General features: G+C 39.6%; 3 protein-coding genes and 3 long non-coding RNA genes across 10 annotated transcripts in view; 2 read left to right on the top strand and 4 right to left on the bottom strand.

Moving 5' to 3' along the window:
- Window positions 1–5,108, top strand: part of LOC127478030 (uncharacterized) — a 7,101-nt gene extending 1,993 nt beyond the window's left edge. The window contains exons 2-4 of the long non-coding RNA XR_007907109.1: window positions 1,738–1,819; window positions 4,718–4,864; window positions 5,003–5,108. This is a non-coding gene — a long non-coding RNA (uncharacterized LOC127478030). The remainder of the gene's footprint in view (window positions 1–1,737; window positions 1,820–4,717; window positions 4,865–5,002) is intronic.
- Window positions 5,109–5,674: 566 nt separating this feature from the next.
- Window positions 5,675–24,213, bottom strand: LMO4 (LIM domain only 4). Its single transcript, XM_051802999.1, has 5 exons — window positions 23,453–24,213; window positions 20,942–21,180; window positions 13,969–14,065; window positions 13,461–13,616; window positions 5,675–9,367 (listed from the first exon to the last, which is right to left on the bottom strand). The coding sequence occupies exons 2-5, from the start codon at window positions 21,175–21,177 to the stop codon at window positions 9,359–9,361; spliced, it is 498 nt and encodes a 165-aa protein (XP_051658959.1). The 5' UTR covers window positions 21,178–21,180; window positions 23,453–24,213; the 3' UTR covers window positions 5,675–9,358.
- Window positions 24,214–26,279: 2,066 nt separating this feature from the next.
- On the bottom strand, window positions 26,280–94,598 carry LOC127480295 (uncharacterized). Of its 5 annotated transcripts, XR_007907828.1 has the most exons (12): window positions 93,629–94,598; window positions 83,957–84,082; window positions 69,040–69,252; window positions 62,621–62,744; window positions 61,876–61,973; window positions 58,636–58,702; window positions 55,724–55,816; window positions 54,031–54,176; window positions 51,529–51,659; window positions 48,047–48,142; window positions 36,919–37,040; window positions 26,280–31,651 (listed from the first exon to the last, which is right to left on the bottom strand). It is a non-coding gene; the product is annotated as an uncharacterized LOC127480295 (long non-coding RNA). The 5 variants fall into 5 exon arrangements; XR_007907829.1 differs by lacking the exons at window positions 58,636–58,702; window positions 61,876–61,973; window positions 62,621–62,744 and adding an exon at window positions 56,055–56,174; XR_007907827.1 differs by lacking the exons at window positions 55,724–55,816; window positions 58,636–58,702; window positions 61,876–61,973; window positions 62,621–62,744 and adding exons at window positions 53,210–53,565; window positions 56,055–56,174.
- Window positions 94,599–104,906: 10,308 nt separating this feature from the next.
- Window positions 104,907–120,571, bottom strand: LOC127480301 (uncharacterized). The gene is made up of 3 exons (XR_007907830.1): window positions 111,879–120,571; window positions 107,233–107,334; window positions 104,907–106,556 (listed from the first exon to the last, which is right to left on the bottom strand). It is a non-coding gene; the product is annotated as an uncharacterized LOC127480301 (long non-coding RNA).
- A 5,556-nt stretch (window positions 120,572–126,127) lies between these two features.
- On the bottom strand, window positions 126,128–199,491 carry HS2ST1 (heparan sulfate 2-O-sulfotransferase 1). Its single transcript, XM_051808260.1, has 7 exons — window positions 199,162–199,491; window positions 142,035–142,273; window positions 135,677–135,762; window positions 131,975–132,113; window positions 129,606–129,703; window positions 128,387–128,544; window positions 126,128–126,933 (listed from the first exon to the last, which is right to left on the bottom strand). The coding sequence occupies exons 1-7, from the start codon at window positions 199,283–199,285 to the stop codon at window positions 126,707–126,709; spliced, it is 1,071 nt and encodes a 356-aa protein (XP_051664220.1). The 5' UTR covers window positions 199,286–199,491; the 3' UTR covers window positions 126,128–126,706.
- Window positions 199,492–200,127: 636 nt separating this feature from the next.
- On the top strand, window positions 200,128–222,498 carry SELENOF (selenoprotein F). The gene is made up of 5 exons (XM_051804216.1): window positions 200,128–200,278; window positions 202,131–202,298; window positions 211,943–212,006; window positions 219,711–219,760; window positions 221,441–222,498. Exons 1-5 carry the CDS (start codon window positions 200,201–200,203, stop codon window positions 221,570–221,572), a joined length of 492 nt encoding a protein of 163 aa, XP_051660176.1. The 5' UTR covers window positions 200,128–200,200; the 3' UTR covers window positions 221,573–222,498.
- Window positions 222,499–223,851: the final 1,353 nt, after the last annotated feature.

Raw genomic sequence — 223,851 nt, 5'->3', positions numbered from 1 at the left:
AATCACAGCACACCAGTTTGGACAACCATGTGTTCTCACTGAGCCCTGTTGTACTGTGCAGTAATTAAAAAGTCATGAGTCCTATTTAAATATAGGGCATTCTGTCCTAAACCTCCAAATGCCTGTGGGTGTAAGTAAGCTCACTCTCCGAGGATGTTCCCTGGTTTGTGTACACACACCAGCTTCATCAAAAGGATGGAGGAAATGCCAAATCCAGATATATGAATTGCCCTTTTTTTTTTTTTAAATACATCACTGATCAGTCCAGGGATGGCAAAATTAATAGTAATGAGCTAATTACTATACCAGCTGCCTACAAAGAGGGGTCCTGTAGGCAGACTCCTTCTGCCCATTTGCCTGCTGGTTAAACCACCACTCTAGAAATTATAAAACAAAACTTTTTTCCCTTTATAAACATCTATCAGCGTCACCTTTATATGGCCCACAGCACCAACACTGCCTGACTTTTAAGTTCTCAAAATCCAGCCAGAATCTCCCCTAGCACATTATAACACATTTTACTGGCTTGAGCAGGGTAAAACACAGCCGCCTTCTCAAACGGATGGCTGCTGAGCTCCAGCAGCCTCTGCACGAGGCCGGGCACACCATCTGTGTGCCCCCCAACGTCCGAAGCCCGTTCACAACTGCCAGCCCTTTGAAAAGCCAGCCTGTTTCTCTGATTGATTCACTTTTTAATGAACTGGGAAAGCCTGTGAACTTAAACCCTGACACCTCCACCTCCCTCCCGTCCTAGCCATCCCTGCAGCAATGTACTGATTATATTTCAAGTTATTATGGGATTAATACAGCTGCCCCCGGTGCCTCTTTCCCCTGAACTTCATCAATAAAAGTTGTGTACTACTCTTACTCCAGTTAGTTCAGTTTATTCCTGAATCTCTCCCTATAACCTGTGATGTGTCGGTAAGGCTGTATCATATCAGCCCTTCAAAGCTGCCAGCGCTGCCAGCGTTTAAAACCTACTTGTGTCACGGCCTTGCATAAGCTTTGTGTATTTAAGAGGACATCTTGAGCTTTGCTATGCACTGTATCAGCTCTGTAAGTGGGTAGCACATACTTAGCACTATTAAAAATAATGAAATAAGATAATCCACCAAAAAATTAAATAGATTGTGCCACTGTCATCTTTCTTTGAATTCACAGTAGAGCTATAAAAAAATACTCTACACAGACAAGTTCAGTAGAAGAAAAAAAAAAGGATGGGGGGAGCAAAAGATCTGGGCCAGCATAATCCAGTTTTTCACCAACAGCATGTCTTTATACAGTACAAGCTTTAGCTCTACTTTTTTTGTTGGTGTTATAGGTTGGGTTTTTTCCCCCCAAGAATCCTATTTTCTAAAAACATCATTAAAAATTTAATTAACTGGCTTATTCTTTGGAAAGTCTGCAATTGTTTACAAAAGAATTGCCACACAAGCTGCCACCTTCGACTGTGTTGAAGCAGGAAGTTATGCTCTTGTTTACAACTGTGCATCAATTCCACAATATATTTAGTTTTGGTACAAGTTACATATAAAAGTCTTACTGAGCTTAATGTTGCAGCAAATAACACATATAGTAAGCAAGTAGGATTTATCACTGGCTGTAATGTCATAGCACATATCCTAAATATATACGGTGAATGATATATACACATACACATGCAAACAAAATGGTAATATATTTAGTTTAAGAAGTGATGAATTGTGCTTGCTTTCATTATTGTCATTTTGTGTGCAGGAGAATGGAGATCAAGCACATCCATACAAAGGGTGGCTGGTTGGGATCGCATCCTTTAAGCAGCATAGTCACCCATGAGCAGGTTAGAGAAGAAACGGCACTTTGCTACCCATGGCATGAGACAGGTAGTCCCTCAGGAGTGAGGGACCCAGTGTGGATGGTGGGACACAAACAAATTCCATGGACTCCCAAGATGCTCCCAAAAAGCACAAAACATCTATCCAGCTAAAACACTTCCCCAAGATGTTTTATTCAAGCTTTTTTCTTAAAGAAGGAAGTGGCAATTTTCTCTTTTAAATTCAGTTTTCTCCCCCCCCCTTGGTCTCTCCCGTAAACACAGAGGCCAGAAGGCTATGCTTAAATAATTCATCTACAAATTTGCAATATCTTTTTGAACTATAGCAATTAAACGGAAAATAGAAAAATCAGCTCAGCATCCTGTTTGGATGTAATTAAAGGTATAATCTGTTCCATTTGAATACTTCAGTGCTTACCCTTCTTAAAACAACAAATAAGAATAGTAGCTCATTTGCAATATGGTTTTTTTCAAGTCAGCTAAAAAGACTAACTGATGAAGCAAGAATAATAATTTTTAAATGTGGCATAAGCACAAAAATACCAACTACAGCTTTTGAACGATTGCTGCAGATCTCGTCTGATGAGAGTTCAGTAACAAGGGGTATAAGCTTTATGGCAAAACACTGAAGTCTTCCACTATTTGGTATCAGCATCTCGATATGGCTGATATAATTACCTATCAAATACATCAGTGGAATGCATATCAGAGGATATCCAAAAATATGTAAGTGGGATGCATATCAGCTCAGTATTTTAGGCACTGTTTGATCTTAAGGTTTTTTTCTCAGAATAAAAGACAAATACCGCATTTGTTGCCCTTTTGTTTTCTATAAGCAGCTGAAGATTTTACAGCACAATAAAGTTAGCCTATTAATGGCTGGCTTATGAGTTTTAGCTGGATTTTTACCCTCCTGCTGGACATTTCTTCACTGCTCAAAGAAATTGAAGTCAGGTGTAAAGTTAATATCTGCCTTGTTCATTTATTCATATTGTAAGCAATCAAGATTTCCCCAAATCACAGGGCAATCTCTTGCCTTTCGAGAATTAATATAGGCCCCGTTCTCTCAATTTAGTTTAACAAAACAACTGGCATAAGTTCAATGGAAGCGATGATTATTCTGAGAGGTTATGGCGAACCACAGAAGTTGTTAGCAAGAAGTTTGCTTGTAAGATCCCCTAAGAGGAAAAGTATATGGATATTTCAAAATGTAATTAACAGCATATCCTAACAATGTGAGAAAGAAACATCCTCTGGTTTAGCTGCAGAGGAACCTGGCTGCAAAGGGAGAGCTTTGGCTTGCCCAGCAGGCACTACTCCCTTAAGAGCAAAGGACAGGATGAGCACCAGAGGGGACCACTCACTGCTGTTGAGAAAGGCACCGGGGCAGGCTCTGTCCATGGGGGCTCCTTTCATGCAGCCAATCTCCCTGTGCTCAGCAGCACAGCTCCCTCATCACGGGCATTTCACTGGGTCCAGGACCCAACCAGAAAGAATAACTTTTTTTCAAAATATCAATTTTCTCTCCACTATACTCTCTCAAAAAAAATTCTTTTGGGGCAGGAATGTCTCAGGCCCCCTTTTGGTCTTAATGCTATGGTTTGTGTGACTGTTTCAACAAAATTGTTGAGGTTTTTTTGGTTTTGTTTGGTTTTTTTAAAGTTAAATATGTAGCAGTGAATAAGAACAATTCTAAAAAGCAAAATGCTCTATTTTTTAAACATTTTGATCATTAAAAAAAAATTCTATTTTCAAGCTCAGCATTTGTAAGCTGAGGTGAATAATGTAGCAGAGAACCAATTTAAATGGATAAAATGATCACAAAAATGTATGAGCAATATTACACATGGGAACAAAATGACACAATGGTCTACAAGGCCTCTATTACAACAGTGAGTATGAGAGAAGTTTAAATTTGTTGAAAGTTAGCACCTATTAAAATTTCCAGCCTTCCTGGGGGCACATGCTCTGCTGTTTGAAAGCCCAGGCTCTTTTCAGGACCAGTTCTTCAGGGGCATGAACCCCGCATAGTTTTTCTCAAGCATTGCCCTCCTGTGGGGGCCTTCAATGGACAACATAGAGGTGCGTGGGGCAAAAAAAGCCAGAAGGGAGCCACCAAGCAGGACTAAGGCTTACACACCCAGCTACCACCTTACAGCCTATTGCCTCCCCTGAGCTGTGGAGCCTCCTGCATGCCCAAAACATTTCTGTGAACTTAATGCTAGAACTGCTGTTAAAAGAAACATAACAACAGAACTTGACTTGCCAAAAATACCCACAGAGGATGAGGGGAAAAAAATCCCCCAACACAGTAGCATCTGTCTCCAGTAAGCAGGACTTTTTTCAGGTCTTGGGCTTAGACATTGAGACCACTCTGTCTTGGGTGAATGAATTACTGACCGTCAGCTGGGCCATTTTCACTGAGGTTGAAGCACAGGCATTTTACCTGCCATTTGCCAGGAGCCCAAAGCCTGCACAGCTGGCATGTATCATTGGTGCAGTATGGTATGGTGCTCAGCCGGTGGCACACGGGCGTTTGTTACCCATGTGCCACCTGACACAGCAGTTTGCCCTGCAGCAATCACCTACCCCATGGGTCACACTCCAGGACTAGGACCCAAGCCATTTCACTCCCATAAGGAACATCTCTTAGAGACAAGAACCTGTGTCTAAATGAAGCAATGCTTATCTCATGCATACCACAGGTGTGATGTCATCCCCTCTGGCAGAGGAACCAGGATGTCTACAGCCTCCACTGTACAAAAATGCAGGAACTAAAGTTAACATCTCAGACTTCGTTAAAATGTGGTGATAATTAAGAAATATAATTACCACTACAAAGTTAATTCCTCTTTGAGTTCTTACAAACAAGTTTTTAATTTGCACCAAAAATTTACATTTCAGATTTCAAGTCAACCATGAATGGTACAAGCTTGGCCAGGGACTTCAGGAAGTGGCTGGTAGGCTCTGCAAGGCTTGGGGGCAGGAGCACTGTGGCTTCCCAGGAATGTCACAGGCAAACCAGTCACCAGCAAACCCTAGTGCACACAGGTAAGCCGATGGGATTGCTTTAAAGTGTCTCATCTGTTGTACAAGTGTGAAAATAATCGCCGTGTCAGATAAACTTTTGCTTTTTATTAAAAAACAAAACCCACCAAACTTATAAGGTAATTGATTGCTTTCTTCTAGTCTTTTATTAGTTGTGATTAAGGAGCTATAGTAGTCCTGTTTACACAGCTCTAACAAGTCAGGACCTGCAGTACGTTATTGGCTTGCGGCCCACAACTTGCCGTCCATTCTCAACAGAATCAATCTGAAGTTGAAAACATCCCCTGTAGGAAGCGTACACATCCCTGCTCATACAGGAACAGAAACAGTAATAACTTCAGGTCCTGTAGGTTGCAAGTTCAACTTACAGAGATCAGCCCTGACTTGTCATTGCTCTCAGCATGTTCGTGATGAGATCAGAGCACTTCACAAAGGACTCACACTTCTAGCTTGACAAGGGACAGAGGTGAGCGTGTTACACTTCCCTGTTACTCGCCACTCACTGCAGCAATGAATCGAGAGCTCCTCGCTGTTTAACATGCAGTCAAAGCACTGCCAATCTAAAATGGCTGATCAGTAATACTTTAATTGCAGTTTCATAGAAACAAATTGCTATTTAATTGCAATAAGCTTGTCTGTGGCTTAGCTGGACTGACAATAGGCATCCACCTGGTAGTAACAGTAACAAGCAGCAACGAGGGTTATCTGGTAATGCACACACAGGAGGCTCTGGCAGAGCCATCAGACCCGGAACACATAATTTCCCACTGAATGAATATAATGCTTAAAAAAAAATTATATACATAAAATGTTCTAATCTCAATTTTATCTGTTATTTTAATAGAGCTGTTCAGAATGTAGATCCTTGCAAAAAGCCTCACCCTTGACATACAACTACCAGCCAAATAATTTGATAAAAAATTTAAATTTAAATGATCTTTTGAAATCACAGAATCAGGTTGGAAAAGACCTCTGCGATCATCAAATCCAGCCTATGACCTAACACCACCACCATGTCAACTAGACCATGGCACTGAGTGCCACATCCAGTCTTTCCTTAAAATATATTAAGGGACAGTGACTCCACCCCCTTGATAGCCAAGGCATACTATGCCAGTATCTGAGTTGGTTGTTTGGCTTTTTTTTTTAGTATTTACCCTAATATTAGATGATGCAAATTTTATCAGGGTTAACTAACAGGAAAAAAGGGAGACAAACTCAGTGTGGTTAATATTCTAAAGATGTGACTTAATTTCATAGGCTTCATTTTGGTAAGACATTCTCATTTTATATTTCATAAGATACTGCATAACCTGTTAAAATATTTAAAGATAAATCATGTAGGACTGAAAAGACAGTATCTTGTTGCAAACAGAATTTGGTTTGGAAAGGCTTAATGTCCCACTGCCTGCCAGGATGCGTAAATCTCATAACTAGACAGCTGGATAGGTAAAAACATTAAACCCATTTAGAGAGCAATCTTTTTACAAAATTGTTTCATTAATAAGAGTGACAATTTATATGATTGAGACGTTTAGATGCAGTATAGACAGAGCATTTTATCCAGGTTCAGGAGGATGATTTCAGATTAGTAGTATTTCCTTTGATTCTTTTTTTAACGTTCATTTTTGAAAGCAAGAGAAGCTCTTACTGAATGATTATTTGTATGACTTTTCAGCAGCACTAAATGCAGAGGGTGTATTTCAGCCTCAGTGCAGCAAATACACGTGATAAAAGGTGAACAAGTACATGTTTTTCTTTACAGATCTCCTAAAAAAAAAGTGATTTTTCACATAAGGACAAATCTAAGTGTTTCCAGTAGCCTTCTCTCCACACCTACTATCCCCATTAGAGCCTGTTTTATTGTCTGAAATGCCTCTGGTTTCAAGAAAGTGTTTTACCTAAAGCAAGAATACTACTTAAATATGTTCTATTGTATATTCATAGCTCCATTAGTCCTCCTCCAATTTAGCACATCAAAGCAAAGGCTTCATCACTTGCATGTGGATTATGCTAACATGAGTGACATTTGTAATCTTATAGGTCTGCAACTTAAGAAATGCTTTTAAAGTAAGCTATTAAATAGGTAGCTGTGCTTTACAAATGAGTCATATAATAGTTTATTTAAAGCTGTTAACGAACTTCAACCTCTACATCACTAAATGCAATACTACATTACTTACTAGAAGTTATTAGCTATCTTCTTAGCACTTCTAGGTTATATTGGACAACCAAAAATCTGTACATGTTAGATTTAAACACTGTACCTTGAGTGCTTATAGTGAAAGAATAGAAAAAGATGTCTACAGTCAACTTGAATTCTATATTCATATGACTTCAACTGTCTTTTCAAAGATATTGAAGCAGCACAATTTGCAGGACTAGCTGAAGACCTTAATGCCAGATCAAAAAGCTTAGAAACTTATTTAAAATACACATTAGGTGCATTTAATTAAAAAAGTCAGTCAATCATTTATGTTGCGCTTTTTATGTTACGCAAGTACTCTTTTGTCTGTACTGTCTGATATTGTACATTACTGCATTTTCTTTTCTCTGAAACAGTGCTTCTTCCTCAAGCACTGAAGTGTTAAAAGAAGAAATTCAGCAGCCCACCAACATACTAGAGGTCATGAAGTAGAATTTGAAACAAAAATATCTGCTGTCAGTTGTTTAGACAGACAAATCTATATATCAGCTTTTTTGTGTATTGGCATCACAACAAAAGTAAGTCAAGCTCACTCTGTAACCAAGCATGCTGAGCAGTGAACATCTTCTCAAAAGCAGAATTAAAAAAGATAACATAATGATGTGTTCCAACTGTATTAGTTTCCTATAAAAGTAGAGTAGTTGTCAATATTGATTTGCTATTAATTGCAGGAGAGGCACGCTTGGTGCTTGCAGTTTCCTGACTGAAGGCATACAAGGTACAGCCATAGATCCATGTTAAGATTCTTGCTAAAAACACGAAGTGTCAGATTTTTTTTCCTCAAAATTATTCTGCACAGCTCTACCACCAAGCAGCTGATGGGAAAAAACACAAAAAATGAAGTTGGTCCCTTTCTAAGCTTAGAGGTGGCTTTGTTGCTTTGTGGGGAGGTGGTTTTTATTTGTTTGCTTTCAGAGAACAGATCATATTTGAGATCAGCCAGTTCTCAGAAATAGCCCAGGAAACATGTTTTTCTTTCCTTAAGACTATCAGTGTTGCAAAGTTAAGTCTCTTACCACAGCAAACACAACTTTATGTTGTTCAGATCAGAATAGCTATTGTACTCCTTTTTATGAATACTCAATTCTAGTGCTCAGCATGAGGTACAAACCTTTCTCTGGTTTTTATTTTTTGACCTCTTATGGTATATACATACCCTCTCGTGCTTGCATGCTCAGAGACAAATGCACACCCTTAACACAAGTGATTCTGAAGGAAGGAACTGAATAGAAAGATACCACAGTACCCATGTGTGTACTGAATTCACTGCAATGTGAATTACAATATACTTGCTGTACCAGAATTAAGAATCTCCATGACAAATAAATTTGAAATAGTGCTCTGTATCCTTGCCAAAGGTAACACGGTCAAGTAGTTTAAGGTATTCTTTACTGGCATAAGAAAAAAAAATCCAAACCAAAAAGCTACTTTTAAAGGTAATTGACAATTAAGGTAACAACTATGTAAGACAGAGTTGTGGAATAATGTTTTGAATGTAATTTAAAAACAAAAAAAAAGGCAAAGCTTCTAAAACCCATACTCAATTCAGTTTTGTTTGTTTTACTTTTTATTATTTAAATACACCATACTAGAGCAAATGTCTCTGAAAATATCACAAATAAAAGATTTTTCTTCATTCAGCAAATTAGAAGTAGGTGAAAATTTCTACACAGTAGCTGCTATGAGCCTGACTTTTTTTTTTCTTTTTTTCTTTTTTTTTTGCCATGGGAAGTAGCAACATTAGGACAAAAACACTTACATGCATACATACATTGTATTTTACAGAGATACAATAAAAGTGTTTGTGATAGAATATCACAAAAGCCACATCTTTATCTCATGTTCAGTTTGATTGAAACACATTTCCTTACAACACTTAAATATACAAAGAGCAAATAGAATGTTGTTAAGGTAAAACACAGGGTACAAACTGGCCAGTGCCCTGCTAATTGTTAATGAGAGTAGAAAGCAGATTTCAATGCTTCTTTTAATTAGCTTCATTAGTCATCTTCCCCACCCACCCCCCCCAAAGATGTCCTCCGGTGGATCTTTTTTCATTTTCTCTACAGTCTCCCATTAGCCCAGGTTCATGGAGTCCTTAATGTTCATATTCAGTCATTTTAATACACCAATAAATGTGGGAAGGGCAATCAAGAATAAAGAAGGTGCAATGGTATGGAGCTGGCATTGATGCTAGCTACAAAGGTGACTTGTCTACTTGGAGACATGGGATCCATCTGTGATGAACAAAATTTGAGATGAAGGCACGCATTCTGCATTACTCTGACCTTTTAGCAGACCTGTAAGAAATAAAAATGGGTATCTTAGCTAAATTTGAGATAGGAAACTACAACATGACTGCTTTTGTCTTTTCCTTATTCACTAATCTCTTTTTTATTAGACTACTTTCCAACTGTGACTTGATTAAGGCTTTCTACGCTATCCATTCACACTGCTAATGTTTCAACTTCAAATAGCAAAAAGCAAACATTTTCCACAGTTTCACTACTAAAAAAAAAGCAGACGGGAAAAAAAGAGTCTACAACAAGAAAGTGTACTTTCTGGTAACAAATTGTACAGTGAATAAGGTGGTTTTTCTGGGCCCCCTTTAAAAGGGAAGAACCATTATGCAATGCCTTTGAAGAAGCAAGTAATATGATCTTATAATTGGAAGAAATAGTGTGTAAAGCAAATACAAAGTACAGCCAATATCCTCCCAAGGCAACTTCGGCTAATATGCTGCATTGCACAAGAGCTAAATATAGATATTTCAAGATTTCCCCCCCATTTAAATTCCTCATCTGGTGCGTTAGTTAATGTTACATAAACATTTTAATATATGAAGTCAAACATGTGCTTTCACACTGGTGTTAATGAATTGTGATAATTAAAAGTGTCTAACTCAATAAAAATCTAAACTTTCATGGGTAAAATAGAAATGATCATCCATAGTCTTCAAATACAATCTGTTTGCAATTACCAAAATGAAATAATATATATTAGATTTTTATGGCTTTTAAATGACATTTTGCGCTTCCCAGGAAGTTCTTTTTCCAGCCCTTCTCTAAGTTACTAAAAGCCTGAGGTCTATTAGTAACTGCAACCCCCCACTTTCAAGCTAATTAAAGTAGTAGAGGCTTGGAGGTTTAATTCCCCAGAGCTGAAGCTCAGTGTGAGAAAGGTAATTTGTCTGTCCAGAACAAAGATTAGGGAGCAGCCAGCAAGCATATTTAATAAATGAGCATCAAATATCTTCTACTATGGACACAGACAACACCAATTATGTAACTACAAGGGAATTGTTGAGTGATATGTAAACTAGGAGATTTTTAAGATCTTCTCAAAGAGACGTAATATAACTCATACTTTATTTAAAAGTACAGAAGCTGAAGGCAAGCATTTGTTATGAACACTGCCAACTGGTGGAAAATTTACACTTTTAGTAGGTGGTAATACTGTTGCAAACACAAAATACTAAAGGAATACTGTGAGTACCAAAAAAAGCATAGAGAATTCTTGACAATACAGCCCCTTCAAATGAAACAGCACACAGGACATCACAAACCGAGTTTTCACCCTGCAGGCAAGCAGTACCAAGTTTAGAGAAAACAGGGTTTTTTCCAAACTACACGGCAAGTAATGGGAAGTTATAATATAACGTGTGAATTGCCTCAGGGAGGCAAAAGGTGGGAATGGCCAACATCAGGGCGTTTGCCTCCTTAAAAAGAAGAGCAAGTTTTTAAACCAAGTTAGGCCACGGAACCCTTTCTGCCTGCACCAGTCACCTGTAAATTGTATTAAGACAACAGTAACTTCATAACTGTCACCTTCACGTGCACAATGAAAATAGGTTTTAATGCTGGGAGATTTCTTTGGTTAAATAAAAAACCCGTGGATATTCTGCTATGTCTATAATCTCTGGTGGTAAAATAACCCGGAGACTGAATTGATCTTTAATGCTTAATAAAAAGTATCTGTTACGGCCAATTCTGTTACAGTGGAAGAACATTTTTAATCAGTGGCCCTAAAACATGCAGCTTTCTGGAAAACATCTCTGATGTTATAACCTTTAGACTGTTAAAAAAGCAAAACACAAAGCACAACTCTCTTGGCACCTGCCCCGTAGCTTCCAAAGTTCTAGAAACCTGACAAATCCATGAATTGTCTCCTTAGCTATATTTCAGTTTTCTGGGGCTTGGGTGCTCTGCAATTCCCTATGAAAACCAGAAGGAGAACTTCGACCAATTTCTAGAGAAATTGTATTATAAAGAAAAAAACCCTCAAACAATAATCTCTCCCCTCAGTCTTCTCCCTAATACCTGCTCATCTGCCTCAGCAGTGACTGCAGCAACGCCGTTAACAGGCAGCGACAGGAACTAATAAAAACCCGTTCTCACTATTTCCTCTGCATTTAGCTTCTACCAGGTGCCTACAGTCAGGAGCTCTGCAAGCCCAGTCCAGTTTCACTTCTCTTTTCCATGTTCTATGTTGCTCATCATGTCTACTGCTTTTATTGCAACTAAATCATTTTTATGTTTTGCTAAGGCATAGTAAGAAACTGATAAAACTAAATGACAATTTAGACACCTATTTGAAGTTACATTAAACTTTACATTCGCAGAAGACAAGCGGATAAACCACTCTCAGAATGGCGAACCTTTTACTGCAGTGTATAAAGATGAATGGTTTTACCTATATTTTGAAATGGGATACCTATAAATATTCATTTAACAGAATCACTGCTAGCTAGTCTATATTACAGATTTGTTTCATTAAAATTCACAACAGTATAAATCTATGAATCTTTAACTGTATTTGTACTTCCTTGAGATGAGGCTGAACATTCTCCTCCAGTCTTAATTATCTTTGTTCTGCCTAACTATATAGCATTTTTGTCCTCAACTCTCTCATCACCTCGATTGACAAATTAAGTAAACAAAAAAGGTCCACGTTTTATTTTGATGTAATTACATTCACTGTATAAGATTTGAAAGAATACTTAAAATTAATCAGTAAATTTATGCACAGAAAAAAAAAGCAAACACGGATATTGAAATGTAGCAACATAACAAAAAAAATCATGTAACTTGAAGTTTCTGTTTTCTCAGACATATTTTTCCACTGACTAAAAGCATATAAAATATACTGTATACTAAAGAATACATCAGCCTTGCATTTGTCTCAGATTTTTTTTAATCTTCCAAATTCCTACTTGCAGATAAATGTTATTTTTTGTGATCCTTACAGACATTAATGAAGTTCCTATTGTAAATCTATAAAGAATTACCAACTGAAGTGTGCACTTTTTGTTTCATTGCAATAACTCAGTGCTGTGTGATTGCCTGGGTTAATGATGAAAAAGTCAAATATACTATCAGAGCTGATGGAAAAATCTATCACCAATCTGAAATTAAAATTCATCTGTGGTCAATAAGATTTAATATCCATGCAAGTGGCGCTGTAAAGAGTAAATGAATCAATGTCATCAATACATAATCAGTATGAAATATGATGTGAATAAAATTATGTGCAAGAGTCATACATCCACTCTTTTCTGGACCAGGGTGGAATGAACAGTCTCTTAACTCAAGGTTGACAGTAATTGTTACAAATTAGGCACAGCAGTTATCAAAATGCACTCACTTGCATAGCTTTAGGACTTATTAAGGAGATTAAAATAGATCTAAAACTATCTAGTTTCAGAGTTACAAGACAACTGTTGATCAGAAATTTTTTTCTTCTTCTTCGCTATATGATTTGTACAGTCATTATTTACTCATTTAGCCAGAAACCAAGAGCTATCAACCACAGAGATATACAATCTCTAGTTGAGCTATTAGTGTTATGGAGCGATAAGAAAATAGCATTTTGATTTTTAAATCTGAGTTATGACATACAAACCAGACAAGAAAATACTTCTGAAAGAGTATCCCAGCATGCTTCCTCAACTAAAATCTTAGTAATTAGGTAAAATACATTGGTTTAGTCCAGGAACCTTCTCTTTACAAGATATTTATTTCCATATTAAAGGATCTAATTTTCCTCCCTCAGAAACCTACTCTCTTGTAGCCCTTAATTTCAAGATTATAAAATAAAATACTTCTCTTTCTTAGGAGTTTGTATTAATGTATGCTCTCCATTTCGCTTTGTACATAAGGAGTTCAACAGTTGTACAGATGCACGTGCACAAACCAAAATAAATTGACTCACCCTATATGCCATATTTAAAAGGTTAGTTATTTTCTCCCCACACCCTGTGCCTAAATAACTTCAGGCAAGTTCAGCTACTTAAAGGTCTCCTTGCAGGGGTGGGGAATGTCCACTATTAGAATGAAAAGAAATTGATCTTCATTTAGCTCTAAGAAAGCTTATTAGTAATTGTGGAGTATTCACCTTCTGGTCTGGCAGTAGTGGATTACTCTGAAGTGAATTCAAATGGCCATTGATGAGAGCTGTAGGTCTATCATGTTCACAAAATAAACTGCCATTGATGTAGTGAAACCGATCTCCGGGGACCAGGCGATTCCGGCAGGTAGAGCATGTAAAACACTGAAAAAGGAAAGAGACAGCAAGTGAAACTACAGCACAAATTAAGTATGCTGCAGGTTTGAAAATTACACTTCAGAGACTGCAAGTACAGCTGAGATATGGAGCTGCTTGGTTTCTAGTTCTCCAAATATGGCATTAGTCTTACCTGTTGGGACTATGCAGTACATAACTCACGTATAGTTTTACCGATTATGAGGGAACAAAGCTACACGCTAAGGAAAGCTTTATAATAGATACTCATATTTCTAGTTATTGTTTTGCATTTCATTCATAAGCAGATGCAGATTTTACAGTAAAGAACCACAGCAGTACTAATCAGCTACTAAAAAAAATATACAGCAAAACCCCTCACCTTAAGATGATAGACGTTGCCCTGTGCCCTCATGACCAGCTCACTAGCAGGAATGGACTGTCCACAGGCACTGCAAGCACCACTGTTTCCAAATAACCTGAAACAGAGGTGATGATAGTGAATAATTTAATACACAGAAGACTCTCAGCATTTTTGCACATCACTGCCATGGTTTATTACACAACTATTTTAGACTTCTGACCCCCATCTTCCAACTTGCTTACGTGTCATAATATGAAAAAGTATATTTTTGTGTAACTACTGGTAGCTTCACCCTACCTTGGATGTGGTTACAGAGGATTTAATCAGAAATATTGACTTACACCTCTAGAAACACAAACAATTCTGTACTACACACATTTTATCAGATTACTGGGTTCATCATAAAAAAAAAGATACAATTCATGACTGGAGTTTAAATGCATTGTGTCCTTGAAATTATATGAAGAACTCTTTTGTACTTTAATCATATCTTGAGATATGAGTCATCAAAAGGGTTAAGAGGATTTGATTGTATATCTAAGAAGACATCATGCTCAGTGTATTGAAACTCCAGTAAACCTCCATCAGTGCAGAGTTTCCATTAGAAACTCTCTGCTATCCAGGTTGATATATAATGTGTATGGGTTAACCTTTTCAATCATGGTGTCAACACTTTAGATTTGCCTCTGCTCATCTCTTTCATCCTAACCTTCTCTCTCTCTTGATAATGAAATGCTTGCTCCAACTTCCCTCTATCTGCTCCTGAGTCCACAATTTAGATTACTTCATCTCTGCTAGCAACAAACTGAATGAAATTTCGATTTGAGCAGAAAGTAATTTACCGGGATCTGGACCCATTTGTCATCATATCTCTCTGGGTGTTTGCTGTATCACTGCAGTTTTCCTATGCAATCAAATGAGACCACAACATCTGCCATTGGGGGGGGCACACGCAGTGGGGGGAAGGGGGAATAGGCAGAAGAGTGGTGAAGAAAAATATATACATAATTCTTCAAATCTATTTAAAGGCACAACGCATCGATTCAAAATATAATACAATAATGATTATTGAGTTCTACTTTCACAGGCTGTGTTAGCTAGAATTAGAAAAACCTTTATTTGCTTTTGCGCAAGTCTCTAATAGACACAAATATTTATAAAGACTACCACAATTCATTTCACAGTAAAAAAGGAAACTGAACTAGCTGGCAGGGTCACAGACCCACTTTTCTGCACGATGGAAAACACAGTAATAGGATTTACAAATTAGTGTATTGGTGTCATAATAAATATTAATATTTGCATCTCCTTCCTGTCCAAATAAAGTCATAAAATTCTGTTTGTGTCAACCTAGGACACACATTACAACAGAATACCCGTAATCTGAATGATTGCAGTGTGCCTCTGTATAAAAATAATTGCTTTGAATTTTCAGAATCTGAGCTTACAGAGGAGGCTTGTCATGTTCAAACTACTAATTTGCTGTCGCCACTTTATTGAAAATAGCCTGTAAGTTGTTATTAAATGTATCGACTGAACGACAGAGAGAGTAGTAAAACTGCCCCTTAAGATGGCTTTTAATAGGAAGCTGAGAAACAAATTTTGCAGCAGAATCGATTTGAAGAGTTCAATCAAAACTCCATTTCAAAACTAATTAGTCTGAGATCCACGACACATTGACACGTTCTTGCAGAATCACAGTGGTTACAAAGGGAAAGCTGAACTAATATATTGTCAGGACCTCCCGCCAAAGGGACTAAACTGTCTGGAAGCTAAAGGTCCATTATTAGGGCATCTTCCAAAACGGGACCAGTTCCGAGTAGTTACATGATGTATCAAGGTTACTTCCAAAGCTTTGCAATATGCATTTTTCTTCCTTCATTGTTACTCGTAACCAAGTTGGCACTAGAAAAGGGGCACTGGAAGGGCTTCGAGAGGAGGCAGCAAGGCACTCTTGCATTTCTAGAGCAAAGACACAAAAATCTAGGGTAAGGGGGTGGCACCAAGGGCACTGCCAGCTAGAGACAGGAAGAAAAGCAAAGATGGACAGACAATGTAAGTTGTCCAGGAGAATCTGAGCCTGGTGAGCAGTCTCTCACAACCCCCCTGTACAACTGCAGCACCCAACTGCAAGCACAGCTTTCGGAATGCTGATCTCATTGCACTACTTGTCTTCATTAAGCATTCATTGTTATACTATTCTCTCTGAACTAAAAGTGGTTGAATGTCTGTGAATTCTAATAAACAGAGTCAAACTAATCCAGAGGCTTTCCACACATCCTAGGTTTTCCCCAGGCATGTTTCCAGAACAATTCTGGTTTGGGAAGCCACTTCAGCTGAATATTCTGCTAAAAGTCCTAAAAATTACTTACAAACTCAGAACACCTTTTCACTTCTTTGTATTATTTACCAGGAAAATTAAGCTTATTTTTCCTTCTCTACTGTTATGAATGGTTTTATTCTGTAATACCATTAACAGGAAAAAGGTTTTATCTTTAAAAAAATTGTTATTCCTCCTTACCAGTAAAGGAAGTCTTCCACAGTAACTATTCTTTACTGAAAAAGTTGTTTCACATGGTTTCTGGGAGGCTGGAGAGCTAATTATCTAACCAGGGGGACTGTCCAGGACAGTATTTGATTTAAAAGGCTTGAGGCTTTAGGTGCTCAATTAAGTAGCTATTGGTCTCAGACTGGACTTTAATGGGCTCTTTTCTCTTTAACTGCAGCAATGGGTAGAGATACCCCAGGTCAGGCTAATTAAAGCCAGGGGACTCTTTAATTGTGATGACAGAATTGGTTTCAGTTTCCTCTTTGGGTCCTCAGTCCAAGAAGGTCATTAATATTTCAACATTTGGGCAATGCAATCAATCACAAACATCAAGAGGTTCCCTGTACGGACAAGGCAGCTCTTCTACACTTGGCAGCATTTTACTGAGCCACCTTAAATTAACTACTGTGTGCTTCCAACACAGCATTCCCCACACCCCCAAACACAGAAATGCTCCTCATTTTTTTAGTTGGTGGGGATTTTTTGGGTGGGTTTTTTTCAGAACTTTCTGTGCAAGAGTGGGAATGAAGGCAGTGAGAAGCCTTTTCAGCCCAGTTTCCCATCTTGCTGCTCAAAATTCAGCATCAGCAGAAACGCATCTCTGGCAACTTGTACTAGCAAAATAAGGTTCCAGTGCTTTCCAAAATCGTGGAGACAGATTTAAGCACACTGATTCTTGCACGACATGGTGCACATTTGTGCCCATAAACATATATCCAAGCCCCAGCAAAGAGAAATGCACATCCAGACCTACTGATCCAGAAGCAATCGGTGTTTCTGTACATTCCCTACATTTAATCTAAATTCTGCACCAGCTATATTAAATGTAACAAAGAAAGGCAACACAGAAATTACGCCTGAAGCCAAGTCCATTAAAGGTACTTCAGAATAACTAGAGACCAAGCACCTTAAAAGCACCAGAAGCTATTGATACTTAAAAGGGGGGCTGTGCATAATGGCAAGTGCTGCATTAGAGAAGGGGAAGAAAAAAAAAGGAGGAAAAAAAAAACCAGCCAAATTACGCTTGGTTAATTCAGAGTAACAGATCTGCCCCCAAGTGAATTGGAGGCCTTGAATTAATTCTGTTATGACAAATCAAGATAAACGTTCCCCCTAAATTGCATGCGATTTAATTAATTTTTGAGATCCTGTTTTTTTTTTTTTTTCCTAGCTAATAGTTCACATGCTCCTGTGCTGTCATTGTGCTTGAGTGGGCAGACTTCAAAGTGATATTAAATAACCAACTATTAGATTTACCTAGCACGTCCTATTGGAAAAGTGCCATTTAATTACCTAGCCTGTTCAATTAAAGGGACAGCATTCCCTGAATATAGCAGCTTGCCGCTGATTACCAGGGAAATGAACTGGCTGCCTGTCGGCCCCCTCCCCTGCCCTGCGCGGCCCTCGGTGCGGCTCGGCCCGGCCCGGCCGCCCCCGCCCCGGGGCTGCGCCCCCGCCGCGCTGCGCGGAGCGGGCACCGGGAGGGGCGCCGGGCGCTGCCCCTTTAAGAGGCGCCCGGGCAGCCTCCCCCTCTCCCCCTTCCCCACCACTCCCTGCTCTCTCTTAGAGGCCAATTTTGTTAATTAAATGTTTTGTTTGCGACGCGGCTCTCATTCATTTCGGACACGTCATTCCGAGCAGATCTAAGCCAGGGACCAGATCTCATTAGATAAAACCTATCAGAACTAAGAGAAAATGGAGGAGACACTAATTAAAGCTTTTAATTGTGCGGATTCGCTGCCACGCTGCTGCTTTATCTGGCATCTTAAGGTTGGGAGGGCTGTGCTCCGCTCCCCTCCCTGAGCGCGCTGCTTGCCGTGAGGAGGGAGGGGAACGGACCGGGGTTTTCGCCTCCCTCTCTTTTCCCAGGAACCTTGGCCTTCAATGAAAGCTGCTGCTGTAGCTGTACGGCCAATTTGTGTTCGGGTTTTGGGAGCTGGCGGGGGAGGGGGGGGGAGGGTGTGTGTAAGGGGAAGGAGGAGCAGAGAGGGAGGGAAAGGGGAGTGTTGTGTTGTTTAAACAACAACAAAAAACCCCACATACAGCTTCAGACGGTTAAAAAGCTCATTAATAAATGGCCCCATGGTCTTGGCCCGAAGGAGTCAAGTCCCTTTCACCTGGCGCCTGCTGGGCCGATCAATCCTCTTTCTCATTTTGTCAATTGTGTCTAGCATGCCCCACATCTCCAGTTGAGAACTGTGCCCGTGGCTCTTGCCTGGGGAAAAGAATGTGCCACTGCAAAAGCCCTACGGAAAACTAAGAGGGTAAAGGATGGCAGAAGGAAACAGAGAGACTCGCTGTCAGATGGGTGGCAGTGCCTTCACACCTGAACACGGCCATTTCAAACAAGAAAAGGTTGAGGGCCTCGCTCATGCCAGCATGACCCAGGAAGAAGCCTGCAAAGTCCATTTCCAGCGGGAAAGCGCCAAGTTAACTCAGCCTTGGCAGGACCAGACCATCCTACCCCACCTTGAGTGTACAGTGTCCAGTTCAAGTTTCAGCAAGCATCTGTCAGAGTTATTTTTGCAAGTCAAATTACACAGATCTAAAGAGAAGTCAGGCGATGGGACAAGGAGATCAATTCAAACCCCTCATCTGATAAAGCATCCTATTCATAATCGCCTACATTAAAATGAACGAGTATTAATTTTTGGCAACACAAGACCAGAGGACTGCGATAAGCTTGCCTGAACTTGCCTCTGGGATACACTGGACGCATCTTCTCTTTTTAATTAGTAGCAATCAGACATGAGGGTTTGTTTGATGGTGCTGGTCGAGTGATGAATCTGTACTATTCAGTGCATCTTAACAGTAGTGTCAATTTTTCCACTTCAAACAAGACTCCTTCCCTAACACTGTTCTGCTCTATTTAATTACAATTCTGCCAGGCTTAGGCTTGTTGCTTAGGATGATGACCAAAAAGCACCATTAACCCCCCATCATGTGCTGATTCTTTAGCATTTCTCTCTAAAAATACCCCCAAAACTAATGAAGCTTAGGCTTCGATTCCTCAGATACCAAGGGACGTTTTATCTACCTAACTTCCCAAAGCCACGGCCATGTACCAGGTCAGAGGCTGCACTATTAGAGTAACCAAGTCTTAACTCTGTCCTCTTAGACTAAGGAGATCTCTGTGCATATGGACATTCAGTACAGTCCACATCTTCTCAAACAGCTGAACAAGTTTTACAACATAAGCAAACTTGCAACATTTGATGGCTGGTTTTGGTAGGGTTTTTTTTCAGAAAGGAAAAAAAAGTGTAAGTTTTTGGCCATCAGGGAGAAGGGAAATCCTGGGTTAACTCTTGACATTTACTGTAAATGAGAAGCCAGAAGCATTTAAACAGAACACAATTTCTTTTAACTAAGCATTTCTGTGATGCTGGGAAGGTATGGGGCTTTTCTGTTGTTTTTTTTAATTACTGAATGTTGAAACAGAACACCTCCTTGAAGCATTCATGTGCATCAGTCTATCAAACCATTTACTCAAATTAAATGTGTAATCCTTCAAAATGCCTCCTTTTAAATTAATGAGTTTAAGTAGCTTGAGTTCACCTGAAAAGATCGTACGGGCACCTGACCTCATGAATTCTTTCTATTAATTATATTGGAAACTTGTTGGAAGGGATACTCTGCATAATCTTACTGTACCCCAACAGATGTGAGATTAGCAAGGCTTAGTTCCCCCTACCCAAATCTGTGGCATTTAAAGCAAACAGCTTCAAAAGAGGAAGAGATAAGAAATAAAGGGCACAAGCATATACCTCCTCTCCTATCTCCTGCATTTTCTATACTGAAAGTTAAGAGAAATGCCGGTTCAAAGCTTCCCTGTAACAATGCGAAGACAAACATCATACCACCGGTTTTTGCTATAAGTAGAATCGTGGCCCTCCAACTGATGGTTAATCAGCTCTTTCACAAGGAGAACAGAGAATGAGTCATTCTGTTTCCACTCAAAGGAGTTTAAAGGTGCTTATGTAAATATCATAATTAATCAGATACTAAAGGCAGGCATTTCATTATTTAGCACCTCTGCCACAGCCTTATTTAAGCTCTACGAATTTAACATTTACCGTTCAGATATGCACACTTCTCCTTCAACACTACAACAAAGCAGATTAATTTAGCCTCTCTGATTGCTGTTTATTTTTAGTTAGGACTTGTTTTGTGCTGACAAACCACTTTAAAGTTACAGTCGTCGTTCCGCCTCGCCCCCCCCAACTCTTCCCTCCACTTGGCAGTCGCAACTACGCCCTGGGCTAGGCGCTAACATCCGCACCCGCACGTCTCCTCGTTCCTAATGAAGGAGCGATCCTGAGCCAGCCCACCCCTCTGCCCGGCGGACACCCACGGCGAGAAATAAAGGGGGGAAAATGGAAAGATGGAGAAAAAGGCAGGGAGAAAGGGGGAAAGTGGTCCTCGACAGCCCGGCAGTCACCTCACCTGATGTAGTCGTTTCTGCAGAGGATCATCCCGCTCTTGGTGTAGCAGGAGGTGCCGATGTCCCCCAGCTGGGCCTGGCAGCAGGAGCACTTGAGGCAGCGGCTGTGCCAGTAGCTGTCCATGGCGTAGAGCAGGAAGCGGTCGGCGATCTTCCCCCCGCAGCCGGCGCACCTCTTCCAGGAGAGGGAGCCCGCCGTGACCGGGGGCGGCTGCGCGCTGCCGCCGGGGTTCACCATGGCCTGCGCGGAGAGAGGGGCGGGGGCGGGTCAGCGCCGGCACGGCACGGCACGGCACGGCACGGCACGGCACGGCACGGCACGGCACGGCACGGGACCGGCCGGAGCGGCGGGGCCGGAGCCGCTGCCGGGCCCTGCGGGGGCAGCGCCGGGCCGGGGCGCGGGGCAGGGATGCGGGGCAGGGATGCGGGGCAGGGGCGCGGCCCCGCAGCTGGCGGGGATCGGGGGGCAGAGCGAGCGCGCCCCGCCGCCCCCCCGCTCCGGGCTTGTGCAGCTGCAGCTCACAAGTCAGGAACAGTCCCAGGGTTTGTTTTGCTTATGAAAAAAAAAAAAAAAAAGTGTGTGAAGAGTGGGGGGAGAAAGAAAAAAGTTGTGAAACTGGTTTTTCAGTCTAGCAGAGCCTCCGCAGGCTCAGGGCGGTAACGAGGGGCTCGGGACCGGCCCTGTAGACCTCGAGATTTTATTTTTTTGTAGTTTTATTTTGGAGACCTAAAAACACCCAGAGAAAACACTGCTGACTGAGGAGACTGGCCAGAATAATAGATCACTGAACTTTAGGACGCCTGTTAACTTCCTACACAAACATACTCAACTTTTGTCTCGCTAATCTGCCCTTGATCAGCAGTTTAAATGCTAAAGCTTTGTTACTCAAAAAAAAAAAAAAATTACCGACCCTAGGAAAGCAGCAGAGTAATGAAGTGCACCACTCCGGCTGCGGTTACTCTGGCCGCCCCCGAAACTGCTACTAAGGGCATTTTTCACTTTCTAATAAATGCTTTATGCAAGCAGGACAACCGAGAGATAATATAGGAATCAATTCATAAAGCTTACTCTAAACCGATTAATTTGTTGCCTTCAATCCAGAGTCCAATAAACTCCCGGTGTTCCTCTAGTCACTTATACTATAAAAAGATCAAGTTATTTACTGCCAATTAAGCAGCATGTTTTGTCTTTGTCCTTTGTAAGCCGTATGTGCTCATGCCGAGGCATCTGGCTATCTGCTAAGGACCTTCAGACTGATACGTCCAGAGCAGAGAGGATGAACTTTTTCTGCCACTGGCCCAACTCGGCTGCAGGAGGAGAACTGAGGCCGATTTAAACACACATTTCCTCAGAAAGAGTACCTGGAGGTATGTCCAGTGACCGCACAATAAACCAGGAGAACTGCACCAATTAAGCTGTAACAAAAACCCCGAGACTTTGGAAAGAAAACCACTCTAAAAGCCATTAGCATTGCATTTATCCGAACGCATCGTATACCTTTATGTAAATTGATTTCTGATGCATTTGTTCAAGGAATTGCCTTTTGTTACAGTTTCCAGCTACAGCCTAAATGAATCTGCATTTCCTGCTCCAAGTCTTTAAACCGTTTCCCTACGCTTTAAATCACTTCGGATATCTTAAAAGAAAGAAAAAGGCTCCATGCCACCACCTTAGCCCGTCTTTGTCGAAGGCAAATATGTATAAATATAAAATGGGAAACGTTACACTGAGAAAACCATCCAGTAACCCCATTAGGCTAAAGCTCTTAAGGACAAGCAATACCTTAATGCTGATTAAATCTAAAAAGATGAATCAAGAGGACTGACCAGAAAGTGACTCCCTTGATAACTAAGGACGGGCCCTCATCAAGTTTCATTTAGAGTTGAGGGGGGGGAAAGCTTTTAACTTAAATAGGCTTACTCTAGTAATTACACAGCCAAGCAATTTAGGTCCTGGGATAGGAGTCAGTGAAATAGAAAGCAGAGCTGGAACCTAGAGGCAAAATAACCCCCCCCTTTTAACAGCGTCTCTGGTGCTTTTTTAATGGAGACCAAGGGAGGGACAAGCGGAGAGCTGGCAATTTGTAGTACAAAAATGGATGCTTAATTCATGTCTTGGTTTTAATTAGGTGATTCACCGAATTTCTCCTGGATTGAAACAAAAGACCGTGTGGGGGGCAGGAAGGGAACTGGAGAGGAGAGAAATAGAGAGCTCACTTTGATCTTTTCTGCCACTGTTTCAGAACAGTGTTTACTACGGGGGAAGCGGGTGTCCCAGCGCCCAACCCCCCCCACCTCCCCGTCCCTTCCATTCACAGACGAGGCAGGCAGAGCCCTTTCCCGGCGGTAGCTGGGAAGGGGGGTAAGGAAAGGCGCTACAGCGGCGGCCGTCGCCAGGCTTTGTACGCGGGGCCGCGACAATGCCCGGGGCGCCCCGCTCCGCGCCCCTCCGCCCGGCGGGCACCGCGCACACGAACGCAGGGAAACACGGGGGAGCGACAGGCACTTCTTACCTGCTTCCCCTCTATATTGCAAAAGGCCGGGGAGCGCCGCTCGGGGTGCCTGAAGAGGTCTCCTTGCAAAGAAATAAGCACAGCGCTCGCCCTCTCGCCGGCTGTCGGGAGCGCTGGAGGGAGCCCCCCGCCCGGCAAGGGGCAGCCCAGGCTGGAAAAATATAGATATTGCTATGAGAGGCGTCTGCCCGGGTCCTTCCTCCCGCTCCCGCTTCCCGGGAGGGGAGCTGCAGAGCTCGGTCCCCGCCGCTGAGCCGCACACGCAGGGCGCCGCCGCCGCTCGCTGCTGCAATCGCCGGGCAAGTTTGGCAATGTGGCTTCACTTTGTGCCTCTTCCCCCCCGCCCCCCCACCTCCGCCCCCTCTCTGGGCTGCGGCGGCTCCCGAGCCTCCCGCGGCGCGGAGCCGGCCGGCCGCGGCCCGCCGGGGCGCCTCAGCGGAGCGGGCGGGAGCCGGCGAGTTTGAGCGGGGCTGGGCGCGGAGCTGCTGCCGGGATCCGGCGGCGGCGGCGGCGCTGGCGGAGGGCGAGGGGCGGCCCCTCTGCCCGTCTGAGCGTGAGGGTGCGGGTGCGAGTGTGCCCGTGTGAGTGCGTGTGTGCCCGCACGGTGCGCGTGAGCCCGCTGCCCTCACACATGTGTTACTGACAGAGCAGAATCCCAACTACACTCCGGCTCGGCGCCCCCGTCAGCCCGCCGCAGCCAATCCGCCCCCGGCTTGTTCAGGCGGAATAATAAAACCTGCCAATCCCCGGGAAGACAAAGGAATGAGTGAAAGGGGAGGAAAAAAAAAAAAAAAAAAAAGAGGAGAGGAAGGGAGGGGGCGAGGAGGAGGAGGAGGGGAATGGAGAGGAAGGAGGGAGTCAGGTGGGCAGCTCTGGCCGCGCCGCCCGGGCGCTGAGCGAAGGCGCGTGGCCGCGAGGGCGCCGTCCGCCCCGCCCCGCCCCGCTCCCTCCCCGGCCACCAGTTGAGAAACTTGGCGGCGAGGGGCCGTCCCGGCTGCCCCCGAGGGCAGGCCCGCTCCGCCCGGGCCGTGGCGGCCCTCGGAGCCCTTCCCGGGCGCTGGGCGCTTCCCCCGCCGGGCCGGGGGGAGGCGCCGAGGGGAGGCGCGGCCGTGGCAGCGGCTTCTCGCCGCCTTCGTGGCGCCCCCCCCTGCCCGCGGCCGGCCCCGGTGCCCGCACCCCTCCTGGGGTCCCGCGCCGGGGCGGGGAGAGGCCGCAGGGGCTGTGCCCGGCTCGTCCCGCGGGCGGAGGGGCCGTGTCGAGCCGCCGGCTGTCACACGTTTCCCCGCTGGAGCCGAGGGAGCCGCGCTGCGGGACCCAGGCGGGCACGGCCCGCTGGGGCCACCCCTGTGGAGGTTTCGGAGGTTAAGCAGCCGCAATTGGCAGCACGGCTCATCAGCAGGGAAGTCAACAGCCCGGGGAGAAGCCCGGGGCTGACGTCAAATCGGAACAAGTAATGTTCAGTGGGGACGCTTAAAACTGTGAAGAAAACATCACGCATTAAACGCACGTCTGTGAGGCCTAAGCGCAGCACACAGGATAAGCACAGCACCGAACGGCTGGAGCAGACCCCCGGAATAACAAAGTGTCCCCGAGTGCGGGTGCTGTGCCCCCGCGGCCGGCGCTGCCCGCACAGGGAACACACGCCCCTGTCACCCCGCGCACGCGGCCGCGCTCCGCCCGGGGCGGCGGACCCCGATCGGTTGCACATTCCCGGGATCTGTGAAAGGACAGAAAAACTTCATAACAGGAGTTTCTCGATTCCAGAGCGCTGACGTCAGCAGCAGCCAATGCAGCGCTGGCCGAACGGCAGCAGCGCCCGGGCCGCGCTCGACGTGCGGCACAACCCGCGCTGCCCCGCGGGGCCGGAGGGCTGGGCTGGGCTGGGTCGGGCTGGGCTGGGCTGGGCTGGGCTGGGCTGGGCTGGGCTGGGCGGCACCGCCCCCGGGCACGTTCGCTACCGTGTCAGGCAAATCCGTGGTGATAGGAGCGGGACTGAGCTACGAGCCCCGTCCGTCCACCCGATGTCCGAGGCAACAAAGTGTTTTAAACCTGCTCCTGTCGGCGGCTGATGCAGACGCGGCGCCCCGCACAGGTACGCGGAACTCCTCCCGGGAGCACTTCCTAACGAGGAAGTGTCCCGGCACAGGAATGCAGCTCGCCCGCTGACAGCCCGGGTGCGCCCGGCCCGGGAGTCGCAGCCCAGGTGTGCCTTAACCACATCGCCACCTGTGGGCCTCCCGCATCCCTGCAGCCCCGGCCTGCCCGGGCACCGAGCCGTGAGCCCAGAAACCATCTGAAACGGAAAGGAAAACTGTCTACCTCGGAAAAATGTATTTGGGAAAACGTAGGATAGTGTAGATACGTTTTGCTTCTTAATATATAGGAAATAAAATACTGAAATCTGAATGACACCACAGGAATTATTTAAACGCTGGAGAAAAGTCTATTTCTGTCTTTCTCTGTAGATTGGGGTATGTTCAGAGTCTGCATAAAGCGGACTGGGAGCTCATGGAAAGCTTCCAGAGGAAAAGCAGGGAGAGGACCGGTGTTGTGGTTAAAAATAATGTATTTTTTTAGCATAGGCCTATGAAATATATCATCTGGATGTAATCTCCATGTACATATTACATTTAAACATACTCAGCAGTTTTAGATTTTTTATGTAGGATCTGGTACAATTTAAAATATATAAAGTAACAAGGCATACTACAGATAATCAACAATCACTGATATTTTAGCTCTCTGACAGCTAAGAGCACAAGAATAGAGCAAATGCCAAGCTAAAATAAAATCTAAGTTGTCTAATTATCTAAGCCTGTAATGGCTGGAAGCTACCAAATTCAGACTCTGGGAGAGCCATTAGGACCTCTGCTTATTGGAAAAGATACTCTACCAAGAAACTCTGCCATAGGCACTAAAATGTTTACTAGTCTTAAAACTGATAGTGATACAAAAGATGGGAATTACCTTCTCAAGCAGCAGAGTTTTAAATGGCTTAATGATGTCTTCCAAATAGCATTACAGTGTTCATATCTTTTTATGAAATCTGATCATCACTAATTTTTGTGATTAATTTTAACAGAGCAAACCTTAACTGAGAGCATTTTGCAGAGCAATATTTTTCTAATTTTTCTTTTGTGCAGCATCTGCTGTTGCTGTGCTGTCATCTTCGTTATGTTTTTCATTGTCTATGTGCCATAATGTAATTAGTTAGTTCAACATCATCTGTGCTATTAGATGAGATGTTTCTATGGTAAGTTAACATAGTTCTGTGTAATTGGTAGATTTCAGCAGTAGGCATGAATGTATCCATCAACTTTAGGTCGATTTGAGTCCACAAGATTTAAATTCACTTGGCATACGTTACCCTAGAAGACTTAATTTTGGCTGAATGGATAAAAAACACAATGCAGAAGAAAATCTGGCTGCTTATATCGCGGTACTGTTGGAGTCAGGGAAAGGAAAGCATAAAATTGCTGGCTTAGTAGTTGCAATCTGAATGTCTGGAAAATGTTACAGCCTGTGATCCAAATCATTCTTAAACCTAGACGTGCCCCTAAGATAGCAGGTAGTCCAGAATTCATCAGGGTTATCTCTCTGTTCATGAAAGGAGTTTTGGTTCTCTCCCTAAATACTGCATTCCTTTGGGACCTCTGGGTTCTCTCCCTGCATACTTCATACCTATGGGACTCTTTTCCTTTTCTCATTAGAGAGAAATGTTGAGGCTGCTGCTTTGAAATCTTCCATGTGGTGCTTTGCTAATCCACGTGTCTTGCAAGCTACCCCTTTTGAACAAACAAACTTTTAAACCAAACTCTCTGACCCCAGCCTCTCCAGAAGCAGTGATGAAAAATCAACAGCCATTTCTTACTTTAAAGTAATGCATACTTTTACTCAACATGGAATCTTCTGGTTTAGGCCTCAAACAATTTAAAAATGTGACTGGATTAAGTATTTAAGTTGGATATCTAATGATACAGCAGAATCACATCCTCTCAGAAGCTGGGAAGAATCCTGGATGGCTTAGAGCATTCTTTTCTAAGCAGTAGACAGTACTGTTTGCCCAAAAGAGTAAGATAAGTCACTTTTAGAAATCTGTGTATAGATTTGACTTACTTATAAATACATGAGTAACTTTATGTACAATAACACAGAACCATGGGAGGTAAGCACAGTTTGCTTAGGTAAGGGCTTGCAAGACCCTTTTATCATCACTGTACCCATAACTAAGGACAGGAGCCAAATAATATAAATGTCAGTAATTATATATATTTATATTCACAATAAAGTTCACTTTTGGAAAAGCTAAGCCTATATTTGTAATGACCTCATATGGCTAAAATTACATTCACTAATTTGTCCTGTTCACATTCCTGTTGGGAGAATAAATATATGACCACAAGACATCAGTAGGTAGCAGAAAGTCCTGCAAGTGAGTTCTGCAACTAAATCAAAGATATCACAGTTTGTAATTCTATGTCATCTTTGTTTCAAATTGAGAATCTCTAGAGGCCTCTAGGAATATGCATATGTGATAATAAGTTCACTACATAAAAAAATCTTAAAATTGGAAATACTATATCAATTTTGAAAGAGGGTTTTACATTCCACAATCTAATAAAACAAGACATTTTAAAAGCAAACAAGTTAAAATTAATTTGATACTCTTAAACATGTACTGACAATTGATTTTTGTGATGACATATCTGTATAGTGATATTTTGTCACAAATATGAATATTTTTATGATTCATATGTATTCATCTTTAACAAGGAAAAAACCCTTTGACTTACAAATATAAACTCATATAGAACTTACCCTTTAAGGTAAAAAATGTTTATTCACAGATACTTTTATAGAACTGTCATTAATATGTTGCCTCTATTCACTAATCACTTTAACAAATGGTCAGATTAGAGAGTGGGACAGCACAGTTTGGTTGTTTGAAGGCCCAAATTGTAGATAAAAGTAGCTGTGGAGCTAGTTTAAATTTACCATACAAAAAAGATCAACTGGAAAGGAATTGAAAAAATAAAAATCTGCCTCAGTCAACTGACCGAAATGTGCTTACTTAATGCAGAGGTACATATTTATAGCACCATCACTTATGCAATATGTTACAATGAAAAATGAAAACTTAGCTCAAGCCTGTATTATTTAATTAATTAGCCAAATAACCTTAAATATGCAGAAGAAATTAGTATTATGCCTGAGTGAATAAACAGCACGTTTAATATTTTTGATGATGTTGTCCACACAAAATACATTTATAATTGCATTGAAATTATTTTCAAAGATGTGTGTCCAGTAGCAATCCTGTATCTGTATGAGTGTATCCAGGAAATGAGTTATTTACCTGTAACTCATCGCTGTGGAGGAGTACATCTGATATCCCTGTGAAGCTCCCAGAACCTCTGAATGACGTAATTCACAGAAAAGTCCACGAGCAATGTTTTCCACCTATTTTATACCTATGCACAGAGAAGACCCTTGCGATACCTGGCTTGGGCTATAGTAAACCAATGGAGGAACATTGGAGCTGTTTTCTCTGTAGGCCTTGAGGGGATGTTCACAACCTAGAATTTCGTGGGGTTTTGCTCTATGATACATCATCAATGGGAAGGCACAGTTTTAGCTAATACGTCTAGATGTTTGTAGTGACTCTTTCTGATGGAAATTTGACATTGGCCATTGTTTCAAAAAGCTGAGAGAAAGCAAGGTATGGACTGAGAACTGAAACATGCACATAACAGAGATCCCCTTAAGTTGTCTTTTTAATTTAAGAGCTACCAGCACAGTTTAAGAAAATGGAGGGCTACAAAAATAAAGAGGAAGAGCAGCCTGGTGACTTGCATCTGGCAGAAATGCCTCTATCATATTTGATTTGAAATTTACATAGATGCCAGGAGTTATGACACAACTGTCACTTTAAGTTCACTTAACTGGACATGAAACAATAATGACAAACGATCAGAATGACAGTTCTCCTTCTATTCTGCAGTGAGGTTCTTCGTATCTCAATTCTGCAACATTCCTTCTGCTCTCTCCGCCAGACAAATGTTATGATGATTTCTCTGTTTGAATCAACGCAGCCTTGCTGAAAGCAAGAAGGAGAGTTTCTAAGCTTTCTATTCAGTTTTTTAGCAATACCATTTATCAAAGAGTTTCTTAGTAACAGTTTTTAACATTAACTCTTTAATAGTTATTGAGGATGTAATCCATTATTTGAAAACATTGTATTGCGTAAGAATATTACATTATTTTTCATACAAAAATATAGCTCTCTACTCTTCTTGTTTTTCAAAACTGGAGCGACTCCTGTACTCCATGACCATAACTCTTTTTATCATTCTACTATGATTCAGTAGCTTTTGCTGTCTTATAAACAGTCTTACAATTAAGAGCTAATGTTAATGGAATAGATTGTTGTCATAGTATAATGGTTTCCTGCTGCTAGATAAATGCTGTGGCAATGCTAGGACATTTATTGAAAGTAATAGTGAAGACAAAGCTAAGAGATTTATTTTTAAAGCAGGTGCCACAGATCCAGTGACACCATTCTGTTACAATTGTTTTATTTCTATTTCACTACAAGGCTGATGAAGATGGAAGCATTTTGCCTGATGTATGCAAGTGCAGCAAAGTGACAGTGGCTTATTTCACTGTAACTGAATAAGCTGCATTGCACTTGGCTCAGGAAGAGATTTATTGTGTGGCTCATCCAATCAGAAAACAGTTTATCCATTAACTATGGCTTTAAAATATGTTGTATTTCCATGAACAAGATGGGGCTTGATGCTTTCTTTCACAGAAACAGATAGGCAGAGTTCACAGAAAAGGAGGAAAGTGGGGCCCTACAGTGCTTGCACCACCAGTCTCTTCCAGAAGCCCCACTTCCCTCTGTGCCACGGGGACAGCAGGCTGGGGAGAGTGAACCTGTCCATAGCCTGTTCCCCTCCTCCCGAATCAGTGGTTCCTTGTCTCCCTTCTGCATTGGAGGAGGGTGTTGCCTCAGCGTTAGCAGAGCAGAAATGCAGTGTTATTCTTACCAGCAGTGCTGTGCAGAGGGTGGAAAGTTTTTGTCTCATTCAGTGTTTCCTCTGTCTTTGCATTCACAGAATCTTGACGTTTTGAAAAGTATGGCTTCTTCCTTTTCTATGACTTTTAAAATTGCTCACCCCTAAATCCTCCAACAGAGAACTGTGAAAAGCAGAGCCTGTAGAACTTCATAGGCTCTCTTATCTGCTCTTGTAGAATTGTAGTAAAGTACCTTGATTACCTCAAATATCTAGCTCCTACAAAATTGGAATCAATTGTCAGGAAGTACGTGGGATCCATTCCATTCAACAAGCTTTCTTTGGACAGATATGCCCTATTTGCCTGACTTAGGCTTCAAAAGATCCTTTGTCTTTTCTTTCCAAGTGGCAGTGCTGTAGCTATGACAGCTTGAGGATATTCCACAAATAATAAAAAACATGATCCCTTCCCACAAACTCTGATCATTCCAAAGCATCCTTAAAGTTATGTTGAAAAACAGTGTAATGACTTTATATAACTATAAAGTCTCTGCTAGGATTTCCTTAAGAAACAAACTAATTTTATTATTAAGGCCCATGGACCTTGACATCATACCAGCAATTCACTGCTCCAAGGACTTATTCTCTGTAGCTGCTCACACCACAGCTCTGAATTAACTTCTAAGACCAGAGCTTGAAGGCAGTAAACAACTTTAACCTTTTCTTGACCTCAGACACACCTCTCAAACAGGAGTTCAGTAAATGCATAAATTTCACTTCAACCCATGTGCAGACATTCTGAGAACTAATTCATTCTTCATTTTCTGAGTTTTAAGAAAATTTTTATACTAATAAATGGGCAAGTGTTACAGCACTTGTCCCAAAGAGCCATCAGATAAGGTTAGTCCTCTGCTGAGTGTAGCTCCTCATGAAAGGCAAGCCCCAGAGAGAAAGAACATCATAGAGAAGAGCAGAAATGGGAGAGACTGTAATCCCAACAGAATGAATCCTGGCAGCCGTGAGGTCTGTTGGGTCATCTGAAGAGCACTCTCCAGCACATACATATTCTTCCAACTAAATCTCCACAGCAGCAGCTGTGTATCAGACCTCAGACCTCATCTTCTAATGGTTGTGCCTTCTGGTATCAATCTCCTATCTGAAGTTTAGGATTCACAGGAACAATCTAGGAGACGGAGAATTTTTGCATCTTTAAAACACTGGAGTCTCTTACCAAAGTATCTTTAAGGATATGACTGTAAGTATTGTAGTCCTGTGATTTTATCAAAATATTTGGTGTATCTGTTTAAAGTCCCAATTCTGGAAATGGTCTAAATACAAATCTGCTTTAAACCTTTTTAATAGAAATTTTGAGTCTTCCTGGTTAGGTAAAAACATTAATTCTTAAAGATCAACCACAGACAAATAAAGATAATTTGTTCCCATTTAGTATTTTATTTTAAAAATGATTCTTCATTTGATCTAATAAATAGTGAGGAATCGTGACTTTCAAATTTTTGGGATTGCCAGTACAGTAACCAAATGTCCTATCACCACATATTGAACCTGCCCAAGGAATACTCCTCAGTTCAAGGAATTATTAAACCTATTTTTTCAGTAGGTTTCTCCACATCACACAGGACTGCACATAATCAATATTTCACTTCCATACCACAGATTGCTCCCTCCAGAGGGCCAGAATTCCCCATGGCAGTTATCCTATCTTAAAGCAAATCCCCAGCCTCTTGCAGCTCTCTTGACTAAGGCAGCTGCGTATACCCCGCCTGGATCTGGCCCAGATGCCTTATTTCTATTGCATGAGATGATTAATTATGTGGTTTTTCTTCTGTTTGTCTGATAGACGCTGAGGTAAGAGAGTGATGGTTGCTTAGTGCACTATTATTAAAAAGCTGCTTTTGATAGCCCTGAACAGGCTTGAGTTGTGTGCTACAGCTAATCATAAAGCTGCTTGCTTGGAAATGTAATGCTTGTTAATACTATACTGTACTTTTATAAGTAAACGAATTTTTGATTGGCTAGAGTTTAACTATAATCAGTAATTAAGGGTCAGCCATCCAGTAAACTCATTAGTTTACACCAATTACATTTGGTATAGTAACTAATGATTTCAGGGATCAAGCCATTTATTTCTAAGCTTTCGAAGTATAATTATTGTGTAAATCAGATAGAGTGTAAATCTTTTCCATACGTTTTGGTTGGTAATTGAGAAATAAAATGGTTTCCAAATGTATTCTCTGTCCAGTTTTTGTTCTGCAGTAGATCTCTCTGGGGACTCTTTAAAGTATATGGAAAAGGTGATGTCAACAGAAGTGTACGCTGGGCAAAGTGAGACAGGATTAATTAATAGAGATGAAAGAGAAAAGCCAGCCCCTTGCAAATCGTGGTCCAGGCCTCAACTTGGACATCACACCTTAAATGACAGTTTACAATCCTAAGCGTGAGTCACACAGATTGACAAGTATTCAAAAAAGAAGAGAATTAAAAATCCTTTCTGTTTAATGTATAAAGGCCTTTCCAATATGCAGTCTTTAAGATGGTGTAATCTCTGGAGCCTTTTGCTTTGAAGTTTAATATGTAGCTCCTCACATCCACATAACATTTTCAACACATTAAACAAATTAGTCTCTGGTTACAGAAGTTTTTAGACATTTACAAGTTGCCGTTTAACTAAATTTAATATGTGCCAGTGAAGTTGCTCATACACTTGTTCATTTAGAAAAATGCACTTTTCGAATGATTAATAAATAAACCAGCCTTTCCTATGCCTTCAACTTTGGTGTTTATTTGAAAGCAATCTACTTTAAAAAGACATTAATATCCCTAGAATTATTATTAGAATAATTGCTTTTACTCTTCTTGGAACACACAGTTTTTCTCATTTCCCTTCAGCACAGACAGCTTTTGACTCAGATATAAACTTCCTATTATTATTCCCCACTCCCCACCCCAAAAATGAAGAATAGGAATTATACACTTTTCACTAAGGAATAATTAATTTGTCTCAAGTATTAGAACAGAGAATTGTAGGATGACTTTGAATGGTAGTCTCTAAGGAATAGCATTGTTTGTTCTCTTCGGTCTTTAATGAGCTTTAGTAAATGGCCAGGAAAAATTACCTTCTTTCTGTAATATGAGAGCAGGGAAGAATGAAGGAAGCTACAGAATCCCTAGGAGAAAGGTGAGCAGACACATACACACACAGCCCCCTGTACCACATTGCTTCCAATGGTTAGTGTTCTCCTTTGGAACTGAGCACTAGAGCTCAAGTTTTCCATTACAGTAAAACATATAACGTCCCTAACATTTTTGTAGGAGAAAAAATTCCTGGATGTCTCCCACACACTGACAGTGTCTGGCTTATGTTGGGGGACAACTGCCTATAGCTGAGCTCTGGAAGTCATTCTGGCTTCCTCTGCTTTGGCATTGACTTTGTCTTTTAAGATTTCTTAGTCTATTTTTGTTGCATTTCCACCTTGAAAAGCAATTTCCGTTATAGTGCCCCAGCCTGCTGCCCTGTCTTTTAAGACTTCTTTTCCCTCCACCACATATTTGCTTCCACTGCTTTCCAGAATGATAACTGAGGCAGCAGTGGCAGGTGCTTGTTTCAGCTATGACTACAAGCCCATTGCCATGGATAACAGAATACACTTCAGGAACACCTTTTCCATCCCTTCCCTCCCACCCAGTTTCCACACATGTCCTCACTACCTAGTCCCATATCAAGCCAGTGGTGCTGAGGCAGCTGCCATTGCTGCTCTGGGGTATTGAGCGAGCTGACCCACAGCAGTAAAGAGAGACCAGCACAGTTCTAAAAGGATCTTGTCAAGCAGGGTCTCTCTCCAGTCCATCCTGTTGAAGTTGTTCCAGTTTGTATGGAATCATGGCCAGTCTTTGCGAACGAAGATTTTGGGAAAGGTCATTACCCTTCGAGCCTGTGCAGTGGATTTTTTAGGTGAGACACAGTGTGCGCTGAACTGAGCCCACCCTTTAATCCTGAGGTTCATCTGCCGGGGCTGAGCGAGCTTGGACGGTGTCAGTGAGGTCCTCAGGACGTAGGTTTGTTTAGAGTGACCTTCTCTTAGATGGATGGCCTTACAGGGCTGACAAACTCCATCTGCCCGGGGGAGTTCCCTGATCGGGAATCGAACCCTGGCCGCGGTGGTGAGAGTGCCACATCCTAACCACTAGACCACCAGGGGGCCCCTCTTTGTATGGAATAATTAAATACTAACAGGATTGCCCTGTGTGCTTGCTCTCAAAGCATTGCTGAAAGCAAGAAGTCCGGGGTTTGTTACCCTCTTTCAGAGAACACTTCCATACTTTGTATTAAGTATTGACTGGGGCAGGCCCTGGCAGATAAGGTTTCCCTTTTCCAGGTGAGTGCCTCCACTACGAGGCTGACAAGTCAAGCTCAAGCTTTCCCACTTGAAGAAAGGACTCAGGCCACCTTCCTTACAGAAGAGTAGATAATGTCTTGGGTAAGGTGCTAATTCAGGGTGCAAGAGATTCAAGTTCAAATTGCCTCAGGCAGAGGCTGAATACAAGTCTCCTGTATCTTGGCTAAATTGCACCAGCCAGGAGATTGAACCGCAAAAGCTTGGGAGAGGAAGAGAGGCAGAGGAACAAGGAGGAGAGACGTGCAGAAGGTGACAGCACTGCCATTATTTCGTGAGAAAAACCTGGCACAGGTGACCAATTCCTAGAAAGCGGCAGAGCAAGCATGGTAAGTAGGTAAAGCAACACATGGTGTTACAACACCTTAGTCTGATTGTGGCTTTGGATCATGGGAGGCACTCTCATGGCAGACATCAGATTGCTGACTAGAGTTCAGGGTCACGAGGGATGTGAAGAGAGATGATGAAAGTGGGGAGAGCTGCCTGGACCCATCCCAGACATTTAGGGAAAAGATAAAAGTAAAAAGCTGCTGCCAAAGTAAAAATAATTTCTCTCTATCGCAGGCTCTCTTCAGTGCAATTGTTAGAGAGGAATAACTGGAGAAAAATGTTTGAAAGGATAGATAGGAGACAGTGAGAACAGGACTAGTAAGTGAGGCAGAAATGTTGGAAAGAAGACAAAGAGGAAGAAAATGTCAGAAAGCAACAGGAGGGTTGGACAAAGAAAAAGGAAAAACCATAACTTACCAAGATGCTTCACCTCTCATTGCCTCAATCTTCTGGCAATAAAATAATAACAGTAAGAGAATCACAGAGCATTTCAGTGACTTTGAAGCCCATAAATATTTAGGAGACAGTTAAGTGTCCTAGTGATCAGGATTGTGTTAAGAAGAAAGCAGGAAAATTTAAGAGAATGTTCTGACATGTCTAAAGCAGTGCTATCAGGGAGAAGAAAAGGAACAGGACTTATGTGCTTAATTTTGTATGTGTAACTGAGTATTAAAATCCACACCCAAGCACACTGGTGCTTAGCAGAAAAAATTGGGCCTGTTTCAAACCAGTAAGAACACATGGTTTAAGGCATGCAGCCGCTCTTTCTTCACTAACAACCCACTGTGACTCCTATAATTTATTCCTCCCAAGATTCATTTGAACATCTGCAGTATCATTATTTGAGTTTGTTATACTATTAGCTTTAAAATTTTATAAGCCATACAGTAGGATAGGCGACAAGTTGAAAAGTTAAGGAGGGTTAATTTAGAAGTTTTAAAGCGAAGCTATTTTTGAGTTATACAAGCAAAAAAAGCATCTGAATCCAAACCTCCATGGTTACATTTAAGTAACTCAGAAACTGCTGAAAGGATTTTCTTCGAACTTCACTCAAGACAAATCCCTCTGGGCTAAGACCAAGCATGAGAATTTAACTCAAAAGGTGATTGTTGTCTGAAGGGAGTTTTCTTTTTCCTTTTTTTTCCCCTCCCCTCCAATTGCTTGTTTTGTTTTCAATGTTCCAAAAAAAAAAAAATAGCACTGAAAAAAAAAAGGATGTGGAGTGTAACTGTTTCATATCCATTTTACCATTATAATAAGAAAAATGCTTCTCACAAACTACGTTTTTATTAAAACCAGACCCCCTGCTTTGCCTTTAGCCATTACTAGCAGTCTTGGTACCCACCTCTACCAGGCATTGGATAATGCTGTAACTGGTGGCTCATGCTTCAGGAGCTCTGTGCAGCTCTAATAGTACCCTAAATGGACAACTGAGGATTCCTCTTAAGAGGAAGTCTTAGGAGAGCAGACAATCAGCAGCTCTACAGTACTCTTCCCTTAGCTTCCCATCCCCAGTTCATGGGAGGTGAAGCATATTCTATACCTGTAGAGTGACCCAAACCATATTTTGATTTCTCACTGGTCCAGGATTTGGAAGGCAGGAAAGATAGCTGTAGTCATGCTTTTCTTGGCTCACTGACTGTTAACTTGGTGCATCTGGCACCATCATTCATTCTTGCCCTTCCCTTGCTGCGGCCAAGGGACTCACCTCCTAGTTGTGTAGCTGAAGGAACCTGAACAATGAAGATGGAAATTTCTATCTTCTTTCTCAACATCCTTGAAGTCAGTCCTCTTTCATATCAGCATCATAGGTCCTGGTAGCCTGATTGTCTGGATTAAGAAAAAAGAGTGTGGATTTTTTTTTTCCCATCCTCTTTATTTCAACTTTCTACCACACTTTGGTTTCTACAAATTGTCCCAGGGCAGACAAGAGCCTTTCCCTCCCACTTCTACCAGGCTTGTTTTTGATTTTCTGGCAGCACGTCCCATAGTTATTCACTCATTTGTTTGTTTGTTTTTCCATTTGCAACTTTTGCCCCCTCAAAAGAGCTGGCTTGCCCAGGGAAATTACAGTAACTTATTTAATTTCAAATGCATTCAAAAAGGCATTTTAATTGTTCCTTTTCATTTAGAGCAGCATCCAGATTTGGAATTTGTGAAAAACTGAAGGAGAAGGTTTGGAATATATTTGCTGAAATAATTCACCACATTTAACGTAGGGAACTCAGATATATGCGGAAACAGCTTCCCTTGCCTATCTTCCATATACATGACCTGGATTAAAAACTGCTTTGGGCAAGGGCCAACTCATTGTTTGTGGTCCTAACACAATGTGGCTTGCAAACTGTGGCAATACTGTAATACCTAGGGATTTGTTTCAGGAGATCCTGATTTTGAAACCAAAATACATTTCCTGATAACTGCTAACTGAACAGTGGGAAATATAGCTGAAATGGGCATAGAGAAGAGCATCAGGAATTCAAAGTCTGAAATTCAGTTCTCTTTTATTTTCATTTTGGGGAGATCTACTGTGGCAAAAGAGAGAGGCCTTAGAGTGGGTATCAGATGTGGTAGCCTACAGAAGGAGGCAAATTTCGGCAAACATCAGAAAAAAAAAAATCGAGAAAATTTTTAAAAATTCAAATCACAATATTTAAACAATCAGAAAGCTTTTTCATTCATAAATGTCCCATCTACTCTGTACCACCAAACTTCTGGGGTATCATTTTTCAGTCAGCACTTGGCAGTCAGCACTTTAAGCTGTCTGCTGCTATCTCATTCATACAGCTTTTTCATTGCAGGTCAATATTATCTGACTAGGTTCAGATTAAATCTTAATATACCGTTCATCTGAAAAAACCCAACTCCAAGCACATTGAAAAATTGCAAACATAAACAGTACAGTTTCCATGGATGAGGACATATTAAAATGTATTTTAAAGAGAAGAACAGCAGGAAAAAGAGGAATGTGAAGTTACGATCATAGAGGAGAATGCCCTTTTTCAGCTGGGATTTTATGTAAGAAGGAGAATGAATGAGGCAAAGAGAAAAAAAAGCTCTGTCTCCTCACTGCTGCTTCTCTAGCAAAGAAGATTTTCACATCAGCTACAGTAAAATCAGACAGAAGAACAGCAGATTTGAATATTGTATGGGAAGGTGGGAAATGAGGAAGAGTTCAGCGCAGTTCAAGGATGGCAAGGTATAGTGAAGGCAAATGGAGAGAGCTGAAACTGGAAGAGATGAGCTGATGGAACCTAATAGCAAGACACAAGTTTAATTAATAAAGACAGGCAGAGAAAGCTGAACAAAGAAGATTCATTTAAAATGTCAAAATATACCTTTAGTTGTGGCTGCTAAGGTAAAAATAAAGGTAACATATGTAGAAAACCCACGCAAGTTGAGGGGTGCAAGACTGAGTTCAAGGATGGGAGTGCTGAGAAGACCTGAGACTACAGAGAAGCTCCTCTAAGAGATGACAGCACTGTCTCTAGTGTTTATTGCTGCCTTCCAAATACCCAACATACTGCTCCATTAGCAAAAGAGATCACAAATCACCTCCTAATCTGTTTAAATTAAGCCAGCCAGATTCATTTCACCTGGTGATGAACATGGATATGAGCTAACCAGGCTGGCTTTACTTGTAGTGCATTAGGGAATGCTTGCTTGGCCTCTTCTGATGGCAGAGATATGGGGAGGGACCAGGGGCAAGCAGCAAGCTGTGGTGTGGTTTTCAGCTAGTAAATGGTGTCTAAAGGCAGCGGGGAGGATATTTATTTGGTCTAGGAGAACACATGAACATGTAAGACTGGAACCAATACAGATGTGTGGAAGGATGGAAATTTCTTAAGTTGAATAAAACTCAAGGAAAAAGTTATCGTCAGCAAATCAGCAAGAAAAGTTCATCTCTCTACATCCCACTGATGCGAGTAAGGAACACTTGCATCAAGTGAATTGGTACAGTTAGGAAGCACACCAAAAACTGAGCATACCCTTAATTTACCTCTACTATCCAGAGTGGTTCTGTTCTCCAAGATAGGTAGATCATAGGAAGTTTGTTTCACTTCAGCTATTGTTGTAACAACTCAAAGACAGAGACCAAGAATTTTGGTTGTGAAAGTGTAGAGATTTTAGAAACATTAAAATAATGTGAAACTGAAACATGGAAATATTCTCTGTAGTGCACCCTGGGTTGTTCCCTGTAATTATAGCTGAGAATCACAAATCAACATTTTGTTGAGAGGCCACCCCTTCTGTATTTTTAGAGACACTGAAGCTCTAAAGCCTTTGCCATTACTTTTATATCTATCTTCTGTGTTATCATTTATATTGAGGCTCTTAATATTTGACTCAGTAGGCCTTATGTTGTTTAGTTCTCCACCATTTATTTCCTTATTTTGGGTGCCTATCATTCACGTTTCTGTAAAGTTCAGCTGAAACCAGTAGTTCATGTTACTGGCACTTTGCATTGCAAAAACTGAGAAGTAGAATTTGCAATCCAAGTCATTCACAGAACATTCTTATACAGCACATAATTTGCCAACAGCTAAATTAATCTTGCTTCACAATGTGAGGCTGTGTACATGTGGTTTTTGATACAAAAGGGTCCAGTGAAATCAATGGTATAGGCATCATATTAACTCAGAACCAGCTTTTTCATGTCCATGAAGCTTAGTCATGTGCTTGCTAATTTAGAACTCAAAGGTAAGCAAGAATCTCAGCTCTCCTTTTTAAACAGTGTGAATTTTCAATCCAATTTACCTTGCGTAGATGAAAACATAAATCAGTAGCTGGTCTCCACTGCACATACTAATTTAATGAACTGGGGCTTTGACCACATATGTATTTACACTTTGGGAACCTGAAGACCTTCCCGTACATACTGCATTAGGTTTGGATGCATGCCAAAGAACCATCTATAATCTGAAGGGAGAGGGGAAAGGCAGCCTGGCAATTAGCCAGGTGCTAACCCCCAGTTAGCACCAGGGTCTAGAACAAGGGTATGAGACAGGTCAGGGGTCAAGCACCATCCATAACCTCCAACCAATGGTCAGTGGAAGCAATGCAAGTGCTGCTGCAGTAGCACCACGCCCCAGACAGAAGCCCCAAAGCATGACCCAGGACAATGTCTGGGGTCATCATAACTTAGCTGGAAAGGGTTGTGTCCAGTACAACATGGATGATCTGGAAAAAAGCTCCAAGAAGAGGGTGACACAAAAGTTTCCTCAGACCTATATTTTAGCTCATTGCCTGTTGTACTACAAAACAAAGCACACTTGGGGGGTTTGTCTAGTAGGTTTTCAAAAAAGGTGTGTAATGAAAAGTCTGTCAGAATGCAAAATGAAGTTTATAATAAACAGACAGAGAATAAATATTCATGCACAACCATCAAGCCTGCTTTGGCACCAGTCACATTGGGTGACTTCTGTTGACTTGACCAGACTGTGACCTGAAACACAGACTCCAAAACAGCAGTGTCTCCTCAGCTCCTGTCTGCTCTTTGCCTTGTCCCAACGACCATTGACTCAGAGGGATGAAGCCTCGCACTAATCATGCTCAGACTTCAATGTGAGTCCATTCATCAACAGCTCCCTTCTGCAGAACTAGTCTAAACCAATTCTCTTCACTCACTTGTCCAGGCAACAACACATCCACTCCCCAGTTGTTTCAGATGTGCAAAACATTGAAAACAGACTTCTCTGAGCAGATGTTCCTGAGCAGATAATCTCAAAAACGTGACTACAAACATCAGGTGTCTTTGGCTTCACAGAGAAGGCTGAGGTAAAGCTGGGAAAAAGCAGAATAAAGGCAATGGGTAGGGGTAGAGTATAGAAAAACAAAATGTTGCTGGAACATCAATTCATCATAGATTGCAAGACACATTCAGGTAGGGCTTCTACTGGTCACCTCTGGTTATGGTTAGACTCCTCCCTCTACTCTAATACCAGAATTAAAGCTGTCAGATTTTGCTTAGGTGCCAAAGGAGAAAGGAAATTATATTAACCTTCTCTGTGAATCTGAACAACAGAATTAGTAATGATCTTTACACTTGAAATTTATTTTAAAAGTGTATTTAGCTTAGTTTATCAGATCATGCTTATTAAAAAATAAAAAATTAGAAGTTCTGTGATGTGAGAACAATTTACACTGCGAATGAAAAAGTCAGCACATCCCCGGCCTATGGGATGGGAGGGCCATCTGCTATCAACATTTAGGAAACATACTTTGAGTGGAAAGTTCCAGCCTCAGGTTTTGTTAAGAGTAATTGAGTTTAGCTCTTAAGATCTTGTTCTATCCATAACTCTAGTTCAGAGCATCTCAAATCTAAGCTTTGCCAAGGACTCCAGTGCACTGCCATCAAAAGGGGGTAGTCCTGTATGCTGGGGTCTCTTGGTAGAGTCATGCTGAAAGCAAAATAACTTTGCACAGGCACAGGAATTCCTGCTGTCAGGTTCCAGATCATAGTATAAATAAAGCTTGTCCAGAAAACACACACACAGGTTTTCTGCCTTGATGAAAAGCCAGTAGAAACAATTTGATTATATTTCTTTCTCTCTTAGCTACACAAGTGTCATTATTGTTGCATATTTTCATTATGCAAAGTCACATTGGACCCAACAGTGTAAGTATCCCCTTCATTCTGCTGGTGTTTGGCTTCTTATTAGAAATGTTATCAGAAGGTAAACACAATGCACAGGAAGGTTTGCTGCAGAGTAACGAGGTTTTAATACCATACCACACCATGTCGACAACTCAGAAATGTTTTAACAGGGTAAAACTATTTTTGGTAATAGAAGCTGAAAGGAAAAGCATCCCCTCAAGCTGACAACGTACATTTTATACAGAAAGAGACAAGATATGAGACCATGAAAATTGCACAGACACAAATATTTGAGATGTAACTGAGAGGCAGAAAAAATATATTAAAATGATCATTGATTGAGCAACATGGAAAGAATTCTCACAGCAGGAAAAACCAGATTTTTGCAGGTCTCTGAGAAAGCACAACAGATATAGTTTTTGTGACAATACATAACACTTCCACCTGAAATTTTACAGCCACTTTCAGATATTGATGCCTGTCTCTTTTGATATACCTATTATTGCTTTTTTTTTTTACACATAGAGAAACCAGGTTTCCAGAATGACTAAGAGACTTTCTTAAGGTCAAACAGTAAGTCAGGGACAAAGACTAGTTCCCCCCAATCTTATCCTTAATCTACCCCATTAACAAATTGTACAGCCATGAAAAACAATCTCTTCCCTGTGAAAAGGCAGGTTTTGTGAGGAGGATAACAAGTTCCACCTGTCTCTCCAGCTGATATTAGCAATAGTGAAAATTTCATTTTGCAGAAAAACTGCCGATGCAGCACTTGTAAAAAAACTCCAAATTCATGTGCAGATCAGAAAGTGCCGGCGCGTTTTCAACAGCTGCAGCTACCACACACTTGGAGAGAGTCATTTGAACTCATCAGATCTGACTCTGGGACAGACAGCAAAGCCCAGATGGCTCGGCTGTACACAAAGCCCTCCTGCTCACGTGGGGTGCGGCATCGCGTGGGTGGGGCCCCACAGATTTGTGTGGGCCCAGGTTAAAATGGGAGAGAGCAGTGCCACAGCCCCACCGGCCCTCCCACAGTGCGGGCAAATGGAGGACGCTGACAGGACACATGCACGTGCAAGTGTTTAAATAGTTGTTGTTGGGGACTACAGGAAAGCCTACAATAGACATTTTGCCTTGGGATGTTTTCTCTACTCAGTTGCAAAAAAAAGCAATAAGAATACACGCTACCCTGAAGGCCTTTCCTCTGCTTAACCAGCCCCTTTATTATTACCCAGCTTCTCAAAACGTACCCTTTCTCCTGACAAGCCTGTACTGCTCCAAAGGGCAAAGCTCATGTCTCAGGCAGGGGTTCTCGATGCACACTTTTTCACCTGCCTGACTTCTCTTCACTACAGGTCAGACCCAGATGGATTTGAGGGTGTTTGTCCGCAGGCCATATAAAGCTGGCCCCTACAACTGGGCCAGGTAACAAACCCATACAGCAGCCCCACTGCCCAACCTGCATGCAAATGGTGCTGGGAGCACCCACTGCACAAGGGTTTTCAGGAGTGCTGGCCATCCACATCCCTGGCAGAAACCAGCTGGAGGAAGCTTGGAAAGCCCGGCCTTTTTATTCTCCAGGATTAAGACTTTGATTAGCTGCTGGCGTAAGACCAAAACTCCATCTGAAATGCTTTAGACAACCCATCTGCACTGGGTTTGGGAGTCTGAGGAGTGCATGCTGTGGCCCGCTCCTCACCCATGCCAGGCAAAAACAATGGGGAAATCAGGGGGTGAGGATCTGAGTGGGAAGGAGCACCCCGGCCCCAGGCTCTCTGTCGGGGCAATGGGAGCACTCACCTCCACACACACACATCTCATGCAGACCCTCCAGGCTGCCCCAGGCCTGCACGTCTGCAGCCCATGGGCCTGGCCCAGGGGTCCCTGCCGGCTGTGGAGGTCGCAGGCTGTGCCCTGGCATCCCTGTGCCTGGGGGAGCCGGGGCTCTGCTCCTCCCACACCCAGCCACGGCTGGGGGCCCTTCACTCCCCTCTCCCTCCCAGACCCTCGTAGTCCTTCATGAGCACCTCATGATAAATTCCATAATTATTCAGCCCTTACTACCAACACTGAAATACTCAGAGCAAGTTAGCCGAGATTCATTAGAATAAAACATCTAGTAGGCATATGTACTTTATTAGCCTCTTACACCAATAGTTTTAATTAGGTACATATTTCACAGCTCTGGAGCTGCTCAAGTGAAGGGCTGCTTTTATCTCTTTTATTTACAGTAACAAGCTATCAAACAAATACCCCCATAATTAAACTCAGATGCAAAAAAAAAAAAAAACAACAAACCACAAACAAAGAAAAATTTAATTTTTACCAATGGTGACCTGCTCAAGTTTGGGTTTGGTAAGCTTTAGATTTTTAATTGATGAAGGAAATATTCTGCAGCAGGGCAGGGCGCTGGGGCGGGTGTCCCTAGCCCGGCCCTGCCTCCCTGTCACCTTCAGGTGAGGAGGAGAGCACTGCTTCGGATAGAGACCGCCGGGATGAGAAAAGTGATTAAAATCCAGAACGCTGCTAAATTATTAATGAGGAATTTAAATGATGTTATAAAAGAGGGAAATACAGGCGAAAAATGTTACACATTCATGGAATTTTTACTCATGCATAATAATAAGCTGAAAACACTTTAGTTATAATGCTTCCGAAATTAAAGGGCGGGGGCTGGGGGGCTGGCAGGATGCGTTTCTCGGGCCCGCCCGCCCTCCCGCCACTCGGCGATCAAGGGCGCCACCTGGCGGGCGCTGCGGCGAACGGCGCCTGGCGCGGGGCCGCTGCCGGCGGGGCCGGGCGGGAGCCGCCATGGGCCGTGAGGGCCCGCGGGGCTCGGGGGGCTCTGCCCGGCTCCCGGGGCCTGGGGCCGCCGCCACGGGGGCAGCGGACGTGGCTGCGCCAGCCCCACCGACGGGCGTCACTCCCGTGGCCGCACCCTGCGTTATTTGCTTTCTCACCTGCAGCGCAGACAGGTTTTAACTTCGCAGGTGTTGGCAGAGCCCGCTTGCTTGGCGAGAGCAGCTTAGCTGCATGCGCTCAGCCGCCTAGTCTGCCTCTAGGGATAATGCTGCCTATGCTGTAAATAAAATATATACATATAATGTTGCAGGGGATAGCCATGTGAGAAGAGCCTCTTTCTGCCCCCTGCACACGTGGAGCCCACCCTGCTCCTGAGCAGTGGAGCGGCTGCCTGGGGGTCTGTGTGGTCCTGTCCAAAACCCCACCATGCTGCCTCTTTGGGTGTAACAGCAGCACTTGGGACCCGGAGAATAAACGGTTTCCCCAGGTCAAAGCTGCAAGTGGCATGTACCCTACAGAGCCACATTTTTGTCTAAATGTCTACACAGTCTTTTCTGTAAAGACTTCCCACACTGTCTCTCCAGACTCCATACAGAAGTTCTGTTTGTCTCCTCTGAAGAGTCACACAACACTTGAGGGTCTCATCTTTAAAGACCTATTACACAATCAGGCAGGCATTTGTATCATCTACCACAAGTTCCACTTACCATTTTCCTCTTCCATGGCAGGGGAAGAAACCTGCAAGCCCATAAAACTGGAATACAGCCTTAGCCACAAAATCTCTCAGACTTACGTATCCCTCTGGCTGAATTCCTTGGGGACATCCTGTACTTCCAGGTGCCTTTCAGTCCGACCAAGCTGGTTTTGGTAGCTCTGCAAAGCAGAGAGCCATCAGCTGATTATAGTGGCAGCAAATAAGGCAAGAACAATCCCAGGCCATTCTGGGCTGTAAAGTCTATACAAATGCTGGAAGTCCTGCTGAATGCTAACTGGCAGCTAGCACCAATTACTGAGTAATGGGCTCTCCACATGCCCCTTTACTTAATAAGTAGACAAGGTCTGCACTCACTTTTGGAGCTCAGTTGTCTCTGGTTGTAACACCAACTGAATGCTTTGCAGAGGGCCAGTCTCACAGTGACTAAAGCTCAGATCGTTATAGCAAAGTCTCAACGAAAAGAAACTGCCACGCTCTTCCCAATTGGACCGGATGAAATAAAGGTTCTTGGACACAGTTCCTACCTAGGAGCCTGCCAGAGCCTAATAATTGCAACATGCTGTGATTCTAAAACAAATGTGTCATGGAGAGATACCCACACTAATTCCAAAGGAGGTAAATTTGCCTGGGCGAAACTCTTAGCACAGTGTTATTTCTTCCACGGTTCCAACCGATTCTGGTCCCTTTCTCTGTGTCACTGCCCAGAGTACATTCACTATTGTGAACCATGGATGGCAGCCGTGGTCCCTCTGGGCAAAGCAGTGACATTCAGATCAGAAACAAAAATTTGTCCTTTCTTTTCTCCTTTGCTTCCTGTGAAATCTTCATTGACCATATTCTCATTATTCCTTTGCCTGGACAACACTACCTAAAATTTTTCTGAATTTTGGGCACTATGGTTCCTCCACATTTTGTATTGCAGGAGAACTGATTCTCTGTCTTTAGCTAGATGGAGATGCAAACTAGGTTTCACTGAATACTCAAGTGCCACATTTTCTCCCTAGATCTTCAAAGGAATATGCCGACAAGAAGATAACAGAGAAAATCCCTGTGAAATCATGGTGTAAAAAGAAGTTACTGCTAAATAATCCCAAAGCATCTGAGATAGTTTCCACAAAGTAAGCAGCATGGACTCCTAGAACACAGTTCCTATCCTTACTAGGAATGTCACACCATTACTTTCACAGCTAATGCCACGAAATTCTGCTGAAATGTTCAAAGGAACTTTGGTAGCTTTATTTTTCTCTTTCGGAAACGAAAGTTATCAATAAAGGCCTCATAAAAAGTAAGAAACTTTGACAACCTTGATTCTCTGCAGGCAGCAATTACATGCAAAATGTTGCCCCCAGTTTATATCCTTTAGCTGTTTTACATTTTTGACACTGGGAGGAGGGCATTTGTAGTCAAGTAGTTAGCATCAGATTATTGTTTAATGAAACCAGCTGCATGAGTGCAATGCCATGACTGAGACCTTTTTATGTGTAAGCGAGTTGGTGAATGCACAACCATGGTTTCTGCAGCAGCCACGATTTGCACCCCATGTGTTATGGACTATCTGACAGTATTATAGACAGGGAACCATCTCTCTGTGTGCCAGAGGAGAGAAACCAGTCACTGTACTGAAGGCCAACTGAAGTTTTAGGTGCCTCAAAAGACACATTAGATTCCAACTTTGTGGATTTATTACCACACATTAAACTGATGTGGCCATTTTTATCTGAAATTAGTTCCTAATTTTTTATATACTTGTGCAACAAAGAGAAGTAATGATGACTGCTTCATACACCTTCCCCATCACATATTTTAGTTCTATGCCATGACTTCCTGTTAAATGTAGTTACCAGGATGGAATTTTCTTCAGTTTTAGTTCTAAAGTGCATGTGGGAGGTGGAAAGAGAACCCACTGACTGCACTAGCTCATTGTGCGAACCAGGCAGTAAATACAGATGTGGAACTCCATATTCATGCCTCAGCATGGGTATCTCTTCAGTGTCGCACCTGCAGGTATTTATATGATCACACTGAAATAAATGCAACGTGTGTGGGTGTGTAGAGCTGCACCTGTACATATAATGAGACATTCAAAGAAATACACTAAGTTTTGTTGCCATCCCACTTGACAACGTTCTTGTCCAGTTTGTCCTGCATGTTCTGTAGCCTTATTCCTGCTTCTGAATCTTTCTCTGGTTTGGGCTGGACTGCCCTATGTACCCATCTGCCTCTCTTATCCCAGGGAAAAAACCCTCCTACTTTGCCACTTCCTCACTGCTTTCATTCAAAAGACCAAATCTTGAGAACCATTTGCCTGCCCAATTTCTGCTGAGCTTGAAGTAGCTGGAACTGAAACTGGGCACAGAAGGCAGTTTCCACACCCTTTGGGTCTGCTTATTTGCCTGCTTCATAAAGATCATGTGGGCTTTCCCTGTAAGGCAGCTATTGACTGGCAAGTCTTGCTCTGGCACAGAAGTATTACACATCCTGGGATTGGTTTTGAGAGCCCTCTTTCAGCCAGTGAAAAGACATAAACCTAAAACCTCATGGGTTTTGTGCAGTGTAGAGCCTAGTATTTAGTATATTAAAAATACTGTTACATCAAAGAGCACAAGGAACACAGACATTCTTCTCCCCAATTTTCAGAGGAGGAAACTGAGCCAAGATATCTGAGTAAATTGCCCAAGAAGCATCAATTAGGCTAAATCTTGGAACATCCCTTCTTACCTGGAATCTCAAGCTGTGAAGTAATTTAAAGCTCCTTAAGACTGAACAAGTGCCTGCCAGAATGGTTTGACATTTTATCATCAGTGGTAACTTAGACTACAAGAGAAAACATGAAGAAAATGAAATTACTATTGCTATGCAAAAGTTCTGAAACCACTGGACAGTGACTTAGAAACATTTGGACTTCATTCTACTCCAGCATAAAGAAATGAAGTCTGGGTATCTGTACAGATTTTAAGAAAATGGGAATAATAAGAAATATAAGTTACTCCTTAACACTTCACAAACAGACGCAGCATTCCTTAATGGCTAGTGCAGGAAAAAGTACTGCCTAGTCTCTAGACCAAGGGACTGTGAGTAAAAGGAACAAATTCCACTCTGATTTTTTTCTCATAACTGGCTAAATCAATCAATTAATCAATCAATCATTCCATGCCTTAGTTAACACATTTGTATCACAGATAACATCTCAAAATATTTCCTTTTACCAAAGGAGAGGTCCCCTCTTTGCCCAGTCACGGATTCTGTTTCCTCTTCCCACGAATCCCATGGATGCTTTGGCAAAAAAGAGATTTGTTTTATGACATTTGACCTTGAGGTTAGCTCAGTTGGTTAGAGCATGACTTCAAGGTTGTGGGTTTGATCCCTGTATGAACCATTCAAAGAGCAGGACTCAAAGATCCTTGTGGGTCCCTTCCAACTCAGAATATTCTGTGATCATCTGTGATTTACTGTGTTTGTTTTGCTGACATCACAGAGTCAATGAGAACAAGTATTTATACTTCTATTATGCCTTCATTGAACTGAACAAGGTGTTCAACAGGACATTTTAATTATAATCCCACTTCTAACAGCATGAGTAAAGGTGTTTAAAAAACACAATCAAGCATGAAATAGAACAGTAAACATGCCATTTCAATTACAAAATTATGTATAAGCACATCCTTGCACAGCAAAACATTTGAAGACTGCAAGAGATGCTGAAATCCTCACTGAAACCCTGAGAGGTTTTGTGCATAGCACTGAAGGAGCCAAAATGTTCTTTCCTCACACTCTTTTGTGCACTTATGCTGAATTTTTGACTCCAGAGAGAAACTTATGAAGTCCCAAACTGACAGTTTTTGCGCAGATTTCCATGGAGAAAAAGTAGCCTTGAGCCTTTTTTTTTTTTTTTGCATTGCAGTGTAACATCAGGTGCTTGTTCTGTTTGCAGAGCTCTTTTTCACTTCCCAGCCTGACAGTGCTGAAATTGAAAAGCAAATCATAGAATCATAGAATATGCTGAGTTGGAACGGATCCATGAGAATCATTGTGTCCAACTTCCTTCTACACAGGACACCCCAAGAATCACACCATGTGCCTGAGAGCGTTGTCCGAACGCTTCTTGAACTCAGACAGGCTTGGTTCAATGTCCTGGCAGATCCTTGTATTGTTATCCAGCCCACCTACCTGTACCAGTAAAGTACTCTCCAGCAGGAATGTAACAGCAAAAATACTGTTCTATGTTTATGGACACATACAGATCCACCAGAAACACCTGGACATCTGTGGCCCCTCTGGGCACAGCAGGATAGTGGGCTGCCCTGTAAAGTGCTATAATTCCCCCAGGCTGCCAGGAGGGAGAATTTCATGTCTCACTCAACACTACTATACTGTGGACTTGACCAAGTCCCTGGTTCAGGGAACTGATGCAATGCATTGTTTTACAGTGGACATTCGGGGAACTTCCAAAGCTGCACCCTAGAAAGAGCAGGGAAGCTGCCTTCCTGTTGTGAAGACACTCACTCCAGGATCTTTGAGTAAATGATGTCTCAGTTTGGCAAAGTCCACCCTCTCTCTCTCTCCAGTGAATCAACACACACTGCTTAGAAGAATACAACCAGGTTGTCACAGAAGCCTGACAGTTGTGACAGGCTGCTGGAACTCCGGTCTTTACAGCGTTGTAAGCAAAAGGGAACATTGGTGCTTCCAATGATTAGGGCTGGTGCCAGGACAGGGAGGCCTGTTCTGTCCATGTGGAGGCAAGCACGCAGGGAAAGGGCTGCTGAGGTGGGTAGCTGATGGTCAGGGGCAGATTTGCCAGCTTTCTGCAACTGGATGAGAATGTGGTCATCGCTAGGTGGGACTTTCCCCTGTTGTTCAGGCAAACTCCTCTCTCCAAACTAGCAGCAAAATGCCCTCCTGCTTCTCCAGCACTCTGGAAACACAGATGAAGCCACAATCGCTTTGCTGCCCTAAATAGTTGCCTGCTTGGCCAACGTGTAGAGCCAGCTCTGATGGCACCTATCAGAAAGACCCAGGCACAGTGCTGTCCAAACCTGTTCTGCACAACATACCACTGTGCACTCCAGGAGCAGCTGGCAATGCGGTGAATATTCATACTAAAGCATGGCCAAACTACCCCAGCCTATCCTCTGCAGTTTTTCCACACAGCCTCAGTGAGGAGAAAATTGGAACAACTTGCCTTTCTGCCATGCAGATTAGTCTTGAACCAATGCTGTATGCATTAAGCTCCTAAAGACATCTGGAAATCATAATGTGAAATCTGGTGCTATCTCATGATCTGGACTATTATCTTTTCCACAAACTGTACTGTTCTGTTTAATAGACTATGTTATTGTCCATGGTATTGAGTTGTCTTCTAGAAAATCTGACCTGGAAATTACTCTGTTATTGTGATTTGAAATTATTAACTTTCTCAAGAATGTTATGGTCATGATGAACCTTAGATGAACCTGTAAATACAGTGGATAATTAGGTAAGGTATATAAGAATCAATATTTAATAATCTGCCAAACATATACGTAAAAGCATTTAATTGACAGGAAACTACAGGGGCATCTGTAGGTATTTAATAGCACAGACAGCATTAAAAGTTTGACTGCCATCCCGTTTTTGAAATACAATTTGTTATTCTTTCACTAGCCTTTCAGAGCCGAAGGAAGAACTTGGCATACTTTTTCCGTTTCTGGAAGAACCTGTCTTTCTCAAAATGCCAGAGCGCCTCATTAGTGGAAGCCTCGGTGAGCTTGTAGATAGCTGGCAGAGGTGTTTTGTTGTGCTTGTTTCCACTTCATTTTTCCCTGCTATTATATGAGTAAGTAGAAGTAAAAGCATAGTTTTCATTGCCTTTAATGAGAGCAGAATCTGCTTTTACTTCATAGCTATTTTCTGTTCTTCTCCTGGCACTACACAGAAATGCATGTGAGGTGAGATGCAGTGGTGAGGTGACCTGGCGGTGAGGGTTCCAAAAGCCAACGCTAAATGCAGATAACATGGTTTTCTACAAGTTATGCACATTTATGGGCCCTGACAGAAATTTAAGAGAAACCCTATATGGAGAAGTCATTAACAGATTCAAATTTAGGAAATACAGGAAAATTTAAGGCTCACATTTAATGTCTCTCTACTTAAAGCAAATCAGCAAATGGGGCAAGGCTGTGAAGTTCATTAATACCATAAGAAATGAACATGAGACCTACCTGATTCCTGCAGCTTCTCCTTGAATGTACCAGTTTTGTTAGAGGAAAGTTCTGTTGCTTTTTTGGTCTTTCAGAACTGCTAGAGCCAGTTCAGGTCCTCCCCAGCTTCTGGATAAATTAGGTTCCAACCTCTACATTTGAACAGATGAATGGAAGGTTTTACACCACTTTCTCACCACCAGATATAATTCAGAGCATAATTATAAATTTGGGTCATAAGTTTGTCCTGAGTAGTTATGAAAGGTAACAATGCATGGTAAGTAAAACATCTCATCAGTGAAGAGAACATAATTTTCAGGGTCAGTTTTAGAAAGCCATATGTTTTTATCTATACACTCAACACAGAAACAAGCATAGAGCTTGGCATTTGAAAGGTCAGATTTCAAACTGAAGCCATTGTTCAAACATCTTCCTCTGCAATGTGAAGCAGAAACAGCTTAGGTGAAGCAATCTAAGTCTTCCCCGCTCCCTATCTGGCTCTCTTGTGCACAAGGAAGCTTGATTCTAGAGCAGTCTTAGGGCTGGTCTACCAGTAGGTGTTTGTTTCTCTTCCCCAGGCACCAGCATGCCCAGGGGATGAAACCTGTGCAGGATGACTTCCTGACCACAGCCGATGGGCATGGCCTCTGCAGCCACCAGCCAGGACACGGGGCGCTGCTTCAGGGCTGGGCACCTGGAGCACCACGCAGATGGGGAGGGGTGGAGAGTGGTGACACCAGCTCATCAGCAGGCCCAAGGCTTGTCAAGACCCTGTGGGCACAAAGGCAAAGGAGAGTGGAAAGGAGTTAGCTGAGAGATGATACAACTGCTTTGCAGGGCACAGCCACAATGGGAGCTGTAATCACAGAGGAAACAGTGTCTGTCTGAAACACTATTTCTGCTTTTTTTGGGTAAATATAGGAACTATGACTTCATGTCTCACACTTCCAGAGACGTACTCTCAGGCTTGTTTTCTTCCTTATCAGGGCTCTAAGAAATCCAAAACGTGTCTCTTTATTTCAGTTCTGGCTGGAGGTTAATCTCTAGAAACAAGTAATGTAACATTTCCATCTATCTTTTCTACTCTTTTGGCGGTTTTAATTATACTAATATGCTATGACAATTTAAACAAGACACATCTCAGCTTCTGGCCTGCTCTGTAATGGTTCAGCTGCTACATGTGCTCCAGCATATTTTGCTCAGACAGGCTGCTGCTGGAGGCAAGGGGAAGGCAGAATAGTGCCCTTCTGTCATGAGAGGTTTCATTGCACTGATCATTGTATGTTTGACAGATTCTTTGTCAATGTCAAGTGTCTTTTGTGGTTAAGCCCAGTAAAGCTAAAACAAAAGGTCTCCTAGATATTAGATATATAGTGACATTACTGAATTCACTATGAGGCAGTAATTTTTTGTCAGCCTATGAAAAGAAAAATGGAGCTAATGGGAAAACAAAAGGAAGATGCTGGCATGCCTTTTTAGCTATTTTTGTTTATGTCAGACATTGTGATTGACATCTGGCCCAGAACACCCCTTCTACCATTGAGCCTGGTGTCATGAAACAGAACAAAGAGAAATTGCCAGCCAAGAAAACACTACTGGCTCAGAAAGCACTGCTTTTTGTTTATTTTCTTTTAAGTGTTTCATTTTCAGTAATCAGTATTGTTACACAAAAGTAGTTCACTCACATGCACCCTCCACTTACTAATTGGACTTTTAAGTTTCCTTGTGTTTGCTTTCTTCCTGCTTGCTTGAATGGCACCAGAGTGCTGGTTTGGTTGGATGACAGTCTGTCATAACAGTGATGTTTGAGGTTAGTGAAAACTGACGTGAAAAATACAATCCACTGGCCTTTAACCGAAATAGCAGCTCTGGTTTTTGTGGAGTTGGCAGGCAGCATTTTTAAACCCCTTTCATGGTGAAGGCAGTTACAACATGTTTCCCTCTGTATCAAGCAGTTCCATCATGAAGTACATTATCTACATCTGTTGTCATATCAGGATATTGCCTCTGAAGAGCAGTTTGCTGTTTCTTATGTGGGCACTGCTCTTTTGAAGTGTCCTGAAAGTGTTAAGGGAATTTCGTGGTCAGTCTCCAGGACCAAACCAAATACAAAGCTTTAAAATTTACTGAAGAGTGATTTTAGGGAAATAACAGACTAGAATAGGTCCCACAGACACCCAACACTAAGAAGTCTTTGTCACCACTGTTCTGCAAGCACTGTAAAATTTCAGAGACTTGGTCAAAATTATGTATCAGTAGGATGAAATTATTCCTTAAAATTCTAACTTCATCCTGAAAGTACAATGCTTAACATAATAACAAAATAAGTCTTTTCAAAAGAAGAGAGTAAGAAAGACAGTCCATCAGCCACTTCCCTTCATACATTTATATGCTGAAATCATGTCAGAATGTTTGTCCTAACAAAAAAAGCCTTAATCACTTAAAAAAATTCTATGGAAGTTGGCCGTTGAATGCATCACATGTGCCAGAGTTAAACATGCTTGCACTGTTTTAACAGGGTACCTTTCAGTATAGAACACTGGGGTGAATTCTCCTGTAGAAGCGGACACTTAACTCCCCTCAGCATTAATAGCAGATGTGTTCACACACAGAGTGGAGAATTTCTTTCTCTTTCTTTGCATAGTGCTCTAAAAAGAACTTTGAAGAAACTGAGAAAAACAGAGAGCGCAGTATATTAATTTTAAGGAGATGAAAGCAGTACATGTCATTCCTAAATTTCATGGAAAATGCACAGTTAGTAACAAAGATGAGTAGAAAATTTCAAAATCATTCTGAGCAGCATTAAAATCAGTCTTCCCTGATTTTCTGTTTTCCTCTTCTTTTCAAAGCACATACATTAAACTCATTTTATGCTTATAATATATATAATGATTCTAGACAACATAAGAAGGACACTGGGATTCTTCCTATTTCAACTTATAAAGTGGCAAGCCAATTTATGCAGCTTAAACCATTGCTAAAGAAGATGTATCAAAAATTGCCTGTGATCATTACAAATAACAGCCTGAAATGTTCACAAGAAGCTGTTTGCTTATCATATTTTCATTAAAACATCTTTTCACCTGCTTTGCTTTTCCCATGCCTGTAACCTGCATTGTAATCAGTCTTATTAACTGAGAACATAAATATGATTTATTATGGTCTGATAATGGAAGCTGCATGGACCAAGAGAAGGGATATATTGTCCTTTGATAAAATGGCTCTTTTCTCTCAAATAGAGCTCTATCATGAGAGCACGCAGAATGTAGTGAGTGATTATTTCCTGAGGGTGAATGATGGCAGAACCCTACAGAAAATCTTCTTGTTGGCCATGACAGCCTCTGAGTGTCCCCAAATCTCACTGAGTTTGACAACCTGCAGACACTTTTGATGAACTGTATTCTTCTGTCAGAGACAGCCTGTCTGGGAGGAGAAAAGGGAACCTTTATCGTCTGATCTGCTATTATTGTCTTGATCTTTTATAAGCAATCTCTAATGCACATGAATATAATATCCTTTCAAAGAAGTGCCAAACATAATAGAAATGTAGTTAAAGGACCCTTTTCCCGGTTATGTAAATGTCCTAATACCATAATTAGAAAAGATGGTGTGTGAATGATAGCGGTAAGGAAAGGGTAATCAAAATATTTTAACATTAGCTTTCTGTTTTAAAGACCAAAATCTGTGATAAATAGCATTTATGGTAGATATGGGGAACCAGCTTGTGCTGAAGCTTTTACCTAAAAAGAGAATAGTTTTGAGTGTAAAACTGGTGTTATATTTTCATAAAACACGTAAATGGCAGCTGGTCTTAAGCCAGGAATGATTACTGGCAGATATGACTTAAAGAAAATGAGTATTCCACTCAAAATCCCTCCATGGCTGTTACAGAAAGAACAAAGCGTTATTATTAAGTAGTGTATTTGGACAAAGGGGTGTTCAAGACCAACTAAGTTCGCCAGCAAATCTCTCTTTTATCTACGTCCAGAAGAACAAGCATAACAAAATCTTTTTCAATTAACAGCTGTACACATTAGCAAAACACCCGTCTTTCTCAGCTCAAGCAATCTGGCTTATTTATCACAAAAAATGAAATGTTTGGGGGGGAAGGTTTCCAAGTTCCCCAGTAAAAGCAAGATACTTGATTTTTCATTAACCTTTTGACATTTGGAGCTGGGATGTCCCAATATTAACTACTAATGGTCTTTTGCATTACCAGTTGGTGTTGAGAGAAGTCCCAATTGTCAGAGTCAAAAGGTTAATCAGCAATTTCACACCAGTGATGTGGTCAGAGTTCGCATGTTACTGCCTAAACAGGAAGAAGAAGAAAATAAAGTCATTAGCAGAAAACTACATCCTAACATTACTAAATCCCTCTTCGTTTTTTGTTTGTTTGTTTTCTAGAAAATATTTCATGATCTCTTTACTAAATATCCTGACTTTTTAGAGGACTGTAAGCCTTTGTTGACAAGTATAGGTCGAAATATGTGACCAACTTGTTTGGTTTATTCTACTTTTCACAGGAAAAAAAGTAAAATTTTACTTACCCACCAAGTGTTCAGTCCAGGCCACTGTGAGGGAAAAAGTCTTCTCTGTTTGTTACCCATGGAGATTTTAAAAACCTATCCAAATGGGCCTAATTCGGTCTGAGAGTTGTGTCCTGTCTGCTGGAAGTGAAGATACCTGAATGCCCCTTCATTCAGAATGAATTTCATAGTGAAAACATACTTTATCAGAGATAAAGGATATCCAAGAGCAAAAACCTGAGTGTAGACTTTTCCCTCCCACCCCTCTTTTTGTCTTGATTGTAGAAAATAAGTCAACAGCACTATTCCCTTAACAAATATGGACAGCAATCTTATTTCATGTGAAAGTACCCTCATAAACAGCCATGCCAGTACCTCAGCTGGTACCATTTGACCAAGAATAGCCATAGCATACTTTAACTTGGGGCCCAAGAGATCTCCTATCCATAGCAAAACCAGATTTATTTTCTAAAACAAAGCATAAAATATTGCTGACAACATTACAGTTTGGCATTTGCTAACAATAACAATGTTCACACAAAATGACTTCTCATTTGCCCTGGTAATATCTGAAATGGTTAACCATTGTTTGTCTTTTGTTTAGCCCTGATCAAAAACCTTCTGATGTTACCATATTGATCAGGCCAGTTCTATGCTTTTGAGACATTCTATCTTTTCCCTATTTCCAAGACAAACAAGTAGTGAATCTTGCCCAAAACAACAACCTTCATCCTGGATATTTTCTGCATCAGATAGTTCCTCTCATCTCTTTCTCCAGTTTCAGCAAAATCTATGGCTAAAATCTTTCCTATCTTGATCGCCTCAGTTTAAATGGGAACAGGATTTTACCCTGAAATGTTCTGAAAAAAATACCAATCTTTCCAAGTGCCCTATTATTTAGTCCACCAATTAGCTGACTATAGAGCCTGAGTGTCCTTGTACATCATCCCAGTCCCCATCTGTATACTTGGCTGCATATGTTTATGCAATTAGAAATGTTGAAAATCTAATAAAATTAGGACAAACCTGAGTGAGCTGTAATTCTGTTTAATCTCTCAAACTGGATTGTTGAAAGCATGCTGAATTCCCCAAACCTCTCCCAGGTGCCAATGAGTGAGTCAATATCATACCAAAGATCTCACAGCATAGCAGACATAAATTGTACTTCCAGAATCCCATACACACCCTCAAGTAATGAATCTAATGTCTCCAAAGTACTGTCAGGGAAAAAAAAGTTTCCTCCAGTTACGAGCATCGTACTTGGTGGCCCAGAGTGTAAAAAAAGAACACAGGGCAGATTTGCACGGGGAAGGAGTGGTCACTTTAAAGGCCCGTGCCTTCCTATGCTGTATATGTATATATGCACTGGAGCAATCCAAGTCTCCTGCCTTCAAGGGAGGACCACTGACATTAGCACACTCAGCTTTGCTAGATCCTCTTGGCAAGCCCTGAGAAACTCAATATGAAAGGAGAGTGAAGTTTTTTTTCACCTCAATGTGATGCCTCTCCAGACTTTGCTTTTAAAAGCCTGGTTTGCACTTATTTTTGTAGTGCAAGGGTAACTGGTGGTTTGCGTAGAAATAATCACCAGTCTGAAATAGTCCCAGACCACTTCATACCTGTGTCCTCTCATCACACACCATTCATGAGAAGTTAGGCAAGGAAATGAAGAATGATTTTGGCTGAAATTAGGAGGAATTGTCCTTGAAATGGAGAACAGAATTATTTAGAGTTGAAGCACAGTGGATCAATTAATAACTCTGTTCTTGGAAGAAAGAGCCTGGGATCTTTTATCTCAAGTTGTGAGGGCTTTGGGGTTGTATCTAAGCCAAACCATGTATTTGTTGCAGGATGGGGCTCTTCAGTATGAGGAAGATAATGTAAGGGTTTTGGCATTGGGTCCATAGGTCAGAAGAAAATGTTGTCTGCAGATCAACCAGTTCCTTTTCTTTTTTTTTCCCCCTATGTATTCATTTTCCTCATAGACTTCATCTCCAAATACGTGCCTTGTTTACTCTTTGAGATCTTAGAGAATTTCAGCAAGGAGGTGACCAGGCCAGAAATAGGTTTCCCAAAAACACACATCTGAGGTTCTGCTCCCACTCATACACTTTGAGATGCTGAGTTCATAGAAAATAGAGCTGGAGGGGATCATCCAACACCTGACAGTATTCCCCTGATTTTTGATTTCTCTGTCATAGAATTACTTCAGTGATAGGTACTTTATCACCACTCAGTCAATTATCCCAACAGATAACTGTCCTTTCCTAAGTGACAAATACAGTCTAGCCATGAGAGAGACCGATTGCTTTCTTAGACATTATGTTTTGCTCAAATACAACTTAAATGTATTTATGCTTTTCATCTTGTTTCTTCTGTTTATTTCTGTTTCTGTTATGATTCGTTCACTATTTCCTTTTTTAACTTCACCTTTTTCCTACTACCTTACCTACCTACCTTCTACATTAAGTCACTCTCTTTCTTTTTTGTATTCTGAACTATGTGCTCATTGGTACCCTTGTATTTCTTTTCTTCTGTGTGTCTTTCCAAACACGTGAAAAATAAACTTTCATGTGCCATCAGCCTCACTACAGGGACTTACCTCTTATCATTTCCCAGGGGGGAGCTCAAATGCCACATTTTCATTCATTGCATCAGAACCACTTTTCCTAAACAATGAGAAATTAAACAGATGCATTCAAATTCAGGTCTAAAGGTGATGTTCTGGAGGTGTGACTGAAGAGCACAGCTAGCTATGGGAAGCACACGATATGCTCTGAACATGCATATGCAGGGGTAGGCATTATGTAGCCTCTAAAAAGGGAAAGCAGAACTCCTGGCAGTCATGGAAAACAGATGCCTTCTTCCTGCTGACTGTTATGGTGTTTCATGTACAAAGTGAGTTAGAACACAGGTCTGGACCTGGAGGTTCCAGAACACTAGATTAAGTGACTTTGTCTCAAATTTATGCCAGGGAGTACCATCCAAAAGAGTTAAGGTGGAGCATCACCACAGGCAGAAAATTGTTTTACTTTTGTTCCCTCAAGCCAGGCCCACTGCAATATTGTAATGTACATGTAGTACATAAGTACAGTACTGACCCTGGGGCACTGAAGGCTGCTTGGTCTAACAGGTGTTTGGGGATCTCAAGATAATCTCCAAAATTCAGTGCAGCTCAAGATGCAGTCTTTCTTAAAAAACAATTGTTTCAACTTATTCTTATAATTTTTGACAGAAAATTATCAGAGGTGACTACCCCTGCTATGACAGGAAGCAGTATGATAAATATAGAGGAGGACTAAGGAAAGCTTATTCCACACTTAACAGCAGAAAACAAGTTTGTTTTCCAGCACGTCTGTTTCATAGCACATTGTTGCTGCAATATAAATGTTTTGAGCTGCAATATTTTCCTATCTGTGTTGACCAGGGTCTGTGCCTGAAAGTGCTGAGTGCCCTGGTCTGCAGCAAGACTATTGTGGTCACCTGATACAGGAGCAGTTTGTGTTAGCACTGAGGATCCGCAGCAAAGAGATCAGACTGTGCCTCTCCATGGAAAGTCCGAACATAAAGCAGGGAAACTAAACTTGGTCTTGGGAGACAGAGGTTCTTTGTCCCCTGCATGATCTCAGACAACATATTTCCTCTCTCCAAGCCTCATTTTTTCCTCAAAATGGGGACTGACAGCTTCCTGTCTTCTCTCTCTGAGCTTGTCACTCTTTTGGATAGTGGCTGTTCCTGATTATGGGTAGGTCTGATGACTGTGAGTCTGACCTCCAGAAGGCCTCTGGACACTTCTATATTATATTTGATAATGAAACGTCCTGTCTTAAACAATCAAGACAAAAAAAGTAAGTCAGACCAGAGGAAACTGGCTCAGCACAAAATGGCAGCCTCAATGCAGTGAAGTCAGAGCCATTAGCTATTGACTACTATAGAAATACTGAAACTGCATCAGTGATTTCTTTTTTTAATTGCTATTTAGGGATTTAAATGAGATTTTTAAAAAAAAGAAAGACAGAATGTTTAGTCTACAATCACTCTTTGCTGCCAATACAGGCTATCATATAAATTACTTAGACACTTTTAAAAATACATTATTTACTCAATAACCCATAATGGGTCCAGAGCTCCTTTTACACACTATTATAGAAGTATATAATTGCTGAATTTTCAAATGGATATTTCTTCTAGGCAATAGTCTGTAATGGCTCCTTCAAAGCTCTTAGGCTTTTATCATATGAAGGCCTAAGTAGAAAATGTTTAGTTCACCGATCATTGACCTAATAGAAAGCAACAGCTTTTCTGGAACAACTATTGTCTGTTAGGGCACATGATGCATGAATGACATTTAAAAAAATTCTTGGAAGTATGTGCTAGTGAAGAATTACTGTTCATGTGCAAAGCAAATACTGTTGATGAGATCCTCAGAGTTCTTTTGTTTGGTTCTGCTTGGTTTAGTTTTTTAGCTTCTGTGCAAGCCCAAGAGCAAAAGAAAACAGTTGGTTTTGTGTATGAAATGCGAACTCAGTCTAGGACCCATTTGGATCAATGAGAGACATTTCAATTTTCTCAGAGGTCATTCAGCTCAATTAAAAGTTGTCTCAAATGAAAACACAATGTAAGAAGCTGAATTCTGAAATCAGCGAAGTAAGGGAATGCTGAAATGGGGCAAATCACATTTCTTATAATCATGCAGAATACTGAAAAACCTGCAGGCCCATCCTGAGCTTGATCTAGAACAGAAATAGGCAACTTGACACTTTTTCAGCACTATTGCTATGAATCTCACAATTACTAAACTGCTGTTCTCTACTTATATTTAGCTTTGAAGTCTGCTGTTTCCATTTCAGACGTAAAGAAAGGTTCAGGTTCCTAAAAGCTTGGTGTAAGAAAACACATTTTCTGTCCCTACACTCTTTGGGCAGTAAAGTCCTTGGCAGTACTGCCAAATAAATGTCAGCTAGGTCTAAGTGCAGGACTAGTGAGACTGAATGTGAGCTGGGAGCAGTCAGGCAGAGACCCTCAGAGAGGCTGAAGGACACCTCCAGCTCTGAGCCTGATGGACCAAGGGAGAGGTCCTTGCTGTGTGGCACAACCCCCTCACAGACTTGGGGCCAACAGGACATGCAGCTCAGCAAAGGAGGCTACTGAATAGCCAGGTCAGGAGCTGGGTGTGATCTTAACACCGTGTGCCATCAAACCAGAACAACTATCCCAGCACAGTGCTGTTTTGTATGTGATCTGACAGCAGAAGCTCTCCCATGCCTTTTATCATTGGATTTCTCCAGCCTCATAAGGCTGCCTGGGACTCCCAGTATTCTGGCATGATTAACACAAAAAAATACAGTTGCTGGCAATTCTAATAGTTCCTTCTGTTTGATGCATCTGATCGAAGAGAAACTGAAATCACAGACCAATATGCACCCAGGCTGCACCAGTTAGCCTCATCATGCAAATGAGACACACTTGCAGGTGAACTTATTAGAGATCAAATAGGTTTAGGCACTGCAGATAATGAAGGCAGAGCGCTTATGTTGCAACAGTCAGAGGTAGAATTTAATCATGTTGTTGATACCTACAGCAGCAGCGAACAAACACAGAAACAGCCACAAAAATAAAATTGTTAGAATGAAAGGAATGTATAAACCAGACAAATAATAAGAATAAAAAAAAGACCCAAACCAAGGAGCATAGCGGTTTCAAGAAGGAAAAATTTGCACGTTAGATCTGGAAAGACTTGGAGCCCTGCTTCTTTCAGCTGAGCGCTGGATAAGTGGGGGTTGCAAGGAGAAGCTGATGGGGTGTCACTGTCTGTTCCAGGAGAGAAATGGCTCCTACGTACCTGTGGAGATGGTCCTGCAAGGGGAGAGGGGAATGCCAAGCAGCACGATGCTTAAAATCAACGATGGGTAAAACATAGTCCATACTGGAAAGTGACATCTAATAGGAAAGAATTAAGAAAGAAACAGAAACAGCTTCCTGGGGTGGAATTTATAACAGAAGTTACACAACTGACAGGCTAGATTAGCAATTTGGTAGACATTAAGAGTAAATAAATTCTGCAGAGGCATTAGCCCCTTCTGTCTCAAAAAACCTTTCACATGTTCTCACCATCCTTTATGCAAACATCTGGCAAGACTTTGAGCAGGCCCACTAAAGTTTGCCTGTTTTAAGGAGCAAAGAAGAGAATCAGCAGGTGAAACCTGCAAAAGGGAAACATTTGGATTCTTTTTGGCAGACAGAAATGCATTAAAATACCGCTTGGTGTTTCTTCTAATACCAGTTGGTAGTAGAAGAGCTCCAAAGATGTCAACAGGAAGCCCTAGAGGTTAGAGGGAATGATGTAACCATGTGTGACATAATGCTTGTTGTAGAGATTTCCTGGAACTGATTAGTGCCATTCATGATAACAGCAGCCAGCAAGAGTGTGAGGACTGGGTGAAGGCCCAGGCAGCATTCAGGCGGTGGATATTTTTCTTTCTCTTTTAACACCATGTCTGGTCTCATTGTTTCAGATGCATAATAGAATAACTGTGTGGTATTCTCATGCAGCTTCATCTGGGAAGACTTGGAAGCAGCACACTCACCAGCAATGCGCAGCTACTCCCACACAAAGGGTCACAGAGAGAGAACTGCAGAGGTGGAAGGATAACGAATACTCCAGGCTCCTCCTTCCTCCAGAATATCTTCCCCTCCATTCCTCTCTTATTCCTAGAGGTATAAGGTGCATTTAGGTCATCCTCATCAGGATATTGTTTTATGCCTAGCCTATACACAAACACTAAGAATTGCCATCTATATTTAACGGGAGGCCTCTGATCTGTGTGAGTGGGTGGAAACTCATAGTGAGTGACATGGACACTGACAATGGCACACAAACTCCACAACACTCTTAAAACTTTTAATTGCATTTTAAAGTAATGTAACGAGGCAATGTTTAATGAGTACTTTGTTTAAGAAATTCTGACTTTATAAGCTAATTAAAGAGAAGGGAGGGTTACTGCACTAGGGCAAGAAACCCAGGCTGCTGAATGTCTTTACTACAGCAACATGTAGTTCAAATTCAGTTGGCAGCCTTGCAAATCTCCAGCCAGCCAGCATGAATGATTACTTTTTTTTTGACGGGCAAATAAATTATTATTATCATCATGATTATGTTAATAGAAAAAGTAAAGGATAGGCAAGTACTTTTTTTGTCAGGGCTGGTAAATTTTCATGACACTTTTTGCAAAGCTGTCATATGGCTGGGTTAGATGAAACTGGAAGACTTTATGTGCGTAACATTTAACTTTAAACATTCTTCATGGAAACTTACATGGCACATAATTTACATATTCAATACCAGTGACAATTTACTTCTCCCATCTGAGCAGGGCTTTCAACTATGCCACTTGAACTAAATTAATAAACAGTAATTAGAGAATGTTGTGCGAGCGAGCTGTTGATGTTGAGAAGATTCTAATCAACACCTTCTTTTAAGGGCCAATTAAAGCTGAATGTATGCAATATAAACATCTTCTTGTATTTAGACATGAACTGGCGAACAAGGTAAAAAATAAAAATCAGAACAATTACAGCAGGTTAGATATGATCCAATGGAAGGATGAATCTTCATTAATTGTGAAAGCAGCAGTAATTTCTAAAAACCACTGGCCACCATTCCATGGTGAAGCACTGACAACTTAAGCAAGTTAATTCTGACCAGGATAAACCTTAATGCTTTCATTGTCAGGCTTTTCTCTGAAAGCAGCTCTGTAGCTGCCTCCAATTTCCAGTGCAGTATTCACCTGTCTGTAAGACAACCTGGCATCCAAAGTGAGTCCAGAGCCGCAGTAGAAAGAAGGCTTCTCTGGGGGGAGGCAGTAAAGGCGAGTGTAGCCATCCCATTACTGCTGCCTCATAGCAGAGAGAGAGGCTCCCTGGCAGTTGATCTGGGGAAGGATTTGCACAGTGCAGTCCCCACCAGTACTGCTAGTGGGAATACAAACACAAGAATGAGCCTGAGTGAGAGGTAAAGCTGCCCCAAATTGTCTGCAATCTATTACTGAGGAACAGGAGCAGTTATGCCAGAAGAGCTAATGAACTTGTATGTGAGAAGCCCTTCACCCCACCAGAAAGATAAGGTGGTTTATTCCTGAAAGGTGAATTTAAGACAACCCTTGTTTCCAAAATTTGGAAAGACAGAGAAAGGCCATCTTTGATTTAAACAGAGAGGATCCTTAGTGTACCAAAGGGAGCCTGCCAGTAGAAAGCCAGACTTGTGTATCACCATTATGAACTGTCAGAAAGTTAAAAATAAGCATAACTTCATCCAACCCACAGCTCACTGCTTCCTAAAGCACATCTTAAAAAAAAAAAAATCATCTAAGCTGATGCAATGAAGCACATGCAAAATTTGTCTTCCAAGTTAGAAGATACAACAGGCTAATAAAGGTAAGGGAAACATCTGTTCCAATACTGCACCAGTATCATTTGGAGAAAATGACTGCATCACTTATGGCCGTTTGGTATCCAGAAATACTACCACAGTAATAGGATGTTGTCACCTCAGGCTCTACTGAAATCTACAGGAATTTTACTTGTTTAAGAATATAGGATTAGGCACATGATCAGTGTTTCTTCCCTTTGAAAATAAACATTTCCACTTACCATTTCTATACCGGTGTGAGATCATTATCTTGTGACAGTATTTTGTTCCACTGGCATTATCTCCTAATTAGCTATTTAAAAATATATGTAAGGGGGTGGAGGTGGCGAGTGGACTTGTAAACCTGACAGGTCTGATATGTTCTTACAAGCTCTGCTAATCCCAACCATTGAAAATATATTAGTAAAACCAAATTAGCACTTTAAAGAACAACACAGCAAAAGCCTTGTGTCTTGAACACCAGGAATTCAACGTGCAGCAGAAGGGTTCTTGCACCCAGAGCAAAGCCCTTGGGCAGGGGAGAGGAGCAGGAGCAGGGAGAAGTGGGGAGCAGCATGCCAAATGGGAAAATCAGCCCTGGGAAGAGAGCACCATTGAAAGGCTGACAACCTCTACAGTGTGGTCAGCCCTACATTACAGTAGTATCATCACCTAAGGTGTTTGGTGGAGGACTTGGGGGACTTCTGAAAAGCCAGGCACAGAGAAGTTTACCAGGGATGAAAAGATACAAGTAATACAGAGAGAAAACATCTAACAAACTGTGCTCAATATCCTCTGCACTGTCTCCATATCCTGAGAGATTATTGCATTTATAGGACAAAATCATAGAAGCTTTCTCCAAGATCCTTCATAATGTATGAGCAGGTCTGGAATCTCAGTTGTGGAATGGTAAGAACTAGGAAGATGGGTATTCTAGTATGCTGGCCTCATTTCTTCTCTCAAGAGGTAGGCTAAATTCCTAAAAAACACTCTTTGTAAAAAAAGAAACCAGGACACATATACACATGACGGGTCATTTTGGAGGTACTCAGACACATGCAGAAAGCACCCCCTTGGCAATAGTATTCTTCTAGCCAGCAGAGCTAAGAACTATGATTTGTTTTGAGTTGCTTTTAAACCTCAATTCAGTAAGTGTGTTGGTGATTTTCAGGGTGTTCCAAACAGTGGAAGGCAGCAAAGTAAATGTATAAAGAATACTGATAGTGTGAGACAGGCTCTCATCTACCATTTACTCCAATATCTGCAGTTTGATTCAATATGCAGCATGCAATATGACTTTTATTCTGATCAGATGGAATTTCTGGGCCTGAATCTGCTTGCAATAGCCATGATCCATCAACGACTTCACAGCAAGCAGGGAGGTACGAGGGAAAAACTGATGTAAGCAGGAAGGGAATAAATCCACATTAAAGTCCTCTGTAGATTTTTGGTTTCCACTGAAAGTTTTCTCTTGCCTAACATCACTTCATGGAATGATAGAATGATTTGGATTGGAAGGGACCTTAAACATCATCTAGTTCCAACCCGCCTGCAATAGGCAGGGGCATCTTTCACGAGACCAGGTTGCTCAAAGCCCCATCCAGCCTGGCTAATTTTGGTCCTTTTTTCACACCTCTTCAAGTCCACTTGGTGAATAAATTAAATTAAATTCCTCACTTGCTCTTGATAATTTTTAAATGCAAGCCAAGCCTCTTGGCTTATCATACCTGGATATCTACTTTTTAAAAAATGCTGTTGGATAATTTCTCTCTCTTTCATAGGCTGGTGCTTTGGCCCATATGCACCTTGTGCACTCCCTAAGGCTCATGCATAACTGCAATGGACGATTAGTCCAACTAAGTCTCCAGCAATTTCAATGGCTTATGCTAGAGTAGATGGGGTACAATATGTAATTTCAGCTTTTTTTGTAAGGGTTTTCAATCGTTCCATGAACTAAATCATTTTATCAGTTTCTCTCTCTATTTCTTTTTTTTTTTTTTAAATTTGTCCCATTAAACTACAGAACTGGAACATATTCATGAATAGTTTCTTTCTGCTTTAACTCAAGGAGTTCCTGACATAACAAAAACTGGTAATTAACTGGCTCGAAGACTTATACAATAGCCTCTTTAAATAAGTCCTAGTATGCGGCACTTGCAGCACTGGCTCCACGTTGCTGATACCACTGCAATGCACCCTCTGTTAAACAAGGTTTGCTGCTCTACCTCAGCAACAACTCTTGGCTCCTTTCTTCACTGCTCTCCTACTTGGAAACACCAAAGTCCTCCCATATTTGCTTGCATGGAAAAGGCTATTAAGGTCATCCACGATGGCTCCCTGTTCTCAACCCACTTGGCTCTGTAGCACTTCTTTAAACACTCCATTACCAAAGGGCCACTTGCTACCAGCACAAGGACCGAGTGGCGGGTCTCCAGAGGCTGGGCACAGCTTGGCCTCCCCTCCTACCTAGTGTCACAGCTGTTCTGTGCTGTTGGCACAGATTGGCAGTACCCACAACCTGTTCCTGCCCCACACCTACTCAGAGCAGGAAGGGTTCTTCCTGGTAGAAGAAACAGGCTTTGATTTTTCAGGTTTCACTCAGCAGTGTGTGATTTGGAGCTGCTGCTGCTTGTTGGCTCTAAGCATAGTCCGTTTTGCCTACTCATGCTTATCTCCCCTGGTTACAGTACATTCTGTTTCTGATGAAAATATTACACTGATGAGTGTTTGGCTCCACCATACTTTTATACTTCCTGCTAACTAGCTCGAGCCTTATTGTTGCAGTTCCTAATATTTTGCATCATTTGTAGAGCTTGCAATTTAGTTTGTAAATAGCACAAAAGAAAGTTTTAATATATATTTTCCCCCAGTGCTCCAGACAGATTGGTTGACTGTGGAACAATTACATACATATGTGCTAGCCTATATTTCTTGTAAAATCAAATCTTGTAAGGATGCCTCAGCCAGAACAAGCCATAAAGTTAGACAGGGAATGGAAAAAAACATCTCCAAATACGTACGGCTTAAGTTACAAAACTATAAAAAAAATAAAGCAAAATTGAAAAGGGCGAAGGAGACAAAATGTAAACACAAGTTTTTATACATTCTGTGTAATATAAAGTGAGTGTCATTTTGACATGCTGGTATCATGAGCTGCCAATGTAGTTCAGAAAAGAAAGATATCTCCAGAATTATGGCAATGTTGCTCTCTTACATTAAAGCTAGTTACAAGATCTATGTCTGCAGTTGCCCAGCCTAACCGCCTACTTGGAAACTAAGTAAGGAGAAATAATTTCCTAAATAATTGTATTTAAAGTGTCCAGAAAGATCATAAGTCTTCAGAACCACCTTTGGAAATGCAGCCCTTTTAGTGGGAGCTCACAACCACATCCCTCAATGCAATGAGTGCCTCACAGCAGCTGAAAGCCCCCCACACCTGCTGCACTCAGTCCTTCTGTAGGACGTCAATGAAGCAATTGTAGCACATCACTAAGTTGATTTTGTGCCTTTGAAAAATCTCCTCCTTAACACAAATACTCCATCACTGTCAGCTGAACACATTTAACTTTTGAATTAATGTTATTTTCCAGAGGTCAGACATGTGACAGCAACAAGAGTCTTTAGCCAAGCCATGTATTTCAGGTCTGCATCTGAATTTCCCCAGAGCCCAGTACCGTTTAAATGCAAGTAACTGGCTTTGGCTCATCGCTAATGCAAAACGTCTGTTCTCCAGACTCCTTCAGGGCTCTGTTCGTGGCTTCCTTTCCCACATAGGCGTGGGGAGACACATCTCCTCAGTGCCCTCTCCCACAGTACACACTGCTTAGCAGGTCAGCATCTAGGAATAACGGCAGCCATTTTCCTTCCTATTTTGTCCCCATCCCAAAGACTGCCAGGTGTTTCAGCAGAGCTTTAGATGGTAGCCACATAGTTTGTGAAGACTCATGTCTCCACCAAGGGCCACAGCTGCCAGGCTGCCCTGGCACCACTGGCGTGGTTGCTGGTCTGCCTTACACTCATGGGAGGTGGTGGAGTGGGGAAAAAGTTTTTGGAAGAGGCATAGCAGCTGCTCACTCACATGGGTGGACAGAGGAAGACAAAGTCACTCTCCACTCTGAGGATGGTCTATTTTATATTACATAGCAATTGTACAAAATACCAAACCAGCACTCTGTACGATGTTTTTTGGTGCTTATACAGATCTAGGGTGTCCAGAGGTATTTCAGGAAGCACTATTTCTGGAGGCACATGCAGCTCAAAGGTGCCTGGGCTCCGTCTTTGGTGGAAACAGTAAGGTCTGTCCCACCATCCCAATCCCTGCAACTCCAGCAGCCATTGGTTAGTTACAGTGTGCTTTGGGACAGGACTGGTCTGTACATGGTGCCACACTCCGGTCCCCGTGATAAGCAAAGTCACAGATTTCTGCAGTCCAGTTTCACAGCAAGGCTGCTCTCACCAAATTAACTATTAACAATACCAACTAATATTGCATAAACATTGACATTCATTTTCCCCATGCAATAATGTAATAAATCTCGCTCCACTGCTGTGAACTGCTGAGAGGGTTTGGGGGACATAGCCCCCCTTCTCCAGACCTACCTCCAGATGTACATGGCCAGCTCCTGTGACTTCTTTTTTATCTGTCTCTCAGCACAGGTCGGGTCCAGATCTTCCGACAGTTACATTTTATTTTCCAGCCTGCTTTGTAATTCAGATAGTGTTTTGGTTCACTTGGCCGGCACTGAGTATTTTCACCACACCCGTGTCTCTTCAGACAAACAACCTCTTTTCTAACCTCTGGCAGAGCTAAACCTAGTGAGTAAGAAGAAACAGTAGTTAAGGCATAATAAATAAAGCCACCCTGAAGAAATACCTACACAAAGCAAGATGAATGGGCATCATCTACCTGGACAGTGTTACTGCTAAACATGGGAGGAATAAATCAGACATGTCAGGAGCACTAGGATACCTGACAAACAGGTATCAAGAAACCGTAGTTGTATGTCTGCTTGTTTGGATCAAACACTTGTAATAGTTGTGGATTAATTTCCTTCCCATAGTCAAAACAATAAAATTCAGGCACCATTTTAATAATTTCCAAACCAGCACCAGATAAGCAGAATTGCATTAAAAAAAGTAAACACCCTGCCATAGAATTGGAGGATATGTAAGCGTTTGGGTTTTTTTCCTGTGTCTATAAAAGGGGGAGGGTTTTAGCAGCATGAATAGATTTCATTTTGTAAGTTGTGCTACAAAGCACTGATAAGGCCTCGGGAAAGCAGCAGAGATTGAGGCAGAGCAGGAAGAAATACCACCCATATTAGGAGACAGCCACTTACTTAGTTGCTCCCATTTAAATAAAGATGCCATTGTTCAGCCAGAAGAATGCACATATTCACAGGCCCTGTACAGAATAGCTCAGTGTATCTAGAACTCCAGAAGTGTCCAAATTACAGCCCCAGGGCCAAAACTGCCCTTAAGTCTTTCTGAAGAATGACCCTCTGCTTAATTAATCAGTGCTTTAACTGTGAGTGATCCCAGGACACCCTTTTCTCAGGCCTTTTTCTTAGCCCTCCTTGTTCAGAACAAACCTTTAAATGTTCTCTGAGTGATTTTTGACCATTTTTTTCCCCTTTCAAGGTTATTATTTCCTGTTTTACAGTGAAAGCTCATTAGAAACGAAGACCAGAATCTAGATGATCTCAGTTCAGTTTACTTGGATAGGAAATGACTGACTCAGGATGGAGAGACATTGGCTTCCTTTCAAGGCCTACCAAAAAAGATTAAGTCCATGGACTCCTAGAATACTGCTACTGCAATTTTCTTTCCATATACTATGTAAGAATTATAGCAGGGCTGTTGAGTTTGTACATGCTATTCTGTTAGTCATATTTGATCCCATCATCATAACTCCAGCTGTTGTGCATGGGATCTTACCAAAGTTTTTTTCCCATTCAATCTGCACAAGACAAGTTTGAATTTTCAGCACTAAGAACTCCTTCTTGCTGTCACAGTCTAGGTCGTCTGGATTCTCAAAAAGTTGTTTTTTTTTGTTTTCTGTCTGGAGTAGAACTGAGATTCGATGGTAACTAGAAATGCATGAAGCCAACAAAAGATGTTGTGCAAAATTTCTCTCCAGATTAGACTCTGCTTTGTCTATCTAGTTTTGATTATAAAATTCACCCTATTCTAACTGAAGGTAAACAGGGAAAGTCAAAAGATTTTGCTTGAAATGAAATTGGCAGCGTCTTTTTTTTTAAAACAGTGATCTTTACAGTGAAGACCAAATTAATTTTGACTATCTTTATAAAGTTGTAACAAAATATACAAACTAAAAAATGTCAAGGCTTTAAAAAAGTTACCATGAATGTTTTGAAAAGGTATAATGATAATATAATCTGCAGCTGGGGAAGCTGGAGCCATACTGTTTGATAGGCCCTATCTTATGATATCCAATATTAAGCTAAGTAAAATGATATGACCGGATGGCATAACTAAATTTAGTAGTCTGGTGAATTGCCACTCTACTAAATTTAGTCAGCCCATAATGGGCATTAGATATCTACAGCCCAAATGATAAAATCTGTCTTGCTTTTTTAGGCTCTCGGCGAATGCACAATATACTATCTTGCACTTTTAAGAAAGAACCAAATCTGCAAGGAAAACCATGGGAAGGGGGGAACCAGGACCTTAAGGAACACAGAAGGAATCAGCATGTGTAAATCCACACCCTCATGCTCATCATTACCCTGGCAGCAGGAGAAAGAGCAAGGGTGCTCCCCAGATATGTGACCTTGAAGGGAGGAGAGCTCTCTAGGTGCCCTAATCCTCCCCACTGTACAGCTGCTGCTCCAAATGTAACTTTGTGGGAAGAACAGTGGTTACAGGTGGGAGCTGGGCTCTCTGGGCCTTGCTGCTTCTACAGAATATATGCTGGCCGTGTTTTCTTACCATTCTTCTATATTTTCCATTCTGGCCTTTCTAATCCTGGTGGTAGACAGGGAAGTATATTTCTCCATAGATTTCTATGCATCTGTGAGCCAGCTTTATAGCTATGAAAACTGCTAAGTCACTTTTCTCAAAACCATATCTGAGGTGTTACTTATACAGTTCCTGCTGTTTAAGGGGATTTCTTCTCAGTCCATGTGTGCTGTGACCTCTCTACTGGTGTGAAACCATGTAGGACACATTTTTTTATTAAATGTGAAATATAATAAGGCTAGAAGCTTTTAAAAATTCTGTCATTAACAAGTAGAGAATAGAAATTGGACATGAAAAGTAATCACTGTAACATTATTCTGGCATCCTTAAAAAGAGTTGCATCCTTCTGTCCTCATATAAGAAGCTACTGAATGTCCCATGTTACTCAGTGATACTTCTTAATTACAGACAAGAAATAGTGTCCTTGTCCTCACTTCAGTCCCCAGTTCAGCAATATAGACACAGACATGATATTCGGCAGGTTCTACAGATCTAGTTTTGTGCTGAAGGTTTAATATCAATAAAAAGTGAGCTTTGATTCCCCTCCCTGCAATAGGCAAATTTAACCTGTCTGAAGTTCTGTATGCATCATTCTCTGCAAGAAGCAATTTTATTGATCATAGCTGGTTGTACATGTTCAACAGTCAGAGAGAGACTGGCTTTAAAGAATAACATATTTTAAAATAATCAGTATAGAAATTCCTCATTTCCTTAACCATTTACACTAAAATGGAACAAATAGATCCTTGGAAAAATGCTTTGTCCTTTTGTGGAGGAGCTTCTAAAATAGTAGTTAAGAGGTAGGTATGAAAATAAGATCATTACAGCTATTATCTGTATGTACTCGATCCATGTAGATACAGTGTTTTGGAAACAAGAGAAAGGAGATGAACAGGATCTCAAAATTCAGAGCATTTCTTTAATTTGTGACATTCCAGTTTTCAGTCAGAATTTGCCCTCTTGCAAGATTTTTAAATCTAAGTTCCAAATAAATGGTTGTGGCAAATGTGATCACTCTCTCTGAGTTCCCTCCTCAGAACTTTTGGAAAGGTTGGTCTTTTGACCCAGTTGCATTTGGAGGTTGTGTAGGGCTCAAACACACAGGATTATCACAGATATCACAAAGTGCACCCCTACCAATGCCCCCATTGAGGTGCCAGCCCACCCCCACCTCAGAGGGGCTGTCACAGAGGAAACCTATTAGACACCAGAGAATCCAATCACAGCAACTAAACACATTGGGAACCAGGGTGCCCTAGTTCTGCTGTTCACACAGTAACTTGTTTTTCTTTTTATAATTATGTCTTAATCATTCTTTATGCTGAAATAATCATAACATATTTACAGCCAGAATCTATTTTAATTTTTGTCTTCAGATCACTTTCTGTGTGGCCTCATACTGCCATTCTCAGCCCAAATGACACCCTTCCTATCAAAGCCAATTTGGATTTCTTTTCTCAGACACAAGTTTCCAAGGTATTTCTGTCAAATGATTTACTCAAGTTCAGATGTTGCAAATGGATCTGCTGGTGTAAAGAGGCAGAGCAGCAACTCTGGATCTGACCCAGCTTGTATTGGGTTTCTCATCACTGTATTTTGTAACTCTATAACGAAACCTCATTAGTGTAGCATGGCTTCATAACCCAACAGATGTGATGCTTGGCTTCATAACCCAACAGACGGGATGCTTTCCTGCTCACTCCAGTTGTGCTTCTTGCTTTTAGTACAGATGAATACTTACTGGCAGGTAACCACTAGCATCATTTTTCTTAACATCATTGGTTTTTTTGTGGCTGTTGCTTTTGCTTTTCTGATATGACTTTCCCCTTATCTGCCATGGGTAAATATTTGAAAAAATGCATTAGTTTCTCATAGCTCTTTAGAAGAGTTTCATCTAGATTTGTTCATTTACATGTATTCATGTTTTACAAGTTTCCCCCCCCCCCCATTTTTTAATCAAACCCCTGTTTTCACAAGGCCTCCACTTCTTCCTAATTGTCAGATCTTATTATTTTTGTTAAAGACTGACTTTTTTCTTTAAAAAAAAAAAGCAGCTCCACTGCTCATCCATTTTAAAATCATAATTAACTTCATCTCCTTCCTCATTTGCTAATGGGTCTATTTTCTCTCCAGTATTTCCTTTTCCCCTGGTACACTTATAAAGTCTCTCTTGTTTCTCTTATCCCCTTTGGCTAACTTTAACTCATTCTGCCTTAAGCTGGGGAAAGGGAGACCTTCACAACACAGTGCTCAGAACTTCCAGACCATTTTATACTTTCAAAGTCTTTTGCAGACATCAACTCATTAACTTTCGTAACATGCCAGTGAGATAGAGAAGCATTTATAGCTTTATTTTGATGCAGAAAAGGAAGGGGAGGTCCTGAATAATCGATGCTGACTGCAGAGGGGGCTGCTCCAGGGACCAAAACCCCTGTCCACATGCCCAGGCAAGTAGACAACTAAACCTGCTGGTGGGCACAACACCATCAGCAGCAAAGCTATAAAGTTGAGCTCAGGGAAGAGACTGAAAATTTTGCTTTCAGCTGCCTTTATATCAGTCTATTTTTTAGGTGAAGACTCCACAGATGTTATCCACCTAAGTTTCTGTTCAGTTCTGCTGGTCAGATGCTCCTATACGATATTAATACATCTGGCCAAAAACGCTGTGGGAGAAAGCAGTGCAATTGTTTGCCCAGAGGATATTTTTAAAAACCTGTTGTTGCTTTATACAAGTACCTGACAAACATCTTTACTCTTTGATAGCCATTACTCTTAGAAAAACAATTTCAAAACCATATGCTCAATGTGCTTGAACTAAGGTTTAACTAGCACTGTTCACACAGGGGCATATCAAGGGTTAGGTTTATTTTCTCATGCAAGTATGACAGCCTGGGCTTACTGTAATTTTCTTTAGTTTCATTATACCCACACAGCATTATATAGGATTCTCACAGCGGTTCTTAGTTTATGGTCCATGGATCATTGGTGGTCTACAAGAAATCAGGAAGTGGTGGATGCAACAACTGCACAATTTCTGAGAAAGACCGAAAGCCTAAGCCATGCAAGCACGTTCCAGTGAGCAAACAAAGTGAAGGGGGTGGAATCAAATTAACAAATGAACAATCAAAGCCTATCTGAATTTTTTGTTGGTTTGCAAATGAAAAGCATTGTGGTTAGATGCACAACACAGCCTGGGGATATTTTTTTATGATCTTAAACAGTGGTTAAATACTGCTTTGTGTGTCTGGAAATCTAAAAAGTTAAATGATTTTCATGAGACTCTTTTCTTCTAAACTGGTGTCAGCAATGTCTTCATCACCCTTGCTTGAACTGTGGTGCATCACAACACTGCTCCCTAGAGCTTATTGCAATCCTGTCCCTTACGCTGGCTGACCAAGGGGGTCCTTACTGAGCCCTCCGAGGAGTCCTCTCCCTTCCCATTCTGCCCACGCTGCTCTCCATGCCCACCATGCCTCTCTCCCACAGGCAGAGCCCCTTCCCAGGGGCTTCCAGAGGGCCAGCAAAAGCTGGTACCATGCTGTAATTTATAGGGCTGGCAACCCGAAGAGGTACAGAGCTGTGATTTTCCTCTCTCCTGGTGGACTTCCCAGGGTGGAGAGTGAGATGTGATGGTCTAGTTCCTTCACCTCCAGTGCCTTTTCTAGAAAGAGGTCCAGTTGGGCCCTGGATCTCCATTTGTGTGTGGGTGGGTGTATGGGGCAAGGGGAAATCAGGGGAAGTAACCAATCCCTAAAAATGACTTGGTTAAGTTCTGCTGAGCAGGAGAGGCTCAGCAAACAGCCTGCTTAGCAGTCCCAAATTATGTTGGCTAAGTACACAGTTCAGATGTTTATGAAGGTTTCTTTCTGATGCTTGAAAACTTGCATCTGTGCTTCCAGTTCAAGTTCTCTCAAAAATTTGAACAAAAAGCTTGTGAAGTTCAGCATCCTCCAAATTGCCCCATACAAGTCACTACTGAAACCATATCCAAATGGCTCCCCCCTGCCATACCTTCCACAGAAATGACCTAAACTTTGTCAGGTTCACATGTCCCTAGAGATGATCTCATTTCACTGCTTCAAAAGAGCTTTGGTCTGCACAGCCTGTAGCAGCAAATTTACACTTCAAAAAGCAGACAGCTTTTTCCACATCTTATTCACTTAATGGGTGAGAATGTAAAATTAGTTCCGTTGCTGATGAGGACCTTGAGCCAAATGAAAAGTGTTCATTTGTCAGCACAGACTTACAGCCTGAAACATGATTATATAGCTAATCCAATAATGGGTTTTGATGCTGAGCATTTATTTATATACAGTATGTCTTGTTATCTGTTGATAATCAGGCTCTACAATTTACTCTCTTTTGTGTCATTAGTCATAGCAACATCTTCCAGACATATTACATTTGCGTGTCAACATACAAACACACACAAAACCTTCCTGACCAAAATGCTCTCTTTGCCTCTTTTCCTTGAAACAGCATTTGAATTTGAGCTTTTGTAGTTTAAAATATTAGTAGGAAATTAATCATGTTAGACTGAGAACCCCTCTGCATCTTAGAAGTCTTAATAGATTAAAATTTGAAACATAAATTTTGTTTCCTTATCTATAACATCATATGAACTGATTTATTCTTTTTTTGCCTGATGTGAATACCAGTACTTAATTATCTCAGGTATAAATCTGTATACATTAAATGGCCCCTGTCCTAAAGTATTCCATGTCCTAACGTCAGATGGTATAATAGACTTTGCTACCTATGCAAACACCACTATTTAATGGCTGAAAAGATCCATCTTTTATAGAACAGAAAGTAAGTATAACATGTTAATGTTAATATCAGGCATAGTTCCTACCTCAGGTACATTAAAATTAGTCAAAAAACCAGAAAGCCATTTGTTTGCCTATTCTTTTTCAACTTTCTAACTAATTTCTGTCACTACCTGATACTTTTGCAGTTGTGTGGATGACCATAACTATCTAACACTGAAGTACTGGGACAGTTTACTACTCATTTAAATACAGAACACATGAAATTCAAATATTTAAAATGGGGAGGCATCTTAATAGCTATGCTATAGTAACATTCACAGATATTAAAAAGAAAAAAAAGGCTATGGGAAAGTAAAATCACTCCAGTATTAAGCTGGGAGTTAATTGCAAATGTGGGGCACACCTGCACACTCTGTGAACAATCCTGTAACACCACACAAGGCAATTTCTGTGCTAAAGGATAGCTCTGCCTGTGGAAACACCCAGGAACACCTCTGGAGGTTGGATGAAGTCTTTTCTAAATTTGGCAGTCAGAAACCTTTTAGAAGTAAAGTCATTAAGTAAAATTTACCTCAAAGGATACTGCAAATCAAGGATGCAGATGAGATGATGCATGAGCCAAACTCAGGCTTTGCCACTGCCTCTCTTACAAGCAGGATCAGGCCTCGCTGTGCGCTTTTGTTTAGCTGAAATTTACTCTACAATAAATACTTATATATTGCTGCAACATGATGTTTTATTGGGCTGCACTAGTTTACTAAAAACAGCAGGCTGGTAATAGCAGTGCTTGTGGTTCTGCCTGTAATTCATTTGTGCATGGTAATGCACAGGGAGAGATATGATACAAGATAATAAGGCAAATTAAAAAAACTACTAAAGTCAGTACCTGCAATATATAGTATATTAGGACCATGTTCAGACAGGCTGATTCTTTGGATATCTTTATATTTTGTTTTACCTTGGCAAAGTAATTCATTAGGTATTTGCTTGGGTAAAGAATAAATGAATATAGCATACATTACATCCTCACTTCAGTTGCAGAAACAAATCTTTCCTGTACCCGCCAATGTAATCTTCAGAGTTTGCGTTATATAAAACACCTCAAGAAAAATGCACCTTGGTAAGATTTACACTTTATTACTCTAATGATTCTACAAACACTGCCACAATGTGATGAAAGGCAAAGCAGTCCTGATCTGATTGAGAGCTAATAAAAATCAGTACTGAAAACTGAAAATAGCACCCTTATCATCTTTCTTTCATTTAGACCTGATTACTAGGGGATTATAATGCAATCACAGCTATGTGTGAGAGGTAGCTATGGGAACCAGTTTTAACTGTTTATCTAGCCAAAGATCTTAATTTAAGTTTGAACACTCTGATTCATTTATATGTAAGACACCAAGGAGACAAAATGCAGAAGAAACAGATGCTCACTTGTTCTTTCCATTTAACTTCATAAGCTACCAGCCAATTTGTCTTTCAGGGACAAAATTAATTTCTGATGACAATGTGAGCAAGTAATAAACTGGGAGTTCCTGTCCTGGGAAACTTGTTAAGGCCATGTAATGTTCTGGAGTTATTTAGAAAAAAACAATTTGCTCATAGGCTTGCAGGGACATCTGTAACAGAGTTTTCTTTGTCCCTGTGCTGTTACTCATTTCTGGGGGCTTTATGACACCTTTTCCAGAGGTTGATTTGAAAAAGTTCAAAAGGAAATATATTACCCATTATTTCTTTCCTGTGGGGTATTTTCTTTTTCTTAGTCTGTTCCTTTCCCCCCCCCCCCTTCATATTCACAAATCATGCAAACCTCAACCCACTTGCTTTGCTACTTCCACACAGCCAGAGAAAGTAACCACCAGCCAGGAGGCCTACAAAATTAATCAAAAATTATCTGAGGAAAAGAGTTTGTTGGAAATTTCAAGGTAAGTACACACCTGAAAATATCTGACAGAGCACCGTGAAAATGTCTGTGGCACATTTAGGTGGAAGGAGCTTTGTCCATTAATGCTGTAAACTCTGTTAAGTTACTGTCATGAGCAGGGGAAAAATGCCAAAATGAGGCAGGGAGAGAGAAAAAGAGAGAGAGAGATCTCTTCCTAAGAGCTTGCATTGTCAGTATGGGCTGCAGGTACATGCTCCTGCATCACTTAACCAAAATGTTCTCCATTTTTCAGTATCTTTACTGGCACTATTTCCTCATTTTGGTATTTATTTCACATGTACAGCTCTTTACTCTAGAAACACTTTTCTATTATTTGGCTCATTTATTGGGGTTTTATCCCCACCTGTCTGTCCCTCCACATCTCAGGTTTTCTCTTAGGTAAATTCCTACAGTCTAATATCTGTCCATTAGCACATTTAAAATCACCTCGTCTGCTGTGCTTAACATTCATTTACAGCTTATGTGCTTCACATGAATGTTCCTTTTCCAGCAGTTCTTTTGAAGAAAGTTTAAAGTAAGTTGCAAAATGTTTCTTTTTCATCTAAACAGGGAAACGAATTTAAGAAAGGAAGAGAAGAGCCTGAAGGTCTAGCTCTTTCAAAATTTAAACAGAATTCAAAACACTGTTGGAACACATCTGTCAGAGAAAGCATGAGAGCACCTGCATTTTAAGAATGAATCTCATCCCTAACTCCTTCCTTGATAATAGCTTGCATGAACAGCACCTTTAAACCACATCAATCCCAGATGCTTTCCATCCATCCAGTTATTATTTCCCTTGGCACTGAAGTGCAACTACCTCTAGACTGAAGCTTCTCAGTGATGTGCAGCCTAGTGTGCAGCACCATGTCTCACAACAAGAAGTGATTTAAACTATTCAGCTGAAATTATAAAACAAGGGGAATTTTAAACAAGCAGTTCAAACCCAAGCTCGTCCTGGATACTGCACAGAACAATATTAAGTCTTGATATAGAGACTAGATGGTTTCAAATACAAATTATAAGAATGAACTTTGGATAGAAAAACCCCTAAGATTTGAATGCAAATTTAGAACTTTACCATGGTTCTGTTTGTATTTACATAGCAGGACCTCACCAGCCCACTGCCTGAGCACACAGGTAATGGCCTGGCTCTGTATCTGTAGTTAAGCTGTTTTCTACTACTTTCCTTTACCTTCAGTTAGTTTGCAGTGATCAAGATAGAGCTTCTAGACACAGCCATTCAAGTGTGGTGGCTTGGCCATTAGCTCAGCACCAAAAAGGTGTCACCAGCAAGGACTGCTGCAAACTTCTTACCAGTGGGACTCACAGAAAATTTAAGTTCATTGCTTAAACACCTATTTGCTTTCATACCATCCTTGCCACACAGCTTTGAAGGCTTTTATGCAAAGGCAGGATACATACTGAGGCTATACAGATGAAAACAGAGCATTGACTCATGTTTCAAGAACACAGAGTAAGGAAAGTTCACACACTTCAGAAAAAAAACCCACAACATTTTGCAAATTAAATTAGTGCTTGGGAGAGATGAGATTAGTCAGTGCTCTGGCATCCTCTTTCACAGGGATCTGCAGCAGGGACATGACAGCAGAGCAGTGTTCCTTTGGGGGGGGGCTGATGAAATTTCCCACCAAGACACTCCACAGGTTTGGGACATATTGATTACTGAGGCAAATTTAATAAAAAAGAATGTAAGGATATAAAAGAAAGACTCTGTCAGGAAAGTTTGGGTGGGGAAGGTTTGACTGGTTATTTGTGGAGCTCTGTGACAATTCTGAAAATTTCTGTTGGCCTGCTGGGAAGCACAACAGTCACAATGGGTAAAAAACCAAGCAGTGTTCTGGGCTGCAGGTACGGGAGAGAGATGGTTGAGGGAGGACTACAGTTTATATAATATTAATTGTCCACAAAGCACAGTGTTAATTAACATGCAATTAAAGTAGTAAGTATCCTTACTTAGATTTTAAAAATCCTAAACCAATAATGTGGCTTAGTCATAAAGTATGAATACTGGGAAAATTGAGCATTTCAGTCCACTTCAGAGTATCCAGTTACTCAGAGTATCTGGCAAACTGACTCAGTAAGAGCAGTTTAAGGTAGGGAAGTGCATAAAGGAGAGGGGGTGAAGAGCTGGGCTGGGGCAATTTTGGGAAACCTGTTCCACAGAATCACATCTGCCACTTTATTTCCTGTGAAAGTCTGAGACCTGACTCAATACCACAGTGCAAAATTTCTTAGATATATCTTTTAAAACCCTACAGACCAGGAAGACATTAGTAGAACAATGAAAAAACTTGGCATCTAAATAACTCTATATAGTATTTCCAAAACCAAACAGATATTTTCCACTCTTCCACAAAACTCAATATAATATAATATATTACACATTTTTATGCAGAAAGTCTTACATAACCTGTCTCCATTTCAATGAAGCTGTAAATTTGCGGGTTGGATATCTGACATGCAATTTTGATTAAGTAAAGAAGTGGGAATAGCAGAGCTGGGCTGGAGTCAGGTGAGTCTGAGAAAAGAGGGAGTCTACAGGCCTCTCTAAAAAGCTCTCATCACAAAGTGAACCTATAACATTGCCTTTATTGTACTGAGCCTACAAGCCTAGAGGATGACAAGCTTGTTTAGGGTGGGAGATGTTGAAGCAGGATGCCTGTGCCTCAGCCTGGCTTAGTGTTTTACAGATTGTAACCACTGTATTCCCACAACAACAGAATCAACATGAGCTCCCTCAGCAGTACATTAGGGTCCAGATTGACAACACAAAAAGGAAATGTTTCTTTTAGCTGAAAAAATTAGTGCAAAAAGCATATGTGAGCTGTATGAGAGCAGTGTCACTAATACGCAGTCTTCAGTGAGATGATCCCAGATTGGTTCACCTCTGATCTTGGAGGGCATCAGATTTTGGAAGACCAACAAGTCAGCAGATGCTCATCCTTTCTGCAATGCCCCAGCAGAAACCAGATCTTTGTTTCATGGTGCATAAAGGCTGTGAAATCCATGAAGCCCAGAAATCTCAAGGACTACAAAATAAAACCACTCCTGTGCAGTCCTAATACAGGAAATTCCAGTGTGAGGGAATGTAGCCTCTGTCCAACATACCACAACCAGCAGAAGAATGTGGTTTCAGAGGAAAAAACTTTCAACTGGTTCCTAGTGGGCTTACACATAAGTTGACTCTGTGTTATCGTAATAAGCCCACTGGTCCATTCAGTCATGGCTGTATTTTTGCTGGCCTTGCTGTGAGAGCAGCAGAGCCATGGTGGACAGCCCCATGTGGGCCTGTGAGACCAGGCACAGGGGAGACACGAAAAGGGTGATTTTCTTTTCCTGATGAGCTCAGGGGAGGCAGCCAGTACTGAGAAAGTCTCCCCCTCCGAGTGAAATTCATTAAAACTACTCTGAGGCTCCTTGCTTCTCTCCCTCCTCATGAAGTCAGTAAAAACCATCAGCACCAAACATATTAATTTAAGTAAGTAAAAAATATAAATTGAAGCCTAATGGGTATCATTGAGAAATGGTCTTCAGCATCTCCAGCACCTGGCAAGACTATCAGTTATTACACATGATACTGTCCGTACCTGTCTAATAGCACCCTGACAACTGAGACCTAAGATCCAAACCGTGGAGACCACATGTGGCCTTCAGAGATAACTCTTCTGGAAATGTTGGGGAAAAAAGGGAAAAGACGAGAATTGAACCCTGAACCTGGCATAGCTCCAATAATGACATCTTAGAGCCTACAACTCTCGTCTTTCCTCTGATAAAAAAGTGGCAACAGAATGCAAAAGATGCAAATTTTGGGTCTGAGACTCCCCGTGACATGGTCCAAGCACAGTGGCACTGTGCCCAGGGGCATTGCAAGGTTGGTGGCACAGTGTGCATTAGGGTGCAGGTCACAGTGTCTCCCCTTTCCTTCCCTTCCCTTCCAGTTTATACCTGCCTCTGAGGCACAGAGCAGGGACAGCATGGACACACCTTGTGCTTTGAATTTTTTACTCACAATAGTCCCTTACAGTTCTGTGCCACCTCAGCTGTAGTAAATCTAGTCTTTTAGGTTTAATCATATGATAAATTTTAGCCAGCTATCACAAAAGCAAAATCTCCCCTACACACTTCTTACATCGTGCAGGTGAAAGCTAACAACCTGAGAGCAACTGTTACCAACACATGAAAGCCTGGTTGTTCCAGCTAGATGAAAGGAACCAAACCTGAGACAACTATTTTGTCAACCCTCATGGGGAATCTTGTAAAGCCATCTCCCATCCTGTAACTGCTCTGTGGTTAAATAGTAGCTTCAGTTCTCTGATGTTGCAATCCAGCACCTTTCACAGGCATTAAATTCCCTCTAAATTAATTCTAAGGGAAAAAAAACACCTTTCTGCGCAGAGGTATTTCCATTGCCCAGTTATTTTATATGAATCTGATAACTAGTTTCCTGCTACAGAGATTACATCTTGAATACCTAATGCCAATTTGGAAATTTTTTAGGCAAAACAAAAATAGATCTAAAATACAACACACATAGTTTAGCTAAGTGTAGAACATTAATGCAAGGCATGATTGGAAAAACATCAAATAAATTGGAGGAGGGGACCAGATTCAACGGGTCTCTCTCATGGTTAGTACATACTGTAGCTGGTCATTCAGACATTTCTGGTTCTGAAAGTACATTTCTCTTAGCATAAAAATGTCAGAGTTCAACGATTTAGAAAAACAAGTTAGAGAGAAGGATAGAGTGCAGCCAAAGGATAGCCTTTAACAACCATTTCAAAATGAAATCTAAATATGCTTACATATTAGATAAATGTTGGCTTCCAGGGAAGCTTTACAACACTTTAATTCCATCCTGGACTGGGATATATGGAAATGTTTTGAATTTCCATAAGTCCAGAGCTCTCTGCTAAGCACACCAGCTGATGTTTCTATTCATATAATAGAAGCTATTTTTCCCATGAAGTAACTCACTGGGCTCTCTTTGGCAACTTTCTTTTTTTTTTTCTTTTGAGCTGCAGTACAATTTTATTAATAGGAATATACAATAATTACTCTTTTCATATTCTCATCAGCTACTGATAACTCAACTGCCCTATTTTTTGCTACATGGATTCAAGGATCTACCTTATTTTTAAATGTCAGAGGTTTTTTTCCCCCTCTCATTACTTGAAACTCAGCAAACATAAGGGGTTGCATACAGGTCACACACGTTCAGTTTCGTGCCCCGCCTCCATAGCAAGTTCTCTGGAAGTTTTTCTTATCCTTCATAGCCAAACCAGCAGTGGCCAATCCGTGGTCTATGGCCCATCACACACACCTCATGGACACAACATCTGTAAATCAGACAAATTAAGGCCAGCCTCAGCTTTCCCTAGGCTAAGACATTGTAAGATCAGACCCAGTGAGTTGCCTGAATGGTGCAATGACCCAGGGAAAGTGTGGGTAATCGTACTGCCTACAACAGATGAGGAAAATGCAACCCTGAAGTCATAGAATCACAGAATATGCCAAGTTGGAAGGGACCCAAAAGGACCATTGAGTCCAACCCTTAGCCCTGAATGGGACCATCCACAAGAGTCACACCATGTGCCAGAGTATCGAAGTCAAAATGGTCAGATCTAGCTGTGATTTGCACACACGTGAGAAGAGCAGGCAGGTGCCTGATTCTAAGACATGCTAGGCATCTCTCCTAGTATTTTGTCTTTGTTTATATACAAGTGAAACAAGTAAAAAATCTTGTAAATGGCTACATCAGTCAATGATTCTTAACAAGAAACAATAGATCAAGAAATGCCTCTTGACACTGTACCTTCAGACTTGTGCAGACAACCCGTTTCTCACTGCTGGCCCCTCTCATGCTGTGGCAGGCTCCAGCTCTCACACAGCAGCTGGCAGTGCCCCGTCCTCTCATGCTGTCCCAGAGCTCCTTGGAGACCTGGAAACAAAGAAGCACCGGTTCTTTCCCAGGCAGGACTGCTCAGCTGCTGCTTCCATGGGTGCCAGCAGCTTAACACACAAATTCATCTTGAGGAAAGTAGAGATGTGGAGTCTTCAGGCTGGTAGGTGCAGCCTGCAGTGACCATGGGCACTGGTGATGACAACCTTTTTACACACACAGACTTAGAGTATTAATTTGCAAGCAACAGGGAGAAACAGGGCTGCCAGTCAACCAGTAATATGTTGTAGAGCTGATGCCATTTGTCATATATCAAAAGTCTTATCAAGGGTGTGCCAGCAAAGCCAATTTCACCTCTCATGGTCTTCAAGGCAGCTATCTGAAGAGTTGCATAAGAGGTTGTTTAATTAGTTTACTATAACTTTTCCTTTATATTGCCTTCTTTTTCAGTCTCCATGTTTAAAGTTGAAGGAAATTACATGAAAAAGCAAAAGATAATTAAAGTAGGATTATAGCAAAGAAAGCGGGCACGTTGATTTTAAATGTACTTAAAATTAGGGAGGAACTTGAAGGCCAAAAAAATGTGCCATGGTGCTAAACAATTTTCACAACTTGTCATTGGGTATGATGCCTCTAAGCAAGTCCATCACCGAAGGCTGTCCTCTGTCACTGAACCCAAAACCCTGTACAATGTTTTTGTCTGGTCTAGCTTTCCATGGCTGATGTATTTCAAGACAGGAGGGAGATCTTATTAAAAGAGGAGAGATTAGGAACAGCAAGCACACCTGCTCAGCAAACAGATATGAATCTGGAGAGACACCCTCTCCTGACAAAAGCACATCCTACAGATATGTGTTAAAATGGGTGAGATGACTATTTTAAAAAGTTGAAAAACCATTTGGCTTCTGCAGACTCAAAAGTGATTCCGTGCTGTAACTGCTCATTGGGCAGGGACACATGCAAACCTTTTAGTACGGCTGCCCAAGCACTAGCCCAGGAAGAGTAGCTTTCACAATTTGGCAAGTGGATGTGGAGATAATCATGTGGATGTGGGCCTTGACCTCTCTGCTAGACCAGATAATAGAGCAAAAAAAGAGGAAGATGGCAAGGAGATACTTGATCTCTTTGGGTAATTGTGACTTGCAGTTTGTTATCACACTCAAGTTGAACATCAACAGGTTTGGGGTTTTTTTGTGAATTTTTAAGGAAAATTGATAACATCAGCAGTCAGCTATCTCCTATTGCCATGCTCTTGGTTCCTAACACAACTAATAATTCAGCCCTGATATACTCCCTATGATCACTTTGGGCCAAGGTCTGGGCTAACAGAAAATGATTGCAAAAGAAGGCAACTGAGAAGAGGTTGTCTTGGGCCATAGCACTAACTTTCTGTACAGCTGAAAACACACACTATCGATATGGTGTTGCCCTCTGTATTCCCCCTGCTGCCAAGGACTGTGACTACACACTGCCAAGGACAGCGACTACTCTGGCCAGGTGGCTTGCTCCCTGGATGCAGGTACCTGCTCACATCAGCCCTTGCATTCTCTCCAGTGTCAGGGAGAGGTTCCTGCACCTTTGAAAGACTGAAGTGGATACCTCATTAGGCCTTGATTATCCTCAAGCAATTGCTTAGATTTCTGCCCTATTACCAATCTGCCTTTTTTAGCAGGGGTCATGGAATGGGCAGTGGCTGTCTTGTCTTCGTTATAATGCATCATTTGAAACTTTTCAATTAAGCTTCAGATCAGGCCACAGTACTGAGACCACTTTAACGAGGGTGAGTAATGACCTTGTGCTGCACGTGATTTCTGGCACACCATCAGTTTTAATTCTTCTTGATCTTACTGTAACCCTTTGATACTTTGGATCAAGGGTTCTCTTGAAATGCTTTAAGCACATTGTAGGACTTTCAGGGACTGTTCTGACATGGTTTCTATCCTACTTGTCTCAATGTAACCAGACTGTCACCTGTAAGTTTTCCATATAAATTCAAATTGCCAAAGATTAAAAGGGAGCTGAAAATCTGGCCTGTGTTCAGAACCGGGGAAATCTGGTGTGGGTCCCCAGAGTGAGCAAATCTAAGGAGGATTCTGCTACGAGAGCAAGGTAACCCCTTTGATGTGCCATGCCCAAGTACAGCAATGCTATGATTAGAACAGAAAGCTACATTATGCTGGAGTAGTGAATTTAATAAGAACTACTGAGAGAGAGACTTCCAGAAATTTAGACTTCCCAGTTAATACCCATCTTTACATTACATATAGGTCAAAATAAAACTATGTGGTTTAAAACACAGCATAGACCCTCATCCAGTTAAGCCAGTAATAGAAATAACATTGATATCAGCAGGATAAAGGTCTCACCTTTGAATTAAGGGCTATTTGAACCCAGATCCAAACCCAAGCCTCATAGCTGGAATCAATTTCTAAACAGGCTGTGTGTGGACAAAGAAGATTAGCCTTGGTATTTTCAAGGTGCTTTCCCAAGTCTTGGAGTCTAATGAACCTGGCTTCCTTCTCTTGGGAGAAGGAACAGCATCTAACTACAAAATTAATCTCAGAAAGAATTTTCCAGAAGCCCCTTGGCTTCTCCAAGGTTTGTAGGCTCCCAACAGCTGACACAAAACCTCCATGAGCATGAGTCAATGAAACAGGTACAGGTTTGTTAATAAAAACCCATATAATGCTTCTCATACAAACTCACGTAAAACTCATATAATGCTTTTAGGTATGAATGCTTCACAATGTCTGGATGCAAAAATCCTCAAAACACAGAGTCCTTTTCAATAGGAGCAGTTGGTTCCTACTAACAGCATGAGACCAAGCACCAAATGTCCTGAGGGGCCAGACTCAGCATCCACAAGGGAGAGAAGCAGCTACAAGCCTCAATCCCAAACCATGTAGTACCACCAACTTACCTATTGAGGAGACAGTGAGAATGGGGCTGCAGCCTATGCCTCGCAGGCAGGTATGTGGGAGCCTGCGCTGTTTGGCCCATGGCCCTGGTCTGTCGTAGGGACTGTGCTTGCTGAGCTTGCCAGAGGGGTGTGAATTTTTAGGTAGCTGTTGTCATCTGAAGTCTTCCCTTCAGACATCCCAAAAGCTCCTCTCCTGGCTTACAAGGCACGTCCTGGCCTGTTACCCTGGGGCAGGCTGATTTACGTCTGAGAAAGTCTCACAGGCTGCCTACAAACAGAGCAAAGCAATGAGATGTTTAACAGTTCCCCTCCTGGCACAGTTTAGACATTGTCACCCTTAAAAGCAATGGACTGAGCTACTTAAAAGCAATAACTCCCTGTCCTTTTTTTTTTTTTTTTTTTAATTCTTGAAGCTCCTCTTACATGCAGCATGAGCGGTGTTTATCTGCAAGGGTAACAGAGAAATTCATGAGTTTTATTGCAGTTGGATGGTACTACCAGGGAAGTGAAAAAGCTTTCAAACTTGCTATCTATCACTTGATATATGCAGGAGTTGATTTTTATTGATATGCCTCTAGTCACCAACTGAAATGGTTTGTCTTTCATTATACCCTTTATAGGAGGCCTTTTTCACTGCATTTGCCTGGTGGCTTCTCCAGAGCCGGTAACATTGAACAAAACTCATTTCCCAAACCAAGCTTATTGGATAGAATATACATTTTTTTCCTCGGTTGTAGCAAGCAGAAAATGCTCTCATCTGACACTTTCTTGGCTGCCAGGAGAGCAGATCAGTGGTACCATCAGTGTCCTACAATAGCATGCACAGAAAAGAGGTGAGGGAACCCAATGGATTTCACTCTAGACAAAATTATCATCACTATGTCAGGACTGACTTCTTTGTTAGCCTAACAGGGTCACACCTATTAGCATGAAAAAAGGCAGGGGTCATTTAACACAACCCTATTCACTGTGCACTGGAAACACACCTTCCAGCTCCTGCGAGTCTTAACAAAGCTGCAAAGAGCAAATCACAGCAGTGTGCTGTATGCCCGTTTCAGGTCCTCAAGGCAGCAATTATAGAAAACGGTTGTGTTATTGCCACATTTCAAAGTCAGAGTATGGCCACACTAATGTGTGGCTCTAAACCCAGCAGAGCTTGATCTATTAAACGCATAAAGCAGTCTGTGTGTCAGAGGAGTCTGGCCTAATCAGGGGACAGAAACCACAAACTTCCAAATTCAAAACGCAGATTTCTTTGGCTATTTGACCAACGCTTCAGAGCACATCTATACATTTTAAATTTCACAGTCTAATAGGAATACATAGTAATGCTCCTTTCAGAGGTGTTGCATTGATTAATAAGCTTGTCACCGAGGATGGAAATTGCTACATAAGTGTTAAGCACTGTTAACTAACAAAAGAGAATTCCATACATTCTGGTGGAATCAAGAGAACTTCAGCAAAAATTATTAGTTTAATTTACGTTTGTACTCTGTCTGACAACAGTGATCAAGCTGGAGAAAGTTATTTCAAATGCTAGTTATGCTCCATGCCTGCAGAAAAAATTAAAGCAAAAATTCTGGCTCACAGGATAGAATTGTGCCTGCTGAAAAATCTTTAATTTCTGAAATATATAGACAGCACAAAAAATATTTCTCTCATCAAATTTGCACACACTCCAGTAATATTTAGCTTAATAATTGTTCAAAGAGGAGTAGTATTGATGAATTTAAAGTACAGAACAACACTCTGCAGGGAAACTGCTAATGCTTTCCATTTCAGCTGCATGTCCTCATTAAGGACTCAGGCTTCTTGGCAAACTAGTGTACATCTGTTTTAGGCACTTCTAGCTCAGTTTTTCTATGATTCACCTTCAATGCCACATCACCAATGACAAATACTATGGACCACCTGAGACTTTCCTGGCACAGGAACTGGTACTGATTTTAGATTTTCAGAAGTCAAACTACAGTTTTCCTCAAATAAACTCTGTATTTCTAGATTGTATCATCCTTTCTGTGAATACTTCTTGTGACAGAGTTTGTGATTAGAAACTACATCCTTAAACTCACCTTTCTATGCCTTTGCCATAAACCCATGGTTTCTCTTGATGAGATTTGTACATAAATACACAAAAACAGTTGACCAAGACTGGAGTCTTCTGCCTCCAGGACTTCCAGAGAAGAGGCCTGCTGAGTTTGTGAGCTAGCAGATGGGAGGCTGCAAGAGTCTCAAGAACATAGGATAGTTCTCTGATGCTGGCCTGCTCTGTGATGAATCAAATCATTTTACCTCCAGATCTTTTACCTTTTTGTTTCTTCTGGGCGCCAAGGCTGTCTCTGAATTTATGTTGGTGCTGCGCTTCCCAGCACAATGGGGTTTGAATGGCTCTATGTGCTGTTAGAGTATGGCTTTCTCTCTGTTTCCTTTGTTCTAACCAACCATTTAGAGATGGAGAGAGATTTATCTCTCCTTTCATTACATTTCTATGGAAAGAAAAAAGCAAAAAAACCCCTAACAGCATAACTACTTGACTTATTTGTACACGCCCATTATGTTGAGGGATGTGCTGTGCATGTACTGTGCATTGCTGAAAATGTAAGGTAGCTGTGAAACATGATGTTCTTGTGCTTACCAGCCCTTTGCCTTTAAAAGAAGATCTGGAGCCTAAACAGGCAGCTTTAAGAACTCTCCTGACTCAGTTGTAATCAAGATACCATCTACTTAAATAAGCATTTGTACTCCAAGTGATTTTAGGAGATGAATTACTGATCTTATTACCATAGTGAATACCCTTGAGGCAATGCACAGGCCAACAGAATATTGCTTTCTGCTGGTACAGTACCCATTTCCAGGAGAACTCTAGGAGTATTTCTAACCATGTGGTAATAATAAAAGATTTGCTTAGACTATATTTGCCAGAAAGGCCTATTTGCAGAGGGGGCTTTTAAATCTTTGACATTGTTCATGGGAAACAGCTTGTCAGATATGAAAATATTCCTACCAGCTCCTGTATATCCGCCTTACTACCAGGGAAAAGACATTTTCAGGTGGCATAGCTCAGTGCCAAGCAGAGAAAGTTTTCAGGTGACATGATGAGTGGCAGAGCAACATTACCTGGATAGGCAAAAGCACTTCTTGCCCGCCAGCAGAGGTGCAGCATGCAGTGTCCTTTGAGGACAGTCGCCTTTACATGCACAGCTCTGTGTCCAGGCAGGCAGCAGGAGCCAGAGGACAGGGAGTGACAGCATGTGGGAGGCCTCCAGCTCAAGCACACTCCATTTATTTATCACTGAACCATCATCTGGTCAACAGGAAAAGTTGATAAAACTGTTGCCTCCAGGGCTCCGTTCTCCTTGGGAATAATGAAAAGGTGAAGCTGGTTAAGGTCAGTGCACAGGAGGCCCTATTGAAGGTGGGAGCAGGTTGGCCATGAATTACTGAGCATCATCTGGCATCACAGATAAGCAGAACGGGTAAAAGACTAGGCAGGCTCTACAATAAGGGATGGATTTAATTAACAATTGCACAGAGGGAGCAGACCGTAGCATTCTGGCATGAGGACATTCTACATCTGACAGTTGCTTAAAGAGACAGGGAGCACCCTATTATAAAAAATATATTACTCCTCGATGTATTTTAAAAATTACACAAGAAACAATAACATATTGTATTACCCCTTCTCTCCAGAGCTGCCTGGTTACACCAGCACTGAGCACTGCAGGCTCTCTGCAGATATTCTGCACTGGGGCCTATTTAAAAACATCAGTCCAAACTTGGTTGCAAAAGTACAACACTGCTGAAGTCAGAGGGTTGTGCAGATGTAACTAAAGGCAGATGTTGATCCATATTAACTAAACTATTAAATACATCAATCTTACCCAACCATCTGACGCCTTGTCCTACTTCCCAATATTTTGTTTCCCAAAAGTTTATTTAAATTCAGCCAGCTGAGAATTTGCAAGCTTCTGGTAACCCCTTTTTTCTAATTTCTTGCTTCCCCCTTCCCCCTTTTAAAGTTATTACTTTAATGTTAAGTGAATCTTCTCATTATTTTGAAAGTTCAAGATGATCATCATTGCACAGTTCTAGCTGTTCCACTCTTCAGCTGGTAAAAAACAACAACAACAAAACACCCAAGGAAAGAAGCTGAAACAAACCAGAGTTCAATTCTTATTTCTTTTCACATATGTGTTAGCAAAACAATTAATTAATGCACGAGCTCCTTAATTTGTGTCTGCGTTCAAAGAAATGCAGACAACTGACTTTCATGACCCCAGCCTCAGTCCCAGCAGGTGTTTAACCACATCCCACAATCAGTGCAGCTCAGCTCCAGTGGATGGACTCTCTACTCAGGGAGCCAAGCATGGGACACACCATTGCTAAAATGAACATACACAGAAAACAGAAAAATATATCCCTCAACACACCTGCTTGAGTATAAATAACCTCTGTCCTTCATTTACCTAAATAAAGCATTGCCCAGTCATTGGAAACAATAAATGAGGGAGGGAAATTATTTACTAATCAATCTACAGGAAAAAGGACTGTCCTAGTTAGGACAGCTGAGATCAGTTCATCATGGTGGGTGTAACCCAAAACTGTATTCTATAGCCTTCCATGTCATTTCCCAGAAACTAGACTATTGTTGTCAATAGACTATTCGCACCCTCTGCCCATAGAGCATGGTGGGTGTAACCCAAAACTGTATTCTATAGCATTCCATGTCATTTCCCAGAAACTAGACTATTGTTGTCAATAGACTATTCGCACCCTCTACCCATAGAGCCTGACTCCTCAGGCTATAAACTAGGTGTTAAGAGGCCTGTGAGATAGAAGGATGTTTCTGTCCTCACACCCTTTGTGAACTCCCCGCCCTGAGGGGAGTACCAAGCATTCCTGCCTGAACTGGAGGATATATAATCTTGGAGTTTTGGAACATTTTTTCAACCCACTCGTGGGATCCAGAGGACGGCTGCATCTCATCGCTCTCAACCAGACTTAGACCACCACTGGACTGCGATCACCAGTTCTGGCCAGACTGCAGCAGCTCTCCCACCAGCAGGTTCTTCCCCTCTCCCTTTACTTTGGACTCAAACAGGGCCCAAGGAACACCACTTTGTTCAGGCCCCAGGGTACTGGGTTATACATTTGGGTTTTTGTGGGTTGAGACCAATTGTTTGTTTGTATTATTGTACTTACTGTATTATTTTAATAAATTGTTATTCTGACTTATAATCTCTCCTTTGAGTTGGGTTCATTCCCCCTGCTGGTTAACTTTTAAACCAGCACAAGGACACATAGAGTTCAGAGCTTCCCTGGTAGTGCAGGTAATGGTGGTAATGCAACTGATTTCCTATGTTTATTACACCAGCTTTGAGACCATACAATATGACTTATTCTGGACCTTTTCACCAATGACAAACAAAACTCACCACTGTATCCTTGTCCTTTTCTAAATACTTTTGTTTACTAGAGCCCATCCTAGGGCTTTAGAAGTAAATTGCTTTTTCTGAATCATATTTAAAAATCAGTGCTCTAAACTGTACTCAAAAAAAAATGGCCATAGAAAAGGTGTGACTTGAATGCATAAGAATTTTTTGAATGAATAGAGCCCTTAATATTTAGTTTTGCCTAATGAAGTAAGTCATGAATGTAAAAGGATTACTATTCCCGTAACATTCAATTCACAGACACAAAGTGTAATTCATGGAACCTGGCTTTAATTTTTTTTCATATAAATAATTAATGCTGCATTTAAAGCATGTTCAAATGTCTTATTTCTTAATCAGCTAATTTGACTGAGAAACAAAGATGCCTTTATTTTCATTTTCCTTGACTAGAGTCACTGTAGTAAAAGGTCCCCTCTAGCTTTGGCCTTCACTCTCAAGTTTGCTGCTGCCAATTAGTTTTCTAAAGTTACTATTTTACAAAATGTTTCTCACTTTTTAAAAAATGTAATTGAATGTCTGTACATCACAGACTTTCTTGTGTGCAGACACAGGGTGTTAAACATTCTTTGGGTTGACTTGGGTCAGCTTTAAAAAAATCTCAGACACTGAAACTTGAGAAGCAGTCGTGTGCTAGTGTTTTCTCCACATCCTGTTAAGTATTAAGTGGTTATTTAAAATAGAGTTGTTATACTCAGCAACTGACTTAAAGTGCTTGATATAGTTTACAAGACGATTAATTAAATGAGAGCATAGCATGTGATGCACATGTATTTCCATAATTATTCACATTGGCCTATAGTTGCCCTTTAATTTTCATACTAATTAAAGTAACACATTGAACTGCAAATTGTAAATGGCTGCATTTCTCAGTAGATGTTAACACTGATGTAAGCTGAATGGCGAATAAAAAACCCCAAGAATTAAGCAGAGTGTTTTTTGACTCTGATCCATTCAAGTTTCCCTACTCATTCCATTACTGGACCATGTCCACATTTTAACAAGACTGCATTTTTTCTGTGTTTTCAGCTCCATATTTTTCTGTGTGTGTATTTTTTTGTGTTGTGGTGTCCGGTTAGTTGGTTTTCATCTGATACAATAGAGCAGTTATCCAGGGTTCACAGTTACAGATTAGGTTTTTTAAGTGGTGGTGGGACTGAGGTTTGTAATCTGATGGGCAGAAAGAAAGAAAACCTATTTCACCAGTAGTTTTACCTCTTAATTACATCTGACCTATTATCCTCCTTGATTCTTGTTCAAATCTTGACACGGCTGACTTGGAACCTGAAATGCAAACCAGAGGGCTGCATTTTAAGGTTGCATCAAGGAAGGGGGAAGTTACTCCCTAGAACATTTACTGGGATTCGGAAAAGAGAAGAAACAGATAGGAACAATTATCCCGTGGCTCACATGGCTGCTGGCATTTCAACTTGACATGTGCCCTGATGGGGACCACTGCATCCTCCTCAAGCAGTCTCTAGCATGTAATGGACATATGGTAATTGCTATTGAATGAGAAGTAACCTTGGACTATAGGCATATGAAAGACACCTTTAAAAAAAAATCCCTGACAAAAAACCCCTCTGTCAGGGCCAACAGCTCAAAAATTAACAACTAATCACTCCTTTCAATGTGTCCTCCATCTAATTGCTTCCATGATGAGGTTGGTGGGTTTTTTTTTTCCTTTCAGAAATGAGCATTATAAAAGATTTCTTTTTAATTTAAAATGAAAAATTCCTCCACTCCCAGGTGACCTATCCAAGAGAAATAATAATAAGCACTCGATTGCTCAGAGAGCATCAGTTCTCACACATATTACAAGGCTGAGTGTTCATGCTCCCTTACACCCCCCCACCCTGCTCCCTTTCTGTGGCGTGTCCTATCTCCAGATCCTAACTTGGCTTGGCCCAAGATCTTATTTGTTAAAATTAATTTTCAGATCAGGCTGGAGTCAATGTACTTGGCAAGGAGGAGAGGAACCAAGACTGCAAGGAAGGGAACAGCTTCGAGAGGCAAAGAGGGAAGCTGTAGCCCAAGCAGAGGTTTTTGTGGAGTGAAATGGGCCACAGCAGCACTGCAGCAGGACACAGCAGCAGAGCCAGGTTTGCTCCCAGTTTTGTCACAGCTGTCTTGAGCACTGTGCTGTCCCCAAGTCCCCCACACAAAGACTTCCCCTACATCTGCCCCCAGCCTGCCCGGGCTGCAGCCCGTCAGAGCTGAGCTCCTGCTCCTGCCTTGGTGGGGGCACCCCAATGTGACTGTTCCCATAATATTCTTTATTTCAGCAAAAGTCTTCTGAAGTTCAGCCGTGGCAATGCTGAACAGCTATATATTGCAAAATGAATGGAGTCGCGCTGAGGGAAGACTGATAGACTATGGTAATAATGCAAGACCTTTTTTTCCCCTCATAAACCAAATTTCCCATACTTTTCTGGAAGATTAATTTAGATTTAGGGAGGTTTCAACTGAGGTACTGGAAAAAAGATTCTAAATGCAAGGTTGGTTTCTATCTGACCTTAACTACTAGCTACCACTGCTCCAGTACATTTATATATAAAATCTACAGGCACTTCAGCTTAATTACCTAAGGATTCTATAAAAAAATGCCTTTAAAATATTTTAATTGCAAATCTAGGCTTTCTGAGGGCTACACAACAGTGGTATCATCCATTGACTAATTAACCGTGTATTTGAGGAAAAAAATAAAATAACTCTCAGCTACATGGACACAGTTCTGCTTGTCTTAAGTAGATGATGCATGTAAATGTGCACATCCAGAATTAAGTAGTAATTTGAGTTTGTTGGATTTTGTTTTCCCTTTGAGACTGGTTGCTGTAAATGCAACACTAGATTTATTTTCAAGTTTACCCTCAAACTCTATTGTAAGAAAGAAGGGATTATAAAGGGGAAAAAAAATCCTAGAAGAAGAAGCTCTTGAAGCTTTCTGATTCCTATGACACAAAAGGACTGCTATGTTTCCAGGTGGGAGGTTCAGTTGACTCTTCCATTTGCACACAAATCTCCCCCTCAGTCCCGTAACTTTCATTTGCACTCACCTCCTAAATACAGAGTGGACTCCCTCTGTTTTCATCCTGCAGATTGGCTCAGATGGGACATGGCTGGAGAGGCACAGTCAGGTGATGTCAGTTGCTGGCAGGGCAGTTTGCTTTGCAGAGTGCTCAGCTAACACCACAGCCCCAGTGGGACCACAGAGCAAGGATGAATAAAAGCAGGGCTGCTTCAGCTGAGCAGGGTGCTGGCCATCCAGGAAGGGTGCTTACATGAAAGCCAAGGACCTGGGAAGTCTTTCATCTTTCCAAAATCAAACCCTTTTTACATAGACTCATGACAGCTGGTTATGATGAGCAAATTAAAACTAATTCAAAAGTTACTCTTGGGCACAATTGTCAGGCTTTCATTCAGGAAACTCTCTAAACAAGCACTTAAATTTAAGCAGGTGCCTAAATCCCACTGAACACAGTAGGATTTATACACCTGTTTTAGTGCTTTCCTGGGCAGTGATGGCCCTCAGCAAGTGGTATGTCACATCCCAAGAGTTACAAAGTCCAGGTGTCTTATTTTCATGCAGGCTTAATTGCCAGTGCCCAGCCAGCACTGGAATCACACCACCCCTAACCAGATTTTTATTTTAGTGCATATCCTGTCGTACTGCAAACCTGCCACAGCCCCACAGGCAGCTCTCCTGCTAACGAGCTGCAGCACAGAAATCTGAGCATGAGAACCATCTAAGAAGGTTCACAATCACAAACTGCCACTATGGATAGCAATGCTGTTCTTTCAAGCCATGAATAGCACATTGAGCCATTCCTTGAAGTTGCAGCTGGGGCTTTTTTCCCCTTATTCTTCTGAAGACCATCACTGCGGTCCTGGCACTGCAGGGACAGCACTGGGAGCCCCAGTGCCAGAAGTCCTCTCCTACCGCAGAAGCAGAGTGTGGTGAGGGTGCACATTTGTGGTAATCTCCCTTTTACAAGATACAGATGAGCCTGCTCAGTGGCAAAATTAGCATGCTGGGAACAGCTCTTCTCACCCTAGAGTGGTAAACTGCAGAGCTGGTAGGAGGAGAAGGGAAAGGAAAACAGGAGGTTGGCAATATGATGAGTAGGGTGAACCTAGGCAAGACACAAAGTTGAAAAGCAGCAAGCATTTTCAATGAAAACCCTCCATGTTTCATAAACTTTGAGTCATTCTTGTTGCTTAATTGAAAAGCAAACTCGAATTTTCATTTCTCCTTCTTCACTGGCAACAGGAGGATGGGAAAGGAAACAGAAAAAGAAAGGGTCACCACTAAGCTTTCTAAGGTCTTTCCTTTTGATACTGTGACTTGTTTCGGTTATTTTTTCATTACTTATTTTCACTAAAATAGAAGGTCTCCAGGAAAGCATTTGCTTTGGTTAAAACCAAAATTAAATCTGACCTATCACTGAGGGGAAAAAAACAACTGGCTCTAAGGAAGACAAACTCTGTATAAGTATGCTTACATACTAAAGAGGGCATGTGCGAGTCAAAAATGCACTGACAGACGAGCATAGGTCAGATTTGTGGGGAAAAAAAAGGATTTTTAACAATCTTTCAGCCCTCTCTTTATTAGACCTTAATTAAATCAATGGGTCAAAGCAACAGAGGGAAAAAATGGTTCAGCTAGGGGACACTAATCAACCCTTTCGTGGACTGAAAGATATCTTAAGTGAGAATTAAGCTTTAAACCAACATCTGCCTCATGTAACACATAAACATAGACATTATTGCTTAAGAAAAAAGTATTTTTAGGACCTTCTCTTGAAAATAAAAATCATTTATAAAAAAAGATATTGCTAATAATCACTATCAGTGAGCATGCTTGAATGAGAATAACCAGGCAAGTCTTTTGGGTTTTGGTTGAACACCATCCTTACACATGTTGTTAATTTTAGAGAACCTAGTGCTGAACCAAGCACCAGCTTTTAAGTTGGTTGGTGCTGTTGGATTCAGATGATGATATGGCTCTGTTGACCATTAGACCTGTGAGTAGCAATTGAACTGTTAAGCAAGATTAATTGAAAGTCTGGACTTGCCTCTTTCTGGTCCCCAAAAATTTTGGCTGGAAAGCTGAACACTTGTGCAGATCAGGGTCATCTTGAATACATTTCTTCTATTCTTACCCTAAATGCAGACTCAGAATCCAGGAAGGTCCTGTTATGGCTCTACAAAAGACAAGATAGATTTTACCTTCTTGATCTATACTGAGATAGGAGATAATCTTACATCCTAAAGATGAAGTAGTAGTTTTTAATTAATCAGCAATGAACAAAGTCTGATTCCCAATATTTATCTATTAAGTAACATATAATACTTCAAATCAGCTTAAAATTGCAAACCTGCTGGTTCATACTGTTGGTCATGGTGGACTCTGTAATATAACTAAGGGAATTACTTTTTCTCTTACCTGAAAAGCATTTGGAGCCACATTCCACCTGCCATTTAGCCAAGGAGAGTGGTGATCTCTCCAAACACAATTGGCTCTGTGCAGTTTTCATGACAGGCTGCACCCAAGAAATACCACCAAGTTTCCATATAATATCTTGCCTTATTATAGTCATAATTATTCATCTCTACTGCTTAAACCACTGTTGCATGAGAAAGTAATATTTCCAAGGCACTGGGTGGAATACCTTTACTGGAAAACATGCTCTCAACAGGAAACCCAAGCACAGTGCTAGAGAGTTATCTTAAGCAGATTTAAATAATTAAATCCAAAATTCTCAAACCACTTGCTGTTTCAAATTTATTTCTTTAATAACAAGCTTGTTTCAGCAACACAGTGGATTAGGGTTTCATTTATTCAAAATTTAAGGTCTGTCCCACTCTGAGTGTTATTTTAAGTATTTAGGGGAATTTTTGTGCTTGTGAAAATGAAGAGATTGTTGCATTATAAATTCATTTCCTCTGTTATTGCCCAGGCCATGCACAGTGCAGCTGTGAAAGCGCCGTAAGAGCCCCAGCAGTGTCCTCAAGCTCAACCTAGTCGGCCGAGTCTTTGTTTTTGCACAAAGAGGAGCTGGCCCTTTCCTACATCGTCAGCTACAAGTACTTCCTAAACAGCAAAGTCGACACTGCATGGCCATACCAAACAAAGAGAAGGTGTTTAATGACGGCGATGACTGTCCACAGGGAAGGTGGGCCAGGAGCCAACAGCTGTTTTCTTGCAGGATTTGAAAGAGGGGTTGAGCCCAGTGCCCACAGCCTCGCACCGAGCAGCTTCTGCAGCAGGTGTCACCTCCTAAGGAAGGGCTCAGTGGCAGTTGCCATCCACACCAGCAATTTTACAAACAAGCAAGTTTCTTATGTGTTCTTCATCACCTCCAGGCATTCATATTCTTTTTAAGTACAGGAACATTAATTAGATTTTGACCACAGACCCTGGATTTGACTTACCCTGACAGGGTTTCCATTAGTGTAATCTGCAGGGGAATTCGCTGTTTTAACATCTGTGTGCCTAAGGCCTATCTCACATTTACTGCCGCTGCCTGAAAAGCCTCCCTTGTACGGCTGTGTGTTTCTTCATGCTCCCAATTTCACAGAAGTCATTTCAGCACCAAACGGTAATTAGCAAAGGGATGGGCCTCGGCTGACATGAATGCAATTTATTGTTTTCCACAAGGCCCTGAACCGAGCAAACAAAGAACACAGTCTTGCTGTCTGGCATTTTATTAACTTGTATTGTGTGACATATCTTACTGAAGGGAGATCTCCCAGTAAATGTAGCAGCAAGTAACCAGTAACATTCATGCTTTTGAAGAATATTAATTTTGGTTCAATTAAACAGGTTTTGTGGGACCTCAGCCTCTAAAATAGGACAGCCACTTTTATAATTATCTTCTGTAATAACTTTATCACCACCCGACTTTTTACATAAATGCAACCTTTCATCTTTAAAATGCCAACACTTCTTCAATTTTGGCAACCATACAGCATTGCTAATTATTTGCTCATTATGTGTGGTTAACTGATGAATCATTAATAAATGAATGAATGGCTAATATATTTTTATGGTAATTGGAGATATAACTGATTGCAGACTTCCTTTGCTTTTCAAAACTGCCCTGAATGAGCAGTAGCTGCTTAATTGTTTACAGATGATATTTATGCCACTGACAAGCTCTTCCCATTGCCATGGTTTATCAGAGTTGAGCCCTCCCTGTGCCCCATGGTGGGGCAACGCTCTCCCTTCCCCATGGTTGCAGCAGACAGGCAGGCACACACATTTCAGACAGGTTTCCCACCAGCTCCCCACAATGGCTGGGAGCAGGACTACTGCCACCACCACATTGACTGTCGGCATTTCCAAGGAATACCATACTGTGACATGGAAATGATACCTTTCTGCAATGTTCTTCTGCAGTCTGGGTGTCTGCAGTGAACACCAGAGATAGGGCAGGGAAATCAGGCTCTGCTGACATTTTGTTTTAACTCCATACCACACATTACAGTAAATGGCTTATGCAACCTCTCTCTGCCAGTGCAGAGTTAATGAATTCAGAGATAATTGCAGGGTTGATTTCTTTCTTTCTTTCCTTCTTTCTTTCCTTTTTTCTAATAATCTATCTTTCCATAAATCATTCTTAGGGTACACAGTTCCAAAACACAGCATTTAAATCTTCTTGACAATTCAAATCAAAAAGATAGTAAGATGACCAAACAAGGCTCTTTTAGCTATGCACACACATTCTGAAGATCAAGTTAAAAATGCAAAGGAGATTACCAATTCTTAATTATAATTATTTAACCAGGTGGGTAGTTTCTCTAATGAACATTTCTATGAAAACAGAATAACTAATGACGGTCTTAAAGAAGTCTTTGTCTTCCCATGTACTAATGATCACATTTATAAATATGCAGGAAGGCCCCCCTGTACATTGCTAATGATAAGTAATTAAGCACCAGGCGTCAAAAGCTATAGAAAAGGGTCAGGGTAATGCAAGAGAAAATTAAAAATGCAATAAAATAAGTTGTGGAGCAAAATTGAATTTCTGGCTTCTGCAGGCGTGGCTATAAAGAAATCTTTTCCCCCTTCTGTATAAACCACGGCTGCTGAGGGGTATCCAAACAAAATCTTCTAAGTACTTTCATTAGATTTTACTTGCCTCTGTGCTTGTACTCATATTAAAAACAAGTGAACCACCAGCCATTTAAAACAGACGCTATATTCAGTAAAGCTGCAGTTTCTCTCAATGTTTATGGGAAATCACTGTGGCTGAGGTTATGGCCATCACCAACCTCCTCAGAAGCATTTCAAAACTTCTGATGAAAGAAAACAGGGACGTGTTAAAAATGAAACCTCTTTTTGTGATTATTTTTTTAGTCCAGAGGTCAACACTCGAAGGGCCTGGATTTGATCCCTGGGAGGGTTGCCACCAAAGAGACTCAGACCCAAGAAGCACAGAGGGCTGGCTCAAGCCCACACCTTTAGTTCAGCTGCTGAACCCACACCACAGACCATCGCAAAGCATTAGAGGCAGTTTCCAAATGAAATTAAATGGATTGTCTTTGGTAGCAAAGACATGTTTGTTTCTCTAAATGAAAAGCCATTAAATTAGGTAACGCTGACACTCTTTCTTGGAGGCTCAGCGCAGGGCTGCAGGAGCACAGAAGTCCCTGTGCTCCTGTTGGCTGCTGCAGTGCTCCTCGCTGGCTTCCCTCTGGCACCCCATATCCACGGACCCTCTCCATGGCTAACCCCCTGTGCCAAAACCCCATTTGCTGCTGCTGTAGTTCAGGGTTCAATAAGACGACAGTGCAGGTCTGAGGGAAATAATGTACTATTATTTTTTTTCACTGAAAGCAGGATTAAACTTGTTTGTAAAATTCATGGTGATGAAATTCGTGGTGAGTAAAGAGTAGAGGGAGGGAGTGACAGAGTAAGTGGGACACAGATAAGCACCATCCCTCTACCGAGCACCTCACAAAATGGTGTTTTAGTAGCTGCTGCAGCCCTGCTGCACCACAGGGCCACAGTCTCCCTCAGCACAGTCCCACATGGGCAGAAACTTCACAAGACTTCTTGGCCTGATCTCAAATTTAACCAACATGTTAGATTAAAACACATGATCTTTGTATTTAGAGCTTGTGGACACCATGGCATTAACTGCAAATAATGCTGTGGCATTTCTTTCAGGTGAAACCAGTGACTCTCCTATACTTCTAGCCTTTCAGGACTTCTTTTTGAAAATTATCTTAATATTTGACTTCCAAACTGACCTTTCATTGCCTCACACTGGGTATTTCCACCACTGCCTTTAGCCCAGCCACGGCTCTGGCTCTCACACGAAGCACCCAGAGCGCACAAGCCCCAGCCAGGCCAGGCGACGTGCGCTGACAAGCCAGCGCGGTTTCCACTTTTATGGGCCGTGCAGCCAGCCTGCCTGTTTGAGCTGTTTCATTTTGTCTGCAGCCGAAAATCAAATAACCTGAAATAAAGCCGTGATGGTGAGCCGCTGCCGTGCAAGCGAGTGCGCTTGGCCCTGAGAGCGGGGTGTGTGCTGCTGAGTCGCAGAGGGCGGTCAAGCCCCGCCTGGGGTTGAGGCCCAAATCCACCCTCCAGAGGTAATGGCTCCTGCAAAATAGCTGGGGGGACACCTCTGAAGGAGACAGTCTCCGTGAATTCACGACTGTTCCCTTGGATTTGCGAGCCCAGGGCCGTGCTCACTCTCTGGGTGCAGTGCGGCCCTACATGGCTCCCCATGTCCCCGCGAGGGACAGCCCACACCACCACAGTGCTGCTGCCACGGCTGGGGTCCGAGGGAGAGGAGACGAGTGTCTGTGTTGCTGCTTGCAACTGCTAAAATACAAGAGGGATAGGAAAAGCAGGTATTGAGTTACAGTTATCTTCAATTAAAAAAACGTTTATCTTTGAAAATGCGTATCTGTTACTGACAAGCTCTGAAAACCACCGCTCCAAGCCTGTCAGTAAAACCAAACGTTAAATGGAAAATATTTGCCAGGATTTAAAATTAGACCTACACATTACTTACAGATGTTTCAATGAAAAACACTTGAAACTCAACCACATAGAGTAATAAACCTCACAATGGTGTATTTTTTTTATCCTCCAAGTTAATTTTTATTATATAAGTAGCCATACGAAGAAGCCATTGCATACTGCTTAAATTAAATGTGGAGGAATGAAATCAGCAGTATCCCTTTACAGCATATGGTCCAGCAAATCAAATTATAAAGCTTTCCACATCTCATTAACTGCAATGAGTACAGTGAGATTTCTAATAAGTCACTTCTTTTTCATGTGAGAGGTGAGCAGTGACTTATAGTAACTATTCTCACAGGATGACCCTTGTGCTGAAATTAAGAACTAATCTAAAATGGGAAAGGTCATTTGGTCAAGTCTGATCATAACATTTCCTCGTTATTGTTTTAGTTGGCATTGAAGCACATGCTTTCCCAGTGCACCAGCTGAAAAATGCCTTTGATAATTTCACTGACAGCGAGTAACCCACACACTGCCATTTAATGAGTTTGGGCTGGATTAGCTGACAATAAAGAATACAGTATAAATGCTTTTATAGAATGAATTTTTCAGCGGGAAAATTTCATACAGGCGTACATAACTAATTTATTTGCATTTACCACTGAGATATCTGGCAAAAACTTCTAGTCCCCATTTAGACAGCAGGCTCACCAATCTCAGCCTCCCCTTGGAAGGAACCTGCTCCAGGCTCCCCACTCATGGCCCACCTGTAGCCATGGCTTCGGTTGCAGGGGGCATGCCAAGGAGAGAACCGCATTCAAACCCTCACTTCCTCCTCCGCACAGAAAATCAAATCATCATACAATTGCTCATCATGTGGCTTTGCTTTATGTGGATTCCTGATTTAGTGGCAGATCTGATTCAGGAACTGAAGCATTCCTGGCTCCCTGTCCCAGGCTCAAATCTCTAACCTGAATCCAATCTCTCTTCCGCCATCAGCCTGAAATTGTTTGCTAGAGGATATGTCGACCATAAAAATACAGCACAGTGCACAATGAGAGAAACATCTCAAGACAGTGGAAAAGAGAAAGCTCAGCCAGGCCAGCTGAAACACTTGGGAGGAAAATCAACAGGCTGTTTTTAGCAATTACAAAGTTGTTGGCTGATCTGATGTAGCTGGGCAGGAAATTCCATAGTTTTTGGAAACCATTGACAAAAATGTTCTGGCACTCCCATTCTCCATTTTGTACTTCAAGAAGAGTTAATGCACTGTGCCCAAGAAGTTCAGCATGCAAAGGAAAATGGGAGAAAGCTTTTCAAATAAATATGGAGATGCATTGTCTTCCACAGTAGAAGAAAAATACTGTGACTTACTTGAAACCTCTTGACATACCACTCTAATGACTGGGCAGCAGTGTGAATGTGATCATTCCTGCCAGAACGTTTCACTTGATTATTAACCTCACGGAAAATTCTGGAGGACTGTAAACCAGTCCTCAAAGGATGGATTTCTTATTTGGTCTAAAAACACTACCTTACTTTTGCGCAGCCACTACTGAGAAGTCTGAAACCTAGCTACTGTTTAGATTAATTTAATTCCCCCTTAATGTTCATTAAATACTGAGTTGTTGGTTTAGGGCATCTCAAGATGAGTTGTTAGAGCTAATTTTTGGAGAAAGTAGTATGTGAGTGCAAAACCCAGTGTGAAGGGGATGTTTTTGTCATTTGCTTAGAGCTATCTTAAGCATCTAGCATTGAATCAGTTCAGAAGCCCTGAGGTCCTCAGGCCCATGAGTGGGGACCAGCAGGCACCTGCACCTACCTCAGGCCTCAGGAAGAGGAGGACAAGGGCTCCAAGCACCTCCATCAGATGGCAGTCAGCCTTGGGCTTGCCGTGAGCAGAGGTGAAGCCTGGGATCAGTGGCAGCGAGGAGGAGGAGAGGGAGGATGGGCACCATGAGGCTGTCCAGTCCCACTGCCCCACAGCCACACTGTGGGGCACCAGCTCCACTGTCAGCCTGTGCTTCCCACATCCCCTCTGCAATAGTCATGCCTGCTCTCACCCTGCTTTCCAAAACTTTTGGTGCGTTAGGTGGTGGTTCTTTCAGTTGCATATGAAAATTCAGGGAGTTAAAAACACAAGTTGGAATGGTGACACTCAGACTGCAGAATGCTTAAAATAACAATTTTTTTTGGCAAACATGGACAACTCTCACATCTCACTAGAATTAACTTTTGACCTCCAGACCTCAGAGAGTCAGAGTTTCAAAAAATGCAGCTTTGCACAATGTGCACTGAATTACTGCAGTTCTCATGTGCATACAATTGGGTAATTATGTATGCAAAAGTTTAAATTAAGGCCAGAACAGACAATATACTTTAAAACAATCTGAGTTGTTTTGCTGCAGTGAGTTAAGCTAAATGCAACAAAGGATTTACCAAATAAAAGCTCTGCCTCTTCCTTTGTGCAATGACTACATTGTCCAAAGTACAGTCCTTCGGCACCCCAGTTATACACCACTGCCTTTAGCATCTGCTGAAGATCCACTGCAGGAGGACAGTGCATGATGGCACAGTTGCAGGGCCTTCAGTGAAAAAGGATCTCATTTAAGAAGGCATTTGCAACTCTCCACTGAATTCACCTGATGCTCTTGACTGTGCTTAGTTACTACATTTATCTAACCACATATTGACATTCTGGGTATATGGGAAAAAACTGGGAACAGCTAAAGTGATGATACACTTCAGCACAGCACCTAGCAGCTGTTCCAGAGGGACTAATTTCCAAAACATGGGGTGAGCCCTTACTAAACTTGTAATTCCTACTTTAAGAGCTGGTCTGCATGAAGGTTCAGGGTATATGATGCAGACATGAGGTCACCCTGCCAGGCTCATTAGAGCCACAATTAAGCAAAGCTATCACTTTCCAAACACCAAATGTGGGCAATTGCTATCAGCATTTCCATGCATGTTTTACTTTAAATAGTTGCTAGTTGCTCATCCTTCCCGTAGCTGAAAATTACCTCCATACCTAAATGCATACACTTGTTATGTGCCTGCATATATTTATTTTAAAATAGTTTATGCATATATAACACAGAGACACAAAAGTTCTCCAATGCTTGCTCCTGGAGGGGTAGTAACACAGAAATATTTAAGATGATTCAACAGTGGACGGCTCAGCAGATGTCTCCAGCATGGTGCAACACATTAACGTCTGCTGACTCATCATCCGAGTTAATTCGTGCCTGGCTCATGTTCCCGTCATCTCAGCAGCAATTTAGTACTTGGTGAATTTTCTCTCATCAGGAGTAAATGTTATCACAGACTTGTGATTATGTGCTATTTGAAACTGGTAGAGCTAAAGCCATGTGTGATAATAAAAGGTAATTGTTTACCTTTGAAGTTGATATCTGTGGCCTTCGCTGCACTCCGCAGGAAATTGGGCCAGTCCATGACTGCTTGGGCAGGCAGGCTGTGTCTGACACCCCTCTCCAGGGTGTGAAAACGAGGAGGGTGCACGTGCAAAAGCTGAAACAAGCTAGTGGCACTTTTATAGACTTATTTTCCCCTACTGAGCAAAGCTGAACACAATAAGGAATTCAGTAAAGGAGAGGTTCCTCTTCTATTTACTGCAATGACATCGCTGGCCGAAGTGGAGTAAGCGAATTTTCTGCCAGTGGAAGAATGAACAATGCAATACCATCTGCGTACCCACAAGCACACCTAGGCACAGATATAAGTGTCACAGACACAAGGGTAGGTAGGGGACTGTGTCAGCATGGGGGTGCCCAGTGGCTTGAGCCCAGCCCTCAGCCTGCAGCACTACCCTCCTCGCAGGGCCCAGCCACACTTGGTCTGCGAGCAACATCTGAACACCCAAGGCTGTGGTTTCCTATGTGTACAGCCACCACGTCCTGGGACACAGCACAGCCATCATCACCTCCTTGTCTGGGGCTGGAGGCACGTCAGCCAAGGGATATCTCACAGGAGACAGTATTTTGGGTGCTTCAAGGTGAATTTTTCCTTCAGTAGGCAGAAGCTGTGGTGCAATTTCATGTCATCCTTAGGAAGAAGCACCATTAGTGCCCAAACCTGGCTCTCCAGTGACTGGCCTGGCTGCAGGCAGACACAAACTGCATCTACCATGAATTCCCTGACCTAAGGAACAGAGAAAAGTGTAAATCAGAAATACCAGTTGAAGGGATTTAGTGTTTGTAACATACGCTATTAACATGCTGTTAGCTTTCACAACTCATTTTCAGGAGATTATAACTATTCCTAGCTGAAATGGCCAGGGAGATGAAGAGGTCTCAATATCTTTGCCTGCTTTTCCTTATTTCGTCTTATCCTCCCAAACAATCCACATTGGAATTCATAAACAAAGACATATGTACATTTGGAGCATGTTCAGATCAATTATCCCACGTAATTTTTTTTGGAACTGGGAAGAAGGTATATTGCCTAAACGCTAATGCCTATGGATCTTTAATATTAATGTGATGCTCAAGAGATAATTACTTCTCATGAACCGGAATAAGTCTGGCCAAAAAGGTTGAACACATCCAAAATTCAGCTGATTTCAGTGCAGCTAATTCTAGTTGAGCTTTTTTTCTCCGCTGCTGGACACACTGCCAGATGTAATAGAAATAAACCCCATTGAAACTGGCTGAGGATACGTATCATATTCTGATTGGTAACAGATTTGCAGATTATTGGACAGGGGAGGAGAATTTACTAAAAAACAAAAGTCAGTTAAAATACCATCATGGTTCAAGCATAACCCCTCCATGAAGTAAGAGTCTTTCTCAAGAGGAATCCTCAGATGGAAACATACCTTCTGCCCTGGCACAGGATCCCAGAAGGAAGCAAGAGGAAACCATTTACTGTAACCCTGCCCGTGGCTGAACACAAGAAAACTCTGGCGCCAGCAGGACTTCTGGAAAAAGAAGAAAAGATTAGGTTTGGATTGAACTAAAACCTAGGAGTGTCAGACCTGTGGTGGTATGCTTAGTGGGTAACCTATAGGGAAGAGCAAGGTTCAAAGCCAGAGTGGATAAAAGCTGCCTCCATCACTTTACAGAGGGAAAAGCACCTTGGTCTCTTGTGTCAAGGCATGGGAAAGGGACAGCCCTCATGTACCCGTCCTGCAAAGCAACACTGAGCCCAGCTGCCACAAGCATAGCAAGTTAATTCTGCAGCCCAGTGAACTGCTCCTCGCCATGGGACTGCCTTCCAGAAAGCTGCCCAAAACAGGGCTGGTGAGTGTGGAAAGCAGTTCCTGGGCAGCCCAGCTCTGCTCTGGCTCCTCCGTCCTGCTGCAGATGAGTCATATAGAGAGCCGGAAAGGAAATAAATGCAAACACATGGCAGTCAAAATGGCTTTCACAGAAAAGAAAACATTGGGCTGGAGCTGCTGTGCGTGTGCAGCACAGAGCTGGTCCTTGTGGGATGGGCACCTCTCAGCGTGCAGCTTTGTGAAGCCGTTTGCCATGGCACAGGCAGCTACCAATGTTTCCTGACTTGCTAAAGCTGTTTGCCAAGGTCAGGCTAAATATATAATTTCTTCAGAGTTGGGTTTTAAATGTTTAATTTCCATGGTTCTGTTTGACATAAAAAAAGCTAGAAGAGGGGAAAAAGGGGTGGTAGAGCAAAGGAAAAAAACAGCAACCCTGGATACAGCAGGTAACCAATCCCCACGATGGTAGCCAGTGCCCCACCAATGCCCCACCATCTCACTACTTCTAGTATTAAATGCAAATATACACTTAAACATACAGATTACACATTCAAATCTGGAAATATCATATATTTATCCCATTCCACTTTTATTTCACTTCCTCATAAAAGGACTGTTCAATGGTTTTTAATTGCACTATCATGTTCTCAGCTTTCCATAGCACATCCCTGCAAAGGAAGGCGGTAGGTGGCAGATAAACTGTTGTGTAGCAGATCCCTGCTACAGGACCCCTTTCCTTTGCTTTGGAAGAAGGCTTTCAGCTGGGCCTGGTCTTACTTCTCCTCAAGAACTACACCTGTTGCTGTTCTTGCTGAGCTTTCTGCTCTGACAGGAATGTAAAAGCACCTATGGAACATCCCCATTAATTTTTATTTTGGTGGTCTGACAACATCTTTTCAATAAATTAAGGGGAAAAGACAACTACATTTTCAAGAAAATTTCTCAAAATTTGATGAGATAATGGAAAAAAAAAATTACTCTCCTGGCAAATTTCCTCTACTCCTCCACCCAGAATGATGTGACTTTTTAGAAACCATGTGTCAGTACTGCAGCTTCCTAAAAAGTTTATCTCTAAGCAAGGTCAACATAATGATTTTTACCAGACACCCCTACCAACGCATCTGAACCTTGCCACGTGTTCTTGGGCATTGTTCCTTTTACCATCTGGGAAGACCTTTCCACAAAAAAAGATGATGCCCTGTTTTAATAACACAATGTGTCTCCAAAGTCAAAGAAAACATTCATCATTAAAGATGCTCACATAGCAGGGCCATGACTTTTTAAATGCCTAAGTCACAAAATAATTCAATCCACTAATACTAATACTTCAAAATTGAGAGGAATTCAGTACTTATTGTCAGAAATACTTTTCATATGTATATCATGGATATCAGCTTATTTTATCATCTTATTTTATGATGAATACACACATACATGTCAGGTGTGAAGGCATGAAGAGAACAGCCAGCCACAGTGTATTTTGTTAGCAGAAGGCAAGATGCTCCACTCAGCTTTTGCATAACTATCTAGCCATGATTTTAAGTATTCAATTCTACTTGTATGACTTCTTAAAATTCCCTGCAATATAATTATACTGATGGGAATGCAGAAAGATAATTGGTTTTAGAGAAAAGTTTCTCTTTTGTTTCACATTCATCTGGCTTCCATAAATAGAACAGGAGACCTTGAACAGCAGCAATGTGCATCCATGTGTCTCTAGCTATTTATTTACAAAGCTAGACCCTGACAAATGTAATTTGTTCAATAAAATTAAAAAGTATGCACAATGTTCATTTAGACAAAGAGGCTTGAAAAGGAACATCATCGGGAGTGTGTGTCATCACTGGAAGTGATCAGCTGATTCCTGAAGAATTGGCAGGTGCTCTTCTTTTGGAAACCAGCAGAGGTAGTCCTTAGGAGAGGGAAAAAGTGAGCTAGGAATCAGAGCAGTTCTTTATTCAGACAATAATTATACAAATTAGATCCATGAAAGCCAGAGAATGACTGTGCCTTGAACCCTGTCTGTGTGCATAGAACAATGGAGAAATTAATAATTAAATCTATTACATATGCTCACAGCACAAAAGATACTTCACTAGCTCAAACAATTCTGCATTTTCATTTGAATAAAGCTTTCACACATTTTTTCTCATTATATATGTATTATATTTTAAATTTAACAGCTTATTTTGTTGCCTTTATGTCTTGAATTAATAAGGCCACACTTTAATGCACTAATGTTGAATAGCATTAGAATACTTTACAGTCATTACTTGGGGAGGGGGAAAATCCCTAGTTTCCCAGTGGTGAAATCAATTTGCCCATAACTTCCTGTCTCTCATAACCTCTGCTAGCATAGCTTGAAACTTTGTGCTGCTTTTGGTACCAAAAGACTTGTTTATATGTTCTGGCTGTGGCTGGGGCAGGATCTGAAGGTAACACTATTCTGTTAAGTTTGCACAAACAGTTCAGGAACAGACTGAAATCTTTTCAGCCAGTTAAAGCAATTAGCAGCCAGATACACCAACCTAATGCTATTTCCTTTGTAAGAAATAATTTAGCCTCAGAAACACAGATGGCTCAGTGAGTTCTGACCCAGAATTATTTTCCTTTGGCCGGGCGGGGGACGCAGACACCCGGGGGGCTGGTGGGGGCGCAGAGGAGGGCGGGGGCTGGAGCACCAGCCGACTTCGCCCCTTCCCAGCTGGGAAAAAGGACCGGCTGCAGCATCTGAATGCCGAGGGTGGAGGGAAGAGGAGATGGGGGAGAGAAACCACTGAGAGACTTCAGATGTAAAAATTACTGAGAGTTCCTCCAAAGTCCTCTTCCTAGATGGAGGCCAACTCTGGGCCCTCACTGCCTGCAGCCCACGCAGGCCCTCCGACGGCTGCCAAGTCAAATAACGCTAATTGCATTACAGATTGCAAGCAGAATTCGCTGTTCTTTTCAGCTAAACCCAAGACTTTCTATTTTGTTTGGGGAATTCAAGAGGCGTGCATATTCCTACCACCAGCCGGGATATGGGGTTAGGAAAGGGGTGGCAATTGCTCACTCAGAGACCAGAAGCAGATCTGTAAACGTGAGAAACCAGAGGGGATAACTGAAGGAGCAGGCCAGAGACTGAGAGCTGTGGATACAGCCGCCTGGGAGGGGCTGGCTACCCCTCATACATGCTGGGCAGTGCAGCCCCATGGAGGTGGCTCAGCCCTGGCCCAGCATCAGGACTGGTGCTGCTGTGGCTCACCACAGGTGCCTGCAAACCTCCTGCTCCCCAACATGGGGCACCCACACCCATGCTCCCTGTCCCACTATGGGAGGCACCAAGGGGGGGGTCATCCTGTGGCAGACAGACACTGAGCCACAACACCTCCCAGCACACAGGGGAGTGATTTTGAGCATCACAGCATAACATTTCCCCCCATTCCCCCATACCTTTTGGAGTAAATCTAAAAATGTTTAAAACTTCTGTAGGAAAACCAGATGCCATATTTAACTTATAAACTTTACATCATCCTATTATTTCCCCCTATAATACAGAAACACACATATGTGTCCTGTGTCTTTTTGCTTAGTTGCACATGTCACATTCAAAATCTCTAACACTACCCAGTCTTGAAGTATTTTGCAATTATTAGGATGGCTCCCGTTGTCTGGCAGCTCCAAGGAGAAATGAACTCCAATTTTTGGAGCAAACAGAAATTCTGACAAACCCTCCCATCAGTCATTTAATATGGGAAGACTCTAGTCCTCTTGAAAACCTCTGCAGGATTGCTCACCCCACTCCATCAGCTGCAATGTAATACACATTTCGCACTGCAGCATCCCTTTCAGTGGCATTTCAGCTGAACAGAGATGTTAGACTGTCACGCTTATTTAAGCAGAAGGGTTATCACTGTTCCTTCATACAACACTATATAGCTCAAAGGTGCAATAAGAAGCCCAGAAATATGCCAAAAAGGTTTGTGAAAATAAACAACGTCAATTTTCTCCTTTAAGTATCATCATGACAAATTCACCAGGAGGCTGGAGAGATAAAATGCAGCACTTTAAATACCTAAACTAATCAATAGAGAGAGCCGAGCATGCAATCCATTTTCTGAGAAGGACAACCTTTTAAGGTTAATTTTTCATTCATATAAATACAATGCCAGGGTCATTATTTAACTTAAAGTAGCCCCTTCATTAAACTATAATAATTAGGCTCAATTTAGCACTAAAATTAGCCACCAAAAAAGCCACCTTACTGCAAATGAGGGCCAAGCCTGGGAAGGCAAAATGAGGGCCGTCCTGGGGGCGGCGGGAGCTGCCGCCGGTGCCCGCCGGGGCTGAGGGGCGGCCGCGGGGCTGAGGGGCGGCCTGGTCGCTCCTCGTGCGCCATCTCGTGGCGGCTCGGCCGCTCCGCAGGCGGTGCCGCCCCGGCCCCGGGCCCTCACGGCCCCGCCCGCCCCGCCGCGAAGTGCGCTCTGTGCAGGGCTAAAGCCGCTAAAGAAACGACCAACACTGGGCTGTTCGTTTCCTTAGCGCTTCGGTCTGCCCCCAGGAGCGAAGGATAGAGGGAAGGGTAGAAGGTAGCAGGGCAGGGCACGGGCGCGGGGCAGGAGCAGGGAGAGTGTCCCTGCCGAGTCCCCCAGCCCCGTGGCTGCCTCTCGCCAGTGGTCCGTACAATAACAGAATCTTCAAAGTTGGAAAAGACCTCTAAGATCATCCAACCAGTAGCCTAACACTGCCAGAGCCACCACTCAACCCTATCCTCAAGTGTCACATCTACACGTGCCACATAATATTTCCAGGGATGTTGATTCCATCACTTCAAAGCCTGACCAAGGCTGAACTCTCCAGTTAATGGTTTATCTGCCCCCAGATCCAGCTCGGAACACCATCCGATTGAAGACGAGGCCCTTTGGTGACAGAGTGATAAAAAGCACAAATGATCTTTCTGATTACCAGCCATGTCACTGCAACTGTGCAACTGCCACCTCCTAACAAGGGCAAGGGGACAGCGAGCAGCCCCCACACAGCCCCAGTGCTGGCAGCACCTGGTGTCCACAGCCTCCGCTTCCCATACCTGCCGAGATCCCACAGCAGCTCAGCATGGGCAGAGGTCCTGCCACTGCCCTGGCCTTGGGCAGCCAGCTCTAATTCCCTGTTTGCAGAGCGGGGTTTGAGCGGGCGAGGCCAGGGCCTTGTCTCACTCAAGACACCGTACTACAGGGCCCTCTGGCAGCAGAAGACTTCAGTCATTTGTTGGCCAGATCATTCCATATGTTAGTGCCAAGAAAAAAACTTCCGGTCTGACTTTGGGGAAGCCACTGGATCTTGCCATGCCTCAGTTGTCTCCTTTATAAACCAGAGCTGAGTACTTTTTTTAACTGTATAATAGCACTGTAAAAATTCAGTGCTGTTTCCATTCTCTCATCTCTGAATATCCCTCCTTTTGTAACGCATTATCTAATTTCTGTCCCCTAATGGACTCAACTGCTACTCCATCACCCTTCTGTGGTGGTGCATGACACCTTCAAATATTGCTAAGAGAAGAAAACAAAGTGTCTGTGACTAAAGAAAGAAGCTTTTTGCAAACCCTTCCCTCAAACATTGTCCACTCTGTCCTAAGTGACACTGGGGAGCACCACCTTCACCCTCTGCTGAGGTAGAGCACCCAAATGGGTACAGATACAACCATCCCCCCAGTCCTGGGACAGACATTGCTCTGGCAGCCACTGGCCCGCCACTCTGTCGGTGTTCATGCACAGTCAACTTCACAAGAAGGAAAAGGATTAGCAGCACTTCTGGTCAAAGCAAAGGAGATAGCACGAGTTCAAAATTACTTTCCCGCGGCCACACAGGAAATCTGCAGGGAGATGGAGGGTATGACCGGAGACTTGTGACCATGGCTCATGCTGGGCACAGCAAGGGGCCACCACATCAGCAGTGGTGGAAGGGCGCACGCACACGCTTCTGAGCTATGGAGTGAGCTTAATGCCTTTCCTTGGCATAACCCATCAGCAACGTGGTTGGCACTGGCCTAAAAGGTGAATTGAAAGTAAACTCTCTCTCAGCACTTACATTGGATTTCTTTGCTTTGGGCTTTGTTTCTCATAAGCAGAGCATTAATTAAATCTAGAAAATAAATTCTTATGTCTATTTATGTAAAAAATCTCCACCTTTTGAGGGTCTTTTGCCTTCCATAAGAGTCATCTGCAACATGCAGCCACAGAGGGTCTGTCGCCTGTGTCTGCTGAGAGTTGGTGGCAGCCAGTTCCAGGCAGGAACTGACTTCACTGGTTTCCTGAAGGTAAGTGTATTAGCACAGATCCCTGCCTGAGAAGATGGAGAAGTCAGGGCAAACACAGTAGACACATGACACCTACAACAAGGAGGCCAAAGGAGGTAGCAGAGCTGTGAGACTCTGCTGGGTTGGCAAGGATGGGATTGCTCGGAAGCGAGTGCAATGGTAGAGTGCTCCTGGTGAGCACCACAGATGTCACATGCCCTGGACATAAAGATTCTTCTATCCCCATAAAAAGGGGAAAACTTATTTTGAAGGTGAGGGGGAGGGGGGCAAAGAGATGTAGAAACAAACAGGTTCAAATAAAGTTTTATGAGGAGAGCTGGAGTGCACTCAGCCTGTAAAACAGCCCATGGTACTGTCAGGTCACCACTGGGCAAAGGTACCTCACAGTGGTGTATAATCAGGTTTTATGAGAGGGATACCACTGTCAACAAGTGATTGAATAGCTTTTTGCATGATGGACCTTGCCAGGGATCAGCAAAGGGAAAGACAGAGATGGCCATTTACCTTGACATGCTTCTTCCACACAAGCCAAACTAATTGCACACGTCAAAAGGAAAAGGCAATGCATGGCTTTCATCCGTTCCTGATAACGATCAGATAGGGCTCTTCCTGTCTTCTCCAGCAGCCTTTCCTCCAGCATAGCATGCAGAGGAGGAAGAAAATACAGCTTTGAAGGTCAGGTAATGGCCTAATTAAAGCAGAATTCCAACTCGAATGCTGTGGCCCTGCCCTTTTAAAGCACAGCACTGGGTCAGGCTGTCAGTTGTGGTTTAGTGCACTGGTGCTGTTAGCACACCCCTAGCAATATGCTCTTTGGCTTAACGTGGGTCATTTGACAAGGGGGTTTTTAAATAATTGCAGCAAGTGCAAAGAGATGTGTTAATTTTAAAGCAGTTATTGCCCTGTGAAGGTTGCCTGCCCCCAGCCCTGCTGGAGACGGGGACAGTGTTCAGAGGTCGTGAGAGCAGGTCTCCCCTACAAAACCCAAAGCACAGAGTGGGTGGTCAGGGATGGGGAGAACAGTACAATGGCCTTTGCAGCAATGTTCAGTCAGAGTTTAAATCTGTTACTTGCCCAGAGTCCCAAAAAAGCGTGCAGTGGTCCTGTGGGTACGGAAGGCCCTGGGAGCATCGCTCTCTAAAGCAGATGTGATGTTACAGCCCTGAGCTTGCACAGGCATGTATTTATGGCCCAATAGTATTTGTTTGGAGAGTAGGGGAAGGGAATACTCTTTTAGACAGCATTAGTGCATTGGAAGGGCACAGGTTCTCTTAGTTTTTAGTTATACACAGGCTTGAATGTATTGCAAAAAAATGAAGTTTTTTTGGCATAATCTCAGTCCAATATCCTCATGCTTTCATTTTGGATGACTAGTCCTTGTTAGGGCAGAGGAAGATGCTTGCTTTATTTTTCAAAATGAAGTAAAATAACCTTTTTTTACTCTGTTAAATATAATAGAGTTTGGGCAAGAGGGATGTTGGTTTGGGAACACAAGTGCACAAGTTCTAATACAATGCTTTCTGTGTCTCCTCAGTTCTTCCTACCAGCTGCATACATCACCACAAGGCTATCTGAAGCATTCACTAGACAGGACTCTCAAACACCACTATTCCCAATAGTTACAGATGTCCAAAAGGATCAGATCACTTTCTCTGATCTTATTCTCCTTGTTTTTTAAAGTGTTTAATATAGTGGACAAACAAAGAAGGTAATTGTGGCATTTCTCTTCTCCAATCACACAAAACCTCAGAAGCAAGAATCAGACTTTGGGGGAGAAAAGCAGGCACAATTGCTGCACTGTAATCCCCTAACGCTGCCAGCACATACAGCTGTTCCTGTTCCAACTCTTTTCCAAATGAGTCAAAGGAGTTAGTTTCAACTTTTAAAAAGTTGTTGTATGTTGCTTTATTTCCCACTTCGGGGGCTAGGATTCATTCTAGAGTCCCAGATAACATCATCTTGTTCCTTGATATGGGCAAAACCAACAAGTTTGAGGGACTCATAACTCATGACCAGTGCTGCAAATACAGAGCTCCCCTCATACCAGCGCCTGTTCTTTGATCCCTTACAGTGCCTGAAACATGTACAAAAATTAAATTCCATATTAAGTCATAAATTATTATTTTATTATACTAAAATGGTAGAAGGTAGCACACATTAGTGGTGAACATTAGTCATGCCAAGGTAGAAAGTCATATGGGAAGCAGATTAGCAAAGAGATGTAGGAGGAGCCTGTGCAGGGCTCAGGAGGTCTCACTTGAATTCCTAGCTCCTCCACAATATTCTTGCATAGCTGTAGGCAATTCACCTATACCAACACCCCTGCTATATTTGTAGGCACCATAGTCTTGGCTTAGGAATGTAATGAAAAGCCCAATCTTGCTGTTATCTCAGCATGGATCAGTATCAAAACATCTCAGCAGGCAGACCCCACCAGGTCAAGGCCTTGTTTCTCAAAACCATTCCTGTTTGCAGTAGCTGACAGCTAGCAGCAGCACCCTTGCTGGCAGAAATGGGAATCCAGTGAGCCACTCCCTCCCGGGCACAGGGTAACCCGAAGCACCAGCCAGCCCACACTGTAGCTGGGCGAGGCGTGGGCCTGCACACAGGCAGCAGCAGGGATCAGAAGATGCAGTTTCTCAGGACAGATAAATGCCACCAGTGTTTCAGAGCCTTACTTCTGACACAGGACAACAGTACCAGATTTTCTAATAAAAATACTAGAAAGGATAAAGGCACTGTGTTCAATACTATCCAGTAATAGTCAGGTATTATGGCAGCCACATGCCAATACTGCTTACCAACACAGGCTTCCTTTTGATCTGCAGCACTATTGGTTTATGTGCCAATAAAAATATTTATGTGTAATAATACTAACATAGCTCTTTCTCTAATTGACCTACAAAGAACAAGCATTTATACTGCTCCCAAAGAGGAAAAGAAAGCTCTTACCTGATGGAGAGACTTTTCTCTACTGGATAGATGATGATGACAACAGGTGCCCAGAGATGAGTAGAAAGGCGAGACGAGCAAGATGCAGCAATTCTCCTCTGGCATCTACGTTTGTCTACTTGCTTTGCACGTGCAGGGTGAAACATCTGTCTCTGATGAATAACTGTGGGGAAGTTACTTAAACTTCTCAGTTATACTCTGTGTCATCTGAGAGACTGGAAAATCATCATTCCTAAAACCAGACACCAATATTCCACAACTAACCTTTCTCCTGCCTTTTAATAGGCAAGTCTTCACCCAGCAGCCATTACCTGGATATTCTTCACAGAAATTCGAGACATGAACAAATACTGCTAATAAATCTCATTATTTGATGCATTTATAGAAAGCTGATGCATCAGCAGTTGAAGCCTAGAAAAGAATCTGCAGCAGCCTAAGAAACACTCCTAGCTGAAGGGATGTTCAGAGAGCAGAATTCTATCAATTTTGAAGTGATGTGGGTGAGGATGATTTGCCTCAGCTTTAGGCAGGGGGGAAATTTGGTTTTGTTTTAAATTTATATTGCTTAAACCTTGTTTCTCAAAAATCTGTTGCTGCCCTGTTTTTTGTGGCAGCAACATCACATGAAAACCAAATATTTATTCCTTGAGGGTTCCCTCTGCCCCCACCTGATTTGGGAAGAACAGCAGTATGGGGTTTTTTTTGATTTATATGGAAAGAGGAAACCACCCTGGGCTAAAAACTCTACAGTCAGCAGAAGCAGCACTTTGTCTTCAAAGACTTAGACACAAGGCTCCCAAATGATTAATGTTCCTAACTCACATTTTTCTTGCAGATGTGATTACAGAAGAGAATATGAAAAAGATTTTTAAAAAAGTTGTTAGAAATGTATATACATATTTTCATAAGAAGGAATGAAACAACAGAAAACAATTTTCTGGGTGTTTTTAAAAGAATAAAGTCAATAATTATAAACTCAGATGCCAAAATGTTGACTGATGTAATACCTTGGCACCAAAACTAAACATTCTGCTTTCCTAGAAAGTTACTGATATTTGCTCAACCTGAAAAAAAAACCAACCCCATGAACAATTTATTATGCAATTACATATTAACAAAAATATCTAAATTCAGGCTCCATATTTGACAAATTGACAAATACTGTCAAATAAATATCACAACAATTAGTTTGCATTGCTTTTAGCTATGGAATATCACATACTCTAAGAAACTTCAGAATATCCTGTATGGCTGTGATACCCAGGTCCCCATTTCCTAGTTTTCTGCAGTATCTTTGGAACTAGACAGTAAGATTTCCAGTCATCAATCATTATTTGAATTTGGATAAACAAACTGAGACTGGCATGGGGGACAGTCTACCAATGCAGCTACAGAGCTGCATTCTTTTGGATTTTGAACACATCTTTTTTATGCATATGAGAAAGGACAAGAAAGGGTTTAAATCACCATATATAAACTGAACATAAAATAATAAAACGAATTTGAACAACCATCTATGAACATCTATCATAAACCATGAACATCTTTGATAAACCATGAAGATACCAGGGTTTCTCCGTCCACTCTCAGTCACAAAGTACAAGACTGACTTGGGAAACACTGTTGTCAAAAGAGCAATAAGCTTTAGTATCAGGATCTTTCATTGCAGAAAGCTCTATTAAATTTGTTTCCAAGGTACCTGAACCAAGTACAGCCCCAACTGGACTGCTCAACAGATGCTGAGAGTCTGCTTCAGATACACAAAGAAGCTGGGTTTTGAAAGTGCATTCACACATCTGCCTGGGCATGCTTTACTCCCTCTGACTATGGACAGGGTTTTCAAACTTGTCTTCCAAAGCTGCCTTTGAATCTTTTTTGCCTTTTTTTCTCAGTATGATCAAGTGATGAGAACTATGACTCCATATGAGTGGACACACACACACACACACACATATATGTAAGAGGATATTCCTGGATGGGTGAGTTGGGGAGGAGGGGTATGGGACCAAAGATACACATGAGCTGACTGCAAAGCTTTAGTTAATAAAACTTGTTGATTGCAGCCTGATTCTCATCTTACCAGACACTTTTCCTGCACGAAGAGTTAAAAAAAAAAAAAATTCCCCACCCCGGCCAAGTTAAATATCCTTAAATATCCCTTACATGGGGTAAATGTATCCAAACTGTTGTATGTACTGTCACTGGCAAGCATAAGCTAATTCAGCACAATACATGAATGCTGCCTCTGATACACAGGACAGGGACCTCCGTTGCCACCAGGCTCTCAAAGGTGATCCTGAGTAAACACCAAGTTTGATAAACTCCATACTGGAGCGTGATCTCATGTCCTACAACAATACCTGCAAGATAAGACTTGTCCTTTGGAAGGCTTGTGAAGGAACGAAAACTAATACGCTATCTCACAGAGCCAGCTGAGAAAAAGGAGAGACTGAACACAGATGTCATACACTCATACACATTTTTCCATACACTTGAGGGAAAAAAAATACAAGGGCATGGACAAAGAATGTTTGCTGGGGTGGGGAGGGCACTGACGTGTTCCTGGTTTGCTCTTTTTAAAGGGAAAATTCATTGTTTGTCTTAAGAAGAAAACCAACCCAAAACCTGGTTGAAAAGTTTTGTGGAAAAACAATGTTTATAGCAATTTTTGCTAAAAGTAAAACTCAGATTTCCAATCATCTCTCCGAAGTAGCCTTTAGTATTAACAGATGTCTGGTTGGAATCTGCCTGAGCCAGTGAACTCATTCTGAATGGACACCATAAAAGTGTACAATTTTTGTTCCACATAATCTGAGCATAAGATGCTTCCTCCCAGACTTTATGGACTTGACTTCTATCATGCAACTATTATTTTATCTTCAAGAAGCAAAGACCTCAAATGCAGAGCAGACAAGCCTCCCAGTCAATGTAATTTGCTTTTCCAGATCTATAGCTTAGCTATAAGTAGTACAGGAGCAAAGTGCTGGAAGGAGGTACTTGGTCTGGGGTTATAAATAGGAGACATTTCATTTGTCGGTGTACAGGCCTTGCTTATAATAGCAGCACTCTTGGTGGCTGCAACTTTGAGTTCATTAATTCAGTCAAGAGAAGGCAATGAAGATCCAAAGCAGATAATTAGGCCAGAGACAGCCATCATAGCTGTTAATTTAAGCAATTACTGCAATCTATAGTGGTTTATATTTCTGCCTGCACTTTCCTCTGTGCTCTTTACATACCATCTTCACAGATATAAATACACTCTTTCCTACCACATCGACTGCTTTACATGTTTACCCATATATCCACTCACTGTTACATACTGCTGTGAGGCAGTTGTGACAAAGCCAGCCTGTAACTGCACAAGTCTCTAGCAGTTAAGCATTCCTTTTCCTCTTGCCAATTCTCCGAGTCACGCAACATTTTAAAAGTTATTAAATTCTAAATAAAGGAGATTAAGGATGCCAAATTCTATTCTGTGCTAAAAACGGCAATCAATATTTGTCAAGACAATAATAATGGTTTAGGGCCAGAAGACTGCTATTCTCTAGACTAGCTTTTTTCTTTTTTTGGTAAAGAGACAGTTCATAATATTTTCCAGTAACTGCTGCATCAAACTCAGAGTTCTGGTTGAGTTAGAGCATTTAAATTATCATACCAAATTAGGTATGTTTCTCTTTCAAAATAGAACAGTGTTTTTCCTTATTAATACTGAAATTATGTTTGAAAAAACACATGCATATACAGCAAGGCAGCAAACCATTCCTTAAAGCATCAGAGGAATGCGATACCTATATACTTGAACTATAACCACAATGCCCATAAATCACCATTTTAACCTATTTTGTTCTGAGATTTTTTTTTTAACAGGAAGATTATTCTCTGTGCAATTATTTTGACAGTCATATTAATTATAAGTTAATATCTGTGTGCAGCAAATCTGAGAGTGGATTCGGGATCAGCCTTGTAAACGTGCAGAGAATGTTTATCACAGTATTTTCCATTTTTATGAGGATGCAGTTGGTTATTATGACAAGGTGAAAGGTCTCAAAGCCTTCATTTTTAGGCCACAGGTGTTCTTTGTAGAGGTTTTTTTTAATAAAGAGTATTATTAGTCCTTTAAATTAGTTCTTATTGAAAGTTACCACATCTGTGTTATGTGGTAATGAAGCCAGGGAGGAGGTCATAGCAGGGGACTTGTGCTTGAAGAAAACATCTGGACATTGCTTTGACATTCACTAGCAACTTCTTTTATTTTATTAAGAAGTAAGGAAATTATACTGAAATCAACTGCAAGATGCAAACAATAAATAAAATGAAAATACAGGATCTGAAAAAAAATAATAATCTAGGTTGGAACTAAAATCTCCTTTCCCTTCTCTCACTCCCTTCCCATGAATTCCAACCAACAAGGTTAATTACCTGTGCAAATGGCAGCATCAGTTACAAAATGGTTCAAGTATTTAACACATACACTACAGTCACTCTGTCTTTCACGGGAGGAGCTACTGTCATTTTGAATAAAGCTTTTTCTTGTATGGCAACCTTTTTTGCCTGTCATTTTATTTACTACATCATTTCAGAGACAGGTACAGCAACCTTAGGAAGTCCTGTACCTTTATATAGGCATTTTTTTCCTTCACTTCCCCCCAGCTGATATAAGCAGAGAGACTTTGTTTCCTGTGCACAATTACATCTATCACTTCCACTCATGGTAGTATGGAAAAGTCTATTTTCAACGAAAGGGGGATTGAAAAGCCATCAAAAACATCAAATGGAAGTTGCCAAGTAACTGCATGATGGTTCTTAATCATCAAGGCTGATAACTAAATATTTAGGAACTACCACATTAAGAAACTCGGCCGGGTCAGATGACAGTTCAGCTCTGTGGCACACACAGCTAGGGATGTTTATAGGGCAGTGGTTACAGTAGGCCTCAGAAATCCTAAACAGCAGCATACCCATGCTCACTGTATTTTCTTGTTTTAAGTGCTTGCTTACAAATGCAAATGACATTTCTAGTCCATTCAAGTTCTTATACCACTCTCAGCACAGCAGTAACTGAGGGTCTTCCCATACCAAGGCAATCAGTCGGGACATTTGTTCCCTCAGGCAGGGAAGCATGTATCAATTCACTGCTTTAATGCCACTTTCCTGTTTTCACAAATCTTGGCTTTAATATTAGGAACTTTCCATTGACACTTTCAGCACAGTGTATACTCCCTGCAAACTTATTACATATCTGCCTAGAGAGCCTAATGCAAATTCTAAAGGCCTATAAATATACTTGGTTATAGCTGTATGAAATTACTACAGACAAGCTACACTTCAGCTCACCCCTCCCCTCCAAAATCACAATAGCTGCCAACAAAGTTCAAAATACTGCATAACAACATCTTCCAGAAAAAAAGCATTCAATGTGAATGTGACATGCAAATATTAAGACAGGACACCAGACTTCTTTTCTTTCCCCTTCCCACTGGGTGTTTTATTTTATAGCATTTGCATTAGGTAATCAACTGAAACACTTCAACAACAGAAAGCTGGCAGCATAGTGAGGAAAAACGGAGATTATTTCTCAAACAGCCGTGACAAAATGGTTTCAAGTTGGAATAGTATTGCACAAACAAATCCGTTTACGGAGGGTGAGTGGGAGCAAGCATCTTCAACATGGATTGTGAGGAAAAAAGGCACTATTTAGCTGTGTATGTGTTTAAAAAGAAAAAAAAATCAAGGTGCACAATGCATGTTTTTCAAAATTACATTCAGTACTGCATTAGAAATGCTCACAAACCTGTCTCTTTTACAGAAGGTATGGAAAGCTGCTGATGTAAGTATCAGACAGTATAAGTGTATGAACATTTATAACTATGCTCCAGAAAAGTCTCAGGAAGAGGGCTCTTTCTATAAATACTGCTGCAAAGGTTACACAGTTGCATAGGCTTACAGTAAAGGAAGCACCCATCCAACTAAGCAGCCTTACACTTTTCTTAAGTTTAATCTCTAGTAGTCATAAAACATGCTCTAATTTTGAAGAGCTAAATTGGCAGTGCACTTGAATCAGGCTTTTGCACTGACTGCTTAAGCAGCACAGTTCAGACAGAATCATCCACACACCTTTCTGTCACATACACCTTTAGCAGGTAAGCTTAATGGAAAATTTTAACAGAATTATAACAGAAAATAACTGAATTTTCCCCGATTTAAAATAGAAGTGCTTTGAGACCATCAATAAGCTAAAGTTTGTTCCTGTAATGTAAAAATAGCTAGCTATCTTCAGAAAAACTAAATACCCAGAAAAGGCATTTCAAATGATCAGGATGGGTTGGTTCTTCGTCTCCTGTATTCTGTAACTATAAATTTTCATGCCTGTTTGAAAATTAAGCCATGATCAGCATAATAATAGAGAGCATGCTTGAAAATCCACCCAGAGCAAACAGGAATGTGCACAGAGGACAACTTGCACCCTAGCCTTGAGTCTGCTTATAGATGCAGTAACTAAATAAGAGTGAAATTCTTGTTGCATGGCTGCAGAATTATTATGGGAAGGAGCTAAAATCACCGTTGCTCTCCTGTCAACATTGTCCAGTGTATCACAAGTGCTCCAGACATGCTGTTGGGTAGGTAGTCAGCAGCACAGCTGGACCTTGTGCCACTGGGCTGACAGCAACAATTTCAACAGTTTTGCACAAAATCTGGGCAGTAATTTTGTACAGAAAGTACAGAACAGTGTAACAAAATCTACTCTCAACTACATATATATATATATGAGCATTTCAGCACCTTTCAAATGAACTTAGCCTTGCAAAAAGCCAATCTCGCTCCTCTGCGGAGTACAGCGACTTCCGTTAAAGATTCATGTTCAGGAGGCTGCACAGTAGTTTGCTGATCATACAACCTGCAAAACCAAAAATTCATCTATTGCTGCTTTCCACTATGAGTCATTAAGGGAAAATATATAAGATAAATTATACTTACATACTGTAAAATATTTTTAATGGCAACAACTTGGATTCTTTTCATTTCCAAACAGAAGATAAATAGAGCAGATTATTAAAAATCTGTAAAGCTCTTTTTCCTAAACTGCCTTTTAGGAAATCCAAGTTTGATAGTTCTGAATTCAAAGGATTCTAAAAAGTTCACAGTTGACTTTAATGGTTGCACTAGATAAAAAAGTAGAGTCTTGGTTTCTTCTGTGTTCTACACATGATCACATTTTCAGAGTACATCTAGAATGAATACCTCTCCAACTGTAGCTAGCATTTTTAAAAAACACTCCTTGTTTGTCTCAACCTTGTCAGTTCACAGCAAAGAACAGGAAGTGATATCTGATTTAAAAAAAAGTGGTCTCTTACATGAACTATGAAAAATATATTGCCTTTTTAAAAGTAAAAAAAAAATTGCATTGTTCTATTATTTTTGTTATTGAAGACTCATAATTAAGAAATTCTAAATCCTGGAAGGAAAAAAAGAAACACAACTTTTAAAATTGCTTACAGAATAGAAGAGGTTTCTGTAGACCCTACTGAAATCACTACAAGTTTTACCTATTGTTTTCTTGTCAACACAGAAGCATTTATCTACATACCTATTTCATTACTTGGATGAATAGTTTTTATTTTCACTTAGTAAACTCTTCTGCTCTCTTAGAAGTCTCTTCTGAAAATTCTGAAGGATATGCAAGAAGGTAAACTGATCCAAATTATTCTGAGGGAAAACAAGATAGTCAAAATAAAATCTAACACAGAACTATCACCAAGTGGAAATCTTTCCTGGGATTATAAATATTCATTCTATTTCAAGAAAAATTACTGCTTTTAAACAAAAACTTTTAGATCTCCATTAGCTACTTTTTGTGTATGATTCCTCAGTTCCTTTCTTTAGCTAGGAAACATGTCTTCATGTGTGACCCTACACATCCTATATCCAAACACATTGGCATTATTATTGATGTCAACAGACAAGAACTAGAACAGGAAGTCTTATGCATGGTTCATGCTATATAAATGGTAAGCTATGAGAAGGAACTTCCCTGATTATTTGGAAAGAACAAAGAGAGATCTATTTTTAAAATTAGAAGGGAAAAATCTAAGAAAACAAAGAAACTGCAAGATGTACTTGATAGTCTCTCGTTATCCTCTCTGTAATTGGGCTGTTGCTTTTGGCTGCAGACATCCAGTTCACAGACCATTTTCCATTTCCTTTGTTTTCGTTACAAGAACAAGCTGGTTAAAGAAACTCCACTCTGCAATTTTAAACTAAGCCTTCAGCACCATCCCTTAGGAATTTAAATCTTTACCACCATTCCTTACTTTGTCTCCTCAGTGCCTTCCCCCATCAAACCCTGTGAAAAGCACTTTAAGAAAAGGCAGGTGTAAGATGTGTAAATACTCAGATCTTTAAGAAAATTCAATAGGAAACAATTTCTTGCAGTTCTCCACTGCCATTTGCTATAATGCAGTGGCCCCAAACATCTGTTCTCAAATTTCAATTTACTTCATCTACCAGGTGTTTCACACTGTTAATAATGGCAACTCACAAATTTACAACAGTCACTAAGGCAGTTACATAAATACAATTATGTCAATCAAGTTCACTGCATCTTTCTCAACCAGACTACACGACATTTTTCTTCTTGTTTTCTTACCCTAATAAAAGGATGAAGACTACATTTCTTCAAAGAGAATCCCTGGACAACATTCTAGTATTGAAGTCAGAGAGGTCACTGAAGTGTGTTTCAGCAATGTCCAGCAGTTAACTCAACCAGGAAATAGATGTGATGTTTTTCACTTCACACATAACAGAACTGGTGCAAAATCCCACTTTAAACTAGATACTTTAAACCTTTTGGTCCAAATACATAAAATAAGCAGTATTTACAGCATTTTACTCCTTTTGTAAATGCAATGCTTTAAAACATGTTATAAAGCACCTCAGTAAAAATATTCTACAGATAAAAGTATTGAAGTAGTAGGAAAACCCTAGCCATACCACAGCTCACTAATAGAGTCATAATATGGATTCACCAATACCTCAGTTTACAATTATTACAAAGAATCCATGGAGAAACTTACTGAATTTATGATTTTTATACCACTGTGTAAGGATCAACTAGAACTGCAGACAATACCAAATTTCTTTGTAGTTTTCCCAACCTCAGTCAGTGGTGGTGGACATAAAACAAAAAAACTCCACTGCTCTGATTCTTGAACTTTTTACAATATTAATGTGGAAATGACATTTTAACACTAATGAGTAGTTGTAATTTTTTAATAAAACCACATATATAAATATGGGCAATTCCAGCAGCAGCAGCATTTCTCAGCAGAAGATGATTAACCATCCCAATTAATATCATGTGACATGATTCACAAAAACAAAGCACAGATGTCAACCAGTTATTAAGACTACTCATACTGTATACAACCAAAATTTCCATGTTGAAAGCTGGGGAAAATGATTTCCTCTTCACAGAAGTATAAATGAAAATAAATTGCTCTGAAAATTAAAAAGAGCATCAACAGAAGCGTTTTGTGTTTATATTTTCAAATAGAACTGCTGTGTATTAATTGCTCCGAATTACAGTGTAGATTTCTTCAGGTTAAGGATATTGACTCCCACTGAAAGTATTAGTTAGATAAAAGAAATTAAGCTTTTGCTTCTGGATTACCAACACAGCCATATCCAAAGCCCTGGAGGTGATCCACAGCCCACTTTTCTCATATAAAGAAATGTCTTGGAGGTCTACAAGCAATCTAGTTTCCATGGCTGAGGACTAAGATGATGATGTGATCAAAGATTTAGGTCCATAAATCTAACAGTATAGCGTTCTTAGTTTGATTTAGGGTAAATCTTTTCATAGAAAAAGTTTTGAGCCAGAATATACAATTCTCCATCTTTTTCTCGAACTGCATGTGCTCTGACAAACTGAAATTGCTCCAGTGCAAATTCATAGAACTCATTCTCCATTTTCCAGATTTCAGACTGTTGTAGCTTGGCAATAGTTTCTTTAGTGGGAAGTTTTTTCTCAGTTGTTTTCCTAAGATGAGACTTCTTTCCTAAATGCAAAATGAAAGCAATAACTTCACTTTAAAGTTCACATGCTTAAAAAAATGTTTACAGTCCTTTTATTTACAGAGTTTTATACTCTCAGTGTGTTGATAAACTGCATCAGAAGTGACAGGTTTTAATCCAGAATGTATCAACATAACATGCAGGGTTGGAAAACTGCAGTCTCTCTCACTAAACGTTAATGAATTTTACATCCGTTCTTTCAATTTTTCCTCCTTACTCTAATAAACCCAAGGCATAAACATTCATTTAAGGAACAAGATTACTCCACATAATATACCTGGAGCGAGATTGGTCTTTCAAAATTAATTATTTAGATCTTAATCTGGTATCAAATGTTAAGAATTTTAGAAACTGCAGAACAAGAACTTCTTTCATACAGTCACAGAAACATTTAGGTTGGAAAAGAAGTTTAAGGTCATAGAGTTCAGCCACAAACCTAACACTGCCAAGTCCCACTAAACCATGTCCCTGAGTGCCACATCTACACATCTTCTAAACACCTCCAGGGATGTTTATATTCAATTCAGACTACAAAAAAAAAAAAAAAAAAGAAACAAAACAACCACTGCACTGGTGTAAGCCCTCTTTAGCTTTCCATGAAGGAGAAAAAAAATCCTGTTTTCATGTGATTTCAGCTGTCTATTTCTAATCAAAACATATAACCCCTACTAATGGCATTTAAAGCATTATTCTCCCATCTAAATAGGATACTATAGTCTTATCATAAATGATACATAAGCCACATCCCTGTTGCACAGAGTTCCTGAGACAAAGATGACTAATGATGACAAGATTTTCCCTAAAAAAGTGCTAACTGTTGTTTTGTAATAAACTTGTAAATACTACACATCTAGGCTCTATACATCAGACCCTTTTTCCCTCTATTTGTAGACAGAAGCTCTAAGAGGGACCTTTTCTTCATCAGAAGTTGCATGGTCAGCCCCTAGAAACTCAGCTACTGGCTATATTATGTCTTATTAGGAGCCCTGGAAGATAAACATGTACTTGGGTCTGCATCCCTCAGGCCTTACTGCTCAGCCAGCCAGGCTGCACTGAGCACAGTTAATTTCAGCAGGGCTTCTGAGGAAATGGAAATCTGCCACATCAGCCACTTTACAAAACTGAAGCCACTGCAAGACCTTAAAAAATGTTCTGTTAAATTTTTTTACATGCAGTGTTCCTACACAACTGTCTTTACCCCAAACTTAAATATTTACCATTTGCGTAAGGCAGGAAGATACTTGGGTTACCCTAAAAACAAATTACTGAGAATCTTTTAAAAGGAGTTTATGTCATTTGTAGGAGCATGAGCCAGCTGAGAGACAAAAGACTGGCACAGACTCAAAACTATTCATCGAACTTTAAAGAATTCACAATAAAAAGGCAATAAGAGGATGAAAAATCCACGGAATCCATGGATATCAACTATATAAATACCTGTCCGGTACAGTTCTGTGGCACCCCTGAAGAACCGGGGCAAAGCTGCCTCCAATAACATGATAAAGTCTTCAAGCTCTTCAGTAACTCCCACTAGGAAGTATTCATTAATCAGATTGTATTTGGCTTGTTCCAAAGCCCATCTGCTTCCCACATTCCTAAAATGACAGAGAACAATTACAGCAAGTTCTGATGGCAGCCAACAATCCTTGGTCCCTAGATAGAGATTACTTCACAACAGGACATTTGTATAGGAAAGGCAAGACTCATTCCAAGTTATAACCATTCCTAACTTCATTTCCCTTTCCAGTTTCTCTCGTCTGTGTTTTTATCTAAAAATGTGACTCTACTTAAAGAGGAGTCTCCACAAAAATACCCAATGTATGTATATGGTTAATGTCTCTACTAAGGCAATTTTTGGAGGATTTACATTTTCTCAGTGTTAATACTTGGACTCCACTTTCACATTAGAAATAAGAAGTATGATAAGAACACACTTTCCCTTTTGCATCTTCTTCCTTTCTCTCCTTCTCTACCTGGCCACAGTGTAGATAGGTCTGACCAACAGGCACTGAAAGGGGAGCTCCCAAGTGGCCATTTACTTTGCTTATGTTTGAAAGAACAGTACCTTTGATGAATAACTGCCCTTGATATCACTCAGAATATTTCCATTAATCTATGTTATTTTTGTTTTGGTTGCTAAAGAGTTTTTTTAAGTATGTGCCATTGTTATAAAACATGCTGCATTGACAGATGGACACTATTTGCTTTTGTTTCAATTTCTACTAAGTAGCATGGACTGCTGGATGCCTGATAAACGTTTAAGAAGATAAATTTATTCTGATCTCAATTATTTTATTCTCCCCAGAAACTTCAGGAGCTTGGACTAAAATATCTCCATTTGGAAAGAAAGATACTGTAGTCCGATATTAAAAAAATGTCAAGACTCCAAATCTGCAAAAATAATTTTTAAAATTGAAAACATATGTTTTCCCTCATAGCACTGCTGATATGGTATTCCAACATATTGCTTGTTTAAAAAACTGCAACACTGTTTCAGTAATTGCATCTTCAAAAGAAAACGCATTACTAAAGTACCCGCTGCTTCACTCTGTCCAGTCCCTCACACTTTCCCCAACTGTGTTACATATTCAAATTCATTAAAGTTTATATTTCAGCAATGATGTACTTGACTAACAAGCTACATCTATCTCCCTACCAGCATTCAGAGCTGTGGCCACAGAAGAATGGAATTTGAAGCCAAAGTTTCTCTGGAGCACAGTCGGAACCTCCAGCTGCCACACATTCATCAAAGGTCTGGAACAAAGACAAAATTGAGCTGAGCTTTAAAATCTCATATACATATCAAACATCTCAAACTGGCTAGTTGCTAAATGTAGTGGGGACAGAAAAACACAAGATATGAAAGAAAAAAAAAGTAGCCTTGCTTTCACAGTATTATTAGGATGACCTGTTTGTCTAAATTAAAATAGTATTTGGACAGTCTTTTATGGTTACAACTAATGAACAGTTGATCTTACCTGATACACATTGATACCCCTTGGATATAACCTTAGCAAAGGCTATTTGACAAAACTAGCACAGATAGTCAATAAGTGTTGGGTATAATTGTTTTCCCTTCTAAAAGAAGTCACTAAAGATACAGCATGAAATGCCATCAGGAATTGTGTGATACTGGAACAGCTGGATCTTTACAACATAGAACACTGTGCATTTTGTGTTTTAAATACTGTTCTATTATATTTTAAATATTATGACAAATAACTATCATTTCAGAGGCTAATTTGGTTTTGGCAATGAGAAGAACTAAAAGGAAGGTGTTCACTGCATAACAGAATATTCCATACAATACTGCTCTCTACATGGATACACAGCTGTAGCAATACAGTTTCAACTGCAGGAGCACGGTTACAATAAGAACTCTATCTGCATTGGAAACAATTTGTAAATTGTTATTGTGTCACCATAAAGTAAGTACTTATAATATTTCTAATCAAGATATAAGGCTTGTATCAAGGATAGATTAAAAAAATATTTAATAATAAGAGATCATATAGACAACTTTTTAGACTGTTTCTACTGTATAATTACAAGTTTCTGTCCAAAACAGCCATGTAGAAATATGTTTGCATAATTATTTGGGGTTAAGTAAAAGGACAACATCATTTGCTTCTATTTTGTGGTGAAGTTTCTGAGATGATCTGATAAATTTACTGATACTATGTCAAAGCGGGGAATAAATTGTGGTGCCTGGGTTCACAATGAACTTTGAGTTTAGAATACCTTGTACATGTCACACATCACAGATAAAAATGCAACTTAACTAGGAAAACAAGACACTGGTATGCTTTTCCTAGCATAATTCTCTAGATAAATTCTGCACTGATCCATCATGAGTACTGGGTAACTCCAACGTTACCTTAGAACTACGCTGTTAAATGCACCTCCAAATTAATGAAATGCAGTAGCTGAAGATGGCGCTAAACCCTAAATTAACACAGGAGCAGTTGGTTACCAACTGAAAAGAAAAGAGAAACTGTGTGCTCCCAATATTTAAAAAGCACTATTTGGAAGGGGGGTAGCACACAAAATGATTGGTCACATTTATTAGTTGTTATGGTGTTTATAGACTAAGCTCTATTTAGTATGATTTTTGCTTATTTTTTCAACGTCTCTTGGTATTCACACAGTGCAACACTAAACTGTCAACATTACAGAAAAATTGCATCAGCTTAAGAAAATATCATCACTGAAATTGTAAAAACTATTTGGTCCCATAAAGTACAAAATCTCACTACATTTTACAAAGGATTCCACACTGTTCTAACTATAGGTTGACAAACTATACTCATATAATTAATACCCTACTTTTCTTCCTGATTTAAAAACCCAAAGCAACATGCCCCAACAAATGTCTTACTGAAAACCATGACAGTGGATGTACAGATTCTTTCTGAAGTAAATATATTTTGGAGCCTACATGATGTTGCCATTCTAAAACTGTATTAGTAGTCAATGTTTGAATGTGCTAACCTGATCCTACAGCCACTTAAGGTAGACAGAGGAAGTATAGAAAAGTATGTATCACACTCCATAGTTTTCAGAAAGACTCTTTATAGAATTCCATTGCAATGTTTATGTTTTTAAAAAATAAAATAAATTGGGTTGCTAATTCTAAGAAAATAAACAACAAAGCCAAAGCATCAGCAGTTCTACAGCTTTTGTTGAAAAAATGTGTCTCAGTCTTCAATGAGAAGGGATGTAGCCTTCTTACATAGGAGGATAAGCTTAACTTGATACTTACAACTCTGGATACCTAAAACATTTTTTAATTTTATTTAATTTTTTTAACAAATTGCAAGATTAAGTGAATTTATAAGGGTACAAAGAACATACTCAGTGTCACGCTCTGCTCCATTATAGATGTGAAGAGGAGAACATAACTTCCAAATCCACCATTATCACCAAGGCTGATACAAGAACGATTCAGCTTTTATCAGGACATATTTTAAATTGTTTTCACACTAACTTTAGTAAGTACAACATGTATAATAAAGTGTACTTTACCTTTTTATCCCCCTGTTTTCGCCTCCGCAGCCCTGGTCTGTAATCATCTCCAAAGCGCAGAAAGTAATAATAAGAAACTAGTCGTTCTATAGGATCTCTTATGACATTTATGTAAATTGGTTTCTTTTTAACACCAAATCTAAAGTAAAAGAGGAAAAAAAAAATCTTTCAAAGGACAAAATCAAAGCTTCTCATCTAATACTTAAAAGCCTGCCTCTATTGACACAACTGAAATCTCTACACAAAACAAATGATACTGAGAGGAAGTTTAGTGATCACTTCTTTTCATACTCATATCCAGTGCATTACATGGATGTGAAAGTCAGTTCAATTTCAGTTTGCCTAAGATTATGATTTTAGAAGTTTTTTCTTATTAAAGAAACAAACAAAACTTACATATTTTCACACAAATAGATACTAAAAATGTTTACACAACCATCCTGCCTCTAGAAATGCCTCATTAGTTTAGCAGCCCCATATGTGTTTATAACAAGTATGAGGAAGTTTGATACTGAGTTCCTGCCCTTCTGAACTGGGCTTTGCAATGATGCAAGTGGTTTTCCTGGCAGCTCTCCAGTTGTCAGAAATATTAACAGCAGGAAGACAGAGCTCAGAGCCCATCAACCTGGGTTGAAGGTATATGGCTATGCTTATTAAATATAAGCATACAGACAGTATCTGTAACCATATTAATTTCACTATCTAAAAATATTAAATTTATCTTTAGACATTTACCCTAAGCAAATTTTTATCTACTGTAGTACAAACAGGAAGCCTGATGAAATCAGGTGGTAAGCTCATAGGACACATGACAAAGATTTAAAACACCAAAACTGTTTTGTGCAAATGCTACCTTTCAATGATCTATATTCAGGTCAGTTTTACTTTTTCTTCCATTTGAGACATCATTGTGGCAAATAATTATGGTATCCAAACATTAAAGAGTTTATATCACAATGGAAATTGCAGGTGTGTCAAGTACCCTGAAATAAAGCTAGAAGTTGGAAAAAAAGTTCTGTTCCCATGCAAACTGGAAAAATGTTCTGCATTGACAGAGGGCCATTCAAGCCTCCTAGCTTAGCTAAAACAGAGAGCACTCATAGTTTCAAGATGCAGTACCACTATTGTCAGAGGGGTACTCTGTAAACTTTACTACCAGATACTGCGCATATGAGGAATCTTAAGTTTAAAAGCTGAAGAACAGAAACAGAATAAGCAGCAGAAAGAAGAAAGTTAGAAAAAAACCCAAATAACAGGCATTACTTTGGCAAAAGACCAGCACTAGAGACAGAGAAATTGCTAAAGGCTACAGAAAGAGCAATTGATTCTCCAATGTTGCCAGCAGAGTACCAATGAGTCAGACTGGAGCTTTCAAAGGCGGCATTGCTGACATCTGTCTGCATGCCAGCTCCTGCTTCCCAAAGTCTGCAAAACAGAGTGTGTGAACATTTCAACCATTTTGATGCAAAGTCCAGACTTTGAACTGCACCCTCTTTGAGGTCCACTGAAGTGCACGAGAATGCCCGTGTGTCTCCTTCCACAGACTACTGCAAATGCTGAGAAAGCTGTAACAGACCATTTGATGTAGCAGCAGCCTCAACCAATAAATAATATGTATCCATGGGTTAAATAAAGATGTTGAAGTCCTTAGAAATGCTTGTGCTGGACTGGACATTCATATGGATTTGCAGATGAGCTTGCAGAACTAGCTACAGTTACAGTAACGTAAGCCACTTACTACTGCAACTTTATTAAATATGATAATGAATTGGCAATTGCATTTTCAAAGAACCTTTTTTCCAACTACTTACCAGAGAAAATAGGAATAAGAGTGGATGAGAAATTAAAAAAAAAAAGGGGGGGGAATTTAAACTTTTGTTACTGTAATTTCTACGTGGATGGATTATGTTAACCTGTCCTCAACACTTCAAGTCATCCACGGAACCCAGTACTTTAAGATTCAGCATAATTTAAGAGGTACTTCTGATATTTGACAGAGGACCTGAGTCTGATGTTCATGTATAAGGAGACATTGACTTTTCTGAAATATTTTACACTTCTTAACTACAAGAATGTTCATTACAAGAACATACCTCACAGCCTTAAAGGTGTGGGCCTTGCCAAGCACAACCAGCGTATTCAAGATATTATTTTAATAATGAAAACCCAAAGTATGAGAAAGCAAGCTGTTGTGGGAAAAAAATAAATCACTTAGGTGAAAGGATAACAAACAACAAAGACAAGGATAACACAGTCCTGAAGGGAAGATGCAGATGAAAGAAATCTCTGAAATTGCTTAGATGCTTTCTAGATGTAAAATAATTATTTTAGTTTTAGAAATTCCAGTATCTGAAAATGTTTTCAGCTTTATGAAGTAAGTAACGAATAAAATAACATTCAGCTTTGCTGCTCCAGAAAGCTATTACTCAGTTCAAGCATTTATTAATGTTGAAGCATTTTAACTTTAAAAAGGCAGAAAGGAAACTAATGAAATTCGATATATTTTATTTGATTGATTGACCTGCAAGTAAGACTTTTTGCCTGTTACTTTTTGTAAACTCCAAGCTTTTACTTGGTGCCATTGGTCATTTTCAGCTACTACTGTAGCTTTTAGCATTTTCTATTCTATAATACACTGTATAGGGAATCTATGAAGGTCTCACTCCCCCATCTCATTCTTTGTAATAAAGAGCTCAAATTAAAAATCAGTGTACATGACAGAATGAATAATTCAAACGAATGACTAAACAAAAGGAATTACTACATACAAAAAAAGAATTTCATTAAATAATTAATATGCACAGAAACATAACACTGAGGACTGACTGTCGGCAAGAGGTAAAAGTAGTGGGTTACTATCGTTTGTGCAGTTGAATATAATGAGATCTGAAAATTCCACTTTCAATTTTAAACCATTTTCCACATGCTCCGAATTCAAGACGAAGCACTGCCTAGTAAGCATCTTAAGCAAAACTGACTTGTCAGTTCAAGGGGAGGTTTCATAAGACTGAGCTACGAAGGATCACTGCTTTAGATCCAGAAGCAAAAATAAGACAAGAAAAGAAACATATGAAAGTGGGAATACAGATACGATCCTGAACCTTTGAAGTCAGTGGGAGGATTTTTACCTCATTTTATTTTAAATTAATTTTAGAAGTAGCAGGATTTAACTCCACAAGAATTATTTCAGTGCTTTTTTACAGGAAATCAATTATTATAAGCCAGAAAACTACTTTAAAGTATAACTTTTCAGATTCCGATAAAGTGTAAAGGGATACTACGTTAGAGAAGAACTACATAACTTAAGAGGTAGGTGGTATTACCCTTTATTTACCCATAATTACCTATTATGAAACATTTTTGAGAATAGATATGTTAAACTTCCCCAGATGGGAAGACAATCCCAAGACAGAACTGCCAGCTTTCAGAGAAAAGCCATGATTTTCAGCACAACAAGCTTGCAATACAGACACGGAATACTAATCCCAGTATATAAATATTTCTTAAATGAGATTCGGCTACATTTTGTCATGCAAGAAGACAAGAGCAAACGGCGAAAATCAACCCCGAATATCGCCCATCATGGGAATGTCAGTGTGTGGATTTTTACCAAACTGCAGTTCCCAGGCTTTCACCACTAGAGGGCACTGAGAGCCCGGTCGGAGCCTACTCTGCTCCACGGAAACCTCCCAGGGAACGTACTTGGCAAAGTCCAGGTAAGATATATGGCCATGGTAAAATCCTGGCTTCATTTCCTTCCAGGAAGTCACGTTCTTCACAAATCGGACCTGCAAAAGTAGACAGCAGAAAGTGTTTCTGCACTGCTGGAACACATTACGCTTTCCCATACATGGTGTTTCCTGGTTTCTAAGTAAAATCTTATAATGCATTAGAAAGAAAAAGTCTATTTTGAATATTACCAAAAAGTGCCAGCTGATTTTAGATCATCACAATTTAATGATCAGAAACTAAACAAATGCAGAATAGAGCAATCAGAAGGGCAATTGAAGGAAAGGTATCACAAAAACATCCGCAAGACAAACATTTATATTTTTGTCAGTACGTTTTATTTGTAATTTGAAAGGAATGCGGAATTCCTTCAGCAGAAATGCACATACATCTTTGATAGAATTGTCTGATCCGTATTTAATCCTTCAAATAAAAGTGTACCAGATTTACAAAAGCATGTCTTTAGACTTATTTCACTGGGACATAAGAAAAATCTGATGGTTCATTTGCTCCCCAACCCCACAGTGCAACGCACAAGCAATCCAGACATTTTATAAATGCATGCGGTGTAAATAAGGTCTATAGTTTACTATTTTGAATAGACACCTTAAACCTAACATTCCAGTGAAACTTTCATGTTAAATCATGAAGTAGCCTTTGCACAAGGGCTGATAAAGCAGTTTTTGGCAAACTTCACAAAAATAGGAATAGCTTTACATTTCAAAGAACAAAGTAAGATACAAGCCCCAAAACAGAGAGTGTGATCAAATTAAGTGGGACATGCAAATCCTGATAGAGCTTGGCTTTATTAGATGAACAGAATATTTTAACATCAAAGCATTTAACTGAAAGTTGTTTCAAAACTAGTGAATTGGATAATAAAGAAAGGATGATAAATTTGTACTGCCTGAGCTGTCTGACAATGATATGCAATTTCTGAGGCTAAGAATTAGAAGATAGTGTTCCCTGCACATCTACAATATCTTTTCTGTTATACAGTGAAATAGATAACCATGGAGATACTGAGGTGAGACAAGAGTCAAAAAAGGAAAGGCTGAGAGCTCAAGACAACACACTAACATTCTGTAAGGTCAAATGGATTGAGAATGTCCTGAAGCACGATATTTATTATTTATTATAACCTACCAATTGAGGATTTTAAGAGGCGAGACTAGCCTGCTGCTGTTTCTTCAAAGGTGCAAAACTCACAGTATAGGATTTAAGAGGTCAATAACCTGTACTTATTTCCTCAAACACTGGCTCTTAGACTCTCAGGTAAAAGAAATGTATGTTACTTTTTAATAACAGGCAACATTAACCTTTCCAGTGTTCAAATTTCACAGTCTGCAGCATTGCAAAATTTAAACCATGTATTGCACACGAAAATTGTGGCAAATCTACCTAAAAAGTACTGCACAATGTAATACAGTGGTGTTTCATAAACTGCACTGGCTTTCTGTCTGGTTTTGTGCACAGCACAAACTGATAATATGGGACTTTGAATCCAGTTGAACCAACATTACTGCTACTGAAACAAACCACACTTTCACTGACTGTACCTTTCAGAGATTAATGACAAGATAGTTTCAGTGGAGAGCCTCAGATATGAATATCTGTTTACCTGGGAAAGAAGTTTCCTAAATGTGTCATCCTCCCTTCCTTCACCCACAAAGCCCAAAATGTCATGGTTGGTCAATACAACTCCACAAGCAAACCTATGGTGTCCAGTGCAGTGTGCATGTTAAAGCACACTTTTCAGTTACGTTTCCATGAACAAACTTTCTGAAATTTAACACCATCCAGATTTCAGTTTCTAATGGACTACAACTAGACACAAAGAAATGCTAAGTACAAAATTCCAAGGTTTTTGTCTTAGATCCCCATGCCATCATCTGGCATCTGTTCCAGAAACAGTTAAAAAATCCTTTATTGTCTTTGTCTTACAATGTTGTTGTCTACTAAGGAAATAAATTTTACGAATACAGGATGGATGGTCTAGCCTCTAACACCAGTTAAGAGAAGGCTAGGAAGGTTTTATATGACAGCTGTGACATTTACATCCGCCTTAAGATGGACCAGCAACACACTGAGCCCCTGAGAACTAAAGCTTTTAACACCTATAACTAGCCTGCAGGCAAGAGATTTTTTTTCCTCCCACAGTTTGCAGCATTCCAAAAATCAGAATTGTTCCAGGTCACAGAGAGCCTAATGAGCCTGGATTCACACATTTTAGGTCAGAGACGAATATTGCTCACTGCTTCATACTGTTAAATATGATCAATTTTACCTTTTCAGGGCTTAGCAGATACTGGAGCTTTCAAGTGACAGAGCAAGCTTCTCCATCTGAACCCAACTGAATAAAATTTGAGGTGACTTTAAAAGTTCAGATAGACATGAATGGATTTCCTGTGAAGTTGTTTCATGGTGCTTTTATATAATCAGCTATAAAGTTGCTTCACAGCCTTTACTAAGGGGGAAATCAGTTGAGCTTCACTGAATTAAAAAGCCAGATCAAATGCACTCTGTGGGTATGAGATGTCCAGAAAGGTAAGTTAAATACATTCAGTTTCTAGAACGGTAAGAATTTAAAACAAGTCCCAGAGAGCCAAAGGATAAAAAAAACAACCAGCATACTTGGTCTGAGAAAAATCTGTGTGAGCACTAAAGTGACATTATAAGCTCTTACCTCTGTCCACTAACTGCAGCTATCATTCCCTCTTCTCTACAGTTGACCACACACACATCCCTTTTACCATGCCCAAAAGGTGGTCTGTCATTTCCCTGTGGCCTGGTATCATATGGGCTTTTTGGATACCAAAAAAGCCCCAGATTTTCACATTATATCCTAGTTTGCTTTGTCAATTGCTAAATAACTGACTTAAAATTACAAAGGACTGGGGGAATGAATATCATAAGCCCAGACTGGTGAAAACATATGAGGATTTTCCATTTGAACTACAAGAAAAAGGGCTCTCAAGTAAGACTGAAAACCAACACAGTGTTCCCATTAAAGGAAATTTCAGATTCAGATTTCAAGATCAAGCATTAGGGGATGACTGAATGAGAATCCCTCTGCAGCAAGGCAGTGATATCTTAGTTATCCTCAATTGTCACATCAACTAATAATTTAGAGTTAGCTCTAAATCAGAGGGTCAGGAATGCTGGAAACAGGCTAGCAGCATACCTTTGGCTGCATGCCATGAGCAACCACAAGCAAGCTCAAGTCAAGGGCAGTTGAGAATCAGTTCTGTGAGATGGTGTAAAGATTCAGCTCACCAGTTCAGCCACAGTACAGCCAGGATACCCGCCTGGCACGTACAGCTCTTTCTCAGAAGGAAAAATACAACTGGCACACGTGCAGCACTCATACTCACTAGACTACTCAACTCCCAAGAGAAAAATTCTTAAATGCTCAGGAGCACATGACAGTACTTCCACCTAACAGAGTTGCTGCAATCTTCAACTTGTTCCACTTCTGACAGCCATTGAAACCTTCATTAACAGAGGAAAGAAGTACCCCTTAAGTCAGTATGAGTGCACTGTCCTCTGAGAGGCCACTGTTTTAGAATACACTTGGAAGCAAGATCATACATTTTCAGGTTGCTCTTCTGAGAAAAATGGAGAGAGAAACTGGTAGAAAAAAAGAACAAGAAATAGAAAACAGCAAGCTGAGGGAGTGAAACACTGGGTAATTGTACCATTCGCAACAGCACGGAGAATGTTCTTATACCCACCTTTCTAATAATATATCAATAATACATGCTGCAATGCAGAACAGTTATTTCATTTTAAATGTTTTGGGTGGCAATTTCACCATGTAACAAAAATAATACCGTTTGTGTGGCTGGTATTCCATCCTGATAGCCATAACACAGGCATACTTCTATGGACAGAAAGTATCGGTGCTAAAACAAGCAAGCAACAAGTAAAATCCAACCAAACAACTACTCTGATTTAATGAAGAAAGCAAGTGCTTCTACTACAGACCACACAGGTGAGAAATGAAACACGGGCAACATGACACTCAGCTTGCTGCAGAGAAAAGGCCCAACCTGGGGAAAGAGGGGTAGTTCCCAGGATCCTGCTGCCAGAGATGCTGCAAAAGAAAGGAGGGCTGCTGGGGCAAGTTCCATCTGAAACTAAAATGGGTTTTAGGACTCTTACCAGATTATCTTAAATCAGATACAGATTATATTTGGAGTGGATTCTCTGGCAGAGACCTTAAAATCTGTTACAGAATTACAGTAGTTTGGGAAAACTACAGCAGAAGTACTGCATAAAGGAAGGCTCACTATTCTACAAATTTCTGCCGGTCCCAAGGCAATCTTCACCTTGCTTACGGATATTTGCTTTAACAAATAGTATCACTAATAGAACAATTTTGTCTCTGTGATGTGTTCATGTATTTTACTACTGGTGCATATAGACCTAGTGCACTCAAACAAGCTATACTGATGAAGGCAGCACGTGAATATGTCATGCAAATCCAAGCCTACACAGAGTAAACCTCATCTGCTAACACTCAGCATGCCTGCCATCTCCAGAATTATGCACTATGACTTAAAATGGCAAGTTGCTATTTCAATATATTAAAGATGAATAATTATTTCTTTGTCTTTGAACAACTATGCAATATATGAAGTTTTTCATTGTCAGCATCTCCCAGTTAATGGCCATTGAAGAAGAGTAGTATCAACTGTATAATTAAACTACTTAATTTACTACCTTGGACAATAGCATAGTGTGAAATGAAGGTAGGACTGACAGTATTATATACATGCCCAGCACTGGTGGATTGTCATTTTTCAATTGCTAATTATTAGAGGGAAGATGAAGAGGAGAGTTTCTCTTAGAAAAAACTAAGCCAGTGAAAAACAAACTTTATTTCGATTAAGTCCAAACAGAAGTAGAAAATTAAGGTAAGGTAGCCTATGTTTAACTTACACCATCAACGACTGGCTCTCCTATCCTTCAGGACAGACCACTACACTTCAAAGAGACACCTTGACAGAAGCAGAATTTGTGGTGGGAAGTACAGCACTATGACCGACCTGAGTATGATTTTTAAAAAAAAACAGATATAGGCTTATTAAATCATTTGAAAAAATCACTCTGCTCTTAGTACAGAGGTCTTTTGTACTTGTTCTATGCAGTGGACAGGACTATAGGGATGGCTACCAGATTTACTTTTGGTAATCTCTGCAATCATGTATAACAATATCATCTTCATATTTAAGAAACGATTTCACAACCGCAAATACTCAACAATAACACACCCCCTTTATCACAAAACAGATTCCAGTCCCACCCAAGTACACTATGTCCCTTGCACTGATATTCCTACCCCAATCTTTCTCCTACATACAGAACTGGAAGTGAAGGGTTGTTAGCATCTGCTTCCCCTTGCCCCAGTCCAGGAGCTGTGCTGAGCCGCTTCTACCTGTAGACATCCACCTAAAGGAGCTGGAAGGCTCAGTGCTGACATGCTGCAATGCAGAACAGCTCCTGCCTCTGCTGAATTTCAGCTTAAGATAATCAGCATACAACTGGCAGTACAGACCCGAGAGTTTGGAAACATTTGTTTTACAGACAGGGATGATGACACAGCGACGTTTCAGATCTCTGACCTGGGTTCCCTGCAAGCACACTCATGACAACAAAAAAAATATTAAAAAAAATAAATCAAAAAACCTACTTCCTCACCCCACCCCAAGAAAAACAGGGCTTTGATCCTTCATCTTTTTTTAATATTCATCATCTGATGCAGTAGTAGTCATGATCCTTTCTAGCCTGGGACTAAAGTGATTTTAGTGAAAGCTTTAAGTGGATGCAAAGTGACCCATCCCTTAGAGTGCAAGTTACTTACAACCACTTTTTTCTACCTGTTTTTTAACACCTGGGAGACCTGACCAGATCCAGTACTAAAGACACAAGTATAGCCCTGACAGCATGGCACAATGCCTGCACTACTCAGAGAGGAAATCACCTAAGACTGCATTCACTGCAGAGGGAGATGACAGGCGAGTACTATTACACAGCCAAAACAGTTATAACAACAAAGGTCATTTCTGCCCCAGGTGTGTCCCTTTTTAGCTTTGTTTTTATCCAATAAATAGATACTTACCACCTCCAGTAGCCCTGAGAAAACCTAAACCTACTATTATGAAATAATATTAATTCTTTACAAAGAAAACACGAACACATTAGAATTCATTTATATGGGAAAACATGACATAAAAGCCAATTACAACACATCATCTAAGTCTGCAATAGCAAAGTTTTTTTTTGTGCTTTCCCATTTCATAAAGACATCTCGAATAGAGCAGCTTACCTGATCTTGCAGAGACATAACAGGATTATTTTTGGTTGTATTAATATGTAGAACATGATATTTGTTCTTTGCACAAAGATCATAGGCAATATTTGTGAAGGATGTGCTGGCAGTCTTGGGTACTCTGTTGTAAATAATCACCACATCATCTTCTTCATCCAGTGTCACATCCTGTCGGGGACCATCTACCGTATGACGTTGTTCTATTTCTCTGACTTCATGCCTTGCAATAGCTCTTTCTGTTAAGGATGAAAAATACAAAATTTCAATGTAAATATCACCAATTCTGAAGTCCAAACCTTAGAACAAAAATAATCTGGTGAAAAGCAGTAACTCCTCAGCAATGAAGGTAACACTTGCTGTCATGTATTTCTGACACATCTGAAGCAAAACTTAATCTATAAAAATCTATGAAAGACAAAAGGGGAGTTAGTCCAACACAAAGACTAGAAAGCAATCTGCTTAGGGAACACATACCATATTCTATGACTCACACTGACGTTACAGAAAGCCATCGTCTCTAAAGAAAAACATCTATAATGCACTATCAAAATGGCAACATCCCCAAAATATCCCAAATCATTTCTATAATAAACCTATTTAAAAATTATAATAGAAGGAATAACTCAAGCAATTTGAAGAATATGAATTTTCTGGAAGTAGTAGAAATACTAACACCAGAGATTTAGTCCTTAACTGCACTGTCTTTCAGATGAAACTTTTGTTTTGTTATTTCAATTGATACTCTTTACAAAATGTAAAGCATTACAGTAAATGGGGTTGACTAAAATAAAAGCAAGAGGTGCTTATAAAACAGTTAACATTAAGGTGAAGAGTGATCTCTGAGTACTGAAAGACTTAAATGCATCAAAAAGAAAGAAACATGGAAAAGCAAGCCATGAACAAGACATTTTGGCAAGGTGAGTACTTTGCAAATAAACCATCTTTACTTTTATACAAAGGGCAATACTCTGAGTAATTGAACACTGCTTCAAGTGCTAAAAGCTTATTTGGAAAATAAAATTCACAGTATTACAACTTTTTTTTTTTTTTATGCTGCTGAATATCAAATATCTTGTGCTGATTCAGAGAGAGCTTTGTTCTGTTCTAGTTAAGTATATACTACAATACGATTTGCAATACAGATGTCAAAGCATCTTTTCTCATTCATTTATGGTGATATTGCCTTTAATAATGTATTCAAAGAAATCTGCATTTGTCAACAGCACAAGCTGAAGTCGATAACACAAGAGTAACCTGTATTTTGTTCTAACGCAGGGTATAGCTCTTTCTGGATGACACACTTTTAACAGCAGTTGCTCTTGGCCTTTACTTCCCTTGCTTCCATAACCCAGCTCCTTCTATTCTTTTTCACCACATCTCTTTAATTATAACATAAAATCACTTTTAGAGCAGAATCATTAAGCTGTGAACACCACTAGCCTGTAATTCCACATAAATTGTCTTCAACCAGAAACTTCCATCTGTCTGAAATGTTTCAAAGCTTAAACTCACTCAGTCTCTCATATGCTCATATCTCACACCCCATAACTAAGTTACATCAGTATAAAAATGTTTGTAGAAAACGCTTATTGAGTATATCTCAATTTTCCACATGACATCTGTTGCTCCCCACTACATCAGTCACAGTTTTTGCTCCTTCCTTCTCATTTACTACCTCTCCCATCACTGCTGGCAAATGTCCTATTTTGGAAAGAAATGAGGCAACAGACTCAGGTTTCATGTATCTGAAGATGGCTACAACAAAATGGGGCTGGCAACTTTCTGCCAGTAACAGATTAGAGGAAGCATTTGGTAGGGGACATAACCATGTGGCTGCCCAAGGCTACATAGATATTGAATACCACCTAGAGAGGCTGAAATGAAACAAATTTAATTGGTATTTTTCACACCAGAGTAGTAGATCTAAGCTAGATTTGAATCATAGCTGCACAGAACCCCAGGGTTGATGAGGCTGGCTGGCACAGAGGGAAGCTTCCCCTTCTACATGGAAGAAGGAAACATTCACAAGAAACAGACATGATTTGCAAGAGGATTGATGAGAAGTCTTCCTCTAATGAGGTATTTTAAACCATGATGATTCAAGAATTAGTGTGATAAGTGCACTTTAAAGACCATGCATAAGATATAAAAGCTGTATGATTGGATGCAATTAGCAGAAAGGCTATTGCATCCTACCTCCTTCAACTTCCCATGGCGAGGGGGGAAAGCAAGAACTCATGCAAGGAACACAACTTTCACAAGCATGAAGTACACAGACAGATCTATGATAAAAGAATAAGGAGCCTTTAAATTTCAAACTAAAATCAAAACTAATCTTTATGACGAAGCACTGAAATTACCTTTCTGAAATAGCTGCAATAGTTAAAGAACAAAAGCTGAGATGAAGTGAATGGCATAAACTGCTGAAGTGCAAGGGAAGCTAAAGTTACTTGAGAGAAGAATGAAATACCTGGAAGTGTCTAACCTGGTCAGCCACCCTGAAGGCCTATTTCATTCTAGTCTATTAATAACAAAATAAAGAAAATTGCAAGTTCTGTACAAATTTTTTTTCCCAGTCACAAATAGTTTGCAGTTTTTCCTGTGAAGTCAGGAAGCTTTTTTGATACTTTCTGAGAAGTCAGTTTAACTCTTAAAATGACAAGTGATTTGATGAATATGGATTTTACTTATTTATTTGCTTATTTATTTATTTATTTGGGGAGAGGGAAGAGGTCCAATTATGGTAACATGCATCTGAGAATAGTCTTTGGCATAATTAGTTAATTAGGAGTTAGAGAACTTGAGGATTTGATAGGCATTTGTTTAACTACTTCATTTGCTCTTCTATAAAATTTAAATAATCTTGGAAGTGAAAGTCCTGTAATGGTTGAAAAATGAACATTGCTTATGTGTCTTCAGAAGTATGATAGAAATGAAATGTATGCTTTAATGATGTTTTACATGTAGAAGACAGGAAGAAAGAAGACACTAAGTATTTATTAAGTATATTTTTTTTACCAAACATCTTCTTAGATGACAGCCCTGCAAACTTAACTTTGATTACAGAACCTGTCTACATAAGGTTGGACTGGTTTCACTGAAATCAATTAAAAAAATAAATCAGGATAAGTGATTTCTTTCCTATCAGAGATCCTGTGGATAAATGCTCTACAATCTCACTGCTTTCATTGCATTCTATTTAAACTTCATTTTGTAAGAAAAACATCTCTGCAAAATTATTACGAGCTAAATGCTTAAACAGGGTTAAGACCCTCCACACTAAATTTGACACTATATAACTACATCCATTGAAACAGATAAGCAGCATTTAAGCAAGTGATATTTTGAGTATGAGACAGATTTTCATACAGGATAATTTTAAGGCATAAAATATCGTCTCACACTTTTTTATTACTGCTGGTTTGAGTTCACTGTAATAAACAATATAATTACTATACAGTTGGAAAAAACTCTGTTCTGTCATCTGCAGTTGTCCTACAAGCAAACATTCATCAACGGCAAGGACAGTTTGCACACAGGCAGTACCACATATGATCAGTGTAATAACAGTTGCTACACTGATTATTTACCAGCAGATGAATTACTTGCAGAAAGTCTTTAGCTGGCTGAAGTAGCTGCTTTGTAAACAGCAGAACAAGTTTTCCCACCTATTTGTCTATACGACCTGCTAAATCTTCCTTTATCCCATCTGTAACTTAGCATCTTCCTATGACCTACTTTTCTTGGGCCATCCTCTTGTAGCAATAAACCAGAAAATGTCATGGCTAGCAATAAAGTGGTTTGCCAGTCAGAAACTACCGGAAAATAACATATAATGGGCAAATTATGTCTTCTCCTTTAACAGAAGCACTAATAGCAACATTCAATCTGTATACCACCACTTCGAGATTGCTGCCCTTTCAAGTCAAAGCAGTTTCTCAACAAGCTCAAAAGTTACTAAAAACACCTGGAAAGAAATGGACAGGCCAAGTTGGACCACTTAGTCCTATTTTGTTAGGATCTCAACTAGTAAAATCACCTGTGAAAATGCATTGGACCCAAACATACCTACAAAAATATTTGAAAACCTAACTGAATAATGTTTACATAATTACAGAAACAAATCACCCAACTGAACAATATTTAAATAATTATAGAAACAAATGACTGTGATCATAAGATGTTATTAGTCTACATTCCTTGCACATTCAAACAGATGAATGTCTCAGGTAAAACAAGCTTATTAGCATTTACTTCAAATCCAAGTGTTAACTGCATACAAAATACATTCTTCCCAAAGAAAATAGTGTGACATGGATTTTAACAGCTTAAAGATTAACAAAACCAAACATTTCAAATTCCTCACATTTTTCACATAAGCATAAAAATCTCCAGGGATTTCTTAACAAAGAAATCTATCAAAATCAGAAACTCTTCTTTACCCTGTAACTTAGCACTTACCACTCCTGATGAAAGATACATTTTGAGGCTCGTTGGCTGTCAAAGGTAAGTTCACTGAGTAACTGGAAGAATATTTCAGAGCGTACTGCTCTACTTCCCCAAACTACACTCTTTGTCCTCTACATCTGTTTTCCTTCTGTATGTATCTACGGATATTATTTAGGCTCTCTCTTCAACGTGTCTTATGTGCCTGCCATAATTCCTTGTGAAACCTCCCACTCGGATGAGGAAAGACTCAGTTTTTAAATAAGTTTTAGCTCAGCAGCCTTCAAATATTGCCCAACAAAAGAAGATGTGGACTCAAACTTCACTCACACTGACTTGATGTGAAGGAACTGGACAGCTCGTGTTGATAGCACCATCCCTGACCAAATAGTTGCTGTCCATCTACGACACTGGATGCCACTTTAACCTGATAAGCAGGTTTCTTCCAGTTGGGAACAACACTGACTCCAGCTAACTTGGTGTCTCAGCTTTCTTTCCACTGTGCTCCCAGGCCAATTAGGCAAGCAGCTGGTAGCCTGAGGCAGTGAGCAGCTCTCAAGCTGTTTCCCTGCCCAAAAGCTGCATTAAACACATGATTGGCCTAAATACTGAACCCAGGCAGGACTGAAAACCTAGTCACTACTGACTCCATTCTCCTCTGATGAAGAATGAAAACTGAACGGCAGCTTAAAACTGAACCATAATTATGCAGCAAAGTTAATGTTCTGAATCGTTTTCAAATGATATACACCCACCATATACACACAGCCTTCATCCGTCACTGAAATGTGGCCTCCTCTGGGAGCTGTTTAGCAGCACGTGACTTACAAACCAGAGTGCTCCTGTATGTGGATATCAATACTTCAGGGATGGAGAGGAAAAGAGAAAGAATCAATGGTGCTATGACAATTTATGGCCATGGAGGATTTGTGTCACTATACTCCATTAAAACTGAAGGAAAAATATAGACTGAATTAATAAAAAGTTAAATTTGTGAAAGGTATCAGTATTAGTCTTAACATTCTAACTCTGATTTCAAAGACCTTTACAAATAATAACTCTATACTGCTCTAGTTTGAAGTCTTACTAACACCAGAACTACCACGGGTTCTTAATCAACTTCACTTAAAGACCAACACATATTTTTGGGCAGATATAAGACAAGGATTTGTAAGAAATGAACCTGCAATTTCAGTTAATTTTTTTCAGGCATCAGTGAAACCTGATGGTAGCAAGAACACTTAGACAGAGGGTAGATGGTCCTATAGCATTCCCAACCCCTCCTCCAAACTACTCCAAATCACTTCACAGCTTCAGAAATTTTGGTTAAAAGATACTATTCAGGGAACCACACTTCTGGAAATCACTGCTAATGCCATATGCAATAGCCATAATTTATTCTGGTTAAAAGAATAACTTGGACATTTTGCTTTCTTCTTTTCTTAGATATTTATCTGTGTAGCTCAGAACAACTTACCTAAATAAAAATGTCTTAACACTTAAGGGATTTTAGCTATTTGCATTTCTGACAAAAAAGACTGCTGGTCTCATTTGCACATCTAGTTGTCTTTAATCAGCTATGATTAAATATCTGTCAAATGAAATATCTGCTAAAACCTTTAATTTAACATTGTCTTTAAAAAGTCCTCAAATTCCAGGACAGCCTTAGCACATACTTGCTCTGAGCCCAGTTCTGACCTACAGCAAGTGAAGATCCTGTACAAAGCCCATAAAAGGATGAAAATGGAGTAAAAAACTTAAAATAATATCAGAAAAGTAATTTTAAGGTTTTCCAGTCAGGTCAAAAAACCCATGTTTTTCTTCCCCTTCTAAGAATTCAGTTGCCTTAGTTGCAGGAAATTCTAATGACTAATTTTAGAAATTTTATTCCAGCTTGGTTTTTTTTCCAGTAATGCATGAAAAGATACAGGTATAAAAGATCTTCTGTAATAAAGCCCAGTAGTTTTGTGACCAATTAAAAGTCACTAACATTGCCAAATCATTTTCTTTAATAGTGGTTAATGCACTTTCCGGACAGAAGAGAACTGTTTTCAAACTCCAAACTTTAAACTTCAACAAATGCTCATTGGAACTAGTTAAAAGGAAAAACAAGCCCACCCTGCCCCTCCCCCCCCGACAATACAGACCACCAAGGAAGCACTGAGATCATTAACTGAAAACTAATGCAGCAGCTGTCTGAAAATTAGAATTAGCGACACTAAAAAACCTGCTACAGTTCCACTAGCATTTGATATTTGTCACTTTATTTCAAGGCAGCATTTTTGCCAGGGTTTTATTTTGAACATGTAAGTAGAAACATACTGATTAGTGAGTAATATCGTTAAGGGTTTGAATATAAACTAAGACAAAAAGGGTTTACTGAACAGTGAAATCACTATCCCACATAGACCTTCAACCTGTTTTTAAAATTAGAGCCTGCATTTCTCTTATTTCTGCAAATTTTTTAGTTGATCAACTGCATTTATGAAGAGAGTATTTAATGATTAGGCTCTGACCAAGTATTTGCTTTTTTAATCTTTTTTCTTTCTTTTTTTCTTTTTAGACCACAGTTAACATACAGCCTTACATATTTTTCTCCCAGCATACCATGTGCATACTATAAAGTCAATCTGTCTTTCAGTTACATAATATATAAGACAGATAAGGGTCTACATCTCAAGTTGTCCCATGAAGGGCAAAACTAAACAAAACCCCACGGAAAGTCACAGATCAGATGAATTGCATATATAGATCAAAGCTTAGCTACCCCAATAAGCATGGTTACTCCCAGAAATAATATGGTTTATAGCAGAAATTTTGGTATAACAACATCTAATAAAACAGGGGGGGGGGAAAAAGGTTTTAATTCCACCAAATATGAAATTTTGAAAAAATTGTAAATGCTTGAAAATAAAAGGTGCATACTTAAATCTTCAGCTCCAACTACAGTATCACTACTATGTCTCCTGAATACTCCACCTAATACTAATTATAAAGTTACATAAAAATTTACAAAAGCACTTTAAGCAACGTGGTGTACTAGTACATTTAAAAATAAACATATGTTGAACATCTCCATAAACTCTCCAACTTTGAACTGTTTTGCTTGACCCAAGCGTTGACTTCAAGTTGATGATTTAGCATGAGGGCAAACACAACAGTCACCATTCATCTTTTTTTCCTCCCAATCACTTGCAATTTCATGTTTCTTTAGGACAAGTAAACTGGAATAACAGAAAGCTGTAAAGAGAAGGATGTAATCACACAAGGAAAAGGTTTGTGGCTTTTCAGAACCCCAAAACTGCCAGTAAACTGTTAAGAAGCACTGTGACTATGATAAACAATGAAAAATACTTGCAAATCAGGGATTTGCTCTCTAAATAATAAACCTCAGCTAAGTATACAACAGCAGGGTTTGCCCTTATTTTTAGTGACTTACTATCAGAATGCAGGTCTTCAGTGTTTGCAAGAAAAGTTAATGGAACTGTTTTACACACAATACAGTTGTCACAAGCATTCCACTACACAAATGTGCACGTCAGTCCTTCAAGCAACATCCAATTCAAACAGTGAAAGAAAACAAGATCAATATAGAATGTCTGACTCCACTTAGTAAGGCACTCTGGAAACTGGTTTGTTATTTATATATATGTTATTTATACTATTATATAAGCTCTCTCCAGCCATACAATCACTTACATTTTTTAAAAGGGTACTGGCTAGCAAAACAGCAAAAAGTACCACTAAACTATCTGTTAAAATCATTGTAAGATCTGTATGTATGGTCAATGCTATATTACAGTAAGTCCCCGTCATGTTTAATAAAACTAATTGCTAAAATATACTGTTATTTGCAACATATTACACTTATACCCCCGCTTGTCTTCACACTTCTTGGCTAAACTAATCTAATCTGGAAAACAAGCTATTGCCATCTGGTCTAGTAGCCAAAAAAAGGAAGACAGCAAACAGCACTGCCTTCTGATCAGAACGGCAACCAACGTGGTTAAGGTAGAAGAGCTAAATACTTTACTAGGAATCTTAGAAGTTAGAGTACCAAGAATAACCTTATGAGAACTCTGTGTAGTACCAACAGATACAGAGTGGTATTTGCTTAATTAACATTGGCTATGTACAGATTAAGCATTTACAGTGGTAAATATGATTTCTAACCCTCATGTAGCTACAGGAGTTTGTGTAAAGTCCTTTGAAAAAAATCAAAACAAGCCTGCATGCTAAATGAATCCCACTGTTGTTAAGTCATAACAGAATTAATTTTAATCACATTTTTAAAATACTGACTAGATAAGCTCTTGATTATATTTTTTGTTTTCTTTAAGAAAACTATTTATCTTGCTCTTAGCTTCATTTAAGAAGCATACCCTGGTTGCTTTAGGTATAAATCAAAGTATGTTTTATTCTTCCCTCAAATATGAGAATTGTTAATCAAGATATTTGCTAGTTCAGGTAGCTTAACTATCAACATACATAAAAAAAATACCATTTTATCTTTTATTCCAAACTAAGGCTTGCAGCCTAAAGATCTCATCTGAGATGGAGATGAAAAAGATAGGCATGAATAATCTCTAAAAACATACAGATTATTTAAAAATTACATTTCAGGAACATCAAAGTCATTTTAAGTAAATGAAAGTACAACCTGCCCCTCTTTCTTAACTAAACGCTACAACAAACACTAAATTTAATAGTTTGTAAACTACCTCCTGAAAACTCTTCTTGGTATACCCTTCACCTCTTCACACCTTGAGTCCAAGCTATTCTTAGGCAGAACTAGGAAAACAAATTATCAACCTGGTTCCTTTCTGAATAAAAGAATTATCTGCTTTAAAGGGAGCTCTTCCCCTCTGATTTTCAGAGGATTCAAAGGAGCAGTGGTCCAGTGGACTGAAAGAGTCCACAGAAGGAATATTACAATGGAAAGCCTGCAAGTCCTCTCAACACATACCCTCCTCCCACACTCTACCCTGGAAGTTCAGCTGAGCTTTCATGAGAGAAGCCCAGATGAAATCATCAAGATGAGTTTGAAATCATGCATCATTGTGACACAACTAGCAGCTAATAAAAACCTTCTATCTTCTCCATGCTAAGGGACAATGGCAATCATACTCTCTTCAAATACTTGCATACCAACAACACTACTATAAATCTCTTCGCAGCAGACATTGATTAGCAAAATCAAAATTATACAAGCAAAAGCTTGATCTAGTTTCATGTCAGTGTGATATGGAGCTCCTTGTGCTTGGTAAAACAAACAGTCCAAGGCTGGTGAGGTGTGCAGTGAGGTGGTTTGGCACAAAAAGATTCCCACTGGTAGGAGAGCCAGCTGCTCATTGAAAGCGTCTTGGTGGTAATCCAGATTTACACTGGATTAATCTTTTTAATTAAAAAGAATTCCTTTCTTACATGCACGAGAAGTATTTTGGTCTTTCCACAAACCAGCACTTTTTTCAATAAGGACTATTTGATGAAAATTTGATGAGAATAAACAGGCAAACATTTCCCTCACTGCATCTTAGGTAGCTGTTGAAAAAAGGTAAAAACAATTCCAGCCCCTTGCTCAGAACTTTGTTCCCACAGTAGTAAGGGATACAACAGATCTGTATTCATCAATCTCTAACAATGCTTCCTGACTAAAAGACACCATAATTATTCATTATCAGAAGGTGTATCATCACTGAACTTTCTAGAAGTCAAAATTGTAGAATGGTATGTTGGGTAATGCAATGCCACTGAAATAAAAGTCAAAAAGAATTCCTACAGATTCCCCCCAGTAAGCCTAGAGAAAGAAAGGAATCAAGATTCTCTTTTAGTATTTCAAATTAATTTTGTTTTACATACTGTTTTATTAGCAGTTGGTGTAGAACTGCACAGTATATAAAGAGTTGACTGGTTTTGGAAAAAAAAAAAAAAGCAAACCACCCCAAATCAAACATTAGGAACACTCACATATTTGGTCAGATTATCTTTTGCAGACATTAAGACTTTAAATTGTCAGATTTTATTTTATACAAGCCAAGTAATCTGCTTCCAACAATAGTCAATAGCCCAAAATCTAGCATTAACCCATTTCTAATAAGGCTGAAACCAGTAGATCTCTGTAAAGGAATAATCCTTTTGCTGCCATTCAGAGAAGTGTTTTCAACTGTCAATACTGAGCCAGTGATGATATTTTAACTTGATTTTAAACAGTGTATTACATGGTCAGCACAGACATGAGTAGTCATGCTAAAACTGTTTTGAAGATTTGTGGAAACCTCATAGCCCGCGTTTCCAAAGAAAGAAGGTATGTGATACTGAGAACTCTGTGCCCTCACCAGAGGTGCAGGTATTGGTCTGAACTCAGCTTTCTCCAGGGAAGCTGTACAGCTGTAACACTTCCTTTCTATGACAGTATTAAAACTACTGAATTAATCTAAAACAAATTTTTACTCTCTGTTCTTCACATCTCCATACATGAACCCAAATTCTCTTGAGCTGCCTTTGGTTTAAATCTCCAGTGACCACAGATGGTTTCCATATATACAATTTAAATTTCCCTTGCTGTTGCATTAAGTCTCCATCCTCAAATTCCATTAGTCTCAATTACTATTTTTGTGTATATGAATAGTAAGGTTCAAAAGTTCATTTTTATGTTAACAAGCTGTAACCATGTAAGGTTATCTATTTTTTAATATCTGTTGGTAATTCAAATAAAGTATGCATGAAAAAACACATAAGTCTTTCTTTTTGCTATATGAAATGGAAGTTACTACTTTAGAATGTTAAGTCTGAAAGATATTTTAATCCAAGCCATTAATGGGGGGAGGGGCTACAACAACAACTCTGTTATAAACTTCTGTGGGAGGACATAACGACTGATACAGTTTTTTATAAGAAATAGCTTATTTATCCTCGTTCTATAGGAAATAGCTTATTTATCCTGGATACTTCAAAGCAAAAGATACCACTGGTGAATTCAGTTTCCAGGGAGATGACACATTATCTTCCAGAAACATGTCACACACTGAAGTTCCTCTTCAGAGTGAGTGAGCAGAGGAAACCATGTAAAGGACTTCTTTGTCATGAAACAGACTCTCTGGCAACATTGTTTCATAAGGAATAAAATAAAGTAAAATAAAATAAATGTTGACTCATGATACTCAGCAAATTCATTTGCAGTGATTAGAGAGGGAACTACCCATGTACCAACATGGGTAGACTTGGAAGACAGCATATTTTGGCAGGAACAATTCAGATAAAGTTTGGGAACAAAGAAGGGAGGAAAGTCCTTTATAGTCCTTTATAGTACAGTCCTTTATAGTATCACGTGGTGCAAAGGAAGGTCCATGACAAGTAAACACTGAGAATGTGCATACTCTCACTCTTCAGCTCCTCAGTCACTGCTCTAGATCCACTCCATCAATTTTTTTTTTCTTTTTGAAGTCACGGTTTATCCTTCAAAAGACAGAAACACTTTGGCTCCAACTTTGGTAAGCTGTAAACACATATCTCCCTTGCTCATATTAAAATAACATCTGAAGTCTTATTACTTTTATATTCCCAGATAAAAGTAACTTCTCTTAGTTTCTGAACAGCCACCTCAAAATATTTTCACACCTCTTTTGACACCTAGTTCATAACATGCTATCGTCTCAGGAAGGCGAGGATATCATGGGCTGACATCAATTTGCAGGATTAAAATTGACTAGGGTAAAAATTCTCACTATGTTTCAAACATCACACTATCAATGAGAAAATGGGTCACTTTTCATCAAAAGAAAATTCTGTTGTAGATTAGGACTTCACATCTCTGAACGCTACTCGCCTATGGCCAACTGAGAAGATAAAGAGAACCCTCAAGCAAGATACAGAGCTGTACTTCAGTAGATACATATTGCTATTTTTTCAGGAAAATTGTGTTAGATCTAAAAAAGGTTATTCTGTTCAAGTGGCCTACCCTCTGTCTTACCAAATGTGGATAAATTATCCTCATGATAATTTGGTTAAAATAATAGCCAGTTCTTCCAGAGGCTACAGAAGAGGCCCTCCTTTGTAGTCAATGTTGGAAGCCTGCAAACTCATCAGGTAGTACAAATTTCACCTGATTTTACATGTGGTGTTTAAAAAGTATATGGAACTTCAATAATTTTGTATGCCCCATAAACTATTTTAACCTGTTCTTCAGCTGAGGTATAATTTCTGTATTATATTAACTTCTAAAAACTGTATTTACAATTGTATATAGTATGGTTTATTTCAAAATATAACATTTCCTGCTGAACAAAAAAGTGCTGAGCTGCCACAGCTCTATTCTGCTTTTGTGCCTTCCAACTGCTCAGAGAGGGGAAAAGGGCTGGTTTAGGTATTGTGGGGTTTTGTTTTCAAATCATGACTTTCAACATCTTTGAAGCAAAGGAGTTTCAGGCTGCTTCTCTCGGAGGAGGAAAAGATGACTGTGCATCAGAGCACAGCAGACATCTCTCCTGCCATCAGAGGGAAGCTGTCACGGCGCTGGGATGTGACTGGCAATGGGATAATTGACACAAGTTTAATGGCACTGGCTGGCCCAGCAGAGCCGTGGGAGTCAGACTAGCTGTCTCTGCACATCTGTTGTGGATATAAGCATTGGAGAACAATCCCTGCTTTCAGCCCAGATACTAACTCATCCAGTATATTCATCAAAAAAGCATCTGAATCCAATGGCTTTCATTTTCCAAACCGATAGATCCACGCTCCCTCATGACTACACACATGACTAGTTCCAACTTCTGAACTTCAGAGGGACTACTACCACCTCCTCTGCCAAGGGTCACCTGTGCAAAGCACACAGCCGTGGGGAACAAACCATGGCAAATTAGCTTATCTAGAGAGAGTGTTTTGGAATTGATAGCAACTGAGCTGCAAACCCCACAGAAGTTCACACTCATGACACTAAAACATCTGTAACAAACTGTCTTGGTGAAAGGAAATTCAATATGGATGTGAAATACATTTCATTTTAGGAAGTGAGAGCCCTTGATAATAATTATTTAGGCTATTATAAAGCTAAATCTCACCAGGGGAGCACAGTTCTCCCTCTCAGAGGCACTTTCAGCCCAATTTGGAAGTCACAAGCAGCATCCTGGCTCATTTGACACACAATATAGTTGTCCTTAAATTAGTTCTAAACTGATAAATATTAAAATGATTGTCATGTTAATTTTATTATTCAGATTATCATTATATGTGAAAGCAGGAAACTTTCAGGCAGTACAGATATTTAAAGGCAACTTGATTGCAAAGCTTATGAAGAAAAGCAATATTAATTTACCATTTATCATAGAATCATAAAATAGTTTGGTTTGGAAGGGTCTTTAAGGGTCACCTAGTCCAACTCCCCTGCAGTGATTTACAGTCAGTTGTGCAAAAATCAAGACTGACACGTGATGAAGAGCACGAATAACAGAGGTAAGTTTTTTTTTATTTGGCTTCTTGTTTTCCCACCATACAGATACACCTGGTTCCCATTACCAAGTCTTTCTTCCCAGCTGGGAAAGATGGAAACCTTCATTGTAAAACATATGCTGACATACATCTTTCAAAAAGCTAGTGTTTTAACAGTTTTACCAATTACTCTAAATACTTGAGGAAATCGCCTGAGTTGTTAAAATTAAAATTATATCTGTTACCACAAATGCTCTTTAATTTAGTCCTCGTTAGCTGGGAACCACACCGGAGAGATCACAGAAGTTTGCTACTAAGAAACATTTCAGCAACAGTTTTCTGTTTTCCTGAATCTAAGGGTGAATTTTATTTTCTTGTTTTACCATGGTAGTAAAACTATTCAAAACTTCCTTTTAAAAAACACTGGCAGTAGAAAAATGAGGCACTATCTTAGTTAATTAATGGGAATTTTTGCATTGAGGAAGCTGTCTTGAAAATGAGTTACATGTCTTCAAAATTAAATGAAGTACTCATTTAAAAAATAATTAGTATGTACAACAATCACTTGAAAGCCTATCTCCTGCTATAGGACATTTCTATTGGGCAGCAATCTGGACTGCATTATAAGACACTATTATACATGAACAGATGGAAATCATAAAATGATATTTAGCTACAGATTTCCTGTCAGAAACTTATATAAAAATAAAAGGAGGAAATATGCTTAACATTTTCCATTAGCCAACATCAAATCACTGAAAAAAATAGGCATCCATGTAATGCCTATGACACAGCAATCTATTTTTAATTCATATTTTTTTTCAAGTCCCTTACATATAAGATAGGCATAAATAAGACTATGTTTTCACCTTTAAGCACACAATGTTGGATCAAAAATCAATAAACTACCCAGCAAAGAATACACATGTCTTTCAGTTACAGTTAAAAATCAAGACTTCCCAGGTTTGAATTCTTATTTTTGGCTGAATATCAGTGGAAGCCATTGAAGCTCTACCAAGCTTCACAGATTTGTAAGAAGAACTGATTATAGTACCACGGGCCAAAAATGTATTAAGCTTTCCCATTATAAGCTGTAATGAACTGTCTTGGCTAGAATAGCAAACACATTGCTTATTCCATTCAGATATGAAAGTTACTCGAGTTGCAAAGATCAAGGTGCATAACATCAGAATAGTATGCAAATAAACTGCTCCCTTAGTTTAAGGGTAAAGTAGTAACAGCTGTTGCAACCAATACAACTAGTTTGAAACACACAGTATTGTCTTGGATTATACTTAATCAGAACCTTTTTCTTCATTGCTAGGACTTAAAAAGTGAATATTAATGCTATTAAAGCACAATACAGAGATCATTATAGAAAGTTCTAGGAAAAATCCAGTGTCAGGTTACAGCTGCTGACCATACCATCCAAAAGGAATGGGGGGTAAGGGAGGTAAGGTACAGATGTCATCTGAGTCATAATAATGAAGGGCCTTACTATTAATTACTCCAAGCTACAACAGTTAGGGCTTCAAGTACAATCACGACAACATTCTTAATACCCCAATCTATGTGGTGAATTCAGGAGGTCAAAGTACATTACACACGGGGAGGAAGGACAGGAATTGGAAAGAAGAAGTAATGTACAAGTTGGCTATCAATTAGAGTATGTTGTATTATTCCACGCTCTACTAAAGAGCCAACACTGAATCCAGAATTCCTTATTCATACATACAGACATATACAGTTGCAAAAAAAGGTCCAAAAGTCTATGTTATTTTGGTGAGAGCTGGGAATAGTCTACATAAAGTAAACCTGGCAGCTCACAGCTATCTTGAACTTACCCTTGGGAAGGGCATCGGAATTCTGCAATGTATGTCTGGACACAGTTAATAAGGCTAGTCATTAAGAACTAACAATGTTCTACCTTTATTTTACATTATGCAGCTGAATAAGAACTTGCCTGTTAACCCAAACTGGAGAGAAGGAGTCTCAGGCTTTACTGAAAAGCACTATTAAAACACAACCATAATTCTAGCAAGTGAAGTTAAAATAAAAACAGCCAAAAAACCATTAAAAAAAAGTGGGAAACCATCTTAGGGACTAGAAAAATATACCCCTGTACAGCACAATGAAAGAACACCAGGCACTCTTGATGGTTAACCAGGTGCATCGGAGGTAAAGTAGTGCTAGTTCCACAAAAAAACCCCCAAAACAGCAGTTTCAGAAGCTTTTCAAGTTTTTTTAGGTAGCTTTTAATAGACTTGAATGAGAACACTCTGAGGCCAGAAAGCAGTGAGAGGCCTGAGGAACTCATCTTCCAACCATTAAGGCTTATGCAATCAACTCCCTCAGCTATTTTTTCTGTGGTTGCTTTATCAAAGAACAAATGCAAATGCTTATTTATAAAGCCTCGGGAATTTGAGGGGGAATGGACATTTGACTTTCTCTATGCAGAAGAACGACAGTCTTCATCTATCTTTTTATATGTAAGGCAGTGAGATAACATTAGGTCTTGTCTTAATGGATTTTGTTTTAGTATCTTCCAACTCAGGGGTAATATAACGTGACATACAAAAGGCTCGTGAACAGGCTGCAAACACCGGGGACATCACTTAAGCTTCCCTTAAACTCCCTCCAACCACAAACTTCTGCTCTACAGAACATACCTATTTCTATAAAAATAATCAAGATATTTCTTTGCCCATTTATTAGAGACTGAAAAAGGAACAAAGCATACAGAGCCGCTGATCTATTCAGAGAAGGTATACTAGCATGCAGTAATATATCCAAGTGAGGAACCAGAGGATCTTCAATACACTTGGTATTTGTGCTGGGGGATACAAATAACAGTAAATAAGTTTTTTGATTGCAGACCTGTAAACTAAAGGGGAGGAATATATCATCCAATGTCTTTCTTTTCAAAGCTCTGCCACTGGGAATTTAGTTTACTTTGAGGGGCATTTACTTCTTTGAGGGGAAAAAAGATCTAGCACTCTATTATAGTATAACCTAAACCAAATCCCAAACAAAAAAATAACTCCCTGCCACCAACATCAAAAACTGCTGATCAGTATACAATTATGCCAAGCATTACAATTATGTAATAAAGTCCACAATTGTGAATTTTCTGCTACAATGGCCCTACCTGTGTTCTGTTCACAGCTATCAGTGTCTTCTCAAACACACAAACTCTCACTGGTGTCACTTTAAGGACCAAGACTTCAGTTGTTCTGCTTCCAGTGTCAATTCTCCCCAGTATTCCCTAAATCCTATGAAGCTCCTCTGTCTTAAACTCACCTAAATGTTAAGACAACATACGAGTTGCTGTTGCCTAGTTTCCATTTACAACTAAAAATAAAGCAACAGGAATAAAGAAGCTAAACACATATGGATAGAAACACTATTATTCTGAACTAAGAAAATCCACACAATCTATTGATGCAGGAGCAGTCCCCAGATAATGGCAGCTGCAAGACAGCTCCCCCAGGTCAAACATACCTACAGAAAATAAACAAAAATTATGGGTTTTTTTTTTCAGTTAAAAGAAGAGTTTCGTTCTACTTTGCATTTCACAAATTCTATCAACCTTAACCAACATTTGCTACCTCAATTTTAATTTAATAATGTTTCACTAGATATTTATCTTTGGCAATATATGGATGCTTCATTTCACCTTCATTCTGAAGAAGCTATGAACAATAGACAAACAAAAATCACTTGGAAATGTTTATTCTTAAACTCTCTTATATACATCAAGACCTAGATAATTACTACACTGTGACAAATGAAACTATTTGGTTTTCTTCAGTTGTGTTTGTTTTCTGCTCCATGCTATATTTTTAGAGCTTTATCTCCCAATCCAAGTTAGCCATATGCATTTTTATGCCTACATTTTGCTAAATAAAAAAAAACCAAAAATTGTTACACAGAATTGATACAGCAAGCACGTTGATGACTAATATACAGACTAGATGCTTGAAACTGCTTCTACTTCAACCGTCATTTCCCTGTTCAACTATTATGTAAAATGAAACCAACCCTTTATTGACAAAAAATACAAAAATGTCAAATTAAAAAAATGTTTCAAGTTCCAGACATGTAATATTCTGCTACTCATATTGGTGGTCTATAATTATGCAACACAGATATAGCATACTTATGCAAATGAAACTCATGCTAAGGGATCCATTTCTCCATCCTTGAAGTGCAGAGACCCAGTGAAATATCTAATGGTACAAAATCAGAACTTCCTGAGTGGAAAAAATTTCACCGATAAAAAAAATTAAGTAGTGCTCATGTGTATTTGAAAGAATGAGTTAAAGACACTAGAATTCTGATTTCAAAGTGAAAATACTCAATTGCTCTTCTGTCTCTCACAAGAAGAGCCCATTGTCAATATCTATTTTGGAAGCAGCTATTACACATCAGCTTGCAATGCTCTTCCCAGCACTGAATGAATGCAAAGGTTCACAATAATGAACTGTTAATTCATATCCTTTTGGAAGGAATCTGGACAACTAAAACACTGCAGTTCCTCATCAAATCAAAATCTTCACATTACAGACCATTATATTCTCATTATACAACTTCAGCTACTACGTGCCTTCACAGGCCAGTCAAACTCTCTGTAAAATCAAAGGCACTAATTATCTTTATGAGGCTGGTCATTAAACTTGTGCTTTACTACCAGAGTCTCTTTTTCTATCAAAATATTGTAGTGGAGGTGATAATGTCTCACGCTTTTGTTTAGTTTTCCTAAAACTCCAGATGCCGGTGCAATATTTGTCAGCTCCTTTGACCTCTCAATTATTGTACAGAAGATACAGCAGAGGCTGGGAAGTACCATTCCGTAACAGGAACGAGGAATGGGCTATGTGTCTGCTCTCCTCAGCCCTACCTCCTGGCTTAGCCTCTTACCACAAACCTACCTCCATCAGTACCTTAAGCCAGTATGGCAACCTACAAACAAGTGACATAACTTTCAATGAAGATACAGCGAAGAGCTGAAGGAAACCCAGGACATTTTCAACAGCTGTATCAAAAGACAATAAAATTCAGGGCCAAAGAATGATTCTCAGTTTGATCCTCTTATGATTTTTCTTCATCTGGGAAGCAAAGCTAAGGGTGAAGAGGAGGTTCTGGGGGAAATGCATTTCGTCAAAACTGCCTGGTGCTATGGAAAGGTCGTAGTCACTCAAACTAATTAAAAAAAGGTTGGGATGGTAAAGCCAGACCACTATTCGTTTTGCATAAAGGCAATCAAAAGAAAAAATGGTATTTTTCTCAGTAACTTCATGGTCTCTAATAAAACAATTCTCAGGAATAAAGTCACCGTATACAAATCAATATTATAAAGAGAAAGCAAGTCATCATTGTTTTGCTATTACCAGTATTAGTTCCTCTTTTTTCCTGCTGTTTCTTACAGCTGTACACATAGATATGCTATTTTTCCAAAAGAAAACAAGTTGTGCAAATTTACCTCAGAGTAAAAGGGGCAGTCTGATGGTTTATGGATTAACATTAATAATGGATGGTATATCTCAGTGAGAAGCTGACAAAAAACAGTGGTTTCTACCTGTACGAACCATGATCAGGGACAGAATTGCTTCATACAGTCTGCATATGATTTTTGTGACAATTAAACAATGGGAGAAGGCTAAGACTACTGCATTAGCTGATACCTCATTCTAGTTACACAGGAATGGCACTGAAATTTCAAAGCAGGCTCAGAAGTACCATTATGAGCACCGTTAGTGCTAAGGGATGAAAGATGCTGTCACAGAATCACTAACACTAGCCCTCATAATCTGATTCTTATGCCAGACAGAATACAAGTTCCCTGTAGTCTTGCTCTGTCGGCCACTGAAAAATGAGAAAATCACATTTTAGCAGTTTGTGGAGCATGTGTTTGTGGAGGTGCACACTATGCTTCACTCCTCAAGCAAACAACAGTGCTGAAGAAAGTAAAGTAGCAAAGCAGCAAAGTGTTCCTTTCTTTTTTTTTTCAGTCTCACTTCTTTTTCCTATATTCTCACCCTTTACATTTTCCACCTTCCCATTCTACTTCCCCACCACATGATCTTCTGGCCAAAAGATTCCATTCTCACAATGGGACCCAATACACAGTTCTCTTACCTCAAAAAAAAAGTGGTACCAAACCAGCAGAAAAGAATTATCTGTCCATGAATAGCTAAAAATGGAAAGTGATCATCTAAATTAAAAAGGTTGAGAAAGATAAGGGAAGGTTCAAATAAGATTTATGTTTGGAGAGCTAGCAATAGGAATGAGCTATAAAATAACAATCTATAAAATATCTTAAAAGAACATTTAATATAGCTTGTAGTAAGGATAGTTAATATCAGTTTTTACTGTGACAGCACCCTGTAGTTTAAACTAGTTGCTAGATTTGTGTTAGAAACACAAAACACACTAAAAACTAAAGTCCTGCCCTTTTCCAAATGTTAAGAACAAGTGCTTGATTAACATTATGTAAATGTATTCCTATTTTGATCATGACCAAGCAGAAAATGTTCATTAAGATGCGAACACAATATGCTGAGAAAGTGTCAGTCCACCTCTTTTGCAAATTATTCATTAGGACTTAGGCACTACATTAACACAATTTTCTATGACAATAAATACACATAGATCTGAAGCTTAATGTGGGATGAAATGATGGGAACACTCACATTTTGAGACCAACTTTAATATACTGCTACATAAAGTTTCGTGACTAGTGATGGCCTGATTTACATTTTGTGAAACAGTATATTAGATAGAATTTTTGGCTGTTCCCCAGGAACACCATTAATTTAGCCAAAAGTTTGTAAAAAATTTTGATAAAACCTCCTGTATAACTACATTTTTATACAATAAACAATAAAACTACTACTGCTACAGTTAGAGTTTAGTCTGATGTTTACTCTGCATTGGAAAATAGAAATCAAAATTAGTAAATATGCTTATAAAGATTAAAGACAATGTGCTTTTTTCACAGCTTTAAAGGAACATTAAAAGAAGAGAATGCCATTTGTAGAACAAATATTTCAAAGTATCAGAAAAATAAGTACAGGTTCCAGTCTGAAGTTTGTTCTTGGAAAAATCTCCATAGATGTGATCACAGAAAACATTTACCACATCAAAGGGATCTACAAATATGCTTTTTAAAGCGGCTCCACAAGGATGGCACTAAGTTTTCATGTTAACCAACAAAGTGGTGATTCCTTCCCTGCTCCTTCCTCCAGCTACCCATCCAATTCCAGAACTGGGAGGAATGTACCAGAGGGAATGTATCTGGCTAGAACCTTACTCCTTGCAAAACAAATTCCCATTTGAGTTTCTGATGGCTCACAGTGCTTGATTAGGCCTTTGACCATCTTCACAGCCCTGCTTTGCACACTTTGTCAAAACATCCTTCTTTTATTGAGGCACCCAACTGTGTTACTAAAAATATCTCTCCAAATCTAGTGATTTTTTTCCCCCTTTTGGAGCGCCACAAAAGGCTGGAATGCCACAAGAGAGCTGTTCTTTCCTCTGTAGAATTTGGTCTTGTTACTTCTCTTTCACTTCTGTGGACTGCACCACAGTGTAATTACCAAATGCAGAAATTAGTGTAACTACTTACTAAATGAATATTGGCCACAAAGCTTGAATTCCTAGCAAGCAGAGTGTTTTTAATGTTGAACAGGGATTGTTTCATAGAAGTAGCGAGAAAGAGTAACACTGCTGATATCAAGAAAGTCTCACTCATTTACCTGTAGCTATTGGATTCCAAGTTGGTACACTCCTAAAATGAAGTATTTTCTGCATGAAAAATTTTTAAAAGTAGAGAAAAAAAATTCTAAAAAGTACCTAACTAGTATATCGTGGTCCTCAATCTGACAATTGCAATGTTACCATCTTGGGCGTTTTAGTCCCCAGTGGCGCTTTCTCATATCTCCGGAGTTTCTGGAATTACCACAATGGCCACATCTGCCATGAAACCTGCATGCCTCCACGATTCACAGATTTAATGTATTTTTCCATTTTATAAACAAGGAAGCATAGCACAGAGAAGCCATTTGTGCATGCACGCACACATAGCCCCCAGCCCAGAACTTAAAGCTACACTGCGTAAGTCCTGGGCTCAGACCTAACCGTAGTATCAGTTTGACTTGTCATAGTTCTCTGTAGCCCTGACTGATCCAAAAGACCAGCTGATATTTCAAGAAGGGTATCCTGAAATCTTATTCAAGTTTGTTTCTCAGAAGAAAGACTTCAGCTGCACACCAGAACACACATTTTATTTTCTACTTCTTCACCAGAATGTTCTATCAAATAGCTAGATAGGATTTATTTTGCTGCAGTATCACCTTATGCCCTACTTTGCAACTAATGCAGTTGTCTAATATGCATTAAATTACCTGTTTGGGTACTTGACACTGAAGCAGATGGATTAAAAGGACACACTGTGTAAGGTTTGAATCTTGCATACTGCAGAGAGTCAAGATAGCAAGGAAGCTGATACTCAGTGTAAATAATTCAATTATATTATTGCATGAAGTGCAATACCTTATAAAAATCTGTTAAGTCATACGTGTCCTTTGAGGATGACAATAGACACACATCTATCAGGGGAAAAAAAATCAGCCATGAAAAGTTTATCTTTCCTCCCTCATTTCTCTGGTGCATTTCAAAATACACAGAATTATATACTTGGGGGAAAAAAACAAGTGAGCAAGTGTTCAGTCCCTGAAGTATCAGGTCTGACAAGAAAAGACACTTTCCAAACTAATTACAGTTTTAGAGAATTGTGCTTAGTTAAACTTAACTGTAGTAATTAGGTCCTTTGAGAAAAAAAGGGTAGCTGAATTTCAAGGAGTGTATTAGCATGGGACCAAGTTGCCAGTACCTGTATAAAGACACAGAAAGATTGCTGCATACCTGTTTGTGAAGGGTACTCTATCAAGTACCAAGTTTATTCAACTAAATTTAAAATTGTAATTATCAGATTTACCTTATCTAGATATCTTGTAGTTTGCCCTGAGAATAAGGCCCAAGACATCAGTGATACAGTACTACACTGCAATTAGGTGTTTATCCATCAATTATGCAAAAATTTGTCCTCATATTTTAATTCCACCAACACGGTTTCCATGTGGACAAATGGAGGATCAGACTACATCAAATACACAGTTGGGACTATACACACACCCAATTCATGTACTTAGATGTATTTTTCTGAGTGTCCCTTGAGACTTGCAAGCTCTGCAAGGTCTGGTACCATGTGATGTTTCTTGCTTCATCAGTAATGATTTAGTAGAGAGGGTGAAAGAAATTCTGGCAGATTCATTCAAGATATGCACTACCTCTTTCTCCAATACAAGTACTAATTATATAATGATTTTTTAAAGGTATTTTAATTAGGGAGTGTATGACTATTAGAGATGAATAGTCTTGTTTTTGATAGTAAATTTATTTAGCTTGTTAAAAGAAGGAGCTTTATTTCCCTGAAAAAAGTACTTGTTAAATGAAAGTCATGTCAAAATTGCAAAGGAAAATGTCAGCAGTGTTAGCCTCAAAAACAGATGCAGTGCTACATAAGAATCTGGCTATATTCCTCAGCTTGCTTTGTGGATGGCAGCTAGTTTTTCAGAGGTAGGTTTGCTGGCCTTTGTAAGCATCCATTTTGTTAGACCAAGCTCAATAATGAGCTTTGTTTTTCCACTTTGATATTCAATGTTGAAATTGATCTTAAAAATACTGCAATCACTTCTTTGTGCTTTTGGAGATGAAAACAATTCTCTGCATCTTGCAGTTTCCATGACTGATAATATAATCTGTCCTTTCTATCACATATATATTGTGATTTTTCTTTTCAGTCACCCTCCATAGAATTAAAAACCGAATTTAGAGCTTTAATAAAAATTTTAAAATGTCTAATACTGACCACAGTTTACTATCAATCAGTAGGTTTTGTTTGCTTGTTAGAATAAGAAACCAACAATCCATAATCTAATCTACCTAATGAATTATATAACATTAACTAGTCAGAGTTTTAAAAAATGAAATCACAGAAGTTTAAGGTTCTGGAAATACACGCTCTCCCTCAAACTATGTATTTTATTATTCAAGATACTCCAAGTCTGGTGATAGAAAGATAGCCCATTCCTGTTCCCAGCTTCCACATTTGCTATAATGCCTTAGGAGCTGTATAACCCTTACAGCTCCCTCAAACAATTACTTGATAATCTAAATCACTGTTTTGAAACTACATGCCCTAAAAGTGGATTTTTCTCCTAATATCATAATATTTAGAGGAATATAGAAGTTTATGACAGGTTTCCCCATTTTCAGGTTTTTCTGCAACCCTGATAGGAAACACTTACAGATAGGAATCAACAGTCCCACAGCAGACCCAATCAGTGAGATCAAGAACTATAATTTATCTACCTGAGAATCACCTTCCATACCTGGCAGTCTGCACATAATTACTCATTTGTTGTTTAAAACAAGTACAACCTTACTGGAATGAATGCCATCAATCAGCAGGCAGCCTCTGCTTATGCAAATCAGCCCCACTTGACTTCTAAGTATTATAGACAATTTTTTTACATTGATTTTTTTATTAAGGATTTAATGGTATTTACAATGCACAAAACCAACAAATCAACACAACTAATACGGTTGGAAATATCTCTATAAACTGCACTGAATTTCTCTGGCAGCAAAAAGAAGCTGGGCTGATAATGTCAATGTAAAAACCAGGCCTTAATTCACGGCTATTCTCATGAGAAAATATTGTTATGGCTAGTCTACTGTACATTTTGAAGTAACAGAAAATACTCCAAGGAAAACAGCAAACATTTCAGTGCAGCCCTATTGATGCACTAAAGAGCCTGTCAATGTATTTTGGAATTTCATTAAATTTATAAAGGTAAAACAAAAGGTCTCTCATCTCATTTTCCACAAAAAAGATAGCCACCTAATTTAACCTTATAGTCCAAAACTCTACTAAGAATTTTAGTGTTACTCCACAGAAAATAGGATCTGAATGTCCCTATTCATCTCTTCTTCCCTCATGTCAATGGAAACAAGCGTATTTCCAGTTATACTCTATAATACATTTTAAAAACTTTTTTCCCCCACTTTTTCTGGGGAGATCAATTGTGAGTATGGCAGCAGGAAAAGCTGACATTCCAGTCACAGAAAACAATGAGAGAAAGTTGCAATAGCGGTCAAGAGTAACAGGCCACTCATCTGTTGGCAGCAAATATGCAGAGTATCTCTTTTACAGATATGTTCAAACCCAATCACTTGGCACTGACCGAGCAGTTCCTTACCAGGGACTTCCTGTTCACCACCGCAATAAAACAGTATTTATAGCCATAAACTGGAGTTGCTTCTGTCTTCCTTATTTTCCATTATGTTTTGGGGTTTTTTCCCAGAAATAACTTCAGTGATTTCTTTCAAGAGTTGCTCTGTTTCCCTTGTGTCATGTTGTTCCTTACCAATAGATGCATCAGAGATATTTCTATTACAAGATCGGATGGGAGACTTTTTTCAAAATACTTTCTCTGGAGAGACTGAGGGAATCAGTTTGTATGATTTTAAAATCAACAGTCAGTAATGTGATATCTAAAGGAAATGCAAGGAAATAATGTTAAAAATGTAGCAACCTTCCTCAAAGGGAAGGTGAAGTATCCTGAGGTCAAGGACATTCCCATTACCAATATATTAAGAAGATTAAACCAAAAGCATTGTCCTGCAAATGCAGACACTATATGTATCAGGTTATTTCCAGAATTTTTGTATCTTCATTCTTGTAACCAAATGTTGAGGCCATTCTTTGCTATCATTACTCTAAATCAGATGACAACCAAGCAACATTTGATTGAAAGCACAGAGCAAAACCTGACTTTAAGTAAAGTACCCATTAAAACATCCTCAGGATCACTAGTGCCAGTAATGAATAACAAAGTACATTTACAATCCAGATGAACATACAGCACTCAGCAGCACACTTTTACAGGCCAATGGGTTTTCCATAGAGCCAGTGCAGAGAAATATTTCTAAAGTACCTTCTCAAATACACTTGTCTAAATCTATATGTTCAACTGCAAAAGTAAGCTCTCAGGCCATAAATAAAGCAGACTATTTGGCAAGCTATTTATTTATTTCCTCAGACACTGTTTATACTGTTGCATTTCCTTTTAAAGTGCTATAGCTGCATAGGTATTTCAGGTTATGTATATAAGTATCAACAGTTAAATTCGCTGTTTTCTGCTAATGGCAGTCACAGTATTCATAGACCTTACAAAGTTTTAAAGCCTGAAAAAAGACTGGCACTTGGTTTGAGGGTCTTGGGAGTGGGGGCATACATGTGGTGGTGAAAGCAAGTGTGCACAAAGAATCCATGAATATCATTTTAAGCAGATGCAATCAGAAGCAGACACAATTCCTATAACTCTTCTATTTTTACTGCTGTAAAAATGAAGACTTATTTATTAATAACTTCATAACTTCAAATATTTTCAGAGGCTTAAAAATAGTACAATTCTAATCCTAAGTAACTGCAAAAGATACTACCAGTCGCATGATGCAAAAAAACAAGATCTAAGGAAATTCTGTTCAAGCTAGAAAAATGTAAGCTGGAAGAAACCTCAATAAGCAAGGAAGCTAAAAAAAGTATGAATTCACAGGGATAGTTCAGGTCAAGACATATATAGTAAGATTTAGGTTTTTGTGAAAACCAGAATGGTCTTAATTGAGTAGGCTGGTAGTGTGCCCAGATATATTTCAATATATGCCCCTAAAGTCAGTCTTTGGGTACATGAAATGTCAGATAATCAAATACTAAGCAATTCCAAGAGTAAACTTGTAAATAATGCAAAATACAGAGCATGTTAGTCTAGCAAGCCCAATTACAAGCAGTTTCACTTGAAAATGCTGATTAGAGCAAAACGTCAGGCATAAAGTAAGTAAAGGAAAAGTGTGCTATAGTAATCAAGTCTAAAGATGACAAAGATGGATGCCTGCAGTTTTGTTCAAATCCTCAAAGAAAAGCTGCAATCACTTGGCCAGCTGGAGACAAATATATTTTCCTGGGTACGCAGGCTATCAAAAGAACAAGCAGTAAATCTCTTACAGCCCAGACTGCAGTTCACCTTCACAACTGAAGGCCTTATGCCTCCAATTTACCACACCAACTAGTTTCTAAAACCACTGCACCTTCTGTCCAAAACCATCCCCGTCCTTAGTGAAGCTGAAGAGCATGTCAGCTAGCCTTCTGGCTCCCTGTCTTTTTTAGATACTGTGAAGAGAAACAATGTTCATCAAATAGATGAATAAGAAAGTTTTAGAAGAGCATCTCTGCTGACTTCCCACAGAACAGTTACCATGGGAGATGCAGGTATCTGTGATAACGCAGAGAAATGCATGATGAAACAGAGGCTATGGAATAACCAACATCTAATGTTGAAGTGAAAACATAGTAGATCAATTAAGACTCTTTTCTGCAATCTCACAACTTTTATGAGGTCCTCATTCCAGTGACTTACAACATGGCAACTTCAGACAACGGAAAACCAGAATTAGGCATCATTTCTGTCCCCTTTACCTAGCATTATTTACTCTTCACCAGAGCTCATATACAATGGCATAAAACACACCTTCCCCCATGCTTTCATTAATAGTTTAATTATACATGGTGAGGAGGAGGAATCTGATTTTACAGAGAATACATACTTAAGTTACTTTCAAGATGTATTTTTTCATCTTCTTCCTGCTACCCCTACTGTGACACCAACTTCGTAACTTCCTGTTCCAGTGTCTAGCAGCAATACTTCAGCAGCCAGCTTCTCTCTATGTCAAAGCATCTATTTTCAGAGAAATAAAGGAGTGAAACAGAAAAAAACACCACCAGGATACAGATATTTAAGCAATATCCACATTCTCCACTGCTCTTTTGGTGCTTACACTTCTATGTACTCTTTTGCTACATGGTTAAACAAGCTTCTGATTCAGTTTACCTTTGTATCCCTCAAAGATTATATGGAATTTGGAACATGCACGGAGGAAAGGAGGGGTGGGGTGTGCCTAAATCAGCATTGCTGCCAGAATTAATGCATGTCAGAGTATATGCCTAAGACATCTAGAACACTGAGGAATGAATAAATAATATGGCTGGATTCTAGCCTGCTTTTCAGAAAAGCAACATTCTTTTCAAAGCCTCTTCTCCCTCACGGTAATATTAAATATAACTTACTGGATACCTGAAAACAGAATATAACAGTTAAGATGTCTTAAAAAAACTATTAAAACCCCCCCGACCAAACAAACTAACAAACAAACAAAGAAACAACCCCAACCCCCCAAAAACACAACTGCCCCACCTCCCCCAAAAACATCAAACAAAAAATCATAAACATGATTTTCCAAAAAATTCTTGTGCATTTCTGTGTAATATGACTCAGCTTTCCAAAACCTAACAGTTACTTCATTACATAAGCAACAACCATGTTAATGGAAAAATAAGCAAATTTAATTTCTGTATTTCAAGATATTTGTAGCATTACTTCATAAATTAGAAACTCTAAACCAGTAACACATACCTGAAGGAATTTTGCCAGCTACACTTACTTATCCTAATGGAAAAAAGCTCTGCTCAATGTTCCAGAAAGGGAGGACAGCCCAGTTAGACAGCACATTCACCAACAATATGCCCCAGGAGTTTAATTGTTGGACCTCTGTATCTAAGAGAGATAAAGATCTAATCCTGTACTAGTTGGAGATACTGCTAATGGCTCCGTTTCCAGTTCAACAAGATAATTAAGTATCCGAGTATTTCCACTCACTTGCACAGGACTAGTCATATTTTAAATTATTTGTAATCAGAAATCTTACATTTCTGGGGCTTTCTTTTTCATTTTTAGGGGGTATTATTTATTTTTTTTTATTATTCTTGTATGATGGAGATATTCACATATCCTGTGCCTCAAATAATGTTCATACTAACATGAAAAAAATGTGTTAAGATATCTCTAGCTATACACTGTATCAAAGTTAAACAATTTGCTTCCAAAATCAGTATAATTTTGTCCATCACTAGCAAAGCAGAGACTGATGTTTGATGTGTTTGTTCAAAACAAAACCATCAATTTCCTGTCATAAATACTGTTTATGCAAAAAGAAAGGTCAAAATTCATAAACACAGTCTGAAAAGTGCTATGCCTTTGTTAAACAGGTCGGTCAGCACCTACTGACTCACTGAAGATAAAAAGGTTTCTAGACTTGAGAAATTATGTAACTTAATACCTTTCTAATGAAGGAAATAATCAAGTTGTATCTGCCCAATTCTAATTTGCAGCCACTTATTTCTACAGAAATTTTATGGGTTGTTTTCCTCAGGTCCTGGACTCATATTGACCTAAAGCCCCCCACACCTAGAGTTCTTGGCTGCTGACCTCTATCAGCTGTTCCTCACTTCCTTTCCTCTGGAAAAATCATGCTTAAGGATTACATGAGCTCTCCTAAAAGAGGCTCAGGCAAGGTGAGTTAGCTCTTATCAGCCTTCATCACCTGTTTAAACTACCAGCCTAAAGCAGACAAGGAAGCATGTACATAATCTCTTTCTGTCATAGCAAAAGTGAGGGCAGCAACCTCTAGCTGGGCAGCAGCATCTTCTATAAGCACAGCTAGATGCAGAGAGGGACCCCATCCCAGGCCTGGGGTATCTTCTCCATTAGCTACATAAGCATCCAAGACTGTTTGGTTTTATAGCACAAAAAGTCCTGGCTTGGAGTCTCAGACATATAAAACAGTCAAAGGGCATGAAGAGAAGCAATGTGTGTCCTTGCTTAAAGAAGACTGCATCTTTTCAGTACTCATCCATTCCTTCTGAGCACAGCTATTGATCCTATGTATTTAGCCTTTCTAAGGGCAGAGCTTACATTCCACTTTTTCTAAATCAGAGCTACAAAGTTATGACTGACTGGTTATTTACTCCATATTCCAGCAGACTTGGTATTCTACTTTTAACAGTAGAGCTTCTCAGTGACACCTACTGACATATACAGAGCCCTGGAATCTTCTTACCCTGTGTGAAAACAGTGAAAATTTAAAATAACAATATATTTCAAAGTAAATACCATCTGGCTAAGTCATAAGGCACTTCTAAGGACCACATACCTACATATTTCCTATTACTTCCTCTCCTCTGCCTCCACATTACACCTCATTGAAACAGCAAAACCACTTTCATGACAGGGTTCTAGTTCTTTTGGCTAGTTGCCCAGATAAGAACATTATAGTAACTGCAACTAGAATATATGCTCTGTCCTATACAAACACACTATGAAATCCTAAATACAGTACAATGTGTATGAATCAATATTATAGCCAGTGATACTCCATATTTCTTACCACTGAGTCATATCACGCACAACTAAGAAAATTACACTAAGATTTAAACTAGACTTACAGAATCTACCTGACAAATGCCTTTTTGTTATACTAAAACTCCCAATATTTAAGCTATTTTCTTGCATTTATTCTGTATTAAATAGGAAATAGTTTTTCCTCCACACACTAAAAGTAACTTTCAGATCTCCTTTTGTCACCTTTCTTTGCTCAAAGACTTGCTACATCCTCTGCTACTGAAGAGGAATGTTACAAATGTTATATAATCAAAGTAATACTAATAGAAAAAAGAGTTTTACATTAAGGAGCTGTTTTTCATATTCTACTAGCTACTCTCACCTGTAGTAGTCTCCCACTCCATGCAGTACTCCCTACCTGGAGTACTGGGTTCAGCTCTGGGGACCCCAGCACAGTAAGGACATTGACCTGTTTGAGCAAGTCCAGAGGAGGATCCCCAAGACAATTACAGGGACAGAGCACCTCTCTTACAAGAAAAGGTTGAGAGAGCTGAGGTTGCTCAGCCTGTAAAAGAGAAGGCTCCAGTGTAACTTAATTGAAGCCTTCCAGCACTTGAAGGGAGCCTACAAGAAAGATGGAGAAGCGACTTCTTACAAGACCATGTAGTGATAGGATGAGGGGAAACAGATTTACACTGAAAGAGGGCAGGTTTAGATCAGACATTAGGAAAAAATTCTTTACTGAGAGGGTGGTGAGGCATTAGAACCGGTTGCCCAGAGATTCCCCATCCCCTCAAGTGTTCAAGGTCAGGTTGGATGGGGCTTTGAATGACCTGGTCTAATTGAACCCATGGCAGAACCCCCCATGGCAGGGTGTTGGAACTAGATGATCTTCGAAGTCCCTTCCAACCGAAACCATTCTGTGTTTCTGTGATCATATAATTCTATGAAATCTAGACAATAAAGAACCTAGACTTTTAAACCTTGAGAAACAGATCTAATCTTCATGAAAATACCCACACAATCTGAAAAGGACATTAGGGAAATACATTCTGAAGTGAATTAAGTTAAAAAGATATTTCTTACTATTTCTAAAGTCAAAAAGCCACCCAAAACTAACTGAACACATCACAGTAAGCAAGAAATTCTGTTTCATATTCATCCAAACTCCCATTTACTAAATTGCTTCAAGGGAGAAAATATAATCACAGTGAATTGATTATGCAATTATGATATGATTATGTTGCCTTTTCCCTCTTGGTACAATTTGGTAAATGTATGTTTATGCAAATGTTAAGCAAAACTCCACAGGTAATGCAAGTTACACATTTCTTATATTTTAGTGGGAGTATCACCAAAAAAGCAGGAGTCATGAGTGCACATTTAATACCTTACTATAGAAGATTATTCCAAATGTACAAGACTGTGAGAAGGGAGACACTGTCTAGATCATTACCATTACATCGCGATAAATTTGGTTGTTTTAATTTATGTGCATGGTACATATTTTAAAAAGCTGAAATTCACAAGTCTGCTGTAAACTTTATAGTCAGAAATGTAACGACAAAGGAAGACCACAAAAGTCGAAGTGAGAGGATGAGTTGGGTTTGGGGTTTGGTTTTTTCAGTAGTAAGAAATACACAAAATTTGTTTTATTAGTAAGTCTGTCTGGTATACCGGAAGACTTAAATGTGTATTTTCCTCATCTCTTTGCTTCTAAAATCATAGATTTGTAAAGTCCTAAGACAGAAATATAAAAGATATATGATATCAAGTCAGACACCGTAGAACAGTATGAAATACAGTACATTCAAAAATCTGAAAAGCACACTTCGCATTTTCAATTTCTGCTCTCAAAAGGAAGGGGGAAATAATCTGCTGGAGAGTTTTCAGGGTAACTATTTTGCACTATCCTCTTTTTCAAATACCATTTAGTAAGTATTTGTTCTTTGCTCACACGCATTTCTTTCCTGCACTAATTAAAACCACTTTCTAGACTAGTCAAGGAATGCTTAAACACTCTTCAGATGAACTGTGATCATCTTCACCCCTTTCTCCTGTTTTTTCCTTGGACAATCCTTATTTAAACTGATACAACATAATACCAGAGCTACAAAGCCTGTTTTTTACAAAGAGGATCCTATGTCATGGCACAATGTGTTCTTATGTGATCCCAACATTACATAGAGCCATCAGTTTCAATGGTTTAACTCATACCATAGCATCACAGAATGCTTTGGGTTGGACGGGACCTCACAATCATTCAGGTACAACCCCCTGCCATGGACAGGGACAGCTTCCACTAGACACATTGCTCAAAGCTCCATCCAACCTGGCTTTGAAGCAGTAGCAGTTTGAGTCTTTGCCCAGAAAGCTGGAAGCTCCATTCAATGTCCTCCACCAGGACAAACTCAGACAGGATAAGGGTATGGCCAAGTAGCACATTATGTAGAAGGTGATCACCATTAAAAAACAACTCATAAAGCATAAAGTTGATCTTGATCGACCCAGACCACTGTTAAAAACCTCACAACCTGTCACTGCATCAAATGTTTCATTACTCAAGCTTAGCTAGAGGAAGCCCCAGGCTAATCTTGCCAAGATCAAATTGCTATTTAAAACTAGCATTAGATCATATAAGTATTCTAAGATATTTCAAAGTCTCTGTCTCATGCAGACATCCAAATTCCAAAATACAACTGGAAAGCTTATACTGATTATACCAGACAAGAACAAAGCAGTTAACCTACATCTGTATAAAGGATTCTATTCACTAAAAAGCCAAAGATTACATCCATTTATTTTTTCGGCCAACTTACATTAACATGTAGCATTCACTATTTAAATCTGTGTTTTATTAATTTATTTTTCAATTATTCACTTAACCTTTACTTACTTTAATGAATCAGGTTATTACCAGATTTCTGCTCAGGACAGAAGCTTGGTGGACTTTACTGGAAGACCTCTTCTAAACAAAAAGTCCCACATCATAAAGAAAATTTCTGTTCCTAGTAGTAAACTATCAAGCACTGTGATCCCACTGTACAGTGTGCTTGTAGGCAGAACTACATCAATACCAGCAACTTGCTGTGTAAATATCAGTTCTAAACAAAATTTTAAGTTGCAACTACTTGGCTTACTGACAAGTATGTTTCTACTACAATTTAAGGCTATGGAAGAGAAAGCTTTTGTATTTCATTTATCTTTCAGTTTATAATGTGGAATACAAGTTTAGAATCCAGTTGTCGTGCACTTTTAAACCTCTAATGGGCAAAAATAAAGCTTGATTTTAAATATTTTGGCCATACTTCACTAACACTGATTAAAAAGATACGGATTCTGAATTGTAAAATGATTCCTCATGTGTTTAGTAACACCCCGAATGAGGATGTGCAAGGTTTAAGAGTTGTTCTCATTTACATTCTCCCCCAGGCAAAAATCACTCTTTAGGAATGTCTGGAAGCAATTGTAATTGAACACTGGAGTTGTTAAACAATTGCATTTCCATAATTTAAAAAAGAAAAAAACAATACAAGGATATGGAAGTCTTAGAGGTACAAAGGGGCAAGGGATCCATAAAGAAAACTTTTCTCAAGGGAGAAAATATGTCATGCCAGAGTAGTAGTTTGTATGTAAAGACCTCAGAAAAGGGAAAATGGTGCACATACAGAACCTCAGGTATAGAACGTTCAACACAACACAATAACTCAAGCCCATTTATGCTTTCAGTACTTTAATGTAACGCTAACATTTTTGTCAATGGCAATAACTTCTCCCTTAGCAATCCCCCTCACTTGTGAATTAGGCTGGGTAAGATAAGATTTGTCTCTGGCTAATCAATGTTTAACCATTTAATGGAGACATTTCAATTCTATGTTTAAAGATTACTTTCAATGGATGTTTATCAATTATATATACTTTGCTAAAAGAAAAGATAATAAGCTATTCTCAAAAGACTTTTGATCTATAAAATGGAGCCTGGGAAACCAGTTATGAAAAGTCCATTTTGAAACCCAGCAAAAATGAAAACAAAGAACAGAAAAAATGATGCTCTTCTATACAGGTATCAGCAGAATTGTGACAAGTGACAGAGCCTGCACAATCTAAAACCCTACATTGCTCAGAAAATCTACCACTTTGGAGTCATGTGCTTTTATATACTTACAGAAATTAAGCAATTTCACCTGGGCTTGGAGGTAAAGAAAAATTGAAGTGAAAGGTCATATTTTCAAGTGTGCTGATTCTAAAAATAGCATTTAAGAATTCAGCTTCAGTGACATTCATGTTCAATCTGTGATACATCTGTAGCACTTAAGGAACCAGAAGAAAAATGTTTAATTCGGGTGGCACTTTTTCCAAGAGTGCCATCTAAAAATTCAATTTCAAAACACGATGCATGAGCAAAGACTTCAATGACAGAAGTTAAAGCATATTTGGTTATTTCAAGTAATAACAAAAAATTTAACCATAAACCCATTTGTCAGGAAATACAGCTCCATTTCTAAATACATCCCCCAAAGCAATGCCACTTAAAAACTCAAAACTTCTACTGCAATCTTTATGATGTATTAAATGAAGAGGGTGCACTCACTGCTAACACAAAGCACTGACTTAAGAAGAACAGGAATAAGTGGCACTGTCCACAAACCTTTTCCAAGTTGTTGAAAGCAGAAGAAAATCTGTTGCTAGGCGTTTGCTAGTATTTTTTATGATTTCCCTGGTTTTTTTATTAATAGAGCTTTATTTACAAATTCTTATTGTGTTTGGAAATTCCTGACCAGTGAATCTAGTCAGACACTTTACAAGCCCATGCCCTGACTGAGCAGTCCTTCCCTACCTCCACCCATAATCCCCTCAAATAAGCAGTCAGTGATGAAATTGCCTTAGTGTATCCAAGCATCCAATCCAAAGCCCAATGATCTTGTACTGTGCTGTTTCCTCAGCCAAGAGACCCTGCTTTCAGTCTAGCCTTGAGTTCATGTCAAATCTTGAGGAATATCAGTGCAAATGGGTCCATGAGCTGGGGCAAAGCCCCTTCTACCATCTCAGTCAAAGAGCTCTACCTTTGGCAAACTGGAAGGTCAGGTCTACGAGGCAGAGAATCACTTAAAGCAAGACAGCAAAATCCATCTGGGAATATGATTCAGAGCTCTTTTATGAAGGAGGGGGTACCAGATTTCTAAACACTTAGCTTCTTTCTACTGTGCTAACATTGATTGCCAACCACCACCGGCTCAGCTCTCACATGGATTTATAACAGCACATTTGGAAAGGCTAAGTCGTATCACCAGGGGATTAAATTTTCTTGAATTAGTATTCCAGAAATATGATGATCAAACTAGATTACTGCCATTGAGATACATTAATATAGAGGAGCAAGAGCAGAAAAAAGGAACAGTTCTATAATTATACAGGCTGTCCCAGTAGAAAAGGTTTGAACTATTCAAATCAAAGTAATGCCAACCAGTTACAGTAATGGGGTTATTGAAAGTTCAATTACATTTTCATGAATTAAAAGTGTTACTTCTTAATGGGGGGAAGGGAAGAGGGCTGTGATACATATAATAGTAGCATTATTATTTCCTCCCTTTTTAAGTAATAGGGGTTTGTTCACCAAAATTAAAATGTCCAGCTTTAAATTATAAAAGGAGTAATCTAAAGATATTTAGATAAAATTGGAATCTAGCAAAAAAAAATTACTGGAAATATTTGCTTCAGTTGAGTAAAATAAAGCTTCTCTGCTGAGTAGCCTGGATGAAGGAAAATGACATAGACAGATTTGGTTAATCCAATCTTGATTTGTCTCTATCTCTGGATACTCAAAATAGGGTAAATAGTAACTAATCTCATAAAATTTCCATTCTGGTATCAATCTAAAATCTGAATAAAACTGGAGTTAAGCACTATAAATACACCAATACAACCTTATGGTTACACAGAACTGGCCATAGTTCCAATATTGGTTCATTCACTTCACTATCTTGACGGTCTGTGGCCAACGTTCACTTTTCCTTTTTTGTGAAGACATGAACAATTAGCATCACAGAGAAGAAAAATTGAATTTCCACTTGATATGAGCGAAAAAGAGAGTTGAAAAGTTGAATAGGCTAATTTTTCCTGTAGTCAAGATCAGAGAGTCTTTGCACAGAAAGAGTCTGGTTATGGGTATTCATATAAACAATTCAAATAAGCAAAAGCTGCAGATCAAAGCCCTCATCATCCCCTGCCCATAAAATTACAGACAGAAATCCTCCCATTGTCCATTTAAATCTTCTCTTTGCCAAGGTGGTATTACTTCTTAGTTTGCTATCTGCAACATGTCAGACATCTCAATTAGATACCATAAAAACACTCTACTCCCTTCAGTGCGTTTTGTAGGCAGCATGTGGGAAGAATTGACACTCTTAAGTTACAAGTGGATACAAACATAAATAGCACCTCCCTGTAGATCTATATGTGGACCCCAAAGCATCCTAGGAGTCAGGTTCTCAGACTCTGAACTTTAGCTGTGCATGACTGCTGTCTTTATGAAAAGAACTCTTTGGCTCAGCTACGGTTGTCATGGAAACAGCAACTTTGATTTTTAGATCTTTAGTATACGTGATATTTCAGCCATATGTTGCATGCATTTAAGTTCTCAACGTATTCCTCCTCTTTAAAACTGAAAGAAGAGAAAAAATTATTTCAATAACAAAGTAAAATACACACCATGTACTTCTCAATGTGGAGAAACATGCTTGCAAGCCAGAATAACCACAAATTTGAGATAATATGGGCATACTTGATCTATGTTTTTTCCTTCATCCCAAACAGTTTCATTTGTGAAAAGACTTCACCTGAAAAATTACAGCTCTATTTTTCTGATAAAGCCAGGAGATGGGCTTAATTTTGCTTATTAACACAGCAAACTGTGCATTACTCCTGCATTAACAGTGTTTGAGAGAGGTTCCAATACCGATCACACAAAGGGTAGCGCTGGGCAGACACAAAGCTCTCCAATACCCCAACTGGTTTGCCTGCCTCTCTCCAAACTGGGACCAGCATGGTCCTTTACACCGCCTTAGGAGTAAATATAGTCTTGGCCTGACAGCACGGCGTAGCTATAGTAAACATCATATACATGTGCTCTTCTAAAAAATACCCCCAATGTCCAGTGACATAAAGGACTGAGCTATGGTCTGGATTCCAGAAAAACAAAACAAACAAAGATTGCAAAATACTGTTTAGCTTTTACAAAACAGTTAAGTAAATAAAGCAGTGCAACTGCTCTCGCACTTGGCATTAAAACCATGATTGCTTATGTTTCCATATTTTCAACTTCAAAAAAAATGAACCATGCTATTATAAGGTGCTCTACTCCTCCATAATTCAACAAGTCTGCATAGGCAACCAGAGAGACAAAGAGTACCCATTCTTCTATCCCTCAGGGTGCTCAATACAGAGTCACAACTTCAGTCCAAGCGAAGTGCACTCTAACAATATTTCTTCATAAAATGGAGAGCACTTTGTAACAAGTTGGCAGTTATTTTCTCAGATGCATGCAAGCTCTTAATTTCAAAGCCTGGAACACTGATACCTGACCAATAATTCTAAAATTTTACATCTGAAGCAAGAATAATTAATTTAGGTGAATACTAATGGTTACGGGTAAGTATGGGTAAGATCCTTTGCGACAGTTGACTGCAGCAAACTCACAGCTTCCTAGATTACACACAAATCCCACCCTCACAACATATCTATTTGAACTTTAAAGAGATGTCCTTGTTTTATTTTGCACATATTCACTAATGAAGCTCAGTTCTAATTTAAACTATTTAAATAACCAGACCCAGAGAACTCTGGTCTTTTCAACTCAAATGCTGTTAGGAAGCATTCAGCATACTCCTAAATGATTTTCACCCTAGATATCTTCCTCCCACTCCTGGGCATAAGTAAGCAAAGGGATCAATCAATGGTAAAGAAAACGACAAGACAGCAACTTACTCTGCCATGGGAACAACTCTTAAAATTCAAAACAGATCACTTTCTCCTACATAAATATAAAAGCAGTGTAAAGCAGCTGCTACAATGAATGACTTGTTTTCAACATAGAGATACTACCACAAGGGTTTCCAATCCCTAATGTGAGACAATACCAGTTATGGAACAGAAATACAAGCCACAAACCATTTTATCTCCAGCTTAAGCACATCACAAACAGAAATCAGAACACTGAGGCAGGAAAGTAACTGTTGCTCTCAAGAAGAAATTACATTTCAAATATTTAAGGTAGTCAGCAGAACTATCACTTGTCAATTATAGAATCAAAAAAGTCTAACTACTTTCTCAAGGAAAAAGTCAGGGAAACAGTTTTCCCTAAGGAAATACACAAAAGAACAAAACAATCCTGAAAGATTAAAGTGTGAGCTGCTTTCTCTCCCACTCTATTACTAGTGCAATATTACGAGTAATAAAGAAACATGTTATCTTATTATGTCATTTATTCCACCAGCACACTCAGAATGTAATCTGTCACTCATCCTGAAACATGTTCTCTCATATTTCATACTGTTGTAACACTGAAAATTATGCAGTATTTTAAATATATACGAAATCCATACACATTTAAACACTCTCCAAATGCCACTTAGACCTTTAAAATTAAGGTCTGGGGTTTTTCATGATTTGCCTTCTACAAAGAAATTCTTCTAAATCTCTGAGTATCACGTGGATGAACTTGAAAACAGCTCAAAAATAAAAGCAGCACAGTTGCACAAATATGGCTCCATGCCAGTTAAACTGTAGTGGTTTGGGACTGAAACTAGAAACTCCACATTACATATATTCACAGTATTTGATATATAGTAGATGCTAGATTTTCCTAACAGTAAAATAAATCAGTAAAAACTGCAAGTATCAACTCTTCAAAAGAGTTTGGGGAAGTTTTAGCTATACTATCATCTCCATACTATAAAAGTTCTGTATTTTTATTTACAAACTAAGTTGCTACTATCTAGCAAATAAATTCAAAACAATTATTTGCTGGCATTTTTAGTTTGGAGATAATATGATAAATTCCCTGCTTTCAATTTCATATAGTGCTGCTGTTATCAAGAATTCTAACTACTACTTGATTTCAGTAAAAATTGGGAAATGTCAGAACATGGCATCTTCTTAACACAACTAGCCACTTCAGCCATATCTGCAGCTGCATACTCAACCACAAAGGGTCAGGAAGGCAAAACAGGGGAAAAACAATGGAGTGCATAGCAGGGAGGAGCCTGCTACCGAAACACTCCATGCTGGTTTTGTCACATTTTAAAGTGGTTGGTAGAAAACCACGAGGGTGCAGAAGTGCCATGGAAACGATTCAACAATCAGAAAGGTACCTTACAATGAGAGGCTTAGGGAATTCAACACGTTAAGTTTTTCAGAGAGATGGAGAAGTGAGACGATTACAGGACGTAAGTACCTTCACAGGGCAAAAATACTGCAGGGTGGTGAGGAGGGAGCAGAGAGAACATAATAAGATCCAGTAGCTGTAGCATGAGACCAACCACGCCCAGATTTCAAGAAACTGTGGCTTTATTTTGAAACAATGAAAGGTTCCAAATGAACAAGAGAAATGCTCCATCTCTTGATGACATTTTCAAAGCAAGATTGCATACCCTTCTGGAACAAAACTTTTGCTAGGTAGGGATTGAAATTTAAGTGACTAATGACAAACAAAAGTCTTTAATTGCCTTCTGAAGAGGCAAACACTATGAATCTAAACAGTGCTGAAGAGCTGTCAGGCATCCCCTGAAAAGGATGAATGAGGATGCATTAAGGGACACGTGGCATTTAAGAGAAGTGGCCTGGTGCATACATTACCTAAGGGCTTTACTGGTTTAGACCAAAGTTCCAATATCCTGTTTCTGACAAAGGCCAAAAGACGTCTGGAGAAGACATAAAAACAAGTCAAGCAAACAGATATGTTCCTGATGTATTTAACATCATCCACGTACTTGCAATTTAGTAGATTAATGAATTTTCAGATCAATGAATTTTCCACCCCTAGTTTGTCTAAGCATTTCAATAATTGTTTCATGCTGTGGCATTGTGTTCTACAGTTTGTGTCAGTATTTCTGAGGCTATCTACCAATAGTTTATTTTTTACTGTTTCCTACTACTTGTATAATAAGCATTCCTTGCTCACTTTATCCATACTACTTATGATTTTGCAGGCTCCTACTGTATTTCTTGATATGTTTTTCCCAAGTCTGGTGAGCCTTGGTCTACTTAATCATTCCCCATATGGGAGATGCTTTGTTTCTTTGATTATTCTCAGCAGTCATACATCTTTTCCAAGTCTGCTATAACCTTTTCCACAATGAAGGGCAAGAAAGGACAACACAGCAGTTTGCTGCATCCAATAGAAAACAAATATTCTCATGTTGTTCGCCATTTGTTTTTAATGGCTTCCAGTATGCTACATGCATTTTTGACCATTGTTGAGAATTGATCAGAAGTTGCCATAGAGCTGAATTCTGTAACTCTAAGAACTCCTGCCTCAGTGAAGACAGTCAATTCAGAATTTAACATATGTAAACCTGGGATTGTTTTTCCTCCAAATATATTTAGATATGACAAAATTGAGTTTCACCCGCCATCACCCAGTGACCTGGTATTAAGAGATTCTTTCCCTGAATAACTCATTATCATCAAACAATACACAATGATCTCTAAACAGAAAGTACATATCACAAGTTCAAACCATGAATTAATGCTCAGTAAAATATACAAGTTGAGAGCATACACTTATTGTCAACAAAGAGGTAACACTATTCTCCCTCAAACTGCTGTGAAATCATACAATAACAATTTCTCAAAGGATGCACACAGGAACAGCACAAGGACAATATGGAAGGGGGGAATATCCAATCCTTTGTCTAGTTCCTATTTCATTTCAGTAAATCTGTGCTAACTTGTCTTTATAATTTCTACACAGCAATATATCTGCTTTATGTTTTATATTCTCTTGATAATACCACTTTCTGCAAGAATTTATAATACGTGAGAGTGCATCATCCTGAACCTATTTTGTTCCCAACCATTTGTGAAATTATTAACCAACTGTTTTTCCTGTGCACTGGATAAGAACAACTGCTTTGGACATTCAAAGTTTTCAAAATTTCAAACTGAGTTTTTTATAATGGGTTTTCTGTTTGTTTGTTTGTTTCACCAGAGGCCCATTTTCCTGGCATAAATTTCACTATAGTAGAGTTTAAAAACACGGTTCGCGCAGACATGTATACAGTTAAATTATTTGTTGATTTAATGTTAAATTTATATTGTGTGGTTTCCAAAACAGAAGAATCTGTTCAGAGACTGTAAATTTAACAGGTTCCATTTAAGTTACTTAGACCTAGTGGGTTCCTATTCTTCCCTAAAGCCAAGCTTGCACAGACTCTTGGCATCTTTCAGTTGTCCATCCTCACCCTGCAGATGGTTATATCTAAAAATACCATAATTGTATTACTGCATATACGGTGCCATAAGTTTGAATGGCCAGGCTAAATTAGCTTAAGATGATAATTGTTACTGAAACTTATTTCCACTGAGAGATTACAAACACACTGCCATGTTACAAAGCAACAGGTTTATGACAGTAAAAGGTAAAAGGATAAGTGAGGTTGTAAAGCAACAAAAATTCTACACTGTCATTCTGACCTTCTGTTCTTCATTTTCAGAACCAGACTTGGAAAAAAATCACCACCTCTTTTTCAGAGAGAGAAAAAGTTCTCTCATTAATGGTAAGTCCTGACTTTATTAAACTTACATTTTTAGATTAACAGTAAGGCTTTGCAAAAACTCTAATGTATTTATCATGGGAAATAATTAATACGCAGCAGCTTTTAGAATTCATCATCTTGCAAAGGGGGCAGGAGAAAAGGAGAAATGGTCTCTTGTTCTGATGAAGACAATAAGTTTTCTCATACTTATCATTAATTGGGAAACCCAGAGTTGCACTAACAAGAAGTGTGTTTATTAGTTGGCCTGTGATAAGAGGAGCACCAGGCCAAAAAGAAACCAGAAAAATTTGAATTAATTCATACAAGGATTACTCAATATCTATTCTCACCCATCATTTCATTCTGGAGCAAGTTAGCTGTATGCTTCCATGAATCATGTCCAGAAAGGCCTGCTATCCATTCACACAGCCATCAGTGGCATATTCCATCTGCAGTATCTCATAAGGGATTTTTAGCAAAGTCCCTCACGGACTGTTCCACAAATTCTAGTAACAGAAACACTGCAGCAAGTTTTCCATTTAAACAACAGGGCCATATATTGACATTAGAGAAGGAGCACTGTTAAAATATGACCAATTTCAATTCTGTGGTTTCAGATCAATATAGCAAGTCTTCAAGGAAGAAATAAGACTCCTTGAAAGACTACATTTCATACTTGCAGACAGGGGGGGATAAAAAAAATAAGGAAAAAAAATCAATATGAGAGGTTGTTTTCAAGAATGTTATGAAATGTTATCATCTTACAAGCAATTTTACATGCCTTTTTTGTTACCAGCATCATTTACAATACACTGTTCTCCTTAGCTGATTTTATTTAACTTATTGCTGAGTAAGTGGTATTCAAGCTGCTCACAGGAAGAAGCCACAGAAATGTCAAAGCAGGTTAATTTTTTGAAATAGCCAGTGAGCTCCTAAGGCTGTCAGACTACTGCCTATCTAAGGAACAGAATAATAAGCATAACACAGTTGTCTATACACATATTAAACATTGGAAAGTCTTTAATAGCATGATTTTATTCAGAGGTACTGTGCAGAAATTATATCCTGTCCCCAAAACTGTCATCAGTCTTCTCAACATATGCTCTCTCCTCTGAAATGTTAGTTTAATGAGCTTACTTCCAACTAATATAAAAAGTACCTAACTCTATAAAGGTTTTATTTCAATGTGTACTGAACATAGTTTATTAAATAATTAACAATGCATATGGACTAATAACTAAAAATACTTAATTAAAATCCTTTAAGCCCAACTATAAAAATTCTCTCAGCACTAGGATGGCTGCAGGACTCCAAGTCAAGAAATTGCTTCATATTCTGTGTGATGTACAATAGAACAAATGGCATAGAAAGAAGACCTGCTACAAAACTCCTTTTTGTAGTAACTTGAGGGCAACACACATCATGAACAAACTCAAGCTTAAATCTACATCACAAATGCAGCACTTCAGAAACATGCAAGTGAGCTGTGGAAGAAATATCTGGGCAGAAACAGGCTTAAAGAAGGCAAGTTCATATCTGCAAGAGAGGCTGCATTAGCAGAATAAGCATACTGGCTCATTCAAACCTAATTCATGTAGCTTTAATAGGGTAACAGGGATTAAGCAGTTCTCTGCCAGGTGGCACAAGGATACCAATACGGTTTTCTACCCATAGCAATATTTATCAAATTTTTGTGAAGAAATACCAAGTTTAAACTTGAGTATAAATACAAACAGTGGCTTTTTGTACACATACAAGTTTATAATGTCACATACCTGCAAGATATCTGTGAAAAACATGGATCAAACAGATTGTATCATTTCTGTATTAGGGTGGTCCCTACAGATATTTTAAAAATTCCTGTCCATCTGAAATACAAAGACTTTGTCATTCCCCCCTCCCCAAATACACACATAAGCCAATCAGCCACATCCTTGTGACAGGGGTAGAAGAGTTACTGAAGGTTTCCATGCTTGATGGCCTACAGTGACCCATAGCATTAGTACCAACCTTCTGCCATCATGTAATCTCTTGTATTGCTATGAATCATCACAAGGCCCTATAGCCCCAACCTTCCCCCTACTCCAAGTACAGACTCTTTAAAAGACGGGAGAAAATTACTTTGCCCAAAAGACTCTATTTTATATGATTGTGACTCCATGTTACAAGGCTGCCCTTTATAGTCTGTAAAACTTGTTCTGTTCAGTCAGTGGTTCACAAATTAACCTGTAAAATGGCAAAAAGCTCAATAAAAAATGTTCTTCATTCTAGCATCACAGCCAAGGCTCACAAAGCATAAAAAGGAAAATTTCCAAATAACACACAAACACGGAATGCCACGTGCACTTTGTTGATCCCATGGTTGTTAGACCATGCACGGCAAGAGATCTGAAATTTTCATTAGAAAATGCCACTCCAGCAGCTGGCATTAGTAAATGTTTTTCTTGGATGTTCACTTTAAAAAAACGGAAATAACATCCCTCACCCCTCCCCCCAAAAATCCCACACCATCCAAACTCCAAACTCAACAGCCACTTCTACACCAACACAAAGTTTAGCTCTTTAGCAACCAGTCAGGAAAGATAGTGTCACTGCACAGTTTTATTCCAATTATTATAAAATAAAAACCGCTAGTGACAAGACTTCCACCAGAATCAATAATACATGTATTTACCACACAAAATTCTCAAGTACAAGTTACACTGACATTTTCTGATCAGTTGGCAAAGCTTTATACTACCTGGTAGTTCTGCCTGTTATGTATTTGTAAGGACTAGTCTTTTTTCTGTAGAGAAGCAAATTTAGGTCCCTATTTAATTTTGGAACCTGACACAGCAAAGGTTGAAGGATCAACAAAATTTCTAGAGTTTGTAGAAAAGCAATTCCATCAAGGCCAGAAAATTCATTCAAATCAATTCATGGATATTTGAGAGAATTTTCATATAGGTTTCTCTTGCATAGTAGTAATCTCTAGAGCACCAACTCATGTTTACTTTTACATGCACATACTTAATATATATTAAGTAAAAGAGATGTAGGAACAATCACTGTATTTCACGTTCCTGCTACTATATGAATACTTCACAGATTTTGTTGGTTAAGTGTCAAGTTGTCAGACATTTAGCAGTTTTTTTCATACTTAAAAAGCACATGATGTGTTATTTTTATTTCTATATTGTTTTAAGATGGTATAATGAGAGGAAGCAAGTCTAAAAAAACGTTACCATTTTCCAATATTCATTCTTGAAAACCATAATTTCAATCCCACTTAACATTTAAAACCTTTTCTCATAATTTCCAGCAAAACAACTACTTTGTATGAAAATTTTATAGCACCGGTTTAAGAAATTTATTATATCCCATTACTTAGCGAAAAACGATATGTGCGTTCAACTGCAACTTTGACTCAAGTTTCCACCCCCCAAAGTGTGCACATATTTAAAACTTACACATAATCACCACTAATGCTCCTTAGTCATTCAGTTTCTAAGGGCTTTTTATTATGGATTAGAACAAGAAAAAAAAACACCCCAAACGTCTTTCAATAACTTCATTCCTCCTTCAAGCATTTTTTTCTTTAAACTTGATATGTGAATAATTTATCATCCATTTTTCTTTCCTAATTCTCATATTAAGATGGCCTTGCCACCTGCACTATGCAATCACACTGAAGTAGGCACATAAAAATCAGCAGAAACAATGTTTTGGGTTGCTCCAACAACCACAAACATTTAGAAAGTGCCCCCACAAGCATGTCAGCAAGACCACGTTTTTCAGAGTATGGTTTGGAAAGCATAGACAGGAAAACCAGAGGAGGATACATTTAAATGTTTTGCTGTTTGATTTATCATTTCTTAGTGCTAAACCACCACCTCAGTTTTATGCTGCATTTTCACATCAGAAAGAAGACAAGAGCTTAATGGCATTTTAGAGGGTAAATAAAAAAGCAGTGGGAATCAGAGCAAGTACATTTTCAGAGTGTTAAACTAGAGTGAAGCCAGCCTTGAAAATAAGCATGTTCCCCAACAGTCGCTGGCTTTTTGTTGGGATCAGACAGACCACATGTGGATAGCTCACAAATGCCACTGATCTTCTCATACACATCCTTCCTACTCATTTACAGTCTTTAGAAGTGTGTCTTTAATATTTTCCTCTATGCTTGACCACCATGCACTTACAAGATAAATTTGCCTTTAGGCCAAATGCATTTAACATGCCTCAGGAATAAGTAAGAGTCCTGACAAATATCCTCTACCACTTTTTTTCTGCGTTGGATGAAGGGGTGGCTGCCCTTTCCTGTCCAGAAGCAAACATATGCCATCTCTGCAGCTCAAAGCCCAAAGCACTAAACTCAGCTGAAATCAAGAGTGCTTTAACTTCACGCTCCAAGCTCTGATCTGCTGGCAGAGGAGCTGGGTACAGCTCTGGTTGTCACCCTAGCCATCAGTGGAGTGATACTCTCCCACCAGAGTGCCAGACACACTGCTGGGAGAATAACATTTTATGCACCCTCTGCTAACTTCAACAGCTCATCTGTTGGGTCTTATGACTCTCCAGCCCTCTTATGCACCTCTATGACTGATAGCAATTTTACTTCATCAACCACTCCAAAATCTCTCCTCAAAATGCAAAATGTTGGAATAAAAGGAGCTGCAACTGAATTCTGTGCAGAAGGTTTTACATAACCCTAGCTGTTTTGGCCATGGAATAGTTTCAAAGATAAAATTCAAGATTGTACCAGACATGACAGGTTATGAATGCTACAATGTTTAAGTGTAAGCTTAGGCAGGTATTTCTGGTCATTTAGCCTTTGCTTCTGGCTCAGAATGCAAGTCTGAGAGGCAGTTCAAGGACTATAATAAATATTACTAGCCCACTAGAAAATAAGGCTTTCTGGTACTTCTCATAGCAGAAAACACCTAGACTACTGCTAGCACATTCAACACACAGACTATTGACAAGCCTTAATAGACAAGCATAAATCAAGCAGCGTGACAGAAATTTTCTAGGGTATTTTTTATAGATTGATCAAAATATGAAGTACAGTCCTGTTGAAGAGAACATTAAACAAAAGAGGTCCTGCAAAAACAGCAAAGAAAGTTTTGTCTTCACTCAAACCAACAGCAGTGGCACAATTAGCACATTAGGATTAACAATGTATAGAGCAAAGGGAAGGACGCCCAGAAGTATTCAAAAATAAAATTTGTTTTGATAAAAGTAGAAGGATAGTAAAAATGCAAAATATTTCAATTCCATCTAAATATTCATACTTCAAAAGGTTGTTTTTTTGACAAGAACAGTCCTCAAAAAGCAAATATACGTCTACTCTTGAAATGCTATCTTTCTAAGTGAAATGGAGTTCAAAAACATATTCAGTCCAATCCCACTTCACACACTTTGAAGTCATCAAATTGGACAGCAAGATCTAATCATCGTAAAAGAGCAAACTATTTATTAGGTACTTATCTTCAAAAGCTTGCTTTGTTGGCAGCATCACCAAAGTTAAGACAAAATAGTTAATCTGCCTAAAAAACTATTAAAACAGACTAAATTATTCTCAGATAAGGAGGAAGGCTTTGTAAGGGTCTTTTGTTTGGTAAAAAAAAAAATAAAAAAAACCAGGGGCAAAACACCAGACATTTAGTATTCCCAAAGGCGCTAATTTGATTAAGGGAAAACATTTTAGTGCTATGGTCATCTCAGTTCACAGGATAATGTATCAAAAAAACTATGCCATGATAGGTATTTTGCCAGGAAAATATCTTTTCACACTTCTAAGAGTGCACACATTGCTGAAGGTTTACTGACAAATGAGATGCTAAAAAAATCTCAGCTCCGAAGTTGTCACTGGGAGTGCAGCTGAAATAGGATTCTACCTATGAAATGTTTCATTCAACTCTAGGATACAAAAAAACTGACTTTGTTTCAAAAAATACAGATCCTCTTTTGTGTGCCTGGTACAAAACCACATCTTCAGAAAGTGATTATATGCTTGTGCTCAAGAATTCTTTGGTCAATATACAAGGTGTAGTACTTTTGTCCTTCAGCATGGGAATATGGCTTTGTGAGACACTACTTTTAGCACAGACAATGGAAGGATATGGCTGTACTCAGGTTTTCATAAAAATGAATCCCCATTTCTTGAAAGAATAAAAACTTCTAAATTAGAACTTCCAAAAAAACATTTTTCCTCAATTTACATCTGTCGTTCAAATGCTAAAGGAGCCAAAATCTTAGATGGCTTTGTTTTGTCATGAAGACAATTTTTGGTCTATTTAATGTGTCCAAATAAGACTCCATCATTTCCACATTCTATTTTTTGACTTCTACTCTAAATTTGCAAATCCCTCTTAGAATTAGAGAAATCCTTTGCCAGGAAAGAACGATCAAAATCAACTCCAATATAATATAGTCAATTGTCGATTAATGTTTTGTATATTAAAAGCCATTGCAAATGCTAAGTTTTGCAGAGACTTCTACTCCTCCACAGAATCAATGTAAAGAAATGCAAAGATTTCAAAGAAAATACAGATATGCTATTTATGCAATCATTCTAGATATGTTCAACAACAATAAATGCAGACGATAACAGGTATTTAAAACGGAAAGATATGTGGGGAAAATTTAAGATGGAAAAAAACCTAAATTAACTGGATTTTCCTCTCCACTTTGCAGATTGTGAGAGGCACAAGCATAATCTTTGCTCAACTGCTCTCATACCTCCAAGTTTCTTCATGTTCTCAACAGCCTTTTTGCACCTTTTTCAAAGTGAAATGAAATGCCATTGCCTTTAAATCTGTTGTCCAAGATGAGGGTGAGTAATATAGACATATATATTATTTATATTTCATAGGATCATATGCATCATAAATTTATATACTCCATACTCTCACCTATGTATCTTTAATATATATATTTTAAAAAAGAAGAACAAAATAAGATCTTCTGAGAGAAAAACCACTACAGAAGTAAATGGAGAATATATGCATTTTAATTGAAGGAACCTAAGAACCCATCCCCACACTCTTTACAGTTTTACAGCAATTATGCACAAGGTTTGCATAAACACTTCAAAATCATCAAAAGCTGTTTTATCAAAACAGCACTTAAGTTTTACATATGTTTCAACACAAATTAGTATTCAGAATTAAACAGCAAGTTGATGACAAAAAAGGATGTCAGCTGTCATTTTAAACTCTAACCAGATATAGAAAATGGACACAAAGAATGAAGACAAAGACTGGGCCAAAGTGACAGATAGCTTCTTTCCAAATACTTTTTTAAATTTAATTATCTTATTAATTCTTTCACTGCCCTAGACTCCTAGCAACTCATGATGAATTTTATCACTACCAGAAAGCTTCAATAATAGTAATTATTACAGAAGTACTGTTATTGGAACCATGATGACATAAGAATATTGCAAAGTAAGGACAACATTAATATGTTCATACTGGAAAAAATAAAAAGACATGTGGACATAGTTGGGTTTCCTGCAGACACATTTGCAAACAATACCTCTACAGTAAAAATGTATTCTTAATTTAAAATAAAAAACTGAACTGTAGCAATGAATTCATTCCTGGATAACATACAGACACTCAATATCAGCCAGTCAACACTCCAGGGCACATCCTGCAATAACACTGATGTCCAGAGAGTCAGCATATTCCTGACACAAAACCATACAAATCTGTGCAACATGTTTCTACAAGTATCAAGACTTGACATGTTTAGTGAAGTGCCTGGGCATACCAATTATAATCAGCACCAGCAGTTATTTGAATACAGGCAATTACCGATAGGAATGCCAAATGGAGGGACTTGAGTTATCCAAAACTTAAAAGGTCAAGTGGCAAGGAGCTGGGGGGTGAATAAAGAACCAGCTGAGTCAATTCCAGGAAGGAAGGTTTGCTTTTCTCTCCTGAGTGGAGACTTCTCTGAATGCCACCCTTCTCAAGATGCTGGGCTTTGAACACAACAACTTCACAGGGCCACAGGTTTTTAGGGGAGTGGGCAAATCCAACAGAACTGATGGGCTTGAGCACCACATGAAGCAAAGGGTTTGAAAAAGATACCACCCGTCTCCCATCCAGACAGCAAGTAGGACAGATTGCAGCTAAAAGTCTGTACATATTTATGAAAGGCTGCAGCCAGCTGGCCAAATTTCAGATGTCTCTCTGTACACTGGAGTTCTTTCACTCAGTCTTTTAACTTTTATTTCCGGTTGAAAAAATAATGCAAATACATGTACTAGTTCAGCTATTCTTCCACAGCATGGAACTTTCATTATGCTTGCCAGGCTAGTATTTCAGATACATAAACAGATTTCAAGCAAAGCACTTACCACTATTTTAATACTGCTTTGACAAGGTTTAAATACACTTCAGATAAGTGACAAAAACTACAGATTGCACACAGTTACACAAAAAGGCTGTCTTTTGATCCATTGAAGTGATAATACATGGAGGATTCCATATGCAAAAGCCATCTAATTCCAAAAGAGGAGCAAGAATTTGAGGGAAGGCACTCAGAAGACAAGTCTGGCCAGAATAAGTCTAGCAGTGAGTGATTCCTGGTTGCCAGTCAGTAGATATGGAAATTACTTGTTCATGAACTGCTTAAATGTCCCTAACTTCAACAGCCAGGGGCAATACAAAGCTATGCAAAGAAAAAAGAATTCAGCTGCAAATATGTCAGTTTTCTAAAATAAGGAAGAAAAAAGAATTCCTACAATTTATTTCACTTCCCATATACGCAGCCAATCATAGAATGGCTTGGGTTGGAGATCATTTAGTTCCCACCCCCCTGCCATGGGCAGGGGCACCTTCAACTAGACCAGGTTGCTTGAAGCCCCAACTAGCTCGGCCTTGAATACTTCCAGGGATGGGGCAGCCACAGCTTCCCTGGGAAACAATGATAAACTGCAAAGCAATGATTTAATCTGTTATGCTAACTCCAAAGTTCAGGTAGTTTAACAAGGGCTATTCTGGGCAGATTTTTTTTATATATATGGATTTTATGTGTTTAGATACATAAATACACAGAGATACATATATAAAACACACGACTAGTCAATTTTAATTTGATGGAGTATTTGTGAGTTTCTGGTTTTGTTAGGGTTTTGCTGTTTTTTAGTCTTTTAAACCAGTTCCTTCAGTAATCTCCAGTGAGAGCTAAAAAAAAAAAAAGACATAGGAACTTCCAATCACTGCTCAGAAGCAGAAAGTAGACATAGAAAATACAAAGGGAGCATTGGCATGGCATTATGCCATAATGCCATTCTTTTGGTTGCTTCATCACAGAGTAAACAAAGGCACCAAAAGTAGTTTTTTGTCATTTCCAGTAGTACAACCACTTTTCCTTTTAGACTGCTAAGCCAAAACTTGCTAGGTATTTCATTATTGAAATAATCTCCCTTTCTATGTAGAAAAACAATAATACGGAAGAGCAGGATGTAGAACTCCGTTGAACACTTTCTTCTGAGATTCTCAGCCTTGAACTAATTCCATACCTCATAGCTATCATTACCAATTTTGTAATTTTGCCTTAATTCACAATGAAGAAGAGCACAGCACTCACACTTCTTTTGCTGTCCACAAAGGCTTTTCTGTCCTAAACAGGTGATTGTAAATGTGGGTTTTTTCGAGGATTTCCCTGGAGGATGATATTGTTGTTCTATGTACTCTTCAACTTAAATTTGTGCCTTACAGAGTAACACACGTAGATATGTACTGGCCCAAACCTCCTTTTTCAATGGAGAATCTAGAAAGATAAGAGTACTCACCTGGTGATTACCCCATCCACCGACGCCCAAGGCTGGAGGGACTGGAGGCATAGGCTTTATCTGATTTCTCACGTCCTTCTCATCTCTCAGAACTGCCCTCAATATTATCTACCAAAAATATCCCCTTGCCAGATGACTCTTCAGCACAGCATCTGCTATTAGAAGTGAAGGCACAGCTCTCACATCACAAATTCTCAAAGCTATTTTACTAAAACCATGAGGCCTAAAACTAGATACAAAACCTAAAGTTTCTTGTGTGCAGCCTTTCAGAAGAGGAAAGAAATTTTAAGAAGTTACACCTCTTATTTCCACTGTTAGAACCAGCTGTTGGGATGCCAGTGAAAAGAGATAAGATCAAGTCACAGAGCACATCAGCAAGTCTAAGATGTCTTGGTATGTGCTTGGGAATGTGCACAGTTCTGTACTAGTCAAAATTCAGAGATTACCAATTTCACAGAAAATGCAAAAGCAGCAGCTGCAATATTTATTCCCAAAAAAGTTATAAATAAATATAAAACCACAAACAGCAATATAATATTTTTTTAAAAAATTATACAATTGCTCTATATCACACTTTTCAATGGGAAGTACTTTCAAATTTAAAATAGTATGGGAGTACTTTAAAATTTATTCTGAAATTCTTTAAAACTTATTCAGAGACATGGTCAAAGGAAATGGTAAAGGGGAACCAAGTGAAAAAGTATGATAGAACCAGCAAGACAAAGTGGAAGAAAGTTCCACTGGCTGGAGATATACTGAGGAAGCAGCATTACAACTCTTATTTCAGGAATCTCACTATACAATAAAACAGCTTCTGAAAGAATGCCTTGGGCTACTCAGCAGCAAATAATAACTACTGGTCAACAGGGAGATATTTAAAAGAAATGCTGGAAATTATCTGCATAGCTGTGTGTGGCCAGAACTTCCAACAATCACAAACTCTTCTTTATAAATGAAGTTCAATTATAAATAACAATATACTAAGGAACCATGCATGCTGTATTAAAAGGGACAATTTAAGAAGTTTTCTGAAGCATTTTCCCAAGCACATGCAACTGACAGGCCTACTGACAGGAGATTTTTTTATTTCTAAAGGAAGGAAACATGAGATGCTATCATTTCAACATCCCCAAAAAGCAGAATATCTTATATTTCTATAGTGCATATGATTTAATCATTGGGAAGTTAAAGGTTTAACTTTAAAGCAACAGTGGTTTATTAGGGACTTGCACAGTGCTTTGAAAGACACTACCCCAACAAGGGCCCTAGGCACTAAGAAACTACCTCAAAAATTTTTTAAATCTGGCAATCAATCATCAATTATTTTTTTTGTGGGCTTAGGAGAAGAGCCTTAGCCTTTCAAATTATTTATGTATTTTTAAACAATAAAAACCTCTGAAAAATAAAATATTAAGAATTTTTTTCAAATGACAATTCTATATGCTGAATTCAAGGTGCTGAATTAAGCAGATATGAGCTGTAAGTTTGTTTATCACTTAGCAGGAGAAATACTCCCACATTACAGCTAAGAAGTGTTTCAACATGATCTGAAGCAGGTTCAATCCTTGCTTTCCCTATTACAGTACACTATGTTTCTCAGATATAGACTATTTCCAAAATGCAATATGTAAGCATCACTAAACTGCTATAAAGTAGTATTACTACTTCACTTCCACCCTATCAAAGAGTAATCCTTCCCCATCTACTGTCCTCACCTTTTATGATCAATCGTACAGACTCAAATCCGTGAATGAGGCACTGTCTTCTCCCACTTCTCTGGCCAAACTTGAAGTGCTACTATTTTAGCAGAAGAACTAGAAAACATACAAACTTCTCTCTTGGTTCTCACCACCAATAAATTACACAATTTTGGGGAGGGAAGAGGAGATAGGGATGGGTTACTTCCAGCTGGATCATGTTTTTGATCCAACTCACCACAAATATTAATGGCAGTGCAGGACATGGCATGGTGTACATGTTTAACACTATGTTTAACAGTTTATACCAAAGGCAGAGCTGCAGCCACCAGGCTTCCAAAAACCAAAAGGGCCAGTCAGACATTATTTTGGTTCCAGGAATGATAGTGAAACCTCAACATCTGCCTCCCATGGGCAATATTCTCTATTAGGGCTGTCTATTCCTACAGCTAACACATGGGTATCTACATGAGGCTTAAATAAAAACATTAAGGTTCTCACTGGCAATGAGGGACAGCTTAGTCTGAAGAGAATGCTAATTTAGCTGCCCTAACATGTAAACTTGAAAATAATACAACGAATTAATAGCTGTATGCACAAATATCACCAAAAATGTACTTCAATTTGTTACCACTGGGCTCTGCTTGTGATCTCACCACTACAGAGTATTTGTAAGGAGTTACAAAGAAGTTACAATGAATATTTTGATTTTATTTTTAATTAGAGTTAATATGATGATAAAGCCCACAGGTTTACAAATACCTTTATAAATTATATTAGGATCATCATAATCTCATCACAGAGACAAAGAGCAGCAGCAACATTTGTGATGGTCATTTGCTTTTATCTCCTATACTTCTCAACTTAAAAAAGTTTGCCAGGGTGACTAAGTTTTATCTCCATAAAGGAAAAAAAGAGGTTCCCATTCTTTTTTCACACAGAAACATACTCCAGTTTTACACTATAGACAAGATACTAAGTTGTTGAAGTGAAATTAAGCTCCTCAGCTGTTCAGTACAGAATCTGGAGTTGCTCATATGTGAAGAAATTGGATAAAGCCCTTTCTATCAGAAAGTATGGCTGAATATTATTAGAACTGCTGATAAGACTGCACAATTATTTTATTTGCTATCAAATCTCAAGTCACTTGGTTTTCCTAGTCAACATCTAGCTCTTACAAGTACTTTCCAACATGACAGTTTATCATATGATAAGGACAAGAGGGCACAATCTTAAGCTCTGCCAGGAGTGGTTTAGGTTGGACATTAGGAAGAAATTTTTTATGGAGAGAATAATCAGGCATTGGAATGGGCTGCCCAGGGAGGCAGTGGATTCACCATCCCTGAAAGTTTTTAGGATGAGACTGGATGTGGCACTCAGTGCCATGGTTTGGTAACCACGGCAGTGTTGGATCAAGGGTTGAACTTGATGATCTCGGAGGTCTTTTCCAACCCAGCTGATTCTATGATTCTAAGTCAATTCAAACATGTGGCACAGCTCAAAACCCAGTACCCAAATGATGTGGAACAAGACTTCTGCCATAAAGCACCCACAGAAACACAACTGAAAAACCAAAAGAGCTACTTTGTCATTACCATGAAATCATAGTTCTACTGCCTCTTCACAGGCACACACACAGACACACACACCCCTCAATCTTTTAGTGGGCAAGGAAAAAGATTGGAATTCAAGTGCATTAGGCCAACTAATTACTTTGATTTGGAGAAAACCATTCTCCATACTACAGATCAGTAAAAATATTACCAACCATGATGGTAAAAAAACCAGTCGTAATGAAACCTTAACATTTACTACTCATAAAGTACACACCAAACATGTAAAAAAGGAAACATTCAGAAAGCTAGAAGCTTTTAAACAAAGTATACTCTCACACTAAAAGAAATAGAACCTGAGTTCAAAGGTGCTGCAGAAAGTGCTTTTTCCCCTCCTTCCACAGGTTTTAGACAATCACTAGTAAGCTTCTCACAAAACAAATCTTTCCATTTTACTTTTAATAAACCATACAATAGTTTTCCCTTGTCCTTAGGAAATAAAATCAGTGAAAAATAGTAATTAGATTCTTGTCCCAAAGCAGTATAAGCTGTAGGAGTATTTTAATCCTTTAAATATGTAGCTTAAACATGCCCATTGCATATATATTAAGGAGGAAGCGGAAGTTTTACCAGTAAAATCCTTTATACTCACAGGCATTATGTTATTCTTTTCATGCCAGGAGGTAGATTTCCCTAAAGTCACACACACTGCCAGCAACAGAGGCACTGAGGCCATGGGTATCAAACCCTTAAAAGCAGACGGATACAGAATTCCACTAAACCTTTAGCGCTATGTTAACACTTGCTTGAATTATCTTCCAATTTCATTCATTTTCTTCTTCAAATGTTTGTTTACAGTTATTAAGACCCTGCAAAAATTATGCCTTGATTATAAATGGTACAATCTTTCAGTTGAAAAATATGCAGAATAAGGGCATCACTCAACTCAAGCAGTCAACCACTGCAATTCCCAGGTCCTAATCTCTAATATCCAGATCAGAGAGAGCAAAGTGGAAAAGAAATGCTGTGAAGTAAAATCCCAATGGCATTCATACAGCTCAACATTAAGTTATGCTGACTCCGGCTCTCTTAAAAGCTCATTGTTAAACTTCCCATGTCACTCAAAGTCCATTTCTAGTTTTAACACCAAAAGAAACATGATGTGTGCTTTTCTTCCTAGAAGCTTAAAGTGTTCATAGTCTAAATATCTTAGTCTAAATATCTTAGTACAGTCAAATAATATGAGAAACCAAATCAACAGTGTCTGCAAACCAGCACCTGCTCTTGTATACACCAGAAGTCTCAGTGCTCTGTTTTTACAACTCGTAGGCACCATAAACTAGGTACAGAATGGTGTTTTTTCACATTCTTGAGACCCTTAATTATGTAAAATATTTACAAGTCCTGCAGCCTTGTGTACAACAGACAAAGTCGTAAGATGTTACCTGCCAGGTAGATATTACTCTAAAAAGATCTATTTAATGCAGGAAAAGTAAAAGAAATCTTACACAGGAGGTTTCAAGTTCATCACAATTCTGTTTAACTACAGCTCAGTCTAGATCACTAACTACACTCAGTAAATGCAGAAAACAGCATCTTACATTCAATAAAACAAATTTCCCATTTGTCATTAAGAGCAATGTCTTTAGCTTTCTTTCTTTTTTACCCCGTGCTTTCCATTACAATGTCAAGCGTCAGTAAAACATCTGAAGTAGTAATTAGATGTGAAGAAGACGGTAATTCGCTGCAGCAGCAGAACTAGGCTGTTTCGGCACCACGGCGGCTTCTCCTCTCCCTTCCCGGTGCCTGTCAGGAGGCACTCGCAGGCCGGGCGCTGCTCCCAAGGGCTCTGAACCGCTGCTCTTCTAACAAACCCCATCGACACACGCCACAGAAACATTTACCTTTCCAGCACCGACCCCTGCCAGGTCTCCTGACCTCGCAGAGCACACCCACATGAACTCAGGCCAAGGCTGCTGCAGACACAGCCGGCTGTGCGGAGCGCCGGGGCCGTGCCGCGGGGGCTCGGCACACATGGACCCGCCGGGGCTCCCCGGGCCCGGCCCGGCTCCCCCCGCGCCTCGTCCCGGCCGCGCCCGCCGCTCACCCAGCTTGCCGCGGGACTCCTCCAGCTTCTGGATCTGGTTCTCCAGGAACAGCACGGCCACCCCGAACACCAGCACCGCCAGCAGCTGCAACTTGGGCGGCAGCATAATCCTGAGCAGCCCCATGAGCAGCAGCAGCAGCGCCGCCCGCCCGGGATCACGACATAACGCGGGACCCGGCCCGTGGGGGCCGGCGGGAGCCGCAGGGACGGCGCGGGCGAGGAGGGACGGAGGGAGCGCGGTCGGGGGCGCGGACAGGGCCCGGCGCCGCCGCTCTCACATCGCCGCGCTCACCCCGCCCGCAGAGCGCCTGCAGAGCGCCCGCCGCCCCCCGCGCCCGGCACCGCCCGCCCGGCCCGGCCCCGCCGCCCTCCCGCCCCTGCGCGCGCTGCTCAGCAACCGAACGCCCGGCCGCGCGCCCACCCCCCGCCCCGCGCCGCCATCGCCGGTGGGCCCCGCCCCCCGCCACCATTGGCTGGTGCCGTCACCGCCCCGCCTCTCCCGCAACTCGATTGGTCCTGCGCATGAGATGCCCCGCCCCCAACGCCTTGGCCCCGCCTCCCCGGCTCTGAGCTGCCGGAGCGGAGCCATGTCCCGCCTACATGCGTCCCTTCCTGATTGGAGTGTACGTCTTGACGTCCCGCCCACCTGCCCACGCTCATTGGGCATAGGCACCACGGCGCTTAGGAAAATCAAAATGGTATTGGTCAGATTGCCTGTCAGTCACCGAGGCCGGGGGCAGAAGTGCCGGATGGCAGCAACTCCCTAGAAAGGAGTAAGGGCCTTATTTGGGCCTGCGCCCGCAGTGCCCGACCAGGGCTTAGGAACGGCAGCTTCTCTAACCTCGCTGCGAAGCCCTGCTGTGAACATATATTTCCCATAGAATTCCAGGTGATGTTCTGCGTTAGCTGTTCCTGCCGGCGGTGCCGGGGGTTGGGAGCGAGTCTGTGCTCTCCTGCATCAGGCAGTGTCCCGGTCAGCCGCGCTGGGCGGGGTTCTCGCGCGGCCCGGCGGCGCTACGAAGGCCGCTCCAGCACCGCGATGGCGGCGGCCGAGCCGTGGGCGCGGCGCTGGCCCTGCTGGCCTTTCTGGCCCTTCTGGCTCCTGGGGCTGCAGGCGGTGAGAGCTGGGGCCAGCATGTGCGCGCGAGACCCAGAGCGACTGCGATTCCTGAAAGAGGGCGGGTGCGAGGGTGGGGTGGGGGGCGGAGTGAGACGTGTCCCGGGGCGGGCGGCGGCCGCTCTCTGCCCATCCCGTTACTCTCCTGCCTCCGCCACCGCTTCTGCTCTCCTTGTTGGAGGCTGGTTTCTGCTTCACACTTTGTATCAGTGCTACTTTTGCTTTAATGTATCTGGTGTGAAAGCAAAGCAATAGTGCAACGTGTATTTGTAGTCAAAGCTTTGAAGGAGAAAATGCCGCTGAAATGAGGCGCATCCCTGGTATTGTGATGCTAAGTAACTGGTATTGTGATAACTAAATATTTTTATCTCGTTCTGTTGAGAATTCAGCTTCTGAAGTGTGAGGGTTCTTTTTATTTACACTTACTGTTTCAGGATAATATAATAGTTAAGGTCCTAAAAATTGAGGGAAAATAAGGAGGAGAGAGAACTTCTCCCTTCTATTTATTTTTCTTTCCTTCCCCTCCCTATGGTTTTGTTCTCAAGCTGTTTTGAGCTTGTTGTGTAACCAAAACTTCTTCCCTGCAGTGTTCGCTTGTAAGGGAGTCTTTACTTATTTTCATACCCGGTTTGGTTTTTGCTTGGTTCCCACTGCACTTCCCCAAAGCACAGAGTATTGGCCTTATGTTTGCAGGTGCTTTGGGGGTCTGCTGGGGAAAGAAGTGAGGGGTGTGGCTGATGGAAGCAAAGTGACAATGCCAGGAACACCATTTTTGCTCCAAGGTGAACAGATCCAAAAGTAAGGAAAAAAATGACAGTAAAGCATGAAAGGGGTGAATAGCAAACAGCAAGGTGCAAGAAAACTGCTTTAGGTACTCCCATCATAAATTTAATAAGTAAACAATAATTAAAATGTATCTTTGGCAGGGTTTATCGTCAAGTTGCACCGGAGTAGGTTTAGTTTAGATATTAGGAATAATGTCTTCACTGAAAGGGTGGTCAGGCATTGGAATGGGCTGTCCAGGGAAGTGGTGGAATCGCCATCCCTGAAAGTGTTCAAAAGGTGTGTGGATGTGGCACTTGGGCTATGGTTTAGTGGTGGACACAGTGGTGCTGGATTAATGGTTGGACTCGATGACCTTAGAGGTCTTTCCCAACCTTAATAATTCTACGAAAACAAACTCCAAATGTCATTTTAAGTGCTGTGACAGTTGGTGACATTATTTTTGCTGCCCATAAAAAGCAGAACTGGTGTTTTACATAGAAGCCATGGAATTGAATTGCCTATTTAATGTGTTACTAAAAAATCAGAATTGCAGGTTTTTACCTACACTTCCACTTTTCATATGTAATTTCCCTTTAACATTAATGCAAACATGAAGTTAAAATCCTACTTGTTTTCCTTGTTGAGCAGTTTGGTCTGTGTAGTCACTCCCTGGTTGTGTTTTTCCCATGCTTACTTTAGAAGAGTGTTTTCAGTGATATGAAATTTACTGCAATTGTTTTGAAAGAGCAGGCTTTGGAAAGCTGTAGCCATGTGCATTTCAGCTGATTCATTATGTCTGGGTTTTTCTCTTAACTTGTGAATAGGAAAACAGTAGAGTTATCAGAAGTGTATATAAATTAATTTTGGCAAAAATTACCTCAAAATGTACATATTATGACTGTCTGGAATTGACTCTTAGTTCAAGATTTCAAAATAAGGTGGTGTTTTGAACGTATGGGCTGACTGTTAGGCTTTACTGTAAAACAGTCACAAGAGACTTAGTTGTTCTTTCTCATCATTAAAGCATTTAAAGTCTTCTTTAAAAAAAAAAAATTAATGCTAAAAATGTCATTGTCTTGACTTTCAGGTAAGTGTATATGGAGCACAGCTGTCATCAGAAGCTTGCAGAGAGCTGGGCTTCTCCAGTAACTTGCTGTGCAGTTCTTGCAATCTTCTTGGACAGTTCAATCTGAATCAGTTGGATCCATTCTGCAGGGAGTGCTGCCAAGAAGAAGCTCAGTTGGAAACTAGAAAGGTGAGTTTTGGACCAAATCCTTTGTGGAATAATTCAACATGTTATGTTTATGAAACTTTGCATTTTAAAAATATATGAGAGTCTGCATTATACTTTTAAGAGGAAAATGCAACATTTTATTCATAGCCCAATGTACATATATAGGATCCAGATTTGCAGACTTGCCATAGTGCTCTAAAATAATGTCCCTGTATGAACAGGAGAATCTTTGGTTCTTTGGCAGCTCTTCTCTGGTGTGAAGTGACCATGTTTAGGAACTATGTCCAGCTTTTCTGAAGGGGAAGATGTATGGAATTTGAAGAGGGCAAAAGAAGAGGATAAGGAGGCTGGTGTTACTGGTCACGGCCCTTGCTTGGTCATTGACCCATAATATCATGGCCAGGACAGCTTAGCTCAGTCCTGAGGAACAAAAGGCTGGTGCAGCTGCCAGGTCAGCTCCTGAAGTGGCACAAACCTGACAGAAGCAGGACTGCTCAACTCCATTCTGCAGCAGTGAGAACAGCTAGATATTTTGGGAATGATCTTGCTCAGAGCCCATGCTGTGCTTCAGTCAGTTAAATTAAGGCAAAAGCTTTCCTTTATCTGTAGTAAATAAATATCTGTGTTCCTTAAGGTATGTCATCAAGGAAGAATTTTTAGAGTTCTTGAAAAGAATACATATTTTCTAATATGTGGTAATTTAAGATTATAGCATCATTTTTAATATTCTTATGAATACCGTTTAAGAAAGTGGAAATTTTTTTATACTGTTACGGCTTCTTAGAAATGCGTTTTTCAGATTTGGTGATTGCTTTGTGGTTTTAATTTTTTTTTTAAGCTTGTAGTCAGTAACTTCTCTTGAAGTCTAGCCAGTGGAAAATTAGCGTTGGGAGAAATGTTAGTATTATCTTAACATATTGTATTGAGAATCATCACAGTTTGGATTGACTTGTGTTTCAACATAGTGCTGTTTGTAACAGTTGCCTGTAATTGACCTTAAGATTTTTCTATTACATAAAAATTAACAATGTAATTTATAGTAGCTTCTTAATTTTCATGATATGCATGCAGAATAGAAAAACTGAATGCTGCCTTTAGCTATAGTTTTTCCCATTTCCTCTTTTTTTTTTTCAGGTTACCATAGAAATCTTCTTTCTAATGAAAATTTGATAGTAAAGAGTAAATGGATGTCAAAAGTCTTAAAAGGGTTTTTTTCATACCCTCTTGCTTGTAGAACTTTTAATCTTACTCTGAAAACCTGCATCTTGATGTAAGATGTTTGAATTGCTGATTTGCAGCCTTGTACGTTGCTGAGTTCCAGAACAGTGATGCTCTGGGTTTTGCTAATGCTGTGACTACATGCTTGAACATCCTCAAAGTACAGGAGTCTTTTTTCTGAGCCATGATTCCCGTACGTGACGGAGCTTGTTCGTTATATGAGCAGGTATTTGCTCCCATGGCGTGGGACAGCATGTTCATAGTCTGTGCTACAACCGGATTTGCAAACTAAAGAATTCCAGGGCCAGCCTCAGGATTTGAATTTAATTCTCTTTGCACATGTGTGGCAAATATTAGAAACATGGAAAGCAGGAGTTAATTTATGGCGTGACTTGTGCCTGAGTTCTAAATGAGAATGTAAAGTTTAAGGGGATAGGACATCTATCTGAGAATTTTTATGTAATTGCTACTTTTCACAAATGATCTGTGAAATATCCTCAGGGCTAAAAATACTTTGTGCTGCATGGTATCAGTGCAACCTCAAATGAGATGTTTACAGATTTGAACTGTTTCATAGCCTTGAAAGATGTTTATTAATCCTGGTTTTGTTATTGGTCTAGTGGTTTGTGAATTGAGATTGTGGAAAATAGCTGTGAGGTACTCTTGTTACCCAGAATTTGTCTTGCTCCAAACTTCTGCTGACACCTGTCCAGTGAAATATTTTAATTACTTCAGAATTGGACTGTGGGTAAAATGAAGAACATGTTTTGGTTATTTTCTCTTCCTCTAGAGATTTTGTATGCAGTTTCACACTAATTCAGAAGCTAGCTTAAACAGTATTGCTTTAGACAGCTGCAAGTTTTAAGCCTCAGTCTGTCAGATGCAGAATACTGCTGGTGTGTAAAATGTAGAAGGATGAAATGGAGGTGAAGCTAACTGTGCATGAAATTGTAGTAGCAGGAGAGATTGTCCATATTTTGCAGTAGCTGAAAATAGCTGCACTCCATCTGCAGCTTCACTCAGTCTGTGTGATCATTTCAGACATAGCTATAAGCATATTCCATTAATTGTGTATTATAATCTTAGATTTATCTCAACAATATGTGCAATACATTAAATTTCCCAGTTGCACTGTGCAGGATTGCTACAACCCGCACAAGTTATCAGTATGTCTAAATGGAGCTTTGAAATATATTTTTGCTCACGGAGATGTGTTGAACTTCAGCATTTTAAATTTCTACTGTCAAGTACTTGTCATGTTGTAGTGTTATGGTGTTTGGTGACTTAGAAAACACGACATCAGGTGTAAGCAAAAGTTGAGTAATGAAAATGGATGGTTCAGATGGCAAGTTGTCATGGGTAACGTCACGCGTGTCTATCCTATGCTATTTCGAAATAGTTTATGGTTCCGCTGTGAAACAAGGCAAACAGTGATACAGAAGTCTATATGCATAATTCTGAAGTTCCATGGAGATGGAGACTGCTCCATTCCACAAGTTTAAGCAAAAAGTCTAAAAATCCTGAGATTTTTAGCAAGTGTCTTGCGTGTATTCATGGTTATCAAAATATGCTGAACTGTCAAAGCATGGTTTAATCATTTATTGAAATATCTAGCCTCTACATTGCTAAGGTAATGAGAAGTTTAGGATTATTTCTCACCAAATTTGTAATAGATGTAACAATAAAGTAACTAAAATATTTCAGAAACTTGAAATGGATTATTGCGCTCTGAGAGGGGAGGAAGTTAATGCAAGGCTATAGACACAACCCCACTAGCAGTAGACAGAGTGGATGAGACTTAGAAAATAGCAGTATTTAGAGACTTTAAATACTGTGTTTTCTCAACATCTTGAAAAATGCTGAAAAGGGAGAACCACCTGGGGAGAAAATCCTGCGAATGCATACTATAACACTCTGGAAAATTGAGGGAAAAGTCGAATCACAACAGTGGAATGTTTCCTAGATTTTTGGTGTTGATTTCTGCTTACCATTTGGGTAGAGGTGTCTGCACTGCAGTTACATTGATCAGAAGGTGTGGCATAGGCATATTTGCATGCCTGTTCCCCGGTGTCACATTGTAACGAGTGCTGTACTTAATCAGGTACTTGGACATTTCTGCAGGAAGATGGTATCATGTTTTCACTGCATCAAGCCATTCTTTTCCTTGAAAGTCCTTGGTACTTGAAACTGTGGGAAGTCATTTTAAGGCATGAATGATTTGGTCTGTTTCAGTGCTGCAAAAACACAGAACTTCTGATCTGTCAAAAGTGCAGCCTGAACTCTGAACCCCTTTTTCATTATGATGAATATTACTTATGTTCTCTTTATGATGTATCTTGGCCATAATTTAAAACCCTTTCTTTGCATAGAGTTAGCATTGGATCCCTCTGTGAAATGAAATAGATATTTGCTGTAATATTAGTAATAAACATGACCATTGTCATTATGACTATGTGCTACTTCTGTGAAAAAAAAAATCAAATGGAAAGCTTTCTTAAAATTCTGCCCTTTTACATGTACAGGCTTCTTAAGTGTGCTGTTATAAATTACAAGCAGAAATAAGGTGACATTCTTGTTGAGACTTACTTTTTAAAACTCAGAATAGTTTACAAAACTCACAGTAATTACTGGAAGTAGAATAACTTGAAGTGCTTTTAATGCTTCAGGCTACTCCTGTGTAACCCAATTTACGTTCATTTTTCAGGGTTTTTTTTTCTTTTCATTTCACTAATTAAAGTGCTACACTCAAATTACTGTTGGCTGCCTGCTTGTTCTGCCAGAGGCTCTTAATATGAATAGTTCCAATGAAGCAATCTCATCTCCTAGTTTTCAACTCGATGGTTAAAAACAGAGAACTCCTTAGAATGCATTGACATCTCAGTGGGGTAATGTAACTGTAAGTCATATCAATGCTTGTGGAAACAAATTAGAATTTTAGTTTACTTCTAGCTGTTTCTCAAAACCCACATCTTTTTCTGTCTTTTGATGTGTTTTGTAAAGTCTTTTGACTGCTTTGTAAAAAAACAAATTGTGCTTTTACATAACTGTACTCCTTATTTATAACATGGTACATAAAAATGGTTCACGTTCGTTGTTTTTTATCAAGTGTGACTTTAAAAATAGTGTAATTCAATGACAGCATATTTTGTTTAACACTCGAGTAAATAATCAGAACTCTGTAATTACATCTAATATGTCATATCATCTCCCTTCAAAGTTTGCTTTTAACTAAGAAGTGTCCCATACAGGAATAATTTGATGGGAAGTATTGATAGGGAAATCAGGGGAATTGAGCTGACTGCGTTCCCTCTAATTGAGACAGTCTCTTACGAGAGTACTGCTGCTTCAGAATATTATGCACAACCATTCCTTGTACTAAAAATGTACTGCAGTGGATGTCCTTCTCAAGAACTTTACCATGTACAGTCTTTCCCTTCCTTCTGTACATGATGTTATCAGCAGTGAAAATTAATGTTGACAAACAGTAGTCCTAGATAAGGAAGGTGCAGATAGCTGGTCAGTGCCTAAGACATAAATTTACCATCTTTTGTTTGGCTCAGATTCACCAAAGGTTCATGTCTGTCAGATAAACTGAGATAAAATACATTATCTGTCTGTAACAGGGCAAGCCTTACCTGTGGGAGACCTCTATCGAGTCTTATCAGTGAAAAAGAAAATGTTGGGGAAACTATAAATTTGAATTTGCTAAATATGAGTTTAAATTGTTGATGTGCATCTACGCTGGTGAATGGATTAGGTTCAGCTAATTAAGGCTGACCTTCATCTAGATAAAGTACTGGCATTTGACTCTAAATTTGTTGAAAAAACTTCAAAAATTAAAGGTTTCAAAATTAATGAAATGTGTGAGGTCAAATGAATAGCTCATGAGATCTGTTCTCTTTTCAACTCTAAGGCCCTTTCTTTTTTAATAAAAGCATATATTCTGGAGAATAAAAGAGATGTTCAGGGATTATACTTCTAGAGGTAAGTAGATGCTTAGATAGAATCAGATGGTATATTCCAAAATTGAAACTTGAACTATTAACTTTCTACTTTTTTACTTGCCTAATTCTGCACATTAGGTCCAAGTGAGAGCCTGTACACAGGAGCCCTTTTTCTGCCATTCTTTTCTATTCCACCTCCACTGAAATTGGGTATTCACACCACCAAGTTCCAGAGGTCTAAAGTTGATGGTTGCTCAGCTTCTGCATTTTCTCTCTCACCCTTGTGCCATATCTCTTGCTCACATGACCTTACACCAAACCATTTCATACAGCAAAGTTAACAAAGATAGTCTGCCAGAAATGGAAGTTGTTTTGGAATTTTTCAGTGGTTATTGGATTTAAACAGCAAAACCATTTAAATAATCCTGCAAGGAGGATATTGTTAAACACAAAAATAAAACACTTAAATGGATGACATGTTTCCTGTATTCTGGAGAATGTAACACTAATGCACCACTATGTTTTGTACGTACAGAATAAAAAAGTTGAGTCTGCTGCTCAAAGCAGAACTCAAAGTTCTGAGGATCTCCAAGAATGCAGATTCTACAACCTTTCTTAGTAAATTGTTTCAGTGCTTAAACATCCTCATTGTGACTTTTTTTTCACCCTCATATTCAGTTGGAATTTCCTTCTCTGCAAATAAATGAGAGCTTAGTTCAGAGGAACTTGCCTGTAATACATACCACTGATCACAGGGATAGCACTGATTCACTTAAGTGGTTTTTGACTGTTAGACTCTGTTTCCTAACTCTTGGAGTTAGGCATCACCCTTCACAGGATAATGAGTTGTCAATGGGAGAAGTTGCTTTGTTGCTAAATTTACTGATGACATCAGTTTGGAATGATGTGTGTGTAGTAATAACTTTACTGACCTTCTGTATCACAGAGCAGTAATTCATAATGTTCCTGGCAGTGAGGCTTTCTTGACTGTTCTCTGTTAACTCACAGATTCTTACTCATGTTCTGCCTCCAGGAAACAGAAAGACTAGAGTGATTTTTGAAAACTTTGAACTGTCCATATAAATACCATGCATTGTCTCCCATAGAAGAAAAAATATTTTATAGTTTATATCTCAGTGTATATTTTTTTAAAGTAATTTAGTTTTCTACTAAAAGTCACAAATGAACTGGTAGTTAGAGGAGTTTAGGAAAACGCAGAAGAAACTTGCAACAAAATCTTTTTGTTATAACTCAGTTTCTCAGAAGAACAAATATTGATCATGCTTTCTGGGTGGATGGATGGAACACAGTAAAAATTTGCACACTTTTCAAAAAAAGAGATCATTTACCCTATTTTCCAGTAGTACCGGTTTTTACATACCAAGCAATTTAGGCCATTAAGAATAATAATATCAATATTTTCCTGACATTTTTTGAAATAAAACAATAGTTTGAGTTGATAGGATATAAGGAGGTCTCTTCATCAGATCTGCTTATTGTATAATATGAAATCAAAATTACAGTGAGTTTCATAAAAAAATTGTTTGCATTGGAAAGAGACTAGTTGTTGGTCAATATTTAGTGGAAGATTGTTTTGTACCTGAGGCAAGCAAAAATTCCAGAGTTTTAGCTGTCATCATAAATTGTGCTTTACTGCTTATTCTCAGAGCTTGACTGTACTTTTTAAACAGTTTGATATTAGGAGAGAACAATACACAGATATCAGGGAGAATCCAGATACCATGAGGCATCTATTGACCATCATGTGGCTTTATCTTAACAGCCCCTTCCATTTGATTTCTTAAGACATGCTGATACTATGGTTTTTTCAGTTGATTGCAAACAACTGCACAAATCCAGTTTGAGTGACACTTTGTAATCTGTGTTAGGCAGGATCAGGCTTAGTCATTAGTTAGAAGAAAGCAGTCTGCAAGACACTGGTGTCATAGAAGTAAAATCAGGTATAACTTTTTGTATTTTATGCAACTTTTTTGTCACCTTTGATCTAGCATAATTTTATTATGATCAAGGAGCATTCTGTGTTAAGTATCACTTTTTGCAGTTCAGTTTGATCTGAGTTCCTGTAAACAGTAATGGTTACATAGCAGGAATGCAATTTTTCTTCTGCAGTGTTCACCATGAGAAACTGTGATAACAACACCATATCTGTGCATAAATGAGACACCATTGGAATTGTCTTGCAGAAATTGCTTCAATTCCCTTCCTAAGAGCAGGTGAAATGTTTCCTTTCACCCAAGTTAAAGTTCCTTGGTTTTACTTACTGGAACAATTATTTTTACAATGCCTATTTTTATTTAGCACAATTCTTATGTAAATAGTGGTATTCTGCTGTAATTGCCACTTTCCTTCTTCATTAAAGCAAATATGACCCATTGTGTGGTTTTCCTCTTCTCAGTTGTGCAGAGCCATCTTGATTACATCAGTACGAGCTGTAACAAGAGGTTCAGGTGCTTTACTAAAGCTTTTGAATGAAATTGAACTCAAGCTGATGCTTTGGAAAAGGTGAGGGAAGAGTTCAGATATTGTCACAGTAGAAAGACAGAAAGCATGCTATTAGAATGTTGCAAAAAAACCTAAGTTCTTTTTATAGATACAGGCATGAATCAGTCTGGAAATCATAACAGCATTTGCTTTGGACGTTAGCATGGACACTAGTAATAGTTTAGAGGGTCTTTATTTCATTCTTTGTAGTACTAAACTTCACTTAAACAAGTGAAGCATTACTTTAAAATGAACTAACTGATGAGTTAAGCATTGTGTAATGGACTGACTCTAGATGTTTATATGCCTCCATACTGAGTGATACATGTCATTCTTAGTAATGCTTGAACACAGTGACTGCCTTCACAAGGAATTTTGGAGAACATCTGCTCTGGACGCAATGAGATGGTAGCAGCAGTAGATACCATTAACAAGTGTGCTTTTTGTAGTGGGCTAAGTGATGCAAATAAACCTGTGCTTCTTGCAAAAGACACCTTTGTTTAGAGTTATAAGTGAAGCCAATTGAATCTTCTTTTATTCTGGTCTAGCCATCGAGAGAGCAGCTGTTTGTCCCAGCATGAATCTAAACTTTTCTTGTACCAGCACAGTTGGGTTTCAATTACGGCAGAGTTACAAGCTCAAAATTTGGACATCAATAATTGAGCTGTTTTCTTTGTTAAACTTCTATCAGATATTGGCCAGGAGTTACAAACTGGGAGTAGTGAGTAATTACAAAATGTCTTACATATTTTGGATTCTTACAGTGATTTTGTTCCATAAAAATCGTTGTTTGAAAGGAAGAAAATAACTACTAGAATTATGTGGAGTAATGAGAATTCAAAAATGCTCATTTGACCATTGTCCTACATTTGAGTATGCTTACTTATACACTTGCATAAAATAGTTAATTAACTAGATAGAAGGCTATTTATTCCTTTGTCCACTTCCTTATACTGACTTCTTGATAGAAAAGTGCAGATAACGGTCAGTGTGAGAGAACCTGTATAAATGTTCGTTGGATTAGTGAGTGTGCAAACTAATATCTAAATCTTGGATGGCTGATAGAATTGTTATTGAATGTTTTTTAAAGAATAACAAATAGAGACAAGGTAAGTGAAGCTTATCACTGTTCTGTATTTCCTCCATGTTTGCAATTGCTTCATGTTTTAATTCCAGAGGAACTTTAATTATGCAAGCTAATATCTGAGCTGTTTATCACTGCCTTTTTTAATTAAAACCTTTATTTGAGTGGTGAAAAAACTTATAAAAAATCTGGTATTTTTGATCTCTTGAGTACTATTTCATAGTACTTCAGGGTTTTAACGGTCAAATCTTAGGATTTTATCTTAAATCGCATGTCTAGTTGAAAATGTATCTGTAGTTGAACCAATTTCTGAGCTGCTGTTCTGAACAGATAATGCAGTGTAACATTTTCTGTTCAGTTTCCCATTTAAGTAATGATCATTGATTAGTTCACACCAAGGGAGAAGTTGTAATTTCCCTCCAAGTGATTAGAGTATTTCTTATGTTCTAATTCACAGTGTTTAGGCAAATATTGAGTTGGACCTGAATTCAGAGTATTCCTATTCTGAAATGAAGATGTATTTCTGAGACTTTGTTAATATCTTAGGGAAAGAAGAAACAGTTTTCCAGTTCCTAGCCCATAATTCCCATTGTAACGTGTCTGATTGCAATTTTTTTTTTAAATGAAGCTTTGCTTACAGCAACTGTGTATCTCAAATTATCTTTTTTTTTTTCCTGGTTTTACATTTTTAGTATAATGAATGAAGATTATCATGGATCTTGAGTGAACAGTCAGTTGTTGCATAAATCAGAGACAGGTCTGGAATTGTGATTCTGTTTAGTATCTTATTTGTAATGGGCATCAAGGCAATAGCATATTGTCTCCTTAAAGAGAAATAGTTCAACAGATAACACACCATATATAAACTAATAATTTAGATTATTTTTGTCATTAACAGCTTCTGTTTACTATTACAGCTTTATGCAGGAGCTGTCCTAGAGGTATGTGGATGAAAATTGGGAAGGTTCCCTCAAGTCCAAGGTAAGTAAAGCCACTACTGTTCTTTCAAATATGAAATACTGGCACAGCTGAATGACAAAATGTACTTTTAAGTACTATTGCAAGTAGTCATAAATTTAGTGTATCAGTAAAGTTACATTGACCTGAGACTCATGGAACTGGTCTCCAATAATTGATAGATGAATTTATATTGTGCACTTGTGGAACTACTTTATTTTCACAGCTGTGTAATTGTTTTATCAATGGATAATGACAGTCAACTAAAGGGAATGGAATACAGTAGTGTAAAAGGAAAATCAGTACCATCAGTGTGTGGTGGGAGGAAGCAGCAGGAAAAGAATCTGTGAGAAATTTCAAACTGGACTTTTCTTATAAACTGGGGAAGAGCTTAGGTGATAGCAGTACTTTGGTTATTTGGGGGGGTTTCCTGTGATGAAGACCCTAATACTGTACTTTGGACATAGTTGGACGTAAAGTCTAATCTACCTTTAGAATTAAAAATTGCACAAACAGCATGTTTCCATCTGCCATGGGCAGTATTAATACCTGCCTGTTTAAAGGTTGGCTGACAAACAAGTAAAAAAAAAAAAAACAAAGAAAGGGGTTTAAAACAGGTTACAGTTTTATGTAAGTTATGCAGCAGCCTGTCACATGTACCCACACATAGTTCAGTTGAATGACTGCAAGACCAGAGCAAAGTTATTTTCTCTTTTCCACTGTTTAAAATGTCAAAATAAGAATTGTTTAAATGACTTGTCCTTTTTCAGGGGCACGAGGAGATTAACTTTGTAAGCACAGGAGTCCCTATTATCTCCATGACCCTTCAAATTTAGCAAACATAAAAACATTCTCAACTGTTGCCCATTCACTCAGCTGCTTTATGGTTGTGAATTTGTAACAGTTAAGTGCTCCTTTGAGCTACAGGTTTGAAGAAAAAGCTCAATCTGTTAGCCTGACCCCAGCCTGCAATATGTCCTCCATTATCTTCATGTGTAGGACCTTAAAAGGGAACGTCCCTCACACTATGAAATGTGTTCCAAAGACTTGGAACGGTGCAAAAGGAAAAACTTGAAAATTTTGAATAGGTTTTTTTTTCCTTTCAGTCCTTGGTTATCTGAACTTGCTCAAATATTTACGGTCCATTAATCATATAGCTTACTTTTTAAAAGTAAGTGGCTTTACCACAGCTGAATAAATTTCAGTGTTTCTTAAGTAGATATCTAGTTTGACTATCCCTTTTTCTTTGGTACAATAAGAATTAAAAAAGGACTGAGTAGCGCACTTAAATTTCTCTTTTGCCTTTTCATCACCGATTTCTGCAGTTTCTCAATCTAAGTTTTTCTTGACCAAATTTACTGCTAGGGTATTAGAATAGGTCAGAAGGTGGGATATATTTTAAGAGCATACTTAAAAATCTTAAAAAGCGGTAGAATATATTCTTCCAGTTAGTATTTGTCTTCACACTACTATTAGTCTCAGAATACTTTTACTTAGATTTTCTCTTTGATTTTAACTTCTCTCAGAAACAGTATCTAATGTCTCCATCTTAGGACATTAACATTCAAGAAGTGTTTCTTATTTCAACTTTTCACTTGGATGTTTGCTGCAGAAGTTAGGTTGCCTGAAAGTCACGCTGCTGCTTTTGAAGCATTGTCTTGGTAGGCTTCATTGAACTGTGTAGCCTGTCATTGACAGGTCTCATCACAAATAACTGATTTCTTTTCCATAGCTTCTGTGAGGATTTTTTTAAAGTTTGTTTGGGTGTGTTTGGGGTTTTTTCCAGAATATACACAAAATGATGCTGTTAATTGCACGGGTGTGTATGTATTAGAATACATGGATTAGTGTATGTTACTCCTGTAACTGTGAAGTTAAGTACCTTTAAGTACCTGTGTAAATTGTTTTGTCACTTGGCATAGTCCCACAGACTTGATGTGTCTCAGACTACTTCTGGATTATGTTTTATCTGACCAAAGAGTGAACAGTGTTATTTTGGTTTTGGTTTTGTTTGGTTTTTTTTTTTTAATTATGAGATTCACGTTTTAAAATAATTAGGGATTAAAATCAGCTGATTAATAAAGGTTTGTAAAAGTTACACAGTTGGGAAAAACTGTGGGTTGCTCGTGGTTACTAAATGCAATATTCTGTGGTCCTTCTGTATCAAGGCTTCTTTCAGAATTACTGATTATATAATTTTTAGCTATAACAGTTGCTGAATACACCTGTGTGCCTGAAATGTGAGAATCATTACATATGGAATATATTTGTAGATACTGGGAGAGCAAAGAAGTGAGAAGTGATGAAAAAAATCTGGTCCTCAGCTAGAGGATGAAAAAGTCTAGTCTTCAGCAAGATTATCTCAGTCTTAAACTGGATGTTATTCTTTGTAATGTCACAGCAAACTACTAAATGCTTTTGTGAATATGGCCAAGGATGTCTATTAGGGTTTTCAAATATAGCTTCTTGTGATAAGTCTGGTAATAAACCACATTTCTGTACATCTCTTTTAAGTTCAGTACTGAACTATTTTTCCTGATAAATTTCCCTTAAAAATAAATTGCTCCCTTATAAATACTGTACTCTAATTCCTATATTACATATATTTTGAAGTTGTTCTCTGTAAAACTGTTCTTAAATATTTATTGTTTAAAATCACTCCATCAAAATGCTTTTGAAACATTGAAAACCTAAGTGACAAGTTTCACAGATGAAGCAATACCTTATTATACCAAGTAACACAAAATGTGACAGTTTTTGGCTGACACCCATAAAGCTAAGACTCTGGAATAGAATAGTAAATTATCAGGGTCAGTGATTAATCCAGCATATTTATTTTGAGTTTTCAGTGGCAACTGTGTTCTGTTCACAATGAGATAGGAGATCAGTGTTTAGACTCTTACATTCTTTCTAGTTTGTTTGACAAAAACTGAATTGGGATGGGTTTTTTCATTGAACATTTCATTTGTATTTCTCTGAATTCTTGTTTTACCAATAAAATAATTCTCACCTCTCCCTGTGTGACTCTAAGTTAAGAAATGGATGTGCTCCCAGCAAATCTGTTATGGAAACAGAGTCCTTCATCCTTGAACTCATACAGTAGCCAGTTACATTAGACCTTCTGACTTCAGAGTCAGTAAGCACTATTATATTGCCAAAGTTCTGCAAGTGTGAGGGGAATTCTTTTAGCTACTAAAATGTAATTTCTTTTGGGACTATTGTATGAGGTAAGATCACTCATTTCCTAGTTATTTTAATCTGTAGTTCATAAATATTGATGAAAGAAAGTCAGAAAATTATATTAACCTTAAATCTTGCATTGATAGAAGCATTAGTAGAACACTTGCTAAGAAATGTGGATATTATAATGGGAGACATGCATCACTTTATCATAATCTTTTGTAAACAGATGATACACAAATTAAAACAATATTTCTCTTCAGATTCAGAAAAGTCTCTTGCCCAACTGCTTATACAAAGTACCCTGTCTTTGGGGTTTTGTGAAGTTTGTTCTTCAGGCTTGATTGGAGCTCTGTCTTGGATTGGTTTCTGAAAGCATGTGGTGCTTTGTATAAAACCATGAACAGCTGCATTGTAACTTGATTAACAGACTGCAAATAGTAGTTATTGATGTGCCATATGAATTCTTAAGTTTAAATTTTTATCTCAAACTGAGGTCCCTGGAAGGTAAAGAGCTATAGTCATTAAAATGTGAATGAGTGCTTGATGTGTACTGCAGTTCAGTCTTTTTGCAAGGCTCTCATGGTATCTTTAGAAGCAGGCTCATGCCATCTTCAAAACTGCAGAGCATGTATTTGTCCCCAAAACAAATTTTTAAAGAGTCTGAGGAAAGACAGTAATGCTTTTGGTCTACCTGTACTGCCAGTGATTTACATATTCACATTTTGAGCAAATATTGCTGGTTGTCTTAGCAATGCTTAGCTATTGGTGACATTATTAAATGTTGGGATTTCCTGCCTTCATAAAATATGCCTCTATTGCTCTTCCTTTTGTTTTGGTTGCATTTCTTTTTCATAGATTTAGCACTTGATAATTGGCAATGTCTCAATAAACCCCTTTTTTAATTCAAGTTCATTTCAGGTACAAAATGGTCAAGTTCTTTGTGCCTTTTCTATGTACAATTCTGTGACATTATGCACAAACTTGTGTTTCCAGTAAAATTTTTTACTTTCAAACAGCTTGTGGCTAATAATTCAGCACCAGATAAGCAGACTACCCTTTGTTTCAGTAGCTTATCTGAAGTAATATTACATTTGCTTTCTGTTTATTGAAATTAACTCAGAACAACTCTTCGTTGTACCTGGGGAGATGTGGTGTCATGCCCATGCTGGGTCAGACTCCTGCTGTATCCTGCTGTACCTAAGAGGATAGTGCAGGTGTGTGTGCATATACATAGACTTGCTGTTTGGGCCACGGTGATGCTTAATGTCCTTAATAATCTCCACTTAGGACTCCAGGCTTTAGTCCCAACAGAACTAGTTTTCACAGACTTTCTTAAAACAAAGAGGTGTTATATATCAAAACAAAGGGATGTTATAACAATAGCAGTGAGTTCTCCATTCTACTATGTTCATAGGTAGAGGCTGCCTTTGGGTCTTTAGAAGCACTGTTCACTATTACCTCTGCAAAACTGTTTGGTGTGGGGCAGGCTTTAAAATGATCATAGAGACCTGATCCTTCTCTGACCTTTTAGTTGTAGTTGATTGTGTGGCAATACAGTCTGCTCTGTAGGAACACCTCAGGAGTGCCTTCCAACAGAAGGCGTGTGCTTTGGTATTGCACATGTTTTAAAAGAGCATAAGGTAAAGTGATTTTACAAAGCTGTCAGTAGAACAGCTCTTGTAGTCTGGTGTTTAATTCACCAGAACACTGTGTCATGGCACCAAGCTCAGAGTTCATCTTACAGGAGTCAAATTGGAAAAGGCCTCCCCTGCTCACCCGTGGATGGATTAGAGAAATGCTTGTTTCTCTGTGATGTGTAATTTCTAAAGCTGCTCCAGAGAGAAGAAAATGGGGAAATAACTAGGATTTCAGTATTAGACATCAAAGTACTAAATGATGGTGTAAAGATGACGTGCAAGTACCCTTTAGACATAGGAAGCAACAACGTTGATGTCAGGGCATAGAGGAGAAACTGTTGGGGCAGGGCTGAAGGTGGAGCATATATACCACATCCCATGATGAGCAAGCACTCGTGTGTCCCAAACACACAGTGTGCACTCTAGCTGTATCTGACTTCCTGACCTCACCAATTCATGTCAAAGGCTGTTAATTCAACTCAAGGACTGATTTGGTTGAAAGGAAAAAAAAGTATTTGATGGGATAATCTGTATTTTTTAATGCATATCAGTATTTTAGTTTCCCATTTTAGCTTCTAAAATTCAGAATATACAAATTATTTGTACAGTGAGTGTTTTTCATTGTTGCATTGCAAATTCAAGTGACTGATGCAGAAAGTCAGCATGATCAGCATTAGAAATAAATATGCCATAACAGAAACTAATTTCGTTCCAGCCATCTCAAATTTCAGGAAAAAGGTTCTGTAGCGCTTCAGCTTTCAGAAGATTTAGACATTTGACATTGATACAAGTGTGTAATAGCTACTTTTAACGTGACAGAATGTAATGCTGCCTATAGAATACTTTCTTCTTCCACCTAATTCTGTTTCCATTTTATGTGAGCTTGTTCAGTCCAACACTGCAGCCAGAGTACAGCCGCTCATGTCCAAATGAGCTTTCATCTGTCGCTCAAGTAACAAATTCTCACACCTGTTACAAGCTTAAAGTGCTGTAACCTGAGGTAACTCCCAAAGGCTATTCTTTAATGCAACTGAGTTCTAGAGTTCAGAGTTGCTTTGGAAACTTTATCCATTTTACTGTGCTCTCTTACCATTTTTAAGTTTTGCAATTAAAGTTATTCACTATGCTGAGTGCTTCTTACCACTTCCTATTCATATAAAGCCCTAGAGGCTGACTTCAGCTTTAGATTTAAATTGAAGAAAAATGTGGAAAAATTCCTCCAGAAATAATTCAGTGTTTTGTGGACTTAACAAAACATAAGAAGTATCTTTGCCACTTTTTATGCATGTTCCTGTTGATGACAGCCAAGATGACAGGTCACAAGGACATGGGGAACACTGTAGTTGCAAATATGTCTTTGAGTTTAAATCAGACAGTATGTGAGCAAGTTATTTAGTGCTATTTGAAATTGTTAGACAGTACAGGTTACAATATGGCATTAGTGTGCAGTCCTGTAGAAGGAACAAGAATAAGTTTTATTTTCTTCAGGGGCCTGGCAGCAACTTGGGCCATTGGTATTTTTTTACCTTGTTTATACTGTGTAGTGGTTGGTGCAGCAGGCAGAGTATATGATTTTGATCTGTACTGGGAGCACAGTGGAAAAGGGAAGAAAATAAGTGCCACTCTGTATAAGCATGTTAGAAAGTGTTAAGGTAACTGCAGTAATATAAAGATAGGTATAAAGATGCCAGGAGACATCTCTGCAATTACTGAGGACAGCACTGCACTTTGTGAGGCAGTATGAAACATTAGTCCTGAGGTTGAACTCATCTCCATGGACCAGTTGGATGCAGTGCCATTTGTGAGAGATTCATTGTGGTCTAACCTTGAAAAAGCAGCTTGAACATGCAGCCAGCACCTTTGTAAGAGTCAATCCATACTGACAGGGTTCGTCCTTGGGGAGATGCTACTGACGTACTACAGGAGTGTCCTGAATCCACTTAATGTCAATACAGATACTAAACTCAGCCTTTAGCACAGCCTGACTGCAAAAGGGAGTAATGAGGACTGTATTTTCTAAATAAATTTTAAATACTTCTAGAACTCAGGCATTCATTAGAGTAAAGTATTGGAAAGAGGGGATTATGCTCACAATTTATCCTGAAATAATTTATATTGTCTTTTCAAAGTTAAAGTTAAAGCCTGGGTTGTGCTGTAAGGATACAGAGACTGTGCTGCTGTTAATACCCACTGTTTGCTTCAAGTGAAGAGTTGTGCAGCAGCAGCCCCACCTCAGATGGGAACTTCTCCCCATGTAGCTGCCTGACAGGCCATGGAGTCCATCTTAAAGCTGATTGCCTTTAGGAGTGTCAAGAGAAGAGGAGATACCAGCTTCTCCTCTTGTTTTCTGGTCTTATTTTCTTGCTGGTTTTCAACACGTAATCTCAGAGATCTCTGCAAGACAAGATTGTCTGTCTTGTTTGCAAGAATAACACCTCTACCCACAGTTTCCTCTGTGCCCTTTCCCTCGCACTGCTGCAGTGTGTGTGGAGTGTGCTGATGAGATGGGTGTCATACTCAGCCTCCCTCACAAAGCTTATCTGCAGCCAGATTTTGATCGCTCTAACGCTTCTCCTCGCATTTGCGTATCACAGCAGCATATGGGCCAGTCTGCTGAAGGCTGTCAGTTGTACGTGCAGATAAACTGACTGACACAGTTGCACTAGTGTTCGAGGAAAATCCAAGCAGATCTGAATCTTGTTCAGATTACCAACAAAAATAGGTCTTCCTCTGGTGTAATAAGTTTAGCATTATTAATTTTGTGAAGATATTAAGGTTTTTAACATTAAAATATCTTCTAAAGCATCATTCTAAAAGAAATAATTTGTTGAATACTAAGTTAATGTAAATCTACTTAATGCAAGTGGAGAAAAGTTTGATTTTCTTTCTTTCTTTTCTCCAACCATAGCTTTTGTCAGGAGTGATAAGCCAAAGCTCTTCAGGGGACTGCAAATCAAGGTGAGTAGTAGCCTAACTCTTTTTGCAGGATGTTAGGAAGAATTAAGTTTGGTGGAGATAGTCCTCCTGTGGATTGTTCTCTATTTGCTGATCAGGAAATCCTTTATTAGAGGACGTATATTTGCACTGCCAGTATGAATCTTCACAAGTTTCTGCTAGTTATATTAGTTTGTTTATTGCTCAGTACAGTACCAATTCTTTGGTGGTGGTGGTGTTTTGGTTTATTTTATTGTTGTTTGGTTTTAAGCCAAGAAAAAAATTATACTGTAACCCGTAATAGCAGATGGGAAAAGAATGTAAGGAATGCTTACATTCTGTCCTGACTTTGTGGATATCTTGGATTTACTCAAGCTTATTCTGCCATAGTTTTCTCCTGTTCTATTCTCCCCTCATTTTCTTATGGAGCTGCCATTTCCACACATTCAGTGATTCCTATATTTTTCTCCTCCCTCTCAGAATTTTCTTGCTGTGTTCTATTGTGCTGTTTTTATTTTATAGACTTCAAACATCCAGCTTTATAGAAATGCATATACTGAATGCTGTTTATGACTTGCATATATGCAAAGCTGCATAAGCTGCACTGCCTTAAGTCCCAACAATTCTTTGGTTTCCAGATCTAGTGTAAGACTTCACCTTCCTCTTAAAATCCTATGTGAACTTTGAGTGTACTTCACAGATACACATCTTGATTCTTGCATCTTGTGCTCCCATCTCTATTCCCCAAATGGCACCATCTGGAATCACTTCATAGCTATGCATGGCTGCAATAAGTGATTTGTCTTCTCAGCAGCAGATTCCATCTAAAACAGATTTCCTCTGTCTGTCTCACACATTCATGTCTCCGTGTCCTCCAGTTTCTTTCAAAAGCTTTCTCTCCTTCTGCACGTCTGACTGTTTCTTTTTTTTTTTAAACTTTGTAGATTTATTGAACATCAAAGCAGTCTGGACTACGATTGGTATAGAGCAGTACCAGGAAAAAAATGTTGTGCCAATTAATCTGTATTTATTTTACATGACTTTTGGAAAACTGATTAGAGGTGCCGCTAGCTTCATTAAGTAAAACCAACTATGTTAGCTCAGTCAAGCAAAGTGAAATACTCCTGGGGAAATCTTTCCATAAACTGAAATGGTCAGAGCTTTTTAATACTGTTAAAAGCCTTTATCTGCGTTACATATTTGTGACTTAGTGAGTTTGCAGCAGCATTAAAGAATTGTGTTACCAGCAAAGTGTAGTAGGCACAGATACAACATGGCAGGAAAGAATGTGATTACATTAGAAATTGATAGAACTTTGACATGTTAAAGTGGCCTGAAATTTCTAAAATGGTAAAAAGGCTATTGATCACATGAGAAAGATCATTCATCTGCTTGATTCGAAAATCCAGCTTTGGTAACTTAAAACAGTTGAAGTAAATACCATCTTTCAAAGCCAGGCTTATGGCATTGCCTCTCTGCACATGCATTAACTGGTGTGGTGCACCAAGGAGAACAATTAGATGTTTCTGACACACACCCTCACTCCCCTTCATTTGACTTGTTCCTCCACTTTGCTCTCTTTGACATTAAATGCAAGTTCAGAAGTCTGAACTGCTTTAAATCACTAGAGAGCAGGGGAGATGTTAATATGGAGAATGCATTTCCTGCCCAAGGTAACTGACTCTTCTTTTTTTTTCCCCACAGTATGTGCGTGGTTCTGACCCTGTACTAAAGCTGCTGGATGACAATGGGAACATTGCAGAAGAACTGAGCATCCTCAAGTGGAATACAGATAGTGTGGAAGAATTTCTAAGTGAAAAATTAGAACGTCTATAAATCATTGCTTTCCATCCTCTCTCTTTTTCATATTTTGTCATGGTAATCTTCTCAGATGAATTGTCCTACAATTGAAAACACATTCCAGCTTCTGTATTTGTTTTAAAATATCTGTTGTGCTGTACTAAACATCTTGTAATTAGAAGGGAAGCTTCAGCACACATATCTGACAAGTTGACAAACAATAGCTTGTCTTAACGTTATTATTTCAGCTCTTAATGCATTTGTCACTAACAAAATGCCTCGTTTTAAAGTTAATTATGCAAATATCAGTTTGTTATAATTGGACCTGTTTTTACAAATGCTCTTAAAATCGAAGAGCTTCAAATAATTGAAATGATTGCCATGCTTTTTGTCTGCTGCTTTTTCTAAGGAAGTCAGAACCAAATGCAATCTTCTATCTCCCAAAGAAACTTGGCTACTAATGCCCTCTTCTTTTTTTTTTGTATTTGAACTGTCCTTTTATAGAAGCATTGTTTACAGTGAGTATCTAGTTCACAGGTTTTGAAGCTGATGAAGGAACTCATGCTCTGATACTGTGAAACATTTAGTAAGTACACTTTAGTGAAGACTACATAGAAAACCTCTGAGGTATATGGAAGTCAGATGTCAGGTGTGCTTTACATTAAGTGTTTTGCTTCAGAAAACATGAGCTATAAGTTTTGAAAAGCTTTCCTTCTAACTTTCAGAAATTTATTGTAAGCCTGTTTATCAAATTAAATTAGAAACTGTTCTTTTAAAATGTATATTTTTCTTTCTCACTTGAAATTTATGTGAACAGGGAATATAGACAGTACATATGATAATGAGTCATATCCATTAAGACTTGTCAGGTTTTCCCAGTTAGAATCAATAAATACGGTAATCAAGAATAATGTGGGTTTTTTTCTGAAGCCTAATTAGTAAATAAATTTTCCCTTTAACTACTTAATGCTCACCAGTTTTTGGTTGGCTGGGTGTTATGCTATGACTTGAAGTGGTACTCAGGTTTTGTCTTCATATATAATTTTATATCTCAAGATCTGGGAATATATCTCAAGCAATTTATATCTCTATAATTACAGATCTTATTCCCAGCTTTGGAGAAGAACTCATCAGCTTCATAGCAGAACAATAAACCTGGGACTTGAGACCACACTAAACTATCAGGAGCAATATTCAAAGGTGATTCTTTAGGCATAGCCTTCGGAGTTTTTATTCCTGAAATATTCTTTTAAACTCATAGAAGGCTCGTGCAGCTGGGTCACATGATGTCTCACTCTCATGCTATGTCTTTCACTCCTGTCCTTGTGAAACATGCTCCTGGCCTCCCAGATGACTCAGTGTGAGAGAGCTACAACAGTGATCACCACTGTCTTGGAGAAACATAATCTGTACATAAAAAGCACAAATCTTTGCAGCTTGTGCTGACTTATTAGAGTCAAACATGGATTTGTTCCTGGGATATATGAAGTATTAGTCAGCAAAGGAGCTACAACCAAAGCATGTGGCATGATGACCAGTATTTTGGTAGCAAAAACATGCTGCCATCCACTGGTCTTTTAATATACTGACTGTATTCCATACTTCCCATTCCTGTGTTTGCCAGCAAGGGATTTCAGTTTCTGTATGGATGATTAAGTGTGCTGTTTTAGCAGAATATTTTAACCTCATCCTTCTCTCCAGCTTTAGGTCCTCTTTATCATGCAACAGAGAGATTGTTTTCTTCATTTGATATTTACCTAATATTTTTCTCTGCTTCTCTGTGATTTCTTCCTTCTCCTTAACATGACAGCCAGTGTTTCTGACCTTCAGTCTCCCTTTTCTTTCTATGTCTTCCTACTGCCAGCCCAGTACTTCCCTACACAGACTTTGTCTTCCCACACCAGGTCTTTCACTGCTGCTCTTGCTTGTCTGTTACAGAAGCAAGAAACTCACTCTTGTATACTAGGAGATAACCATGCCAGAGTGGAGGAGGATGACAGGCCAAAGAATTTCTCCTCCAGCATCACTGAGTTTTATGACTGCAGTCACAGTACTGTTTCTGCAACTTCTGACCTTTCCAAGTACTTGTTCTCACGTTTCCTCCTTTAAGGAGAGTGGAAATGAGCTTTTCTCCCAGTTTCTCTCCTAGGTTCCTGATTTGCTGATTCCTATTCCACATACTAATCTGGCCTTGTAATAAAGATACTTATTCTCTTAGTTTAAAAGCATGCACAAGGTACATTCCTGTATTTCCCTATACATGTTTAGAGTCTTCCCTGATTCTGCTCCTGGGATGCTGAGCCCTGATCCTACTC

Source organism: Manacus candei, unplaced genomic scaffold (genome assembly GCF_025592945.1).
Source record: "Manacus candei isolate 608988 ecotype Guabito, Panama unplaced genomic scaffold, ASM2559294v1 h1tg000005l, whole genome shotgun sequence".
NCBI lineage: Eukaryota > Metazoa > Chordata > Aves > Passeriformes > Pipridae > Manacus > Manacus candei.
The sequence above is the reverse complement of the archived record's forward strand: the minus strand, read 5'-3'. Positions and strand labels throughout refer to the sequence as shown.

Excerpts from the sequence above, each read along its gene's own strand:
- LMO4 (XM_051802999.1), bottom strand. The coding sequence starts at position 21,177 with ATGGTGAACCCCGGCGGCAGCGCGCAGCCGCCCCCGGTCACGGCGGGC. Across the intron at positions 14,066-20,941 it reads TGCAGAAACGACTACATCAG|GTTATTTGGAAACAGTGGTG; the intron begins GTGAGGTGACTG and ends CCTCTGTTTCAG. Across the intron at positions 13,617-13,968 it reads GCAACGTCTATCATCTTAAG|TGTTTTACATGCTCTACCTG; the intron begins GTGAGGGGTTTT and ends TTCCTTTTTCAG.
- HS2ST1 (XM_051808260.1), bottom strand. The coding sequence starts at position 199,285 with ATGGGGCTGCTCAGGATTATGCTGCCGCCCAAGTTGCAGCTGCTGGCG. Across the intron at positions 132,114-135,676 it reads TCTTACCTGGACTTTGCCAA|ATTTGGTGTTAAAAAGAAAC; the intron begins GTACGTTCCCTG and ends CTTTTACTTTAG. Across the intron at positions 128,545-129,605 it reads GGCCACAGCTCTGAATGCTG|GAATGTGGGAAGCAGATGGG; the intron begins GTAGGGAGATAG and ends CTGTCATTTTAG.